This window comes from Apteryx mantelli, chromosome 3, assembly GCF_036417845.1.
Source record: "Apteryx mantelli isolate bAptMan1 chromosome 3, bAptMan1.hap1, whole genome shotgun sequence".
Taxonomy (NCBI): domain Eukaryota; kingdom Metazoa; phylum Chordata; class Aves; order Apterygiformes; family Apterygidae; genus Apteryx; species Apteryx mantelli.
Genome location: NC_089980.1, coordinates 101,928,190 through 102,181,888, shown reverse-complemented (window position 1 = coordinate 102,181,888; position 253,699 = coordinate 101,928,190). Strand labels below are relative to the sequence as shown.

At 38.7% G+C, this 253,699-nt stretch overlaps 2 protein-coding genes across 4 annotated transcripts; both read left to right on the top strand.

Annotated features, from left to right (window-relative positions):
- Positions 1-30,862: 30,862 nt before the first annotated feature.
- Positions 30,863-36,740, top strand: LOC106489581 (nuclear receptor subfamily 0 group B member 2-like). Its single transcript, XM_013948771.1, has 2 exons — positions 30,863-31,433; positions 36,487-36,740. The coding sequence occupies exons 1-2, from the start codon at positions 30,863-30,865 to the stop codon at positions 36,738-36,740; spliced, it is 825 nt and encodes a 274-aa protein (XP_013804225.1).
- A 20,514-nt stretch (positions 36,741-57,254) lies between these two features.
- BCKDHB (branched chain keto acid dehydrogenase E1 subunit beta) lies at positions 57,255-211,633 on the top strand. Of its 3 annotated transcripts, none has more exons than XM_067294065.1 (11): positions 57,255-57,332; positions 59,610-59,687; positions 62,327-62,395; positions 82,943-83,076; positions 83,720-83,875; positions 88,639-88,747; positions 97,107-97,204; positions 103,226-103,336; positions 152,761-152,847; positions 206,223-206,375; positions 211,295-211,633. In XM_067294065.1, exons 2-10 carry the CDS (start codon positions 59,624-59,626, stop codon positions 206,361-206,363), a joined length of 969 nt encoding a protein of 322 aa, XP_067150166.1. In that variant the 5' UTR covers positions 57,255-57,332; positions 59,610-59,623; the 3' UTR covers positions 206,364-206,375; positions 211,295-211,633. The 3 variants fall into 3 exon arrangements, with proteins under 3 accessions (XP_067150166.1, XP_067150167.1, XP_067150168.1); XM_067294066.1 differs by lacking the exon at positions 211,295-211,633 and adding an exon at positions 208,515-209,018; XM_067294067.1 differs by lacking the exon at positions 211,295-211,633 and adding an exon at positions 206,713-207,678.
- The last annotated feature ends 42,066 nt before the right edge of the window (positions 211,634-253,699 follow it).

Here is a 253,699-nt window from a genome sequence, read left to right as displayed (position 1 = left end):
GCTACTGCTTTGTAAATTCAATATGCTTTTTAAATTTTTAAATAATAGAATGAGATTCATGGTGGTCAGAAATCACTAATTAGGATTTTTAAAAGCTTTATAATAAGCACTATTTAAATAAAATGCATCGAACCTAGCAGGACAGACTTTATGCATGATTCTGTTAGTGGTTTAAACAGGTTTTGTTGTCCCTGTGAGCTACGTTTCTGATGCAAGTGTGTGAATTTTAAATTTACTGAAACCATTGAGAGAAGTTAAAATATGTATCGTTCTTCTTGCTGGAGGCTTACTTAAGCCAACATCTCATCTTGCTGCCTTGGGAAGGTGTAGCTTCAATGCAGAGAATTATTGCAAATGATTCAGAGTGTTTTTGTGCATTATTCTAAGGATGCGGACATCGTTCCTGAAAATTTTGTTCAGTTTGACCCTATCAAAGGGCAATTTGCATTGCGTTTGTCACATGTATTAGCAGCATCGAGATATGTTTGTCGTCTTTGGTACCATCTGTTTGTCTAGGTAAATGTATACCTACATGAATAGGCATGTTCTACTATATATTCTACTTTCCTTTAGTGTTTATGGGGGATCACTCTTTACTGACATCCTTGGTTGAAGAAAATATATTACCTCTTATCCCTGGAAGATGCAACTGCTTCTGCAGTGTTCCAATGCAGCTTTATATGCCATCAGCTCAGTATACTTTTTTCAGAACTTTTTTCCATATGTGCATACTCTGCAGATTAGCTTTATCGGTATTGCTCATTAACACTATCATAATGTCTTGATCTGAAATTTGTAGCAGGCAAAAGAGCTAAAGATGCCTGTCCCTCAGCAGCATTATTGGAGGGGAGACCTTATTTCAACATGTGTTCCTGTTATCTTCACTGGATAAGTTTACCATGGTTCATCATAGTTTTTTGGTGACTTCATAGCACTACAAGACTGAAGAATGAGAGAAGAATCATACACTTTATTCTTGCATTGAAACTCAAGTATTGCATTTTTTTTCCAAATTTTAATGACCATGATTTTAAGCAAAGTGTTTTCAGAGCTTGCTAATACACTAAAATAGTGCTTCTCCATGGGTAGAATATTCTGTTCTAAATTCTCTCATATTCACTTAATCCTCTAATTCAAAGCAGCAAAAACAATTCTTTAAATAATTCAACAAAAACTCTGTTCTTTAATGAAGGATTTTTATAATTTTAGCAGGCCTCTGCTTAATGTCTGTATTTCAAAACTCTAAACCCTCATCAGCTTCAGATGCCAGTTAGGACCATCTCCCTGTGACAGAGCAACTGCTTGTAAAAGAGTGTTAATTATTGTTCTGGGGTGTGGTGTTCCTGTGTGTGTTCATCACCTGCCCTCCTCCTGTATTTCAGGTTACTTGATCTCTGTAGTCCATAGATTCATAGGGATACATAGGGAGAGTGATGTGTAGTAGTAGCAACTACTCCTGATATTGGCTCTTCTCACCTCAGCCTGGTCTGGGAAGAGAGCTGAAGCAGGGGGCAGGGAATGTGAGCTCACCCCAGCAGTGGAACGCTGTAGGAACAGCACATCTAGGAGGACCCCTCCTTTTTTATAAGGCCAATCTTGGAATGATAAACTTAAGTTTGTTGTCATTATATGAAACAGATTATGGAGTCTCAATTATAATTGTTGTTTGAAGGAAAAAGGGCTATTCCATATTTCTAGAAAAAAATCAGTTTGTTCTCAATGGTCCTGTTTGGGTGTTTTTTTAATTCCAGAAGTTAGTACTCCTTTGAAGAAGCTCAGTGGTATTTTGAGCATGATGAACACATATGCTAATTGCATCCTGCTTGTCTCTTATACATTAAAATTTTAGAGTTGTGAAGCTTAAGTTACTGAAGACAAAATGTTAGTATTCTGCACCTTTCCCATTCTAGACAGCTGGGAAACTATGGCATAAGAACTGAGACACTATCTCCGGTTTTCTCTGGAGAGGTAAAAAAAATATATCAACTTCATCAGAGAAAGTTTGTGAAGAAAATTTTTTTTTCCTCTGCAGAAACATCTTTTTGCTGGGATCAAAATGTCTTCCACCTACTTCTCTAGACTAAACTTTGAAATATTTCTGCGTAATTATTCTACCATTATAACCACTATTTGCTGTTTTGCTTTTCTGCTGCTTAGTGTTGAATGAGGAAAAACTGCTGCATGACTTTTTTTTGTGTGAGCTTTTTCAACCCTTCCTTTCATTCCAAGGACTGCTGAAGAACTTGCAGGAAATCGAGCTGGCATGAACAGGAGCTTATGAAAGGAGGGCTGGGACTGATAAGCAGTGGGTTGTCATCAGTCATCCCTCTTGTTTGCAATTTTCCATTGCAAATGAGGGATTAATTTATACTCCCCACACCTCAGTCACATGATACAAGATGTCTACCTTGTTTGTCAGCTGCTCTTTACTGTCTCTTAACTCATTCCTATTTGTTTCTGCTTTACAAAAACAACCTCCCTCTTGACATTCTGTTGGGATCTTAAAAATGTGTGTGAAGTACATAGATACCTAGTATCTTTAAAGGACAGAATCTTAATCTTGAAAATGTTGGGTAACACAGGTTGCTGCCCGAAGCTTTCTCATCATTACAAAATAGCCATCATGCATTACTATCATCTGTCCTCAAGCCACAGTTCAGGACAATGTGCGTGTATAAAATGGGGAGAGAAGGCAGCCAACTAATCCAGATCAGAGCCTGTCTGTTCGTAATCTCTGTTGTTGGAGGGTGTAGTGCCATGTCAGATAATATTGAGATATTGCAACTACATGAAGAGTAGGAAGGTAAATGTGAACATTTTGGTAAGTTCCCATCAGTAGCTCTTGTTCAAAAAATGAATTTGGATACTTGCATCCCGTGTTAAACCTAATACTGTGATGAAAGAACCTTTACTCAGCAACTAATACTAACAAATACCTAATCACAGAATGATGCCTGCCTTTAATATTTACAGATGGGTATAGCATTGCTCAGCCTGAGCAACTGTTAGCTTCTATTTAAATACAGTTGAAATTCAAAGACTAAAGGGAATAATGTTTAAAGTTCAAAGGCTCTGATCTGATTGTCTTGTGCTAACACACAGAATTGAGCCCTTGACAAATGTGTGAAGAAAAGGGGGTCCGTTTTTCTTGCTTAATTCTTTCTCAGAACACTTGCCAAAGGAATGAGAGCTGAGTCCTATCCCTGTGGCCCTGGAGGGCTCAAACTCCTGTTTCTCACTAGGCCTTGGTGAAGGCAGTTTCCTCTCCTGCTGCTGAACATGCAGCTGGGCAGGAAGGGAATGGTAAAACCACTAACACAAGAGAGAACATAGAGGGATATGATTTGGTCTGAAGTAAGTCAAATAGTCGTTAGGTTGTGGTTCCCCCTGTGGGCTTCTGTTCTTTCCTAAAGTACTGGATAGTAATTTCATGCTAAATAAATAACCAATCCTGGGAAACAGTGCTCGGTATCCAAATGAAAATTAAACAACTGAAACTTGAATTGTAGTCCACCTCTGCTTACTCATAGGCACCTCAGCAAGGACTATAGGCTAATTGTTACAGGTGCCAGTTATGTGACCAGAGATACGGTAAGAGCTGAAAATTAACTAGTACTTCCTTCCCATTGTCTAGGCCCTCATATTGTCTTGCTGTGCTGTTCCATCTGTTGGCTTGAATTCTCAACAGCAAAGAAGAAAACACATACTATTATATTCATGTTTGTATCTTGGACACGTTTTCATGCCTAAGAGATAATTTATCCTGTTTCAACAAACAATGGTTGGCTAATAAAAGAGTATTCCTTCCTGCTTAATACATATATCCCTTCCAAACTCGAAGTTATCTGTGACCACTTGGCAAGATCACAAAGCCTGTCTGCTTGTCAGTAAGCTTGCAGAGATGCTCTTGCTTGCTCACTTGTTCCACATAAAGTAATTGAGATGAATCTTATTGCAAGATAAAGGCTATGTAGAATAGAGCAAGCAATGTAGTGTGATTACCTGTAGGAAATAGAACTGTACACCTGTACTGAGACAGAAGGAATCATTTTTCTGCCTGCGCCTTAAACTTTCATGGGAGTTGTTGATATGAAACCTGAGATAAAAATCTGACTCCTTACCTCAATTCCTCACCTTGACGGGTGGAATAGGCACAGCTAAAGAGTGATGCAATTCTAAGACGCCAGCTCTAATGAGATGAATTGCTAAAATCTAGGCAGCTTTTGCAATGAAAGAGATGACTAATTTCAGGGAGAATATTGATGCCAATGTTCTGAAACCTTAAACACAAGGAAAAGGTCAATGTTTAAACATGATCAGCCCATTGGTTTTTGTCTTACTGTGTTAAAAAGATCTCTGGCTTGTCTCTGTACCCACTTAGAGATGGGCGTGTTATGTGGTAAGTGCAAGTAAACTTTGAATACCTGCTTGTTACATGCTTTGTCTATTTATCTCAAATTTTCTTCACCGTTTTACATAGTTGTTGAAAACCAATTAAAAATACAATTAAATAAGTGATGGGTATGTTCAAGGAAATAAGAATTATAATCTTGGCATTGATACTTGCTTGTTGTGTGGTCTTGAATAAATTTTCTATGAGTTCTTGTTCCCCACATTCTTTGTTTTGCCTACTTAGTTTGGCAGAAGGTTGTTTCTTACCATGAATTTGTACAATGCCTATTGCATTTGGCTTATTGTGTGGGAAGGATAGAGCTCTCGATACTACCACTGCAAAGTGGCATCATGCTTTGAAACTTCATTCTGTTAAGAATATTTCAGTTATTCACATGTCTTTTGAATGTTCGTGTAATGGATCTCTGAACTATGGATGTGCAGTTTCATGCAGCAGAAGGCAGTGATGTCCCCTCTACTGTGGATAGATCAAGCTGGGTACTGCAGTCATGTTGGCGCTGTGGAAGGACTCTTGAGCCAGCCAACAGGAAGCACTGACCAAAATCCACCCCTTAGGCAGAGGAAGGCCTGCAACCTACGTGTTTCACTTTGCTGATGAATGTGCTAACTATTATGCTATAAGGTAGAACAAAACTTCCGTGGCTGCCTCTGCTATGTGTGATTTGGACATATCTAGTAGCCCTTCAAGGAACTCAGCTGCTGAGGCAGCATTTCCAAATTCCCGGTGATTTTGAGTAAAAGTCAGCTGCTCCTTTCTGTCAAGACAGTGATGCCTGCAGGCATGTACAGTGGTGCTACTGTAGTGCTTTAGTGTGTAGCACTCTTACAAATGAAAGTACCTACAATGCTAAAATACCTGAGTAATGAGATGAGCTGGAGTTTGGGACTTGAGCAGAACTTTGGTACCTAACTCAAAGGTGAATTTCTGTCTAAATCTTTTAGTCCAACCCTGGAAGTCTTAGCAGAGGTCTAGCACTGCAAAGGTAAGACACTTCAGAACTGCAGGGGTACATGCAAATACTAACTAAGATTTGATTTTTAGGGAGAGCAGAAGAAGACTTAGAGATCCTGGCTTTCATCACGTTTTACTGAGTTTGAGAATGCTTCTGTTGCTCCTATGCCTCTTATCTTTTCCAGGAAGAGAAGACTGACAGAAAAGCTAAGTTAGTTATCTGCATCAGTATTCAGTGCAGAAGAAGTTTAAGAAACTTTCATGTAAGGGCCTTTCTTTGCAGGAGTTTTGTCCAAGAAGCTATTTAAAGTTGATGTACTAGTAGCAGCTTTTTAAGAGAACTGATAAAAATGAATACTAACAGATCTCCAGGCCCAGGAGGTCTATTTTCAGGACCAAGTGATCTATTTACTAGAGAGTTCTAAAGTTAGGAGTTTGAGTTTGCAACTGGTGTACTAGATTTTAAATTAGCCTTCGGACCACAGAAATGGAAGGCTGTAAGTGTGATACAAGTCTTTAAAAAGGTAGAGTTTGTTAAATACAGGCTACTAAGTATGATTTCCATAATAAATCAATTGGGGGGGATTACGTTAAAGAGTGGAATGAGGGGATTCATGGATGAACAGGAATTATTGGGAAAGAATCTTTGGTAGAGAAGTAAGGTTTACAAGGCTTAGATCTGTTTAGTTCGTTTCAGAGAGTCAGCAAGTATGTGATTCTACATAGCATATCTGGATTTTCTAAAAGCCGCTACTGCAAGGCTCTTCAGTGTTTCTAAGAGAAGCTAATCTGCCAAGACAAAGGAGAAAATTCTGCTCAAGGATCAACAGATGAAATTAAGTAGTCTTCCTCACTGAATGAGGATTACCAGTAAGGCAGGTAAGGGATCTGTAGTACTCAGCATTCCTAAATGATCTTAGAAAAGGGTTAAATAGCAGACTGATGGCAGAATTATTCAGGAAAATATATGTAAAGCTTCTGGGGAGGTGGGTTAGGGAGGACATATAGAAGAATCTTATGTTACTGATGAAATAGCAGATGAAAGTCTACATTGATAAAAAGCAAAGGAATTCACATGAGGGCAAAATACACATACAACACTAAGGGGCTTTAAAATAATGTTTGAGAAAGATCTTCCACGTTATGCCTAATTCTCTGAAAACGTCTGCTCAACACTTGTGCTCTAGGAGCCAGCTAGAATGTTAAGAATTATTGGGAAAGGAAGAGAACAAAACAAAATACTGATATGCTGCTCTATGAATGTATAGTGTGTCTATGTTTTGAATACAGTCCAGAGTTCTTGAAAAGGATCTTCTAAAACTAGAGAGTAGGCAGAAAAACAGTGACAGTGTTCAAAGAGATGAAACAACTTCCATATACTACTCATTTAAATGACTCCTCATTTAAAAAACATCATGACTTTGGGGGAGGGAGAAGTCAGAGTTGCACAGAGTTAGGATCTACTGGGAGATGCTTAATAAAATGATCAGTCAGAATTTTTAAGCAATGAATGGATGATATTTGGGTTTTGTGTGTAAAATATAATTACGTTTGAGATGAGGCTAGTGTGGGATATTGTGGAAGCCAAAAATATGTGTGCGTTCAAAAAGAGATTAGATGCATTCAAGGAGGTTAGGAAGATCCTTGGCATTGAATATAAGTGGTATGGATGTAATCTCTGGCTTGGGAATTCCCTTTTAAACCTCTGATCCAAGAGTCTGTGATGTTTTGCCAAAGACAGAATCACTCACCCTGAGCTCACCTTGCTCATACACTCTCTGTTAGGGTTCAGTGTTGGAAAGAAGATATTGGACCACATGGACTCTTGCTCTCACCCACTCTGGCAAAGCTTAGGTTCCTTAATGGATCCCGATGGTTGGTATTTTTTGGGCACTAGATATTTGATTTCAATCTCCATGCCTGTCAACATGACAATTTTTGCAAGCAACATTTAAATGTGATTAGATACATTAGTATCATCTGAAAAGCAGTCATGTTTTAGCAGGTATTTTGTATACCAGCAATGGCTTAACCATATCTGTACAATGTTATCTTGCATCCCACCTTCATCTTATATCTGAGCCAGCACCTCAAGCAGTCATGCAAGTTGTGTAACTTCATTGCAATTTCCCTGCTGAGATCATGTACCATACCTTTAGAATGGCACTGTAAGTTGGATCACAACAAGGTTTTTGTCTTGATGTAAGATGGGAGAAAGCCTCCAAGAAATGAAGTGGCAGAGTAATCAACCACAACACTTTGTGGTAGGAGCAGAGTTCTGGTTTTCTTTTTACAGGCTTGCTCTGGTGGACAAAAGTTCACTTTAGGTCTTGTAGATATACTGTAACTTTCTCAGTTTGGCTGGTAACCACTTACTGACATAACTGGCATAACATTTGGCACATATTCTGTTAATAATGCTGACAGCTACCACAGCAATTTCTGCCAGCAGCTCAGGTCGGTACAAGTGGCTGTGTTCCAAAAACCAGTCTGGCACAGGTAGGTTTTTCTGAACTTTTGTTTTTTCTCCTCTGCATGGGCAGGTCTACTAACCAGTCCTGCAAAACTTGTTTAACTAGGCCTTACTTTGCACAGTTCCTTGTGTGCTCAGCCTTCCCACAGCACATTGCCTCACATTTTGCTATATGCATGTATTGATTTCCATTTTAAAGTTATAACTGGAAGCTTTTCAATGATGGTTTCACTGGAAAATGCCAGTTCAATGAGTTCAGGGTGTTCCTTTCAAGTTCTCTTGAGTTTCACTTTTGACAAATGCTTGCTAGGATTCAGGTAGACTCATGCCTTAATTCCTAGCATATGGCCTCCATATCCTGGAGCTAAGTCCTTTCAGGATCTGAGGTAACCCCACTGGGAATTATGGAGCCCTACAGTGTTTGCCATCTCCTTTGTGGGTCTCTTGTTATGCTGGGGTGTTACATATTCCCTTCTCCCTTCAATCACTCTGGTATCTGGTACACATCAAGGGTATTTTTGAGTTCAGGGAGGTTCTGGTTCATGGAAAGCTAATGAAAAATAAACTTTGCTGCAAACTGGACATCCTGCTTTTGACTCTGTCCAGAAACCTTTATTTTCCTCAGAAAGGTTGTACATAAAAACTGGTTGTGTAATGTGTTAAACGTTGCTAATGCATGGGTGAGTTGTGGAGAAAAGCTAGTGCATCCAAGCACACTTTCCATAACAGCTTACTCACCTGCTTACAGTAAACAGGAGTCGTTACAAGTGGAATCTTGTTCATTCCGCTTAACCAAAACATCATATCTTTCTCTCTTAATTTTGCAATTATAATAATAGCTTAAGTTTGTATTGACATAAGGTGCAACACATGTAAATTGATTTTCATCGTGCCCATGCCTTAGAACATCATAGTTTAATAACGAAGAATTTCCTTCCACTATGACAGACTGATCGTAAAAGGCAGCTGAAGACATTAACACAAGACTTGAAGGGTCTCCCAGATCCATCTGCTTTTATAGCAAAACCATGCTGCAGTCAGCGGTATAAACAGATCAAATTAAAGAGGGAAAAAAAAAATCCAGGAAAGTGCTGTATGCCAACTGTTCTGCTTTGTAAGTCGGCCAGAGCCTCACTATACAGGTGAGAAACTTTCTGATACCGCCCCCCCCCCCCAATTTTTTTTTTCCTGCCTTTTTTGGATCATAATTCCTTCTTTTGCCAGCACTGGCTTCTAGCTTAAATAGCACTATTCTCCTGGAGCACCTCCCCTCCAATGCCATCACAGAATGCAAGTGTATGCTCCCTGCCTTCTTTCTGCTTGGCCGAATGAGTCAAGCTCTTTTGTAGAGCATTTTCCTGACCTGCTTGGTAACCTGTATCTGCTCTTTCATATGTTCTGGTTAGCCACACTCAGAAAAGACAAACTGAGGATGGAACTATATTTCAGAGGACTCACTAGGTGCTTTTTAGGTGGAGATAATGCTATTCTGTCTTTCCTGCAAATATATTTCTGCACAATCTGTAGAATGCTTTCTTTGGGGGGTGGGAGGGCTTTAGCACAGTGGTGATTGACAATCAAAAAGTGACTAATAGAGTCACTTCCAACTGCTAAGCTCGCAGCAGGCAGGAGAAGTTCTTGGTTTTGGTGCTAGATGCTTGACCTACCCTTTGCACTACTGAGTTTACTCCAACTTGTTTCACTCCTATCCATGATGATATCCACCTAGTCCTGAATTATTGCTGTAGAACCAAGGATGATGCAAAACAGGTAGCAGTAAATTTCACAGAATGCTATTTCTGTATTGAAAATATTAACTATGACAATCATCTTGGGAGGACGTCCAGTAAGAGCATCTTTTCAGCCTGCCACTTGTTTTAGTACTGTGCATTGTCGTCTGTCTCAGTGGTTCATGTAGCTGCCCTAACTTTTTCCACTTCAACCAGTAATATGTTATTGTGTCAAAAGCTATATGTTCAAGAAGCATGCAATCCAGACCATCAGGAGAAAATAAATTGTTTAGTATGGTCTGATTTAAAGTTAGTAAACTCAAGCTGTATTTTATATCACTTTCTACATACTTTATCATTAAGTACTTTTTTCTTCTAAATCTAGACATACTTTTGAGATTAGGCTAATCAATCCCACACAGATCATCACCTTTTTGCCCCCTCCCCCACCTTTTTTTTTTTTTAAACTTAGGATCTCCATGTGTGTTACCATCACTTTAAAATGAGTCTGTCTGACCTATGATTTCACTTGCCTGTCCTTTCAGAATTACAGAAGAATAGCTTGTCAAGTCAGAATTAAGGTCCTTGTAGCCTGATATCTTGTTTCTGACAAGTGCTGCATGATAAGGAAAGAATGGCCTGGGCAAGAGTGTAGTGATGTTTCTGGGGTGAGGATCAGTGCCTTCCCTTGAACATATGAAGTTGCCCTTCCAATTCCAAAATGATGGAATTGTGCTCATTTCCAATACCATACTCAGTTTCAGTGGTGATCCTGTCTTTGCTTCATGAAGACGTTCTTGTCCTCGCTAAAAACTGTGGCAGAAAATCAACTTCTTTTAGGGTGATATGTAAATTTACAGTAATCTGTATATTGTCCTCATTTTTTCCTGTTCTCTTTTATGTATGTATGACAGAGCATCCTTCTTGTTTTAAGATCCTTTACAAGGTCAGTCTTAGCTTAACTTTTAGAAATTCCTACTTTATCTGCACATTTCTTAAACTCTAGGAAATAATTTTTTGAGCAGTCCTCCCATTCTTAGAAGGTTCTCTTCAAATTTTTCTTATTCCTGGAATAACAGTTCAAACTCTTTTGGCTTTTAGAAATTGAGAGCCTTAGTTTTAGAACTACTTTTGTTTGTTCTGCTATTTTATTTAAATCTTTGGTCACTTGTACTGAGAGTCATCTTTTAGAAATAATGTTTCTGGCATACCCTTGTTACTTACCAAAACTGAGCCCAAATTGGTGTCTGCTCTTGAGAGGTTCAGGGACTATATGGTAAAAAGAAAGGTCACTCTTAAGATGTCACTAAACAATTTTTCTATTTTTATCTAGGAAGCTAGTCTCCCATAATGATACAACACCTCGTAATATTTGGGGTCTCTAGTAGTGTTTTACAAAGCTGTGTTCAGATCTGCCCTGATGGTGGATAGCGAGCTCCCAGAACAAGCTTACTAAGACTGCTCTTGCCATCTTTTTCTAAAATGATTTTGGAACAAACATTCTGATTTATTTGCTGTTCCATGTTAGCACCACTCAGATAATTACCAGCTGTTCATCCCCTTATTTCATTTTGTTTTCTGTATCTAGAGCAATATATGTTCTTCAGCACCTGTGCGGGGAGCCTGTTCTTACACATAGCACTGCTGCCCAGCGTCATCCTGCTGGTCAGAGAGGAACTAGGAGCCTGAGGAGTGTGGTCTGAGGCAAGACCATAAATCAGCCCTCTCCTCAGGCTGCCAGTATAGCACGGCAACAGATCTATCTCCCAGAAAGACCATCTTAGCTGGGGTCAGGACTCGTGCTTGGTGAGTCCTGAAGGCCCTGCACTCCAGACTCAACTACTTGCTTTGATTTTTAATGTGTTTTTTTTGTTTCGTGTGGGGGTGTGTGTGTGTGTGTGGGGGGGGGATTTCTTTGGTGTTTTGTTTTGTTTTTTAACTTCATGTTGCTTTTCAACTGTACTTGTTGCTTCGTGGGTGTCCTTGCATTAAAGACTTCTAACTTTTAATCTGAGTTGTGACTATGTCGAAATCACATCTGTATCGCAGAGGCTGGGCTTCAGATTAACCACCTGCATCCAAAATACGTTTCCTACATCTGTGGTTATTAATGTCGCAAAGTGTCACAGTTAGAACAAAGTAGTTCAGTGTGTGGGCTGCTTTTCTCTTAATACAGTTGTCAGATACTGTCTCAGGATATGTTATCACTGATGATGTTCTAGAGCAATACATTATTGTCCAGTCAACATCAAATTGATACTGGCTTTGGTGTAGGGGTTAGTATAAACTGAGTCATTAGTCCATTCTCTTCTTTGGATTGGCCTGCATTTTTGTCATATAATTGGCAAGTCTTGACAACTTATTCAGTCCACTTACTCATTTCGAGCCTATAGAAAATGTCTTCCAACCTTCTCTTAGATATCAGTCTCTTTTTTTAATCCTTAAATGACTTTGTGTAGAATGAGTATAAATACACATGTGTATATACATATGCATACACATATACATACTTGCATACACACTTTTTCATGTATACTAAATTTACTTATATGTGTATATATACATATAGTCAGAATCCAGGTGCCCTTAAACAGCTCTACCTGTACTGACAGCTCCCCCATGTACTGATAACAGGTTGTTCTTGACCCTTGCTACTGATAGCTTTAATTTTTTTTCTGTATGGTCTTGTTTTGAGTTACAGCTATTACAATTGTTGTCTGAGCTGTATGATACCTTACCTACACAACAACTGGTTCTGGACTATATTTTTAGCTCACTTCTGATTAATGCTCTGGGAAGAACTTCTGCATCCACCAAATATCTCCCAGGTTGTCATTGGATTTGCAAATTACATGCTCTGACTTCAAGCAGAGCCTCTCAGCAGTATCTCAGAGGCACATTTCTTGAGACCATTGATAATAAATGGATTTTTGACTAGTCAGACAACAATGGTCTTCCATGAAAAGGTCTAACACTTGTTATGGCTATACACTGAGACCAGACTTCCTATTTCTGTTCACACAGTGATTCCTGGTGCTTGGTGCCTGGTCCACGTACTATGAGGCTCTGGGCTGAACCATGTGCTGGTATTTTAAAAGTACAGTTCCCATGCAGTCCTTCAAGGCTTTGCATTTATTGGAATCAAGGTTTCTCTTTAACTCCTTCAGTTCCCCCAAATCTTCAAGATACGTACCAAAATGTGTTGAATGCTTTTGCATAGGAATGCTCTAAAGTAGCTAATTTGAAGAGCTAAACTTGGTACCAAGTTTTGTAGTTTTAGTTTACCATTTTTAAGGAGTCATTGTATTCCTTCCTTGTCTGCTAAAACAGACGTGTCTTTGACTCAGATTTACCATAATTTCCCTATATACCTAGGTATGCTGTTACTAATAAATATAATTTACAGCTTTGTCTGCAATAGCTCTGGTCTTATATTGCTAATATTTTCCAAAGCTCTTCAGAAGATAAATCATGCCTGACCGACCTGATTGTCTGCTATGATGAAACGACTGGATTTGCAGATGAGGGGAGAGCAATGGGTACCACTTATCTCAGTGTTAGCAAGGCTTTTGACAGTCTCCCACAATGCTCTTGTACCCAAGTTAGAATATTATGGACTGGATGGATGGACAGCAAGATGGGCAAAATGCTGTTTGGATGATCAGGCTCAGAGGGTAGTTGCTAAATGGTTATACTTTACCCAGAGGCCAGTGACAGGTGGAGTACCAAGAGATCTGTACTGCGAGCTGTCCTATTTAATACCTGGAAGTGGCAATGGCGTGTATCATCAGGTTGCAGTTCCCCATCTCTTCTGGTCTGGAAGAATGGGATGGGAGCTTGTCATCAATCCTGGCACCTCTGTGACTTTGGGTGGTGACTCTGTCTAAGCAGCTACCTGGTAATTTCTGAAGTTTAGTGAGCAAGAGAGGACTGACTCCTGCAGGGCATCAGGGAGGGTGGAGGAGCATTTGCTAGCCCTGGCTGCTGGGGTGATGACTGAGAGGTCTTTTGGGGGCAGACCAAATAGAGTATTTCACAACTGGTGCAATGAGGTGACTGGACAGCACCTCATTAAGGGCAGATGTCAGGCAATTCGACATCAACTGGTAACTTTCAGAGGAAAGAAAACGATACTGCATCCGGAGAGGGAATCAAGTTTGGCATTTGCTCTGTACGTGGGCCCAAAAGCTCCTTGATTTTCCTGCTGCTCCTTGGAACAATCAGAAAGGTAATGCTGTAACCAAGCAGCTTTTTTTGCTAAATCAGTTTCTTGAAAAATCTTTAATACCACAGCAAATTCTAACACTTGAATGCAGGCAGGTGGAGGGGAAGGAGAATCCAAGCAGCAAAAAAAGAAATGTTGTTGAAATAAATGTTATTTTCTGTACTGTTTCCAAACATGGCTCCACTACTCCTATATGTAATTTAGAGACTTTTGTTGTGGCACTCTTGCACTGAATTGCATTTATTCCTCTGGTATTGTAAAGGGCTCTTAGGGCAGGCATCACGAACTGCATTTTCAATCTCGGGTTGTAAACCATGTATTATAGTAACAAGAAAGACAAGGATTGTAGCAAATTTTTGACTATTTTAAATCCACTTGAGGGCACCATAGTATTATTGATAGTGGAGATTTTCCTAACAACGTGGATTACTCACTATATTTAAAAGGAATCTTTTAGAAATAGCAACTATTTTATTTTAAAAAATCCACTATCTGGGGAGAACACCTATTTCTGACCTGCTGTACCTTCCCCTAGATTACGTGCAGTCTGCCCTAAGACACAAGACCCTCTCCTACAATATGTATACTATACCCTTTCAGTAACTTGATAGGATGATAAGCCTTGGGGATGAACAGACCCAAATGGAGAGAAAATAGAGACTATTTTGGCTCTGAGCTCCTGTGAGATGTAAACTTTGCTCTGAGATCTCTGAAAACCATGGGAGATATTTATCTGAGAATGGAGTAGCTGCTAGTTACTGGGCCTGAAGGCCCAACCTAACTGCTGTGTCCCAGCACTGGAGGTGAGCAGGTCTTGTGGCCCCCCCCACATCATAATTTCAGAAGGCCAAGCCTTGTCCATTGAGGCACTGGAACATTTTCTTTCTTCTTTTCTCCCTCATGTGCTTGCTTCCCATCCTTTCTTCTCCCTTTCTGCATTCCTCTAAACCTAGTCTCTGACATTTTCAGCCATAATCTGGCTAATACAGTCACATTTTGTTTGACGGCTGGTTTGTATCCAAAGTGATCTTTTTTTTTCCTCCATAGCTTCGCCTGAAGCTGGCAGGAAGTCCAGATTTGAGAGCAACTGCATTAGCTGAGGCAAAGAGAGTCTCTTAAAAGAGAAGGTCGCCTTGCTGCAGTTGTTTGATTTGCAAATTACACATGCTGACTTCAAGCAGAACCTCTCAGCAATATCTCAAAGGCACATTTCTTGAGGCCATTGATATTGCATAGTTAATGAAATTGTATGGTTAATGAAAACAGCTGAGGTTCAACAAGTCCCTTGAGTTTACCCAGCTTTATCCAAAGATGGTGGTACTTAACTTTGTCACTCGAAGGAGGTAGGGCTGGGGAATGTTGATGGTTACTGATGGTTATCTCCCGGCTTTAGGGGAGTTCTAAGTTTTGACAGTGAGGCTTGACCGATGGTCTGACTAAACTAGAAAGGAGAATAGAATGGTTGGCCACAGGTAGGAAGGGTTGTTAACCAAATAGGAGTGTTTTAAAGCACTATAAGACAGCTGCCTAGGGAAATTTTCTGAGGGGGACTTTAAATTTAAGCCTATTACCTTGGAGAAATAAAGAGGAGGTGCCTACTTCTCTGGCCAGTGCTGCAGGTGTGGGGTTTGCTGCGGTGAAATAAGTGACCTGTTGATGAATTATGTTATGAGATAGTAACTGTGATAAATGACGAAAAGTCCAGAAGGACTTGAAAGACGTAGTAAATTTTAACCTGAACCTTGAAGGAAGAACGCCAAGGACGGATGGTAAAGGAAGAACGCCAAGGACGACTGGATTGTTTATCCAGGATGTAGAGCATCGCCAAAAGATAAATGGACTGAGAGTTTGGGATGTAAATAGCATTAAAGACCAGCTGGATTATATTAAATGTCATATTGATAAGCAAGTAGCGAACTAGGTAATTAGTAAACAATGAATCAGCATATGGAGTCAGAATATAAAAGTGTGATCCTGCTTACAATAAAGTGGACATGCGTAGCATTCATATTGAGTGTATTGCCGTGTCTCGTCTTCACTGCAACATGCAGGCATTGGAGTTGTGCCCCAGAAGTATTTCTATTTGCATTTCAGAGGCTGGGCTGCTTCAGGCTTGTCAGCACAGGAATAGATTATCAAATACAAAAAGCTTCAGTAAAAGAGATCTGTCCTATAAAGTGAAAAAAGAAGAATGTGGACAGACTCCAAGCTCATCCTGGGACTCCAAAGGCCCCTGGCTGGCAGGGCATGAGGTGAGGAATCAGGAAAAGGGGCTTTGAATCCCAAATCTACTGCTGGGTTGTGTGAAAAATTGTGTGGCCTGTCTGAGCCTCCGTTTCACTTTCTACATGTTATGTTTAACTTTACTCAAATTTAATGGTCTAAAATGTAAGGATGGCATTGCTGTCTAGATATGGTTTTATTATTCATAGCCTCACTGAAGACCTTATCTTTCTCAATGACTCATCTGCTCCAGAACTCTGCAGCATATGAAATTTCACACTGATAAAAGGCTGTAGCCAGCTGGGCAGAGTGATATCTGTCTAAAGGGATGGGAAAGATTAATGCCTGTTGTCATCGGATCAGTTGCTTGCTGACTAAATTTTTTCTGTTGTGGTTAGATCCTCTGAGGTTTTAGCTTTATTGAATGAGATTGATAATCACACTGTGAAACTGTCAGTCATTCTGAAAAACACAGAAGCAGCAGCTTGAAACAATCTTCCTTATATGAGTCTAGGGTAAGGTACAGCTCACTGTCTCCATAATATACTTATGGTCCATCTACAGCAGGTAGAAACAGAGGATATGCAAATCAGATGACAGCTGATTTTCATTAACTGTTTGGAGAAGGAATATTGAAGGAAATAATTCCTTATCTGTTCACAGAGAGAGCAAAGATGTCTCACTCTCAAAGTTCCCACGTCTGGTCTCAATGGGAAAACTACACAAGGGTCTCCAGCCAACCTGTTCAATCTGTAGTACCTAGATTAGATCTTGCTCATATATTCTGAATCTACATGTAGTTTGAAAGCTCAGGTATCAGCTCTGCAAGTTGTTGTGTTCATCTTCATCCCATTCCTCTGTCAGGCCAGCTAATCAACTGATTTTCTCTAAAGAAGTCATGATTATGAACTGTGAACATAACCCTCAGGAACAGTTCTGAATCATCCTTTTAATACAGTTTGGTTTATGTGTCAGAAGAAAATGATTCCTGTTCATCAGCATCTAAGAGATGAGCATTTAACAGCTAGCACCTGCACAGTTCACAAAATCATTGAGAAATAGGCTCTACTGTATATTTTCACGGGGTGTTTCAAACACCTTCAGAGTTCTGCGGGCTTTCCTCCACTTGTACATGATCTCTAGACTCTCCCTCAATCTGCTTCAGCCTCAGTCTCATCAGCTCTGCTTCTCAGTCGTGCACTCATTTCCCTTCCTGCCCAATTGCTCCATCCATGCCACAAGGACTGCTCACCTGCAAATCCCTCCTGCTTTCTCTTCTAGTTTTCTTTCACACAGATGCATTAGCTTGGCACCCTATAAAGGCTAATGCCTTTATGCCTCATCTGCTCCACTGCACATCTTCCAAGAAGAGTCCAGCGTTTACTCTGTATTTTTGATAAGCCCTGCCTTGCCGTATGTGGTCCTCTTGGCCACCTGCTGCAGCTACCATCTCTGATGTTGTGAGGTACAGATGCTGTTTCTGTTGCTGCAGAGCAGTCATTTAAATCCTAATTTGTAATTCTAACTCTACCTTATAGGACAGCACTGGCCAAAATACCCTTTAGCCCCTGTTTTCATTTTCATGTGAAAATCCTGTTCATTCAGACTGACAGAATTAGCTATAGTAAATGGAAGATAGGGATGAAGGTGTGAAGAACTTTGTCAATGAATTTAGGCAGAAATACATGGCCTTTTTTTCTTTCTGCCCTATGCCTGTTGTGTATGTTAATTAGGAAAATTCAAATTACATCACTAGTGAGAGGTGTACCAAAAAGGGGATCAGTCACAGGTGATGCTACCTAGGCAAAGCTGCTCTGTGCTTTCTCTCAGACTGTTCTAAAACACAGCAAAGCATATGCTACAATACAATTCAAGAAGACTGCTTGTGCTTAAATTCAATTCAAAAAATTTTTTTTTAACTTCAGTATCTCTGGTTTCATTGCAAAGTTGACTTTAAACCACTGGTTTCATAGAGGCAGAAGTAAAGAGAAAATCAAAGCAATCCTACTTGAGGCTTGGTGTCAAATGCTACTGACTGCATGCTGGCTTCTGATGTGAACATGGTCATGTTAACCTAGAGATTAGCATTTTACATTAATTTTACTTGTTGCATAAACAAGATGAGATTATGTGAGTTTTTGCTTTTGAGACAGTGTATTTAGTGTGCATATGCTGCTGCTGGATCCCAATTAAATGTTAACTACAGTCAGCTGCCATATTATTGGCTCTCTTATCAGTTGTTTTCCATCTGTGAGGTCAACCTGGATATAATTCTCTGTCCTTGAATTTTGCAATTACATCTGGGTAGTTTGGTTTACCTTTAAGTTGGTTGAAGTAAAATAATGAACTTATGGAGATCATTGCTAGATCAGTCAGTCACTGGGTTCGCCTATACAAGTACTAGGTGTGTGGTCAACATCCTGTTCAGAATTAATCCATGCGAACATTGGATTTGTCAAATTATATATAGAGAAAAAGTAGTAGTCTTGAAATTTGAACATAGCTTTATAATACTCTATTGACAGGGAAGCATTTCTCCACCACTGCTGCCCTTGCTATTTTATTTGTATTACTGTAAGTAGCAAGGAGTGAGTGTGACATGATACATGTACATACAGGGATATCCCAGGAATTATCTTTAAAATAATGATGCATAATAGGGTAATCAGAATTAATCTGCCCTTTATTTGTGCTTTCACATCTAGAAGTATTCTGAGTGGGGGGAGTTAACTAAAATGTATCCTTAAATTTATAGACTGGGTTTCTTTCTTGTGCTCATTTGTTTTGTGATGACTTCAGAGAGGCTCACGGTCCTACTGCTTTACTTGTTCTACAAACACCCCTCAACAAACAAGCATATACAATAAAGAGCAGAAAAAATAGGACAAGCAGAGAACATTTGATTGTGTAGGAAGTTAATGTGCATTTTGATGCATCTTCATATGCCATTGTTTCTTTTAGCATTTTGAATCATAATATCAGCTATCCTCAGCTAAGAAATCACTTGTAGCCTGGTTTCTTATAGCCATCAGTACTAGGGGATAGTAGAAATGCTTTATTTGCAGGGAAGGTTTACTTCGGTGTTAGAAACAAAAAGTAAAAATAAAACCCAAGAATCCTCCCATTTTTTTTTTCCTTTCTTCAAGTTAAAACTTTTTTAATAAGGTCTTAGCTCAGACAGTGAGGTGTTAATTTCCTAATAAACAGTAATAATGAGCTACAATAAACAGTAATAATAAATGTTTCCAAGAAGTTTTTTTATTTGCTTGCTTCTTTTGCTTCCTCAGTTCTTCTCTTCTAAACTTCTCCATCTGTTTAGATTTCAGTGTCAGGATTTAATGTGTAACAGAATGCACAACGACCTCACACTTAATCTCACCCTTATCCTTTTCAGCACCAAAGCAGTTGCTTGACCATGTGGCACTTGAATCATTTTCATGTGTTTGCTATAAATGGCAGAGGTGTAATAAAATGGGAACTCTAAGTCACACTTTAGTGCTACTACACTGGGAAGTCATTTACTTTGATCACATCAATACTTGTGCGCATACTGTTTTGTCAAAATGTTCTTAATATTTCTCAGAACTGAGTCTGATCTTCCAAAGACCATTTCCTCACTTGTTAGGATGATTAGTGTTGTGGTATTTTCTACTTTATTTTTCTAATCTTTTGCTGTCTAAAATGACATTTTTGGTCTAGGCATATATTTCTTGATGCTGTATTAACAATTTCTAATCCTCAATGCACATTGAAACACAAAATTCAAACAGAAGGTAAAAAAGGCTAGCGAATGAAACAGCAGAGCCTTTACTTGGGTCTTTTTTTCAAACCATACGGTTTTCTGTGAATGCATGAATTTAGAAAAAGAAAAGGGTTTTCCAAAAAACATACTTTTAGCTAATCCTTAGGGCACATTTTACATATTCTAAATTATTTGCTGTAACTTCAGAAGTGTTTAAAATGAAAATACCTTATTTTGACATTTTAAATAAAATGCTTTTTTCACACTTGTTTTGATTTCAGTTTTGCTCCAGATTTGGGGGTTTTAAAGATGACATTTAAAGTCATAATAAACTGGACATTTCATGTTGATGATTCCTGAAAGGCAAATCTGCGTGAAATTAAAATTTTCACATTTGTTTTCTACTGGGTGTTTTATTGTTACACAGATATTTGATCTGACAACCAAATTAGTTCTTTGCCATATCTCCTAGCTTATCAGCAAAGTAACATTAGCATACATGGTGATAGCATGCCGTGTAGCCTGCAAGAGAGAGCAAACAGGAAAGCTGTCCTTCTGGATGCTGCTTTTGTTACTGAAGGAGTGGCAGATCCCAACTTCCTTGCTCAGTGTAACTTCATGGCAAATGATACCACTGGCAGATGCACCCGGTGCGGAAACACGGCTGCCACCTGTGCGTGAGGTGGAGCAAATGGGGAAATCTCTGCAGCAGGATCTTCCCTCTGAGACTTTTGTAGGTTCTGACCTGTGAAAAGGTATGGTAGGATGTTGTTAGTCAAGTTAACATGTAATAAAAAACAGTAGCACTACTATGATTGTAATTCTGCTGTGGTCACAATTTCTTGAGTTTGGAAAAATGCAGTGAGATAAGTTAGCTGTCTGTGCTGGGCCAGACTTAGTCATCATTTACACACCCTGTACAACCTGCCTTAAAGGTCCTGGTAGGATTCTTACTTGAGCTGCTCAGACCTGCTTCCTCTGCATGCAGTGACAAGGTTTTTGCCCTTCATGCAGACCAGCTCTGCTGTCATTTGATCCACCAGTTCAAGGACATTTTCTTTCCTCTCTAGATGATTTTCCTCCTGGTTTACCAATCTGAATAGAATCTCTGAGCAATCTGGTGGGTGCAAAAGTCAGTGCCTAGGAGTCAGCAGGAGCACAGAGCTCTAAGGTGGAGGACACTTACCATAGGGTTGTGGGTTGTCAGGTCAGTTCAGCGCATCTTGTCCTGGCAGCCTTTCCAAAGATAGAGCCGGGAACAGAGTTGAGATGCCCCCATGTAATTTTTCACTTCTGATTGGTTGGTTGCTATCAGCTCCAATCTCAAATGAGAACAAGTAATGAGCTATGTCATTTATTCACAATTGTGAGATTGCATAAAACATGTTTAGCGATTTATGTGTGTATACAGAATATGAGGTTTAATATGAAACATTCATATCCTGGGATTTGAGCATTTCCTAGCTTTGCTCCACTACACATTAAAGCCAAAAGCTTGTTAAGGGTTTTGGCCAGTCATAGCAATAGTCCTGACCTCTTTGGGCCAGGATGACTCCTCCAGCCCTGTCCAAAGGAGATTCACATTTCCAGCATGGATGGTGCCAAGTATTGGCTTCATGGAAGGAAGTCCTATAGCCTTTGCTGCTTGTCTTGATAAATAATAAGTATGTGGGGCAAGAGGAAGGAGAAAAAGGGGGAGAGGTTTGGATCAAATGACCCTCACTACTGGGTCTGAGCTATGGAGTGATGCAAGTCCTGAAGGCCTAGATGCTTCAGTCCGTGCAAGCTTGGGTGTATTCTCACACAGGACTGTTGTGAAACATCCACTACATTGTCAGAAGAATCAGAGAGGGTGAAAGGATCCTTTAGTGCTACTCTAAACACTCTGCAAGCATGTTTTTTTCTTCTATTTCTGTTTGTGCATTCATGCAAACTTTGCAGCTGTGCTGGCTGATTTGGACTTTGTAACACCTTTAGTTGCTTTTAGATGAATCTTGCCTTACTGAACACGATTTCGAGTAAATGGCTGAACTCCAAGGTGTCTATTCCTTTCAGAATGGTAATTCTGGGTATCAGACACACTCTCGATGACCATTCTCCTGATACATATGTTTTGCAGTGTATCTAAAGGAGAAAAGGTATGTCTCCACTTAGTTACAAAGGCCAGCTTGAAAGCTGATACTTTCAGCAGGCATCTGTGAAGGAGAAATACCTTTTGGTAACCACTGTAAATTAGGAGCACTCATTGGTATACGGCAAGATAAAATCAAGCATTCCTGAACTGTGTGTGTCCCTATGGAGAATGTTACGCTAAGACTGAAGGACATATTTAATTTCTTGTCCACTGTGTTTTATAATGTGTTTGACATTAGTACATTGCATACATTTTGATTTCCATTGCTCTAATGATCTTAAGATTTCCTGAAACACTCTAGTGGAGTTTCCACTGACCTTAAAAAATTTGTATTTTTAAAAAATTGATTAAGTGCAGATTTTCCTGAGACAAACTGAGCCAGAATTCTCTCTCAAGATTATGATTTCTGCAGATGTACTTGCTTTTAAACAACTTAGGGCTGTTTTTCAGAGTGACAGGAATACCATAAATGCTAGAACGAGCAGCACTTGAACTCATAATGCTAAAATCTCAATACTGAATGAGCACAGCACTCATTTACTGCATACATAGTCCAGAAGAAGGTCTAAATGTCTTTCAAACTATCAGTCAGTGGCATGGAAGTGCTTGTGTCTTGTGGCTACCTTTGACTTTGCATGTAACTCAGATCTCTATATGAATATTTGCAAATAATGTTTATCCTCTCATAATCTGTTTTTATTAAATATGCTCAGGTTTATCTTTTCCTTCTTTCCCTCCCTTCCATTTTCAACCTTGTATTATTTAAAGGTTTTGGAATCATCTGCTCTCTGAGCATCCTGGTTCTTTCCAGCCAGGGACACTGTGACAATCTCACTCTGCTTTTCAGCACCCGAAGCCAGTTTTCCTAGTTTAATCTGTTTGCTCAAAACCATACTGCACTGTGGCAAAGTTTTCACAGCCTTTCTTCTTGACTCCTGCCTGGACTCCATGGTTATCAGAAAGCTGGTTCTTCCCTGGAAATATCTTGACAGTAAAGCCTCATGCTCAGAGACAAAAGGATTTCCTTCACAATTTCCAACAGGTACATGACTCAACACCTTTTTTGCTTTCCCAGCTTCATCAGACCAACCTATTCCTAATGGGCTTGAAACAGGGGTGTCAGACACTTGTACTTATTGGTCTTAGGTGGTGCTAGTTAGATACAGGTTTACTGTACTGTATGACAGTTGTATGTAATACTAGAGAATGTCTAAAATCTGAAAAAATTCAGGGTCATATGGTGCTTGGATTTGGACGTACAGCTTTTGTAAAGATGTTGATGCTCCCAACAGCAGACCAGTTTTTATTGCTCGTCTCACTTCCATCGTCCCCAGATGGTTTAGTCCTAGTATGCAAAGGATTTGTGAACTTCTCTGTCTCTGTCCCTTCTGGAAATGGCAGGGAGAGATGCAATCAGCCCCTTCCACTGCTCTGTCAGGACTGTTCCCAACCTTCTTCAAATTAGATGGGAAACCATCTAGGTGAGAAAGGACAGAGTATCTCCTTGGCAGGGGTGTGGTAGAATAAAGTCATAGCAATTAAGAGGGAGATGGTCAAAGACAGATAAAAGAAATAAGGGTCTTCTGGGTAAACTGGAATGGGGAAACACCTGATGAAGAATATGTCTGGGGCTGGATGAACGCTTGGAGATTTGTACATACAAGTTCCATCAGTCATAATCAGTAACTGATTGTGAAGAATCAAAATCAAACAATGTAGATTTTTCTACCAGTTTCTAGGTAGTCTGAGCTCTAAGAAAATCCCAGTTTTGAGACAGAGGTGCCTTTTTTTTTTTTTTTTTCAATCTTAATAGATAGATATTTAATGTAAGAATGATTAATACTTAAGTTATCCTATAGCAAACAGCTAGGCAAGTTTGGGCATGGTTGATTTTACCACAGGGAAAACTCAATGAGATTAGTCCTACACCCCAGCAAAAATTAGTCTCACCTCATTTATCTCAAAACAAAATGGGGGTGCTTGGGCTTTATTTTGTCAGACCTCAGATTACTTGTAAAACCTTGCTCATATTAGCATGAGGTATGTAAAATAAGCAAAGACCAGCTCAAAGATTTACCCCACATATCTAACTTGCCATCTAACCTTCACTAGCTAATCTGTGGTATTTATAGAGTGTTAATCACTAGATTAGGCATTTATCTTCAATGATATAAGAGAGACTTAAGTTTAATGAGAGTGGGCTCCATATTTGCTAAGTTAAAAAGTTTATCACAACCCTTTCTTTCTCTTTTCAGTTTGCTGGGGAGAGAGCTCCTGGGAAGGGCCACCTTTTCAGGACTGTGCTACAGATGGCAGTGTGAGGCAGGAACATTTTCTAACTTTGCTTTTTCAAAATTGTGCCCATTCTCTACTTTGTTTTCCAGCATTTTTGCATTCGCTGAGCAATACTGAGTGGTATATCTATCTACATTTAAAATGACAGATGGTGCCTGTCCCAGTGCTGATAAGGGCAGCTATACAAACACTGTCTCCTTGGAGGGGGAGCTATAGTAGAATGGCTGGCACCATCTTGTATGAAGTCATTTATCCTGAATTATATAATCCTCCCCCCACGACCACACGCCCACCCACACACATAGACACAGGCGTACCCTTATAAAAGGTCACCAATTTTTCTAGTATGAAAAAACCAAAAGATTTGTGTTGGGCAGCTTGAAATCTACTCATGTCTCCAAGCTCATGCTCCTTTCTATAAACTGCTTAAAACAAAACCTTACCTTTAAACAAGGGAGAAGTAGCCAAGCAGCAGCAAGTCCCCTATGGCATGTGCAGCTCTGCTGTGAGTGCAAAGTGCCAAAACCATGACGATTGCTAGGGTTTTTACATGAAGAAGATTCAGACACTATGTTGGTGAGAGGCAAGATAAAACTGTTCAACATCTCACTAGGCAGCTCCCCACAGAAAAAATATCAATGGCATTTATCTAACCAGCTGATCTTTTCTACCCAGCTAGGGGGTTTTGTTTGTTTTAAACAACCAAGAAAGCCCTTTTGGGTTTATTTATGTATCTGCCCACATAGAAATCCATTGTTACTTTAGATTTGTAAGAGGCTGAAAAGTTAAGAAAAATGTTTCTGTGGCCCTCAGTGTTCTGTAAGAGGAGCATCACTGAGCTGATGCTTTACCTCCTGCACTAATATTCTAGTCTTGGATTTGGATACAGCTCCAAATGGTACATGTTTGTGCTCACATTTAAAACAGCTGAAGTACAGTCAGGCAGCATAAAGTTTATAACAAAATGTCTCCATTCTAAAAATGATGATGAACACTCTCCTTTCTTCAGCCAGTGATCAGCACCTGCCAAAAAGACACGTTACTCCAGTGTGTTTGGAAATCAAGGACAGCAGAATATGAGTAAAATGCAAATGCCTGGGGCAGGCTTTTGGGAAGGGGGACTCTCAGAGCTCCTATTTCACTGCAAGGTTTTGGTCAGAAGTTCAGATGCATTTGCATTTTCTCTAATTCAGGCATCAGAGGCAAAAATAAAACAGGCCTGGTGTCATTGATACCTTGTGTTTCAATACAGGGCCTCTTGCAGCAGCCACCTCTCTATTAATTTAACACTTGTACTCTATTGGCTACATTCAGGAAGACGCTGATTATTCCAGACCTAATCTAGCAAAGTATTTTAAGTGTGTGCTTAACTTGAATTACTTGAGAAGATCCACTGACTTTCAAGATAAGCTAAACATATGCTTAAGTTAACTGGGTTTATAATTTATATATCCCTGTTTCAGATGTAAGGGACAGATATTGGCTTGCTATGTTTACCTGTCTGAATATAAGTTAAAGACATTGTTTCAGAGCTTGTCTCAGTTTAATCAGTGCCTCAGTTTTGGGCCTGGAAGCTGAGCAGGTTTTAACTCGTGGATGATGTTTCCGTCTATGTGCCTAGCCAAAGTAGGCGGTCTGAAATGGAGCTCTTGGTCCTTCTAGCTGAGAAATGAATACTTAGTCACCTTTACTGCTCATGAAAGATGGTATGTGCCATGAGACAAGCAGCAGATGGAAACCTTCAAACAAATTATTGTTTTTACTGCTGTCTCTTTACGTCATCATTAAGGCTAATAGTGAAGTCAGGTTTCCTGGAAAGTACCAGTGACCTGGCTCCTCCCAGGAAACAAAATGTATAAGCCTTCTATAGAAAATCCTGTTCTAAAGTCAGATACATGTTTATAGGACAATTAAATGTCTGTATGAGAGATAAGAGATCACTGAATCAAGGAACATTTGCATATATCAGAGTGGTGTGACAGGGTGACCTTAAAAGACTGCTCTCAGCTACTTAGAAGGGTGTTTCCTTCTTATAGCCTATATAAAATAATTGTGGAAGATTTTGTCTTCCAGAAATGTATCTGTCTCCAGCCTCACCTTTTAGGAAAGTAGGCTAGCTTACATCACTACTTAGTAGTAACCCAGTTCCTGTATGCATTGTGCACCTATGTATAATCCAGCACTATTTGTGTACATCTGCTTGTGTATATATACACTCTGCTGCAAGGACAATGTCAGATTTTCTGCTCTATAGTTAAATTACATCATTCTTTTTTTAAAAAAATCACAACATTCACTATTCTGAAGAGTATTTTTTTATGAAATGTAAATGATTCAGCAGTGCCTTTTAGTTTCAGAATATGAATGTTTGCAGATGATACTAAGTTATTCAGAGTAAGACTAGGGTTGTCAGAAGAAATGCAGAAAGGCATTGTAAAAATCACTGACTAGATATCAAATAACAGATGAATTTCAGTGTATGTAAATGTCAAGAGATGCACACAGGATAAAACTGTCCTGACTCCACATACAAAATGAAAGCCTCTGAACTGACGACTATCATCAGGAGTAAAATTTTGGGGCTGTGATATACAGATCCATGGAAACAACAGCTCAGTGTTCAGGAGTGATGTTTGGGAAAGACAAAACAGAGAATTTTGTTCTGACACTGTATAAATCCATGTTCCCCTAAGTCCTAGATACTGTGTATTGTTCTGATGCCTCCCCCACCTCCTCCTTAGAGAATATTTTAGAAAGGATATAGTAGATCTAGGAAAGGTTCAAAGAAGGGTAACAAGATGATCAAAGGCATAGTACCGCTCTGAAGAAAGTAATTTTGTAAGCTAGGTCTCTTTATTTTGGAAAAGGGATCACTAAGGGAGACTTACAGAGATTTGTAAAATAAAGGGAGCTACAGAGAGAATGAATAGGGATTGACTGTTTGTTTGTTTGTTTTTTCAGTACCAGAGCAAGGAGGCACCAAATCCACTGAATGCCATGTCTGGTCACAGTTGTGTCTCACATACAGCATCCATGGAGCTCTTTGCACAGGTTGTTGTGGATGCTAAAAGTTCACCTGGCTTCACGGGCAGACTGCATGAGATCATACAGTAGAAATGAATTGAGAGCTAGTAAATAAAACCACTGTGGTTCAGGAATTTCCTAAGCTGCAAATGATTGAAGGCAAGGAAAGTACTCATGAGAAAAACTGTATGTATCTTACAGTCTTCCTGAAGCACTCACATATGGCTGTTACCAAGTAAGAATACTGGATAAGATGTCCACTTATGCTCCTATATTGTCATTTGACAAGTCTCTTCAGTCTTCCAAATACTCTATTAGGAAAGTTAAGGCTCTTGGCCAAGGGATAAAAATACTACATGCCCTTATACTTTGGATCCAACAGCACATTTAAGAATCTGAATAAGGCAGTGGATATTTAATGGTACTGAATATCCCTCAGCTCCTGCTGACTCCACCGTGCTGACACTTCTGTTCTACACTGGTCAGAGAGGGTAGGAGCCTACTCACCATGGGAAATGTAACAGCTCTGGCACCATTTACATCTATCAGGCAGTTTTTGCAAACCTGGGAAATCCAGGGATTTCAGCAGAAAGTTTGCATCATGCGTGAAGCGCCTAAACTGCAACTCTATTAAACTTAACCCTGGAATATACAGAAGTACAAAACAGTATTACTCCTGGGAAAGGTGGAAATGGCAGCCTTGCTTGGAGCATGACATCCCAACAATGGCATGAATATCTGCAACCTGTCTGTAGCAATTTTGTGTGTGGATTTAGAATACCTTTTTAATGGTATAAGTGGCATACTCATGGCTGCGTAGCAATTCTGACGATTGCAGAGAAAATGTGATGGAAGTGAGTATTTGTGAGTATTTTGTTGGTTGATAAAGTATATAAATGAAAAACAGAAAAAATAACAGTGATGTGACCATGCCTTACCATGCCCAATCTATCATGCTAGAAATAGTTACAATGGGAAACAGTCCATCAGGATTTCAGATATTACAAAACTATTTTTTGTCTTGTACACTTTTGTTAAGCTACAATAACAAGAAGACTGTAGGTTTTTAATAACTACTCGCAGATGTTGTCCAGACTAATCTACAGGTAAGATTTGGAAAGAGAAAATAAATACTGCCTAATTTGCAAGCAATAAGCTGCTGAGTCCTCCACATTTGAGGAAATCAGATCACATAGAGGCCTTATTTTAGACAATTTTGAAAACCAGGACTAGACCCAGTTTCAACTACAATTTAATACTGATTTAAAATTTTAAGTAATCCTTTTCATAGAAAAAGCTGATGATGCGTCTTTACCAATTCTACTGAGGCAGTAACCTTTACTCTGTATTTTTGGCAAACAATCACAAAGCAATTAAAATTTACTGAGAATTCCTGTTATAAAAATATCATTTGCCTCTGCATGTCAGCATTATATACTATGAAAGGAAATAAATTCTGATGAATAAGAATGGTATTCAATACTGCATATTACTGCCCTGAGGGCTCTCTTCTTATGACTAATGCAGATATAAAAAAAAAGTAGGAAAGGATTTAATTTAATCTGGGTAGAACTTTAACAAACAGAACTAGTACAAACTGTGAAATGATATGCTGCTGATGAAATGATGGTGAACTGTGAAGTGATGCTGATTGCAGATGAAGTCAAAGCAAACTTTCCTTTGGAGTTAGAGAAGGAGTTGGGTGTAAGTTACAAGAGCTCACTCTCCTTCCTAAACTACTAACATAATGCTATGTTCACTGGCAATCAGGAGACAGAACTTCCCTTCACAAACAAACTCCATGTAAGAAAGAATTTAGCAAGCTCAGTCTCTTTCTAGTACTGCCATTAGCCAATCTACTTAATTCATGCACAGCCTCAGATCACATTAGCCCTGCAACTAAAATTCACTCAGCTGAACTTCAGCCCAGCCAAAATTTTATAGGGAGAATAAGAAGAATGGGACATTCTGGGGACTTCTCTGTTGCTGTGCCATTTAATCTAAAAAGCTCTTGGATACCACAGCAATAAGCAACAGTAGAGAGCTATCAAACAGGTGGAGAGATGGACAAGCAAATCCTGTCAGGTGTCCAGTGCCCTCTGCCCCCTCGGATCTCCACTGAAGATAGAGATAGCTGCACCTAGCAGCTTCTAGATCTCTCAACTTTGGAGCAGTCTTCTCTCCCTTCACTTCTTTTTTTTCTTCTCAGAAGGGGAAATTCACAGCACAAATATCCTAGGGATGTAAATAAACAGGAAATTTTAAACTGACCAGCATGGAAAAAATAAACAGTTCTAACAAATGCCAAATTTGCCACTAAGGTATATGATGGGATGGCCTTTACAGACCTAAGGACTGGAGATCAAACAGATGCAGCTCCTAGAGCTGTTGTTTTTAATGTTTGTTTTCCTTTAAGATACACTAAGAACCCAGATGGTAGGAAACTGTAAACTTAATGCTTGGTGAAAAACCTGAGTACCTCTTATCTTATATAAGACCAGGCAAGAGAGACCCATGTAACAAAACCCCAAAATGTCAATTTCTTACTAAAGCTGAGTTTATTGCATTCCTGATACTTAATGCTCCATAATGAAGACTGAGTAGTCCTGACAAGCATTCAGCTCTTGCTCTGTTACAATATTCATACATGCAATAGTAGCCCTTTTCCTAGCAAGAAACAAAATCTCTTCTTTGACAGTTTTATTTTCACAGCTTGTATGAAGAATACTTAATTACACAGCAAGTGTGGGAGAAGTCTACATGTTCTGTGTTTGAAATTATTATATCTGAAATATAGGAGACAACACTGCCATGAATCATAGCATCCAACTTTCTCTGAAGTTTCTTTAAAATCTACCAGGAATATGAAATCATTCATATACCTGTGATTTACATACCTGGGGCTTTCATTTATGAGCTCCTTGACATAAGTACCATATCCTATTAGCTGTGGTGTGAAGTGTGAACACTGTTGACTGCTCTGTGAAAAGTAATTGTACATATCCACAGTGTCTTCAGGTGGCTCCTTTTAACAAAAATAAAAGTATCTCCCTTGAGAATACTCAAAAGACTGCTACCACAGCAATTTTCCTAAGTATAAATGTATTTCTGAATGCTCTGGAACATTAGCTAGTGGACAAGGTCAGTGCATCAGTAAAATATACATAGCTTGTTGCTTCTTCACTTATTACATCCTAATTTTCACTTGGCTTCCCCTCAAGGACAGGCTGTATGTGTTATATAGCTGGCCATTGCAAAAATAGCACTGCTATGGGCAGCACGGTAGAGTCCCTGGCATTGTGGCATGAGGCTAGCCACAGTTAATTTGCACTAGGGCAGGGCAGGGAGCAACGCCTGCGCTGTGGGCAGGCGGGAGCCTTGCATTCTCCCTGAGGACGCGGCAGGCCTGCAAGATGCCGGCAACAGCACAGCCCCGCCTCGTTTGGCCACGGGTGGAAACAGACTGGAGCAAATAAAGTTCAAGGTAACTTTACAGATCAGGGTCACATTACTGTTCAACTGACGGTGTATATAAAAAGCGCACAATGCCTAGCTGTTTGACAGAAGCGCTCTCCTCTGCTAGTGGAGCACAGTTCTGTGTACGCTGTTTCCTGCCACAGTAGAGGCATCCTACAGGAAATATTTGGCTCTATGGCTAGTAAGGTAGCTGAAAAATCTGAGAAATGTCAGTGTGACACACACCATGCTAAGAACATCCTGTATGAGATCCTTAACAAAGAGCATCGAAATGAGACCAAGTGGCACCAGCAGTATTACCAACCACACTGCTCCATAGGAAACAGCAGCTGCTCTTGTGTGGATAGCAGAAGAGTTGTCCTGAAAACGCCAGAAGTCACATGCAGAAGAGCTTCTGAAGTGCTCTTGAAGACTTCAACTTTTATCAGAAACTTGCCTTCTTTTTATCACGTACCTTGGGAGGATCAGGTTGCCCTCATACAGCAGAACTGGGCCCCCCTTTTTGTCCTGGGCCTGGCACAAGAAGGGGTGGATTTTGGGCTGAGAGAGATTTCAGTCCCTAGTTTGTTGAAAAAAATTCTCCTCAATCAATCTTCCACAGCTAGTGATGAACTAGGCAGCTCCTCACTTGGAGCATCTTTAGCAGAAGTCCAGAAGATGAAGAATTTATTGTGGGAATTATGGGAGCTGGACCTAAGTGCAAAAGAATATGCTTACCTTAAAGGAAATATTCTTTTTAATTCTGGTAAGTTTTCCTGGAAAGATCACAGCTGAATATGTGTCTAAAAGGACATTTGGCATTTTGCATATAGGCAAATGTTCATTTTTATTCATTTCTATGAATGTTGCTAAATATTTTCAAAATTTATATTCCACAATTTAATCACTGTCTTCCTGAAGTAGTTTACTTAGGTTGCTTAAATGTGTGTAGTAGGTTACTCACTGTAAGCCAAAACAGACTCTGGTAGACAGATTTTTAAGTCATAAGGAATTAACTGTGTCACTTCAAACTGATTTTCAGTTAAAAGGTAATACAGCTGCTTCATCTGTAATATAGTGAAGGCAAGATGGTGTATGGATATGTGATGTGAATATTAGAACTATTTTAACAAGACATCCTCTACAGAGAGAACACTGGAGAAGGTAACATAATCTGTATCATCTGACTGTCATTAATGATGCAAAAGTATACTGCGTTGAGGTTACAATGCTTTTATTTTCTTTTCCTGCTCCTTTGATGTATCTTTTTAGTATCTTTACATTCAAAGCCTGGAGCAGCAGTCATGAAACAGACTCAGACAAGTGATTACATCCTTTCACTTCTGATGCCAAGCTTAGCATTTCAGGAAGGAATGTCGCCTAGGTCAGCACCACAGAGTGAATAAGTCATTAAAAGCCAAGCTCTAAGTCCACTAAAGTAAATGGAAAGACTTATTGACTCCAGTCCTCTTTGACTCAGATCCCTGACTCCTTCCACAGCAATCATTGCAGTTGGCTGCACTGTCAGCAGCGTGCTACACTTGGGACTACACCAAAAGGATATTTGAATGCTTCAGTTATTCCATGGTATTTCTTGTGGTGAATGATTTAAAAGCTTCTCAAAGGCTGTAGTGGCTTTATATTTGTTTCCAATAGAATTCAGATTCTGATTCTTAATATGCAATGTCATCCAGACATTTTGTATCGTCTTGTGTGTCTATGCTATAGCATCAAACCAGTGGAATTTGTTTCAGTGCAATTATTTTTTTCAGTTTTTCACAATAAAATCAGGCTGAAAGAAATCACCAGTTTTATCCAGTGCAATGAGAAGATAAATCCCTCATTTGCAGTGGCTTATACAGTTTAACTAGCAAGCATTTTTCTTATCTCTGCAGATAAACTGTGATTTTCACTTTATGAAGGAGAAAGTGGCAGCAGGAGCAGTGTTATGTTCTAGATTCATGACTCTTAACTACTGCTGCTGCCCTGGGCTACTGCATGAGAGGTCAAGCAGTCCTTCATGCCGCCTACGGAATAGCCAAAAGCTTCAAGAAGACTCCCTACCTCTTAGGTATCTCTCCAAATGTCTCTCTCCACTGTTTCCAAAAGGAGGCTGGGAGGATTTCAGTTAAGCCTGGCTTGATTCCGCATGAAACAAAAAGTCACAGTCTAAACTCTGGACTGAAACAGATACTGAGGGCTTATACAAAGATCAAACCTCCCTTTCTGTACCAATTTTGCTGCAAAATAATTTGTACAACTGTCATTTCAGAGATTATTTTTAATGGTTTTTAAACACTTTCCACCAAACTCAGAAAATGTTTTCTACATATATGCAGACACATTTTTCAGCTGGCCTCTTAATTCTGTCTTGATGTTTGGCCAAATCTTAATATTTTGCAGGCCTTGGTCTAAGCAGATTTCAGGCAATCTTTGGCAGCGACAATGCTTAATCTTTCTCTAGATCATGCAATAACTTGTATGAGCTCATATCTGAATGTTTTAAATTCTATCAGGACCACCAAAACTGGGTAAGGCAAAGGGAAAGGAGAAGGTACAGAGCAGTCCAGACCTAGGTTATGAGTGAGAGGTCAACAAGGCATCCAGAAATGCAGCTGCAGAAGCACAGCTAGGCAAGTGATTGGGCACAAAGCATGATAAACAAGCATAGCAGGGCTTTGTTCGTGCCCTAAGCAAACACTTAAGAAATCCCTCTGGAGACAACGTGGTAGGTAGACAGGCAGGCAGCATGAGGTATAGGTCCTCATGCTACAGCACAATTTTCTCAGAGGATTAGAGAGCAGAAACACTATGTTTTAAAGATAATCCCGTCCTACCTTCTTTTTTTAGAAGAATGGTAACTATGATTCAGAGCCTTGGAAGAGAGTAGCGAGGAATCAAAATCCAGGAAACACCTGTCTTTGTGACTGCAATAAAACTAGCACAGTACTTGTAGGCAGGAGACTGGCAGGGGTACTGACTGATCACAGTTTGTCTGGGTCAGTAAGGATCTGTGAATGAGAAAGTGTGCCCAGTCCTTCAGAGAAAATAGGCAGCCTTGCACTGAATCCAAAATCTCCAATAAATTCCAGGACACAGAAACATGGCTGCTTTTCCCAGGGATGCCTTAGCTAGGATCGCCTTTGAAAGGTTAAAGTGTGCGTGGGTGAGGGAGCCCAATTGCAAGGCTTTCTCTAGGATTCAGGTAACAAGTAAAAGGAAGGAGTAGGTAAGGCTATCCCACCATGCATGAACAGTGCAAAGAATGAGGTGAAACAGCTCCTGTTGCTTTTAACAGGTGTCTGAAAAACTACTGTAATTACACAGTGAAGAGACAGGAATAGTGAAAATAGTGGTTGTTTACAGCTCAGCTGGAAACATTTATATTTGACTGAATATTAGTGCAACAGATCGCAGCACAAGAGCTCTCCTATTACTTATAAATTAAAAGCATGTTTGATTACATATAAAAGGGGAACAAATGGGAAATTTAAGCAAATTTGAAGGGATATAAGCAATTGCAATTTCATCTTGAGCATACAAAATCTTGACAGCTTCCTTTCCATGATAAATCTAACACTTGGAATCATTGTCACAGCTTGCAGCTAGTGGTAATCCTCGGGGAGAAGATGACTTTTCCAGATCTTCTTTTCTGGCTAGCCTGGTTGCAGGCTTTGCTGAGGCTTCTTTTCCTCTGGCAGTGCTGTCTAGAAAGAATAGAGCTGCTGAAAACTGATGAAGTGCAGCCAGCTACAGATTGAGAAAAAAAACAACGAGGCTGGTTTTTCCCTAGTGCAGGGCACTAGGCAACAAGGAAGAAACTCCCATACTTAGATGAATGATCCTATGCGAAACACTCCTCAGTCCATTGAGACCCCATCCCAGGGAGGTGTGAAGCCAGTGTCTATAAAAATGCTAAATGGGCCTGCAGTATGTGCCTGGAAAAGGAGGTGGAGACAGGTTAAAATAGGAGGTGGGAGGCAGGAGAGGCAGAAGCCAAAATTGGGGGATTCATGCTACAACATTACAGGCTGCAGCAACTGTAGGAAAGAAAAGATGACGTGGCTCAGCAGTTCCCTCACTCAGGCAGACATGCACAGGAGGCAACAGGCTGCAAACAGCTACGTGACTGGGGAATCCCACCAGAAGCAAAGGATAAACACGGGGTGTCCTTTGAACTCAGTCAGTCCTGGAATCCACCAAAATAGCCTTGATGGCCCAGCAGGTTTGGAGTCATGTGCCATGTGAAGTATATGACTGGGGCTCAAGACCGTGCCTCTATAAGCAATAAGCACTCTGATTCAGTGAATCCTCACTCACTGAATGTTTAAAGTTAAGCCCATGCATCAGTACAATGCATAGATTGGGCTAAGGGGCGGAGGGTGGGTCTTGATTCTGTCAGAACAAACACCAATATCCTATGCAAGGTACACTAATTTAATTTGTTAAACATATAATAATCTATACAAATAGTTAAAACAATTGTTTTGCATTTTGTTTTATAACATAACAATTTTCTCATAACTTTTTTCCTTGTCAAAGGTAGATGGACTTGTATGTATAACTGCCTAAATAGTTTCAGCATAGGCCAAATGTCAGCCTCTTATTTAAATGAGTTAATTTTAATTAGTACTTTAAATTACTAAATTTAGTGATAGCACCAAATGTTATGTCCCTGTACTCAAAGACAGTTTCTCTTCTCACTTACTGTGTTTTTACACTGGAGTTGCTTTTGATGTAATTAGCAAAACAACTGGGTGTGGTTGAATGAAACATTCCTGAAAAGAAAACATGTTTAAGACTTTGCTCAGTCAGGAACCAATGGAATAATTACAGACAGACTTAGGGGCAAATATACACTATATAAGCAGAAGCATAGCTCAGATATTTTCTCTTTTTCTGGTCCCTTCAGAGCATATACAGATGGAGAACAGAATAAAAAGGTACTAAAAAACCTGTATATCTGGCTGTGTGTGTATTCCTCTAATTCCAGCAATACGAAACAGAGCTATGATGCTGCCTTCCAGCAACTTCCTCATAAGCACAGGGACATGGATGGTCAGGGTTTGGAGGTGGGCTAGAAGTACGCTGAGGGCTGCTGCAGAAAATCCCACAGGGACTGCAGGGATCTCTGAGCAATGCAACAGTCTTCGCCCTCTTCACAAATGGCTGAGGAAAGAGAGGACAAAAACTGAGAGTATAATTACCTTTCTTACCTTTGTGAAGCCACCATACACCTCAGAGCATCTTTATGCTTTGTTCAGACTGCAGCTGAAGGCATCCAGGTAGCATGGGTAGTCAGTCAATTATAATGCCTCAGCTTAGTCTAGGAAGTGCAGACAATAGAAGGGAATTGGTGATGGTTAGACCAGAAACCTACGTCTTTGGGTTGCCAACCTGCACTACAGTCCAAACCACCACCTCCATCTTGCTAATGACATATACCTATGCTATTTAGATCAAAGTTAGAATGTTTCCATCTACCCACACTACTGTCTCAGCATCATTTGGTGGATAGACATCCCTTTAAAGCTTCTTCTCCATCTGTACTGTGTCAAAGTTACCTCCTGAAACAACTTCAAAACTCCATATTTAATGTAAGGGGCTAGATTCCAATGTGCTTACAGTGTTGCTCAAAGTTTATTCTAATTATTGAACTAAGCATATCTTCTTTTTCCAAAAAGTACATTTAGTAAGCTTTTGTTGTTTTCTAGAGAAAAGAAGTACCGTAAGTTGGAGAACCAGACATCCATCATTATGAAGGGAACAGAACAAACATGTTTACTCAAGATTCCTTATTCTACTTTTTGTTTTGACAGAATGGCATGCCCTAAAATGTCTTCCCTATGTACAAACACTGCAGCAGGAAGCTCAGCAAGCTTTGAAGGAGTTTGTCTCAATGATGTTCAACAGACACGTAGGCAGGTTTGCTTGGATTCTTCAGCTACCCACCTCTCTCCGAGACATTGATGCAGATGTTATTGAAGAACTCTTCTTCAGGTCCATCTTAGGAGAGGTCATCCTAAATGAATTACTTTTAGAAATCCTATATATTAAGCCAGACTGGCATTGAAAACAGATGACCTCTGCACTCAAATACCTAATTCTGAAGAGATGAGAGACTTTTATGGCCATTAAAGTTAAACATATTTCAAAGAAATCATTGATGTACCTTTGTAAGCCATATTTTATTTTTTTTATAAATACATAATCTTGTAACATTTAGAATTAAATGCAGTAAAATCTAAACATTTCATGAATCTGTGTGTTTTCAGAAAGCTTCAGTCTACCATATCCAAAGACTGCCTGAGAGGCCCAGCATCACCTCTAGTTGTGCGAAGTTCAACCATATTATTTCTAGTGAGCATTTTTATTACTGCTTAAAACTATCCTATGTGTTTTGGGCTTGCTGGAAGTTTTTGCTTTCAGGAAAAGGAGCAGTGGTAAATTTTATTCAGTCTACTATCAATTGAAGATGAACAGCTATATAAAAGGTTTATCAGTGGTAAAATAAGGATAAATTCTTCCTTTTCTTGGGATGTCATTCCCTAATCCTCCCCCCCTTTTCGTTTCACTGAGAACTCCAGTCATTGGCTGTGAATGTTTGCTGGAGTTCTCCCTTCCTACCTTCTCTCCTGTAGGGTTCCCTTTCTGAATCTTGCACTAAACTGTGGGCATTACATCCCTCTCCCTCTATTCACAAAGTCCTTCCTTGACTAAGAACCAAACAACACAATTTAAAAATTTGTTGAATAGACAAAAGCCATTGTTCATGACTGTTTCCAGGATGGGACTAATGAAGACTGAAAGCTACTGTGTTATGCCATGAGCAGCAGAACTAATGTAGAACAGTTTCCTACAGATTTAAGACCTTTGCCCTTTAGTTCTCCCTGTACCCTTCTATAATTACCCTAGCTTCCCTCCAAACAGATGGTAGATGTTGTTCCTTGGACAGCAGAAATGATGAAACACGGTTTCCTACAGATGCGTGCAATCTGTTCCTACTTCTCTCACTGCAACAGTTCCATGTCTCCACCCCCAAGGCTGCTAGGGCATGCCCCACAACATCTCACTGTCTCCTATCTGGCTGGAGAAGAGGCAGCATGTGTTGGGGTTGGCTCCACACTAAGTGTGTGCTGACTGGTCATCCATCAGAATAAAAACAACTGTTGAGTTTATACTTCAGCTGCAGTAAGGGCAGAAATTTGTATCTCTTTCCTCTCCCATTCAATGGTTTTTATGAAACTTGTAGAAATGTAATTATCTCTGAGTTTTCCAGCAGAGGGTCAAACCTAATTTTGTTTGGCAAGGGCCAACAGTTTGGCTCAAATTCACCAAATGGGGACTGACAAAAAGGTAGACAGACAGGAAGACAGAGATTATGGTAATTTAATCACTGGTTCCTTAGAAAGCCTGGCTAAAATCATAATAAAAACTCATATATATTTATATACACATATCAACACATATATACATACAGAGATGGGTGTTCAAAGGATTTGCAAAGAAGGCCAATCAAAAAGAGAAAAAGGTAATATTAAAAAAAAAAAAGAGTTCTCTACCTACCAGTTTTGACTAAAATACCACACATTTTTCCCCACTTTAGTTACTGAGGAATAAATTGTAAAATAAGGGAAAAAAAGCAAAACCCAGACAAGATGAACCAACTAAACCCCCTGGGTACTAGTGACCATGGAAGTGGCAACCTCTATAGTAAATACAGCTCATCTTTCTATGTTACAAGCTAACCAAAACATGCAGAAATTAGGCTCTTTGGATTGATATTTTCCATGTGAAACCTTCAGCCTTCAGTAGGTTTTTGTTAAAATGTTTCAGCAGTGCTTGCCATGGATCAAGTGGTACGTGGTAACTGGATATTCCATGGTAACTTGTTTGTGTTAGTGAATGGAAACATTAGTGTCAGAGATGTGCTTTTTGTCTATTCTTGTTAAAATTCACCCAAGCTATATACCTTCAAAAACTGTATTTGTACATTTGCTATCTACAATATCATTTGTTATGATATCTGAAATGAAATATCAAATGCAATTAAATATCAAAAGAGTTCCTCCCCTTGAGCACCCTATAAATCCTAAAAGCTTCTACCTCTGGCTATGACAAATGCCCCATCTGTACATGCGACAGTGCAGCTCAGGCCAGGGCTGCAAGCATGGGACCCGGCTGTCCTTGCTAGCAGCACATGCAGCAGCCTCTGGAAGGAGAATGGGAAAAAGATCCCCACTCTGGTCTTGATTCTCCTACTGCTGCTGCTGTGAAGAGGGCAGAGAGGGTGAGGCATGGCCTCAGCTGAACCCAGTAAGAACAGTGAGGCCCTCTCCCTTTTTGCTCCTGTCTCTAACCACCCATGGCTATTTCTCTTTTTACATGGTCAACAACTCTGGTTTTCAAGATGGTGTTGTTTTCAACCACAAAGGCAAATACTAGGCTGCAAAGGGGACTCCCATGGGATCTGATACCTGACAGACCTCACTTCATTGTGCTCTGAATACAAGATGCAGTTCTTCAGTAAGTCTTCAACATGAAACATATCTTCTTTAACACCTGTGCAATTAAAAAACCTCAACAACCTTGAACCAAAGCTCAGTATAACCAAGCATTCTCCTGCACACAGACCTGTCCCCAGAGAGAGCATGAATGTTAATACAAGCCTCTTGCAATGAAAACTCATTATGTTTGCTTGATACTCTTGTCTCACTGAGGACAGAGTAAGAACCCATATATAATTTAATTAAGCTGCCTATAAAGGTGAAGACTGTGAAGGTACAGGAGGTAGTCAGGGGCAGGAGAGTGAGGGATCACGAGCAGAGGTTAGGAGCAAAAGCAGGAGCTCTCTCCGGGGGGGAGGAAAAGCACAGGAGAAGACAGGCTTCAGAAGTCAAGGTAAATAACAGACTGGGCTGGAGGAGCAGAGACAGAAATGGACAGAAGGCAAGAGGAAGATAAAGGACAAAAATAAAAATAAAAATAAAAATAAACAAAGGAGAGGAAGATTTGTCACCACTTCCTCAAGCATCTGGAATTGAAACCAGAGGCAGAAGCATGGGTTCACTGGCTCTGAAATCCACCCGCAAAGTGAGTGTATCCATCTCCATTTAGTGCCTGGCAGATGACAGTATTGCTACTGATTAGTGTGGGAGCTAGGCTGGTGGAGACTTGCCAAAAAAAGTTTAGCCTTGCTGATGACATAGGTAGAGCTCTCACTCAGAGACAGCTCTCCTTTTCCAGTTGTTGACTTTTCCAAAACACTATATAGCAATATTTTTAGAGTGTTAGAAGAAACCTACATTTGCAAAATCAAGAGTGAAAAAGTAAATTAAATTTGCTTGTGAAACCTTACTCCAGTCTTCTTCTGAATAATACCATAAGCTCTTTTAATGACATGATTATAAATTCCTATTTTTTCCCCTCAGGACTCCCTGCCTTATTTAGGGCAAAGAATGGCCTGTGCTGTGAGAATTTGTTATGACTGCAAGGGAGGAGACGTTGTCTGCTAAGTGTCAGTTGCTTTAGTTGCAGAACCAACATTGCAGAACCCGGATTATTATGGGTCTGCAATGACAGAAACAATGTTCTTACAGTTAAATCAGATAAATGACACCTTAGAGTATAAACTCTGAGTGGTATTATTCCAGTCACTTCAAAATGATATGTGTCCCAGCATAGGGCTGCTACTGATAGTGTTATGTGGCAAAAAAGTTTTTCATTTTTCATAATGGCAAACCCAGGGCCTGTGGGTCTGATTTGCAGAAGTCAGTAGACTCTCACAGCTGCGACTGAGGTCACTACAAACTGTGGCTGAGGCTCCATCACGCTGTATAATGCCGTATGTTAGAGAAAATTGGACTGAAGCTGTCTAGAATTAATTGCTTAGCATAACTTGCTTAGCATTAGTAGCTAAATTTGCTGAAGCCTTAGGCCTCAGGCTGTGAACTTTTACTTAGATAAGTAAAAGGGGGCCCCAGAGCTGGGTCAAGCTGGAGAGATAAAGAAGTTGCACGGACAGCAGGAGTAGCCAACCTTGAAGATAAGAAGCAGCCTGCCTAGAGACAATGAAGGGGACCAGTGAAGAAGGGGAAGACCCCAGACCTAACTATTACTGTTGGTCCAAACTATCGCTTAAGGGGTGGGGAAGTTAGATTGTAAGGGTGTAATTGCCCAGGGATTTCTTTGTTCAGGGTCCCTCTTTGGAAGCACCCAGCTCGAGCTGTAATTACCACACGTGTATCATTAAATTTTATTTCTCCCCAATCTGACTTCGAACTTCTGCCTCAGCAGGAACCTAGGGTCGGACCCTGTTATGGAGGCCGGCGAGCCTAATTTTCTATAACACCGTAAGCACTGAAAAATCAGTCTACACATACCCAGAGTACAGGGAAACTTTTTACAGCTCTTATCTCTCCCCTTCCATTCCTCCTTTGCAAAATGGTCATAATGATATTGCTTCTTTTCATGACAGATTTTTAAAGGTAAATTGATCAGTGTATATAAAGAGCTAACGAATGCTATATCAGAGCACCTTAAAAAGTCCCTCCGAAAATGAGTAATTTTGTGTTCTGTGCCATATTCAATAGCATGCAGTAAAATAAAGTAGAGGTCTACACATTACAGGGAAAGGATAAAAGGAGAAGATATTAAAGAGAGAATGATTTAGTAAGGCAGTGATCCTGTGGCAAAAATAACATGCCATCTCTTATGGTGGGGTTCATCTTTCAAGTGAGGCACTTGAACTCTCTAGTGCAGAGATGAGCATGTTCAGAGGGTGGTATGCCTTGCTTATTTTAGATACCTATCTTAGGTTCAGATGAATCACACTTTGAAGTGCTTTATCTCTGTGTATTGATACAGATATGGTGCCTATCTATCAGACTCAATGTCTAACTTTAGATGGCAAAAGTAAGTGAGATTAATCCCACCTCTACCATATATACAGAAGTGGTCTGAATCCAGTTTGCACACGCAGTATTAACTCTGACATTTCCTAATATTAGCATGGTTTACTTTGCAGTCCTAATCTTCTTTTAACAGTAGTTTTTAGACTTGACTTCTTGCACTTCCAGCTAAAGGTGTATTTGTACTAAACAACAGATAATCTAATACAGGCTTGTCAATGATTTTTATTCATCTCTCCAGGAAGGACTAAGAAGGCACACTGTTCTCAGAGAAAACTTTTCTCGTTGAAGTAAAACCAGTTTCAAAGTCATATAAGACATCTTATTCATATATGTATCCTTATGTATATTAATATTTCTACGTTTTTTTTTCCCCTGAGGAATGCTTGTAGTACCTCTTTTGTAGAAATTAAGGTATTCCATTGAAAAATGAAAATTTCACTTTTGCTAGAAAGGCTGCAAGGGAAGTACCTGGGACAACACACCCTGTGCCTTGCCGGAACACCTGGAAGAAGCGGTGGGTGATTGTTGTGGGGGACTCCCTGCTGCAGCGGACGGAGGCACCTATCTGCCGACTTGACCTCATGTCTAGAGAGGTTTGTGGCCTGCCAGGGGCTCGTGTGAGAGATGTCATGGAAAGACTGCCAAGGCTTGTCCACGCTTCAGAATATTACCCACTGCTGCTTTTCCATGTGGGCACCAATGACACCAAGGGCAAACTGGAGACCATCAAGCAGGATTTCAGAGCTCTGGGGATGGTAGTCAAGGGTCTGGGAGCCCAGGTCATCTTCTCCTCAATCCTGCCAGTGAGGGGGATGGATGAGATGAGGAGGAGACGGACTTTCCAAGTTAATGACTGGCTGCGCTGCTGGTGTTGGCAACAGGGTTTTGGTTTCTACGACCATGGGACCCTGTCTGAAGATCGACAACTGATGGCGAGAGATGGGATCCACCTCACGAGGCGGGGCACGCGGGTCTTTGCCAACAGGTTGGCCAACCTGGTAAGGAGGGCTTTAAACTAGGAAAGATGGGGGAAGGGGAGAGTTATAGTGCCAGGGTAGCTGGCAAAAGACAGCTCAAGTCGGGATGCCTCCAGCAGGTGAATGCAGCCAGGGAAGTGCGCATGGGATGTGGCTATGGAGGATCCTCTTTTACCCCTCCTGGGAAACCTGCATGCTCAATCACCTCTCTGAAATGCCTGTACACCAATGCACGCAGCATGGGGAATAAACAGGAAGAACTAGAGATCTGTGTGCGGTCGCAGGGCCATGATCTCATTGCCATTACAGAGACATGGTGGGATAGCTCGCATGACTGGAGTGCTGTCATGGATGGCTATGTGCTTTTTAGGAAAGACAGGCCAGGAAAGCGAGGTGGTGGAGTTGCTCTTTATGTGAGAGAGCAACTGGAATGTATTGAGCTGTGCCTAGGGGTGGATGAAGAGCGAGTCGAGAGCTTACAGGTAAGGATTAAAGGGCAGGCTAGCATGGGTGACACTGTTGTGGGCCATCTGATCAGGAAGAGGAAGTCAATGAGGCCTTCTACAGACAGCTGGAAGTAGCCTCATGATCCCAGGCCCTGGTTCTCATGGGGGACTTCAACCATCCCGATATCTGCTGGAAAGACAACACAGCTAGGCACAAACAGTCCTGGAGGTTCCTGCAGAGCATTGGTGACAACTTCTTGACACAGGTGGTGGAGGAGCCAACAAGGAGAGGTGTGCTGCTGCACCTCGTACTAACAAACAAAGAAGGACTGGTGGAAGATGTGAAGGTTGGGGGCAGCCTTGGCTGCAGTGACCATGAGATGGTGGAGTTCAGGATCCTGCGAGGAGGCAGCAGGGCACTAAGTAGGATCGCAACCCTGGACTTCAGGAGAGCAAACTTTGGCCTCTTCAGGGACCTACTTGGAGGAATCCCATGGGTTAGGGCCCTAGAAGGAAGGGGTGTTCAAGAGAGCTGGTTAATATTCAAACATCACTTCCTCCAGGCTCAAGAGCGGTGCATCCCTATGAGTAGGAAGTCAAGCAAAGGAGGCAGGAGACCTGCATGGATGAGCAAGGAGCTCCTGGCAAAACTCAACCAGAAGAAGGAAGTCTACAGAAAGTGGAAAGGGGGACAGGCCACTTGGGAGGAATATAGGAATGTTGTCAGAGTATGCAGGGATGAGACGAGGAAGGCTAAGGGCCGTTTGGAATTAAATCTGGCAAGAGATGTCAAGGACAGCAAGAAGGGCTTCTTCAAATACATCAGTAGCAAGAGGAAGACTAGGGAAAATGTGGGCCCTTTGCTGAATGGGGTGGGTGCCCTGGTGATGAAGGATGCAGAGAAGGCAGAGTTACTGAATGCCTTCTTTGCTTCAGTCTTTACTGCTCAGGCCAGCCCTCAGGAGCCCCAGACCCTGGAGGCAAGAGAGAAAGTCTGGAGGAAGGAAGACTTTCCCTTGGTGGAGGAGGATTGGGTTAGAGATCATTTAAGCAAAACTGACACCCACAAATCCATGGGCCCTGATGGGATGCACCCACGAGAGCTGAGGGAACTGGCGGATGTCATTGCTAAGCCACTCTCCATCATCTTTGAAAGGTCATGGAGGACAGGAGAGGTGCCTGAAGACTGGAAGAAAGCCAGTGTCACCCCAGTCTTCAAAAAGGGCAAGAAGGAGGACCCGGGGAACTACAGGCCAGTCAGCCTCACCTCCATCCCTGGAAAGGTGATGGAGCAGCTCATCCTGGAGGCCATCTCCAAGCATGTGGAGGACAAGAAGGTGATCAGGAGTAGTCAGCATGGCTTCACCAAGGGGGAGTCATGCTTAACCAATCTGATAGCCTTCTATGACGGAATGACTGGCTGGGTAGATGAGGGGAGAGCAGTGGATGTAGTCTACCTTGACTTCAGCAAGGCTTTTGACACTGTCTCCCATAGCATCCTCATAGACAAGCTCAGGAAGTGTGGGCTAGATGAGTGGACAGTGAGGTGGATTGAGAATTGGCTGAATGGCAGAGCTCAGAGAGTTGTGATCAGCGGCACAGAGTCTAGTTGGAGGCCTGTAGCTAGCGGTGTCCCCCAGGGGTCAGTACTGGGTCCAGTCTTGTTCAACTTCTTCATTAATGACCTGGATGAAGGGACAGAGTGCACCCTCAGCAAGTTTGCTGATGATACCAAACTGGGAGGAGTGGCCGATACACCAGAGGGCTGTGCTGCCATTCAGAGAGACCTGGACAGGCTGGAGAGGTGGGTGGAGAGGAACCTCATGAAGTTCAACAAAGGCAAGTGCAGGGTCCTGCACCTAGGGAGGAATAACCCCAGTCACCAGTACAGGCTGGGGGTTGACCTGCTGGAAAGCAGCTCTGCGGAGAAGGACCTGGGAGTGCTGGTGGACACCAAGTTAAGCATGAGGCAGCAATGTGCCCTTGTGGCCAAGAAGGCCAATGGTCTCCTGGGGTGCATCAGGAAGAGTGTTGCCAGCAGGTTGAGGGACTCCCCCTCTACTCAGCCCTGGTGAGGCCACATCTGGAGTACTGCGTCCAGTTCTGGGCTCCCCAGTACAAGAGGGATGTGGCACTACTGGAGCAAGTCCAGCGAAGGGCCACAAAGATGATTAGGGGACTGGAGCATCTCTCTTATGAGGAAAGGCTGAGAGAGCTGGGCCTGTTTAGCTTGGAGAAGAGAAGACCGAGAGGAGATCTTATCAATGTGTACAAGTATCTGAAGGGAGGGTGTCAAGAGGATGGGGTCAGACTCTTTTCAGTGGTGCCCAGCAACAGGACGCGAGGCAATGGGCACAAACTGAAACACAGGCAGTTCCATCTGAACATGAGGAAAAACTTCTTCACTGTGAGGGTGACAGAGCACTGGACCAGGTTGCCCAGAGAGGTTGTGGAGTCTCCTTCTCTGGAGATATTCAGAGCCCACCTGGATGCAATCCTGTGCAATGATGTGCTCTAGGTGACCCTGCTTGAGCAGGGGGCTTGGACTAGATGATCTCCAGAGGTCCCTTCCAACCTCAGCGATTCTGTGATTCTGTGAAAGCACTTACAACCCATACGCATAATCTCATTCTCAAATGTCATTTTATTTGCAGCTGAACAAAATAATGTAGGATACAGATATGAGGAAAATCTGGTGCTCTACTTTATATTAAAAAGTCATCTGAGGAAACACATGCAACTTATTTCCATCACAGGTCCATAAAACAGTTTAGCTCAGGGAAAAAAGCTGAAGATAAGCTTCTACAATAAAGGTATAGACAAAAAAGGCTCCATTCTTTAAATGACATAAGGGATCTCACTCAAGAAATTGTTACTAATTGTACACAAACCCGCAATCTTTTCCATGGGGCCAGGACAAGTGAGCATGACGCAGTAGTTCAGTTTTGCTTGGACTTGTTATCAACTGTTGTCAGGCAAGGTTGTGGTTATGAAAGTACAAGTTGTCATTCTCTCTGCTGACCCTCCCTTCTGCACATGCGTGCGTGTGCACACACACACACACACACACACACGCACACTGCTGGAAGAGGGGGTAGCAGAAATGTTGCAAGATGAAGCACTCCACATCTCACACAGAAGATAGCAACTTCTTCACCAAAGGAAGGCATGGCTACAGCTATTTGCTAGAAGGTAATCTCAGGGAGCCAAGAACTCAAGGCTTCAGGTAGTGTGGGAATGCTCCCATTTCATTCACAGTGGAAACAGTGCAAGCCATTCACACTCACATAAAGATAGATGTTTGCCAGGAAGGCAAACTGGTAAAATCAGTATTCAGTGTGGCTGACACAGCACACAGGAGATGAATTTGCAAAAGGAAGGACTTGCTTATGCAGATGACCAAAGTGAGAGTGCTAAGAAACCTTTCCCACCAGGAACTTACCAGCAATTAGAAATAATCTGTCATAGGCTAACAATACACAAATATGAGTCAGTGCACTGGAACAGAACTTGATGCAGCAGATGGCTCTGGTCACTGCAGCATGAACAGGGGTGGCACATTCATTGCAAAGAGATGCAATTTCTGGGAGCATGACACCAAGTATGATGACAGACACAGCAGGGATGCCCTACTTAGAAGGAACAGTGGCATTTTCTCCACTGCACACTGTTGTCTAGGAATTCAAACAGTACAATTGAGAGAGCTCTCAAGGATGTGAGAATAAGTTGTTGTTACTGGTGACATACATAACGTTGGTGACATATATGTGTCATACATAATGTTGATGAAACAGACTGATAGTCAGAATAAGCTGCTGAACTTCAAACCTGCATTCAGAAGGGATCAGGGAGATGCTAGACTTAGCTCCTGAGCATGCTGCTATGGAAATGCAGTAAATGCTGCCACTGCTTTTCTTCTGGGATCTTGAGTCCCTTCAGCCCTGCTATGCCCAGCTTGTACAGTCCCTGCATCACCAATCTAAGTAGTTTGCACTCTTCTCTGAGGCACCAAACATATGAGCCCTGCACAGTCCTCTGAGAGCACCTCAGTATAGATAGGTGTGGATTCGCTCACCCACAATCCCAGTTAGGCAAAAGTAAGCCAGTTCAGATCTGAAAGCCATGTATTTGCACAGATTTAACAGCTTCGGCACAGCCCTGGGCTACTGCAGCTACACAGATTCCAGAGGTGGGTGGCACCCAGTTGGCTTGGAAAGCAAGTGAAGCAAATATGTGTCTGTCTTCACCTGTCCTGGTCAATAAATGAGTCAACAGCATCATAATTAGGAACATAAGATTAGGACAGGGACTAGAAAGGTCCTCCTACAACATCCAGTCTGGTCTCTCTTACTGTGTATATCAATCTTGTATATGACTACATCCACAAACTTACCAAGCTCCACCTGAAATTATCCAGGATGTATTTGCATATACAATTCCTAATGGCCTAGCACCCAGAAACTTCTGACTTGATGATTAGGAACTTCTAATTCCAACCGTAAATTCTTAATGGCTAATTTATACACATTGTTTCTTGTGCCAATATTGTCACTCAATTCAAATAGCTTTTCTCACTCCAAGGTGTTTATCTGGGGCATTTATAGACAGTGGTTGTGTCCCCTATCCACCTGCCTCTTTCAACCCTTTCAAACCAGTTCAAGTCAGGGGTCACAACATGCTTCAAACTCAAGGGGCAAATTATAACATCCACACAGTCTGCACTGTATGTTGCATTGCATTATGCCTACAGTTCTCCAACAGTCTTCAGAGAGCCCTGACAACTGCACTGACAACTGGTCTGCTTACTGACAGCTTTGCCAGGCAACTCAAGGGCTGAACTGTGTTGAAGAAAGAACTCCTTCCTTCCAGTTGTGATTGCCTGGGACAGAAGAAACACTCTATAGGAGTTCTGTGCATTTCCACTACATGTTTTTCTGTCAATAATGGATTTCAGTCTCTATACTGTCAGTCCTTCACTATTGTTAAAACTACATTGAGCTGAATTTCTTCTGGCGTTCCAACAAGTCAACAACATGTCAATAAAATGTCTTTCCTGTGCTTTTTGTTTTTCAAGTTTTAGCTTAACAAAACTGGTATGGCAAACTGCAGCTGTATTATATTATATGAAAATGTTACTTTTTTTTTTGGCAATGTGTTTATAACATAAATATATGGAAAAATCTGCAGTGGGACTTTCCAGGCAAAGACATGTGACAATCATCTGTGGCACAATTCCCACCAAAAGCACTAGAAGAGAGTTCTAGGGAATAAGGAAAAATCTCTTAGGGCTGACTCCCACTAGGACTGAATTCTACATCTCTGAGAAATGCTGAGCATGAGCATCCTTAATTCCTACAGAGTCACTAGTAGTGGAATCGATCTCCCATACATCAATCATCCTGTGAGGTATCAAGCAGCTAAGTCTTGCTCTGTAATTCCTGTTACCTACCCTCACACCCTTGGACATCCACTGCACATCTAAAATCAACGGTCATTCAGATTTAGAGATACAAAAGCTGCTGGCTGTGTAAATTCCCTATCTTTTCACATGTACCCACCTGTCTGTCAGCTTGGATACCTAAACCCCACCACCCCAACCTTGTTGTATTTCTGCTATGTAAAAATCCCTTATTTCTAGCTGGACTTAGACAAAAAAAAACCTAGCCCTTCCAAACAGTTTAGAATCAAAGCCCCCAAAAGAATAATGAAGTTTCTTGTCCCTTGCTAATGCCCACCAGAAGTATCCTGGCCTAGGGGCTACCTCCAGCAGTCAGATTTAGTCCATCTAAATGCCCATAGCCCATTACTATGATCAGTAACTAAAACTGGTAGGACAAAGTGTCTTTTCAGGGTGCCTGTCTCCCTACAGGGAGTTAGGGGATCCGGACAGCCACCTCAGACTACATCCATATTAGACTAGATGCCTAGCTTTTAGATGACTAAAGCTGGGGGAGATGAATCCCACACTATGTAACCAACCTCTGAATCTCAGCAAAACAGACAATTAATAGCAGTGGTACTGGCCATGGACCAACTACATTGATGCAGTTTTGTTCAGTTAATATAAATATAGGGTAAGTAATCAAACTGAGTGTAGGTCATTTGTTCCTCAGAAATAATGTATCATCTGGCTTCCATACTCTGAAATGACCAGAGAGTGCTTGCAAGAAAGGAAAGATCAATTTCAGAGGTAATCAGAAAGATTATACTCTGATTTTCTGGATTTAGAAATAGAGATACACTGATGGTGAGATTTCAGTTTTAGAAAAGAACTCCCAGTAGGATGAATATGCCTTTTTTTTCTTATTTGGCAGAAGAGTTGCACAGAAATGAAATCTAAAACAGTCTTGATGAAAGCAGTGAACTCTGTTGGTAAGTCATTTAATAATTAACTAGACAAAGCTCTTGACAGTTCACAGCGGGAAACAAATCTGTTTCACAAAGGGTGGAGAGAACAATCTGACAGATCTGCATTTCAACATATTGTATGTATTAATTTCCATCAAGTAAATCTTTATTGTTCTCTGCCACCTAATGGTGTAGCTGGAAAATTACAAATCAGTAAGACGATTCTCAAGTTATGCTACTTCTAATAGACTTTAATTAATATATTTATTTGAATACAAAGAAAAAGCTAAGTCATGGATGAAAATATGAATAACTATAGGCTGTGAGATCCAGTCTGCCTAATTTAATCTAAATTTTGGGTATGATTGAGGCTGTCCTCCTGAATTAAATGCTTGTGTTGCCTACAGGTTCACAAAGAGAGGCATGGTGCCTCTGAAAACTCGGCGAGAGAGATTCTGTTAATCTAATTTAAATTTAGGCAGAACTTTGTCATATGCCTACTCATGAAGCAATTCCTTACACAAAAATTAGAAAGAATCAACATACAGCATTTCTGCAATCAAGCTGTTTTTTAGAATGAGGCACAAAAGATGAATCAACTTAGATGTCTTCACAGCCATATGAATAGCACCAAGTGTTAAGCATTCCTGCTTTGAGTGATAACCAATAGAATTTGCAGGTACTCAGCACTCATGAAAATCTTTAGTCAAAGGAGCATATAGAAAGATGTACTCTTAGTATATTAAAAATAAAAATGTGTCTACATTGTTTTTCCTGGGCTGAAAAATGGATTGAGTGCAGGGAGAAAGAAAGAATAAATACCACAGCTTACCACCTTATTTAAAGGTGGCTGCAGGTGGGTGACTGCATCTTTGCAGACATCAGTGCAACATTGACTGCAGTATGAGAATGTGAATAGGATCAATACCCCAAGCCTTTGTAAATTAACCTAGGAAAATAGCTAGAATGCCACCTAACTGCAAAGGTGATCAAACTAGAGGGGACAGGAATGTGGAAAGGAAAGAAAATCACGCCATTTGGACTAAGTTTAGGAGAAATGACAGCTGAGTAAGGGATTTTGCTTTTACACAATTAATATCACAGGGGTTGCTAGAATACAATCTGGTTTTGGATAGCTTTGATTATTTACACTCTGAAAGTATGGAATACAGTTATTTTCAAACTTATCATGTTTGAGAGCAATGAAATGTGGGTCTGGACAACTGACTTGTGCAATATTGCCTATCTGGCTATCAATACTGGTCCAAGAAACAGACAATTGATGCATACAAATCGATGTCTCCATACTTAGAAGTCCAAATTTTGTAATTTTAGAGCAGGATTATGACTTTTACACATTCAGTTGCTGGGAGAGTACAAATTCTGTATGTTCAATTTACAGTAATTATTATTAATATTATGGGGCTAGATTTACTATTTTTATAATTGATCACAGTTCCCACTCTAATCAGTAGCACAAGGTCAGTCTATGGCAAGGTGAACTGAAACCTCAAACAATTAGTTAAACCTGTGGAACATGTTGCTTTGTACACAGTTATGTCTAGAGCAGTACCTGCCAGTGCTAGACAGCAACATTGCAGAAAGCTGTAAGAAACTCATACGATCAGAAGGTGATTTCTTTAGATCACATGTCCGTTATTTAAAGCCAACTAACTGAATAATGCCGTATCTTCTGAAAGAAAGATAATTCAGAAGCAGTGGATTTTCCTTTCTATTCCCTTTGTGACATGCTTTGACCTGTACACATGGTAAAATAGGCTTTACTGTTAATTATTATTTTAATTGGAGGTAATGCTATCAGTCTGAATGAAATAAGCAGATAGTCCTCCAATGATTATAGCAACAATGATATAGAATTACATGTAATACCTATATATGGAGGACAAAGTGCTTCATGAAGGTAGCTCATTCAAACAGACATGAAAACTGCACTGTGCTCTAGGGAGACAACTGATTATGCAGAACAAATGAGGCTTTGGGTCAACAGGTTCCAGGCTCAAGTTGAGCCGTTGCACCTTGTTATTTCCCCTTTTTCACTTTCCCTGCATATGATCATACTATTAGAATCGGGGTCAAAACTGACCAATACACAGTAGTGTACTATCAGAATATCGAAGAGGCATTTCAGTACATTTTATATGCTGCAGGATGGATATTTTTTATCAAGAATCCTGAATTTTAATCCCAGGACTCCTGTATATTTGCTTTTTGAACATCGCTTATAACATTAGTTAAATGGTTTCAAGAATCCAGCTCTCAGCTCTTTCTGCATCTGATTGAGATTTCTGGCATTCCTTCTTCTGTTAAATAGCAATATTCTCTTGTTAGTGATCAACAACAAATATTTTAAAACTGGAACACAGTAATATGATTATTTCAGTATGACCATACCCACTAATTTCAATATCCAGATCACAACTTCTGTTTGAGCTACAGTATATGTTCTAGAAATAAATCTATTTTTTATTTGAAGAACAGAAGCAATGAGAATCCAGTGTGTTCTCAGGTAAATTGTTTCAACATTTAATTATCCTCAAGATAAAAATGTGCTCCTTTTTTCTCATATAAATTGGATTTCTCTATGCCTTTTCTGTATTACAATTATAAGCTGTCAACTATCAGAAATCACTTCCCTATACAGGTACTTCTAGATTAAGCTGAAATCACAGTAGCAAATAAAAGTTAAAAACGCACTGTGGTTTCAGAGCAATTAAAGCTGATCAAATTAAACAAAAGAGAGTGGGATTCTCTTCCAGTAATTATGAAACACCAAGATCTCTTATAAAAGAAGTTGAGTAGTGTCTCTGCAGACAGCTCCTACTGTTTCTAACATTGCTTCACTTAATGTTAGGAATTACTCATGTCATTTTAAAATAGGATTGTCTTTAATTTGGGGGTGATCATTCTGGCAAAATGTTTAAAAATCTAAAAAACAATTGGGGAAGAAAGCCATAGTTACTTTTCTAGTCTGAGTGGGAAGGACTGTCTTAACACAGAGGTTGGTGATGCAGCAGAAGTAACTGGATGATTTCTGACTCTCCTGCAAGCGGGTACAAAACTCCTCCAAATGCGAGCAAACAGACAGCTGCTTGAAAGCTACTTTTCCTTTTTTTCCCTGACATCTGGCAGATCCCAGCTTGACGGGCTGCAGATACAGTGCCCACTGTCTGCTCTTGATCAAAATCTAAACGAATCACTTCTATGCTAAACTGCAAAATGGGTCCCAGTGTTTGTGCTACCTAAAATGAAACCATTCACTTCTAAGTCCCTTCACCCATAACCGTTGCTGCTCTGCTGCAACCAATAATACTTATGATTCATGTTTTAAACCACACTGTTCTTTCTCTATTTTGCTCTCTTCTCTTTCAGTTTGTCTTCCCTTAGTATTTGTTCCTAGGAGTAAGACTGCCCCTTCTGTTCACATTTCTAACCTGTACAGGACTGACAGCAAAACAGTCAGGCCAAAAGCTACTTTTGCTCCTTTCCACAGTGCACGTTAGAAGACAGTTACTCAGTTGTATGTACCCCAAAAGGGACAACTGTCCTTAACCAGCAAAATACCATATTCCTGCGAGTGAAGGAGTGAGAGAGAGGGGAGAAAACAGCTCCAAAGCACCAACAAATTAGAGAAAAAAAAAAAAAAAGGATGAAGCTGACCATGTTTATAATAGCAGTAAGAGAGAAGACAGCAAAGGAAGAAAGAAAACAGCAGTAGAGCCAAGACATAGCATTAGAGTGAGAAGGGTGCTCATTAGCAAGCCTATTAGGTGGGTCAGCTAATTGAATTTTGGGGTGGGGAACATGCTACAATGAACCATTAAGCAGTGAGGAGAACATAGAGCAACAATATAGCATAACAGTCAGAATTTATAAGGTAACAGCAGTAAAACTACACTCAAAGCAATGCAACAGAAATCACCTGGAAGCCTCACCAGCTGGAGAGATGTAGTTTAAATAAAACAACACATGCTGGGAAACGTGACAAGCTCAGAAGGAGTCTAAGATTCAGCCACAAGCTACGTCCAAATTTTGAGAGATATTGGAATAGAATAATAGACATGGGGCCATATGCTCACAATTAGGTCCATGTCAATCAGAAGTAGCTCCATGGACTTCAAAGGAGTTACATCTGATTAATGCTGGCACAAAGAAGCGCATAATCTAGTCCCTATCAGTAGGGTCTGCAGTCATTATCAGTCTTTCAGATACTCATTAATTGCTCTCCGTGATTATTCAGAAATAATAGTAATGACTCCCAGAGTTTTTAAATGGTTGTCAACAACACTAAGGATGCACACAATGACTAATACACACAGATGGGGAATGTAGCTGATTTCAGCTCTTAAAATCTAGTGTGTAAATTTAACAGAAGTGTCCCTAAGTGAGTGAATGACTTCCAAATGAGAAAGCTGTCTTCAAAATGTAATTGAAGTTGCTGGAATATCATAACATATCAGGATGTGGGTATAATTATTACCCTATCACAGCTGGAAAGACATGAATGTTTGGACTCCTCTCCTTGAAAACATTGGTCAATCAAAGTACATTTGGACAAACCTCTTTGATTACCCATTTCCATTTTTAGTCCCAATGCAACTTCCTAAGGCCAGGTGGACAAAATATCTTTTGTACTCAAAAGGTATTAATAATTTAGGTGGCAAACCTCACCTCTAGACACTTTTTTCTCTTTCATCTAGCTCTGAACGGCACAGCAGGTCTCACTGCAGGCGAGTATTTCTTTTTTCCCTCCTTTCACCAAAAATGTCATAATTCCCACTGTAAGATGCTGGGCTGCATAACCATTCTTTTCCCCTTCAATACCATATACCACCAGATGTAGGAAGCAATAGTTACTGACCAAAAATAGTAAGGAGTATTCCTTATCTGCCTGTGTTGAAAACTGAAGCATCTCCTGGAATATCTGACCAAGATTATTGCTACATTTATAAATTATACATCATGTGAAACATTAATTGTACATAAACCTTGAAGATTTCATAGTTTAGAATTTGAGTTTAACTACTCACAGGTCCAACAATTAATGTGTTAATGATAGTCAACAGATTTACAGGTAGAGAGTTTATCTATACTGTCTGTTCTCTATTTGTCAGTCTTGCAGATCTGGCCACAATGGTGTGTAAATATAGTTAAATTCCTTCTACTAGAATACCCTGCTCACTGAAAGAAATACAGGCAATTATTTGTAAAAATAAACAAGGATATTTGTTATCTGTTGTCCTTTCTTTTGTTATTAGCCATACAAATAAATGGTTATTTATCATTTGGTGGTTATAATATTTGGAATGTACTAAGCTTTTCAAATATTTAAGTAGATGATTAGTGAGAGTTTTGCCTCCCAATACAGTGGCGAGTAGGCCCCAAATCTGACATTTATTCCTCTTTTATTGGAGAGATATTTTCTATTGTTTATTAAAATGCTCATCAAGATTTCTTAGATCTTCATCAGTATTATCCCTCCATGGGATATACTGGGATATCGTGTAAGAACTTATTTGACCCCCTGAACTTCAGCACTTTGTCAGTGGTCTCCAAGGATAAAGGGCATGTTAAAGAGCTGATCTCCTCAGTTAGGAATAAGATTAACCTATTACCTGTTATAAATCCCAACAATTAAGAAATTCAAAATAAAGAAATATTTTTTTTACACAATGCATAATGAAACAATAGTCTGCAATAGCATAGTCCTGAAACCATTAACAGCAATATTCAGTAAGAGGTTGTAACTTAGAAAAAAAGAATATCTAAACATAATAGTGACATATATTTTAGATCAGATATTAAATCTCATACTTTAGTGTTTAAAATTAAGCCCTATTCAGGAGGAGTTACACAAAACCCCCTCTCACTGGAAAGAGATTATGCCACATTTACATCATTCTAGTTTCTACTCTTTTTCTCTGATGCAAAGTTTTGGAGTTGGAGCAAACTAAAAATGCAACCCATCATGATAATTCCTATGTTATGGAAACTATTAGGCTCGTCGGTCTCCATAACAGGGTCCGACCCTAGGTTCCTGCTGAGGCAGAAGTTCGAAGTCGGATTGGAGAGAAATAAAATTTAATGATACACGTGTGGTAATTACAGCTCGAGCTGGGTGCCTCCAAAGAGGGACCCTGAACAAAGAAATCCCTGGGCAATTACACCCTTACAATCTAACTTCCCCACCCCTTAAGCGATAGTTTGGACCAACAGTAATAGTTAGGTCTGGGGTCTTCCCCTTCTTCACTGGTCCCCTTCATTGTCTCTAGGCAGGCTGCTTCTTATCTTCAAGGTTGGCTACTCCTGCTGTCCGTGCAACTTCTTTATCTCTCCAGCTTGACCCAGCTCTGGGGCCCCCTTTTACTTATCTAAGTAAAAGTTCACAGCCTGAGGCCTAAGGCTTCAGCAAATTTAGCTACTAATGCTAAGCAAGTTATGCTAAGCAATTAATTCTAGACAGCTTCAGTCCAATATTCTCTAACATCCTATTTCCCTGCTTTAAAGAGCTGAGAGCCTAAGGGCAGGCAAAGTACATCCCTACAGGCAAATAGAGACATTTGGTAATGGGAAAATAACAACAGGCAATTTGTACCCAGGACAACTTGGGTAGAGAAAAGTAAATCTTAAAGATAATACTAATACAGACAAAGAAGGACAGCTCAAAGAGGCTTGTAGCATGTGTTGAAGGTTGCATGAAAGGGGTTGAGGGAGAAGCACATAAGTGGGCAAGATGTGAAGCATTGGTAGAAGGGAAACAATGGACATGGACATAACTGAAACATGGCAAGGCTGAATGTAGAAGAACAGAGCTGCAAAGACCTGTGAAACTGGTGTGAGAAGCCTAACCTGGCTGATGGAAACATTGGAGAGTGAACATAAAACCATCACTTTGGCAAGCAGAGAACATTAGTAAGATTAATTTATAATACTTGGCAAGGAAAATATGTGGCTATGAAAAACCATAAATACACTAATTTCAATTGTTAAAAACAGAATTTAATGAAAGTAAGACAAAGAGGCTTTGGAAAAAGAGGCAGACCTTGGAGAAGACAATGAATTAAAAATGAGCTAGATTCAGAGAGGCTGGAGACATGGCAGAGACGGGGGTGAAAGAGAGACATGATGAACAGATAATATTTGCAGGTGTCTCCATTCGTTCTTTTCCTCCTGCCTGGAAATCTTATGTGGTAAAATTTGTGGAGTTCAGATATTCATTCAGTGGTTTCTTGATGTCGGGATGGCAACATGAAAGTCCCAAGTAAAGAAAAGAAAAATGTTTAGGAGAGGTGAAGACTTTTGTTTCAGCCACGGCTGTGAGACAGCCAGGCAGCGAGGCGAGGCTCACTTTGGGGTTCCCTGAAGTGCCCAGGGGCCGGTAAACCGTTATTAGCTGTGCCAGCGGGGAGGGGGCCCCGTCTCGACCCAGCCACAGCGCCGCTCCGAGTGATGCTGCTGGACGCCCAGCGCCCTCACGTCCCGCTTCGCAGACCCCAACGGTCGCAGTGCCGGCCCTTACAACGTGCGCGCACCACACCCACCCCCAAGACCCCGGCCCCACCTCCCACCTCTCCCCGCCCCCGGCCACGCCCCCTCGCCGGGCACGGCCCCCCGCCCCTCGTCCCATCGCCGCACCGGGTCTGTTCCCCAACGGCTCCATTTTCGGCGCACGCGCAATAAACGCTTCATCCCCTCCCATCCCCACCCACAACAGCAGGGCTTCTGATTGGCCCGTCCTCCTCCCGCTGCTGGCCAATAAGAGGCCCGGGCTGGGTCCCCGCCTCTTTAGAACGCGCGGCGGCGCTGACAGCGGCGGCGATGGCGGCCGGGCTGGCGCTGCGCGGGGCGGTGGCGGCGCGCCGCCGGGGCGGGCTCTGGGGGCGGCTGCCCCCGCTGCCGGCCGCGCCCCGCCGGCCCGCGGCCCATTTCGCTTTCCAGCCGGACCCGGCGCCCAGCGCGTACGGTGAGAGCCGGGCCGGGGTCCACCCCGCGGGGGCCGGGCTCCCCCTCGCTCCGCTGCCGGCTCCGCGCCGCCTCCCCTGGGGTGGGCGTTTCCCGCCTCCGCGCCGGCGCCGTCCGGTGCCTGCGCCCGTTGAGCACGTTCTCCCCGGCCCGGGGCCCGAGGCCGCGGGGGCGGCAGGAACTTCCCGGGCGCGCGGTCACGTTCCCCGCCGCCTGGCTGGGCGCCTCCCTGCGCCTGGAGCAGCTCGGCGGCGAGTTTTCGGGCAGTCAGTGCGGTAGCGGCGGGCCTGCGCGGGCCCCTTTCTCTCCCTGCCCTAGCGGGGCCTGTCCCGGTGGCCCTTCGAAATCCTGCAGTGGCGCAGGGTTTGGCAGTAACTTACTCAGCGCCTTGCACTTGCCTCTCCTTATCACACCCTTAAACCACGAGCCTGGTAGTAGGCCTATGATTAATAAAAGCTGCTGTCTTGTAAAGGTCTGAGATATCTGTGTTCAGTCTGAATCTGGTTGAGTTGGAAATGAGTGAGGATGAAATTTAGTATTTTGACTTTATTTCTAAGACATCTTGGTGAAAGTGACTAGTGATGAGTGCTTCTGGAAGAAGCTGCCTTTCTACAGAATAGCTCTTTCTCTCATGTGAACCTCTGTCTTCTGGAAGAAAATTATTTAGTTCGATACCTTGGTGCTCTGACTTGGCAATGAAGTCAAAGATGGCTCTGAGCAATTTCCATTAGTCATTAAAATATAGGTTGATGGAAGTATAGGCATTCAGGATGTTGCAGAGTAAAGCCTGTGTGCTGCAGATCTCTGCTTGAGATTATAATGAAGAAGCCCTTGTGGGACAGGCCTGATTTTGTTGCTATTTATTAATAGAAAGTTAGTTCCCTTTGTTTTAAAATATGCTTTGAAATTTTGTGAAAAATAGTGAAAGTAAAATACAGTAAAGCCCGTATTGATCTTGATACTGTTAAGACATTGCACCTCCAACTCCACATTTCAAATCCAAAGGGTGCAATTAGTTTCTCTTTTCCTGCAGGGACTGATACAGGAGCCTCTCTGTTATAAGTGAGGGCAGCAGGTCAGAACAGTCAGTATTAAGAGTTTCTGGCAGTTGCTGGAGTGACAGGTGTTTATGCATATCAAATATTGGAAGGATTGTATCTTGTTAAAAGGATAACCTAAATACTTATGTGGATGGTTGGGGAAAGAGAGCCAATGGCTGTTCTGCTTCCCCTCCATTGAATTCGTAAATATTGATTTTTTTGTAGCTTTCATATAATTTAAACAGTTCATATAACAGTTCCATTTGTAGCATCCTCATCTTAAAAGGTCATGAAAAGTTTAACAAGTGAAGCTTCTGAGCGCTGGAATTCAGCTACCCAGCTCTGGCATGGCATGACACAGGTCTTTAACAAAACATGCTAACGTTAATTAACTGTTTAAGAGAGAGGGAAGCTGAATGTTTGTTGAGAGATGCTCTAGCTACTGGAAAGAGAATGTTGTTCTTCTGTCAGGTTTCCAAATCCTGCTCTCACATTTGTCTAGGATTTTCACCTGAATAAATACTTTTTTTGATAAGCTATGTAGGCTAGTAGGTAATATTCTCTTAGGCTGTGCTCTCAGTCATGATCTGAACACAGTTTTTGTCAGTTAAATAATTGCTACCAAATTTCAGCCAGGTAATTTCTATTTGATCAGGTTCTTATAAAGCATTATTTTATTTGCTTGCAGAATCAGAGTTGGTCACAGCAGCGGTGACAGAGCTATTGCTTTCTCCAGTCTTTGATTTTTAGGCCCATTTTTTTGTCCTTGCAGCATTGGAAGTGAAGAAGGGGACATAGGTAGTCTTTTTTGTTTTTGAAGGTTTTCTTTCGATCCTTACTGCAGCAGACTTTAATATAGCAGTCTAGTGCATTTACTTTACCCTTTGTAAGTATAGCTGTTCAGCATTCACGGTGTTTGCTTGTTATTTGGAATGTGGGTTTGATACTTCTGCCACATTCAAACTGCAGTTCAGAGAGCAGGCTACATTTGCTGTAGCCATGAGCATAGTTTTTGAAAAAAGTCTGAATGTTGTACAGCACAATTGTAGTCCTTGAAATTGCAAAATATATTGTGCTCCATCCCATAACTTAAAGTTACCAAGCAAATGAGTTGTTGAGTTACTCTTAACAGTGGGCTAGCTGCTAGCTAAGTTTTTAGTAATGTTTTGCTCCAGTGTTTTCTGATATATTTTGAGTTTTGAAATGAATTGAAAAGCTAAATAATCCCTTTCATGCAGGGCAAACTCAGAAGATGAATCTCTTCCAGTCAATAACAAGTGCCTTGGATAACGCTTTAGCCAAAGATCCAACTGCAGGTATACTACAATTGTTATGCATCTTGCTGTGGATAAATGGTGTTCTATTTTGCCTATTTGTGTACAATATTACAAGCATTTGCTGTAGCCATTTAAACTTTTCAGTATTATTTCTATACTTTTATTGAGTTTCAAAGAAAAAATGTTTTATTAGGATTAAAAATGTATAGATTAAGTATTAACAAATTATTAATGGATTATGTGATCTAAGCTGTAATTACCTCCTATGGCAACGGAGTGTATTTCACTTGTAAGTTGGGACAGAAACATAGGTTTCTTAACATACTTCTGGGTATTGTTGATGTGAACTGTACTTACGGGCAGCCTGGATCCGGACAGGTAATTTTTTTACCTTTTGTTTTGTAAATCCTCATTTTGAGTCCTTCAAATCTTCATGCTTAAAGAAGTTTTTTTTAGAGACTCCCTCTACCCATTCTCCCTCCCCTTCCTTCCCTGCCCTCCAAAATTCCTTTCTAGCTTTCCTGATTTCTGTTCATCGCTGCACATATGCAATGTAAAATGTTCTGGTCTCTTGCAGTCTGGATAATGTATAACTCTGAAGTAGCTAGTCAAAAATGAAATGTAGCATTGTAGTTTGATTACACAGACTTATTCTAACCTCTTTCTTTTTCACAAAACTGTTTTATTTTACTCTTTATTCTTATGCATAACAAGAGGTCTGTTGCTTCTGCTGTAGTAAGAAAAGGTGTGATGATGCTAAATACCCGAAAGATATATTTAATGCCATGAACACAGCTGCAAATGCTGTATGATCTTGTTGTGTAATTCTGTTTTTTTTTTCTTTTTAGCACAACTCTTTTGGTACTGCTTAAATGACTGCTAAATTTGATGTCTCACTAATTGTCTAATCTGTTAGGACAAATTTGATGTTGTGTATCCAGTTCTATGCCTGTATGTATTCCATCTCAAGCTATAGAGCTGCGCTATAATCGACTTTACTAAAATAGACTTAAGCAACTAAAGGTGAAGTGGAGCCAAGAAGAGATTCTAGTACCGTTTCTGTAAAATCAGCTATATGAAAGTAAGCAGAATATTAGTCCAGTGGGAACCTAAAGTCATGTCATCTTCAGCATTTTAGGTGATTTAGGTTCCAGTCTTGGTCCTTAGCTTTGCAGGGCTGGATCTGTGCAAAGTACTTTGCAAGATGGTGTTAAGAGTTCTGAAGTCTAGATTTGTGAATATGAGCCTACCTACTGAATTCATTAGTACTTTTTGTAACAGAAAGCATGTCCTTCATATGTTTTTAGTCATATGGGAATTGAGCAACTCTTGTTTAAATAATGGAAAACCTCATACTTGTGTTGATGAGGATTTTAGAATCAGTCCAGGAAAATATATTCAGTGGCCGAAAAGAATGAGTAAGTCCATGGAAGTTTGCTGATGGCAGCATGAAAGGGGGTGTTTTTTTATGCCAGCTGGCTCAGAAGTAACTAGCCATATGGTAATGGAAAGGCCTTACAAAGATTTTAAGTATCAAAAAATGCAAACAAATTAATGATGAAAATGAATTAGTAGGGCAGTGATCTGGAAAGGTACTCCAATCATAAACGTCATGACAGTATTGGCTTTACATCATTATATAAGTTATTTTTGTTTAAGCAGTATCATAAATCTTATTATCAGAAGTGAGTTAACCCCTTTTAGTGCTTCCTATTAGAGATGTATTTTTCTTTAAAAAAAAAAAAAAGTTTGTATGCAAGGGAAATAACTCGATTTCATGTCCTTTGCACTATGAAGAGTATTGAGGAATTTGAGAATTATCAGAACTGACCCAGTTCATGAGAGTTGTTATTGGTGATACTGCTAACATTTATATGCTTCAAAATATTGAAATGGGCAATATTTATATAATTAAATAATAAAACTTTTTAAAAAGTTAAACATCGACATTCCATATATTCAGAGAAAAAAGAGAACAGATTAGTTGATATGAAGCTAAATTTTAAGAACAATTACTTTAAGTGATAAGACTTTAATTGGTAGATGATCTATATTATAAAGATGATAGTGTTGTTGTCCAGTTGTCCTGGTTATTAGGTTGCCGTCTTTTCTGTAGAGGAAGTCACTCAGAGTTTCTTTGAGGTCGCTCTTGGGGAATTTGGCAGGTAAATTTAGAGAAAGTTTGAAATTTTCAGGCTGGATTAATATTTTTGAAGAATATTTCAATGTTATATTTTTTCAAAGGACTAGATTCACTGAAATTTGGGGATGAAGAGTGCAAATGCTTACCAGAGTAGAACATATAGATAGCATCAATGACTCTTCAGTAACTGAATATAATTGTTTCTTAAATTGCTTTTAGTAGAAGTTGTGGTGATACAGAGTATTTCAGAAAAATAAATAGGTGGTTTAATGAAGCCATGGCTAAATTAATTTTGTTTTGAGACATGGTTGTGTTGCTGTATTGATTCCTTATTAAGTTTGGTTCTCCTTTTGTTATAGTTAGGTTGTGCACTGGAAGCACTCAGAGATCTAGATAAACCTAGAAGTCAAATGAATAATGTAGGTGCTACTTGCGTTTACTGTGTCTAGTATGTATAAAAACCTTTGAAACATCTTGATTAAAAGTAAGTTGCATTGGGGTTACCTTAGCCCTCTCTACTCTTCTTGTTTTTCAGTAATATTTGGTGAAGATGTAGCCTTTGGAGGAGTCTTCAGGTGTACAGTTGGTTTGCGAGACAAATATGGTAAGTTAGCTTTTTAATTGAACATTATTTTCCTATAAGAATCTTTCCTCTTTTTTTTGCCCCATATGGTTTGTGGGAGAAGAATCTGTGGAAGAGAAATCTTGTAAATGGGCTTTTGTTTTCCTTTCTGTCCTTGAAAATGGAAAATGTTTTGATTATCTGTTATTGTTTATGTAAGTTTTCAAAGTTATTGAATTTGCTGACATCATTACTTAAGTCTTTTCTATTTCTTCAACTATCAGTATAACTTCAGTTTTTCACGTGTAATTGGACCAGATGCTTATCAGTGTGTGCCTATTTAATTATTCTCATCAAATTTAAGCCTCTTAACAACAATACAAGGAGATGCTTTTTGGTTCTGTCTGTCAAGGGCTAGGAAAAATTACATTAAAATGAATTTTAATCTTTTAAGTATACCATTTTCTAACATGCCCTAGAAAAGCCAATGTGCTTCATCTAGAATGTTTACTTGTTTGAGGGACTTATGTAAAGGGATCCAGAAAAATGTTACGACCTTTGCCTCAAAGTAATCTTAATAATAGAAGTAGTGTTTTTTTTATCTCTCCATTAGATTAAAAAAAAAGATTTGCAAAAGTACATGAAAAATGGGATAGTACTTAATCATCTCAGATAGTTGAGGTGAGCTCAGTGGAAGAGAAAAAGTAAAAACTTGCTGGTGCGTTTGATAGTTTCTTGCATGGTCCATGATTTCAATTCATCCTTATATTGTGTCTGATTTAGAAGAAGTTTGGTTTCATTGGTTTTGGTGGACAGCCTCCTGTAGCTGAGAATCAAGGTTTTTAAGAAAGGTGGTGGGAAGGAGAAGCTCTGTTGATGCAACAACATGCAATCTGAAAGAAAATGGAAGTGTATTCATGGTTTTTGATGGATAGAGTCTAACCACCTAGTCAATGATGTCTGACAAATCTGGAAGATTTTTTGAGTTTTTTGAGATCACTGTTCTTACAATTAACGTTTCTCCTTTGGCTATCCCCTTGTGGCTTCTTGAACTACTGATTTTGTTGCAGGAAATACTGTTATTGGAATATTAAAAAAAAAAAAAGTTTCATGTATTACATGCTTGCTAATACATAGCAGTTGGCAAGGTCTTGGAAACTGGTGGTGGATACACTAACCTGGTGGTTTTTAGTCTGGTATTTGCTATCTCTCCCCCTAGAAGAAAAAGAAGAAAAAGTATGGAAGAAAAAGGTTATGAAATGTTAGGTGACAGCAGCTTGGTTTCTTCAGGGCATGAAAGGGACTGGGAGCACTTGCAGCTGCTAATTAGATGTATTTCAGTACTTTCATCTGGAGGAGGTGAATTACTGCCACCTGAGAGGTCACAAGGAAACAGGGGACCAAAAAATAGAAGGAAGATGACTATGCTTTTAAGAAGTTTTAGAAACATAACCTTATTTTATGTTCTTGTTTCTCTGGCTCAATTGTTATGAGGATGTTTTCTCCCTCTGTGGCTTACACATTAATATTAAAATAGTTTGGATAAGCTACAGGACTTTTACTAGTAGTGATCTTGTTAGTTTTGCGTGTTAGAGTTGAGTTAGGCTTCTTGACTTTGGAGTAGTATATTAACTCTGTTTATTAGACTTTGTCAAAATGAGGTCTCTGAGACAGCAGTTGGTTGCTTTGAAAACGAGCAACAGAAGACTTCATTTGGGAAATAAGCAAAAGGAGCATCATAAGCAACTTTTCTGCATCTTAGTGAACATTTCCAGTTTAAAAGAAAAAAAGAACAAACTTTATGTGTATTTTTTCTTTGAGCATATTTTGTTGTGTTTTTTTTTGATGCAAGAAAGTCTTATACTATTGGAACGAAGGAAATACATTATTTCGTTCTTGTAATAGCATTTTGTTGCAGTTGTATTCAAAAGTGCCAGTACTGTTCAAAGATTTGATGGCTGCTGCCCCAGAGAGCTTTAAGACAGGTACTGTTGCGGGAGCACAAAGAAATATTTAAACTGTATTTGTCAATATGATAAGCAACAGTCATAGCACATCAGCAGCATAGCTAGAATCAGATTTTGTGGTAAACAGCAAAGATTTTTAGTTAGGGTTTTTTAAGGATAATAAGATGTGACTTTGAGAATATTTGAAAAGAACTCCTTTAAAGCATGAGAGAGAACAGGAGAAATGGTCAAAGTACTTATGTGAAAACTCAACAAGGGCCAATGAAAGGTAGTATTGCAGTTTGATCGGAAATGCTGCTGACCTCTTGGTAGTGAATGAGATGATAGATTTGATGAGGAAAAAATAAGGAGGGCTTATGTTTCATGTTACTGAAAAACAAAATAGATGTATACATAAACTTCTGGTGGGATCAAACTGACAGGGTATGAAAACTATCTCTTCACATTCATTTAGAGCATTGCAAAGATTGTATTTGCCAGAGAAAGTGTTGTGTTGGCTGGAAGAGAAAAAGAAATTTGAAAATTGTTTGCTGTGTTCCTACTTAAAACAAAGTTTGTCCTACAGATCTGTTATAGAAAGGCTTTCCCAAGATTTGTGTTTGTCTTGCAAATTCTAAGGTTTAGGTCTAGGTGAGAATTGAAATGGTGTCGATAGTGATTGAGAGAGAAGGCATGACAGGCAGAGTAATTAAGAGAAGAGTTCTTTTATAATTATGCTGCTGGTGAGGTGCCCATAAGGAAATGGTGGCAATATCTGAAATACAAGTTGGGAAGAGAAGTCTAAATTTAAAAGGTGGATCTAGGATTCATCCACATAATGATAGTTAAATTTTTTTTTAGACAGCTGAGGTGACAAGGTGATTTTTGGCTTCTTTCTTCTCTAACAATGAAATCAGTCCCAAATTTCAAGAGGAGCATGGCTGGTTGTCAAAGGTGGCTTAGAGATAAAGTAAGTTGAGAATGCAGTGCTTGTTTTATGCAAAGAATAGAGTCTGTACAAGAAGGAAGGAATTCCAGACAGAATTGATGAACGAGGAGCCCCATGGATCTTACAGAATCACAGAATGGTTGAGGTTGGAAGGGACCTCCGGAGATCATCTAGTCCAACCCCCCTGCTCAAGCAGGGTCACCTAGAGCACGTTGCACAGGATCACGTCCAGGCGGGTTTTGAATATCTCCAGAGAAGGAGACTCCACAATCTCTCTGGGCAACCTGGTCCAGTGCTCTGTCACCCTCACAGTGAAGAAGTTTTTCCTCATGTTCAGATGGAAGTGTCTGTGTTGCAGTTTGTGCCTGTTGCCTCGCATCCTGTCGCTGGGCACCACTGAAAAGAGTCTGGTCCCATCCTCTCGACACCCTCCCTTCAGATACTTGTACACATTGATAAGATCTCCTCTCGGTCTTCTCTTCTCCAAGCTAAACAGGCCCAGCTCTCTCAGTCTTTCCTCATAAGAGAGATGTTCCACTCCCCAAATAATCTTTGTGGCCCTTCGCTGGACTTGCTCCAGTAGTGTCACATCCCTCTTGTACTGGGGAGCCCAGAACTGGACGCAGTACTGCAGATGTGGCCTCACCAGGGCTGAGTAGTAGGGCTTACCTCTATAACGAAGATTATGTACTGACTCTTTTTTTCTCCATCCCCCATCTCCATTTACCATCAGCATAGTAATAAGAGATACAAGTGGTATAATATGAGGTCGCTGCTGTGTGTTGATGAAAACGTGAAGGAATCGATGTTTTTCTCTGCTGGAAGAGGTTATTTTCAGTTTTGTAGGTAATCAAAATCACTAGGTGGCAGTCTATGCCTATCAAATACTTATTCAGAGGCAAATTGATGCTTCCTTTGTAAGCACTTACAGAGGTTAAGGTCTAAACATCAGCTAATATTATATTATGAAGAATTTAGTATATTAATACTCAATAGTAGTACAACACAGATGGTAGTTGCTATCCAGATTGTTACTGAAGATTTTCCAGAGAGGTAGGGAAGAGAAAAATTTTGCTTTTAGAATAAATCTATCATTAAAACTTAATCATTTTGCCAGAAAAGCTGTTTAAACTCTGAGGTAGCCAATCCTTAAGAAGAATATAGGATGTAGAGTAATGCTATAATAAAAACACAGCTGAAGGCCTAAAAAGTAAAATTCCAGCAGATTTATAAAGAAATAAATTCTAATTTTTGATCAGATGAACTTTTGACATGGTAGGAGGAATTTTATCTGAAGTAGTTTAATTGAGGAATCTTATGTAATCAAATCAGTATTTTGAAGCTTCTTTTCCACAGTAGCTGTAACTTTGGATTCTATATTTGGTCCTGTAGATGGTCTCTCAATATCTGAAATAGGCTGATTCTGGCTTTCCAGCATCCCTTTGCAACTGATCATTCTTCTATTAGTGTATTTTGCCTGAACTGAATGCTTAGAAAGGTGTTGCTGTATAATCCTCCTTTCTGAAAATGTGTGAACTCCTGAAATTTTTGTGTGGAGAGTTAGTTTTGGGTAAGGGAAGAGAAGTAATACTCTTGAACAGTTCCCTCCCTCCCCTCCCTCAGGTCTTGCACACTGGATGGCGTATTCTTGCTTTATTTCTTGTCCCTTCCCCAAATGCGTATCCATCCCCCTGTCCCCAATTTTTAATTGTCAGTATTTTGCAGGGCTTGTGTACTCTAACCTGTGGAATTTTGTTACTGAAAAGGTAGGGAATGTTTGCTGTTCCATATTTCCGCTGTCTGGAGATGTTTCTTCTCTAGAGCAAAGATACAAAACACATGATTCCTAGTCTATTTGCTTGCCTGCTCTGTGTTTGTAGTCTAGGTAATGTGCACAAATACATTTTTTTTAAAAAGGAAAGTACATAATTTTGGTCTTTTGAAGAAAATACTATCAGAATAAAATAGCCATACATTTGTCTTTAAGTCTGCAGGTGAATTTGAAACAATGATCCTGAAGTGCCTTGTTGCTCTGTCTGGAGTGTGAAATAAAATGGCAGCATGTAAAGATCAGTATCTCTTGTATTTTTGGCATGTGGAATGGATAAAGAAAAAACAGATCAGAGTTAGGGATAAGGTGACAGCAGGTAAAGAAATGGGAGGAAAAAACAGAATAAGGTAACAAGGAAGAAAGAAGTGGGCAGAAGACTGGGAAATGAGAATAGCAGAAATAGTGGTTGACAAGGAAGGCTACTCATAAGAAGGTAAGAGCAGTCTTTTGGGGCAACTCCAAAGATCTTTCTAGCCTACTGTGGCCAAAAATGGAGACTTTGGGAAGAATATAAAACAAGGCAAGCATATTTCTCTTGAGTATTCTCTCTGCTTTCCTCCCAACGTTTATAGCTTGAGGTCTTCCTGATCCAGAATTGCCTTCTGTTTAGTAATCCACCTCACTAGAGATTTGTCTTTAATACTTGTTTGGTCTCTGCTGGAAGGGAGAGTCTGATGTGTACTTACTGCCCCTCCAAAAGTCTAGCTAGGTTGAGACTGTCAGGAGCCTTCTGACTCTCTGAAATCATCAAAGACTGCTATCCTGAGAACTCAATAGAACATCAGTCCTTGCTCGGAACTCTAAGAATCTGACAGAAATGAGATTGGCTTGTCAGATCTTTCTGCATAACAATGTTTTGGGGAGACTGAACATTTTTGGTCCAGGTCTAGACACTTTTACAGATTTTGGGCTGAGATTTGCATAGATAATAGAAACCAAACCCAAATTCAAATTAAAATCTATTTATCATCTAATAAGGGAAGCTTTAGTCTAAATATCATAAAAAATGGTCTGGTATAAACGAGTAGTTCAGGCTTCCTCTAGGGTCCATACCAACTGATAGCAGGAAATTCGTGCTAACTGTAGCGCGACTGGCTGAGTTGCTCTTTCATAGCATCTCTTCCTACTTGCTAGCAAAGGAGTCTAGGTGACCACTTATATTAGATACCTATTTTTTGGATGGTTGATTAGAGTACCATCTAAGTTTTCAACCAATGGCAAGCTACTATAAATCATCTTTAATGTGAAAGTGTAGTGTAGATGACTTTATTCAAGAATTTCCTAATGAAAAGTAAAATGTGGTTTTAGTTCACTTGAAACTATTTGGAAATATGGGTTGAATGTGAGTACTCTGAATGGGAATTTTTATTTGAAGGATCTTCTCCGTTTCTGGAGGATGTCATTGTAGTGTCCCCCATCAGAAATGAGTGCTTTCTCAGGGCAGAGGAGGCTTGGACTTGGTTCTATCCCTTTCTGAAGGAATTCTGAACTACCTTCCAGAAGAGTTGCCTGGGCTATCAAAACCAGTCTCTCCAGAGAAGCAGCAGAAGTGGTTTTGTCAGCAATTGTTTTTCTGAAATGTTTTGGAATGAGTTTCATTTTTGCTCTTGTGATTCATTTGTCACAGTTTGGGATCCTTTGTGCTAAAACAGGGCAAACAGGAGGAACACGGATTTTCTCCCTTCTGGATAAATATCCTATCACCCAGTGGAGAGGTTGGAGGGGCTTTCACTCATGGATTTTTTTTCTTCTTTTTTTCTTTTGGCTGTTCTGGTTAATAAACCTTTGTTCTCACTGTCCTTCTCTTTTTGTTTGTCCATGTTTACAGAGGTGTAACACCCAAAACTTAACATGGTGCTCCATGTGAGGCCGATCAGAACAAAATAGTTTTCATAAGGTTTCTATGCATCTTTCCTATATGTTCTGGAGTGATGTTTTCTGCCTTTGTCAGCAGTGTGTTGTTAACTGTCACTTAGTCTGTGGCATGCTTTAGTCCCTAAGTCTTTTCTACTTTACTGCTGTGTAGGCAGTAATTACCTCTTTTCCAGATGGGCATTTGATAAAATGAAGCTCAGTAAGAACAACTGCGTGTCTCTCGTATATGTATGATAGAACAAAATCAATTTCAGATCATTTCCTTTAAGATAGTTCTGAATTATGTACGTGGCTAGAGACATACTCTTGCATGCAGTCAGTAGTAGATGAGAAATAAGCAGCTTCAATATTTTTCATCTTCACTCTTTTTCCATAGCTAAAATGAAACTTCCTCCTTGGAGTAGAAAGGGTGCAATAAGTACACACATGTAAGTTCAAGTTTAATTCTTTACTTACCCTACTGTATTCAAGTATATGGGCTTGTTTTTATAAATAATCCTCTTTTTATTCTGATGCAGCCATGAGCACAGATAAAGTTGGTAGGATTTTTTTCTTCCAAAACAGTTTAAAAAAAAGTGTGAATTGGATGGGAAAAAGATCATAAAAGGTAATTAGCATCTGTTCAATCTATCCAGAATATTTTCTTGCAAATTGGAAAATGACAGAAGAAAAAGAATCAAGAGAAATAACATTTGTATTGAATCCCATCGATGCAGGGGGAGTTGCATCAAATATTTTCCCTCTGGAAAATTTCAAACACATCAAAGCAAGTGACTTAAGTGCATATGAAACCACAGTTATAGCAGGAAAATAACATCCTTATGTCAGGACAACTTAGCCACATCACTTGCAATCAGCTGGATACTTGAAAAATGATTTTATTTATCACTTCCATATTTGTTTTCCTCTATTTTTTGGTCTGCCTTACAAAATTAGATCTCTGTGAAGCGCAGGAGTACATTTTGGGACAAATAACTGGCATAGGCTATTCTTACCCTTCAGTGGTGGAGATTCCATAACCTCCTTACACACACTGTCCCTGTACTGGATTATTCTTATGGTTTGAAGCTTTTTCTGAGTGATTGGCCTTCTCTGAACTCTAACTGGTTGCTGTAATTCAGGAATGTTGACAATCTAAAACTGGATGCTGTGCTCTAGCTGGGTCTTACTGACTAAAATGTGATTGCTTACAGGCTTGCTGTCGATATATCTCATGATAATGCTAGCTTGTCTTGCAGCGGTAATGCTTATTTCCAATGTTTGACCCGCTATAATCCATACATGTTATTCTGCAGAGCTTGTGTCTGTGGTGTGTGTTTCAGGGGACACTTCATTCTCAGTAAATGAATCTTTTTTTTTTGTAGTCAAGTAAAAGAATTTATTTATCTGGCTAGGAGATGGCTGTACCTAGTGATGCCCAAGAGACATCAGGATTTCTTTTGTGGTAGTCATTCCTTGAGAAGAAAATTGTTTACTTAAGCAAAATGTTTGTAATGAGATTATGAGCTGCAGAAAACTGCTGGAGACAAGTTTTGTATTCAGGTGAAATGCCTAGCGGGGAAAATGTGGATGAGAAGACAGGGTTGGCCCCAGGTTGTTATGGTATTTGGTGAAGTCAACATCCAAAACAAGTTTCTTGGTGAGGGATTGGCTATGCTTATAAAAGTTGCTTAATGTCTTGACAGCTTTTGGTAGGATGAAATAGTGGGAACCTTTTGAAGCTAATCTAATAGAGGAAGATATAACATGGCTTTTTCAAAATTTCTAAATGTTACCTCCAAAAATCCATAAAATACTTCAAGTGTTTATATTGTAAAAATCTTGTTGTTTGTGAGTTCAGGCAACTGGTGATTGTAGAGACTCATAGCATGCTACTGCCAAGGGAGTAGAGATATGTTAATGGAGGTTCTGGGTCTATTATTATAGTGCCAAGCATTCCAGTTTAAGGTCAAGAAAAAGTTGAATGTGATTTGAATAGGCTGGTTGGGGTTTTGTAATACAGTGTGTTAACATGGGAAATATGCCTCCATGTTGTTCTATTGGCTGGATACTGCTTCAGCAGGTGGGAAGACACCCTGCGGGTTTCCTATGAGCTTTTTTTTATCAATAAACATGGAGTCTTTTGGATACTTTAAGAACACAGCAATAAGCTGTTATAATGATAAGAAAAGGGTCAACCTAAAGCAACACTAGAAATAAGTGATTAGAGGTTTATTCTGTAAACAGATGGATAGGTAGCAAATGCTGTCTCTTCTGGCTACAGTTCATTGCTTCAGAACCAGTTTGCAAGCTTATTGGAGAAGTACCTTACTACTTCTTGTATGTTGGTATTTGTCCTTATTAACCTATTCCATATGGTAGAACAAAATAGTGCACAATTTTAGGCTTGTTGGATTTAAGCTGAGGGTGGAAGATCTTATTCAGCATTAAAAATGACTAGTTGGTGTACATATATTCAGTAAAATGTAAGAATTCTGGAGTTTTGTTACCCTTGTCTGTGTGTAGATAGATTTAAGCAGAATAATGTTGCAGCTTTCTTGCCTGGTTCTTCCAGAGCCGTTTGGCAAGATCTGGATTTTGTTCTGATTTATATAAATGTCTTTTTTGAACTGTAACATCTGGAGAACGTGTTCCAGACTCATTACACAATAGTACATTTTGTTCATTTTCATGTTAAATCTTAAGAAAAGAATTGGCTATTCATGGCTAGAAAAAAATGTTATTTGAGAACTTAATAAAATGTAGTATGTCCTTTTACATTGTATGTATGGGGTATTGAAATAGATGTCTGATGTGTTAGAGCTATATGATTTATTTTTAACTTTGCTTTTGACTTTTTAGTAGTTCTGATGTTGTGCCTGATGTGAAAATAGATGCTTTATTTTTTGGGAGTTAGTAATTTTTATTATGTTTCTAATTGTATGTTGTATATTTTAACCTGTTTGAGGGAAAGATGAAGGATGTACTTGTTAATACAGAACCTGATTAGAAACATGTAGGTCGATGTTTTAGTACAGAGCCTAAGAAAGCTATTGTAACACATTTTTAAGATGTTTCAAGACACATCACTGGGCAAAAAAACATGCATTTCTGAGCTTCTTCAAAATGGAATTTTCTGTTTCAGAAAATAATTTCATTTAAAAATTAAAAATGATATTTTAGTAATATAATTTCAAGGAGGATAGAACTTAATATATTAAGGAAACAAGATGGAAGCTGTGAACATAACTAGTGCTTGCAATCCGTAGTAATACCGCATCCGCCAGCATAATTCATATGCCTTATTTTAGATGTCAGTCTGCCTTTACTATTCCTTAGGTGGAATGAATTGATTCTCACTTCCCCTGATTAGTCTTGCGATCGGTACACCCTGTTTCGTTTGTACTCATCAAGTAGGACTAAATTGGTTTGTCACTCTTTTTCCTGCATCTGAGAGAGGCTGGTGGTAAGAGTGTGGTAATTATCACCGCTTCAGTTTAAGAATGCACTGAGTTTGGAAGTAATTTCTTAGAAGCCTAGAAGGGACAGACTGTGTAAGGCCATCTCTAGAGTTCAGTCAGCAACAGCTATGCAACAGAAACACTTTGAGGAGCAAAAAAGTTTGGACCTTACTAACGATTTTAATTTAACTTGATTCAGTGCATGTTCCAGTAACCAGGCTAACATAACAAGTTGGTAATTTATTATAGAGAATCTTGTTTCTGCTGAATATGCAGAAATATATTAAATCCTCTTAATCTGACAAGGAATTTTCGCACTGGTATAGAAGTGCCAGGTATAGATCCATTTATAGATTTTTCCCCTTCCCCAGGCATGTACTCTGCATTATCGAGAGAGACAGGCATGATTACATGCGAGATGCTTAAGATTTTTCCCATCACTGCAAATTGTTAATGGGCAGTCAGCGCCTTGTTTCTGAGTATTTTTATAGCAGCCTTAGATCCTTGCTGCTGTCTTGCTGTGTTGAAAGTAGTTGCTTCACAATTTACAATTGATTCACCATGCTTTCAAATTTTTGGAAAGTATTTCTATACGACTGGTACTGACCAGTGTGGAAGAGGGTGCCTTGCATTTTTCATGGTTTTGAGTATTACTTGGTTTGTCATACAGGTGGTATACCCAGGCTATTATAGCAGAATTTTTATGAGCATGATTTAATAGTGAACGTTGGTAACTAATGCATTTTCTTGCTGGATATCTTGTTGTGCAGTGCAATGCAATGTTGCAGGTAGTCTGAAAATGCATGGAACTGACTCATCAAAGCCTCTTAAATAAAGTTGATATATTATTATCCCTGGGTTACACATATACAGATGTTTGGTAGATGTTAGTTTTAAAGCTTATTTTTAGAAGTGAGCACTTTGTAGTCTGGGATAGCTTGCAAGTCTGTAGTCCATTATGCTCTTCTGCAAGTGTGCTTCTTGTAGCAAAATTTTTTGGTGGGTGAGCAAGGAATGTTGTTAGTACTCTCTGGATGAACTTGCATGCCTCAGTGCAGTTTGGCATAGTGCTTGTTTTCTTTAGGCTGATAAAACTGGTTATATGAGCTAGATCTGAATGAATTCAATATGGAGTAGGTTACCTGCACAGTCAACAGTAAAAAGAAACTCTGGATAAGCAAATCTGCCACTTTGAGGTGAGTGGCTAGTCGAATATCTTTCGAAGAGTGTGGAGCCAGATTGGTACTATTCTATCAATGTCATAAAATGCTTCCGTCAGCAGGTACAGACAGAAAAAGTTTGAGCAGTCAGGATGTAATCCTGCTTGAGCTATTCATGAATCATTGAATAACGGGTTGGAAGAGACCTGTGAAGGTCATCTGATCTGAGTGTAGAGCCAGTTTAGGTTGCTTGTGGTCTTGTCCAGGTGAGTTTTGAATATGTCCAAGGATGGACCTTCTACAGCCTCTCTGGGCAGCCTGCTCCAGTGTTTGACTACTGTTCTGGTGAATTTTTTTTTAAACATATCTAATCAGAGTTTCCCTTTTTGCAGCTTTGTTTCATCCTTTCATGTGTACCTGAAAAGAACCTGATCTTGCCCATTTTTAAACTACTTTCTGCCTTTCCATTATGGAGGAATTAAATGACAGACATGCAAATCTACAGGCCATTCAAAGTTGTATAAAACCCAAGCCCTCCCCTTTCCCCTCACCCCCTAATAAGGGAGAAAATTACACAATATATTTTATCGTTACTGCTTAAGTCTTTACCTTTTGTTTGGATACTACTTTGTCACAAATGACAGGAAATCTGAACTGGGAGAGAGTGCTAGGAAAGTCTTCCCCATTTGCTTTAGGAAGGTAGATCTGCTAGTAAATAAATTTTCCTGTGTCCTGCCCTATCCAAGGGCCATGAGCCTGAAAATTAAGTAAATGCTTAATGTTATGTTCATGTTATGAACAACTTAAGAATTTATTAAGTTTTACAATTAACATCTAGCAAAGAATAAATACTGTGTTGCATTATAACTTATAAGCTTTTTCTAAAAGGTAAGAACGAGAGAGTCGGTTCATGCAAAATCTAGCTTGAATTGATCTGAGGGTAAAATGGAAAGACAGTATTTCCATGTGTACAGTCTGTCAGCAATCCTTTAGAAAGTAACTTTTCCTTCCTTCCAAACTTGCCATTCAGTACCTGCAAATCATAGGCATAATTGAGGTGTCTGGTCCCAATCCCAGTCCCATTTGCTTAGTACTCCAGCACTTCTCCTGACTCTGATACTAAAATAAACTGCATAAAAATGCAGTAAACATCCTCTTTTCCTAAGGGAATCTTGGAGGGGAGGAACTGAAAGTACAGTCTGGATGTATTGAAAGAAAAATGTACCATCTTGAGTAGGAGAATGGCATGTTGAGAACACTTGGAAATAGAACTGCTAGTTCAAATATTCAGGTCTGTTCAAACCTATGAATGCCTTGAAAATAGTAATCAGGGAAGACTTAGAAGTAAAACTGACCTTTCAGCAGTTGATAATTTCATATTTGTTTGAATTAGACTCTTCAAAAGTGTTGCTTCTGTTACTGGAACAAATGAAGTCTGGATAAACCTGTGAGGAGTTCCTGTTTTTAACAGGTAATTGCCAGAACACGTCCTTTTCTTTGGGCAGTACTGTGGTAATTAGTGCTTCATAAGTATACATTTTTTGTGCTAAGTGATTTTTTTTTCCGAAGGAAAATTAAGACTGCTATAAACAAGTGAAACTGAATAAGATGCCTTGTGTCGTTTGACTTTTGTAAAGGTTTTTATGGATTAAGAAGTCTGTATCCTTTGTTGAAGAATAGGTCATGTTAACACGGGTTTTGCAACAGCAAAAGTGGGTGCAGCTAATTTAGTGCACATGCATCTCTGTTCTGACCCTGTTTTCTGTCATTCACAGCTTTCTGAAATACCTTCTTTTGACTCAGCCATGTATCTGATTGTCAGAACATGACTTTTGGAAAAGTTTAAGGGTAAAGTGATGGAAGTCTGCCATGGAATTAGCTGCTAATTAATCAAAGTTTATATAAATTTTTGGTTCAAAGTAAGTAAATTTTGAGCTTTTTTGGAAAGCATAGGCTGTGTATACATAGTGATTTTTGTGTGGGGGATATGTATGCCTATCCTGTAACAGACCCAACTCATTGCACTTGACTTGAGTCTTTCTATTGACTTAAATAATGGCTAAAGCTTGGCTGAAGGAGTGTAGGGGACTGAGCTAGGTAAGAGGTATAGCTGAGTCCTTGAAGTCCGCTGGGGATGTGTGGGCAGATGAAGGGTTCTGGGCTCAATCTGTGCACATTTTCATTATGAGAAGTTGCAATGTACTAATGAAATCCTTGTCATTTCATTAGGTTGCTTTTCACCTACTAGGTAGATGAAATAGTCTATTTTAGCATGGGCAGGTCTGGAAAAAGCAGCTTTTCAAATGGCACAGTGCTATAGTGTGCATAGATTCAAGGCAGAGAGGTAAACCGTCTTTGCCTATGTGAAACTTAAGCTCTGCTTTGGACAAGTAGATTTTAAATTTGCACTTTTGGCTGGAAAGCTAATATGTTTTTCCTGGTGTTTACTACAGGGGAATAGTGTCCATTGCACAGTCATTTTGAAGCTGAAGATCTCAGTGGGATTTCAATAGAAGAAGTGTTAGCACAGATTGGTAAAATTAATAACAATTTACTAGAACTGTTTCATGTTAGGAGTTCTAAAAGAACGGACTTTGAATTTACTAAACTACTTGCTGTGGTATCTGCCCTATCACTTGCTAGCTTCCATTCCTCTGATACTAAGTGACACCAATCGTAACCCCTACTGCCCCCTTAAAAGGGATTGTGGGATCTGAAAAGTCTGATTTTTGCATAGATTGTTATAAATTTTATTAAAATAGAATTAGTAGGGGCACATCTGTGAAGAATCCTAGATATTCTAGCAGTAGAACAGTTCTTTAAAAGCAGAACTCAATCATTTCTATTTGAATTTTCTACACAAAGTCCTCCTCCAGTGAATAGCAGAGAAACTAACCTGCTAGGACTTCCTTTTCTTTTTGGACCTTTGTTTTTGCAAGCGCATCCATGACTGGTGCTGTCAAAGACAGAATATTGAGCTTGTTGGACTCCTCCTCTTGACTTCTCATGTATTTTTTTAATGAAAATTAATGAGATTACTGGGCAAATAGAATGCTGCTTGGATATATTAAGAATTTAATTATTAGCAAAAGTCAATACTGCCATTCTTTCTTTAAGACTCCTTTTTGACAAAAGTGATGTAAAAGTGTCTTAGAAGAAAAAAAAAACTTGACTAAATCAACAGTGCTCCCCCTTAGTCCACTCAAATCTTTCAAGGTAGGCTCTTAGGGAGCAATGTGAGATTGATTGGAAGTGGAGCCCTGGATGATGTGCTAGTATATAGAAGGTTTTATATCTTTTGAATATCACATTTTTGAAATTAAATTAAGACAGGAACATGTTTTACTGAAGATACTGAAAGCTGAAATACTTTTTTCCTGACTTCTTGGAACAAATAAAGATGAAGCAGGCCAAAGCATTAATGCACAATAATCATCTGCATATGTCTATAAACATGTGTTCTGTTAGGTTGCTATGAAACTTCTCATTCTTGGAGGACAAGAACGTGACAGTAAGACTGTCTTAAAGTTGTTGCCCCTTAGGCAGAGGGTCAGTGGTAATTTGACCATTTGTGGGGTTCTGTGTGTATTATTTAACTTGATGTTTTGAAAAATCACAAAGATCAATCCTGTTTTATACAAATGTAAGCATTCAGGGGAAGATGCAAGAATGGGTTAAAAATTGCTTTTAACCAGCTACTGTTTCTTTCCTCAAAGTTTTTAATCTTGTCAGATTTACTTTTTTAGCTGATCCTTCCAGTCTATTTATTCCCTTGCTTAACATGCACCTAATCCTCCTAGTTCCTGGGATGGAGAGATGAGAAGAATCATCCATTTTTCACATAGCCCTGTTTGTCATGCTTTTTCCCTCACTGATGGGGAAAAGGGCACCAACCTGTTGAGATGGCTGAAGCGAGAGATGTTTATTAAGCTCGGCAGATTAATTGAAACGGGTAACAGTGTAATGTCTTTCTTCAGAGGCTGACGTACATGGTTTCAGATAATGTAGAGATACTGCTTTCACCTGTAGCAAAAAGTGTGTGAAATTTGTGTCCATTTGCTTTGAGCTGCTTGGTTGACGCAAGGGTACATTTTAGGAAATGTTTCTTCATTGATATGGAAATGAAATATGAGGAGACAAAGTATCTCTGGTTATTAGTCTGCTTGAGTTAGATTTCAGTTGAGTGAACGGCTTGCAAAGGAAGATCTTAATGACTTGCTGTTTATCAACATTGGCTTCCTTTTCACAGTTTGAAAACACATGAAAATCCATGGGCTTAATAGCTTTAAATTTTCAGTGTTAATTTAAATAGTTGGTATTAGTTTTGTTAACAATTTCCATATTGTATAAATAAAAATGGGTGGTTAAAGCCATACTGTACAATTTTCAGTGTTCAGGGAAATTAATAAATTTGTTTTATTCTAATCATATTTATAACTTCTTGTCTTAAAAGGTCACATTTTATTAACAACAACAAAAAACACTTCTTGAAATTCTATCCAAGGCTATAGTTTTTCCCTGCTGTTCAATAAATAGTTGTGCTTTAAGTTAGGCTTGTAAGAAAGGATCAGTATCATTGTTCTGCATGTGAATTCAGAAGTCTCCCTGAATAATAGGAGTCTTGTTCAGTGAGTATTAGCTGGATCTTTCTTTCTTTGTCTCAGGGTAATTGTCTTTACAATTTCAAGCTATAGCACTTCAAGCTTATGCGTTTAGTTCTGAAAGTTTAAATTAGGTCCATCAAGTTGTTCGTGTTATAACTGTCACGTATTTCATGTTTGCTTTTACTGATTTTCACTTCATTTATTTTATCATACTCTTTTGATAGCACCATGCTGTCTCTAATTTAATATCTCAATAGTATTTTGGATGTTTTATTAGGGTGTCTTTTATATTTCAAATCATACAGAGCAATATTTGTGTGATGGATCCAAAATGCTTTTAAGTTCATGCACCTACCCCAAATTGATATTAAACAATTAAAAAGTTTTTCATAGATTATTAGTTGAAACTCATTTTACAGAGTAGTTCAAATACATTTCAGTATGAGGGTGAAATAAACTTATTTATCGAACCAGTATATAATGCTATTTCAGCTTACTCTGAAAAAAATCTGTTAACAAAGAATAAGATTAGGTGAGCCTAGTATGATCTGACTTTTTCCTTCTGAGTCCTTCTCAACAGTCTTTGTTTTGTTTTTATTCTGTTCAGACATTATTCTGTTTTTTATATAGTTTATGTGGTAGAGTTTTAAACCAGACTTACATTTGCATTTCAGTGTTAGTGTGTGTTAAAATGTAATAGAAGTTTATGTGGAGGAAGAGAGAATGATGATTGACTATTTTGGTTTCAATATATATTTTTAGATTTTTTTCTGAATTTAACTGATGTTTTTGTTTCAGTCTCTTCTATAACTTATTTTTTGCAGTGTTTTCTTTTCTGATTATGTCTATAATCTGCATTCTGATTACCAGTTGTTTGCTACAAAATATCCTGTTCCTATTATCTGTTTTTGTATTTTCTGGTTTTGTTTTTCATGTTTGCAGATCATGGTTCTTTTGAAGCATCTACCTGGCATCCTTTTTATTCTGTATAACAAGTTATGCCTTTCTATACTGACACTTCACTTGTGTTATCCCACTACACACTATTGCTTTGTTATCACAGTCAAATAACTGTTTTGTTCATACATTGAGGGTAACTCTTCCTGCTTATTATTGTTCTACTTTTTTTAGCTGATACGGGAACATCTTAGATCCTTTCCATATGTGATTGTGATCTTTGCCGGCCTGTTTTATTCTTATGATATCTGTACTGCATTCATGACTTGGCTTCATAAATTCAATTTTGGCAATCTAAGCAATGTCTGAGAGGGAGGAACCTTAACCAAGTAGAATAGCGCACTCCAGGCAAACCGTAAGAAGTTAAAATCCAATGTCCTTCCCACCCCTCAACTACTTACTAAACTGTGCTTCCTAACATACTTGACTTTCAGGCACCTCTGAAAATTATTAAGAAAGTATTTTGGAGATTTACGATTACCTGTATATGATCAAAAGTTCAAGTAAGCAAATGAGGTGAAATAGACTGATCTGCCAGTAGACTTCTAAGAAGTAAGAAAGCATAATATGTCTTGGGAACATTAATATATTTTCAGTCTATTAAAATATGAGTTGTTTTTAATTAAAAATTTAGTGAAATTTCAGTGAAAGAGAATGGAAATAAGATGCCTGTTTCAAGGCAGTCTAGATTAAAACAAGAGGGGGAGATGTTTGTCAGTTGTTTACAGTGCTGCAGATGGATATGGTATAGCCAGCTTTTCGGTTGTGTCTGAAACAGGGCTTCCCCAGACTCCCAGAGGGTGGTGAGACGTGGGACTGATACACGTGGGCCTAGGCTGGGTATGTTCCTTTCTCCAGAAATGCCTTGATAAAAAGTATTTTGGTTAAAGGAAGCTGCCTAGTCGTTGGATTATACTGGGTGCTGAGGAGCAGGAGCACAGATGCTCAATCCGTGTTTGTCTGGTTAAGGCAGCTAGAGTTGGCGCTGGTGTCTGCAGCCAAGGCCTGTTCAACTTGGAGACCTGCATGGTTAGTGAAGCAGAGGCTGGCATGCCTCTGAGTAGGCCCTCAGGCAACCAAGGTTACGCCATCTTCGAGGAATGAGAACAGTTTACGTAAATAATGTACAGTCTCTAGTTTCAAAAATAATCTTGTGTTCTCCTCAGTTCTTTTCTTCATATTTCTCTGGTGTTGTTTTCCTTCTCCATCCTATGGACTTATTTATTGATCTAGAGTTCTGCAGAAATGGGATGAAATAGTCCAGAAAGCCAATGTGCTGCTTTCTCTGTGGAACAGGAATAGTCCTCATGTGATTGAAATCCTCTCCCTTTTGTCAGCTCTTATGGGAAGAAGTAATTGCTTTTTGATGCATTTTTGAAACACTTTTTATTAGAATTCTCAGCAGTAAAGCTGAGGAATGATTGATGTCTGTCAGAAGTGAGTGTAATTTATGGAGAAAATAAAAAACAAATTAGGTCTTCTAATGAAGATCTTGCCTAATTCCAGATTTCTCACAGCATTCTGTTGTCTTTTTCCGTTATTTAGAAAGTAAGGCTTTCAGGGCTGGGTCTGTGTATACACAGATACAGTGCCAGGCAAATTGGTAGTACTAACACAGGAGGAATAGAAATATACCAGCTAGTAGCATTGCCTAGGCGCTCTAGTAAAAACAAAACGAAACAAAAAAACCTAGCAACACTAAATGGTAGTATTACTAACTTACTGTCATTCTGACTTCAGGTGTCATTTTAAGTCTGTTGAATTATAGGCTGCTTTCAACCACAGTACCTACAGAAATTATTAGTGTTTATTTTTTATTTTTTTTTCTCCCTCCTCCCAGGAGATGTGAAGCAAAGTACAGATGACCCACACCTAGAAATCACTTTGATCAACCTGCTCATGTATTATCTTGGGAACAAGAGCTAGTTGCTTTTTCTACTTGTAAAATGTTCTCTGACCTGCAAGATACTCTGTGATTCAGAGTTGATCAGAGTCATACCGCACGTCTGCTGGACATCTGAATGACAAAATAACTTCTTTCAAGAGCTAGGCAATAATTTTGTTAATCTGGAATTCAGTTTTACTTATTGAGCTACCTATGGTAACGCTCTTATCTCCAATGGCAATGGCAGAAGAAAGGAAAGCTAAAATTTCCTTGAAAATTAATTTCTAAACAAGAAGCAGCCAAGTGTACATGTGTCTTAAAAGTACTCAAGGTTGCTATGATTTATGTTTGAAACAGTGATTTATGAGAAATGAGTAGAAGATGTGGAAGTTCAGAATGACGAAGTTGAGAAAATGGTGCCTTCCTCCACCCCAAATCTTTAAGCTGTTTGAAAACATTTCCTCTATGTTGTGTGCGAAATTGTGGCGTATGCTGCGGTTGTGATAACCCTTCAGAGTTGTGATGGCTTGGGTAGCCTCACTGACAATACCAAAACTTTAATATCATTGAATGGATTATATTTATTTAACCCTGCATTGAATGTGTAGTGTCTTAGTCACATTCCTGCTGGGAGGAAAAGGGAGGAAGTAGAGGGAGAGCCAAAAACTAATTCCTGATTTGTCCAAAAAAAGCCCCCAAACAAAGTAACCCTTGAAGTTTGAAAATCAGAAGACCAAGTAAAGCACATGCACACTGTCCAAGCAGTGACATAAATACAGCTGTGGATAACAGTTCAGTTCTGACCATCCCTTTCTAAAATCTTTTGCTATCTTTCCTTTCTTCACTTTATCAACTTTCAACTATTGAAATTAGGAGTTTTTGTTGTAATGATTTTCCTTATTATTAATTTGTTTGTTATTTATTTGGTTATTGCTTAGTTATTAGCTTGTTGCATAGCCACTGTGTGCAGCATGCTCACTTTTTTCCATCCAGTTTGAAGTCTTGGCATATTCCTACATAATAGTAATAAATGCCTATGGAAACCTACTATCTTTTTTCTCGGTGCTGAAAAAGGAAAATTTAGTAGCATTGCTAAGTCTCATGTTGATCTGCTGAGGCAGTAGGGTACTGCTGGCAAATAATGTAACTATATCTTATAGAATAAATTGTAGTAGTGTTTAAACACCTTCTTTTTTTGTTTTTAATTGCGTGCATTGAAGAATTCTGTCTTCAGTCATCTTTTAGACTGATGCATATTTAGAACATGAAAATGGCACAGAAATATGTCAGGGTTAAAATGACTTCTTTGCACTCTCATGGTGAAAGTTAGATGTAGAAAACAGAATATTTGATTTCCAGTCTTGTGCCTCCAACAGCAGGAACAGCTTCCTTCTCTTGCTTTGGAGACAAACCAAATGCTTTGGTAAGTGCAGTCTCAAGCATGTTGCACTGGGCACTGCTTATGTTGAGTGACAGTATGCTTTCATCCAGAGGCCTTGGTCAATCAACCTGCATTTATTGTGGACAGTTCATTTTGACTGTCTGAAGAAAGAAAAAAAAAAATTAACAATACTTCTCTATTGTAAGCTTTTTTTTTAAAGCATGTAGGTATTCCATACTCCTCCCATATAAGCATGGGTTTGCATGCTTATCTATATGCATATCAGAACAAATTGTTTTCTCTGAAGTGTTAATAAGAACGTTGTAAGTTACATAAACTCTTCTTGCATTTGTTTGTCCTTGTCTTCCTCTGAGCTGTTACAAATTAGAGTGAAAGAATCATTACCTGTGATACTTATGGTTGCTAGACATAAAAAGCCCATCTAAAGGGCCATATGCTTTACTGCAGATGACTCGTTTGTAACTTGAATATATCTGTGCCTAAAGGTAGTGTTTTCCACTTATTGCTGGTATGTTAAAGAATTTTTTTCTTCTTTTGTAGGTAAAGACAGAGTTTTCAACACTCCCTTGTGTGAGCAAGGAATTGTTGGTTTTGGGATTGGAGTTGCTGTTGCAGGTGCTACTGCCATTGCAGAAATTCAGTTTGCAGATTACATTTTTCCAGCATTTGATCAGGTTAGTACTAGTAAATAAAGTAAAAAGGAATCTTATGACAGTTTCAGTGACTCTTCTGATAGTATTAATACTTGTTTTTTATCTGCTATTTTAGCAAATATATCCACAGCCATATTACTAATATTTATGCATACTTTAAGTAAACAGGAAGGTACAGGGGCCAGGTTAAGGGATGAATAATTAATGCAAATTAAAGGTGGGTTTGAAGCACATGTTTGTTTTTATTTTTGGTTTTGTGGCCATATTGACTTAAGCAGCCTTAAATTCTGCAGCTGTGCCTTTCCAACACCGTGTCTCACTTCTTTATGCTGTTGCAGCCTGTTGTGTGGCCATTTGATAAAATTAATCTTTGAACTGGGTTAGTGGACAGTATGGTGACTTTTATGGGAAAACTACTGGGCTGTATGGCCACTCTTGAGGCATCTAACTTGAGTACTCTGAATTGGTGCCTCATTTCTCTTAGAAAATGCTTGCTCCTCCACTGACTTCACAGGCTTCTTTTGCTTCTAATTTGGTCCTCTGACTGACATGCATGAAGTAGATGGTGTAAATATATCTCATGCATTATAGAGGTTGATACATAGTTAAAGTTAATGGACTGAATGTTACTATAGTATATGAAAGGCTTAATCTTTTTTTCCAGATTGTTAACGAAGCAGCAAAATATCGTTACCGCTCTGGAGATTTGTTCAACTGTGGCAATCTTACCATCAGAGCCCCCTGGGGTTGTGTGGGCCATGGTGCACTGTATCACTCTCAAAGTCCGGAAGCTTTTTTTGCTCACTGTCCAGGAATAAAGGTAAAGTGACTCTTACTTTATTTTGCTAAGGTTCATTTTGATTGTACCTGACTAATGATGAATCTGGGTGCAGGCAGAGAAAGGAGGCTTAGAAGTGAAGGAGAGGAGACTTAAGTTTCAAATCATAAGCTGTATTAAGACTAATATAGTAGTGAAGTACACAACAAAAGATTTGCATCAAACGTGTTAATTGAAAACCGTTTAGCTTTCAATATATAAAACTTAAACTGTGTCAAGAGTTTAAGAATTTATAGTCATCATTGAAGTAATCTGAACCTGTCTAGTTAGCACATTTCATATTTGTGTGCTTTATGCTTGAAAAAGCATACATTTTACTTTTGTTCTGTGTCCAGTATAGTATATAGTATAGTATATAGTATATATAATAATTGATACTTTTTTTTTTGCTTCTGTCTTCCTAAGAACATTGTCAAATTAATTTATGTGAATGGTAACTTGAGACAAGCTTTCTGCAGGATAAAGTGGTATCCCTTGAAAGTTGGATCCTAGCTTTTACACTGACTTCTTGGTGGAGGGGTGGGGGAGGGACCTGGTCATCTCAGATCAATACATCTGTTCTAAGAGCGTCCTCTTTGCCAGCTCTCCATTTTTCCTGAGTAAATTTTTGTCTATGGACTTCTACTTTTGGATTAACTGGCATCCAGTCCACTGAGGAAATGACTCATAGGTTGATTAATCTGAATGACTTTGAAGCAAAAATGGTATTTGTGTGCTGGAGACAGGTGTTCATTGTTTATCTAGTGTTAAAATACTGTCTATATGTGATTTTGGTGTTTTCAAAACTTTGGATGTTACTCTTTTACAGGGAGTCTGTAGTCCTTTCTCCTGCTTGTTTCTCTTTACTTAAAAAAATGAGCAAACAAAAGACATCCAGAAACATACACAAACCAGAAGTACCAGATCAAAATCTTACTATTAACATTTTATTGCATGTTATTCACATTTTATTCCATGGTATTTGAGAAACAGAATGCATTTTTTATCTTTGGGTGTTGTTTCATTGCACAGTATTTCTTGAATATCTGATAATATCCAATCAACTTTTGACATGAAAGTAATTCAGAACTGAAACATATACAGTTTCTCTGAAGGCACTTTCAGTAGAAATTCTTAAGGGGATTTGGGTACTTTAGAGTCTTATTTTGTAACTGCAACAAAGATTTGATTCTGACTTTAGTTGCTGCTGCTAGGAAAAAGCAACAGCTGTATGTGTTGCGAGGAAAATTTGTCAGTGCAGAACTGGAAAACTTAAAAACAGGTTTTAAATCAAGTGAACCATTACAAAGAAAGCTTTGTTCAGAAAATGACTACTAAATTGACCATCTACTAATTGTAGACAGGGAAGTGGGGAAAGAAAATTGTTTAAAAAGCACAATGCAGAGCACTCGAAATAATGTTAGTTCACTCAAGAATATCGTCTTTGAAGTGTTTTTATACTGAACTTGAAAAATATTTCCCTATATAGGCAAATGTAAACTACAAAGTCTTCTACAATGTAGTTGAATCAGATGGTTTCTTGAGCTTGTTTAAAAACTGTGATATAGAAGAACAACTTAACTTCTAGTGTTCAGTGAGATACTGATGACAGAGCTAATATAAGTTGATTTTGTGGGTCTCTTAAATCTTTTTACTGAACAAAATGCTGAGATTTTTGTGGTCCACTCTGGTGAATAAAATTTCCTTTCTAATCTAGTGCAATCCAGTATTACTGTACTTAGTCCCCTGAATAAGTTAGGAAGTCAGAATTTTATTTTATCAAATAATTTCATTTCTTTTTCTCTCATTGTTTGCTTTTTTTCTCTTTTTGATATTTGTTTCTTCTTTCAGTATAGATGTATGGATTGAAAATACCCTTCCAGGTCGGCATCATATACTGTAAATCAGAGCTCTCTCAAGGATGAGATGAGATGAGGGGTGCATGAACAGGAGACAAACATGCTGGTGTGTGGCTTGCTGGTGCTACTCTGGAAATCCTGTCTGCAGTGGGGTGTAAAAGGAGCCATAGGGAAGGAGGGGAAGAGTGAGTTGCTGAGGGCTTGAAGGAACCCAGAGAACAAGTTTCTTGGCTAAAGTGCTAAAACATCTTGCTACCACTAATAGCTGTGTCTCAAAGTGGATGTTGAATTCTGTTGAACTGATGGATCAATGCACTAATATTCTTGAAGTACAGAGAAATATTTTAGACTCCATATCTTTTGAATATTGCATCTTTAAAAGCAACATACTCCTTTAATTTTTGCAAGGATCTTCATTAATGCAGTTAAATACTGTTTAAAACAGTTACTGCTTCTTTACCAAAGTTGAAACCTATCTCTTTCATAGATATGTGCTAGTGGTGTGATATGTTAATGTTAATTCAGCGAAGGCTTTATCTTCAAATTTGCAGGCCGTTTTTCATATGTACCCAATCTTTGATGTATATGTATCCAGGTATCCAAATGAAGCTGTGATTCAGATGCCTGTGCTGAAGTCCCATATCTGTGCATATTGTGCTCAAATTATGGGGGGAAAAAAGGCCATGTGTTTCAAACTGGGGAGGGTAGGATGTATCTTTGGGGAGGACAGTTTTCAAAACTGCTTTCTTATGAACCTATGCAGTTGATTCCTGACTTCAGGTTGTTATACTGTTTTTCCGTAGGTGAAAGATGAGGTTTAAATTTTCCAGGCAACACAGCATTTGCACAACACCAGCTATTCAGAGGAGGAACTGTATTAGTGCTTAAGACAAAACTTGCTGGAATGGCAAGGACATTGGATCACTGTATCTTTTGTTTGCTCTTATAAGCATTTTAATGGATCAAACTCTCTCCTAAAATTATCTTGTTGACTCCCTGTATTCCATTGAGAGATTGCTCCAGAATTTTTGCCATAGCAACTAGAAACTTTCTTTTTATTGCCGGCTTAAATTTGTTCATGACTAACTTGTATCTTTAACTTATCTGTCCTTTATCTTCTTATCTTTCATGTACTAGGAGAACTACTGTTTTCCCTTTGGTCTTTGCTTTGTTAGACTAAACAAACTAAACTACTGAAGATAGGTTAAATACTTTTTGAAGCTCTTTTGGTACCTGTTTCCCTTCATTTTCTTTGAAAACAAATGATATAGTCATGAAGTATTCCAGCTGAGTTTCTAGCAGTAATTTTTGCAATAGCATTAATACTTCCTTGTCTCTATTATGCTTTTTTATGGTTGTACTACATAGGGTCCTAGCCATCCTTTGAGCAGATACTAGATTCCGATCTTTGTCTGAATTTCTACTGCTGAGCTCTGAATTTATAGGAAAAAAATAGTCCCTATATGTGTGACTTTTCACTATGTATTGTTCAGTTTCCTTTTGCTTTTGTCAAATCATGTGATTTAGGTCTTTCTCCTTGGTATCAACCTCTGTATTGGTGGTGACTCTCTTGTACATTACATGCTATACACTCCACATTCTGACTTAAATATCATAAATGACTAAAGTAAATAGTCTGTCCTAAAAACAGTGCTAAGGAGCTACACAAGCAACATCATTCAGTCTGATGATTTCCTATGTCAGTTATTAAATGCTTTGTTAAAGTTTAAATAGATTAGATCTCCCTTGTTTAGAAAAATCAGTTATCAAATTAATTTGGCATTATAGATAGCTGATTAAGTCAGGTTGTGTTCTGGCACTTTCCTTTTACTTTTATATCGATAAATATTACTCTCAAAAAGTATTTTAAAGCCTTGCAAACTACTGGAGGTAGTTAATGGGCCTGTAGTTGGACCCATCCAAACCTGGATTTTTTTTAACAGACCTGGATTTTTTTTAATAGGCACTACAACTAATGGCTTTGGTCGGATGGTACCACGTCTAATTTGATAGCTATTAAGTAGACTTTTGACATTGCATGTGGTAGCTCTTTGTGATCTCTGGGGTGCAAATTAACTGGCTCCTCTGATCTGAAGGAACTGAGCTCTTTAGGGTTTTGTTTTCATTTAGGCTGTGAGAATTTGGTAACTTTCTGTTCATTATCGTAATCAACACTCTTTGCTGAAAACTTAGGTAAGTTTGGTTTGGGACTACATCTAGATCATCCATAATTACCTATTCTGTTGGCAAAGCAATCCTATTTTTTTCCTTGGGCTTGTTCCAAGTATCTAAATGACATCTGGAGCCCTTGCCGACCGTTTTCCCTGTTTGATAATAATTTCAAGTAGTTTTGGACCTCCAAAACCAAGAAATTCCAGGCTTCTGCCGTAAGTAAAGGAAGTCAACTCTAAATAACTATTTCCTTTTTCAGTTTTCACTTTCCTGCACTAACTTTGAAGACCTTCCAGGCCGCACTTTGAATCTTTACCCAAACAACTCAGGATTGCTCAGCTGAAAATTTTATCTGTCATCCATCTGTTTTACTGAAGTAATGCTTTAATAGTTTTTGAAGTTGATAGGCTTTCTTATCTTCAGTCTACCTCAAAATGTTATGGAAACCTGTGAATTCTACCTGACCTGAGGGGAATCCATTAAATATTTAAATCATGGTACAGAGGGGAACTATTCAAGCTTCATTAATGAACAAAATAAACATTCAAAACTTGGAGTGCATCTTAGTAATGTAACATTGATGTTAATGCACTTTGTATCTAATGACTGCTCAATCTCTACATAATTTTATTGAAGGCAAAGAATTACTCATATTTTATGTTCACTGCAATGCTAATTAATAAAGCTTGTAGCAGAACTACATTTTAACTAAACTGTTTAAAAATATTTTTACAGATTGTTATTCCAAGAAGTCCTGTTCAGGCCAAAGGATTGCTGCTATCGTGCATAGAGGACAAGAATCCATGCATATTCTTTGAACCTAAAATACTTTACCGAGCTGCAGGTAAAAAGATTTATGTGCTGTATTTTCCAATAAAACACTGTTTATTTTATGCACATGTATTTATGTAGTCATAGCTAAATTGATAGTGTAGCAGAAGTCTTGAGATGTACTTTTTTGTCTCTATTTTAATTGTTTGGTGGCTGTGTTCTTAGAGGAATTGTGAAAACTGGGTAAGATTTATAAATTTGGATGCAAAGATAGGTGAACATTTACAGCCTGACTGATGCCTAGTTAACTCTGGAACTGGAGTGTTTTGTACAGTTATGGGTTAAAAAAACAGGAGGAATAGAGCTAAAAGACATTACCCCATATCCAACAGTGCTGTGGCAATGTGTACAAATGACAGGTCATGACTATTTAAGTTTGAGAAATACTTAGACTGTACAGAAAAGTGGGCATTTAATGGCTTGAAGGATTAAACCTTGAATCATCCAAGGATAAACTTGCTTTTGTTAGGATGCTGAAGTTACGGAGTTGTTTGGAGACTTTTTTTACTTGGGACAAGACAATTTAAATTTGACACAAGTTAAACCGTTTTCGTGTTGATAATTCTAGGTATTAGAATAAGTTGCCACTTTTGTTTCTGTTTTTCCAGAAGAGCTAAACATCATTGTTACCACAAAGTTAAAATGTCTTTGAACTGTTTCATTTCTAAAATTCTGAAAATCTGCCCCTTAAATTATAATCTTATCTGGGAGAACGTGTGATTGACATTACTTGCTAACATTAGTTTTAGTCATTGTGAACTTTTTGATTCAAAGTAGTTTTAGCAGCCATCATTATGTATAACACTTAACAGAGTAATCTGTTGTCACTTGTCTTCATTGTAACAGTTAACTTGTCTTCTCTGGGCTATTGACACTGGACTGAGAACAGACAGTGAATAAAAAATTTCACATGTGGAGATATGCAAGGTGATTAGATGAGCAACTGACAAAATAGAATTCAGGCCTTTGCATCCCTTCAGTATTTCTGTGTAACATAGCTTTATATATCAACTGTGCTTAAATTTGTCAGTCGCATTTGTAAGTTGGCTCTCTGTGTGTGGACTGAAGTTAAGCTAAGGACAAAATGTTGTTCATGTTTTATTTTGGAGTTTTACCAGCACATTTTCATGAGTGCACTCATTTTGTTAGCAAATTTATCCTCTTCCCAGAGAAGAGATCCAAAGAACAACATGGCAAAGATTTTTAAAAAGTAGACTTTAAAGCTACCAAAAATTATCAGAACAACTCAGGAACAAATAGAATGCTTACCAGGAAAAGTGCTTATTTCTTATGTTTTCAAAAAGACCCAGAATTCCAGATAGCAATACATTTCTAAAAGTGAGACTATTTTTAGTGTGATTTGATCTTTTTGCCTAAGGAGTCTCACATTCTCTAAGATCATGGTGTTTAGAGAACTAATATTGTTATTGAAATTTAGTGATAAAGGCCTTTGAGACTTCATTTAGATGAAATGACTTAGAAAATGAAGTTGAATCTTATAAAAGAATCCTGTTAAACAAAAATGAGAAAAGTTAAATTCCTGTGTTGTCTTTAAAACAACCCTTTCCTTCATCTTTTTCAGTATTTACAAGTCACAAAAACTGTAAAGTTAATAGCATGTTTGCTTTCATAACAGAATGAATGACTGCACATCAAAAACATTCCAGAGCTAATGAGAATATAGTGAGGTTTTTGTGTATGGAGGAATGACCAATAAAACAATTAACTAGATCTTCTAGTGAACAAATTTCAACCCTGTAATTGAAAAACTGAGTGAAGACATGCTGAAATAGTGGTTACTGTGGTTTTATATTTTAGTCAATAACCAACCATGGTGTTGCTGCAAGATAATCTTAGTAGCTTCTGAAAGATAGTGATTTTCCCACATATTCTGTTGGCCTTCTTTTCACAGGCATTATATTTTTGTCTGAAAATTTCTAAGAACATCAGTTTAGTGATTTAGGCTGAAATTTAGTACATTTGTGCCAACATTTGGCAGGGACAATTGTGACAGTAATTTCTTCTATTCTTTCCATTTTGAGACAATTTGCATTGGACTTCCTTATTTGTAAAATACAAAGTGGGATTATTTTATTGTGGGCAATGGTTTTTGACGTTCCTTTCATTTCCTTTGAAAACCTCTCCCTCTGGTACTATTAGTCCATCTTCCTAGCCGTTTAATTGTGCCTTGGGGGCTGGGTCAACATGAACCAGAGGAAAATGGTGGTTGTTCTTGTGCAGTTCATAGAAAATTAACCTCTCAGTGTTCCTTGCTTTGCTGCTGGCCCTGGTCAGGATTTCTTGTAAAACCATCATTAATATTATATATATTGGTATATATCCAGAGGCAGCAGTAAGACACAACTTTTTTTTTAAAAAAAAAACATTATTTACTTCTACAGGAAATTTCCAGTTTGATACTGGTGCCTTTTTTTAAGAGAAAGAAAGGTGTAGATATAGTATAGTATGGTATAAACACCAACCAGGATTGGGACTTCATTGTTCTGGTGACTAGAAGCTATCAAATCCAGACAAAAATTCATTTTCTTCATTTTCATTGAATAATGAAATTATGTTGGCACCAAACATAAAATTCTTAATTCAAATTTCCTGTGAACAGACATCCTTTTTGCAGAGAACTTCATGCTTGATGTTACAGTGGGTGCCTAGAGATGGCATTAGAAAAATCAAAGCCTGAATGAGAGTAACGGAAGGTAGTTTTTCTACTTGTAAAATGAATATAGGTATTTGAGCTCCATCATTCTACTTTAATGGAATTTTCTGTCTCCCTATGGGACCTGTAAACAGTTATCCATGATATTTTGTTCAGAGATGTTAATATCTTTGAAAGTTCAGCTGAAAATAAGCAGTAAATGGGCTAGTCTTTAAAACACAAGATCATCTCATTTTTCATGTGGGTAGTAGCTACTAATGGTTTGTAAAATCTTTTCTGCCCCTTTGCTTCTGCCCCCAAGTGTTGCCAATTTCATTAAAATTCACTGTTGCATGCAAGTGATGGAAGATAAGAATATATATTTAGCTTAGGTAGGACGTAAAACTTGAAGTTGCTTTTTGGGAATGCTAAGCAGCATGCCAGGTCAGTGTTGTCTTGTAGAAGCTCTTGTGTGGACCAGAACTTGTGATTCTGCGTCTGCTGCATACTTTATCTAAGGAGCTGAAAAGGCCTACCAGTCGCGCTCAAATGTTATTTCCAATGCCAGTTGTAACATGCAGTTGCAGATTTGTTGATTACAGGGCAGGCTTTTTCAAGATTCAAGGGTAGCTTTTCATAATAGTACATACTGTTTAAAAAATTAATACTCAAGTTTTTTGAGACATAAGGCTAGTCTCTAAGGTGAAATAGAGTTGTAATGCAGAATATTTCAGTGTGACTATCCACATGGATATTGCGATTGCTTAACTTCAAAGATGCTTTAAAATATTTTTTTGGAATAATGAAATAAGGTGGATGTCTTCCCAAATGAATATGGGTTTGTTCAAAAATGTTGTGTGTTTGTTCAGACATGAGGTAAAACTAAATATGTTTATTAAATGAACATTCATTTCTGTGTCAATATTTGCTATCCAAACAAGCCTTTGCCCACAGAGAATACAAGAGTAAAATCAGGCCTTGAGTCTTCACCATACTTAGTCATTCCCAGGAGAGGGCTGGATGTCACGGCAGCATTGCCTGAAGGTCACCGCATCCATGTTGTGATGACCTGAGGAGAAACGGCAACATCCAAAGTGAAGCACAGCTTGCCGGGGTGTCTTGAAAACATTTTCCAGTTTTTCCAGCTTCCACCATAGCCATTCGAGAGCCCTAGTAACACAAAATAGAAGGAGTGAACTTGAGAAGGGAATTAAAGCTAAGATCTTAAATTTCACCTGAGTTTCTATTAATAGTAAGTTTAAAAAACTGCAGAACACAAACTGAGTGTTTTGTGTGAATGAAATACAGTTGGTAATGTAGTCAGCATTAGCTCTGATGTGCAACTAATCTGAAAAATGCCTATATATACATGTGTATATGTATATAAATAAAAATATAAGTAAATTATATCTGAATTATTTATATATATAATAAATATAATCTTTAATAGTATTTTAATAACTTAATAACCATTACTTATTCATTACACACATATATTAATATATTTATATTTAAATGTATTAAAAATCCGTAAAGCAGAAGCTAGATCTGAAGGCTATAAACATGGCTAGTTCAAGAAAAGTGTGCGCTTTTATGGCCAAATGCAGACACTTCATCTTGATGTTTCCCGCATCTGAGAAGCGGCAGTACCAGCAGCTGAGTGTGGAACGTGGTCCTAAGGTTTAAGTAAGTTTTGGTCTGAAATTGTAAATCACTTGGAGAAAGTTTCAGAACCCATTTTGTAAAATGGCTGTTGTAGGAATTTCTGTATCCTTCCATTTCTTTTTTCTTCAGTCTGGGTGACTGGAAGGAACTGGAGGAACTGGAAGGAAAAAGAAATATACTTCTCAATATGAATATTTCTTGCTATTAATTACTTATTTCTTCTTCCCCTACTCTGAAGTAGTTACAGTGCTGCCTCTGTGGCCAAGGCACCAGGGAAGGCTTCTGGCTTTTCTTGCCCAATCTGCCCCTTATTGCCAATTTGTCTAGCTGAGGACCTGCTGTTCTTTAATGGGCCTGGGCTCTCTGGAGGGCTCACTCTTGCTCTCTGGTTACTTGCTTGAACAGTTACAGCAGTGCCATGAGCATCTTGGTTGTACGTGTAGGGAGAAGGAAATAGTTTTTCTCCTCTGGGGTAGCTCTTTTCCTTTCAAAACTGGATCTTTGCCAATCGAGCAATGCTGCATGGTTCCCGAGACAGATAAAAGCAATTGGCTTTTCTCTTGAGTGCTTTCAGGAAGATTTCTGGGTTACTTGCCTTATATATGTGCCTCAACCTTTTTGTGTAAAGACACATACAAAATCTAGAATATATTATCATCTCTTCAGAAGTGTATCTAGTGTACTTGAATTGATTTATTTCAGACTTATAGGTAAAGAATTTCATAAAGGATTCAGAATTTAAAAAAGCATTTACTTCAAATCTTTTTGTAGATTGTGTTCTACTTAGGTGTGATTACTTTTAGAGGTCACTACTGTTCTGTCGCAGTGTTTTGAGCATGTGCAGTGGTGGTCATTGGAAACTTTTGTATACCCATTTACTCTCCAAGGAAATATTATCTTGCCTTATAAAACTGGAAAGCAGCAAAGAGATGCAAGCCTTTCTGAGGAAAAGTCTAGTGTTTCTATTTATATAGTTTTACATATATACACACACTCTCTCTCTCTCTCTCTCTCTCTCTATATATATATATATATATATATATATATAATTTTTATATTCTGTATAAAAAGATAAAATGGTCTCTGGTAAACTTCTGAGATTATTGTTATTGAAAGTGCCATGGTGACATCCCCCTAAATGTCAGAGATGTTTAGAAAATATCCGTATGAAAAAAATGACAAGGCTTTGGTTTTTAAAAAGTAGTTAACAGCCTGTGCAGTGTCAAGAGTACATAATGATTATGAATCAAAGGAGAAGATGAGTCACCTTGACATTATCAGGTTTAGACATCTTGTGGAGAACCTAGTCTGGTGTTTTTTGACCTTTTCAGTTTCATTTAATTGTACTATATATGACATCGTTGGGGTAGAAATAAATGCAACTTGCATCAGTGGTTGTTATAGAGACAAGACAGGTAAGATGAAAAAACATATGTTTTCTTCTGAGTGTTCAGACTGCTCTTTCAGAAAAAGCAACAGATGGTGCAGCCTCTTTTAAGTTTAATTTGTGATGCCTTTTTTCTTTGATAATTACAACTTTTTATTAATTGCTTTATTTGAAATCTGTGTTTGAAATGTTTGTTTTACAATGTTTTGTTGATACATTCATTAGTAGATGAAAGGCTGCTTTGTATATAAACATCTTTGTCCTGGTTTGGTTAATTATTATGGAAGAGAATGCACAGAATAATTTCAAATGCTGTTTTTCATCATTGCTAGTGGAAGGGGGGAATTTATTTAAATGCCTTTGCAAAAATCCTGTCAAATCTGGACTTCCCTTAAAGTTTTCTGGTAAGCTGAACCATGCATTTAAAAGTGTCGGGAATTCTAGATGAGCTCATCCAACAGATGTTTTGTTGCAGAATGGTTTAGCTGTAAAAAGAAATCAACTAATTTGTGTAATTGTATCTTATATTTAATGTCTGTAAATGTATAAAACCACTATGTGGAGAAAGAGCTCATTTCACATGCACTTTCCAGTTCTTCCACTGGTGGCATCTGACTGTCACTTCTAAATCTTCTTATAAGCTGCCTAGGTTTTCACTTGAAGAGCCTGTTGTATCTTTATAAGGTCCTTGTTCTCCAGGCTTCATGTGGATGGCGATCCCATGAAAAAAACAGTTATGCCATGCAAATACTATAGTTGTTGGCTTCATTATCTTTCAATATCTTGCCTGTCTTCTCCCTGAGGGTTTTATTATGTGCAAAATCTAGACAAGCCTGGTCTGCTTTACTGTCAGCCAGTAACGTGCAGTGTGCTAATGATGATGTGAACAAATGCTGGTTGTGCCTTTCCTTCTTTTTTTCCTCACCCCATTTTTCCTTTAGCCGTTTGTCATTCAAAGAAATTGTTACAGAAAGGTACTGAAAACAATACATTAAAAAAAAAAATCTTGGTTAAGATATCTGATTTTGTACTGTGTTTAAAAAACACCTTGTTTTTAAAACTGAATTTTTTTTTTCCTTGACTGGATGGGCATGTGTTCTTGAATTATGAATCACACTGAAGAAAAGTTTCTGTTCTGTCTTGAGTAAGAATGATTTAATTTCTGTTTCTTCTCTGTGCTCCTTAGGTAAAATGAGGTGTCTCCGACATAAACATAAGAAAAAACTGATTTACTGTGAGGGTTGTCAAACACTGGAGCAGGTTGCCCAGAGAGCTTGTGAAGTCTCCATCCTTGGAGATATTCAAAACCAGTGTGGAGAGAGTCCTGGGCAACCTACTCTAGGTGACCCTGCTTAAGCAGTGGGATTGGACTAGCTGACCTCCAGAGGTCCCTTCCACCCTCAACCATTCTGTGATTCTGTGAAATGTGCAGTATTTGTATATTATGACTAGCAATAAAATTTGTCTGCTGTAATTTAGAAAATCATTCACCATTTGATTTATGAAAATTTAGAATTATGTTCATAATATGTAAGCCAAGAAAAAAAACAACAGATCTTTCTATCTGTATTGGATCTGCTGTATTAAAAAAGGTAAAATACTAAAAGCTTGACTTGTCCCACAGGTATCACTCAGTAGTGTTCTTAATCATTCCTTCAAGAAGCAATTTGGTTCCGCAGGAACTGAATAATTATTTTTGGAACTATGAAATATGTTAACAAAAAATTAGAGTATCTGTTCTATAAATCAATATTGTGTATTTAGAAAATGCTATGGAAGTTGTTTTTTTTTCCTTACTATTGGAATTTTTTATTTTAGTAAAAATATTATTTGATCTGCTGGTTCATAAATAAGTTTACCTTTAAGTCCAAATAAAATATTTCTTTTAAAATATGATATATGGATGTCTTTTGTCAGTGCTTTAGTCATTAAAACAGTCAATGTATAGTGTTTCAGCTTTGGAGCATGGGTTCAAAACTAGCCCAAATGACCTAAGATGTTTCCACCTGAAAACTATTAAATGGATCCTAAATTGACTGGAACTACCCTAAACATTTTAGAGAAGACAAGATGCTTAATTTTTGTCTACTTTCTCTAATGGTAATATATTTTTGGTGAATAAAAAATGTTTTTTCAAAGCAAAATGTTTTGATTCACTTGACGTTGTTACAATCAGAGGTTCCTGAAGGTAGTTTCTATGTAGGTTCTGAAAACTGTTTTTCCTATCATTTTGACATATAAATGTGGAGCACCATTCTGGGCAGATATCAGGTGAGTGATAAGTTTGTTTTTCCTTTTCCTATAAGTATGAAGGGGTCTGATACATATTAGAATTAGATGCAGTATTGATTTTTATCAGGTGTAGCAGAGACTATCTCCAGATCTGATGCTGATATTTTTGACTTGGGGGAACAGTGAGTCTTATTACTGTACTAGTTGTACATATACATATTTTTACTGTACTAGATACAATAAATGGCATTGAATGGATTCTATACAGTATAATAAAAATATTTTTAATTACAGCTAAATCTTTAGAAAAAAGGATAATATTTGACTGTGGTCTATTGTTTTAAATGGTATTAATTTTTTTTTAGGTATATATTTCTCTGGGATATTACTGAACAGTAAAGGAATCTAATGTTTATTTTTCTCTTTTTTATTCAGTGGAACAAGTCCCTGTGGAGCCCTACAACATTCCACTGTCTCAAGCTGAGGTGCTGCAGACAGGCAGTGATGTGACACTGGTTGCTTGGGGGACTCAGGTCAGTAAGGCTTTTATAAACTATTTGTCATCCATCAAAGCGTAGGTGTCCTGGGCATGTACTTTAAAGATGTTCGAATAGTGTTGCATTTAGTGTCAAATTCCACATAATGAACCCCATGCCCCTTCAATCACTATACTCTTGAATAAATGATTGTCAGTGTTATTTATATGAAGCATGCTTTTTAGTGTGCAAGTTATTAGCATTTTTGGTTGAAGCTGTGAAAATGTGAAAGAGGTACCTCTGCAGGAAGTTAATGATTTATCCATAATTATAAAGGTTACATATTTAAGAATGTAGTAGTGAGATGTGACTGTGAGGAAGGCAATGGGAAAAGGCAGTTCAAAATAGTATACTGAAAGAAAAGTACAAATTTTTTTTTACTGCATGATTTAGAAAAAGATACAATAGGTCTAGGATTGTATTTTTTTTTCCCCACTGGAGAGTTAAAATACACAGGAAAATTTAGACAGATAGTTTCAAACTCTTAATACAAATACTGATCAATGCAGTTTTTATTCTGATAATTAATTTACAAAGCTGTTCAAGAATATGATTGAATGCCCCCAAATTAAGATGTGTAAATATTGAAGAACTTGATAGAAATATGTGTTTGTGTTCAAGAGTTACCGAGAACAAGTTTGACTCTATTTTGGAATTACCAGAAAAATATTTGTATTGCCTTTAACCTACAATTAGGAAAACTGCTGTTTTCTTGGCATAATTATAGCTGAAAAGCTTTTAGTGGAGGAAGTGGTGTAAGTTCCATCAGTAAAGTATTGAATTGGTTTGTGGATTTTTTTTTTTTTAATTTTAATCTCTAATCTTCATTGGTTTTCTGTGATGGTTTTCTTGTCCTCAGATTGCTTGATCTCCTTTGTATCTGTGGTTATTCCTACTTGTCTTTGGTATTTTGCAGTAGAATTAAATTATGGACTCCTTAATCTCTTGTACTCCTTTTTCCAGCAGAAAACAGTTACTACATTTCTCCATGCTCCCTTTTGAGAATTAAGTGCAAATTTGTCCTGGATAATTCCTGCTTTATTTGGATAAAATCTTAGTGCTCATGATATTCCCCAAAACTGAAATGAGAAATAAACCCTAAAGGTATTATACTTCAAGGTCAGTTACAGCAATAGTTTGGAAGCTGGCTGTGGAGATTAGAGTACTGTCACATTTACCCAGTATATAATAGCATTGAGAGGTCTTGGAATGACATCCTTCAGAAAAAAACATCCGTTTTGGAACTTGCAAAATGTAGGCCAAGTGTTAAGACAGTTCTTTTGATGTAAAATGTAAGGGGGCAGATGCAGCCCTAATCTGAATTTGGGGATGACCAAACCCATGGTGTGGCTGCGTTGTGCAGCATGGGAGAATGTGATTAGTGCTTCTGTCTCTGAGAGTCATGAATTCTTGGACTGAAGCATGAACATAGTAGCCATTCACCATGTGATATATGAGATGGTTTACACCAGAGCTGTTGAACATATCTCTGTGCAGATGCTTAGCACGAACACAGTAAATCCACTGTGTTGTGAATATTGTCAGACTTGCTTAGCATTTGCAGATCAAATATGTTCAGTGACTTTGTGCTGAGGGTGTTTGCAGCCTCTGTGCATTTGATATGTGCATATGCAGTAGGTCCTACAAATCCTGAAATTATTGCCGGTAGACAGTGATTGCATACACTCAGTGGCTGCTTCTCATGTGATTTTTGGGTACTAGGTAGTTGCTTGGCAGCTGCTGTTCCAGTGAGGTTGCCTGACTCTTGCTTCCCTGAGTGGTACTAAAGAGGGGTGGTAAAGGCTTTTAGCTCCTCTCCAGTAATGCATTCTTCTTGTGCTCAGTGTTTTACAAACATTAACTAATCCTTACACTTTGTGTAGTAGGTAAACATCCTCACTTACGCATCAGAGAAACTGCAAAAACATCCTTCCCAGGTGTCTTGTTGAAGACTCCTAAGCCTTATCTCTTATTACAGCCACTCTTTTTTTAGAAGTTTAAAGAAAAACACTACTAGATTTATATTTTCATTGTTACAATACTTGTATTGATTTATCTTTTAAAATAGTACTTTGGTGTTTAGTTCTTAATTGAGTTATATAGATTCATTTTTAAATCCTTACTCATTTTTAGATGAGTGGACAGTGAGGTGGATTGAGAACTGGCTGGATGGCAGAGCTCAGAGAGTTGTGATCAGTGGCACAGAGTCTAGTTGGAGGCCTGTAGCTAGCGGTATCCCCCAGGGGTCAGTGCTGGGTCCAGCTCTGTTCAACTTCTTCATCAGTGACCTGGATGAAGGGACAGAGTGCACCCTCAGCGAGTTTGCCAATGATACAAAACTGGGAGGAGTGGCTGATACCCCAGAGGGCTGTGCTGCCATTCAGAGAGACCTGGACAGGCTGGAGAGGTGGGCGGAGAGGAACCTCATGAAGTTCAACAAAGGCAAGTGCAGGGTCCTGCACCTAGGGAGGAATAACCCCATGCGCCAGTACAGGTTGGGGGCTGAACTGCTGGAAAGCAGCTCTGCGGAGAAGGACCTGGGAGTGCTGGTGGACACCAAGTTAAGCATGAGGCAGCAATGTGCCCTTGTGGCCAAGAAGGCCAATGGTGTCCTGGGGTGCATCAGGAAGAGTGTTGCCAGCAGGTCGAGGGAGGTGATCCTCCCCCTCTACTCAGCCCTGCTGAGGCCACATCTGGAGTACTGCATCCAGTTCTGGGCTGCCCAGTACAAGAGGGATGTGGCACTACTGGAGCAAGTCCAGCGAAGGGCTACAAAGATGATGAGGGGACTGGAGCATCTCTCTTATGAGGAAAGACTGAGAGAGCTGGGCCTGTTTAGCCTAGAGAAGAGAAGACTGAGAGGAGATCTTATCAACGTGTACAAGTATCTGAAGGGAGGGTGTCAAGAGGATGGGACCAGACTCTTTTCAGTGGTGCCGAGCGACAGGACGCGAGGCAACGGGCACAAACTGAAACACAGACGCTTCCATCTGAACATGAGGAAAACTTCTTCACTGTGAGGGTGCCAGAGCACTGGACCAGGTTGCCCCGAGAGGTTGTGGAGTCTCCTTCTCTGGAGATATTCAGAGCCCACCTGGATGCAATCCTGTGCAATGTGCTCTAGGTGACCCTGCTTGAGCAGGGGGGTTGGACTAGATGATCTCCGGAGGTCCCTTCCAACCTCAACGATTCTGTGATTTTGTTTCAGCATAAGTTTTTGTTCTGTGTGGAATTTAATACGTTCCTTACATTTTCTGTTAATCTTTTACAGGCTTCCCCTAATACTGAGATCGTGTTGGCATTAAAATTGTTAAAAACAAGTTTACCTCTTTAATAAACAGGAGGCAGAAGCGTTAAAGTATTAAATATGTCACTTAATCTATATAAGCAGTAGAGATGATAATGTTTTAAGAAATAAGTAGTATGGAGAAAGTGAGGAATAGACTAGGTGAGGCTCATTTCTGGCCAACAGAATACACTGCTTCTTCATGGTTTCCCTTCCAAATAGAGAATACTGGTATGGTGCTGCTCTTGCTATAGCTGTCTGCTCATGTCTGTTGCTGGTGTTGGTCTTCATGGACTTGAATGTTTCTTGGTCAGCAGCCTCTAATAGGAGTAACACACATGCTCTGAATGTGTTTGGGCTTCCTATGTTTGGCATAAAAGGCCATTTCTACCACAGCTCTGCTTCCTCTTATTGACTGAGATTTCAAGTCAAAATTAATTTATATGGGTCTGCCTCATAGTTTGGATAGTTATAGATAGCATTCAGCTATTGTTTTTTAAGAAAAAAAAAAGACCCCCCCCAAAAGTAAACAAGCATGTTTTTCTGTGTCTTTCCCTGAAAAATAATTTATCCCCAGGACCTGCCTCCTGTGGTAGTAATCCTCATTGCTTAAACATTCTTCATGAGAGCAGTAAAACATTTCGGTGATGGCCTGTATGTTCTTATCATGTTTGAAGTAATGATACAGTGCATGGGTATGCTGGTTATAAGGCAATCTTGGGGTGCAAAAAGCAGGTATGCAAAACTAGAAATGTTTTTAGTCTGAGAAGAATCTACTAATCTTTCCTAGAACAATGGGGATTAAGAGCTTTGAACACCTATCTAAAAGTTCTTCTGTCACTGCAACAGCTTGCTCCTCTGATGTGGATATAATTCGTAGGGAGACAAAGCCATACTGACTATAGGATAAAACAGAATTTATGGGACCCTAAGCTAATGATTTTAATCTTCATTGAGCTTTGGAGGAAAGGTAGTGTTAGGCCTGAAAAGGGTCCTCTGCAATTTCTTCAGGGTTCTCCTGAGATCAGCACAAGTCTCACCAAGACCTAAGCCCCTTTCCCTGTTAAACTCCAATTGATACTAGCTGGATGGCACTTGGGCTTTCAGAAATATGCACAGAGATTACTATCATCAATACAATCAAAATCTAAATAGCCATTTAGTTTTGTAGAGAATGGTATTCTAAATGACCGTGAAGGGACACTGTATTCTGAGTATATATATATTTTTAAGATTCTAGAGAAAAATAAGCTGAAAATTTCATTGCATGTGACATAAACTTCTCCACAATTGGACTTAACTTTTCAGTAATTGCTTAGGAAGTGGGAAATGCCCTAGTGATATTAGAAATTGTCCAAAGAAGTGCAAGTTTGATGATTTCCATGCTGTTTTTGTCAGCTGGCAATTCCTGTTGTTGAAGACTTTCTATTAACTGAATTTACAGTGAACTTGATAGAAATAGAGCTCCTTGGACTCAGCAGATGAGAATTGTACTGACTTTATTTGTAACATCCAGCTACATTCGAGAAGTGGCAAATTGCCTTTTGATTTGCGACTACTGTGTCTACATCTGTAGTAAACTAAACAGTGCCAAGACCTGCTCTTTGACCCTCAGGCAATTGCTACAGTCTGACCACATTCATGCTATTAACTTCTGTTGTCAACCAGATGATATTTATGGAGGGTAATCTGAGTTTTTGTCATAACAGCAGTTATTTTCAGTGTTGGAGCATGTGTGCACTAATATGTAGGTGTGTATGTTTATATTTTGAAAAAGTATGCTTACAATAAACAGTTTTGCTTAAAAAAATCTGTATAACGTAGTGTCAAGATGCAGTTTTGAGTGCATATAGTACTGCTTTCTTTTCTGATCATACCCAAATGTGCCTTGTGAAAAGGGTGCTAATAGAAGTAGATTGTTCTGTCAACTATGTTAAGAAGCACTTAGGTATTCTGCTAAATAGATTGCTTGACTGAATAATGTATATTCTAAATCAGTGCAAGCCTCTGGCCAGAGGGGAATGTTTTTTTGTTTTACTAAATGTTAATTGTAGTAATCACATAACGTGGTATTTGTAATGTTTGTATTAAATTGTGTTGGAAGACCAGTAAATGGACATATTGTCATGTTAGTGCCAATATGCTTTGATTGTAGGGGTCAGGACTGGAAGTAGTTTACATAGTACTTTCTATCTTTACTAATCTGTTAATAAGATAATGCTTTAGAAAGATGATCATGTGGTAGTCTATTGCATTTTCCGTAATGTGTAGTAAATGCACTTACTAGGACTATTTTTGATTGTATGAAATGCTTTTTGCATGATTTCCTATGACTGCTCTGTCAAAATACCTTAGTCTGATTTTTTGGGTCTTCGTTTAGTTATAGTCCTGAAAAAACGCTATCCTTGAACCCAAACTGGCTGCATGTATTAAAATAGTGAGGCCTGATACTGTTCACTGAAAGATTCTTTTCTGGAAAGTAACAGTTTTTTTTCAGTTGATCCTTAATTGCAGCTTATTGTTTTTGAACACTGTGCTACACTACTAAAAATAATTTAAGTAGTAGATAAGAAGAATGAACTGAGTAATAAATATTTACTAGAGTAATGAATAACAAGCTTTCTGCAAATGATTCAGATATGTTAAATCACTGCTTGTCTTGAGTATGCATAATTTAGAACCTCTTAAGCAGAAATTAGTGTTTACTTGGTGATAATACATTCCCTTTTCAGGTACATGTGATCAAAGAGGTAGCAACAATGGCTCAAGAAAAACTTGGTGTATCCTGTGAAGTTATTGATCTGAGGACCATTTTACCCTGGGATACAGAGACTGTTTGCAAGGTAGGAAAATGGTGCTTTTTAAAATAAAATGTATAGAGAGAGAGAAAGAAAAGGGGTGGGCATACCTATGAATACCAATAGTTTAAATGTAAAAAATGAGACTATGTTCTTTTGTAAGTATTTGAGGGCTTAAATTTTTATTCTGTGTTGCATAAGAAGAGTAAATATGTGTTATATGGACCAAACGTTTGCTTTAGAATTAAGACAGTTATGTTTCAGAGTTCAAAATAGTAGTGGAATATGTATGTTCTTTGCATTGAAGCAGACAGCAGGATTTAATCTGACTTGTGCTTCAACTGCTTTTTTGTGATATCTGGCTCTTCCTATCATCTTTGTCATCTCTGTGTCTGAAAAGATCAGATTTAAATATTTATCTTTTTTTTTTCTTGCTCTTTTACACCAAAAGTTCTGTCTGGTTTTAGGTATGCAATAATGCACCCTGGTTTTGTTTATCGATATTTCTGGAAGTAGGTGTTTTGATCTAAGGTGTATGAATTCTGGGGCTGGGGAAGAAAGGCAGCATTTACTGTTCTGAAACTATCCAGTCTGAAATTCATGGGTACTGTGAATAGTCTTGTCTGCTATGTGGGAGTCTTTGAACAAAATTCTTTGCAAAATCAAAGCACTAGGAGGTGAACTGGAATTAGAATCATCATGTATTGAGAAACCAAGGGAAGCTGTTGTTGTAGTTAAGGATACCTTGATCCACTGGCTTTTTTTGCTTGTGCTGCTTTATTTTCAGCTAGCTAAGAGCTGTTGCGCTTACAGAGAAACTGGAAACTAAAAGATAGATTGCAATTTTCCTTGTTTTTTAATGGTAGAAATAAATACTGAAAAGCTAGATGATAAAATTAAACTTTCTGTCAAAAGCACTCAAGTATTACAGAGCTGACAAAAATTTTCAAATGGGCTTTTGGGTATCTAAAAGAGAACAAAACTTTAATATTGCTAGAAGTTGAAAACCCTGACATTTAAATAGTAAGAATTTGGGGAGTATGGAGAACAATTTCCAGAGCTTTGAAAGTAATTTTTACATTAAAGTCTTCAGGCTTTTGTATTTCCTCATTTGTCCTAGGCAATATAGACTTCTCAAAGCTGATTGTTTGTCTAAAAACAGAGTTTGTGAATTGAGGATGAGACTTTACTGATTCCAATAAGACCATTTTCTTTTTGACAGTGTTTGGCAATTTTTGATAGCCTGAGCTAAGAAAGCACAATTTTATATTCATATTGGAGGGGAAAGCTATGTCATTTGAAAACTTCATTATTCTGGGCTTCTAATCTAAGAGTTGAAGATCTTATTTCTCCTTTCCTCCCCACCTTATTTCTACTTCTCCCCTTCCTCCCCACCATCTTACTAACTTAGCGGAAGTCTTCAGCCTGATTAAAACTTTATCTGACATTTTAAGAGAGGTTCACTCTTGGCTTTAGTGTGTGTATATATGTGTCTATATACACATACACGTATATATTTCTTTCATTTAAAGATATGAAAAGAATTAGCTAATCCAGTGGATGAGGGACCATCAGAATGCATGATTTGAAAATACTACAGCTGAGATTATAGTAAGTGAGAAATTAATAACTTTGTTCAAATATCAGTTACTAAGATCAAAGTCCATTCTAGACATTTATTTTCACATTCATGATGTTCTTCAAATCCAAAGCGTTGGATGTCAGCTCAAAAGTGAAATTACTTGATTACTGAACAGACCTGGTTAGGTTTTTTGTCTTTGCCGCCCCCCCCCCCCCAAAAAAAAAAAGTATTACTTTGTTAAAATATTATAGTACTCATGGATAAAAATGGGAATCTCAAAAGAGTAGTTGCTACCATTATAGTTGAAGCCCTTTGAGCAAGTTGCTGAGTGCTTTCAGAATATGCTGAACGACTCAGTCGCTGCACTTCGGAGGACAGAATAACACACAACTCTGTAGTCACACAGATAATTCGTTATCAATCACAGAACTGGTTAGAAGTGGATAACAAATGTTAAATTTGTCTTACTTTTCCACTAACAAGCATGTATCAAAACTATAAAGAGAGAATCCCAAGGTAAAATTTGTAAAAGTGCCATTTGGGAAATAAAAAAATTAAAAAAACCCAGAGCTCATTAAAAGGAAACACTTTATTTGGAAATTTTGATTTTTTTCTTAAATTATCTGTTTTTTTTAAAATTGTTTCTGAATTAGCAATTAGTTTCTTTGTGTATTATTTATAGTACTGGTGTTCATTTTTGATTTTATGGAGTACCTTACATTATAAAAACATGAATAAACTTAGATTCTGCAAAATAAATGCTAGTGTCACTACTTTGGGTACACTTTCATAGATGAACCTTTATTATAGCTACCCCATGACAATTATTCTGAAGTCTCTTACATGAAACCCTTTTTTGTCAAGCTACTGTAGAATTGTGAAGGCATAGCTGCTAACTGGTGTCTATCAGTATAAATGCTGCTAAACATACTTTGGTATGGTAAACATGGTCAACACACTCTGGGACTGTGAGAGCCTTTCTGACTGCATTGGGTGCTTTTGTCTTTGCATTGTTTATTGTATTAACAATTAGAGCATAGCCAAAGGTTTGCCCCTAATGTTACATTAACAGCTCCCTTGTTTTAAGCTCGGTCTAGTTGTGGACAGGTGAGCAGAAGGCTTGTTGTTCCCACCAGCACGGCTAGTGTGCTTAAGCTAGCAGTTCCACAGTGCTGCAGAAGCTTGGCTAACATCTCCTTGAGTCCTAATTCAGTCACGCTGTACGTTAGCTCATGTCGTGCTGCTAACCAAATCCCTCTCTGGACCTCGAGGGATGTCTGCAGCTGAGATGACTCCTGCCTGGTGACTGTAACATACTGAGTTAACACGACTGTAGGGATGAGAATAGCCTTGGGTTTGAGGAAGATGTGTGAATCAAGCAAGTACCTTCCCTGCCTGCAGTTCCTAATGTAAAGCGATACTGTATCATATTTACAGCTAAGGCAGATTGTATGAATGTGTAAGTAGAGCAGATCAGCCACACCTCTATCTGATGGTACTTTTTTTTAAAGTAACTTATTCTGTATCTGTGTCTTTTGTCATTCTGTAGTTGCTCAGTATGCGATTTGCTCTTGGTCAGGTAATGCATAAATAGATTAAACTTGCTCAAGAGCAGGATGAGCTGTTGGGCTGCTACTTTATGGTAAAGCCTGTATTTCTCTGCACTGTGAATTTTACCATTTTGATTTTTCAAGAGTTTGTAAGCGGGACTGGATGGAGCAGATTATGGAAGGAAACAAGCATATTGGGAGTCCACTATTGGCAGTGCTTTGTCCAGTTGTGCATGTGTTACTAGTTGTGTATTTATATGCATAGCTATGTGTTGCTTAATATAAATTTGATTTTCTCGGTTGAAGTGATTTCAGTGTTTGTTTTCAGTATATTTCATGTTACTTGGATGTACTTTCTAAAAAATGAAATGTGTTAAATTGTAGTCATCAATAGAGAGAAACTTTGGCAGTAGCTGGTACTTTTGTGCACTATTTAAATTTATTTCTAATAAACCCTTTACAATCCCTTCTAGAAAATTATATTAATCATTTTTTAGCTTTTTTTTTCCTTTTTTCCAAAGCATCTCACTGAAAGAGCAGTTAAGACTATCTTGTTGGATTGGACCTGCATTGAAGCACAACCAGGATAAAAATGCAGCCATACATATGAAATGTTAGGCATTCTGCAGAGCTTTATTTGTACAATTTCTTGCAAATCTGCTTTAAAAATAAATATTCTGTGAAGATTTTGATCATACCTTCCATCCTGAAAAACCTTTAAGGTAACTCTGGCATAAATAAAAGAATGGAACAGGTAGTCCTGTTGCTGCTAAATCTGTTAGTGGGCTTACTATTAAGAATTAAGTGAGCTATTTCAAGAGAAATACAGTGCATGTTGGCTAGGCAGTGCATCTGATTATTATAAATGCCAAATAATAAATGTTTAGCATTGTTCCTATATTAGTGTGGATGCAGGCTGGCCGGTAATGTATGAGAAATGTTAATTTATCTTCCTCTAAAGACCCTGTATGTTTTGCTCAACTGAAAATAATTAGTGGTTTGCATTTGGTACTTTAACACTGAAACATTTTAACTTAATATATGCCCCAAATGGCTTTTAAGGCAACTGCTGACATTAATAGAAGGATGGAAATATAGTTCTAGCTGCTTGCTAGAACTAGTCTGTAGACGAACTACTTGGTGCAATTGTTGCAAATGGCAGTGGCCTTTCAGAATCAATTCCAGTGGCAGGAGTTGCTGTACTTTAGTTATTCCCTTTCTGTGATGCCGATGTCAAGAACCAAAAGAGATATTGGCTGTGTCAGAGAAAGTCTTCAGCTGTCCATTGAGCTGCAGAAGTCTTTGTGAGGACTTGGTAGGCAATGGGACAGGTCTCACTCCAGTCATCTTGCTTATGTCAGCCTCCATAAATCTTAGACCAGGTTGCTGCCTTTTTTCTGGTTTTCCTCATTTTAAATATATCTTTGAAAAATATGTCTATTTGCTACTTTCCTGTTGGGCTAACAGGGAAAGGAATGGTACATGTGATGTGCTGCAACCTTATTGCCACCCTCTTGGAGTTGGGATGCAGGGTCTTCTGCTGATGAGTAGCCTGTGCTGTGGTCTTCTCAGAGAGCAGGACTTTTGGTTTTGTCATTAAAAAAAGGAAGGAAGCCTTATATCTATCTATCTTGTAAGGTATGTTATTGTTCCTAATCATGTACCTAAAATTTGTCCTAGACTTGTAAAAGACCGGTATTCTCTGTGGTCCAGCATCATTCAGGTAAAGGAACTGTTATTTTACAGAAGTCATATGCATTTACCAGTCTCATATTTTATTCTGCAACAGTGGAAAATCATAAGCTTATCCTAGAAACAGTCATATAAAAATGTAATTGTAAGTTTTACTTGTCAGTCTACATATTTTTTAAACAAAGTCAGGCAGCCTTCATAGCTGGTCTCAGGGAGTAAGCAGGCTTCTAACCTTAACTTAACTGTTACTATCTTTAATGGTGAAATCACCTTAAGTTTTCAATGTAACTATTTAAAAATGAGATGTTTAAAAGTGGTTTTGCTTAATTGGAAACGTATACAACTTTAAGACTTATCTGACAAACTGTGGCATAGGAATGAAAAAGGATGCTCTGAAATGGTTAGTGCTTTGGGCAAGAGCAGTAGTATATCAAGATTTTCAATGCAAATATTTGACTGCTTAGTCTATTTCTGTGGATATGTTTCTATGTAGAAAGTTGTCATCAAAATACATATTTCATAAAACTTGGAGAAATTGTACTTCACATCTACCACCAGAGGCCTCTTTTTAGCCAAGTTAAGCAGCTGCTTTGACTTTGCATTGCTGCTACGGTTTTATGAATATATGGTCTTGACTGTAATAAAGTAATTCAAATAAGAATTGCTGCCTCATTTTACCAGTATTTTCTTTTTGTTTTTAAGATTTTGAGCACAGTTTTAAAATAAGTTAGTACTTCTCATCTTCATGAGAAGGAGACGAGAGCGTACTAATGTGGAACAGACTGCTAGGGCTTTTTTTGGATCCCAGCAGGAGCTGAAGGCTTCTCTTGGGTACAATTCCCAGGGATGGTAAAAGTGAAAAATGGGGTTAGACTTTTCTTTTGTCAAACTTCAGATGTCTAAAAATGAGTATTCAAGTTTGAGCTGGTTACACTAGGTCATGGAGCTACTCTGGAGAAAAGGATATCTCCTGAGGGTGATTCATCCCAGCTGTTTCAGCAGCCTATTTTGTGATGAGATACATTGGCCTCTGGAAGTTTTTTTTTTTAATCAAAACAAGAGCCCTGATTGACAAGTTTAGTGTAAAGCTGAGTGAGATTATTCCCACCCTCATTCTTTAGTTGGGAGGTGAAACCTTCTGCTGACAGAACAGAATCAGTAGTTGGCCTGTTTAAAAAATATCTGACATTTCTTTGCTAGAATAAAAGTAAAGAATCTGATATGTATAAGGCTTCATTGATATTTAACTTAGGGAAACTTCTCATGAAAGAAAGATTCTCCCTTTCTTAAAGGCAGTAGATATAAACAGTCTCTTGCCCCAGAAAATTGATATAGCCTCTTCCAAGCTTCTCTAGTAATACAAAAAATCAGCATTCTATTTCTGGATCAAGAGAGGTAATTAATTTTACAGGCTGACAGCTTACAAAAATCTTGTAGGAAATATTTTAAAACACCCAAGTTAGTTTTGCCCTGTATTTTATCCTCTATGTTGCTTTTCATGGAAATGCTGACAAGTTTAAAAAAAACAAAACAAAAGAAACTTGTATAAAATATGATATATTCCTTAGTTGTCTATGTATTTAAGGAGATTTTGTCATTTGGAGCAAAATTCAAATAGCTAAAACTATAACTTCTGCGCATGTGTTTAATATGCTCAATCCTATGAAAGCTCGATGTGATGTCTCTTCTAAACCTTGTATCCAAGTTTTCATATGCTTAGAAAACTAACTTCAGAAGTATTTTTTCTGAGTTTTATAAAGTATTTGTAGCAGAGAAACTTTTTTCAAAATCTTAACTTTTTTTTCTTTTGACAATGACAAAGAAGGTTTTTAATATATCACTTTGATTTTATTTTCTGGTTTTATGCTTAGGTTTGAGCTAGGGTATTTGTATGTCACATTAATATGGTCTTAGCTTCTCAAAAGAACTCCACGGACCACATTAAGAGTGTTGTTAGTTGAATCTGCCAGATTTTGATGCCTTTGCTTTGTAGAGCCTTTTAATAAAATCCGTCGTTGTGGGGGAGGAGACTAGAACCCAGGGCCTTTTCTTTTTCAGAGAAGTACCTTTGTTATGGTGGTGGTCTCATTCCCTCTTCTTTTCTCTCTTACTGTGTGGGTCTGATTCCTGGCTGTTCAGGGGAGTAACTTCAACAGAATATGTGCAGGCTATGCTCCCGATTTGTCCTATGGTTTGACAAAGGCACATTTCAGGAAGACAGAAGATGTAGATTTGACACCTTGTGGACTGCCAGGGCTTTGAATGAAGGTCTTGCTCCTTTTGAACATGCCTTTATCACCATCTCTAAAGGAAAAGCTGAGTAGCTCATAAGCTTCTGCCCCCAGGGCCGTGATGCTTTGCTGTGAATTCGATGTTAGCAGGTTTTAAGTGTGCTCAAAGCATACTTAAACTCAGTCTCTGAAGGGTATAATTTGTTGGGGATGCTTAGGCAGTGAATCCTAAAATGACTATATTTATCAACTGTGCATTAAGGTTCTCAGTAAGGCTTTAGTGTCACTTTAGTTGAGAAGCTAATTAGCCTAGCCCGCTGGTCCTAGCCTGCTGTCTCTGTGATGCACTTCTGTGCTGTACCACCAGGCCAGCTTGCTTGTTGCTATCTCTGCATGACATTGCAGTGTGGTATGACATACTGTGGGATACCCACACGATTATGTGCAATTAGCAAAGGCTGTTGACTTGAACAGGGTTCTTAAAAGCTTTTTTGAGGCATTTTTTTCCCCAGGCTTCATTGCCCTCACTTTGACCATCCTAAAGAAATGGAAGACCTCAGTAATGTCCTGCAGCTGTCCCTGTTTGTAGATCTGTTCCTAAAAGGAGACACAGTACATTTTATTTTTAATTCCACTTTGATAATAGAAGTTGAAGGTTTCATTTATTGAGGTAGAATCAAGCCTTTTGCAAGGCAAATACCCCAGAAATTTACTTCTATTAACTGCAGAAAAAATCTCTCTCCCTCTCTATATATATGTATGTGTACACGCACACACGTGCACACACACAGAGGTTTTATAAGATTGTATGCTTTTGTCATCTGTTATGAAATGTATTTTTTTTCCAAGGTTGAAAGGCTTCAGGTTATTGCAGGCAGCTTGTAAATATACTCATGTGCAGTCCCTAAAAGTTTCAGTTGTTTAATGTTAGACTAATTTGTAGTTAGTCAGCTCTGGAGCATTTGTAAGGGCAGGTGTCATAAATATCATCTGTCATTCCTCTCAGACAGACTAATTTATTTGCTGGTTTACATACAGCAGGCAGTAATTTAGCAATCTCATACTTGTATTTCTTTTGGATTCTCAGATGAAAACCACCTGGTTCTGATGTTTCAGTACTACGTTATGTTGCAGATTTGTGAGTTTTTGACAGGGCTTTTTGGACTTTGCTTTTTGTTAAAGACGGCATCTGCATATGAGAGAGTTGTTCACAAAAAGCAGAAGAGAAAATGCTAATAAGCAATGAAAAAGATTCTGTATGTAGTGCTGGCAATATTTCTTCTTTACCTTTTTAAATGCAGAGTAACATAGCCTACGTTTTTCAGTGGATTGACTTTAAAGGTTCTCTTAGAGTACATTTAACTGTTCTTTGCCAGATGACCTTCATTTCAGGCTTTTACAAATAGTGTTACAAATAAGGAAAAGCTTGTTTCAGAAATCATTTTTTTTATTAAGTTTTATTGATGTCCCATAGGAACCAACAACTATGTTTCTATGTCTTTTGAAAATATCTTTTGTAGTAAAATCAGTGAAAGCTGGTAATATCTCTATATTGCTGGGAGAGTCTCCTGAGAAACCCACTGAAGATGTCTTCCTAAATATTACTTAAGTTTTCTTTCAGTCAACCTATTACTTATCTGTAATCTTTCTAAAGCCTTTCACAGGAAAATTGGAATTGATTATACAGCTTGTACATGCATGGAGATCAGGTACTGTACTTTTGCATGAGACATAGTGGAATGCTTTATACTTTATTGTCAGAGGATTGAAAGTGGATCCTTATCAAGTCACACTAGGTAGCTGAATGGAACAGCATAAATAGTGTATTGTCACCTGTGAGGAACTTGACACAAGCTTATTTAAAGAGTACATGCTGCCTTTGGGGCTTAAGAAATGTAACAATGAAGGTGGTGTATAAATCAGACCCTGATGTCTTTATATACATTCTCAAAGAATTGTCTAATTACATGGGCTAGTGAAAAATTTGGTAAGCTGCTTGTTCACTTTGACAATCTTCACCCATTTCTGACTAAAGCTCTTGCTTTTATTCATCAAGACTGGAGTATGAGTGATATAAAGGTTATGATTCAAAGGGAAAGGAATTAGTTGTCCATAGAGTGATGACTTCTTTTTGAGAAGGAGCTGAATGTATTCCCAGTACTTATTCTACCATCAGCATCCCATTTCTGTGTCTTTAATTCATGGATGAAGGAGCTGGGATCAGGAGTGATCTCTCCCTTTTATACCTTCAGCTGTAAACTTGAACGCATGAAATTCATGTGCTTCTCAACATATACTGCTACCGACAAAACCTCTGCCTCTTGACCATACTCTGCTTACTCCCCAACTGTGGCATGTGCGGACAGATTTCCATCATTAATGTAGTGATAGCAAACAGTGTCAGTTACTGTACAGGTTAGTAATACTTTCCTACTACTTGATTTATCAGCTGTGTTATTAATGGAAAGCTAAGCTGTAGTAAAAGGTGCTCTTCAATAAACTGAAACATAAGATGTATATGAAATACATATACAAAAATCTGGTGTTTCTTTATAAACGACAAAATTGTTTAAAGATACTTTTTTCCCCTCCAGAAATTATGATTTCATACAAAACTTTTCCCTCCCCTCTTCATTATACTTAACAGAGATTTGCTTTGAAGCTTCGGAAAGGTGTGGATTTTTCTATTTGCGAACTGTTGGATGCTATGGTATTGATTAAAAAGCCAATGAAACACCTCCCAGGGACTTCATTGGTCTCACTCTGTGTAAAATTCTGTGGTTGTAGTGTTTTTTTATATTGAAATGCATGTGTTACTGGAAGTGTTAAATATAGGTCAGTATTAAGTACTCTTAAGGGATTGTGTAAGTTACTGTATTTTATTCATCCTGCATCAAGTCAAACACACTATTTAAGCTTACAGACTTTAGGTGTGAAGTAAAACTAAGAAACTCTGATTAATATCTATCTACTGTTTTCACTTTTGCAAGTATGTTTGTTAGAAGGCAAGTTTGTGCCATGCACTACAACGAAGACTTGCATTATTACCTAACTTTTCTTTGAGCTGTTGCTACTGTAATGCAAATAAATGCTGAGAATTTTTTCTTTGACTTGACAGTAATAAAAGCACTATAAACTGAACTGCAGTTTTATAAATCTATGGGTTAATATGAGCCTGGATAACTGTGATATGATTTTATAAATCTTGCAGAAAAATAGTTTGTGGATTGACTTTATTGATAGTAATTCTGAATTTGATTCTTTAAAGCAGTTTGCTGCAGAAGAGTGAAGGGGCGTATGTTCCGTGGGTGCTTGGAGGTGCTTTGCTCCTCTGTAGAGAAAGGTCTGCAGCCCTCCTCACTGAGGTCGGCAGAAATGCTCGGCAGTCTAACGAAACCTCTGTGCACTCGCTGAGGAGAGCAAGTCTGAGCAAAAGAGAAGGCAGGAGCAATGGGAGCTAGTGGGTAATACAGCACTGGAGCACAGATTAGGGCAAGCTGTGTGCATATTTTTTGTCATAGTGTTTTTTGTTTTTTTTTCCTAGGCCATTTGGGAGTGGTTTTCTGCAGTGTTTTAGAGCTTTCTCTTCAAAACACAGATGGCATTTTTGTGAGCCATTGTCACCAAAGTATTTGACTATCTATCAGTGGTAGATACTTGGTGTTACATATTTAATAGGCAGTATGTCCTAGCAGACCTATTTGTCTATGCTAAATTGTGGTTCACATTCCCCTAAGTTTACTTCATCTAATTGGACTGTGAATAAAAGAAAATCAAGATCAGCACGTGTAATGTGCTTTTTTATTCTTTAACTGCACTCTCCAATTTTATAATGGCGATGCAGGTATCTTGGGATCAGATTTGTTTCTTGGCTATTTGCTCTTGATCCTGTGCCATTTTACACATTGTTTCTAGGATTTCTTACTAGGATTTCTTACTAAACTGATACATATAAAATGTGATTAAAGTTGTATTGCTTGCACTACAGCAATTAAATTTGTCATGTTTCCATAATAAATTTGTCTCTTTGGTTTTGTAGTTTTGGATTCTTAGAGCATGCCATGGGCTGTTGCTTGACCTACAGAAGCAAAACTTCAGAACTATAGTTGGAAGTAGTCACTTTTAAATTTTTAGAATATAGGTAATTGTTTAAAAAACTAGTTCTTCACATCTCTTGGCAATTCTATATTTCAAGAAAGTTTTGAGGGAAAATCTTGTAGTCTGTTAATATGCTACTGACTGTTTCAGAAGTACCTCAAAGCTGAAGCATTTGTATACATAGTTCTGTTTTCTTCTCCTCTCTCCCTCCCGATATAAAAACAACTCTCAGTCTTTAAATTCATGTGTCTGATTTTTCACATGTGTATTGATGAGTGGTACTTGAGAAAGAATCCAATTAATAAAAACCTTGATTAAAGAGGAAAGAGGCATTTGCATATAGTTTCTATTAATGTTGATGAACATTGTGCTGATAATATGATCCATAAATTCCTCATAAAAGTCTTTTCCCTTTTGCCCATGTTCCATATTACAGAGTTCAAATTCAGAAGCATTTATACAAGTAAATGGGTAGTGGTGCTTAGTCTATAGTTAGAAAGTACTTTATAGCTTCAATGTGTTTTTTATTTTTTTCCTCTCCATTGCAACTGGTGCTGATTGAATTTTAATGGAAGATGAGATGAAGTTCCAAGATGGTAATCATATATGAATCGCATTCTTCCATAGAGATAATTATTACTTCTGTGCAGTATCTCTTTCCTATAAAAGACTGTAGCTATTTATCCTGTCATTATCACTCAGTTGAGCCAACTATTTTTTAACTACTCTTTTGGGATTTAGATTTTACAGATCCCTATTATATGAGCATTATTATCCTTTACTTCAGAGAATGTAGTTTTAAATATTTCTGTAATACTTGTTGTAGTTTTTAAGATAGTTTTGAAACTTGTGTTATTAAGATTTAATCTGTTTTTGCTGAATTATTGCATAATAGTATATACATCTATTAGTAGCATAATGCATTGTGTTTGATTTTCTGTAAATTTCTTTGACAGTATTGATAAGCTTTCTATGAAGGCAATCTGAACAGTTTGTTACTGTACTACATAGACTATGAGGCTTTCCAAATGGAAATATTCTTTGATTTGATAATAAGATCTCTGTTTTTCATTAATATATTTAACCATTATGGTATCTACCAAAACTCTTGGGGACATGAGTTCAAATGCCTCCTTCTATCAAGCAGAATAGGACCTGAACTTGGATCTCCCATGTTGCAGATGAATGCTAGAGCTGGGCTTTTTCCTTCTCATGTCTAAGCCTATATTTATCTATGCAAAGGCTGACTTGCCAAATGTTTGCCAGAACCTGGGACTCCTGCCCTGAAGGAATGTGATCTTTCTGCAGCACCTTGATATTTTTGATCTTAACCAGAAATTGTCAAGGATGTGATAGTATTTCATAAGTTTCTGTCTGTAAAAAAAAGTTTAAGTTATCTGAGCTGTTTTAAATTCAAAGAAAAGTTAACATGTCGGTGAGCTATATACGGCAAAAATAAAATGAGGAAGACCTCCCTCCACAAATGCTTAGCTGCAATTAATAAAACAATGTAAAGATTAAAATTTTTTGTCAAAAATTTTCCCTCAAACCACAGCAATGTGGTGGAATAATTCAGTAGGCATTGTTTTTATCTAGCACGTGTTAATACAGTATATAATTTCTTTGGAACAGTATGATCTGCTTGTATAAATCCAGGTGATGTCCATCTGTTAGGCATATTTGTTCAGCATATATTATATGAATATATAATATTCATATTCAGGTAGCATTTTTAAGAAACTGTCTTTTACGTTTTTCATTCCAAATGCTTCTTTATGTCAAGCACGTCTGCTTTGTCAGACTGTTCTCAACAAAAGAGTAAAGTCTGTATGATACAGCAGTACATACAGGACAAGGATTTTGAAAAGCTTTTAGCTGACTGAAATGTAGAGATGGGTCAGATTACATAAGATACTGTGTCCTAGGGAAAGCTAGGATTGTCAGTAAAACTACAGTATGCTTATGGTTGTACTTTATAAATATATGCATCAAAATCTACTAGAGCAGGGGAAAGGAGGGAGAGGGAGGTGGCTAATGAAGTCAACTGATGGGAAGTTGTGACAATAACCTGAAGAATCTGATGTTCTGTTAAGGTAGTAGTAGCTAAGATTTGTGGCTTAAAGAGTCTTTTGGAGGATTTCCAAGGCTGTTATGTTACTTTCACAGCCACAGGTAGATAATAGCTTTATATCTCTCTGCAAGTTACCTTACAGGCTTTGGTGAGCTGATATCTTCAAATGTCATTCTGGAGTGCACAGCTGCTCTGAACTTCTGCCTGCCTAAAAAGTGTCTAGCCCTGACTGTGATGGATGTCAAAACTCAGCCTTGATTCTTGTTTGTTTTTTAAATGAAAATGAGGGCATGATCCTTTAAGAATGGGCTTGATTTGTAAGCTACAATTTGAGTTTCACAAACCTCTATTCTGTTTAGAGAAAATTATTCTTGCTGTACTGATCTATCTTGATCCTCTGTCTTCCTGAATTTAGCTAATACAGTGGCAACCAGAAATTTTGAATACATTTCTCCTTTTGCTGTTTTGCACTGTTCAACTTAGGAATTTCAGGTGTTCTGTTTTCAGCTTATTTGACTATTTTCCCTGCAAATCTGGTGATCTGAATTAATACATCAAATCTTGAACGTGTTTGAATACCTAACTGGCTCATCATGACAGAAGACGGTTATTTTCTTGTGTTATCTTTCTGTGGGTCTTTTTTTGTTGTTGTTGTTTTGCACCTTTTGGAAGCTCTGACAGACCTTAGGACCTTAACCATGTCAAAATGTGTGATTTCCTAGATATACCTTACTTCTGTACAAAACAGCAATAGAGTACTTATGAGGATTGAACTAATCAGAAAACCTTGCAATTTGCTTGTTTGTGCTCTGTATGTAATTTGCACTATCCTGAAATTGATAATGTTAAATATTTTATTTAATAATATGATGGAATAGAGCAGAATTTACATGGGTTTTGGTGAGCTCTTTACCATTTTCTATACATAAATGAAAATGAAAAAAATAATGTCCCAGGTCATGAAAAATCTCCTAGAATGAGTTTTATTATTGCATGACTCTATAGTGAGCTAACGCACAGAAAAATGGGATTGGAAATTTTTTTTCCATAAACACATGAAACTAATTTCTTTTGGCTCTTCATGTTTGAAAAAATTTCTTTTGATTTTTGTAATCTTTACTACTGGCATTCTGAAATTGTTTCATTTGATATGTTTTTTTGAGTTTTTTTAAATTAACTTCAACATATTTGTATCTTTCAGAATTTCTTAAATACTTCATTTGCAATGTAAAAACAAATAATAAAAATCAGACAAATGAATTAGACTTTTTATTATGTTCATAGTGCTACATTTTAGCAGAGTATTTTTAATAATTTATTTTTACATTGTAGCTGATTTTAATTCAATAGTTATATGAACTAACCCCACAGAGCCAAGAAGCTACCTACTGTGCAGAATATCCTATGGAGGATAACATAGGATTGAATTTCAAGGGGCAGATCTTACCTTATGGTCTTAATCTGTTCTTCTTGAAATTTTGCCCCAGCTCAATTGAATATATGTTATTAAATGTGAATGTAATAGCACTGTCTATACTTAAAGGTGTCTAGTAGTCTATTAAAACTTAGTTTCACATAAATTTGCCAAACTTTAATTATTCAGGATAATATTTTCTCCAATGCTGGGTGTCAACCTAAAGTGTGTATGTTTTCTTTTTTTTCCATTTGCTCTTTGTGGGGCGATAGTGATAGTGAGATATGAGGCGATAATGAGTCTCACTGCATGGCAAACAGTGTAGGGAAAATAGGTGCTCTTTGATTTTGGTAAAGATTAATACAAAAATCATGTTTGCTGTATTGTCTCATTGACACCATTCTTCCTCCCTCAGTTCTCTACCAATGAGATTACCCTGCTATTCTTAAACACATTTGCCATCAATCAGGATTGTAGCTTGTGAGCTAAGTGAACACATTTCTAATGTTATGTGGTTGTTCTGCAAGTTTATTTTTAAAAAGTTGATAAGACTTGTATTTATGAAATTTAATTACAGTAAAAGTGTCTTTAGGGAGTTAGCTTTGACCACTTTCTCTTGAATACGATAGAATATGAAAGATAACTTATGAGCAAAAACACTCAGAGTTTGAATCGGTAAAGTACTGAAATGTCTTAATCACTGAAGCAATCTAAAATAATGTTAAGTGTTAGAATAATCTTTATCTCTTTTTTTTAAATCAGGTGATATGAAGGGAGTTGTTTGTGTTTGACCTAAGCTTCATGGAGAGTGGAGTTTGCCAGTAGTGAAAAATAATATTTTCTTGGAGGTCAGTTTAAGACCAACACGTGGCTTGTTCTCTAATTGAACCATACATGTGCTACTTGCCTAAAAATATACTACTTAACCAGTTGTCAGTTTATTTATGGCACACTGCACTGTTGGTCTAAGTTGGAACAGTACTTTGGTTAATGTCTTGTAGCTTAAGAGTTGTTGTTTAGAGAACACTGGCCCGACTTTCCAAATGACCAAAACAGTAGGTGGTACTTTATAACTACTAGGTTACAGTACAGTGCTCTTGCTGTAAGTGCGCATTATGATTTCTCTATCCAGCTAAAAAAAATACTGCCAGTTTTATTAAGTTGCTTGATTGGTAAATGACAAAACTGTAAACCCACTCTTTTGGCATGTGGTCAAATGTTACCGCTAATCTATACTATATTATCATCTCTGGCATTTGTGGTGCACTTAGTGACATGTTATCAAGACACTAAAATTCACAATAGTACTGTGCTTGGAAGATTCCAACTTTCTTAAGGAAAAAGGACTTAAATGGCCCTATCAAAAATGGGAGTCTGTTTTGAATTTAAAGAGAGTTTCTTCCATTTACCAATTGCCAGTAAACTGGTTCATTATTTTAGCACTAAAAGCAAAAGTTGAGATGTTTCAATATCTTTTGGGTAAGATTTCTCTTAGAAGGTTCAATTTCTTTAATAAATTCAGAAGGTGTGATTCTTTCCGGTCTGCTTCTCCCTACAAGGAAAATGGAGTTACAGTTGAGTAGAGAAAAAAAAAGAAACTCAGATAATTAAACACAGCAATGTTGATTTTTAGTTTTCCATTTGTTAGTGTTAAAATATTCACAGTATGATGGCAACAAATGCTGCTCTTTAGAGAGTCTGTGGAAACAATTAATTGCTAATTACCCGGATACAACGTTCTGTTGACATTAGAGAAATTTCCTTATGCTATCATTTTTTGGCTTAGAGCTTAATGATGTTTTAAATAATGGATTAACTAGAGGAAAATGTGATTTTAAATCTTAACACAAACTGACAAAAGTGTTTTTAATATAGTCTTATTTTATTTTCCTATAAAAGAAAATCTATAGAAAATCTATCTAGTCATTTGTAAATTGTCCTTTCTACTGGACAATCAGAATGTATATGGAGTAGTTAATGTATATGTTAAAGGATATGCAGGGGGCTGGGTTTAAAATTTATCATTATGATTGTAGCTTTTTTGAAGTTAAACTTTAAAAATCTTAATTGTATTGCCTAATTACATTTGTTTGCACTAGTGAAATGTTGCAAAATGTAAAGATTTTGAGGGAGGACAATTACTTGAAATAAATGGAAAACAAACTACACGAAACCTGTTTCCTTTTAGACATTGACAGAATCACAGAATCACAGAATCACTGAGGTTGGAAGGGACCTCTGGAGATCATCTAGTCCAACCCCCCTGCTCCACCAGGGTCACCTAGAGCACATTGCACAGGATTGCATCCAGGCGCATTTTGAATATCTCCAGAGAAGGAGACTCCACCACCTCTCGGGGCAACCTGTTCCAGTGCTCTGTCACCCTCACAGTGAAGAAGTTTTTCCTCATGTTCAGATGGAACTGCCTGTGTTTCAGTTTGTGCCCATTGCCTCGCGTCCTGTCGCTCGGCACCACTGAAAAGAGTCTGGCCCCATCCTCTCGACACCCTCCCTTCAGATACTTATACACATTGATAAGATCTCCTCTCAGCCTTCTCTTCTCCAAGCTAAACAGGCCCAGCTCTCTCAGCCTTTCCTCATAAGAGAGATGCTCCAGTCCCCTAATCATCTTTGTGGCCCTTCGCTGCACTTGCTCCAGTAGTGCCACATCCCTCTTGTACTGGGGAGCCCAGAACTGGACGCAGTACTCCAGATGTGGCCTCAGCAGGGCTGAGTAGAGGGGGAGAATCACTTCCCTCGACCTGCTGGCAACACTCTTTCTGATGCAGCCCAGGATACCATTGGCCTTCTTGGCCACAAGGGCACATTGCTGCCTCATACTTAACTTGGTGTCCACCAGCACTCCCAGGTCCTTCTCAGCAGAGCTGCTTTCCAGCAGGTCAACCCCCAACCTGTACTGCTGCATGGGGTTATTCCTCCCCAGGTGCAGGACCCTGCACTTCCCTTTGTTGAACTTCATGAGGTTCCTCTCTGCCCACCTCTCCAGCCTGTCCAAGTCTCTCTGAATGGCAGCACAGCCCTCTGGCGTATCGGCCACTCCTCCCAGTTTTGTATCATCAGCAAACTTGCTGAGTGTGCACTCTGTGCCTTCATCCAGGTCATTGATGAAGAAGTTGAACAAGACTGGACCCAGTACTGACCCCTGGGGGACACCGCTAGCTACAGGCCTCCAACTAGACTCTGTACCACTGATCACAACTCTCTGAGCTCTGCCATTCAGCCAGTTCTCAATCCACCTCACTGTCCACTCATCTAACCCACACTTCCTGAGCTTGTCTATGAGGATGCTATGGGAGACAGTGTCAAAAGCCTTGCTGAAGTCTAGGTAGACAACATCCACTGCTCTCCCCTCATCTACCCAGCCAGTCATCCCATCATAGAAGGCTATCAGATTGGTTAAGCATGATTTCCCCTTGGTGAAGCCATGCTGACTATTCCTGATCACCTTCTTTTCCTCCACATGCGTGGAGATGGCTTCCAGGATGAGCTGCTCCATCACCTTTCCAGGGATGGAGGTGAGGCTGACTGGCCTGTAGTTCCCTGGGTCCTCCTTCTTGCCCTTTTTGAAGACTGGGGTGACATTGGCTTTCTTCCAGTCCTCGGGCACCTCTCCTGTTCTCCATGACCTTTCAAAGATGATGGAGAGTGGCTTAGCAATAACATCCGCCAGCTCCCTCAGCACTCGTGGGTGCATCCCATCAGGGCCCATGGATTTGTGGGTGTCAAGTTTGCTTAAATGATCTCTAACCCACTCCTCCTCCACCAAGGGAAAGTCTTCCTCTCTCCAGACTTTCTCTCTTGCCTCCAGGGTCTGGGGCTCCTGAGGGCTGGCCTGAGCAGTAAAGACTGAAGCAAAGAAGGCATTCAGTAACTCTGCCTTCTCTGCATCCTTCGTCACCAGGGCACCCACCCCATTCAGCAAAGGGCCCACGTTTTCCCTAGTCTTCCTCTTGCTGCTGATGTATTTGAAGAAGCCCTTCTTGTTGTCCTTGACATCTCTAGCCAGATTTAATTCCAAACGGGCCTTAGCCTTCCTCGTCGCATCCCTGCATACTCTGACAACATTCCTGTATTCATCCCAAGTGGCCTGTCCCCCTTTCCACTTTCTGTAGACTTCCTTCTTCTGGTTGAGTTTTGCCAGGAGCTCCTTGCTCATCCATGCAGGTCTCCTGCCTCCTTTGCTTGACTTCTTACTCACAGGGATGCACCGCTCTTGAGCCTGGAGGAAGTGATGTTTGAATATTAACCAACTCTCCTGAACACTCCTTCCTTCCAGGGCCCTCACCCATGGGATTCCTCCAAGTAGGTCCCTGAAGAGGACAAAGTTTGCTCTCCTGAAGTCCAGGGTTGCGATCCTACTTGGTGCCCTGCTGCCTCCTCGCAGGATCCTGAACTCCACCATCTCATGGTCACTGCAGCCAAGGCAGCCCCCAACCTTCACATCTTCCACCAGTCCTTCTTTGTTTGTTAGTACGAGGTCCAGCAGCACACCTCTCCTTGTTGGCTCCTCCACCACCTGGGTCAAGAAGTTGTCACCAATGCTCTGCAGGAATCTCCAGGACTGTTTGTGCCTAGCTGTGTTGTCTTTCCAGCAGATATCGGGGTGGTTGAAGTCCCCCATGAGAACCAGGGCCTGGGATTGTGAGGCTACTTCCAGCTGTCTGTAGAAGGCCTCATCCACTTCCTCATCCTGATCAGGTGGCCTGTAGTAAACACCCACAACAGTGTCACCTCTATTAGCCTGCCCTTTGATCCTTACCCATAAGCTCTCGACTCGCTCTTCATCCACCCCTAGGCACAGCTCAATACATTCCAGTTGCTCTCTCACATAAAGAGCAACTCCACCACCTCGCTTTCCTGGCCTGTCTTTCCTAAAAAGTACGTAGCCATCCATGACAGCACTCCAGTCATGCGAGCTATCCCACCATGTCTCTGTAATGGCAATGAGATCATGGCCCTGCGACCGCACACACATCTCTAGTTCTTCCTGTTTGTTCCCCAAGCTGCGTGCATTGGTGTACAGGCATTTCAGAGAGGTGATCGAGCATGCAGGTTTCCCAGGAGGGATACAAGAGGGTCCTCCATAGCCACATCCCATGCGCACTTCCCTGGCTGCATTCACCTGCTGGAGGCATCCTGACTTGAGCAGTCTTTTGCCAACTACCCTGGCACTATAACTCTCCCCTTCCTCCATCTTTCCTAGTTTAAAGCCCTCCTTACCAGGTTGGCCAACCTGTTGGCAAAGACCCGCATGCCCCACCTCGTGAGGTGGATCCCATCTCTTGCCATCAGATGTCGATCTTCAAACAGGGTCCCATGGTCGTAGAAACCAAAACCCTGTTGCCAACACCAGCGGCGCAGCCAGTCGTTAACCTGGAAAGTCCGTCTCCTCCTCCTCTCATCCATCCCCCTCACTGGCAGGATTGAGGAGAAGATGACCTGGGCTCCCAGACCCTTGACCACCATCCCCAGAGCTCTGAAATCCTGCTTGATGGTCTGCAGTTTGCCCTTGGTGTCATTGGCACCCACATGGAAGAGCAGCAGTGGGTAATAGTCCGAAGAATGGACGAGCCTTGGCAGTCTTTGCATGACATCTCTCACACGAGCCCCCGGCAGGCCACAAACCTCTCTAGACAAGAGGTCAGGTCGGCAGATAGATGCCTCCGTCCCCTGTAGCAGGGAGTCCCCCACAACAATCACCCGCCGCTTTTTCCGGGTGTTCCGGCAGGGCACAGGGTCTGTTGTCCCGGTTACTTCCCTGGCAGCCATGCCCATCTCCTCCTCATCCTGGAGGGCACTAAACCTGTTCTTCAGCTTCAGGTCTTCAGGAGGAGTAGGAGCCTTTCTCCTCCCACGAGCAGTGACCAGTTTCCAGCCTTCTTCTATGATGTTATGATGTACCATTTCACACGGCACAGAGCCCTCTGGCAACTCCACTGCTGCAGGGGGTTGGGACTCCCGAAGCTGCACAGTCTCCGAGAATACCCTGTCTATCTCTTGCTCTGCTTCTCGGATGCTGCGCAGCCTACTGACCTCCTCCCGTAACTCCCTTACCTGACGACACAGCTCGTCAACAGCAGCACACCTCCTGCAGGAGAGCTGGCTGCCAGCCCAGGCCTCCCGGAGAGGCCCCAAGCACTCCCTGCAGCCTGAGACCTGTAGAGCTGCATCTACTGTCAGAGGGCCAGTCTGGGTCCAAGCCTCTGACACAGCAACTCCAGCAGCCGCTGGGGAACGTGCTGTGCGGCGTGTCACGACCATATTGGGGAAGTGTACACCGCAGGGAACAGAAATGAAGGTCCCTTCGCACGCCCTTCTGCGCGAACTGCTGCGCAAACTGCTGCGTCTGTTCGCTGCCTTGACTTTGCAATGTGATGGAATTTGCTTATTACAAAATATAAATTTAGCTAAATTTTTTTCTGACTTCCATCATTGCCAAGTATTTAATAAGCTGGTAACTTGCTTTTCTTAAAGCATCATGTGTTAAGTAGGTTTTTGACCTGTATTTGTAGTAAGTTGTAATAAAATATCAAGTTTTTTTTCACTATTGGGAAAAGATCAAAATAAAGGTCACGGGGGGGGGGAAATCAATATGCATAATCCTCCCTCCCTCCTGTGTTCTTTATTATTTTCATCTTTATTTCATTATCACCTATATTAATTTTAGAACCAGCATAACCATTGAGCAACTTGATGATTTAACAAAGTACTGGCTGTGGAAACTGTTGTTGTGATGAAATGTTTAAGCTTTCACCATATGTTTTCTTTAAAATATTGAGTCTTGTGTACATCTGCAAACTTCTGAAGAAATAAAAGATTTCGTGGTAATACAGAAATGCTGACTTTTAGGTAAAGAAAACACTTTGAACAATCTAAAATTAGACTACTGAGAGGCTCAATGTTTTTGCAACTAAGCACCATTCAAAATGCAGGAGTATAGAAGAGGGGATTGTGATGTGCTGTAGTCAAGTTCCTTAATCACAAGTCCTGAGAAATTTCTGCCACAGACATTTTAGGATATTTAGGAAGTTAATTTCTTTGTGCCTTGACCTTTCAATTTGTAACGTATGTATTAGTCCATTCTTTTTCCTGTGTTGTCTAATTTAAATGCAAGTTCTTGAGCACTGATCATAGCTGTGGGCTTCTAGTAGCTTTGAAAGATTTAGATCTTCTGTCTAATTTTCTTCAAGGCACCACAGTACAACTACTTATTCCATCAAGCTAGCATTAGTTTTCTGAATTCTACATGCTGGCTGTTTAATATCTGCTTTGCCAATTTATCTTTGAGGAAAATAGGTGACAATGAAGACTAAGGAAGATGGTTTTGCAACAGTGTTGCTCTAAACTGGTTACACTTTACTCATAGGCCATACCTGAGAGATCTAGAAAGCCTGATAAATTTGTATGTGAAAACCTTTCTGCAAAAAGAGAGCTCCAAAGAATATCAGAATACTGTTGTTGAACAGTAGCTTGATGGGCTTCTCTGAAAGGGATTTTTGAAGGCTTGTGCCATTTTTAAGAGAGCTTGTGCTACAATGGTTTTTTATTACTTTGTAAGAGAATGCAGAGACTGCTAGGAGTAGGAAAAAGGAGAGAGCATCTAGAGCTCTGCTAACTATTGGTCTCAAAGAATGAGTCCTGTTTCCCTGGTGCCATTTGGCTAAAAAGGTCTCAGTGGAATTCAGTGAGAGAGTGACAGCTCTCCACTATTTATAGGAAAGACAAAGGTCAATATACTGATAGATTTGGCAGGTATGCTTCTTTCATTGATGAGCTCTGCAATCTACAAAATGCCCTGGTATTTGGAGGGATCCCATCTTTAGTCTTTTCTCTCTGGTCCTTGTGTGTTCAGAGGAAGTACACCAGTTCTTCTCTGCAGGCATCTCAATGTGAGAGCAGAATTAATTTCTGATTTGGAATGAATGTTGTTTGATAGCATTATGCTACAAAATCGTAGCTTCAGACAAGAAGGGCTCATTTGTAACTTGTGTGGTTTTTAAGCCAGCTTCCTCTGTTTCTGTCTGCCTCGTATTTATCAATGAAAGTAAGAACAGTCTTAGCAATCAGGAAGAAAAAACTTGGTATGGCAATTGCTCTGAGAGCATCACACTTCAAAGTGTTTACAGTAAACACTGTCTCAGATATGTTACTAATACATAATATGCAGAAAGGAGGGAGCAAAGACATTATCCTTATTCAGCAATATTTAGAACTCTGAGGTTAATGATTTACAGGCTTTGATTATTTATTCTGTCATTTACCAAGATGACTGCTGTCTTCTAGTTGATAAGCACATAAAGGGTTCAACAAATCTTTTAAGCTGTTGATCTAAGTGAAAAATGCTAATGTTTGTGTATCATGTTGAATTTAGATATGAGAAACCAAAGAGTGAGTTCTTGAGGAGTATGCACTCGATAGATATAGGATATAAAGTCTTAATGCTCCTCTGAATTCGAATCATGTGCAATGACCCTGATAAATAGCAGACTGTAATCAGGCAGAACAAATGTTGAGAAACTGATGTTTTTATACTCGAATTCTGATTTGCATTGCTGGAAAATATGAAACTGCAGGAATAGCAATGAATATTAGATTCTTCCACAGACCAATATGGGAGATATTGAGGAGCATGAAGCAGAGAGCATGAAGTTAGGAACCAGTTCATTTTAACCCTTGTCTGCAATTCTAATCGGAACTTAACGTGGAACCTCGAGGATTACTCAGTATCAGTCTGGACTGAGTCAGTGGCAAAGCTGAATTCAACCCATCCTTGCTCCAAACTCTCTGTTACATACACCCTCTTTACTAAAATAGGGATTAAATGCGTGTCAGCTAAACACACAGCATATTCATTCATGCTCCTGACTCATTTTGAAGCTACGGTGATGAGTGCGATTAAAAAACTTATAAATATCTCCATTAATGGAAGCAGGCTGTTATTTTCAGGTTAGCTTCATGATTTTTAGGCTTATCAGGAGAGGCTATTAAAAAATATGTACATTTTCAAATCAGTATGGATATTGTAGGCTTATAAATTCAACATTCTTCACCTTAATTCTTTCTTGTGCTAGCACTTCTGCTAAGAGAGATTGAATGTAGCAATTAGATATAGTTCCATTATGTGTCAAGAAGTATTCGTCTTAAGACAGACAAATGTGAGGCTTGATTTGGTGTTTGCTGATGTTTTTGAAGAGATTTCCATTGACGTCAATGAAAAATGAATATATTTCATGATTGGTTTTAGGTCATTTCTTGTATGCTACTGCTTTATTGTCTTGTGCTAACCCATCAAATTTCTTTGGTTTAATGTAGTTCTAGCTAGCCTGTCACTTGTGCACAAAGCCCATTAAACTTAATGGAAAAGGAGAATGAATGTGGTTGGGTACAACCAACCAAAAGGCATATTATTAACCTTTGTTAATGTCTGTCTGCATTGAGAGAAGTTCTTTTGTTAGTGTAATCTAATTTTTTGATTAGTTTTAGGTTGGATATGTGAGACTGATATTGATGGAATGTGCATCAAAATATAATAATAGCATTTGCCAGAAGATAGAGCAATAGATAATAAAAGTCAAGTTTGTGTATAAAAGAAAAATTGCAGAATCACAACTGTTATTTACATCATAACTCAGTCGATGTAAATTTTAAGCACAGAATGTGAGAACAGAGTTATTTACCGATTATACCTCTTTAGTGCATGGCTTCATTTCATGGCCTTTCTGAGCATTTTATTAAGCTTTGTCATGGATTTGGCAGGCAAGAAGTAGTTAACAAATGAGGTATACTGAAATTCAGCATTGAACATTTCATTAACTCTATTTAAATAGGTATGACAGGAGACTTAGTTGTTATTGGCCTCATAAAGAAGTAGTGTCCCTTTCTCTTGCTCCAGTTACTACTTTTGGAACTTTCAGATGTGAGGTCAGAAGAGGATTTGCAGTTCATTGTAACAACTTATTTTTAAATGAAAGATGATGAATTATAATGTGTGTGTTCACTAAAATTGTCGCTACAAAGTTAAGGTTGCAGTTTCATGAGACAAGATGAGCCAGTCTAAGAGCTGATTGTTGCAGAAAGGGGAGGGTTATGCTCTTCTCTGTGTGCTCCCACAACTTTCTTTTTGTTAGGTCTGGCACTTGTTGGAACCCTCTGTGAGCTGATTCAACTCAATAGCTTGGTTGTAAAACAAATCCAGAAAAAAATGGTGTGAGGAGAAGGGACATGATCAACTCGGATGAAAAGCTGGAGTCAGATATCTGACAATCACCCTAATGGGTGGAAGGGAATAAGATTGTGCAGCTGAGGAGTGAGATCTCTCTTCCGGCAGTCATGAGCCATTATGTCAGGTTAGCCATTCATGGAACCACAGCCAGACTTAATAATATTTAAAGGATATAAATAAGCCAGTATCAAGATATTATTGTATATCTGTATTTTATCTAGTCAGCATGTTTCCATGCCATTGTCTGCTGTGACGTCAGCTTTCACCATGCTTGTAAGCTGGTTTATCTGAAGCAGTGGAAATGTAACCATATTTAATGTTTGCCTTATGTAATGATGGTCTAAAAAACAAAAAGCATTGGATTTTCAGAGATTTAAGAGGAAGGCACTCTTTAAGTATTTACAGTGTGCTTTGAAAAATGAAGCTGCTTTTTTTTCCCCTCCTTTTTTTTTAACACCAAAGTTCTCACAGGAGTCAAGAAGTGATTACTCTGGATATCTTTGTTTTCAGAAGGTCTGCCTCGGAATGTGTGTTGGTAACTGGCTGCATGAAGAGTGGGATTCAGTTGCTTAAACATAAGTTGTTAATGCCACTTTGGCACCCTTGGATGTCTCTTCAGGCTTCCAGCTGATGCTTCAGGGAGGCACAGATTTCTTTCCAATTCCAGTGCTGTTTTTTTGTGAGTTCTGTGTGAATGTTTCAACTACTGTAAAGGATCTAAAAAAAAAAATGGATGACATCCCTGTGTTTAGGCAGCTGAATTGCAACTGAGCTGCTAGTGTAATTCAGGAGGAGAGCAAATGTATTTCTTGCGTATACAAACAGGAAGTCATCAAGCACTATGATGTTGATACTGTGGTGTATAACATCACAAACATCTTGAGAAAAGAACAACAGGAATGATTCAGGTCATAAAAAACATGTTATGCTGTCGGAAACTGAAGAAACAATTTAATTTTGTAAAAATAGTAATTTAAAGAGGAGATTTGATATTTATAGAATTCTAGAGGGAGGATTTCTGATACTAGAAGTATCTTAAATTTAACTTAAAGTATAGCAATATCTAGTATGTGGGAACGAAAAATAGACAGTATCCCCTTACTACTTAAAACAGTTACTTCTCTTTAAAGAAAAATCCATGAGACTGAAATATTCCTATTTTGGGCCTTGAAAAAGTAAGTAATTTGCATAATTAAATAGAAAAATTTCTATTACATTTGGACACCAGCCACAGACTGGCATTCATGCTCTTCAAAGATCATTATTTCTGTCATGATGACCAATGCTATCTTACTGCGTAAACTCTGTTTTCTGTATTCATCTGTTCCTTGGCTTTAAAACTGTAAGCAGTTTGAGATGGGGAGGGTGGTGTGGTTGTATAAGTACCTACTTAACCCCCCCCCCCAAGTCAATGACTAAGACTCCTTGTTGTTGTGATATTACAATTAATAAGTATACAGAAAATGTTAGACTAATGTGACTCAGTAATTATGTTTATATGCTAGTCAGTTGCTCAGCTACTGACAATAAGCAGCCTACGAGTGTCTTTCTAGATTAACAATATATTTCCCCACTCAGGAAGTTGTGTTGGCTCAGTTTGGTACACAACATGCTGAATGGGTGATAAGGAACACCTTAAATACAGTTGTCTAGAATAAATTATTGAGAGACAAATTATTGTAAGACAGTGTTTTTATGCTCAGTGAATGTGAAAGGACTTTTCAGAAGCATGAACTCAGGCTGGAACATTGTTTTTGCTATAAATTTACATCATTTGTTTTGGTATGGGTTCAGGGTTGTGTTGTACTTTTTCAAAGTACAACCACCTGGGGTAAGTACATATATGTATATATCTTTGTATGTGTCTCAGATACCTTCTTTTTTTCAATTTTCCATTCCAGTTGGAGAAAATTCAGTGCATCCCTTTAAAGCAATTAACCAGACTGAAAACCTTGCCTCTCAAATACGGTGTTTCAGTTGTGTCTTAAATACATAACCATTATTTGTCAAATCTTGGGGGATAGGTAGTAATGTTTCAAAGACTTTTTCAAAATCAAGAAAAAAAGAGGCATTCTAATACTTTCCTCCTTACCCTCCAGTGTATGTTCCTTTTGTTTCCCTAGACAAGTTTTATAGGATTTCTGTCTGTCTCTAATAACTGTAAAGACAACTCCTTAAAGAACAGTAACAGTGGCTTGTAATTTGTCTTTTTTTCCCTTTTTAGTTGTGCATCTTTGAGACTCCAGGCTGTGTTAGCTAATGCCATGTTAATTTTTTCAAATAAAGAAGAACAAATTTATCATAGTATTTTTTTCTCTGTTCATAATGACATTTTTATTTGCCAATCTAATTATGATAAACATTTTTCACCAGAAGTTGACTGAATGACAGTTTTTAGTTTTTCTGATTTCTAGACCAATTGTGTGTGACAAACTCTAAAGCTGTATGATGTAAGCTTAATTGGTTGGTATTGAGAGGTAATGTTTTGCCTTTATCTATAATATTGCGACTGTAATCACTTTTCTGGGAAAAAGAAGTTAAATCCAAATTACTAGATTAAGTGAGATACAACAGAGATCAAAATAAAACTACTGTTTTAGAAGTAACAGAATTGTTACTTCTAAATAGAAAATAATCCTGTTTATTTTCCATTTTACTTTAGAGAATAACATGATGACTGAATGAAAAATAAATGTTGCATGAATAAGGAACCTGGTTTCCTATGGAGTTATGTTCTATGTTTCCAATCTTCCATCCTTCCATATTCCCCATTTACCTACTTGAGGACTCTCAGCTACTTTCTGGGCAAAAAGTAATAACTTTTGTGACACTTTGGTGTTTTTAGCCATTGCTGAAAGAGCCGTGGGAAAGATGGTATTAAGTGCAGCCTGTCCCTTATTGTGAGACAAATTTAGTAGGGGTATTAATCTTTCTTACCCAGAGAGAATGATTTTCACCAGACTTGCAGGAACTCCAGTATCTTTCCAGACTTGCATTTGGCTGTGAAGTTGCTAGCAGAAAACTGACAAATGGGCAGCAAGATAAGACCATGTGACAGAACCTCATTTCCTTAGCTAACAGGCTGAAAATGAGTATAGCTGGACCTTGGTAGTGTCTATTCATTGCTCCATTGTTGAAATAGGTCAGATAGGAAGAGTGTGTAATTGATAGAAAAGAATGGAGGTTGAAGAAGAAATGAGGTAAGGATTGGTTAGATGATTTTTATGAAGAGGACCCAAAGAATAGAAAAGAGAATAGGAGAAAATGTATCACTGCAAGAATGAAAAGAGAAGAGGAATGGGTTGTTACTTTAGAAAAATAAATTTAGAGGGGAAGTAAATACAGAAAACAAAAGGAAAAAAGTATTCAGGATATAAGAAAGGGATACAGCATTTTCCAAAACAGTTTTGCAAGACATTTGGCACAAAATATGGTAAACATTCTGTATCATTTACAAGTGTTATCTTATTGCACCCATTAGACACCTGTTAATGCTTCTTTTTGAAAGAGTTTCATAGAAGATGATCCAGGTGGCATTCTCAGATATGTACTTGACTATCTTGGTCTACTTCATATTTTTTTCATATTATTTAGTAGTGTGTTACTCTGAGCTCTTTCCATAATACTACCTCATACTTTTCCATATAATCCATGTTAGTGGTTCTGATGTTACATCCAATGAATCCTAGGCATAAGTGAGTTCAACAGCTGCAATGGAAATGATTAATCTGTTTTATAATGAACTGTATGAATTTGTGCTATCAGAATTGGGATTGAGCTCAGGAATTGGATGCAGATGACGCAGCTGCTGGATCCCTAGATGTTGAATCACCACTGGTCCTTATTGAGTTTTAACAAAAAACTTTAGAAGTGTGTTGTAGCTTTCCAGAATGGTCCTGAGTTATTCAGATTAGAGAATACATTAGCTCTCAGATTTAACATACATATTCTGGTCTTCCTTGATGTAATTCTTTCACAGAATCAAAAAATGATTGAGATAGGAAGGGACCTCTGGACATCATCTGGTTGAACCCCCATGCTCAAAACAGGGTCAGCTACAGTAGGTTGCTCAGGGCTGTGTCCAGTTGGGTTTTGAATACCTCCAAGGATGGAGACTCTACAACCTCTCTGGGCAACCTGTTCCGGTGTCCAGATGGAATTTCCTGCATTTTAATTTGTGCCCGTTGCCTCTCTTCCTGTCACTGGGCACCACTGAGAAGAGTCTGGTCCCATGCTCTTTACACCCTCCCTACAGATATTTATAAACATGGATAAGATGAGCCTTCTCTTCTCCAGGCTAAACATTCTCAGCTCTTTCAGCCTCTTCTCATATGAGAGATATGTCCCTCCCTTAATCATCTTTGTGGCCCTTTGCTGGACTCTCTCCAGTAGGTTCATGTCTCTCCTGTCCTGGGGAACCCAGGACTGGACACAGATACAGCATCACTAGTGCTGAGTAGACGGGAAGGATTGTCTCCCTCAGCTTGCTGGTGAGGCTCTTTCTGATGCAGTCCAGAATACAATAAGCCTTTTTTGCCATGAGGATGCACTGCTGGCTAATGTCCAAGTTGTCCACCAGGACCCCCAGGGCCTTTTTGCAAAGCTGCTCTCCAGCTGGTTGGTCCCCATCATGTATGGTGCCTGGGGTTATTCCTCCCCAGGGGGAGGCCTTTGTCCTTCCCTTTGTTGAACTTCAGGAGGTTCCTCTCTGCCCATTTCTCCAGCCTGTCAAAGTCCAAACAAAAAACTCAACAACCCCCTTTGCCCAAATCTGAAACTTTACACTTGATTGGTTGTTACTCATTGTTTTGACTGGTGTGATTAGCTTACAGATACATGATGCTTTGTTAGGTTTGAATCTTACAAATTGGCTTTCAATCTGCTTTTTCTATTGAAAAGTTTGAGAGGTGTTTGGTCAGATGAATTCAGCATACTAGCCAGTGGGTGCCTGGAGTTATGGAAGGAATTGTTTGAGCATTGTGGGTGTTTTTGTTTGTTTGTTTTTAAGGAAAAAGGTATATTTACACAATTGTATTTGTGGTTTGGAAGATTTTGCAGGAGGATTAAGCCTTAGAATGGAGTAGAAGTAGATGGAAAGGATAGAGTGACTTGTGTAGATCAGCCAAAATTCTAGATCATTTTGTGGTAAAAATGTCTCTGCAAATATAACCAGGTACTAGTATTTGGAAACTTCTAATAACTGCTTTCCCAAAAGACCATGGATTTTGTTTGCATAAGCTTTCTTTTCTTGCTGAAGACTAATCTTGGAGTTCCATGAAACTCATTGACACAAAATTTATGGGAGGTTTTCAAAACAATTAGCAGTGGGAAGAGTGATGCAACCACTATTACTATTGACTGCTCTAGAATAAAAGTAGGTAAATTACCATGTATTTTCACCCTCATTCTCACTATTGACTTGAGCCTATTTAAATAGTGTCTGTGATTAGACCTCAGAGGCAACATCAGTTTTGAAGAATGGGTCTCAGCAAATACTATTAATGAAAGAATTGCTAAGATTTTTGCCAGCCAATACACAGTACCGTTTAGTTTTCTTGCCATATTCATAACTTTGAAAGCTGTTTTGAAGGGTTGTGCTGGAAGAAGGTAATGCTAGAAGAAACAGCAGGTGACTTTTGAAGAAGAAAAGATGAAGCGCCTCTGGGATTCTGAATGGTGACTGCATCATCATAAATACGTAGGACTTTTGCATTCAATCTGCATCTCTGCTATTTGAGCTTTCATCATTCATTTTACCTTTGTTTTCATTAGTCTACATCCCTCCTTCCCTTTTATGACAATATGGCTGAGTTCCATAAGGTGATACTGCTGCAGTCTTTTCTCACCCTGTAGTTTCACTGCCTCCCTTTCCTTGACACTTGTCTGATCCTGTGGTTAGTTACTTCAAGGAAGTAGATCAGCAGAAAACGTACCTTATTCCTTTCCCCTTTTCCCTGAAATCTCCAAGGAAAATGAATAGTTTTTGGTACTTCAGCTTCTCAAAATGGTTGACCACTGAGTCAGACAAGTACCAATGTCAGTAGTAAAGGAGGGGAAAGGACTACAGAAAAACTGACTTACGAGCATTAGAGGTCTGTACTCAGGCATTTGCAAAACTTTATCATTATAACCAGAGAGTGCCAGCAGAGCTTTAGAGCCCTCAGGACCTATAATCTTCAAACTGTTTGAGCGCTTATCCTTTGCAAAACTTTCCCATTCCCTAGAGTGTTCTATATTTCCTCATATAACCGCATGCTGATTTTGCCTTGTTTTGCAACAAAACTCTAATGGTGTCCTTAATATTCCTTTGCCATCTTTAATTATAAAAAGAGTTTCAGGGTACCCCAAGGTATTACTGCTGATCCTTTCCCTGCATCCTCTGTGGCCATTTGCATGACAGTGGTAGCTGGAAAATTTTTTTGTTAGAGGGTGATGTTTCAGTAGACTTTTTTATCCTCACTGTATCGTGGTTTCCTGAGGGAACCTTCAAGGCTGTTTAATTACACTCTGTATAACAGAGAAGTAATAAATCTAGTTTATTGTAATGGTTCCCAGAACTCAGAGGGGTATGCCTGTACTCGGGAAAGATGTATCCCTTAATGTTGATAGTAGGAGTTAATTACAGCAGGGTTTTTTTTTGTTGTTTTGTTTGTTTGGAACACTGTAGGCTTGTTTCAAACTTTCATGTATGGTTTTCAGAGCACCCTATATATCTATTGGGTAAAGTAATGGTGTAATTTTCCTTCACTTGTAGATCTTCTGTTAAGTAAATAAATGCATCACTAGTCCAGTGGCATTTGCTATGACAAAAAGTTACCATCTTTTACCAGTAAAGAACAGCTTTTATTTTTTTGTGCAAACATGCAGGTATTATCATAATACTTCTTGGAGATGAAAGAAGCCTTCTATAGTCCTTATGCAATCTTTAGAGCAGACCTTTGGCATGTGCTTCTGTGGTTACTGTGCCATCAACAAAACAGCCTACAAACTGATCATTGATTTTAAGGAGAATTAAAAAAAAAAAAATACATTGAGCATGTTTGACAGTACTTTCTGAAGCTAAATATTATATACCTCTAGTAACATCTCTTAGTATAAACTGATACATTTGAACAAACAGCCACTGGAAGAACAAAATTAAAATTCAGTAATGTTGTTTTAAGAAAACATTTCCAATGATCTGTGACTTTCTGGACTGGAGTACCTTCTCCCTACCTTTCAGCCTTTTCCCTATGCACCTTAAGACCTTTCTTGCCTTGATTTTTCTCTTTTCTTGTTTGTTTGTTCATCTACATTTATGCAAGTCTTATTTTCCAGGTTTCTTTTTTTCTTCTATTTTGCCTTCAAGTTCTTATATTATTCTGTCACTCTTACATGGAATCACGGAGGATTTGGGGTTGGAAGCGACTTCTGAAGATAATCAGGTTCAACCCCTTGGCTCAAGCAGGGTCAGCTAGAGCAGTTTGCCCAAGATCGTGTCCCATCAGATTTTGAATATCTGCAAGGATGGAGACTTCACAGCCTCCCTGGGCAAACCTGTTCCAGAGTTCAACCACCCTCAGAGTAAAACAGTGTTTTCTTGTGTTCAAGTGGAATTTTCTGTGTTTCAGTTTGTGCCCATTGTCTGTCTTCCTGTCACTGGGCATCACTGAGAAGAGTCTGGCCCCATGCTCTTTACACCCTCCCTGCAGATATTTAAAAACATGGATAAGATTCCCCCTGGGCCTTCTTTTCCCCAGGCTAAATGGTCTCAGCTCTCTCAGCCTCTTCTCATATGAGAGATATGTCCCTCCCTTAATCATCTTTGTGGCCCTTTCCTGGACTTGCTCCAGTAAAGCCATGTCTGTCTTGTCCTGGGGAGCCCACAACTAGGCATAGTACTCCAGGTGTGGCCTCACCAGTGCTGAGTAAAGGGAAAGGATCCACCTTCCACCTGCTGGCAATGCTTCCTGATGCAGCCTGGTATGCTGTTGGCCTTTTTTGTCCTGAGGGTGCACTGCTGGCTCATGTTCATCTTGTTGTCCACCAGGACCCCCAAGGCCTTTTTTGCAAAGCCTCTCTCCAGCTGATTGGACCCCAATATGTACTGGTGCCTGGGGTTGTTTCTCCCCAGGGACAGGTCTTTGCCCTTCCCCTTTTTGAACTTCGTGAGGTTCCTCTCTATCCATTTCTCCAGCCTGTCCAGGTCCCTCTGAATGGCAGCACAACCATGTGGTGAATCACACCTCTGTTTTGTATCATCTGCAACCTTGCTGAGGGTGCATTTGGTCCCATCATCCATGTCATCAATGAAGATGTGGAATAGTGTTGGCCCCAGTAGTGACCACTGGGGGATTTCACTAGTGACCAGTCTCCAGCTGAACTTTGTGCTGCTGATCACAATCCTCTGAGCCCAGCAGTCCAGCCAGTTCTCAGTCCACCTCACCATCCACTTGTCTGTCCCATACTTCATCAGCTTGTCTTTGAGGATGTTATGGGAGATGGTGTCAAAAGTCTTACTAAAGTTGAAATAATAATTAACATCCACTGCCCTCCCCTCAGCCCCCAAGTCAGTCATCTCATCCTAGAAGGCTATCCAGTTGCTTAAGCATGATTTCCCCTCTATAATTTCGTGCTGACCATCTGCAATGCATCCATCTTCATCTACAGATTTAAGAAATGTCTGTTCCATTTTAATCTTTCTATTTGAAAAATAGAAACAGTGCCCAAGTAGTAAATGAAAATTGCAGGATATCTTGTATCGGTCTGTATAGGTCTACCTATTGGCTTTCATCTGAATGCTCTGTACCTTATTACTGACTGATAGATTGTCTTTGTTCTGTAAGCTGTGTGTAACTTGCCTATATCTTCTATTGTTAGAAATTTTATTACATTTTTAATGTAAGTGCAAGGATGAAAAAGGGGGTTCAGAGTGTTTCTGAACATTTTTTTTATTGCTTTGTCATGGGCTCCCCTGGGACACTAACTTTTGTCTGTCCTACATGTTTTTTTCACTGAGGTTAGAAGCTACTGAGTAATTTTAAACTGTTATGATGGATTCAAACAGAAAAAAAAAAAAACAACCCCCCAAACTGTAACTTATTATGTAACTGTAAACTTATTTTCTTGGTGACCAGATGCCCTTTTTCTTTGAGGAATAATTGTCTGTCTGTCTGTCTCTCTCTCTTTTTTTAATAAGATCTCCAAGCCTATAGTTAGTTTTGACAAGATTATTCTCAGGAGGCATGTTATGTGGGTCATATCTAGCAACAGAATATGTGAATTCAGTATGTAGTACTTCTGGATGAATATCTACTAAGATTTACTCCAGAGCAAAAGTGAGAGAGTGTGTGTGTGATGGGGGGTGAGGAGGACAGTAAATTAGATTGTTCATACCTGAAGAGGTGTTTTATCTGGTGTCCTTCACAGAAATTGTAGTACAAGATTTGGACTTTGCTCTTTAATGTTCTTTGGGCTAACAGGAGATTTGTGAATCCTTACAAATAACTGGAACCTCCATGGGAGCTCTTTCAGAATTGGCCAAGATCCCATCTGTTTTTCAAAAGTAAAAGAATAAAATTCTGTGCAGGAATCTAGCTGTGTCAGTGTTCATCCTCTTAATGTTTTATGACATCCCAGTGGAATTAACAGCTTAGCTGGTTCAGTTTTCTGTATGATTCAAAACGAAAGTTAAAGCACCTGGAAGAGCTAGGATGCTGAAAAGGAAAAGGTGATGGTGGTTGTGAGGAGGGGGACAAATGAAGCTAGCTAGCTCCTCTTTGTGTCCCAGGAATTCAGGTACCTCCATAGTCCTGAGGTAGGTGCCTTTATAAGTTTGGGATTTGCAACCTGAAGTCTCCTGTTGTGAAGGTGTTTTCTCTGTCCTTTTTGGGTGTAGAAGACTGGTTCAGTCTTTCCTTAAAAATTGGGTTGGGCAGCACCTCAAAAAATCCCTCAAACAGTGTGTTTTTTTTTTAATTATGTTATAATGAAACAGTTATGTGCTAGTACAGCATGATTATTCCAGAAGTTTGTGGGACAGCAGAAGTTTTTGAAACCTGAAACTGCTAATAAGCAAAATGCATATCATTTCTAAAAGAAAAAGGGAGGGCTAACTGTTAATTCATTAATAGCTGTGTTACTTTTGAGAACTGAAGTAAATTTTAGTTTTGAGCATGAGTATAGAAAAACTGAAGAAGCCAGTTAAGTTATGAAGGCTTTATTTTCTATGTTTAATAGCGTCATTAAAAAGCTAATGAAAAAAAGCCACAGCCAAACATTTTTCTCCCTGGAACCTCAACAGAATGTGTTGATGCCACAGAAGCTTGAGGGAGTCGTATAATGTGTCCACGAAGATTTCTTGGATGAAAAGGATCTAATACAATTTCTTTAGCACAGCATTCTCTGTATTTGTTTCTGAGACTTTCTAATTTTGCTTTCTCAAACAGGGATGTAAAAAGTAGGCTAACGGGGAAAGGAGAAATTTGTCTGCAGTGCATTGTTAACTGTTGCTCAAAGACTTGTTTGGGGGCTGCAGCTGAAGTTCTTATTTTCTGAAAACATTGCTATTAAGATTGTTTTAGGTTACATAGTCAGAAAAGTTGTTTGAATAGACACATTTAACTGTGGTTAAGTAGGCAAATATAGTTCAAAGCATAGAGGAATCATGAATCACCAGTCTGCTGGAATCATGAATGTTTTCCATCAGTTCAGTATAGTTTATACTCAAAAAAGATTATTTAAGGGTTCCGATAGTAGTTACTACTAGAAGACAATGACCGGGAGATTTAGAGACGTTTTATCAAGGGAAGCTTTTTCCATTCATGTGATTTTTTTATTTTTATTTTTTTATGTTCTATTATTTTTATAGTTGTATCCAGGTAGCATGTGGGGTTCCCAAAATTAAATAGGAAGTCTTTATGCTAAATGTATATAAAAGTTATTAATCATCACTGTTGTGAACAGCTTCCAGTATAAGGGGGGGGGGGGGAGTAAAGAATAGGAGGACATGAATGCGGTTAAATCAAGACTGTGTTTATGAAGTGATAGGGATGAGCCTGTCAGATATTTTGAAATTTGCTTTTGACTTCTGAATCAGCTTTTTTTGCTAAATAATTGATTCCATTGTGTTGCTAGCTTTTTACCTGAAGAATATCAAGAGGTCATGCGGTAGACTTCTAGATGTAGTATTTCTTTGCCTACCTCTACTGCGGCTGGTTAATATATTTCTAAAGCTTTTCAGATTGAGCAGAAGTATCCTTCTGCACAAACTGTAACTTTTTTCCATTGTCTCCACATCCCAAGACCATTAGTAATAGTTACTATTTTCTTCGCCGTTAACTACACTGCTTGAGATCTAGGAGTATATAGAATGGTGTTATAAAAGTATTATGAGAGCATTTGTATCAGGGTGTTTTACAAGAGTCTAAACTTACTAAAAGGCATTAGAAAGTTAGTCACCAGCTGATAGAATATCAGTCCTTTTAATTTAGTTTAGCACTATTCTAGTGTAAAACAAACAAACAACCCCCCCCCCCCCAAAAAAAACCCCAACAACTATTGAACCTATTGATATGCACCCCATTGTGTTGTATCTCTTTTCCCTTTCCCTTGTCAATTCTATTTAGACTAAAAGTTGTTTTGGATAGGAATCCTCTGCCACTCTGTATTTTTATGGTGCCTAGCACATTGTGACTGTTCTTGGTTGTTGCCTTTGAAGGGAGTTTATAAATATTTCTGTTCAGTGTATCAGCCACACTCTGACAATGTTCTGTATGATGGAAAGGCTAAAAACTAATCTTAGCTACTTTTTTATCCATCATCTTCATTGCTGCTTAGGTTGTTCAGCCTAGCCCTGTAGCCTGCTCTTTTGTTTTTGTTGATTGGTGTCATTTTTTTTTGAGTTTTTCAGGCTCCATCACATTACTGCTTTGCCTGTTTTCATTCCTCATTGTCACTGGACCGCTATGTTCACAGCATTCGGTTTTCAGTGCTATGCAGGAAAAAGCCACGTTAGTCTTTCAGAATTATTTTTGGCGTTTGCAGTGTAAAATGATACATATTGGAATAATGAAGTTCTGGTGTGTTGAAGCAGTAAGTTTTATGGTTGCAGTAATATTTCTCTCCAAGATGTTTCCTATGTGCATCCCATCTGTGGTCACATTAATTCTTAATGAACTGTTCCGCCTTGCATACATTTTAAAGTGGCGAAAAGATCCACCCTGATGTGGATTTCAAATTGGTGAGGCTTAATCGGTGTATTATGCAACATCAGCATAAACTATGTAATTGGCTACTGCAGAGAGCTGCCTGAAAAGAAAAGCTACAATAATATTTTCTAAATAGTGATTTAGTAAGAATCATGTGTAGAGCACAGTTCTGCAAACATGTACTAAGGTTACCAGAGTGCTTACTACTGTGGGTAGTCTCACTGACAGCAGTTAGACTGCGTATAGGTTTATATGTCATATGTATTAGTGAGCAGTGGTTGCCTTTTTGTGATCAAATTTAGTAAATTGTTTTATGTTTCTTAAAGTATCAGTAAATGATTCGATGCTATTTTAATCATTAAAGCTAGAATGGTCTTCACCCCAACTGAAAGTTTGCCATAATTTCTCGGTACATGAAGGGGAACGTGGTTAGGAACAGTAAGCATGGTCTTACCAAGGCTAAATCACGCTTGACCAACCTGATTGCCTTCCTTGATAAAACAACTGGATTTGTGGATGAGGGGAGAACAATGGATGACATTTACCTTGGCTTTAGCAAGGCTTTCAACACACATCTAACACATTCCCCGAATACTCTTTTATCCAAGTTAGGATATTGTGGTCTGGGTGGTGGACATATAGTCTGGTGAACAGCTGGGCAGGTAAAGCACTGGTTGGGTGACTGGGCTCAAAGGGTAGTGGAGCAAGTTGCCCAGAAAGGGTGTGAAGGTTCCATCCTTTGGTCTTTTCAAGGCCTGACTGGGTAAAGACCCAAGTACCCTGGTCTGATCTCATACCTGACCCTGCTTTGAGCCAGAGGTTGGACTAGAGACCTCCTGAGATCCCTGAATTTTTCTGTGAGTTCTTGCAAATAAGCTGCTTGGTCTAGCTAGAAAGGAGCTATTTATATTGTGTACAGCTACAAAAGCTAGGTATTTATAGACTTGCTAAATTTTGCCAGTATCCTAAACTTATTATTAAATGAAAGGAAGCTGTAAGGGTTCAAGTCCTAAAAGAGGTTTAGTTTTCCATATTGCAGAAGTAGAATAATTTTTTTAAGGTTTAAAAGGTTTTTGAGGCTTCAACAGGTTTTAAATGTTTTCAAGGTTGTTTCTGTGATGATTAAAAGGAAAGAAAACAATAAGAAAGCAAATTAGTGAGCCGAAATCAGAACAGGCCAAGCCAAGATATCAGAAAGCTGTTTATAACACAATTTGTAAGGAACAAAAGTGATATCTCTGTTACAGGTACAACAACAAAAATGAGAAAGAACAGGAGTAAGTCATACTAGTTTTATTTTTCTTTATTTCCCATTCTTTCTGCTATGCAAAATTTTAGTCAATTTACTGAACTAGGCAAAATGAGTTTCTGTACACATTTGACTCACTAAAAATGTTCCACATAGCACAGTTTATCTTTAACCTCTGTGTTAGCTATGAATTCAGGACAATTTTGAATAAATTTAGTGTTAGTATCCACTTTGGCTTTCATATTTATTACTCATGTGTATGGTTTGCCAGAAGAAACAAAATCATTTCATTTTCTGTGTAAGTGGTTGGACTCATTATAAAGGATATAAATTGTTATGTAAATAAATGGGGGAGGCAAACTGTTATACCAGTACTGATGGTTTTATTTACAATCCTTCTTATTAATATGAGATGCTTAGTCAGATCCACTGCTTAGAAAATGTACTTCCATACAGGAGGAATGGGATGAAAACCGAACTCATTGCAGGCGCTTGAGTTTAGAGACAGTAAAGCCACAATCATTTAATACAGTGCTATTTGAGGTGTAAGGGCATTTTGGGGGTCTCAGCATCATGCTTTTTCCTGGGAACTGTTTTCATCCTACCATGAGAGGCTATGAAGATTTAAACAGGAGCACAACAGTAAATTGTTCAGGTAAAGCTCATAAGAGAATTGGGATTTAGTTGGTGGATAGCTCTTATTTTTAGACAAGAGTTTATACTGAATGTCAGAACAACTTGAGTGATGACTCCTGAGCAAAACATTGTTGTTGCTTTGACACACTTAGTTTGAGCTATTCATGTCAGTCTTCAGAAAGACTTTTATTAGTTTTGGTCTTTATCTTTGAAAGATCAATGTAATATTTGCATTTCACTTGGGAACAAAGAAAATAAGACTTATGTATCTGCATGCAGATAGCTAGATATACATATAGAAACTGACAGTGTACGGAGAAGTCTATGAGAAACACTTTTCGGAAAACTTGGTTGGCTCAGTAGCAGTATTCTTATCAACAGGAAAAATTTGAATTCACTTCCCATTCATTGTTCACTAAGAATTGTATTAAAAGACAACATCAGAATTCTACGTATTATGGTAATTTTATCCCTTTGCTGCAGGGTCAGAGCCCTCAGAGAATTGTCTGGAAATAGACTTCAAGGATTGTTGTAAGCCTATTAACTTATTTCCTCAGCCCAACTCATCTAGTAGAAATACAGAGTTTCTATACAGAATGTACAGCTAGGCTTCTTGACCACCAGGTCAGATGGAGCAGGAAGTCCTGGAAGTGATTGTATTCATATGGAGCCAGAACAACTTTTCTGACAGTATGGTGTGATGGAGAATAGGGCTCAACAGCTCAAGCAACAGATAACACATGTATGGGCTCCAGAATGCTTAAAGGGAGCAAATTGTTTACTTTCTTCGGGCCAGTTAAGTTATGGATAGGGGTGTGTGTGTGTATAAATATATATATGTATATATATGTGTGTGTGTGTATGCATACGCATATATATAAGCACTGTGTATATCTATCTGTATATATAGTTATATCAAAAGATAAGCCTTACAGATTTGTATTATGAATCTATTTTGTTTAGAGTGTCAGTATGATTACACTTTAAGTCTTTTAAAATCCCAAATCTTTGGGCTGTAGAACCATAATAATAATGCTTCCTTTACAGTGTCATCTAGGTTTTATGTCCAAACTCTCCAGACAAAAGTATTTATAATATAAAATCTTTCTTGATACTTAAGCTTATTCTTAAAAGTGATGTTGAAGCAAGGCCAAAGGTCAGAGTTATGATGGACAGCTGGCTATAAATGAAAGTATGTTTAATTTTCTTTCTCTCCCCATCTCCTGCTGTTTCTGCCTTTTCTGCTGTCAAAAGGCAGTCAAACCTTCTTCCTCAGCTGTCTGTTCCTTCCCCTTCCTTTGATCTGTCATTAGAGTTTTAATCTGAGTATCCTGAGGTGGTGGAAGGAGTAGCCAGGAAGAAGTACAGCAAGACTGACCTTTTTGGGAGAACAGATTTATGCCGGATTAAAGTGGTCATGCAAGAAGAAATTAAGTTCTCTTCCAGGAGCTTTACTCCTTATTATAAATTAATATGTGAATGCACAGTAATAGCTTTCAAAGATCTCAATAGACAGTGTATGACAATGGCACTACCTCTTAATGCACGTTTTGATAATTTCTTTCATGTAGAGTGTTAGTTATTTGGTTTTAGTTAAACAGCTCATTGGACAGTAAATACATTTTTCACCTTTTTTCTTCATTATTAAGATACTTTGAGTTGTAATGTGTTATGCTCTTAGGTCTTTCTTTTTTTCCATAAAAGTTGGTCTTCAAGTCTGATTTGGAATCATTTGGAAAAGAGGTTAGACTACAAACTTTTGGATATTAGGATTTCTTGTTGTTTTGTTTTTGTTTTTTCTTTCATTCCACATAAGGCAGGTTCGGATATAATCATAATGTTAAAGGATGGTTGTGTAGCAGGGCAGCCTCTTTGCCCTAATGTGACAAGGTTGCATGCTGGACTGGACAGTAAACAAGGACTGTTCTCCATTCATTCCTTTTTCCTTATTCCCTGTTAATATTTTCTATTTTTAAGGACCCTGTTTTGGTTGTCTTTGTTAGAAATCAGAATTAATGTATGCTCATCTTTATCCTCTTTGCAGTCAGGGAGCCCTAAAGGTTCTGCTTGTCCTCTCCACATAAATTAAGTACTTAATGCAGTTGCCTTTATTTTGAGGAAACGCGTTCTGAGCTTCAGAAGTTGACAGCAGCTCTGAGCTCTGTCCAGGCCACAGCATGTAGCAACAGTCTTTGCTGTGCCATCTGCAGGGAATGAATGGCAGACTTGCAGGTCAGAAAGCACAAACCCCTATTGCCTGGGCTGAGCAAGCAGGCAGTAATGGATTAAAAGCCTCTGTTTTGTTTAACCTCTAGCAGGGAGACAAGGATTTATGCTCTGCTAATGTGGATCACTTAAATAGCTAAAATGTTGCCAATCCTTTTATGTGAAGTTAAAAGGAATTGGGTTTTATTTTTTCATTCCCTGCTGTTAATCAGCATATTCGCCTGTTACAGAACTTCATATGGTTTTTTGTTCTATTGTTTGGGGAAATTTTTGTGAAGGGTTTCTCTTAAATGGCCTTCTTAAGTGATGGGATTAGACTGACTGTTTTCCTTTCCAAGTGGTTTTATTTGACTAACGTACCCTGTTGTCAGTGTTCCAGCTAGGATTCTCTGCAATTTTATTGCAATGCTGTGACATGTATGTTTATTATATTTACAGTATCTTTATGGATCTTAACAAAATGAATGTAAGCCTGATTGTCTCATTATGAGTAGTTGAGAAATCTTTTTCATGCTTTGGGCCTGTTGAGCTGTGTGTGATGAAATAATTTTTTTCTTGTCACTTGTTTGTCTTTGCAGCTTGATCTTACTGATTAAAGGGTTTCAGTTAACTTGGGAGTGTAGTGTAGATATAATGATATAGTAGACTTGAAGGTTCCCTCTCTTTTCCCTTCTCTGGAAATTTAATACTGTTGAAAATCGAATACCAAATGACTTTTTTTATAAAAATGGATTAATTATTTAATGTTTTTTCTTTAATGTATAAGAATGATCTTTTCTGCTGTTTTAAAGAGCTTTAAAGAATGCATTTCTACCTTTTAATACTTGTATTCCTAACTTCTGCCACTTTTACTTCTAACAGAAGTAGGTATTTCTTATGTACAAGTGATAGTTGAATTATAATTTGCAAATTAGATCATGATCATTTGTAAGTTACAGGGCTAGTAAATGCTCAGTTGTCTTAGGACATGTCCTGTCCCTCTTCCCTTCTATTCCTTCTCTTTGCAGCTGGGAAAAGAATTGGTGCTTGGGGACCTGTTTATCTGGTTTTCCAGAGATCCCACAACTCCAGCAAGGCTGTGGGGTATCTGGAAATTGGGGACTCATTTACTGCACATGTGAAGGTTGTCGATATATCATGTGCACAGTGTCCAATATATCTGGGATGCATTGGACCTAATGTGTTGTGATATTTATTGAACTGCACATGCTCAGTAAATGTAATCCTCAGTGATTCATCTGACACTGTTATACCTTTCTTTCCAGGAAATGCTGAATAGAAATATGGGATCTTATTTCTACCCCTATGTTTATGATATTGAGCACCAAAAATACTTCTATGCAACTTCATTTGTTATTGAAACATCGGGGAAACTGTAACTAATGGCATTCAGAAAAGTTGCCTCCTGCAGGTTTTATAATTTCCGAGCACATGTTCATTAGAGCTGAACTAAACATGAAAAAGTTTTTTGTGGGGGGAAAAGGGGGAGAGGTGAAGAGTTTTCAAGGCATTTATTGAAACTTTACCGAGCTCTTTTTTAAGCTACGATATTCTGATCTGTTTTCAGTAAGTGCACATTTCTATTGATGTTAATATTTATATAATTTTATAATTGTTTGCATACATGTTTAGTGAAAATCAGATGTAACACAAATGCAGTTTCAATACTTTTGCCAGCTTCTTTAAAATGATTTGAGAGCTAGTTTTTAAAAAACAGAAAACTTTTGCAGTCTGTAAAGAACAAGATCAAAAATATGCAAAACTTGAAATTTGAAAGCAAACATCTAAATTTCTTTTCTGTAAGAGATGGAAACATCTTTTTATTCTGAGAACAAGGTTTTCTTTTTAAAGAAAATAGACAGCTTGCCACTGTGACACAATAACAGACATACTTAGAATCTAATCTTGGCTGTGATCATTTCTTTAAAGGCAATTACTGTGTTAGTGAAGCAGCTGGGTACAGTCAAAATAGTGCTGTTGCTATGTGGATAGAGTAATAGTGTAAAACACAGCTGACCATCAAATTCATTTTGATTTTAAGTCTGCTTTCTCGCAAGGGAGGGCACAGCATGTTATTGGTGATGTCAGCCTGTAGATTTCAAGCACTTGGAACTGCCAGACTTGTATTATTTTCTTCTGTCATCAGTGCTTGTAGGAGGAGAAAAAGCTGCCAAAATGATGAATTGAGAATTGAACAGGAAAATGATTATAGAGCTCTTGGATGGGAGTTTGGTAGGGGAGGTTGAAACTAATTTGCTAATCCGCTCCATTGCAAAACCATTGGGCTGCAGTTCAGAAAGCCTTCAGAGCGCAGTTTGAAAATACTAGTTTTGCAAAGGCATTAGAGTATTTTTACAGAATTTCATTATCAGGGTGATCATGCTGCTCTGACAAAACATAAATTGTAGCTGTGCCTTACACCAATGTAAACCAGCTCTGATGAGAAAACTGAGGCGAAAAAATATATTTGATATTTGCTTTTGGCTTTGCTTTAGGATTATTTTAGTTGAAAGCCCTAAAGTCTTTGCTCTAATAACTAGATATAGCGGTGGTGATAGTGATGCGGCAGCTTGTACGTGGTGCCTCATTACTTGGGCTTGGTCGTCCTCTGAAAGGGCACTTCTCAAGCTTTCACTATCGCTTCAGAGAGGTGATCCACATCTGCCCCATCTCTGTGGTGGTGCTTGCTGCTTTATGTTAACCATACACAGCTGCAACATAAATCAGATTATCTCCTTGGACTGGCTTGCTCCATGGCCCCTGAAGTGATCGAAGAGATCCCAGGGACAGACGGGAACAGGAGGCAGGATAGGATCGGTGCCTTTCAGAAGCAGCCAAAGTTGCATTGGCTGGACCCAGCTGTGAGCTGCAGAATGACGGCAATGTAGGGTGAACCCGTGGGCTTCAAAGCGCCTGGGGCTGCTTCTGCCTTTCCTCTCTGGACTGTTCCTAATGATGGCAAACAGAATCACAATCACAGAATGGTTGAGGTTGGAAGGGACCTCCGGAGATCATCTAGTCCAACCCCCCTGCTCAAGCAGGGTCACCTAGAGCACATCATTGCACAGGATTGCATCCAGGTGGGCTCTGAATATCTCCAGAGAAGGAGACTCCACAATCTCTCTGGGCAACCTGGTCCAGTGCTCTGTCACCCTCACAGTGAAGAAGTTTTTCCTCATGTTCAGATGGAATTTCCTGTGTTTCGGTTTGTGCCCGTTGCCTCGCGTCCTGTCGCTGGGCACCACTGAAAAGAGTCTGGCCCCATCCTCTTGACACCCTCCCTTAAGATACTTGTACACATTGATAAGATCTCCTCTCAGCCTTCTCTTCTCTAGGCTAAACAGGCCCAGCTCTCTCAGTCTTTCCTCATAAGAGAGATGCTCCAGTCCCCTAATCATCTTTGTAGCCCTTTGCTGGACTTGCTCCAGTAGAGCACTTTTCATTTGCATTTAATCTGAGAGAGGAGATATCTTCAGATACTGGATTAGCACCCACAGAAGTCTCTCTGGACTCTGATTAACTATCAGCAAGCAACAGCTAATGATTATATATTTAAAGGAGGAATGTGTATATCGGTTCCAATCTCCTGAGCCACACTAATCTTTCCAGATGCATTTTTTAAAGTACTGCAAAGTGTATGTGTTTCTAAGCATTTGAATCTGAGTAGGACTAAGTGGGAAGACTGAGGTTTGAAAAATAGACAGGGAATGCTTTGGAGGCAGAGGAGACTCAAACCCTTATACAAATGCAGCAAGTGTTTGGTTGTGAGGGAACAAAATATTGAAAGATCATTCTTTTCTCTAGCCAAAACAAATGAAAAAAAAGCAAACAAAACACTCCAATTTATCCACCTTTTCAAAATATGATAAAATAGTAGTGTTCTGTACTGGAAAATTTGTTACACTGTGCTGATTTAACTACTATGTTTTCTCCAGTTTTGTAGCAGTGCTATTTCCCATTAACTTCTTAAGGTCAGCTCCCTGTTACCTGATGTCTACCATGCTGTAGAGAAAGCTGCCAGCAGCAGTTTGATAAGATATTTGGACTGTAATGATCTTCTGTATGTTGGGGTTTGGTTATCCTAGAGATTGAATGCTTGATGCATTTGATTTGACAGGGAGTAATGTTTCATGGTTTATTTTAAGCATGAAATTAATGTTTTATAGAAGAGAATTGATATCTGCAAGTAATCATTAACAATGTTTATTTTTCCCTGTAGACCGTAGAACAGTTACTTTTGAAACTTTCCCTTCCTTTTAACCAATTATTTTATTTCCAAGGAATAAGAGTAAATTTCCATATATAGATGAAGAAATTAAATGTTTTAGCCATTCTAGGACACGACCTCTGATGAAAATGCATTTTCATCAATCATGGATTACAGCTTTCTTATAAGCTATATAGCCTGAAATATTTTTACATGGAAATATATATTTAAAATCTTGGTATTTAAAAAAAAAATCACATCCATTACTATTGGCTACTGTCATATTACTATGTAGTACCATCATCTGTAAGACAGAAAACAATGTCATAATTAAAATGAGGGCATAGAGAGATCCAGTATGTTTCCTGAACCAGACTAGTAATTTATTAACCTGATGTTTTATGGAGGTAGTTTTCCACAGAAAAAAACTGTGTACCAAATCAACTAGCAAGAGGAATCTACAAAACTATGAACAAATTTGCTAGAAGAAGCAAGTAGGGAGAAAAAGTAGAGAAACATGATCAACAAATGAAAGTTGTTTGAGAACATTTTACTAGGTGCTCGCAGAACAAATTAGCATAGTTGAGAAGGAAGGCATTAGGGCTGCTGTCCCTTAAACTGTAGGGCTTGTAAGGGTGGTGGAATAACCTATAAACTAAAAATCCTGTGTGTCTAGTTGGCAAAAAAAGCAAGTTCATAGCAGTTAGTATGAATTAGAATTTAGGGAGAATTAACAGAGGAAGCAAAAGAAGGAGACATAGTCTGTTGCCGTGTAAAGCTTAGAAGAACAAAAATAAAGGTAATAATAGTGTTACTAAATGCAAATAGTAAGGTCCCTGAGGTCCTGCAGCATCTGATTTTTAACCTTTTGTTGTTTAATATTTTTATCAAAGTTATATAAAAACAGGTAGAAGGTAGGTTCATTTACTGAGCTGGATTCAGGCAAGCAATATATTTTTCAGCATGCCCAAATGTAATTTTGTGTCTTGAAATAATGAATGTGGGCTATATTTCCATTCTTATTCCAGGAAGAAATTATTCTTTAAAAACAAAAAACCCTCTCTCTTTCCCCAAAACTGGGAATCATAATCATTGTTTGAAACTGAACTCATGTTGTTATGCTTTGGCCAAATGGCCTGATACATCCCAGAACTGCATCAACACAGAAGAACTGAATAGAAGTGCAGAGGTTATATTATCTCTGTGTTTGGCATTGTTCTGAAAATGACTGCAATGCTGTTCTTTTAGATGGACATACTTCAAAAAGGACATTGAAAATTGGAGATGTTTCAGAAAAGGGTTGTAAGAATGATTAAGGGATTGGAAGTGTGCTATGTGATGAAAGACTTAGAGCTCAGTCTGCTTAGTTAGCAAAAGCATGGCTGAGGGATCATTCCATCGCAAACTTAACATATTCATGCAGGTAGCAGAAATATGATGATAGCTTCTCCACCTAGCAAACAAGTAAAATAACCAACAGCTTAAGGCTGAAGTCAGACAAATTCAGGTGCAAAATTTTAACAGGGAAGGTAATTAAACATTGGAACAACTTACCAATAGCTGTGGTGCATCCAGGAACACTGCAAATGCAGTATTAGTTAAGACTGCATGTCTTTCTAAAAAAATATACTGTAGTTCAAGAACAAGCGTTGAACAGAAAGGAGTAGATATGAAGCAGAAATTAATGCAGGGGAACCTGTAATACACAAGAATCACAATACTCACATCTGTCCTTAAAATCCAGGACTCATCTGTGATGCAGTATGGTGGTAACATGCTCATTTTAATTCTGGTTTAATGATTAGAAGAATATTTAAGGTATTTCTACATGACAGTGTGATGCCATGCAGTGCTATCCAAACTGGGTCTGAACAAGCTGGGTTGGATACCAAAAGCACCCAAGCTGTGCTAGCATGGTTGCCCAGGGGTAATACATAGTGGTATTACCAGGGGTAATATATAGTGTTTTTTAGCAGGACTGAGTGGCTCGTATGCAAAGCTGTGTTGATCAGAGCTGCTAACACACTTCTAACATCATATAGACAACGAATCTTTGAAGTCCTTGGGGATCAGATATAAAAATAAGGACTGCTCATAGGAGTAGGGGTTTTCCAAAATGAGATTTGTCTTTATTGTTTGCATGAATTTAAGTGGAAGAACAGACAAATTTATGAAAGAAAAGTTATTACTGAGAAAGCAAGAAACCATATTGGGCTCAGGAAGTCTGTGATGTGAAACAGTCGGAGGCTGCAAAGTAGTCTAGGAACATACCAAAAGACCTATTCTTGCCCTTTCCTGAACATCCATTTATCTCCCTTTTGGAGACAGGATACTGGACTGCTGGATTTTTGGTCTGACCTTTTGTAGCTTTTATTACATATGTTCCAACTATGTCTATATTTTCTACTACTAAACTCTCAAAAATCAAACTTGTAATTTTAAAGATAGCTTGTAATGTCTCAAAGTGAGACATATAAACCTTTCAGAACAAATATATATGTGAAAGAAGAAATATCTTTGTGTAAAATAGAATGTGAGGATAAAAAAAATCGTTTTAATTGACTAAGCATATCATTTTTATCATATCAGTTTAAAATTGGAATGTACTTGTTCTTCATGAGCTGTCTTTTGGTGTATTTGACAGATTTATAGTGCAGTTAATGTCTTTGCTCTTTTAATGAGTTTCAAGTGCAGGCAAGAGAAATTCAAGAAATGAGTCTGTAAAACTACATATTACTTTCTAGCTGTTGAAATGACTTTTCCTGTCTTATTTCTCTGAATATTGTGAAGCTACTTCATGGTACAATATATAGTTCATACTGTTTATAGACCTGTTGACAGTAGTACATCTGTGGCCCAGCTATTGAAAGCTATTAAAGCATTGCTGGAGAAGCTAAAGAGTTTGAAAAGTATTTGAATCAGAATGAAAACTGTATAGTTAATAGGTAATTTTTTATGTATTCTATTTTGTGAATAACATGGAGCTGCCTTACTGGAGAATGGTTTGGTGTAGATAAATAGAAGAGCAGAGCATTAGGAAAGGTTGACCTGATAGCTAGCACTGTCTTGGGCTTTTCCACTTGATGAGTAATGGTACACTAACAGTACACTGTATACTTTAAAAATCTAACTATAGCAGGCCTGAAAAGATTAATGGACAAATTCTTTTGATGGCTTTTTCTTGTTATGCATCTCTAGAAGTTCATGGAACTTTTATATGCACTTTCCGAAAAGATGAAATGTGTGTTAAAAGTGAGACTTGACTGTCGTATTTCTGACCTAAGGTATCTGATATAGCTCAATTCTACGTAATCTAGCAAATAATTGTAATAAACCTCAAGATAATCAGATGTATTGAAGCTTTACACTCTCAGGTTAAAAATATTTTTCTTTCATCATTATGTTTCACAGTAAACCCAGTTTGCTTTTATTAAAGTACCTTACAGCTCATATTCTGTAAATATTGTACTATGTTATTATTTATAAAGTGGGTCACATTAAATCTCCTGTTTTTCTTTTTGTGCAGATTTAAATTTAAAAATGTTGCTTGTAACAGCCATGTAAAACTTAAGTGATAAGCATTAATCCATATTATTTGTTTTCTTGCTAAAATTTTATTTACTATGCATACTTTTGAACAGCTATGGGTTGTGAGCTTTATCTAGGATCTGGTCATGCAAATGTGTATTTCAGTGAAGGATTTCTTTACATGTGTGCTATTACTATCTGCCGGATCAAATTCTTAATGGCTTATTTTTAAAATCCTTATTATCCTTTAGAAATCTTGCATTGGTAGGGTAAATTGAAATATAATGGAATGTGATATTTTATTCTTGATATTTGCTTAAAACTGAAAGGTAGATGTGAATTTTTTAGTAAATACAGAAAAGATTCAATTAACTTCTCAATTTAGATTCTTAGGTCCATTCATCATTGCAATGAAAATGTAAAAGGGGGAAAAGTAGCTACATTTTAACACTGCTAACAATATTATGTAATTCACATATTCTATTAGTAATGCAAGTAAGAAATCACAAGAGCTGTAATTTGATTACATTTTGGGGGTTTGTTTTCTGTTTCAGTCAGTGGTGAAGACTGGGCGATTGCTGATTAGCCATGAGGCGCCTTTGACAGGAGGATTTGCGTCTGAAATCAGTTCCACAGTTCAGGTAACAGTTTACTAGTATTTTAATGTTCTGCATACTTGAGCATGTTTATCTGTAGAAAAATATTTATCACTATGTTAAAAGCTGAAGTTCTCATATTTTTTAAAGTTAGTTTCTTTTAAATTTTATTAAATTACAGTTTTGTGTATGTTTGCATTACTTTATCTAAAAAGCTGAGAAACCGTCTACCTACCATGCACTGTGTTAAGCATCTACTAAGCGAGAAAATTTAACTTTCACTGAAAAACAGGTAGGATTTGCTGTCAGATGCAGTAGAAATAGCTTTTTGTGTAGTCTGCTCTTGATGCTTTTTTTTAACCTTTATCATATTTTATCCAAAACTTAAAAAAAAAAGGAGAAAAAAAAAAAGTGTTCTGGGAATGCTGAAGTTAGAAATAGGAGGGGAAAAAAACCCAAAACCAATTCCCATGGAGTATAGTATGGTGTTAAATTTAGTGTTGAGAGACCTTAGGAAAGCAAGCTGGGAAAGTTGCTCATGTGGGCTTTTGGTAATATTCACAGATGTGTAGAGCTTGTGTGCACAGAAGAGCTTTGAAGGGTTGTGATGTACATCACTATCAACTGTCTGTAGAACTAGGCTTCAACAGAAGCCCTTTTGTGCTTTCTGCTATGTTTTGTATCTGTACTTGCATAGATTCTACCCATTAACTTGACTTCTTTTCTGTGCACATGAACAATGCTGGTTTATAGAAGATTTCAAAGTTAATTTTATCCATCAGTGCCTGATTACTATTTTCTGATTATTCTTAGAGTAGTCCCATTTTAAATTATAGGGCTAAAGAGAAAGGTGGTTCTAAAATTTACAAAAAATAAACCATACAAGCAGTAGTTAAAGCTTGGGAATTCTTTTTTTCTTTTTTTTTTTTTTTGTGTAGAAAAGAGGAGAGTTAATTGTTCTGGGAATGTAATTTTGAATTAAATATGCGGAAGGAATAAGAAAGAAAAAGAGTCAGTGGATACTATTAGAAGATTCATTGCATGCATGGGATCAATATATTGCTGAGACTACAAAATGAGTTTTTAGTCTTTTCAGATTTGTGTCTTAGCATCTGATACATCCATGCTGGGATTATTATTCATATGTATCTTGACAAATATCATTTATTTAGACAACAAAATTTAAAGGGACTTGAAAGGAGCTATTTCTTTTTGTGTATATTGAAAGCATCTATTTGTTTTGTGATAATAGCTCATAATTTTATATTCATATTTTAAGAAAACTAGGATTTGTATCTTGAAAAATGTTAGTTAATTTGTCATACAGGTTACTTCAGAATAAATCTAAATATAGATCTTTAGCATTGAATTTATCCACATTGAATTTCTTTTATATAAATTGGCTCTCTTGAATCCATGTTATAACTATATTGCCATTACTGTTTATATCTGTTCTTCAAGATTTTATCATCCTTAACTTTATTCAGCTTTTAATACCAGTTATTTTTAAGAATATCCATACTGTAAAAGAGATTGGAATATAATTTATAAGGCATAAAAAGGTTTTAAAGAAGAATATGGCTTTAGGCTTAGTAAAGACTTTGCTTTTTTAGTCAGTTACAACACGTATTTCCTTAGCGATCAAGTAAAGTCTGTCTGATATCACTGTGTAGTAAAAGTAGAAAGGAAAAGTGAAATTCGTTTTTGATGGATGCAATATATGCTAAGAATGCCAAAAACTTGGGGATTGCAGTTGACTTTAGTTTCTTCTTGCACATGGAAGTAATAAGACTTCAATAAAGTATCCAGTTGGATTAGATGGTTACTTTCTATATTGTTGTTCTGTCCTTGTTGCGAGGTTTCTCATCACAGAAATAAGGTATAAAAGTATATAAGTTAAAACTGTCAGAAACATTTCATGGTGATGTACACTTTAATGAAATGAGTATATATGGAAGCAGTGGCTTTCAGTCATGAACTATATAGGGGAAAACTTCATTGAACAGGGTTTTTTTTTTTGCTACATGAGAAATTAAAAGTAGCAGTTGGAGACTATATTAAATAAGAATTCCTCTCCGTCCAGTACAGAATATTTAGAAGAGGCACATTATTCCATTAAGCAATATTTCACTGTGATTTCTCAAAACACTTAAAACTAAGAAAGGGGATAGAGTGGTGTAGTGATACGACTTTGTTCTCCTTATTGCCAAGGTTTTGTTTGTGATCTTTGTGGGTATTTTGATGTGAACAACAGATGACAGGATAAATATAGGTACAGTAAATACTTCTTGTTGATTATATAATCTATATAAAAGCTTGCAAAAGTGTTATTTTCAGCAGAGAGGGTACTAAACCTGTTTTAATTAGGAATACCATAGGAGAATAGTTGGAGAAGCCTCGAAAAAGGGCCTACTGAGATGCCAATTCCAAAATAACGAAGCATTGGGGTGAGGAACTCATCAGTATATTACTTATCTTTAGCACAAAAGAATGTAAATCTAGCATCTGCATCCCTGTTGAAGAGAAATAGAAAGGATATTTTCAGAGAGAGTTGAGAGAAAAGTTTCCAGTGGAGACAGAAGTAATTATGTTGGGGTATGTGATAAGAGGCTCGTCTCCACACACACAGAGAAGCACAGAGGCGCACTGTTGGGGGGCAACCCCAATAACCCGGTCAGGGATGCCCCAACCCGGTTCTCCCCCAAGGCTGTCCCAGGGGAGCTGTCAGCCTCATGGTGAAACCCATTGCCAGGAGTTGACAGAAGAGGCTTACGGACTGAGCGGGTTACTGCCTAGGGGGTGCGGGACTTACTTATTATGGGATGCCAGGGAAAAGCATTTTGGGAATGTACAAGACTTACTATGGGATGTTTAGGGGAGACACCAAAGGTGGGAAAAGGGAGGGATCAAGGTGGTTTGGGGAAGAACAAGTGTGGGAAAGCAGAGGGATGAGGGGATAAAAGGGACTGGCAGCATATAGAGAGGGGAGCAGGTGTGTGCGTGCATCTCTAGGGGTTAGAAAACTGGAGGAGTTCGCTACTGGAGGGACCAGGGGGTTCTGGCCAACTGCTGGTGAGACCGTCGGATCTGGGGTCGACTGAGACATGCTTGAGCGTGTGTGTCTCTGCGTGAGGCAGCTATGGGGAATAAGGATCCAGGGCCAGCTATGGGATGGACTGCAATGGCTAAGCCCAGTTACTGCAGCGATCCCTGGTGTGTGTGTCTGTGTGAGTGCTGGTGTGTGTAAGGGGGTCTGTACCAGCAGCTGGAGTGGGGCTGTGGCCTCAGGGGCTTGTATGTGCAGGTGTCAGCAACTGGGGAGATGGGGATCCCCGGGCCAGTTCCTGGGTGGACTGAGTGTCTAAGCCTGGCTTTGGGAGGGCTTCATATTTTGTGTGCATGTATGGATTTCCCACTAATTCACCTTAATCCTGATCAGCCAGAGAGAGGAACAGGATGAGGCCATTGGTGCTGTTTGTGTTGGGTGAGTGCTGAATGTTTGTGTTGATCTGTTTGGCCAGCTGGGCATATATGGTGTATGTGTTGTATACTTGTGTTTTTCATGTGCCCCTATTGGGGATACACACTCAGCCTCACTACTGGTTGGACCTGAAAATACAGAGCTGCAGCAGCCTCACCTCCACTGGGCTACCGAATTTGGCAACCCTGAACAGGTTAGGTGATTTCCTTTCTGGGAGGGAATGCTCATCTCTAGCCTTCAAATCTAACTATGGAGGTCAATGCTGAGAAATAGCAGTCAGGTTTGAAGTGATAGTCACTGGTGCAACTCCTGTGGCTTCACAACCTTAAAGCATGCTAAACTGACAGGAAGAGGAATTGATAGCAGGTAGAATGCAAGCACGTGCTGTGGTATTTTACTTCTTCAGTTTTGTTAATTTTGTTTCCACCTCTGTAATCAAAAGTAAAGATTTCACTTTATTTTAATAAACTAGTAATCTTTCACCTTTTAAGAGTCTACAGTTCAGAGTTCCTTATAGGTGAAGATGACCAACCTAAATGCTTGTTGTTTCTCTAGAGGTGTGCATTAGCAATCAGGGAGGATTTTGAATGTTTCTGAAATCTGGTTAAACTGTAATCCATGGCTGTCTTTTAGTAGTGGTAAAAAGCTACCTTACAGAGAAGTTTGAAATCCAACTTCCTCCTTATTGTTGTCATTGACAAAATAAAGATGACACTGTGAAATAATATCACAAAGAAGTGAGAGACTTAGCAGAGGACTATGAAACTCTAATAAATTCTACAAGTTGGGTAGATGAGGGGAGAGCAGGGGATGTTGTCTACCTTGACTTCAGCAGGGCTTTTGACACTGTCTCCCATAACGTCCTCATAGATAAGCTCAGCAAGTGCAGGCTAGATGAGTGGACAGTGAGGTGGATTGAGAACTGGCTGAAAGGCAGAGCTCAGAGAGTTGTGATCAGCGGCGCAGAGTCTAGTTGGAGGCCTGTAGCTAGCGGTGTCCCACAGGGGTCAGTACTGGGTCCAGCCCTGTTCAACTTCTTCATCAATGACCTGGATGAAGGGACAGAGTGCACTCTCAGCAAGTTTGTTGATGATGCAAAACTGGGAGGAGTGGCCGATACACCAGAGGGCTGTGCTGCCATTCAGAGAGACCTGGACAGGCTGGAGAGGTGGGCGGAGAGGAACCTCCTGAAGTTCAACAAAGGGAAGTGCAGGGTCCTGCACCTGGGGAGGAATAACCCCAGGCACCAGTACAGGTTGGGGGTTGACCTGCTGGAAAGCAGCTCTGCGGAGAAGGACCTGGGAGTGTTGTTGGATACCAAGTTAAGCATGAGGCAGCAATGTGCCCTTGTGGCCAAGAAGGCCAATGGTGTCCTGGGGTGCATCAGGAAGAGTGTTGCCAGCAGGTCGAGGGAGGTGATCCTCCCCCTCTACTCAGCCCTGCTGAGGCCCCATCTGGAGTACTGCGTCCAGTTCTGGGCTCCCCAGTACAAGAGGGATGTGGCACTACTGGAGCAAGTCCAGCGAAGGGCTACGAAGATGATGAGGGGACTGGAGCATCTCTCTTATGAGGAAAGGCTGAGAGAGCTGGGCCTGTTTAGCCTGGAGAAGGCTGAGAGGAGATCTTATCAATGTGTACAAGTATCTGAAGGGAGGGTGTCAAGAGGATGGGACCAGACTCTTTTCAGTGGTGCCCAGCGACAGGACGCGAGGCAACGGGCACAAACTGAAACACAGACACTTCCATCTGAACATGAGGAAAAGCTTTTTCACGGTGGGGGTGCCAGAGCACTGGACCAGGTTGCCCAGAGAGGTTGTGGAGTCTCCTTCTCTGGAGATATTCAAAACGCGCCTGGACACAATCCTGTGCAATGTGCTCTAGGTGACCCTGCTTGAGCAGGGGGTTGGACTAGATGATCTCCAGAGGTCCCTTCCAACCTCAACGATTCTGTGAAGTGAAAATTAACTCAGTTGCATGAAGAACTAATCCTTGATTTTAGAAGTCTTTCATGCTTACAAGCATTGATAACCCTTTTATCAGATCTCTTTATTTTTCACTGCTGCTGCGCCATCGGTGTTCCAATTTGTCGTGCTTTTTTTTCTGGCTAATGAAGGGATTATTATCCAGGCTTGCTCTCACTGTGATGAGCCTTTGAGTGTAGCAGTTTTGATCTCTTTCTAGAAAGAGGAGTTCCTTACAAATGAAGCAGTTCCATTGATCAGGCAGTGTAATGGGGATAAGGAAGCTAAGCCTAAAGCAGTAATCCTACAGTAATCAGTAACAGTCAGTGGAAAGAGTGCTGTAGATAGATAATAGTCATTGTTGAAACAAAAACATTTATCTATTGAAATGCTCATCTAGGAACTAACTCATAGGTGATCTTTTTTCTTTAAGATGTCATCTCTTATAATTATTTCAAAATTATTTATTATTCCCTCTGACATGTAATATATTAGAAAGTTAAACCTAAACTGAAGGTCTTCCAAATCTTACTGTAGTCTATTCAGCATATCAGATTTGAAGATAATTCTAGGATTCTGTTTTAGGAAGGAATTAAATGAGCCATGAAACTTTTTTTTCCTTCCTCTAAAAAGTAGGCAGCCATTCAGTATGAAATATCAAACAATTATATTTTTCTGTTTGTTCGTAATGTGTTAGAAGACAACATTTGAAATCTGGGCATGGCTGAAAATTTCATGGCATTCTGAAGAATACTGTTTGTTATTTTTTTAAAAACGTTCTGAATTATACAACTTTGAAAGGAATGTCATGTAGATCTGAAACAAATAGCTTTTGTTTTTGAAAGTGGATTTCGAACAGTCACTAACATAATGTGTAGTTCTTGTAATTTGCTATTTTTATGTAGCTTCTGTGTATGACAATGTACACACTATTTTGTGCATTAGAGGCTATTCCACTTAATTCCTGGCACGTGTGGGGCCAATAAATAGCAACTGCTTGAGCACAGGATTTTGTCAGGGATGAGGTGACGTAATACAGTATATGATGGTTTTTTTTAGTTATTCAAGTCACCTTTCTTGTCTTCCTTTATCCAAACTCCTTTCAGAAAAATATGCTACTGTTCTCAGAAGTGAAGGTAATTTGGCAGAAAATGTATTCAGAAATCAGAAAGTTGTGGGGAGCAGAGCTGAGAATTGCTAAGGTAACTTATAGTTAGAGTAGTTTAAGATATGTGCATGCTGGGAAAAGATTAGGATTTGTGTACTGACTAGTGGCTTGATTTTTCATTTCCTAGTTTTTATGGCTTGTATATTAAACATATCATTCCTGCTTTCCATGGGACTACATCCAGGAAGTTTGTATTATGATTACAATAGTATGGTGCTTATTTTTTGTTAGGACTAAAAATAAATATAGGGAATATAGAAGATACCATTTGGAATTGATCTTGTAAATACAAAAAATTTATATCACAGGAAAGTCTTGGTTGTTTCTACCTGTTCTCTACAAATAATCTGACAACAAATATTTAAAATGTACTGGAAAATAGAAAATGCTTGACTGATTTTGAATACATTTTCTTTTAAGAATTTTGAAATTTGTGATTTGTGTACATCAGTAATATTACAGCAGAACACACCATCAAGCTGTACATTGTTATTAAAATAAAAGAATGCAAATGACTCAAGAAAGGTGATACCTGGTCTGGGAAAGAATGTTGCTGTCTATAAAATAACAAGATGACACACTGCTTTTTGTAGTAGGTTTGCACAGATGTAAAAAGGTACATATTGTCGTCATTCTGTCTGCAAAAGACCAGTTCTGTTTTAATTGTGTTTTTTCTTCGTAGTAGTGCAGTTTCTTTTCTTACTACCTGGTAACTACTTTGTCCTTGGCCATCTGATATGCCTTGGGGGGATCTGGAGGGGTAGGCGATGTTGGGTCGGCTTTTGAAGCCATGGAAAGGAGAACTGAGTTCTGGTCTCAGGCTTCCTGCAGAAGACTTGTTTCTCATCAAGTTACATAAGTTTCAGGCTTAAAGTTTAAAAGTAGCCATGGGATAATTCCCAGTAAACTCAATGAAATAACCTGTATCTCAGGATTGAGTTATGCCATCTTATTTTTTCAGCTCTTCAGTTCGTATGTATAATTTGGATATAATCATCTTTGTCTATTTAGACTGGAGATGCTTTAGACTTGCTGCCTCTACTACAAAATAAGGCCTAATCTCCAGTAAGTGGAGTAATTTTCTGCTACTCTGGAACATTAGGGGAAGCTATTAGACAAGCTATTTTTATGGGAAGCATTTCAGGAAAAAGAAAAGTTGATGCGTCTAGGAAGGTCTTTCAATTATGTACCAGTTTCAAAGCAATTTTATTCTAAAGCAAGTTGCCTTAGAAAGAACTTTACAAAATGAAAAGCTTGAACAAAAAAAAATCTTTAATTTCAGCAGTATGAATATTTAAAGTAAAATAGGCCTGTCTGATATTGGATAGAAAATGTCTCAGATCACACTTCGTTATTTCACAGAATCATAAAGAAAAGATTTCACCTTTCCAACACTACACTTTCATAATCTTTGAGCTGAATCAATTTTCATACCCTCATATTATATGTCTTTAGAATTTGGGGGGTTTAGATATTCCAAACAATTCCATTATTTCAATTTTCTCATAAACTGAAGTTAAGCTGGCTTTTCCCAAAGAAATTGTGACAGTTTTACATGGTTCTTTGTGATTTTTTGGGCAAAGGATTACAGTGCAGTACTTCAGAAGATTCAAGAGACCAGCTTTGAGTTTCAAATTATGTTGCTGTGTCTTCATTAGTGATTCACTTGGTACAGTAGGAGTGAATTAACTTGAAGTGGCTTGTGTTTCTTTGTTTAATTAATTTTAATAAACTTTTGAAATTGTCAATGCCATTAAAAATTGTGGTGGTTGCCACTTAAATCTAATTTTAATGAACAGGCTGTATACATTTATTAAAATCTATCGCTATTGAAAGCAACACTTCCAGCATAATTGTTCTTAATTTATACTTAAAAGATTCCATTGTCGTAATGGGTAGAAGCAAATTGCCTTTTGAGCTCATTAATTGCCTTTTGAGCTCATTATGGAGCGTAAAAGTCTTAAGAATTTGGAGAAGTTTTTGGTACAAAGTATTAGAACTACTTAGTTATAGAGATGAAGGATTTGAAAGAATTCTCTGTTCAGTTTGAGAAATAATAATAAGAGGACTCAGACATATTTTTGCGAGTTGATTAGACAGGTGGACAGGACAGCCTTGAGAGCTTTTTGTGTGACACAGACTTTTTCTGCTGTTGAGTACCATTTCACGGATTGGCTAAACAAAGTGGTTCAGGACTCTCAATATAACATGGAAACACATGGAAATATGCAGGTACAGGAGTATGGTCTTCCAGCTGACAAAAGAAGATTATTAACTCTGAATCAGTGATTTTTTTTAACTTTGCTTTGACACAGTCACAGTAGGCAGTAAAATTAAATGAACTGAAGCCCCAGTTACTGAGGTCTTGACACAATTTGGTGCTTCATAGTTTACTATCCTATTCAATTTTATGTGACGCTTTCACTGTTTTAGCCCATCCAGCAGGAATCACAAGTTATAAAACCATGTTTTTGTAGATCACAATGTTAGTTTATATCACTAATAGGATGACTTAGGAAATGTTGGTAGAGAACAGACAAAAGCTGGAATAAGCACAAGGGAAGTAAATACAAGACAGGCAGAAAATATATAATACAATGGAAAAAATTAAGAATGACTTGAAGAAAAAAAACATAAAAAAATTACCCAGAATAATAGAAGAATAATAATGTTATTTTCTAAGTAAGGAGTTGAGAATAATAAGGGATACATTATTGAAATAAAGTTTTCATTAAGTGACTTGAGTCAGAGCAGTATGTGGAAGTCAGGTGCATGAAGAGGTTTGTCATATTTGTAAAATATGAATATAGACAATTTAGTAAACTTCCAATGTCTGATGCTGCATGAACTAGAAGCAATTTTTGCTCTGCAAGTCTAATATCCTGGGTAGTATTGAATGTCTTCAGCTTATTTTGATAAGCAATGTATAAAATTAAAAAAAAAAAAGTGAAGGGCAAAATATTCCAAAAACAACTTTAACTAAAGAAAATGAAGCCACACTATTCATCAAAAAAAAAAAATCAAAGTTTAAATACTACAAAGAATATTTTAAAAATTACAGATTCACCACAGAAACTGAAAAGCTCAGTAAAATGAATACGAAAAAATTGGCCTTTCATATCATTAATCTGAATTATGAATTTAATATGGATCTTTCATATTAATTGTGAAGCTATTCGGTATTTTAAAGAAAGTGGATGCTGCAATAAAAATTTTAGATTTTCTGTTTTCATTTTTAAATGGAAGAGCAAGTTGTGTGCATTATATTTCACTGCATGCCCCATTCCAGATGTTTGCCTCTCCTTGCTTGTGACGTTCCCTGCCAAAGTGCCTCTGCAGTAACTGTGGCTTGCAAGCCCAGCTGTCTGGATTTGGCTGTTGTGCTTATCTGGCAGAGATGACTTTTTCCTGAACCTGTATCACTTTCAAATGGGAGCTGTAAACCAACAAGGCATGCACCTTCACAGGGTAGTGACTGTACTTCTCCGCACACTAACGTTTTGAGATCATAATTGTTCTTGGTGTTTTTACAAAGACTTTTTATACAGCATAACTCACTGTGCAGAAATATCCCAATTTTCATCGTTTCATACTCTGATACCTAGGACCAATAAGAAAGTCTTGTTTTATATCTGTAACAAATGCAACACAAGATGATTGGATTTCTAAGAAGTTTTGTTTGATGTTACCATGTCTTAATGTCCAATTTACTTACGAGGCTTAGGTATACATGTTTGTTTTATCTTTGGTAGACATGGGAAGGGGACAAATTTCTCTAAAATAGAAACAAAAATCAGAAAAACTTCATTTTAATAACTGGTATCTGTTATCTGCTCAAGCTGAGATGGAGTGTTCTGTCTCTCTATGCTGAAATAAATTCAGTACTAGGGAGAGAAAAGTGGTCCAATGAATTAAGTATAACCAAATATTAAATTGCATACACAGTAATCTGATTTCCTGTTTCAAACTCCCAAATATATTTCTTAAAAGAAGCAAGCAAACCCCAAATCCTAAAATAACATTCAAGTTGCAAAATGAAGTATTCAAATACTATGGTGGGCTTCTGTAAAATATGCACATGAGCACACTTTTTAAAGACATAAATGCAGAGTGCATATCTCCAAATGGAATTAGTCTGCTCTCTAGCCAAAAATCATTTAACTCCTTATTTATCTGCAGCTCAGTCAAGGTTTCTTAAACTTCTGAAAAGTTTCATGAACACAGCCAGTCAAGAACAGGCACGCGTGCCAAATGATTTCTCAACAGCAGGATTTCTTATGCATGTACACTCATCTTGTTTTCAGTGAAGCTCACATAAAACACGTACCCACCCACCCAGTGAAGGGAATATGTTTCCACCTGCCATTTGTGACAGTGCCATTCTGCTGGAATATGAGAAACCCAAGTTTGAATCCCACTTGTGCTGATTTGGAGAAAGGTTTCTACATGGTGAAAGCGTGCCCTACCTGCCTGGCTTTTGGGTCCATTCTATCTAAAAATAATGACTCGGTGTAAACTTTTCCCATGTACCATGTGAGTGTCCTGACTGCTGACATTAGTAAATCCTTTTCTTTTTCTTCCTAGAAACATGGAGGCAAGAATGAAACAGTAGCTTGGGAGTTTGCATAGGTATTGAAAGAACAGAGGCTGTATCAAATAATAAGCTCATTGTTATGAATATTTAATGAGTGAGAGAACAAAGCCATCAGTAAGGTTTTGTGTGCTCCTTTCCAGTGTATGGGAATAAATGCGTTATGCCTTCTTGTAATGTATTGCACGCACCAGCTTTCCATCTCTTACAACAAGTGTTTTGCTCTAATAGCAGTGTTATTTCAACTCCAAAAATAAAAGAATGCTGACATTAATGTATAAGCGTAAACAGTTGCTATGAAATAATCAAATATTTTAATGTGGACACTGTATTTTACAGATTAAACTAATTTTATGTTAGTATTGGTCTGATTAGTGAAGGTCACCAATCTTCAAGTTTCCCCAACTTCCACTTGAAGTACAGATTTGGAAGTAAAGGTAGATTGTCATGTACTTTTCTCTAATTAAACACGATGTACCATATGCATTTTGTATTCTGGCCATTTTGTATTCTGGCCATTTTGTATTCTGGCCATTTTGTATTCTGTATAGTCACTGTGTAGTAAAGTGTACGGCAGTATGGGATTCAGTGTTAAATATCAGTAGAGTTGTGCAGTTAGCAGCTTTTAATTCTGGAAATGAGAGGAAATGACTAAACTTTGGAGTTAGCATTTGTGTTTGGCTTGTAGAGTGGATAATGGCACAATCTTGTTAAATCAGTTCTTAAGAAAACATTACAATATCTGAAAATATTGCAACTATTTTAATAGCTATACAAATCTTTTTCCATTGACATTTTTACTTAAACATAAATAAAATTAACAGCATCCTTTTCTAAGCTTTCAAGATGTGTTGTCTGAGCTTTATAGTGTTTTGTGGGAAATCCACAGGGCAAACATTATCATACCGGTATTTTTAAATGAAGTATTCTGCCAGTGAGAAAATGGCTTTGTTGGTATGTGATCGAAGCTCACAAACTGAAAAGGGTGGCTAGGGATGACAGGCATATGCCAATAAACTATTAGTGGAAGGAGCAGGGAGAACTAAGCAGGCAAATTTAGACCACCTGTCTTTCTAGACAAACACTTGTGGTGTGCAGTACCCAGCAAGATCGCTTTTTTAGGAAAGCATTAAACTGAGAAAAGATTTTTTTTTTTAATTGGTATTAAGTTGTATGCTTTCTGTAGAGTTATTTATTTTTGATTAATATATTGGATGGATATGGTTTTGTCACTGATTCAAACTAGATCTCTATTCTGTCACTTTATTGTTGCTGCCCCATTTTCTACTCTGCTGTTTGTAAGGCAGAGGGCAGCATTTCTTTCAGATGCATCAAAAACCCATTTGTCTTCTCCTGTCTGAACTGGATTTCCTGCATTTGCTGTGCAAGTGTGCAGCTGAGTACTTTTTCATTTGTTATGCAAATTCTTGAAAAGGCGCAAGAAGTTTATCCCAGAACAATACAAAGTGGTACAGTGGCAGAATATATCGAGAGTCATTGTGGTTCAGTGAAATCGAAAGTTTTGGCTACCGAACAAGTTCGTTGTTGGAGTCATCTTAATCACTAGAGTGTATAGTGTTAAGTACATTCTTAGTGTATTTACTGAGGATGTTTTTCCTTGTTCTGGTATTTAATTTGGCATGAAAATGTTCATATGCCTGAGGCATCATTGTCTTGCTGATGCATCTGTGTTCATTTGTAGTGATTTATAACTTCAGACAATGTGTTTGGCCTTCTGTACACTGATTCTGGAAAGGACCAAAAATATGGCAACCGAGGCAGAATTGAAATGAATGTGAGCTTTCCTCTTTGCTGCGCTCTCCCCCTTCTCTGCATTTTCATCTCTCTAGCCCTTAGAAATTTTCTTCTAGGGAAAAGAAATGTGTTTTGTGTTTATACTTATTCTGAGGTACAGTTTACATCTGCAGAAGTATAATTTTAATTCAAACTCATTTGATTAGAACCATGTTGTGATGTTAACCATACATTTAAGATAACCCACAGACCTGATAGAAATGAGAAGGTTTCTATCCAAACAGTGAGGAGGGCAAAAAACCTTCCATGACTGCATATCTTGTGTTTCTGGTCTGTGATGTGATATTTTTCCATTTTCTCTCTAATAGCATATTAGAGTTCAGTAACCATCAGCATTTTAACTGGTATGTAAACACAACTAATGATGTTTTAGAAGGCCATCCAGAACTATGAACTCTCCTATAGTAATTTTAGGTAATTGTTAAAGCTGCTACTGAGCAGGCCTTTATATTATTCCATGACAAATCACTAGCTTGTTGCTTAATTCAAATTAATATAAAAATATCCCTTCCATTTTGTTGGTCTTTGAAACCGACTTTTGTCTGGTAAGCGATCTGTGACAGGACTCTAGCATAACGCAGATCTGTAAAGTAGTTAATGACTCAGGATATTTAACTTTCTTTCTGCTTCAAAAACCTAACAATAGTATGTTTAACTTGCTTTATTTTGTTTGTCATTATCTCTTATTCAGAATGAGTTATGAGTTGTTTCTGAACTCTAAATAGAAGTAGAGGTTTGAATAGCAATTTATGATGTCATGCCCAGAAGTACCCAGTTAAAAGTATGGTAATGGTCTTTCTGCTCTAATTTCCAATGCAATATAGCAATAAAAACACTTCCTGGGTGGTTGAAATTGCTTGGCCTTTGGCATAATTTCTCAAAACACTTCAATGGGATGCTATAATTCTTTGTTCTTTACCCTGGGTTATCAGAGTGCCTTAGTACCTAATAATTTGCTATACCTGTAGATAACTGTGGGTATTTTCATTGGCATTGTGTGTCAGAGTTACAGCTGTGGAGAAAACACTGAGAAGCTTGTCTCATTTACTCAAAAATTACTTTAGTGGGTTGGTTTGAGGTTTGTAAGGTGTTGATTCATGGAAGCCTATTGCCTTTGTTTTTTTCCTGGCTTTTCATATTTTGATATGGTCATTAGAAGTGACCTGGCTAGACCATCAGCATATAGGAATAGACATAGTTCAGAGTACCACAACCACTGTAGTGATCTGTGGCACATAAGGACATATGCAGAATAGAGGAGAAATATGGTACAAAATAGAGAATGTCTCTGCTTTCTTGTTAATGACTCAGTGACATTTTTTTAACACTGTATGTTAGGAACACTTTTTTTTCCCTTAAGAGTTTTTTTAATTAATACATAAATTATTGATGTTTCATGTACACACACAAAATCAAATTATTAGTTCTGTACTGAAAATATTCATAGCTCAAAGGAGAGGATGTAAAAGGAGCCTCTTGAGCTCTTCTGTGCCCTTCCAGAGTGCTGTGAATTTTATACTGTTGCTGTTGGCTATGTTAAGATCTTTAATATGGGGAAGAAAACGGAGGCTGCAATTTTACTACCTAAAAAAAGTAGGGTAGCTGCTTCTGCTGCGCTCTTGAGAAAGTAACTGCCTGCTGTCCCTAAGGACTGACACAGCTTGAGTTAGTGCCCAAGTGTCACCCTGGTTTAAAGCCTCAAATCTGGATTATGATTGTAGGATAAGTTATGACAGTGCTGCGTCTTCATGTGATTAGGCACAGAGGAAGAAATTTTGGAATTGTGTCCTAGTGCAGCAGGCATTTTGAATGTAAGTGGGCACTTGCTCATCACTATCATGTGAGAATGTGGCAATCGAAAGCTGTCCTGTAAACTGATTATAGTAGAGAAGCACTCTAGAAGGCCAGGTAGCATCACATCAGCATGCTTTGGGTTATGAATGACTTACAGGCTTTTTGATAGAAAAAGCATTGTCTCATCTTTCATCTTGCTTTTAAGAAAGCCTCCATGGTTCCTAGATCCTTGCTATTTAAGATGGACAAACCATGTCAGGTAATACTGAGTTCCTGACTAGCAGATGTAGACCCAGAATTCCTGAGAAAAATGAATTTGGCAATTTCAGTCAGTGACTGTTGCATGAAAAGAATAATAACGCAGCCCTGCATGTATGTCTGTTCCTATGACCTTATCTGGCATGATGCTTTAGATTAGATTGCTAGTCATGGGCCCATTAGATACTGTAACAGCAGCATAAGAGATATGGGCATGACTTATTGTCCTGGTTGTAAGCATATTAGGGATTCATATGCTATATATAGATTGTGCCCGTGATGCTTTATGTAGTTGTGCTGTGTTCGCTATAAAAGCGGGACATCGAAAGGCAGTTTGTTGAAAGAGCAATAGCAGTACAGGCATCTGTCTATAACCCTCTGGAAATTTTTGTTAATGTTAGCATGTTTCAGTAGTGAACATCTAAGAGGGAAATGATACACGGCAGAAGATTATACTATCTACAGTTATCTCACAAGGAGCAAAAATTGATGGAGATTTAATTAACATTAAATGAGTCAGAAAGCAAAGTCTGCTTTCAGACTACCAAACACTGAAATGCTCATTTTAGAAAAAACACACAGCCTAAAACACCCTTCAAAACTGAACGAGTTTCTCTAGAGGCAGCCAAAACCACCTTTCCTTAATTTCTATATGGAAGTTTCTGACTGGAAAAGTTGACCTACGTAGCTGGAATTGTTCCTAAGATACATTGGCTTGAAAATAGTTTCACTCACTGTCATCACTGAATAAGTGCCTTTTGTCCTTTATGGCAAGTGGAATTCTGATCACCAAACTGCTTTTTGATGAAGCACTGACCATGAACGAATGAGTAGCAGTGCAGCAGCTTTGACATCCAAGGAATATAAGTATCTTGGATAGGAGTCAGAAGGAGGGGGCAGCAACATCTGTTTCTCTCTCCCATCATTTGGTGGAAAAAAGTACCATTTCTCCTGAATGTTTTAAAGAAGCTGCTATCCTAGGTTTGGGGGATTACAGATTAGGAATGAATATAGACAAAATGTGGCACTCTGCTGGAAGTAACCTGCCTTTTAGATAGGGAAGTGGTAAACTGCTGATACTTGAGAGCTATTGTCCGGATATTGTATTATCCGTCTCCCCAGTGTCTCTGATACTACGGACTTATCTTGGCCCTAATTAAGAGGTGAAAACCTAGGCCTGTCAATGAAGTCAGGGCAACTAAGATTAGAAGTGCCTCTGCTGTTTAGTATCTCATTTCCTTTACAATTCAGTGCATGGAGATGATGGCTGGCCCTAACAGTGCCACCTGTTCTTTTTTCTTCTTTAATCAATTACACATCAGTAGAATTGGAAAGCTAGAGTTCCTTACAGCAAAAACTAGTGGTTTGCTTTTTCACACTTTCTTTTGTTTAAGCAGTAACATCAGAGATACTGCACACTGATGAATAACCTTACAATAAATAAATCCCTAAAAAGTACGGTGGCTTTGGGCAAAAAAATTGCCAAGAATGTACTTTAATATCACAGTGTATTGATAATATTATTCATAATATTATCAACATATTATAAAAAACGAATGCTTTGGGGCCTTCTAGAAAGGAAATTTCTTACTATATTATCTCTAGTTTTGTGGATTTCAGCAATGTTGCATCAGAATCTTATATGGCTTTGTACTTTTGGTAATGAATACACATCACATGAATAACAACTCATTATATGTTAGGAGGAATAAATGCAGCTATTTAGCAGCCAGCTGTTAGAATAAACTTGTAATTTCGACTAACGCAGCTTAAGACAAGTGTGTCCATATGTTGTGCATTTTTCTGAGACTTTGAGTTAACACACTAATTCATTTCCAAATTGCACCTATGCCACATCTGAAGGCGAAAACAGCAGTAAAGAAGGAATCCGGGTTTTGAAGTACATGCAGAAAGTAGGGTAGTCACTGTCCATTACTACTTCAAAAATGTAAGTTAAGTATTAGCAGTGTGTCTTGCCTTTCTAGGAGTTATATAAGGTGTGTAACGAGGTAACACATTTACATTTACTGACATTACACAACCCTCTGAAAAACAGGCCATGGTTGTGGTGGGTCTGTGGTAGAGAATCAGAAATGGTCACTTTATTTTTTTTAATCCGTGATCTTAGATGTCATTTGTAACACTGTGCAGTTTTCCTTTTTGCAATCCTTCTCCTTTGGAACTATTTAGTGTATAGCTGTCTTTTTAAAGGTATTTTATATATATATAAGTGTGTGTGTGTGTATTATATATGATACATGTATGTGATGTAACTTTAGACTGCTTTAGAAATAAGAAATCAAATGTTTTAAAGGTTCTCTTTATATGGATTGTAGTTTTGGGAGTATCTTATTTCTTCTGAGATAGCAGAACTTTCATAGTTAACGGTGTTGTGTTTTATGGCTTCGCAGTTAAATGATTAAGTTAGACTTCCCAGGGATAGAGGCTGATACTTGGCTTGCACATGTATTATTTCAGTATGTACAGAAATGTATTGGGAATTTCTCTTGAAATAAGAATAAAATTAACGTTTGGAAAGAAAACTTCATTTCCTTTCCCTCTGATTTCCAGACTCCTTCCCCATGGGCTGAATTTTCCTCCAAATAAGCTTTACTAATAGATGGGATTTGCATGATGGCTTGGTAAGAAGGATAGCCCAGAGTTGTTGTAAATTGTGCTTCAGGCATCTTTCTCTATTAAATTCAGTGTTATGTCAGGGATGTGCACCTTTTAATGGTCTGATTAGTAGAAAGTAGTCTGTTTTACCAAGTTTGACTTTTTGATTATGCAAATATCTAATTTAGGACCCCTATGATTAAAAGGACTGCTTTTTAAGCAATTAAAAGATGCAGATGTAGTAATCTCTACCATGCATGTATCTTTTCTAGGACAAGGGAATGTCCACCATGTTGGCAACTCTATTAGTCATGCTTTTGAATAGTACAATAATGCTGCTTCTGTTAAGCTGTATCCTATATTTTGTAGTTTGTGTGTGCAAACAGTCTGACTTGTGGTACTACTCACTAGTATTTGAATTAAAAAAAAAGCCACTATTGAAACTTACAGTATATAGTGTTAGTAGCTGGTAGCACAGTCAGAACAGGATATATTTCTAGGTGTACAAACACTGTAAAAGAATGTGTTCACTAACCTGTTTGCAGCAAGTATTTAAATATAATTGTAGAATATCTTACATAGAACACTTTTTACAATGTTGAACAAAATAGAGTTCTGGTTCATTATTGTAGTTTATAGGCTCTACAGTATTATAAATACTTGGGTAGTTTTCCTTTCATTAGCCCTTGAATATATTAAATAATCATGATGTCTGTCTTATACTATTAAAAATAAATCCTCGCTATCATTTTAAAATGTTTTCTGAAAAAAAGCTGTTTGGTTACATATGTTCCAGTGTTTTACTGTTGAATTTGTTTCTGCATACTGTTGGGCCTACTCTGAATCACAAGCCTAGAATTCTGCTAAGAATATGACAAAGATCATTTACATTTGTGGAAATAATTCCGTGTTTATCTGGAGACAATATCTTTTTTTTTCCCACTCTGATATCAGTCAAGAGGGCTAGAAGGACCCCCCTCCCTTTTTTTTTTTTATCATGTGAACCCTGTCATTTACATCATCAAGTGCTGGAGCCTTAAGAATTTGCTTGCAAATAGCTGCATTGTGCAATGGCTTCACTCCTTGCAGCTCTGACAGTTTATGCAAAGGCATAAATGCCAAATCCTTGTAGTAAGGGGACAGGCTGTACACCAAACAGTTCCACCAATTAGGAGATTATACATTGATCTCCTTTTCTCCCAGTCAGTTGCAAAATTTTCTAATCCGTGTTCACTTTTTATTTTGCTGTAAATTTTTAGCAGTAAACATACTGAAAAGACAAAGCAGTTGATGAAGGTAGCTAATATGAAGAGTTTTCAAAAGTTGCATTAATTTTGGCCTTGCAACTGAAGCAATTAAAAGCAACTTGCCTTTTTTCCTCTGACTGAAGCTGCTAAGTTTCTGCTTTCTGGAACCTTAGGATGCTCAAATCGGTAGGTAAAACAATGGAGGAGGCTGCAGAGGTTACTGTCAATTTTCAGGTTTGAAAATAATCATCAAAAGAGCGTTTGTTTCCCTGTGCTTTCAAAATGGAAAGAAAAATTTTTTTTTTTTTAACTGTAAAATAATTCCTCTTTCTTTAGGAAATATTTTGTTGTTCCCAAGATTTCAAGTTGGGCTGAGTTATGTAAATGCTACTGAACTACTAAGTTCTATCAATCATGGAAAATCATGGCAGTTATTGCATTAAGCTTCTTGTATACGTGATTTTTTTTCTATGCATTTCAACTGAAAGCTTTTTTTATGTTATGTGCTAAAGATAATATTGACTTATTCCTGTACGGTTTCTTTGGGGCCAAAAAGGAGGTGTTCCTGCTACTATTCCTTCCTGACCCATTAAATGATTTCCCCCACTTTCTCACCCCCAGCTTGCTACATGAGCTGCAGCCCTATAGAAGATTTAGGGAGTATTTTCACAGCCATGTCCACTTACTCCTTACATTTTCTGCAGGCCTTGGGGAGGGATATGGAAGGCAAATAATTCCTCTTTTTCAGTAGAGAAATACATCATCTTATGCTCTGTGTTCAAGAGTTTTAAATTATCATACACTGAAATTCAAGAATGTGTTAACAGCAAGCATGAACGCTGTGACCTCTCTCATGTCACATGTCTGGGATTGCGCCCACCATACCAAACAGTGTTAATTAGGGAAAGCAGGACATCAAGGGCTAGAACTGTCTCAGTCCTCACAGTAAATACATGTCTATTATTTTAGAAAGATTTCAGATCATAAAAGCTTTTTGCAAAAGGCTGTCCAGTGTCTAATAACCCTGCAATACTGATGTAAGTGACTACGCAAGCAAGCTTTCTAGTTTACTTTGCACTTGCCCATGTACAATGCAAACAGATAGCTAATGACTGGATAAATACAGTGGGAATGTACTTTGCACACTGTTTTCTGAGCTTGAGTGTTTTGGTCTTTATTTTATTTGTCTATTTTTATATTCTTTCACAAGCACATTTTGTAATGATGGAATATTACTGAGTTCCTAGTACAGTACAGAGGAATAACACAAGGAATGTATTATGCTTACTTTTCCTAAACCTGAAATCCTTGCTGATGCCAATTATTTTTGGCTTTTATTCTTTTGAACTAGTATTGTATGAACAGGGGGTTGTGTGTTCTGATTCTTTAACACAAGAGTGTTCGTTCAAAGCAAAAAAAAAAAAAAAAAATCAGACAAAAATGTATCTGTCAGATTTTGGCATATTCATTTTCTTTTCCTACCATTTTTCCTTACTTTTAAATGGAAATCCATGAAAAGTTTATATGCATAAAAGAAATGACAGTGAGAGCTGAGAAAAAGTCATTAGCCAAAAACTACTACCAGTTGTACTATTAACCCACAAGGATTAAATTCAAGTTTTATGAGAAATATGACTTACAAAACCACTAAAGAAAGAAACTCAAAGTGAAGTCTTTAAAACCAGACTGATCTTGGATCATGCTGAATGCACACAGCAGTGGCAGCTAAAAGGGATCCCTTTTTTACTTTGTGTACTAAAGAACTGATCTGCAAGCTGCGTTGACAGAGGGAATGCATATGATAGATTTTTGTCAGGAAGTTGTTGCTTTTTAGTCAACGTGATTTTTATAGAGTAAGCAGTCATTACTTAGTCATTGAAATTGTAAAAGGAAACAAACTTTGCCTGTTAAAATAGAACTGTTGAAGGAAAATATATTAAAATATGTATTTGTAGCCAAATATATGGCTGGTATAAAGTGAAGAGAAAACTGTACAGTCTTGTGTAAAAGGAGCTAAATTTAAGCTGATGAGTTACAATTATGTCTTCATAGTTTTATTACAGAAAAACGGCATTTATGCTCGCTAATGTTTTGTGTGGTCAAAAAATCAGACGATGGGTAATAGGTTAGATGGAATAAATATAGAGATTGAGCAATCTTGCTAAAAATTACTCCATTTTTCGAAGAATAATAAATTGTGTAAGAAAAGGTCTGCTTGTTGAAGCTTAATTTTACAGTATCTCTCGTGATGAATAAAAAGAAAAGTAGTGATTTTTATAGATGATACTTTAAATGACCTTCATTTTTTCCTGTGCATTGTTGTTTGGCTTTCCAGGTAAATTTCAGTTAAATCCAGCTGTGCAACTTAAGGTAGGAAGGAGAATCTGCTGTCTAGGATGTGCACTCGTACTCAAAAGGAGAGTTTTAAATCCAGGTTTAATTAAAGATTTCTGTTTGATTTCAGGAAGGTCATTCAAAAAATACAGCAAGTCTACCCTGAACATCAACTCGCTGTGCAAAAAATGAGATTAACTCCTTTGAGGGCATTATAACAAAAAAAAATGATTTTAAATTGGTGAAGTCCTCAAAAATTGATGAGGAGACTCAGACAGAGCATGTCTGTACCATTTAATGGAACACAAATACATCTGAAATGCCTGAACTGATAAATCTGCATTTCTTGGTACAATGCTTGTGGAACTCCATATGGGGCTTTGCAGCTGCCCAGAAGCAGCTGGACTGCTCAAAAGTACCCTAGTTTAATACAGCCCTATTGAGATAGACTCAGTTCTGATGCAGTATCATCATAGTGTAGTTGTATGGCTCCATGCTTCATTGTGCTATATAGTTACACTTCTATCTAGAGAGTGGCATACCCACATTTATGATTAGACATGTACTTTATTTATATTAAAAAAGCAGTTTTGTATAATGCAGTTAAAGTAAACTCTTCCAGAAAAGATGAAGTGATTTGTTGAGCAAGTTGAACAAAATACAGCCTCCTCACAACATTTGTCTCATCTTAGTGAAATTCTATCATGTCTTATTTTGCTCTTTGGAGAGGTAAATTCTCAGATCTCTTTCAGAAGGGGAATAACTTCTGTCATCAAAGTTTCTTTGGCTTCTGTTTCTTTTTTATTATTTTTACTGATACTTAGAACTGTCTTGTTTGTTTTTTTTAGAAAGGCACTTGCTTATGTATCCTGTGCTGATCATAAAATGGTACAGGTTTTAACATATGGTCAATCTGATGGTTGCTAGGAGCTATTCTCTCAGTCATGTTCACCCAGTTTTTGCAAGAGTTAAAACAGCATTGACAGTACAGTAGTCTGTCACTCGTAGATGATTTGCACTGGATTTAGCCATGGAGAGTTAGAATCATGAAATAGCTGAGGTTGGAGAAATGGGCTGACAATCTCTGGAGACTGTCTAATCCAAACTTCTGCTCAAAGCATGGCCAACAAGGGCAAGTTGCCCAGGGTCTTTTCTGGTCAGGCTTTGAGTATCTCCAACTATGTTTGAGATACCACACCCTTCTGGGCACCCTGTTCCAGTTTTTAACTACCCCCATGGTGAAAAACTAATTTCTTATGTCTAATAAAAATTTCCCATTGTTGCCACCTGTGTCTATTGTCCCTTGTCCTTTTGCTGCACACCTCTGAGAAGTCTGGCTCTATCTTCTCTATGCCCCTGATTAGGTAGTGGAAACTGGCAAAACAAATTCTCCCTCCCCATCCCCAGAGTCATCTTTTTTTCAGGCCAAATAAACTCAGCTCTCTTCTCGAATGTGTTGTGCTCCAGTTTTCTAATCATCTTGGTGGTCCTCCACCTGACTTGCTTCAGTGCATCAAAGCCTTGTGCTGGGGAGCTCCCCACTGGACAGAGTACTCCAGGTGGTGTCTCACAAGTGCTGAATAAAGGGGACCCATCACTTCCTTCAGCTTGCTTGCTATGCTCTTGCTAATACAGCCCAGTATGCCGTTAGCCACCTTTGCTGTCTTGTCTCATGTGCAACTTGTTGTCCAGTGGGATTCTCAGGTCCTTTTCTGCAAAGCTGCTTTTCAGCCAGTCAAATCCAACCTGTACTGTAGCACAGGGTAGTTGTGTCCAAGGTGCAGGATTTGTATTTCGTGAGGTTCTTGTTAGCCCATTTCTTCAGCTGTTGAGGTACCACTGAATAACAGCTCTACCTTCTGGCATATCAGCCCTTTCCGCTCAGTTTGGTATCCTCTGTGAACTTGCTGACGGTGCACTCTGTTTCTTCATCGAGGTTGTTAATAAAGATGTTGAACAGTATTAGCCCTGGTGTTGATCCCTGGGGGACACTTCTACTAACCAGCTGCCAGTAGGCTTTTGTAGTGCTGATCACCACCCTTTGAGCCTGGTGATCCAGTCAATTTTCTATCTTAACATCCACTTTTTCAATCTGTATATCACCAACGTGGCTATAGGGAGAGTGTGGGAGACTGTTGATAGCCTTGCTAAAGTCCAGGTAAAACAACATCCAGTGCTCTCTCCCTGTCTACTAGGCCTGTCATAGAAGGCATAGCTTCTAGGTCAGTTTACTCCATTATCTTTTTAAGGACTCAAGATTAGGCTGACTGAATTTCAGTTCCCAAGGTCCTACTTCTTACCCTTCTTAAAAATTGAAGTTAAATAACTTGCTGTGCAGGTCATGTCCCTACTGTGTCTTGTTCCTGCAATCATGCTAGATTTGAGGAACAAGTCAACTATTAGAAATCTGTTCCCCCCCCCCCCCCCAAGGAAAAAAAACCCAAAAGACTGTCAGCCACCTGATTTACTTTTAAGGTCATGTATTTTTGAATCTGAATAGAATGAATTCGCAGAAGCTCATTGGCTTATGTCTGTTCTTACATAACTAATTTTGCTAATGAATTTAGAATATTATAGTGGAAAGAAAGGAAAACTAATGATAGCATTTTTGTGAAAAACTAATACTTAGCTGTTGTTTTGTAAATTATGAAAAGCTGCAGTGACTGTGTTGGACTTTAATGCTTTTGGTACATATTGTGGTAACATTCCTCACTGCCTAAATTACCTCTCCTCTGGTCTTTCAAGACCAGTCATGATCAAAAAAGTCAGTTTGTTTTTTATTTAAAAGTTCCCCTGGTGTACATATCTTTAAGGTTCAAGCAGTGACAATTTGAGATTTGGAAAAGATAAGCTAAATGAATGCTATTGTTCTTGAGAGATCAGTGGGCTTGGTATCCTGAAAGAAAGCATGGCCTTCAGTATCAGATTTCTCTGAAGGTTTTTTGTGTTGCATTCCTTTGCAGCATCTGGAGTTGGCCTCAGATAATGGACAAATGGAGCAGTAATCTGAGGAGTCTTGGAAAAAATTTTCTCCTAGATTCCTGTTTTATATTTCATTGGCTGACTTGGATAAAACTGAACTTTAGTTTGGAAAGGAGTTTTTCCTCTGAAGCCCATGATGAGTTTTTTTGTGGCAATAATTAGCATTAAAAGTGCAGTGATGCAGCTGGGATGTTCATTTGTTATCTGGGATTACTTGACCATATCTCTCGTGATCAGTTCCCCGATGCTGGATGAACCTTGGCTGCTGTGGACAGATAGTTCTAACCTTGTCTCTTGCTTTCCTGTGCTGAATCATTTCTCCATGTTTTTAGTGTTTCATTTTATCTTATATTTAGGATTAGTGGAAGACACCCAGGTAAAACTTAATTACTTGATCTTTATGGTACAATGGACTAGATGTTCTGAAGATCAGATTTCCAAATTATCAAGTTATATGGCCACATTACATAATTAAAAATTTGCTTGATCTTTTTTTCACCCTTGGTTTTTAATGTACCATTCTTATTTTCAATTTTGCCTTTTCTCAAATTCAAAACTGTTCACTTGTTTTAGCAACTTTTTCAATGTCCCTGGAAGGAAAGCAATCATATGGTGTTATTTAAAAGAAAACATTAAAAGATGTTTGAAGAAAAATTTGTAATGGTAAACTGAGTTGTTTTTAATTTGGATCATAATAAATAGTGAAGAGTTATGAACTTACAAGAAAGTCTGCTATTAAGATGAATTGCAAAGCAAGTGAGTGCGCTACACGAATGATTTTGCAGAAAGCAGCAAACTCTATTTCTTGAAGTCACAGAGGTGTTGTGCTTTAGAATGCAGAATAGGTTCCGTAAACCTTGGCAGCATTGGTGAGTGGTTAATTGATCTTGCTGAGACTGCTGCTTTAAGTGGGTGCTCATCAGCAATTATTGTCTAGTTGTGTTGAATTATTGTATAACCAACCTTCACTGCTACTGATGCTGCAGCAGTGTAATCAGTTCAATAAAAATGTTGACTCACAATTGAAAATAGATTATTTAAACTTTCAAAGTTGTACAGAGCTTGCTAACTTCACCTACAAATTATAGCAGCATGTGACCTTTATAGTTCAGCTCAGAGAAGATTCGTTGATTTGATTGGTTTATTTTGTCATTTTGCATTACTTCATAAGTAGAAATGAAATTATTTGATTTTTTTAAAGAATATTCAAAGCAAATGTTGAATTGATTACATTTGTGAATATTTACATTCATAGCCTACGTATATCTATACTTGAATGTGGATATTCTACAAGGGAAAATGTGGCTTCTTTAATTGAATATTAGCTGATTGTCTTAAATTTTATTGTTGAGAGTCAGTTTCGGAATGCAGACTTTTGTCAGAGACTTAATTAAGATAAGATTTATCTCAGCTATTTTTTTTTTTTATAATAGGGGAAACAGATGCCTAGAGAGGAGAATAATTCACCTTTTTAAAAAAATAAGTAGAAAGGAATGTCCAGGGTAAATAATCCAGTAAATAATCTCAGCTGTGTCTAGTATTTCCTATTTAAGGAACTTTGCTAGCTAAGCTAAGATACCCGACTTAGGCTAAAGCTAAGAAAGTCCACCCTCAGAAACCAGAAATAATTATGTGCAGCTAAAGTAAATGAACAGCACAGAACAACTCACAATATTGATTAAAAAAAGACTTAGCAATTCTGTGCCTCGTAAGAATTATATACTAAAAATCTCTAATTTTGAGTAAGACATGATAATGTCATCTGCTCAGCTAATAAACGTTTGAAAGACAATGCGTTGTTTTCAGAAGGGTTTTGCTCAGATTTCTGGTGAAAGGAGACAAATGACAATAGTAAATTTTTTGTAATTAGCACTTGTTCTGGAAACACTCAAATATGTGGATTTAGAGTGAAACACATTATTTTCAGAGTAGGTGTTAGTTGCCAGTTAAAGATAGTCTGGGCTATTTTAAAGGACCGATCTGTATTTAGAATACTTTCAATCTTTTGAATAAAGTAAGGAAAACATTTAGAATCAAGGTTACCATGCTTATGTCTAAAGGCCAAAAATGGATGAGATGTGTTTTAAAATGTAGGGGTGATTTAAGAATTTTGTACTGAGGGCAGTATGTAACGGCAGTATGATATGTACTGGGATATCAGAAACCTATTAATAAAATGAGAGAGAAAATGAAACAGAAGCAGCAACTGCTCTTTGTATATGTATATACTTTTGAGTATCTATACCTATGTACCTGTAGATTGGTATAAAATAAAGATTTACAGCTGTAAATCTCAGTGGGAGAAAATTGCTCTCACATACAAATAGTCTTGTGAATAGATACTTATAGGACCAAAACCCAGTCTAAGTTACTGTTCTACCACAGCATCTTCAGCAAAGTTGCATCTTGCATGAACTAGCAATACATACTTTCCTAGGTATGTAGTAGCCGTGGTTCTGTACTCCTGCAGCTCGCTGGCTTGTAGGAGCACCTTGCAAAGGTGTCAGTGGAAAGAGCAGAGCCATAATTTCATAATTGCTGGGGATCAGAAATTAAAGGCTAATGTTAAACTACTTTTCTGTAGATAACTGCAAAAACAACCCCCTACCCTATAATAGCAAATGCTGAGTAGGAAGTCTGTAAGCTAAATCAAACTAAATTTCAAAATCCCGTGCTTAAATTGTTCTCACAAGGGATAACTCATCCTTCTAAAAATTACTCCCTTGATGATGACAGGCCTTGAAACTATTCAGGAAGAATAAGTGGGAAAGTTTTGCACAATGCGCCTGAAAACTGTGAGAATTAAAAGTTTTTGAAAATTAATTAAATGATGACTCCTTGAATCTTAATTTCTGAGAGACTGAAATAGGTCTGTCAAAAATCTGTCTGGGTTACTGTAATGGTTTAGCCCCAATTACACATTACCAAATGGAATTAAGTTGCTACTGCTTGGATTCTTTAAATGTTATTTAGGAATATGTTAAAAAACATGAGTTGGGTCAGTCTGGTGCATTTACCAGATGCTTGAGTTTTTAAATGTCCTGAAACAGTGACTCAGAAATCTGAATTTCTTTGCAATGCAATTACTTCTAAGTACAGTGTCAGCTTCACAAAAAAATGATATTAATTCAAGTAAATATTATTCTGTCGCTAATATTACTGAATAAATTGAGTATAGGAATTGAGAATGGAATCCAAAAGGAGAATTGAGTTTAGAGGAACTCAGGAATACTTTGAAAGTTCAGAATTTGTAAGGAGAAAAGGAGGAGACACAAAATGAAGATGATCTTGAAAGGACACACAGCATTAATTCTGGGAGGAAAAGCATATGAAAAACAACAAAATAAGATGCTGAACAAATAAGTACAATTGAAGTTATGATATAAAATTGGCTCTTTCACAACTTGTTAGCTTTAGTAATTGTGTAGATTCAAAGCATTACGTACAGATAAATATTTACAGATTATAATTAAAAAGGGGAACTTGACTATATTAGACAGATATATTCTGTTTTTAAGAGATATTCTTTTATGTCAGGCTTTCTCAGAAATATTTTGTTGTGGAGAGTTGCTTAATATGCTTATAATTGTTTAATTATGTGGACACTTTTCTGAACTTTCAAAAAATTACTTTCTCTTCACCAAGAGTCTGAATTGTCCAAATATTTTTATGTTCAGGAAAAAATATATACTGAAACACAATTTCTGGAAAATAAAATTAAGAATGAAATGTAATTGACAGACTAGAATCTGAGAAAGAACTCTTGAAACTGTAAAGGCTGTTTCAGTCTTTTGCCCAGGAGTTAATCATTGTTCATAAGATCCCAAATATTAAGTGTGTGTCTGATTTTACAAGTGAGCAGTATTTAGCAAACTCAAGAACAGTCTTTTGTGTTTGAATTTGTGAAAATCAAGATATGTGCAATAATTTGTTCTGCAAGTGCTACTGGTGCTTTGATTTGTTAATATAGTGTAGCTTCTGAATACTCAGTTCTTTGGAAAAGCTGATGCAAGCTTCACTTTGCGGAGCGAGGATCAGGCTTCTTTTAAGGGAGGGGGGAATGGGGGGCAGCTCTTGAAGATGTTTGGAGCCACTGAAAATTAAGATCCCATAGCTGGGAAATGGTAAACTACCATCTAGTCATGTTTCTCATGTGTGCGTCTTCACAACTGAATATTGAGGAGATTAAATTTCTTCTAAGCTCAAAATTGCTGAATATTTACAGCAAGCGAGTTGAAAAACTAGGTTTTTCATTTGTGAAATTTATGCTTTAAACTGAGTGAGGCCAGAGCAGAATAATCCAAAATAGACTCCCTTATTTTATCTAGGTACGAAGAAATGTTGTAAAATGGTAAAGTACTGGAACCAGTTTCTAACACTGAAGAAGTGGGAAAATATTTGATTATCAATATGAATCAAATTACTTAAATACATTGGCATGCAAATAAGCATGCTAATATTGAAGTATGTTACATAGGTGTAAACTGCTGAAATTTCAATACCACCTGAGTATTTTTATACTTTTATGCTAGAGAGCTTTTTGGTAGATAGAAGTTTTCAGTACTGGTGCTTTGCAGTTCTTTGGCTTGATAGTTTTTACCTATTCCTAAGGGGATCTTTTTATTTAAGACACTAGTGACATCTACCAGCATGTATTGATTTATTGCACTATATGAAAAATAAAGGTATCACTGGATTATATAAGCAGCTGTGGGAATGATTAGAACTCATGATAGTTCTGTAAACAGGAAAAAAATAAAACCTTAATATTCCAGTTTACTTTATGGCTTAAATAATTTTAATTTGGTGTTGATCGTTTTTCTAATTAGGACCTGATTCTTGATTTAATTTTATTGTAACTTGACAATTGCCTAGACTAGATTAACTGAAAGGATTGAGGAGTTTTGCTGCCTTAAGCTCTTTCTGCAGTCGAAAAACAGAGAAATCTCCATCAAGCAGATTTCCCAGTGAACTCAATTGCCCTTTGTAGGTGCCTGTCTTTTCCCACAAACTGTGGGGAGATTTTAGACACCTAGTTTAAACCAGATGCCGCTTCTAAAATAGCCAACTGAAAGAAGCTGCCCACCCTAATGGACTGATTTAGACATCTTGTTGACAAAACAGTTTTAAATGAAATATTTTGCTGTCCAAAGTGCATTTTGAAATTCTTTCAGGTAATATTCAGCTGCGGTTGTTGACACTTGTTTCTGGGTAATATTCACAATAGTGAAAATTTATACAGTGGCTTCTGAGTAAGTAATAGAGGTGGCTTTTAGGTTTGCAAAAACTGCCAAGTTGGGGGTGCAGATCTTGTTTCCTGACTTTATGGTCCTACTGTGCTACCTCAGATGGGTGTGTGATCACCGTAGGCTCCCTGACTGCTCGCTGGGGAGGAAGGGTTTATCCTTTTGGGAGAAGAGAAGTAGAAGGACGCCATCTCGGCAAGGTGAACGGGAGGGCTTCCCACCAGCCCTTCCTCTGCCTTGATGTCAATGCCTCATTGAAACCTAGAGTTAAACTGGATCAGTCTGGGCCTACTGCTTACTTTGAGTTATCATCAAAGTGTAGATAAGGTTTTTATAATTCTGATGCACTAAGCCTCTTAAAAAGAGGGAGGGTGATATGTTACTTTAGATTTTCAGGAAGCTGCCCGTCAAATATTTATATTTCTTTGCATCTTAGACATTTGTCTCCTTCGTTTGTGCAGAAGTGTGTGTGCAGGTACTAGCATAAATAAAACTAAAGGCCAAACTAAGACCTCAGGAACTGTGCCAGCAACAGAGGTCCACTTTGTTCATGAAATGTATTCTGAAGAAGACAGAAGTTTTGAGTGTAAAACTTGCTTAACCCTAGAATCCATAGACACATTTGCTACTCAAATTCAAAAACAGAAGTGGAACAGGATGTGCCAAATTGATTTTTTTGAAGAAAACGTGCAATGATTAGAACCAGTTATTGTCACTTTGGCAGGTGATTGCTTCCAGACCAGCACTCAAAGCAGACTAGTTGCTATATAGAATCATTTGAGTTACATTAAGTATAAAGCAGAATCGGTTGTTAGCTAAGGTAATTAGCTTTTACAGTTTTTTGACCTGATAGCATGTAAATACTAATATTTGTTAATGTGGATGCCCATCTTTTTGTTTGGCCAAATACCTGTTTAATTGGAGTCCTGCCTGAGTGCTGCAGGACTCAGTCCACAAAAAACAGACCAGAGGGTTGATTTACAAAAGAAATGTTTGTTGTAAATTTACAGCTTAGAGGGCTGTGACATGTTTGATCAGTAAAAATAAGAATGTTTACTGCATTGTTCTGCTAACTTGTTCTGTACTGTTTTTTTAATCACCATGTAACATTATAAAATTAAATGTTTATGATTCGAGACTGCAACAAAAGTTGTATCCAATATCATCAATGATTTTCTCCAAAGCTGGATAATTTCCTTATGAAATTTTAAGTGCCAGCCTCCGATAGACTTTTTCCTGTTTCCAGATACTCTGACTTCTGAGAACTTAATTCTTTGTGTTGCTTATTACTGTCATCTGAGGTGTGAGAGTTTTAAGTAAAAACTGAAAGTGCTTCACAACTCACAGTACTGGAAGTTTTAATCTTCATGCAGCATTGACCTTTTCTGATTTTTAGGGCAAGCCCTTTTGTTTTCATAGGAGAAAATTCAGAATGGTGATTTGTAAATATTAGAATAAACTAATTTAAGGTTTCTTTCTATATAAATATTAGTAACAGTAATTACAAAATATATGCAACAGAAAATGTATGCTTTTATTATTACTTCTGATGGTATATTTCTTTTTCTTGCCTAGCTTGGTATTTAAAAGTCATAAGTTACCTCTAATTTTCTTTAAGTATACAATAAGCATCTTTGAAAAGTATTACGATTTCAAATAAGTACTATTTTTAAGCTTTGTTTTCTATAAACATAGCAGAAGGTGACTGCAGTTTGAGTTGATTGCTTTCATGTGCTCAAGTTTGTAGTAACATTACAGCTTTAAAATTTGAAAGGCATTTATATGCCTGTTTCATAGTATGAGATTTCCTTTTCATGGTAGATTACAAAAACTCTTAAATAAAGAACAGTAATTTTAAATATACTTTTTCTTTGCTAAATAGACCTGTTTATCATTTATTATTTTCTACAGACTATTAAAATTAATTTTAAAGATTAGAAAAAAATACCAAACAACATTATTAGAAACAGTGTTAGCTATTTAGAAAAAAATAGTTTGGGATTTAAAAAAAAAATACTGATCGGTACATTGATGCCTGAAACCTAAGTTTCCATTACTTAAAAATGATTTTATTGTATAAAAATCGTTGAGCATGGTATCTGAAATTTTTATTTTATTTTATGTTTTTACAATTAAAGTAAAAATTTCCTATTAACAGCTGCTCATAGCATAAAGGTTTTATAGTCAGGAACAGTTTTGAATAATACAGTGGAAACTTCATGGGTTACATTTGTGTTTTTGCCAAATAATGTAATTAATTCAGTGTAGAAAATAGATTAGGAAATAATATTATAATTATAAAAATACACAAACTAAATGAATTGCAGTCATCTTGTTTCAAAGCAATTTACTAAATGTGAATTGTCTGTCAGCTGAAGCTGAAACACAAGGCTAGTTCAGTGTGCTGTACAATCTGATCTCAGTGTATAAAATCTTTGGAGCAATATAAATATATGTGTAAATGAATTATTTTAACTTTCAATTTTTATGATACAATTGCCTTCAATCATGAAACCTCAGACCTAAGATATCCCAGCAGGAAAGCAGAAATGCTAGTAACAGTGAAATCCAGAAAGCATACAAGAAACAGCTTCTGGGTTTATGAGTCCAAGGACAACTCAGATGGTGTTCCTGCAAAAGCTCAAAAAAAAAAAAAAATCCCGCATTATAATGTAAAAGCTCCATGCTTTTGTTGGACGGCTGAAATGAATGAATCCTAAATACTTTAAGATTAGCTGCTGCTCTGAATGCAGCCAAACTTATACTGTTCAGCATTGTTGCAGAAAAGAAGTTATCTGCAAGCCCAAGTTTCTGTAATTAAATCCTGGAAGGCCCCTTGGGTGGCTAGCATTGACTGGTGTTATTCAAGAGAAACAAACATCACTTTTCGTCTATGAATTACTCAAGTAGAAATATAATGTATCTGTTTCTTTGCCTAACATAGTTTCAATATTTTATTTAAGATAAACTATGAAAGATGGACAAACTCTTATTTTTGAATGTGTCATGACTAGATTCAAGGAAATAATGGTGGGGAAAGAAGCAGAGAGATTGACAAAAATTGCAGAGGACCTGGAGGATGAACAACTATCCAGTTCCAGAATTCTGGAGCTGCTAGTATGTAGTCCCTTCAAGCCTACCTTTTTAGTCAAGCAGGAAGCTAATTACATGCAACCCTTTGATCCATTAGGAAGAAAGATAATGTGACTCTGTATTAGGACTGGCTGTGGATTTTTTGTCAAAATGTCAGAACATGCTGGTGTCAAATCTTTTTTTCTGTTTTAACAGGCAGTTTATCAGGAGGGAGTAATCTCTTTCCAGATGGAATTTCTAACAAAAACATGACATTATTGATTTAGTATTTGAATCTCTTCCTTGGTCTATTTCCCTATTTTACTTTCACAGCCATTGGGCAAAATGTGCATACGAGGAGGAACTGCAGTTTGGGAGCCCCATCTCCTGGGTGAGCCCCCAGCCTTTAGGCAGCAGGGTCATACTTGTGCTCTCTGGCCTGGCGAGCCTGGTGTTCTCTGCTTCTTGGGGTGACACTGCTTCTTGGGGTGACACTGCTTCTTGGGGTGTCATGGGGAGAATGCTCCTCACTCTGGTTTTATCCTATTTTTTAGCATCCAAATAAGAGGTGGATATGAAACTCCGCTATCTGAGGAGTCAGTTGGCTGTGTGCCCTTATTTGTATTCATGCGAGTACTTCAAAAATTAGTCTTTCTGTATGTAGGAACCTTGAATGAAAGTGTGTGTAAGCTACTGTCTGATGACAATTCAGTGCTTTACTTGGAGTGCAGCTACTTTATTGGATTTCTCCAGGGATTTGGGCTGCAGAACATGTACATTGTGGGGTCTGAACAGAATCACCTGCGGGAGCAGGAGAGCACTGCTAAAATGGAAGCAGTTCTTAGAGTGCGCAGAAGCAGAGCTTTAGGTGTCTGCACAATTTTACCAGCAAAATGTAGGCACCTAAGATATGCCATGCACTCTGCAATTGGGGAGTCTGTGTAATATTTCCCTAAGGTCTCTGAGACCTTTTGTGAATTGGGATTTCCAGAATTCAAGATCTCTTTGGTTTTCTTTTCTCTTGATCTGATTTTTCTTCCATTTGTACCTGAAACTTGTGTTTCTAGACCAGAAATTAATATTTCTGCCACATATTGAAGAAAGCTTTTGAACTCTCTGGTAGTAAAACCTGGGTATAGCTTAAATGTGTTTAATTTACATTATCTACCAATAAAATACTAGTTTTGAACTCACTGTGAAAGTATGAAGATGAGGTCAACTTTCCAGAGGTTTCTCACATTGTATCTATGACTCATTGTGCTTCCAGCGAAGACAGAAAAGGTAAACTCAGTAAGGGGGTGTCACAAGTGAGAAAGAGTAAATGAAAAACAATACTGGATCTGGATAGTGGGGGTTGTATAAGAACCAATCACAGAATCACAGAATCGCTGAGGTTGGAAGGGACCTCTGGAGATCATCTAGTACAACCCCCCTGCTCAAGCAGGGTCACCTAGAGCACGTTGCACAGGATCACATCCAGGCGGGTTTTGAATATCTCCAGAGAAGGAGACTCCACCACCTCTCGGGGCAACCTGTTCCAGTGCTCTGTCACCCTCACAGTGAAGAAGTTTTTCCTCATGTTCAGATGGAACTGTCTGTGTTTCAGTTTGTGCCCGTTGCCTCGCGTCCTGTCGCTGGGCACCACTGAAAAGAGTCTGGTCCCATCCTCTTGACACCCTCCCTTCAGATACTTGCACACGTTGATAAGATCTCCTCTCAGCCTTCTCTTCTCCAGGCTAAACAGGCCCAGCTCTCTGTCTTTCCTCATAAGAGAGATGCTCCAGTCCCCTCATCATCTTTGTAGCCCTTCGCTGGACTTGCTCCAGTAGTGATCTAAATCTCATCTCCAGTGAGATTTGAGCTTTTATCTTGCTTGCTTATTTCACTCACTCACTTGCTCCCCCCACAGCACTACCTTCACTAAGTCTCGACTCCCCTTCCCAGCAGGGAGGTCACTGCTGGCCAGGGACAGTTGGGCAGAAATTTGTGTTGGTCTGTGCTGTGTCGCTGCTCACAGTTACCAGTCTCATTTGCTAGCGGCCATGGTCTCTGGACATCCCCCGGGGTTCATCTCCATGCAGCTCTCAGATCTCCAGGTTTTTTTTCTCCAGCCAAGATCTTCACCTTCTTTTGACACCAGCTCTTCTGGCTGGAACCCCAAGCCCCGTTTTTCCCAATCTATATAGTCTATGTGCAGAAGCACAACATGTCTTCAGCCTCCTAATTGATGGTTCTGTCTCCTCTCTTTTTAGTAATTGGAAGATTTAGGACATGCCACTTTGGTTTAGTCCAGGTGTTAGCAAGATTTACAACCATCCTCTACCACATGCAGCTGGCAAGTAGTGGGCTTCTGCTTGAAAGTTCAAAAGTTCAATTTCGGATTTCCCCTGGCTTCCCCTTTCCACACACATACATACCTAATTATCTGCTGTAAGTTAGCATTAGCAATATAATCTATATTTTTGCTTATGGCATGGGGCCTGGTCCAAAACATGTTAGTGTCTGGGAAAGTAGCAGTGAGTATGTGCCTTCATATATTGTCAAGTGCACTCAAAATTCTTTGGCAATTATAATTCTTGCTGAAATATCAGATCTCCTGCAAATGTTTGGAAACCAGTAGCTTAGGTGTAGCTTCATGTGTTTAAGGCAGTGTTATTCAATGTGCTGACCTAGACCAAGAGTGACCATCTGAAAGACAGAGTCAGATCCATCCCAGGAACCGATTTTAACCAATAGTGATATCGGACAGTTCTTAAGTCAGTCAAACCAGGGATATTTCTTGGGGTGTCAGGGCTTGCAAGTGCCACTAGTTCATGTACAATGCTTCTAAAACTTGGCTGTTTTTGTCTTGCCCTAAGCTGATAATAGAAATGGTCCTCAAGAATATGGAGGCTGCTTTACCCAAGACAAATAGTTTAGTGTGCCAGTGGCCTATGACCTTTATATACTTTATGTTGAATAATAATAATTAGGCACAGAGAGAGAGAAGTGAATTCATTGTTTATGGGGAAAAATGAAAAAGCTTTGAGTTTTTAGAGTGGGTATTAGGAGGATGAAAAGATTATAAAATAGACACTGACTTTAGGATGTTTTCCCTCATTGCCTACCAGGCAAAGTAGAGGGACATGTGGTATATCTAAGATTTTTTATTATTATTTTGTTTCTCTTTTAAAATAATGGTGACTTGCCATTTCAGTAAAATGTCATTTTACAGCGACATTTGGTCTGTTCTTAGAGAGTTTTGCTGGTTTTCAGTAGGGCATTTAAGATCCCTTCTCAGACTTGAAAAATTATTATTTCTAATTAATATTAAATTAAATTAATTAAATATTAAAATTAATATTTTGAAAAATTTTAGAAATTCATTGAAATGAAAACTGAATAAGTTTGGGTTTAAAAAAATCCTTCAAACATATCTTAAACGTAGCTTTTGGAGTACTAAATAGTTATCATATCTGTCAGACCTTAGAGATAAGAACATTTCTAACTTTATGTATAAAACTTTAGGATACTGTATTTAATTCTTTACGTATGTTGAGAAAACCATGAATTTTGTGTTTTCTTTTTTGTAATGAGAAAAGTATCCCTTACACAGCAAAATATAATCATTTAATCTAGAAAATTATTTTGATTTTAGATTTTTTTCCCTGCAAGAGATTGACAAATAAAGCATTCAGTATTATAAGTCACCAAGTTATATGCTGAGGTACTACCAATGTGAAATTAAAAGTAAATAAAAATCCTTACAAAGGTTATGTTGCAGAAGGATACTCATTCCACTGGGACGGTGACACAAGATTTCAGTGTAGTCATATCAAGAAACCTGGAAAATGCGCCTAGGTATGTCCTGTGCAGCTGCTATATCTTGCTATCACCTAATTTCTTTCTCTATTCTGCTGTGATCACTTGAATGAACCTTACACTTATGAATGCTCTTTGGCCAAGAATATGAAATTTCAAACATGAAAGATTAACACAGAATATTCCTGTGTATATTGTAGGTGTCAAGATCAAGCTCACAGTATACACATATATGCCTGAGTCAATATCGATATATGTTGGTGTCAAGGGAATTAATGCAATTATAGGCTAGTAAGTATGCTGATGGAGTTATGATATATTAGATCCCAAATGGCAGAAGTGAGAATGTCCCTGAAAATATCATTTGTAACAACATATATTGCTTTATATTGAGTCAGCAAATTGTCCCCATTTATTCAAAATGCTTCAGATAAGCAATTTATCTTCCAAATGTATTCAGAATGCTTCAGATGAGCAAGAAACCTAATAAGTAATAGAGAGTAAGCAATTCAGGGTTATTCAAAACTAAAATCACATCATCAATGTTGCATTTCAAAGACCATTTTAACAACTTCTCTTTAGCGAGATGTACTGCTCAGTTAAACTAAAATTGAGAAATCTAATTTCCTTTCAATCCTCTAATCTTTAGGTATTTAATCACTGTCTATATACAGGATATTAATAAAAGGATTTCTCATATATATAAGCATCATAGGATTAAGTAACTAAATGTGCATGTTACCATCCTTCCAAAGGTTATTAAGAATCTCCAACTATTCTTTATATGAAAATAGTAGAAGTTCTGATTTAGCTTTGAGTAGGAAGGTCTGAACTTCTCAGATGTTCATACGGGGTTTTGAGCTTCTAAAAGGAAATATGTGTTTCTGTATACTGCATAAAAAATTGCTTACAGGTTTAGAAGTGCACAGGGTTACGAGTGTGGAACAGTGTCTTCTGTTAGACATCATTCCTTATCAGCTTATGTATGTGTACACATTCATTATTCATATAAGGCTAAGACATTTTGTCTAACTGGAAGGTTCTTAGGAAATGGTAATTTCCATTAGAAGCCTCATTTGAGAAGCAAATGGATTAACCTGATGTCATGCTGGCATGATTTTCTAGGAACTGCTCCAGAAATTATTAGGACACCTAATGAATGGCGCTTTATTTTCTTCTATAATGCTTTTGATTGCCTACAATCTTCATTCACCTTTAAAGGTGATATGAATATGGCAACTCTGTGAATTCCAGCAGGCCTTCAAGAAGCCTGAAAGATCTGAAGACCTTTCACCATCTATGTACTGAAAACACACAAAAACCTTGTCCTTGTTGTATTTTATTATTTTATGTCCATGAAGATTTGTATTTCCTTTGGCAGTTGATAAGGACAGAAAAGAGAATGAAACGTAGATGGTTTTAAAAATGAAATTGTCCCTTTTACCATAGTCAATGGACACTCCCACTAGATACTGGTCCAGTTTGGTACTAAATGGCTTTCAGATTAATTCAGTTTTGCTGTGAGCATTCGTCCCATCTCTACAACTACTTGACACCCTCGTGTGCAAAAAATAAGGCTGTTGTGTGAATGGTGTCTCCTTTTCTTATATTTAATAGAGATTCGTTTCTAGAGCTGTTGGGTTACACTGGATACCAGCTGCAAGTTTTGCATAAAATCGGACTCACTCACACTTGCTCTTTTGTCTGAAAGAGTGTCAGCTGAAGCGGTCTCTGGCTGGGGCGTTCCTAGTTCCTTACCACTGCCCTCCTTGCACATTGAAAGCTAACATGTCTCTAAATCTATCCCTTCAGTTGCCTTTGTGAGCCTTCCCTGTCTCTGTCTTCACTTTTAAGGGCTTAAATGGCTTGGCATGTCCAGTCTGTCAATGCCCACATTACTACCCGGATAAGCAGATATACGGCAATTGAGAATAACCACCTTAAAGATGTTCAGATGCTTTGTAGTGTTAGCAGTCATTGTTATTTCAGATTTATTAGCTGTACATTGCCACAGTAATATTCTGCAATTTACTTAATTAAAACCACTCACTGACACTATCTGAAGTGACCCACCCAAAAGGAAAAATCACATAGTAAAGGAAAAAAGCCTGTCTTAATAGTTTTATTTTTGTTTTTAGAGAAGCTGACAAACTTAACATGAGATGTCACAGTACAGAGTGAGAAGAGTAGTTAAACATTGGTTGAGAGGGCTGAGAAATTCAGATACATATTTCATATTCCCATTTTGGGGGGGAAATAAAGCAGAAAGAAGGAAGCCTTGAAAACATCTGTTTCAAGACAGCAAGCGGTCATTTAGGAAAGTTGTATCAAATAAGGAAGAAATCCTTCAAAAGATGATTGGTTATTGGAAACCATTTTATGTACTAAGAAAACTGCAAAGCAGCAACTAAGTTTCAGCATGCTGTGTTCACCACACCATGGTAAACCTCAGCCATTGCTTTGTTTGGTCAGAGGGTCTTCTAGACTATAGTTGTTTAGTAACCACTAAATGTTAAGCTTTTCTTTCTCCATATACTTTGTGGTGACGACTAAAATAAGTACAAGTATCTTGAAGAGTTGTATACTGTTCAGAGAAAGCTGCTTAAACCTCTATTTCTGTAGAGTATTCAGAATAATATTGATTTTACCATGGATAGGAAACTATGCAGCCGACAAAACCTGTAATTTTTGGAACATCCCTGAATTCATAGGGGATACAAAGCCATGAACATAATGTGTTACATGTGAGCTTTTTTTCCTGTGTGTTTTTTTTTTTTTACTAACCACAAAAAAGACATTTGAGAGCATGTTTCTTGTCTTGAGCAAGACAAAGTACAATGTCAAATGCTAAAAACTGTATCTTCAATGGTATAAACTCATCACTGCAATGTCTGAAGGATTCTTATAATCATTAGCAAAATTGGTTGACTGTATTTCTACTAACTGGCATGCAAAATCTAGAATTAATGTAGTCATCAAATACAATGAGAAAAAAAAATAACTTTTGTACCTGCTGCTGCTGCTGCTTTTTTTTTTTTTAAACACTGCTTTTCCATCTTCATGGCTCTGAATTCCCTCCTAAAAGCATAAAATACTTGTTTTCTTCAGTTGTTGTAAGCTGGTATAAATTTTTGTCAAGCTGACATTTTTTTAAACTTCATATGTTGCATGAATATGCCAGGATTTGTACAGCACAGGTATGTTGTGCCAGACTAACCAGATAGATTAGATCTTGCTATTACAAAATCTTGAAAGTAGAACAACTGCAAGGTATATAATGAACTGCTCTTTTATGAGGAGGTTGCAGTAGACTGGGCTCTCAAACAAAGTCACCAAGTTGCAAGAGGGTATTAGCAGAGTTCCCTATGACTTGGTTTAGGTCTTAACACTTCCTTTAGTTTCATAGTTACAAAAAATAGAAATTAACAGAATTTGTCAATCTTAAAGTTGGCCTGTTGTTAATAGACTAGAAATTAGAATGTCATAATGAAGCTGGATGATGTTGAGGATTCAAGAGCAGAAATAGAATACAGTCTAAATGTATAAAGTACAAGGTCATATAGTGGTGGACTAATAACTTCTTTTATTTTTATTTTTTTGCATATAGCTATAGCTGGGCAAAAATGGAAGAGCTAGTGTATCAGTTGTCTTCTGCTCACTTATGTACCACCAACAAATGTAGCTGGAATAAAAAGGCAAGTGCAGTTCCAGCATACAACTGTAGGGAGCCGTACAGTAGAAATAGGGAAGTATTCATTTTGTTTTAGAAGGTATGGGTAGGATGTTATGTGCAATGTTGTGTATAAGTCTGGTCAACTAGTTTTAAGAAACAAGAATTGAAACCAGAATATGTCTGAGAGGAGCTGCTAGGGTAATCAAGGGATGCAGAGAGCCTATTTTATGATGATAGCTTAACAGTGCTTGCCTTGTTTCCCCTACCAAAAAGAAGACTAGAGAATGTAAGTCCTATTTATAAGTCTACTGGGGAAATGAGCAAAGGTAAGCACCAGAGAAGAAGCTGTTTTTAATTAAAGTAATACTGGGAACAAATGTATGAATGAATTTAGGCTTGAAATTAGAAAAAGGGTTTTAATTACAGGAAAAGTTCTAGATCACCTGTAAAGCAGAGGGACTGGGGATTAAAAAAAAAAGAGTAAGAAAAGAAAAAGAGTAACTACCTTTACTGTCAAACATGATTGATATATACTAGGAACTGGCTTTCTGTGATAGCAGAGACTGGACCTGAGATCTGAGATCGCCTCCAGTCCTGTGCTCCTGCACTTTCTCAGAAGTTCTGGAAAGAAAAACTGTTCAGCTGGACATAGCCTGGTGGTCTGATTTATTGAGAGGAGTTCGGACACATGGGCTGGTGGAAGCAGGAATTTCCCAGAATGGATAACCATTGTTTAAAAATGTGTTTTTGTTTTGTGGTTGCACAGCTGGAAGAGTACATCAATATCAATGTACCTAATCCCTGACTTCTGCCATTGGTAGTGACTTTATATGACAGGAATTCTGATCATAACAACAGTGGTTTTGGCCACTAGTGGAGGAAATGAACCTAAATAAAAGCTGAGACTTCCACAGAATTCTACTTTTTGGTTTCTCTCTTTATGCTTCCTATTATATATCATATATCACAATTTCTGTGATTATAAATGGTTAGAGTTTATGCTACTGTATAATTATACTACTTGGAGATTAGGTGAAACAAGAAGCCAATGAGTTTCTAAAAGTATTTTAAATATTGAAAAAAGGAATTAATAGAGATTTTCTTTAGTCTTAAAGAATCCTGCTTTAATGCAACCCATGGAATTTTTTTTTTCAAGGGAGGCAGATTATCATTGTTTATTGGCTAGCTACACAGGATCAGACCTTTTAAATAGTAAAATAATCCTCATTTGTACTGTACTTCTGTTTGATATTTGTGATATTAAAAATCATTAGCTGGTGATATCCACTCCTGTAGAATGCAGCATGTGTTGAAAGATTAATCTCAGCAAGAATGTTATTTACTGAATACATTGAGAAAGAACCTCCTGATTTACTTAAATGAGGGAAACATTTAACAGTGATATAGGGAAAAAAATAACAGCTTGCAGTCAATTGCAATTTCTTTTTCCAATATTACCATTAGCTTATTTTTACATTTCATTCCTTTAAATATATGGCAACTGTAGTTTAAATGACACTTTATATAACTGAGAGGAAAAAAAATGATGCCAGCTGCTTCATGTTAATTGAGGTAGCTGTGCAGATATTTCAGTTCTTCATCAGTTTCTTCATTAAAAAATTCTTTATGCAGTTGCAAGTGTTGTTGGTGGAAGAGGTAGATTAAGCTACATAAAAGATTTATGGTTTTGGCTGTAAAGTAGAAAGTTTTATTAGTGGAGTGAAAAATAGAATTCCATAATTGATTTAATGTAAAAATAAAGTTCAGGTCATTGTTTCATGTATGAAATTTAAACAGCCAGTTCCAAAACATGGACCAAGTTAAATACTTGGGCTAAATCCAATGAAAACTTCAGCGAGACTCTTAGAATATAAAGTTAACGTTTGCTAATATATGTCTCTATTGTTTAAACATAATTAATACTGTTGTATATGTTTTTGTTTTTAAGTGATGGTGCCGGATACCTCACAGTTCCCACACACTTGTTTTTATACATGTAGCTCATTAATGCTTCAAAATCAGGTTGGAAATTTTGAATTGTTAATTTGGGGATAAAATTAAACTAAAATATCGTAGTCTTTGAAATATGTTATTCATGATCTTCAATTTTAGAGCAGTTTGTAAGATAAGAGATATAATGATAACTTTTTTGATAGCTTTATTTAAACATTTTAAACTGAAAATATTTCATTTATAGTTCATTTCTTCTAAATATAACAGAGCTATATTAATTTTTTATGAGAGAAAAAATTAATAATGTATTTCTTTTTATCTTAGAGGTTTTCTTAATATAAATGGTAAATGGAACAAGGAGAGTAATACTAGTTTTTTGTGTTTTTTGTGTTTTTTGTGTTTTTTTTTTTACAGTGGAATTGTTATATAACCAGTTTGTGTAAGGAATAATTTAGGAATTGTAGTGAAAAGAGATTAAAACTATCAAGAATGTACCTCTCTTCAGGAAGGAAGAAAGGCTACTTGTAAGAAAGCTGTGCCTAATTTGATATAAAATTTTGAAGGTAGTCTGTACCCAGAATCTAAGTCTTTGGTACAGTTCATTCAGTGGCTCTGAGTATTTTTCTAGAGAATATTCTTTCCATAAAACCTCCTCGCATTTCTCTTTGTTCAGCTTAAGTTTGTTTCCATAGGAAAGTTGACTAGAAAGTATAAAGAGGTAATTTTTATTCTAACAGTTACTTTAGCCATTATGTAAGAGGATATTTAACATAAGCTCAGGCTTTGCACTACAATACTTCTACCTGAAGGTCTGAATCATCAAGCAGGTTCCTATAAATTTAGTATGTAAGAAAAGCAGCAGTTTGATTTAAGGAATATACTGTAAAATTACTTATACATCTGCTTGAAGTAACCTAATATTTTCTCCCTGCTGAGGATTCATTTTGCAAAGATTATATATTAAAAAATTATGTGGAAAAATTCTAGATAAGTTCTCACCTTTTTATAGGTGAAATGGATCATTTCCTTTGTACTTGGATCTCCCTGACTGATTGGCCAAACTCCAGTTTTGCAATAGTGGTACGTTCAACGACAGTCAGTGGGAATGACAGCAAGTTTTTCATTACTCTGTCACAAAAATGCAAACGCTTCGGTAAAAAATGGGAAATATGTTGTCTTAAATTTTTTAATAGCAGCAGTTGAAATTACATTTCCTTAGAATTTCATTAGTATGTGCTGAATGAAGTACTCTTATGAGGGTTTTACTGTGCAAGATATGTAGATTGACATGGCTGTCTTTGCAAGAATATCTGAAGTACCTAAACAGCTGTAAAAATAAAAATATCACTTACTGGCTATTAAAGCTCTTAAAAGAAAATCTTTCCAGTTATTCCTGGCATATTGAGCCTTAACAAGGAGATGTTTTTGCAAAACATTTAAATAAATGATGATAATGTATAAAATCTGATGATATTAATATTCCTAGTTTTGCGATTAAAAGGTGAAGGATGTAATTAAAAGGAGGATAATGCTCACTAAAAAGCTTAACAAATGCTTACTATATTGTTCATTCGTGAAGAAAAAAGACTTCTAATCTGCAAACCTTTTCACATATAAATAATTTTATGCAGGCATGTTAGTTCCAGTGATTTCACTTGGGTGGTTCATCTACGTTAATGCGTGTGTAACAATTAGTAGGATCACTAACTAAACAGATGAGTTAGTAATGCCAGATAACTAAATAAAGCAAGTATCTTCAGATACTCTTGGACCTTGGAAGTCATTATAGATATCTGTGGGGTTTAGGGCAAGCTTTCAGAAAACATGAGGATCCCTGTGCTGGTTATAAGAACGTGCACAGGAAGCTTGGAATTTACTATAGAACAGACATTTTGCAGTGAGCACACTATAAGGTTGTTTACTAATCTACAGAGTAAATAGTTTCTATTTGAAGAATTTTGTGGTATTTTGGATATAAAATGTATAGAATATGTAATTTGTAGGAATGACTTTAGATTGCTTCCATATTTCAAAATGGCACAGCAATACATGTCTAGAAAAAATAGTATTTCTAGCATTTGTAAAGAAAAAATGGGAAGTGGTCCTCAAGTGGATTACAATTAAGTGTCAAAAGACTCCCCTTACCAAAAAGCACTGTTTTGGTTCGTTTAAAACAATAGCATATTCTCTCAAACTGGAGGTCTTACTACATCCTCTTGAGTTTTTCTGTCTTGCTGCATCGATTTTGTGGAGAAGAATAGTGCCTGCTGCTGCATCTCATGCAACACAACGCAAATGATAAATTTACTGGAAGGAACTTAATTTCTGTCAGTGAGTCGTTTTGAATTGAATATAATTCAATTCTAGTCCTAGGCTCCCCCAAATTGGATTTAAATTGTGTAACGTTTTAATGGAAAGGCTCAGCCTTTTAACATAAAACCCACAGTAGGATGGGAGGGAATGAAAATTACTTTGTATTTGTTTGTGTCCTCGTGTGGGAAGGATAAGTTGTTTAACAAAAACAGAAGTTTGTTTTTTCTCTTTCTGTAAACGCTTTGGGAATGTGATGTGGCCTCTTTTTGTAGGGCTCTACTACCAAACAACTAAATTTCTGTGGTCATCAACCAAGGCTTTAATCCCAACAGCTTCAACTTAATGCTGTTGCCATGAACATTTGTTTGAGTGATTCTGTTCTAAATTTAACAAATAGATTTTTACAAATGGTATCTGTCTTGCATTGGGTTGTTAAAGACTGGTCACTTGTGAAGCTAGCCAAAATTTGACTGCAGTCTTCAAACCAGTGTATGAATGAGAACTTAGCTGCATCAGACAGTCTTTCTCGAAGACAACTTGTGTTGTCTCAAGTGATGCAACAAATGAAGCTCAAAAGAGGTATAAAATAAACAATAAAATATTTTTGAGTCCATATAGAAGTGTTCTGTGCAAAACAGGGTTGTGTTATGAAACTGAATAGTGATGAGACCCTGTATAAAATCTAAGGTAGATGAACCCTTGATGTCTCCTGTCATCCACAAAATACTGAGGTTAGAGAAGTTGGTTTGTTCTCCTTTTAGAAATTGCACAACCTTTTAATTCCTGGTGAATATTTCATAAGTAGTAATGTTATTTTGCTTGTAAGCAATTCATTTCAGTGCAAGTGGGATACAAAAGGTATGACTCCACCAAAATAATACATGTAGATTTTTAAAATTAAGTAAGTCCATCTCAGAGGGAGAAATCTATCCTGAATATCTGGTCAGATCCTCTTTCAGGATGTTTATAACTCCCAGAGGTGCAAGTGATGATGAAGACAACAGAAAGAACACAAAGAAATATGTATTACTTCATTTGATATACTTGTGTAATTATGCACATTCTTTTCTGTGAAATGGAAGTAATGAGCTTGACAGAGCAAATTGGTTATTTTGTAGTATAAAGAAATTGCAAGTGGTCTGGAAAAATGTGCAACATACACATTTTTCAGTGACATAAAGAAATTAAAACAGCCTTTTGATGTCATTAGCTAGTGATATGCCAGGAGCAAAACATGGACTTGCATATATGCAACAAAAATTAACCAAGTATCAAGAATTATAGAAAATAAACATATTGGATGCTCTAGATACTAATTTTCAGGAAAAGTTCATTTAATCTTTCAAACAAATTGTGGATTTTTACTTCCACATAACAGAAAAGAGCTTTTATTAAGAGTATTAGCTTGCAAGACCACTGCTGATGTGTAGCCACCCAAAGTTGCTATAGTGACCTAACATCATCTTATGGGAATGCAATTATGGCTATACCATCAAAAATTCTGTCCTGCCTGAAAAGAGCAATTTTGAAAAGATGGTACATTATTTATGACACAGGAATATTTGTATTCTTATGTTTTATATTGTCTGGGTTACCTCAACTTTTACTATTTTCAGTTTATGTTGCTCGCAATTGTAATGTTTCTTCATTCAAATTCCTTTGGCATTTTATTGGGAAAACTTTTAAACATATGGTATACATAGAAATATGTTTTCTAAAAATGCATGTGTGTCAGATATAAAAGAAATATGTATTATTTAGTAACGCCATAAATCCTTTGTATTTCTCTTTGAATGAAAACAGCAGTTAAAAAGCACATACAGTTTCATTTCTGGGAAAGATCTTTTTACAGGGAATTCATATATGAAGCTTTGCTTTTTTTTTTTTTTTTTCCTTTGAGGTGGGTGTGACAATGTAATGTTTCATAGAATGTTTTAAAACAAGTTGGATTAATCATTACAGAAAATATCTTTATAAGGAGTATCACTTTTAAAAAGGAATGTTGCATTATGTTGTGTATGTCTGGATTCTATAAGCGCTGTGGTCAGAAAATATATTCACTGCAAACAAATTCAATGCTTATGATTAAAAATAGCTGAACTAAATGCTTGTTTTAGCGTGATGGATGTAAGAGGGATGTGAATTGTTATGAAATAAGCTTGTTCATTTTATGGTATAATACTTTATCTTTTATACTGGACTTTGTGTTTAAATATTGTTTTATGTGAATCAGTTCTATAAAGATAATATTTTCAATGAAACCATTAATTGCTTTTTTTTGTGGTAACAAGCCAACAAATTATACAGAATAGATTCCCCTCTCAGACTGCTTCTTTATTTTTAATTGCTGATGTATTTCATAAATAAAAATATTATCAATTTTGCAATCATAAAATACATAATTTTAGCAGTGAACTATTAATACATATTTGACAAGATATTAATTATGTGAATTTTAAGAGCTGGTAACAAATAAAATGAAATGTTCAGGTTGTGCTAAGTTATAAAAGGGTTGTTTTAAGTGATCTCAAAAAGCAGGAAGCTTTTTGATAGTATTTAAACATTTTTTTAAAATATCACGTTAGATTCACTTTGAGGAAAAATCATATTGCCATTACAACATTCAGGAACAGATTTATACAAGTATTTTAAGTTGGCTATTGCTGAGCAGTTAAAAAAGAGCCCCCCTCTTAAAAAACAAAACAAGACAAAAAAACCTTGAAAATGTCTTATAAATGTATAGTACTTATGCAGCTCATAGAAGTGACCATTTATAAGTATGTAAGATATATATGCAAATCAAAGCAAATTTTGTTCTTGCAGCTATCAGAGAAAGTATTGTGCTACAACTGTGAGACCTGAAAACTGGAGATGCTTGGATTTTTTTCTTATTGAAAGGAAACTGTTCAAATTAGAGAATTTTTATAAACAGAAACCAGAGGGGAAAAATCCTGTAATCTCTATTTACTATCTGCTGACTCTTATTACATGAAATCCACCTTTTAAAAAATGGGGTTTTATCAACTAACCTATTTTGAAAGCTTCTTTTGAAAAATCTTTCTTCATCTAATTTCTTTACTATAGAAGAAGCTTTGACATGGGGGGAGGAGGGGGAAAGCTTTATTGAAAAAGTTTTAAATGAGCTCACCATGCTCACTATTAATCTACTTATTCTTGCATCAGTAATTCACCTTATTCTTGCATCAGTAGAAATTTTACACTTGAAAATTCATTTGGGGAAGTAATAGGTAAAATAAATGTAAAATTCATCTAAAAGTGATATGGGATAGTTTTTCTTAACTATTTGAAACCACATGGTAATTTATGACAGGAACATATATAGAATAAAAATATTAGAACACAAAGTGAATCTCTAATTCTGTTATGAGTTTCTCTCTGAAAAATTCTTTGGGGAAAAAAAAAGATGTATGTATCTTTTATTATTATTATATTATAGCCTAGAGATGAGATAGCAAAATTCAGAGTTCTAATTGTCAGAAACTTCGCAATTGAAGTAAACCTTTGCAGCTAGTCTCTCTGTTCCTGGGTGTGAACAGACCATCCAATTACTGCATCCAGATTTTGCAGTTGGACTCTGTAGAAAAATAAGTAGTCTTGCATGAAAAATGTTCCCACGGTTTGTCTTATGTAATGGACCTTAACCTTGTGTTTAGTCTCACTTTTATTATAATAATACCAGAAGAAATACTAAAACCTCCATCAAACTCTGCCTGTTCATACTGCTCTTCACAATTGACTTTTGTTTATCCTGCAGAAAGTAAATTCCTGTACTGAAAAAATAATTATATAATCCGTGTTCTCATACAGTAACTCTGTAGTCATGTGATATGCTTATAGCTCTTCATCTCGTTTTAATATCTGTAGTGTTACAAAATAAGAATAGTGTTGGAGAGACCACCAGTTCCTGAAATGCTGCAGAAATAACAGAGTTTTAAGGGAAAGTTTAATCAGCTTAGGGGGTATTCTACAGAGTAGGAGAATTTTAAAATAAAAAACAATTCCTTTTTTGCTAATTCTAATCATATCAGTAAGAGGAGAAGTGAAATAGATCCAAAACATAAGGAAGTAAAGAGAGAAAGACCTAAGTAGGATAGTTAAGGAGACCACTATCAGTTCAGAGTTGTCTGTCTTGCTTTTTTTTTTTACTGCAGCAACACATTAAATAGTGGTTCACTGTTACCTATTGAGTTGTTTGCATATGGAGGGTTTTTTTGCTCTAAACACAGAATGATATAGATTCCCTTCAGAGGAAGGAAGCTCTGGAGCAATAAACTCTTAACTATTTGCTTATTGGCCAGATGCCTGAAATCACTTTCCCTAAACTGTGTATCAGATCGCTTTAATTTTCTATAAGTTGCAGAAGGATGGGCAATATTTTCTTTCAATAATGTCCAATAATGTGTTATTTGTTTTGTTATTTTATCTTTTGTTGTACCATTGCATATCCTTATAAATACCTGTAATTCTCATTGTTTCATGTATTTTAATGTTTTTAGTCAGACCATGATTTAGCAATGCACTGAAAGTCAGTACTGAGTACCTGAATCTCATTATTTGATTGCTTGTGTGGTAAGAGTAAAGTATACACATAAGTACCTTATTGAAAGATAATTTAAAGGTAAAAAAAACTTGGATAAAATTTTCCACATCAGCATACTAGAATAGTGTCATTTATGGAAATATTGGGAGTCTATGCAACACCAGAGGACGTATTTGAAATATGATCATGCAACATGTAGCAAGTCCTTGTTTTTCACATCCCTTCTAAAAATGAAGGCACGAGATTGTTTTGAAGTGTTGTGTGTGTGACGGACACATTCGACTGATTGCTGTGAGTTTCAAGAATATATTTTAAGTGGAATCTATGCTTCTAAGTTGTTTTGAAAATTCTTCCTAAATGGGTATTAAGCAACACATGTAGAATGTGACCAATTAAAATGCCTTTATAGTATATAAGGATGTATTTCCTAGGAGTCTTTGAATGAAATTCAGGCAAGCGAGGGTAATTGGCAAGGTTCATATTGAGTTAACTGGGGCCAGAATTTGACCCTTGCAGTTAGGAAGTGGGAAGAAGAATGCTTTTGTTTTGTGTGGATTTTTTTTTTAATTAAAGCAATTTTCATATATTACATTCTTAAATATACATATTCCTTTCTGAGCATTTTTCCCTAACAAAAAATATTTTTTGACTCCAGTTAAATTTTGAAAGTTAGTAGCTATTCTGCTAAATAAGTATGACATAAATATTTCATACAAATTTTCAGAAATGATTTTAAAATGTTTTATCTTGAATGAGAAACCCAATACCTACTTTACTTCCAAAAGTATAAAAATTTTACTTTTTTTTTTACTTTTTTTTTTTTTACTTTTTTCTAAGTTTTTCCCTTGAAAGATGTCAGTTTTTTAAAATAAGTTCCCTGAAATACGCAGGGACTTACTGAAGGCTTTAGTATGGCTTTGGGCCAAAATCAGCTGTTGTATACCCAGGTAGTATGGAGTAAATGCACATAATTTTAAATGTTTATCTTCTACTACCCCTTTAATACTGCAGTAGACTTGCTCTGGTAAGCCTGTACAATGGATGGCTGTTATTAGTCTTTAAAAAGTTAGACATTGGTTATTTATTGCTTTCAGTCCTGTTTCTCTATAATGTGCCTGTGCAAGTGCAAAAAATCTGGCACAACAATATGTACAGCAGATGCAGCAGTATCATATTCATCATTAGGTGAACTGTTGTTTCTCATACAATCTTTCTTTTATAGCATATAGCAGCTGTGAACAAGAATCTGTGTAAGATAGGCTAATTTGGTGGGTAGGTCACTTGAGCTAGGTGCCCTTCAAGCTCAAGAGGGGAGATGAGTTTGAAATATGGCCACAGACTATATAAAAAATGTTTATATTGGCTTATAATGCTTGCTAACACTATGATTTTTCTGAGCTGTAATTTCATGTAATTAAGAATATCATCTCATTTGCTCAGACTACAGTTGTTAAGTTAATGCCATCAGGCAATCAGTTTCATATGCTGCATCTCTGTGAAAAAGTTTGTTTTGATTTGGATTTAAAGCATACAACTGAATATATTCTTCCAGAAACTTCAGAGATGAAATCAAAAACTCTTGAATTGATAAGCCTTATTAGTTTTATTTTAAACAGAACTGGCTCCAAACCTAATTATACATAAAACTAAACAAAGGCCTCAATCCTACAAAAGACTTGTATGCATGCCTGAATTTATCCAAAGCACAGCTGGTAACAAAGTAATATCTTTTTCCAAATATATCAGCTGGTTTGATTTAAAAAAAAAAAAAAAAAAAAAAAAAAAAGGCACTGGTCTCTCCCTAAGTTATCTTAGGACAATTCCTTAAGTTTGTTCTCATGCACAAAATGTGTGGACTTGTGTGTGTGGAGGGTTTGGTTTTTTTTTGTTTGTTTTGGGACTTTTTTGAATACTAAATGTTTAGCATGTGGCAGGAGTAAACCCAGCTACCCTACTGTGAAGTCATAAGAATATTGATGAAAAAAATAAACTAATACAAAGTGAAATCCCATTTGTGACACAATATTACAGTCAGAGCCACTTGGGTATGAAGCTGTGTTGACTTCAGTCAGATAATGTGTAAGTAGAGAGTTTCCCTCATGGATTTCACTGGGGTTTGGGTCTTTTTTCTTTCTCTGGAAGAAACTCATACAGTGAAATTATTTAGTTAAAAATGTGGATGCACACACACACACACTTACCTCCAGAAAAAAGTAATAAAAGAATCGTGCATATACACATACACACAGATAGTAGTTCAGAGATAGGCAATAATTCCTCTTCCTTTCTTGGTTTTTCATTTTTGGTTGGTATGTGACAATACAGTACTCCCTGCTCATCTCAGCTTTCTGACTTCCTTACTGAGGTAAGGAAATCCACATAACTCTTGAAGCTGTAAATGTTGCTAAGCGTTAGGTATGTGCTCAAATTGAAAGGTTTGAAAATGCAGTTTGGAAATTGCTGAGTTTTAAAACCACAGAAGGGGTGCTTGTAACAGCTGTTTGGGATTCTCTATGAGAAAATGTATTAACAGAATACACGCTTCCAACTATTTTGTGTGACTTGGCTTTACCATCTGAAATTTATACTTACAGCCCAGCAAAAATTACCTGCAGACCCATTCAGTGGAGCATAGTAGTCCATCTGCCAGTAGTGGCTAACTTTTTTTGGACTATCTGCTGGTTAGCCTACTGAAGGGGCAGTGCTACTTTCTGCACAGATGCCCAGCATATGGGGAACATTGCAGTGAATATTTTCAGTGGAACTGTAATGAGTGTCCTTGACAGACTTCATTTGGGATGGGCTGTCCTCTTAGAGCCTGTTATGACTCGAAATAAAGGTGTCTCCTCGTTGATGATCCTATGACAGTTACTCCAAAAGAGCAGTGTAGAATTGGAGCAGTGTAGAATTGGTTTAGACAGGCCAAAATTGGATGGTCCCAAAGCAATAGTCTTATTTGGCAGGCACAACATGGGAAGCGAGGACGGATTAGAAACAAAAATATCCTCCTTGCCAGCAGATTGGGATTGGACACCACAACCTTGCTGAATGGAAAACATGTATATCTCATGGACAGGTAAAGGATTTAATACACTATTTCCCAGCATTTTGTAGTAATGTGAATCTTTCACTTTACAAGAAAAAGCAATAGTGTGCTGGAAAATGGATCTCAAAAGTACCTTTACACTGTTTGCATTTATGTTTACTTCAGAGCTGTTCAGACTCTGAAGTTTCTAGGTGGATTATTTTACTATTAAATGTAACAACACTGTATGCAACCAGAAAACTTCCTGAATTTTTTACTTTCATTTACCTTGAAGGAGAATGTCACTTAACACTGTACAGAAGAGGTAGCTGGAGAAAAAGCTTATAGTCACGGTGTGTTATGAGTACCTTCTATGCTGCCATATATCATGATGTATAGATAGCATAGAAAATTAGAGCTAGGCTGCCATGGATTGCAAGGCAGCTTGCATTCAAACGAGTTCATCAGTCTGAGAAAATACTTAGCGCTTTGCTGCAGAAAAACACAGCTGTCTGACTGTTTTCTTTATGGGCCTGGTGGAAAAGGACTGTGGCCAATAATACTTCACCTTTGATTTTTCTGAGCCAGGGAGAGGGGAAGTTGGCCAGGATGTCTTAGTTGTTGCAGTCCATGAAAGACAGGCCAGGAGGAGAGGCATATTTTGTCCCTTCATTTGTCTGGTCTGGAAAGCGAATATATATGCCAAAGATACGGGGAAAAAATAAGATGATAATTAGCATTGACATCAGTTTGATCTGGCAAAGTTATTACTGTGTCCATTTGTTGCTGGCTGTCAAGGTCTCTGCTCTCACTCTGCTGCTGGGGAGAGTAAGAAGATTCAAACCCCGTTACTTGTTTGGTTATTAAAGCTGATAACACTTGATGCATGTTCCCACGGGTCACTCTCAGGTTAGTGTGGTGTGTTTGTAATGTTTTGTGCCCTACTAGGTTGAGTAATGCAGCTCTCGCGGTTGTTGCCGAATCTGAGCTCTCAACAGAACAAAGATTGTGTTTATATTTGTAGAACATGGATTTGACTCAAAAGTGTTGAAGGTATGCAAATCCATATAAGTTCAAGTTCATAGCTTTCCACTCTAAAGATTGAAATACATTTGAATGTGATGTTCATATATGCAACAAATAATATACACTTTTAAATTATGTAATTTTCCTATTTGTTTAAAGGTGGCACAGGAAAGAAACTCTTACCCCTTTGTTCCTAAAATATTTGTTTCTTGGCAGCACTTGTTTGGATGTATAGCGGATGTACTAAAAATAACCTGCATACAACCGAATGCAGCACATATGTCGAGAATCAAAATAACATTAATACAAGTTGTTCTTTTAATATGTACCTTTGAGCAAAAGGAAGCACTATTCTGGTCTGGACTACTTATGCTGTTATATAAATAGAAGGTTTCAGTTGCCAGGACCTTCAGTCTGGCAAAGTTCATTAGAACTCAATTCGTGATGCAAGACTTCTGAAAATAATGGCCTCACTAACATTTATCCTATATTTCTTTTAATAGGAGGAGTGCTTTTTGAATTTAGAGGCTCCTATTTCAAGAGTATGTGGCTATGACACTCCTTTCCCTCACATCTTTGAGCCTTTCTACATCCCAGACAAATGGAAATGCTATGATGCGCTTCGAAAAATGATTAATTACTGAGAAGTAATACAGGTGAGAAATAATGTCTTATACTGAGAGTTTGCCTGTGAGCTTTCTGACAGAGTGATTGGAAGGTTTGGGGGTAAAGTACTATTTCTCTCTCTCTCTCTCTCTCTTTTTTTTTTAATATATCAGAAATTGACCCTTACGGCTTCAGGCCTTCAGTCTTAAAGCTGTTGGACTGTTTTTAAACAGTGCTGTTGAAATCAATGTTTAAAGCAAATTACCTTGCTTAATCAATCAGAAAATTGAACATCTTGTATCCTGAGAAATAAGATCAGGTGAAACTAATAGTTAATTGACAGGATGTATTTTCACTTATATTAAAAGACTTACAATTATTTCACAGGTAAAGCATGTTGTTAAATTTTGGAATTTCTTACTCTTCATGGTGGCCTGTAATCATGTGAGGTACCAGTAAGTCCCAGCTTGTACTGAATTACACTGCATTACAGACATATGTAGTACATTGAAAATGTGTGAACTGTCTGTAGTGTCTTACAGTTCTGTTCAAATACAGATTTAAGACTTGTATTTAACACTCTAAAAAGATGTTTCTGTATATTTTTCACATAATTTGGACACACTTGAAGATTTCTGTTTGCAGAACCCTTCAAGCACCTAGACTGTGAAGTAATATATATTTCTTCGCAGAGTCTGAAACACATTTTGTCTTTGATTTTGTTGTAATATAATACTAAGTGTCTTCCTGCACACACACAAGTACCATTAGACTCTGTGTTGGCCAACCAGGACTTAAGAAAGATTGTGCATTATTATTATAGAACTTTTTGTGTTTGCTGACCAAAGTTTAATAGTTAGGAAAAGTATGAACACACTGTATGCTGTAGTTCCTTTAATTAGGTGAATTAGGTAGTATAGTTTTTGAGATCGGCTCTTGATGGGTCCTGTGCTTCTAAGCTAAAAAGAAAACTGGCCCGTTTCCCTTTGGAATGGGGGGATCCTGTAACATGTAACTAGGCAGATCTTTGCTGTTGACACTGACCATAGGACTGTGCCCTATATTAGGGGCGCCCTCTTGTGTCCGTTTTACCTGTGTGTTAAGCTATAAATTACATTTTTGGCAAGGGATAGGAGGTGGTGAATACCTCAAAGTTAGTCCTATTTATATACATATTTACTTTCAGGACCACCTTTTGCATTTCCCTAACTTAATTTCCCCTGGTACCATAAGGCTGAGTTACCATATGTGAAGTGGGGCCAATGAAGCAGTGTCTCCAGAAAGTAAATTGCCCATTATTGACATACCACAGCTGAAGAATGTTGTAGCCTGTTTTATAGAATATGTGGTAAATGCTGTCTTTTTCAGTCCTTGCCTTTTATCTGAATTGTACTAAACTTATTAAAGACTTATTTTCTTTTGAATCTGGTACCTCTGTCAGTGCAGCTGTCCTTAAGAGAACTGGATGTTATTGGCCTATTGGGATAGGTATCCTATCCCTATAATCTGTTCCTTTCTTGGAGATTAAACATTCTTACCTGTATACAAATAGAGGGAGAAAAACTGAGGAGATCTGGTGGTTCAGAGACTTAGTTTAACCCCCATTCCTGCATACAATGGTAAAGTGAGGGAGGTATGAGGAGAAAGAAATGGATTCTAGGATTGCAGTGAACTTGTATACAACCCAGTTTCTAAACTGGAAACCTGCACTAAACCTTTCTGTGAAGGTAATATGGACTGAGTCATATGGAGAAGTCATCTTCATTCATATTTAAATTTCTCCTGTGGGCTGCATCATGCACAAATATCACAGGAGGTTATGAACAACTAATAAAATCCATTTAGCATACCTAGGGGCTAGCTTATTGACTGTTTTTTTTTGTATTCATCATAACATTAATCGATGAGGTTATTTGTTAGTCCAGAACGCTAAGGTTAATGTATTCCAAACTGCCTCATGTATAGGGAGACCCAAGGATATATTTTCTCAGAAATAGTGTTACAGTTTATGTGGAATTGAGCAGAACCATAGTCTTGTGGATGTTAGGAAAGTGGGGCTTCTTCTTGTCCTACTGCTGGAGAGAAGAAGAGGAGCTAGCCGGTCCCAGTGATGGAGAGGCATGTAGAGTTCGCTTTCAAGCTACAGAAATGGCCAAGTTGGCTAAGTCATTGCTTTGCTTATGTTTCAGGTCATTTCTGTTAGACTACACCCTGGTGGTGTGCCTGGCTGTTTTCTTCTTTTCCCCTCATAACCAGAATTTGTTACTAGAATTTGTTTCATCCATTACTTTCAAGCAGTTTGTTAAAAATATAATAATAAAATTGTCAAACCTATCTACTCTATATATCAGAATATCCTTTCTAACATGACTTGAGATCTCTTTGAGTCAGAAGCTATCTGCAACTTCATTTCAGGAAGTCTGCAGTGATACGATTCCCTTCACTCATTACCAAATAACACCAAATTGTATATTTCATGGTCTACGACTGTGTTTGAAAGTCATCTTCAGACTTGCTATTATTCAGACCTGGAAACAGGTTCTGAATAACAGCATGGAGATGTTAACTCCAAAGTTATTTTTACTGATAACATTATGCTTTTAAGTTACTAGTATGTCTAGAAAATCATTTCTTAATTAACAAAGATTAATTCTGTATCTTCTTCATAAAGAAATAAAAAAGACCAACCATATCTGAAATCTGCTTGCTTTGTGTACAAATGTGCCTCCTATCCAAAAAGGTTCCTCTCATGCACTTGAAATCACTTACTGCACTATGTCTGAGGCTAATGCAGAGCCTCAAGCTGGATGCTACAGTCAGTCATTTTTATTGTCTTACTGTGTATTTGGGTTTATTCAAACCTGTGTTGAAAGTGTCTCACGCATACATAGTTGCTTATCTGGAGATTGACAGTACAGATGATAGTTTTCCTGCTCAAAGATCAAGTTCAATAATGCATGCTGTATACCTCATCAGTTAGAGAGACAAGAGCAAAATCTGTATCTTTTAGTGGCTTCTTAGTGATTAACATTTGTAGCTATATTAGCTATAAGGAAAATAGCTTCCAGGTAGGCAGCTGTATTCCAGATAACTCTTTGTAGTAGGAAAAAAGATAAAGAAAAAAGAAGCAATGAGATTAAGATGGTTACACAGTTCCTGGATAGCTGGTATGGTGTCTGGCTGTTCATTAAAGAAAAGAAAAAAGATAAAAGAGAAGAAAAAAGCCAATGCATTTTATAAAATATACTCTAGTGATACACAGATATATTTATGAGTGGCTGTAGTATAGAACTGACAAATAGCCAGGTGGTTTCCTGTTACCTTTTGCAGCCTTTTCTACCATGTTTTATATCCTGATTTCTTGTCAAATTCTGAATTTTAAAGCTGTCCTTACCAGATGACAGTTAACCTGTGTGAGAGAGTATATGTGTGTATGTGTATATACAGAGACCATTACTATTACAAATTTAGTCTGTAAAAATACTGAGTTATCACACTGAGTAACTTCATTAGGGAACACTTTCCACTTACAATTATAACTATCAAAATTGAAATCATTTAGTCTCAAATTTCCTTTCTTCTTCTTGCATTAATTTTATTTATTTATTTATTAGAAAGTTTAAGCATACTACAAGGTTAGGAAGAGCTGGCATTTTAATTAATACTATGGGATGAGGGGGGGTGATTTTTTTTTTTTTCCTTTCCAAGCCTGTATTTGAAGCATTTTTAACATCCAGTATAGTTTGCACAGAACCAGTGCTCCAGTTCAGAGACACTTGCAAATAACAGGAATGCCTTCCCTTCTCAAGCAATATGTTGTGCTGGGAAACAGGAAGGGAGCCATTAGATACTTAGGTTAGTAACTGTCTGTTCTCTTTAGTCCTTGTTAGACAGAGCCTCATAAATTTTAATTGAGAAAGAGGAAAAATATAATTCCTCTCCCAATTTAATAAGTAAAATATGAGAGAGACTATGCAATATCATTTCTTGTTAACCTGACACTAACAACTAGTTTTTTCAACTTAGGATCACAAATGTCTCAGGCTAGGATGACTTGCTGTTCATAATGGGTTGTCTGTAACCCACTAGAATAAACAACTTCCAGAGGCCTGAATCGAATGCAAGATTCCTGGTTCTTGACTCTTTTTTTCCTGCTGAATAGCAAAAAAATTAGGAAAATGACCAGTGAATTATGTCTCATTCACAGCCAGTGGGTAGTCCAAATATAAGATAACAGTCTGCTAATGCTATGAGTTAGTCTGTTAGGATAATTGTTGCAAATCTCTGTTGATCTCGGTCTTGCATTCAAAGCTTGCTGAGAGTCAATGCAAGATCATTAATAATGAAATTGTCTTTAAAAACAGAAAAACATTTGGGAAAAGTCTTGATTGCAGTTGCTTGTTTTACAAGGCGCCTCTTCTCTGAAGTGGTAGATTGATAGTATATCTAGTAAAGTTTTGAAGAAAAAAAAAGACACTCTTTTCTTAAGATACCAGATACCAGAGTGGGATGGAAGACACTTCATTGTAAAGTTTATGTGTAAATGGCCATAATTAGTGTTGTCCAGACACTAGACATCAGTTACAGCATTTCTAATTTCTAAGCGTCTGCCTTGGCAGCTTTAGCATTTTAATATAGTTTTTTGTACATAAGTAAGTACATTGTTAAATTACAGTTTAGACATCCTCGAAGGTAAATGGGCAAGGGTAGTATTTATATCAAATCTGCATAAGTAGCCAAACTGGAAGAAAACGTCAAGTCAATTATGCTTAAGAACTTAACTTTCACCACTGGTTAGAAATGGGTTTAATCCAAATTTATACCTGAAAAAGGAAAATTATCTTTTGTATATTACAGATTACATTATAAATTAAAAAAATGAGATTGCCCATGCTGAGCGGTATGTGTTTAAATTGTGGATATTACTTTCAGCCTTAAAATCTGTAATTTATTTTGTCATCTTCTGCAGAGATGAGAAGAACAACAGGGAAATACAGAAGCCGCCTTCCAAATTCTTGACTTTTACTCAGAATTTTTGGTTTTGGAATTCGTATAGCACAGACTGTTTTCTCTGAAGTCAACTATTCTTAATATTCATCTTAGCTATTCTTCAAAAAGTTCAAATCCCTGCTAATTATGAAATCAGTGAAGGACAGGTGATTCCTATAATAGTTTCAGATGTATTTAAAGATATTCCAGGTGCAGTATGAGCATTACACATTTTGCAGTGCTTCACTAGGTACACCTGTAAATTTAACTGTGTAAATATTAGAAACAGGATTTTATTCAATAAAACAAATTATGCGCATGTTGTCTCTTGTTTTTGTTGTTGCTTCAGGAAAACCCAAAGAAGTCCTTTGAATGTGACTATATTTTCAACAAAATAAAGCAAGGCCAACTCGCGTGTCTGGCCAAATTTAGTTTCTGACTGAGATCTTTAACCAGTGTCATTAATTGTCTGTCTTTATCAGTTGAGTGGCTTCATGTGAAATAGACTCAAAATATTGATTTCACCCTCTGCAAGGAAAATGAGAACTCCATGTTTCTTGAAGAGATGACTGCATTAAAAGATGCTACAGATGATAGGCTCCATTGCTATGTTTACTGCAATATTTTAGTTTCACAGGATCACAGAATTGCTGAGGTTGGAAGGGACCTCTGGAGATCATCTAGTACAACCCCCCCGCTCAAGCAGGATCACCTAGAGCACATTGCACAGGATCACGTCCAGGCAGGTTTTGAATATCTCCAGAGAAGGAGACTCCACAACCTCTCTGGGCAACCTGTTCCAGTGCTCTGTCACCCTCACAGTGAAAAAGTTTTTCCTCATGTTCAGATGGAACTGTCTGTGTTTCAGTTTGTGCCCGTTGCCTCGCTTCCTGTTGCTGGGCACCACTGAAAAGAGTCTGGTCCCATCCTCTTGACACCCTCCCTTCAGATACTTGTACACGTTAATGAGATCTCCTCTCAGCCTTCTCTTCTCCAGGCTAAACAGGCCCAGCTCTCTCAGCCTTTCCTCATAAGAGAGATGCTCCAGTCCCCTCATCATCTTCGTAGCCCTTCACTGGACTTGCTCCAGTAGTGCCACATCCCTCTTGTACTGGGCAGCCCAGAACTGGATGCAGTACTCCAGATGTGGCCTCAGCAGGGCTGAGTAGAGGGGGAGGATCACCTCCCTCGACCTGCTGGCAACACTCTTCCTGATGCACCCCAGGAGACCATTGGCCTTCTTGGCCACAAGGGCACATTGCTGCCTCATGCTTAACTTGGTGTCCACCAGCACTCCCAGGTCCTTCTCCGCAGAGCTGCTTTTCAGCAGGTCAACCCCCAACCTGTACTGGTGCCTGGGGTTATTCCTCCCCAGGTGCAGGACCCTGCACTTCCCTTTGTTGAACTTCATGAGGTTCCTCTCTGCCCACCTCTCGAGCCTGTCCAAGTCTCTTTGAATGGCAGCACAGCCCTCTGGTGTATCGGCCACTCCTCCCAGTTTTGTATCGTCAGCAAACTTGCTGAGGGTGCACTCTGTCCCTTCATCCAGGTCATTGATGAAGAAGTTGAACAAGACTGGACCCAGCACTGACCCCTGGGGGACACCGCTAGCTACAGGCCTCCAACTAGACTCTGTGCCGCTGATCACAACCCTCTGAGCTCTGCCATTCAGCCAGTTCTCAATCCACCTCACTGTCCACTCATCTAACCCACACTTCCTGAGCTTACCTGTGAGGATGTTTAATTATTTTTCCTTTAGATGTGAGATGTGTCTGCTGCTGAATAGTTAAATAAAATGTGCTAACTTGTCAAAAAAAAAAAAAAAAAGTAACAGTACTCTGCCATATTCATGCCAGTGGTGGAAAAAGAGACAGTGCACATGCCATTTTCTGTTGATGAGGACATAGAAATACAAAATTACCAAAAAGACTATAATAAAGTTAAATCTGAGTATGTATTTTTCCTGTGCTAGTAGAAAGTACACTGAACATCCCTAAGTGCCGAAAGGATTCTAGTCTTTCAGATGGAGAGTGTTAGAGAATATTGAACTGAAGCTGTCTAGAATTAATTGCTTAGCATAACTTGCTTAGCATTAGTAGCTAAATTTGCTGAAGCCTTAGGCCTCAGGCTGTGAACTTTTACTTAGATAAGGGGGCCCCAGAGCCGGGTCAAGCTGGAGAGATAAAGAAGTTACACGGACGGCAGGAGTAGCCAACCTTGAAGATAAGAAAAGCAGCAGCCTGCCTAGAGACAATGAAGGGGCCCAAGGAAGAAGGGGAAGACCCCAGACCTAACTATTACTGTTGGTCCAAACTATCGCTTAAGGGGTGGGGAAGTTAGATTGTAAGGGTGTAATTGCCCAGGGATTTCTTTGTTTGGGGTCCCTCTTTGGAGGCACCCAGCTCGAGCTGTAATTACCACACGTGTATCATTAAATTTTATTTCTCTCCAATCTGACTTCGAACTTCTGCCTCAGCAGGAACCTAGGGTCGGACCCTGTTATGGAGGCCGGCAAGCCTGATTTTCCATAACAGAGAGCTTGTGAACTGAGTAGAAATGTTTACTTAATTTTTAATAATGTCCTTCTTTTCCATATGACAAGCCAAGGACAGAGCAAAGATACTTGCTGTGAAAATTGTCCTACCTTGTCCTACATTCCATTGCTCAAAGGGCAGTGGATCTTCTTCCAGCACAGTAGTTTCAAAGCCTGTTACTGAATATCTTTGGTACCAACTCTGCTCATTTTTACAAAACCTAAATGAAGTGTGAATTCAGCAGTTTCTAGTCTCTCTGCTTGCTTTTCTCTCTGTACAGATGAATCTCATGCTAAAAATCTGTGTTACTTCTTATTATATGCAGGAAAAAAATGCCAGTAGCCAAATAACCACATTTCCACTCTTATTCAGGGGGAACTGCTTTCAGGGAGAAAGAATATCTTTCTAAACAGACCTATTCAGGGCAATCCCTGAGATGTGGCTGAGGCACCCAGGGAGAAGCTCGGGAGGATAACTTCCCTCTGAATGTCAGTGGATATTCCCCTCTGTGCTCCTCCATCATCCATCCTGATGATTCAGGGAGCCATTATCGGGCACTTCCACTGAAATCGAAAAGAATCTTGGCCTTTGGGACAACGTTTCTGATTTTGGGTGCTGATGCACACACACCCACATCTCACTGCGGTGTGCTTCTCAGGGCTACTAAGCAGCTCTCATCTTGCTCTCCCAGCTCAGGAGCAATCCTGGTAGTCTGGTTTGTTGTTTGTAAGATGGGATGATGCTTGTCCTCCAGCAGAACTGAATTTAAAAAAGCCATGTTCAAGGGACATGGACAAATGGAAGGTGCTAAATTATAATCTTTTCAGGTTCTATTACCATTTTGTGTAACTTTCTGCATTCATATCTCATACCTTCCCTGCAGAATCCCACATCCTGCTGGAATGAAAGGAGGTGGAAGAAATTTTATGATAATACAACTGAAAATGAAACTGATTGTGTTTCTAATCAAAATGACATTGTCAAATCTTCTGTAAATCTCCTGTCTGTAAGTCTTCTGTAAATGCTGTTTATAGAATTTATTGCTTTAAATAAGCTATATGCATTATATATTTTATATTTTTTTCTGAATGATGGAAGCTATATTTTCTATGAAGAAAATATTTTTTAAAATATTTCTCTCTTTGTAGAAAATCAATAGATATTTTATTAATTTTCTTGTAAAATGCACTGGCATTATATTTCAAAGCATATGAAGTAGACACAATTACAGTAGTGCCAAAGTAAAATTTGCTTTGTTAATTAATAGCCTCAGCACTGTATATCTTGTATTTGTGGTTTTCATAGATGCAAGAATTTTCTAATTTATTGTGGAGGTTAAATTCAAGTTGCATATATGGAAATACTGAAATAACATATGTTTCAGTAAACATATTCAGAAAATATTTGCTCTTAATGATGACTACTACAATCTGGTTGGGAAGTAGGTTTTATATTTGCAGTGAGTGGGAATGTGTAATTTTTTAATAGTGTAGAAATTACTCCTCTTTCCTCCGTTTTGGATACCAGAAGTATTTCTCCCTGGCAAAGATGGTTCATTTTAAAATATGTGCTGCTCCCCAAAACCTGCCTAGATGGCAGTGTGCATTCATGTAACCTGTGCTCAAGGATGGTGGCTGTTAAAAGTATGTGTTGTGGAAAAATGATATATAGTTCTAAATTGAAAAGGAAGGTGTACATACAAATAAGTGTGTCTCATTAAGTTTGTCAATAATAAAATCCAAAGACAAGTCATATTTTCTGTTATTAACCACTTAGGTTTCTTAATTAGATCAATTAGATTATGCAAAAAGTGTGAAGACAAATAAGCAGTGATCCTTTTACTGTAAGTAATGGTTTCTAAAGAAAACTTATGTCACTATTTCTTGCTGTTAGTTCAGAAAATTAGTAACTTATCTGGTCATGCTCATTTAATACTAATCGCTGGAAACAATTATTGTACATAGTTTAATGGTAGATTTTGCAAATATTGCTCTGAGATTGTTAGTATTAAGTTAGATTTTTATTTTTAAATTATCCACATGTCTGTGTTACCTAAAATGCAGCTAGATTATACACTAACAACTTTTTGTGTAAACTACATCCTGCTGAATCCTGAGACAGGAGACTAGAATTCAAGAAAGACCCACAGAGCCTTCATAGGTTCACGGATTTATTAACTGCAGATGAAAGACTCGTATGCTTGTCTCTTGTCATCTAACTCAGTTAAGGCTGTGGTGCCATAACTTCATAGTCATAAACAGTGTACCAATTAATAATAAACTAATTTAAACCAATTGAGATGTTTTCCCTTGTGCAATGGCAAATGTTTATAAGAGGATTATACAGTAGTATACGCTTAGTGTAGTGCAGTAGCCAGGAGTCTTGACACAATGACCTTCCTCTCCTATGGTCTGATAATCAGTTCTGAGCTCATGACTCTTTTCAGACAGCTATCTGGCTTCTGTAGCTAAAAAATGGCATTCACAGTGTACTGGTATATTGTGGAAGCTCCATTTTAGCCACATAACTTCAGAGGCAGGAGCTGAAAGGAATCCATTCAGCGAGTTGGCACAGATTATTATCACAGCAACTCATGCGGTTCAGTGAGCATTATATGTTCATAACAAAATAAGCTGACACAGTCTGTAAGCTCTGCCAGTTTTCAGTAGACCTGAAATAAGGATGCAATTTTTTTGTAGCTGTTTTGCTGCTTAGCAGCTCTGCAGGATATGTGTTTGTTAGATACAGGAGACGTACATCTGACTTAAGTATAAACAAGATTTTTAGAACTTAATTCAGTTGTTTATGCTTTGGCGTCAAGTACCATTTGAGACACCTTAGGGTATCCTGCGTGGTCTCCAGTCTCTAGCTGCTGCTTCCATAGGTCCTATGTGATACCTGCCAGCCCCATGTGTATCTTGGGTGCCTTAGGGCATCTCAAATGGCACTAGATGTCTATGTTTATGCATCTAAATGGAGCCCTTTGTTTTCTGGGGCTCAGATGGCTGATGTCTGACTATTTTTCTGTTAGCTTGTATAAAATGCAAGCACTGAGGTTGGTGCATGCCTCAGTTTTCAAAATAAATTGCTCAAATCCCCACCAAGTATGTAAGGTGGGACACATGACATGTTGTGCATGTGAAAGAAAGGATTGTCTTCTGGGTGATGGGCTGATGCTGGACTGGGCAGTTAGTTCCTATAGGAGAATCATTTAGAGAAAAAAATCTAGCCTTATAAACATCCTCTGGCTGGAGTCAGTTGCTGCAGCTCTTTAGGTTTCTGCTGAATATCTGAAAATAGCATGTGGGCAGGACGTGATTCAAGTCCAGCAAAAGGCATGAGCAACAGTGGTGAGTTAATGGGAGACAAGGGACTGCAGTCCCATTGCTTCCTGCAGAAGCTGTGTGTGGGATTCAGCTCAAGATTGAACTGCCTAAATTTAGATGTCAAGCTATAGGTGTGTATGGCTCAGCAGAGCTGTTCAGCTCACCAGTATATATTTTTAGAGTAATCTGATTCATTCTGGAGGCTCAACCAACTGTATTGACTGCCTTAGTTAAGTTGCCGTGCATTGTTATTTAAGACTGCTATGTGCAAAATGAGATGCCGTAAGGTATCCTGCCTGACCTTAAGCTGCTAGTCTAGAAGGGTTCAGATCTCCCTTAGGTTCTCAGTCATAACTGCTAGCCCAGAGGAATCTTGCATGCCCCAAGTCATCTCAGGCATTGTTGCTAGATGCTTTTGTGGGCAACAGGATCTAATTCTCCACTGACTGTAATGGGATTGCAGACAGCTCCTATGGGACACTGAGATTTAGGTACTTAACCTCAGATGAAAGAGACAGAGAAGCAACATATGAAGTGTGTTAGGTGGATGCTAGGGCCACACAGTAACTGGAGCAAAAAGCTGGGAGAAGATGGTCTGTCTCTGGGTCTATTGCTACTAGCAGTGATGGCCTAGTCCATACGCAACATTGCCTAATTGTCCCTGGTCTTCTAACAAAAGGATTGAAAATTTTGATTTGCAATATTGATGAATTTGATCATTAGTCTGTTTTCATGTTACAAATGCAACACTGAATCAGCCCAAGCATTGGGTTTGTTATTTGCTTTGAAATGGTTTTATAATGGTTTTATGTTCTTTGGTTGCCTTTCTTAGCCGTACTTTTGTCTGTCTTGTAGGGGGGAGAAGGTAACCCAAAACAATTGCACTAAATTATAGGTAAAAACCACCCCAAGCACTGTTTTTGCTCATGTAGGTCAGTGGATAAATATTCTAAAACTTAGTCATGTGCCACCAGTGTTTGAGGAGAACTCCCTGTTGATTTCTGCGTCTAATTAATTACTTTTATATGGTAATTAAATCATTTCTGTTTACTTGCACGGTGTATGACACTATTTACTTGCAGCTGAGTACTTGCTGAAAACGTAATTTGTCTAAGTTTATTATGCCAGTTTTTGCACTGTTCTTATAGTGTTTGAGAGCTTTGTAGTTTTCAAGCTACCTAATTCTCATTTTCTGTAGTCTGGAGGAAGTGGTGAAAGAGGATGGAGATGGATACGAGAGCCTGGAAGGTTTTGCACCTCTGAAGTTTTCCTTAGAGTAGCTGAAATCAAGGACAGTGCACTGTTCTGCCATCCTGCCATGCTGCTGTGTGCAGTATTATGACAAAAGTAAGAATACAAGAGGAAGGTGATTTTTTTCAGTTAGATTCTTCCTGACCCTTGCTTTAATCAGTTGCTACATTAGGGTTACTTTCCATCTGTCATCACCAGAACAGTAAGCCATATGAGCCTACAGACAGAACATAAAATAAAATTTAAGAAGTGAGAAAAAGAGGCACTAAGCAGGGAACTGTTTTTTCATGACCTGATCTTCCTGAGCTGGCTGAAGATGGTGACAACAGCTAATTGTCACAGCCCTTACCAGCACCCCTGTTGGCTTGGGCAATGAAGCAGTGCAGATGAGCACAGTTGTTCCCTCTCTAGGCAAAACCTCTTTGGTTAACTAGCACAAATTCAGACAGTTCGAGTTTGGATTGCCTGGGGCCTGGCCTGACCTGGACTTTGCCTGCTAGGGAAGGGAGAGACTGTGGAGGAACAGAGTGGTGGTTGGAGAGCATGGCCTTCGTTGCTGCCCTTGGAGGAGTGGGGAGGGTGAGCAATCATGACTGCTATGTCTACCTGCACGCCTGACTGTCAGCAAGAGCTGCAAACATCAGTGTTCAGCGCTCTGTCCCCACTTTGCACAAAAGCAGTTTGTTTGACTTTCCGGGGCTCTGCCATAAGCCAAATAGATAGGAAAGCCACAGCACTGTTACACCCTTCCCCTGTGCTGCCCTGCCAATGTTGCCTGTGGGACCTCAGTGGCTGGAGGCAGCTCTTCCTGAGGGGCTGACCGAGGAGGGACAATGTCAGTGTGCGGGGAAATGCCAGAGTCTCAGGTGACTTTAATTTTGCCTGAGTTCAGTTAAGGAGCACTCGCACAAACTGTTCCTCCACTTGAGCTGCGTCAGCAATACAGCACGGGCGACATGAGGGCTGTGACCTTCAAAGGGTTACAAAGCAGTCTGTGCAAGGGCAAGCTATGGCAACATAGACTGGTGCTGCCCTCCTCCAGGAGCTGAGTCGGAGCACTATGGCACTGGGCAGGCAGGAAATAAGCCATGACAAATCAGGGAGCCAGGACCAGCTCATCTCTGTGAACTAGGAGACGTACTTTGGCTGGCCTTGAGCAGCATGTCCTGTTGGTAGGTCTCCATGGCGGGTGGGATACAATTGCACAGAGGAGGTGTTAGAGAAAGATGGTTGTTTAGTGCAGACCTGGGACTTGACAGGCACTGAATGACTCACCACCTGCAGGCATTTGTAGTGCAGCACCACAGCTTTGCATGTGCTTGGACAGCTCAGCTAACTCAGCTAGTCGCTTTATTTGCTAACCCAGTGTTTTGCAGAAAAGGTCCAGCCCAGATTTGTTTGAACTTTTTGGCTCTTTCGTGCAGGAGGCTTGGGGAGGGTGCCTCCAACAGGACCTACAGCTTCAGCCCGGCCCTGCAGGCTCTCCTCTCCTGCTTAGACTGATGCAGGGCAGTGCTTTGAGTCGAAGCAGAAAACACTTGAGAGATATGTGTCACGTATGTCTTTGGCTCATATATTCAAACACCATAAAAAGCAGGAAGATTGTGTGACGATAACGCTCTAATGCCTGCTGGCTTGACTTCAGTGGTTGTCAAAGAAGCCTCTACAGAGAGCAGTGAGGCAGGGAGGGGGGAAGCAAAGCACAGCCTTGTTTAAGTGCACCATGAATAGCTTCATGGCTTCTCACATTGTAACCCACTGGTCCTACATTTTATTCACAAAACACATTTTAACTTGGGAAAGAGAGTGTGGGCAGGTTGCCATTCAAACGTTAATACATGGATAAGGAAAAGGATTAAGGACAAGGACAGAATAAGCAACCTCCTTAATCATTATTCCTTTCCAGTGGAAACACCCCCCACCCCATCTTTTCCTAACAACTTAGTTACTTTTTTTACTACAACAGCTGACGTTTATCTCACTTCTGGTAATAAAACCTAACTAGACTGTTGAACTGTTCCTCATTTAGCATTTGTTACACTTGAGTTAGAAGTGGCTGAAGACCACAGGACTGCATGTGTTTTGCCATGGGCGCACACTCACCCACCCTCCTACCCAACTGCTTTGCCCTGCCTGTAGCCACCTCGTCTTATACCTCATCATTCTTTCTTGTTTCTTCTTCCATTGCTTGCTCCCTCAGATGGAGGCATTTCTAGTGAGTTATAGCTATTCACTGTTTGGGTTGCCATTAAGAGGTTGAGACATCCACTTAGGCTGTAATACAGGTATATACAGAAGGTGAGCCTTTGGGAAATTGTCCTTTACCTAATTAGCTTTCAGTGGAGAACTTGTGATTCATCTCATGTTACTAGCAGTGAAATCACTGAGAGTTTTACCATAGGCTTCAAAGGAAGCAGAATCGAGCCCTTAGCTGTTATAGTGCTGTGGGTTAAGTCAAACCCAATATAAATTTGACTATGTTGCTGCTGTTACTGCACCATCTCACTCTGTTTAGGTTGATGTTGGTTGTGCTCCTGCAAAGCTTTATTGTGACAGTGTAGGAATCATATACATTCAGCCTGCTGGTTTGGGGAGGAGGGTGGTCAAGTTTTTGATATGGTTAAAATGTTCTCAGTGGAGCACAGCTACAAAACCGAATTGATATTTGTGTGTGTGTGTATATCTATATCTATACACACTTACTGAAATCAGTGTGGCTGCTCTTGAATGCATCTGGCTTCTTGAGACTGAAGTTCAAAGTATTATTCCAAGTGAGTTTGATGATTATTGTTATTTTTAAGGACAGACTGTCACTGGGTTTTAGTCATTTCCTTCCACTATTTGTAATATCTGTCCAGATGAAACATAGATGAAACCTTATGATCATTTACCTAGATATGAAAAATGGGTCCATTTTTCTAAATGGGTCCTTTGGATTTATTTGCTTATTTTTCAACCAGTGGGAATAGTTAAATTAAAGGGGCTTTTGTTCTCATATTACTTATTAATGAAGCTCTTTAATCTTTTCATTAATTCTGATACTATCATGAGAAAATTGCTAGACATGCCTCCTGAAAATCCTTTGCAATGTCAAGGGTCATGAGTGCTAACTGTTCCAGTTAGTTGCCAGGAAATTTAGAAACCTTGTGCTGTATCTGAGTATTCAAGTGACAGCTTTGACAGCTGGCTTGTTCTGTGTACAGCACAGCTGGAAAACATCAGCGCGCCCAGGTTTATCACCTTGCTGGTAGCTCAGCCAACGCAGGCCCTGGCATCTGTGTTGAGGAAGACATGACTTGTTCATGTTGTGGCACCCCAGTTCCTCCAGGCCAGGGGAAGTCTGCTGAGGGCTGCATGTGAGGGGGGAAAACCGTGGAGCCCTAGCAGGAGCGACTGACTCCAAAATGTCTCCATGCAGGTAGTTTTTTCCAGAAAAGGTCTGAGCCACCACCATGAACTAAATGTGTTTTTTGAGGCTCAGCAAGATTTCAGCTGCCATTCCTGCATATTATGCATCCTTATTGGCGTGCTGCTGTAGGTTCACTATCTAAGCGACCCTGCGTGCTGAGCAGGTCGGACCAGGAAGGTTTTAGGCTCTCATTTGCACAGAAGGCAACTTTTTAGTCCCGTGCAGTTGGACTGTGTGGGTGGCAACCATTTCGAATTCACCAGCCTGCCATTTCCTCTGCCCCCGGTGGAAATGATTAGGTGTTCTTCTCTTCTGAAACACAGATCTCTTGCTTTGTAATTTGACAGTGCTACCACTAACAGAGCAGGCAGAGCCTGGTTACACAGCACGTGTTTCTTGAGGCAGTATCCCAAATTGGTACTTGGCCAAGGGCACCATTAATGACACAGACTTGAATGGTGAGCTAAGCTGGTTCTGGTTCAATCTCTGGTTAGTTTTGTACTCCTGGTTGGTTTGATCAAACATTATCACAAACATAGATTTGTTATATTGGCCCCACCCAGCTGATGTAGAAGTGCACAAATTTTACTCTGATCGTGCACTGGCCACTGACTGTGTGTGTGTTACATACATACCTCAGCATACTGTATGTCCAATTAGTTGAGTATCCTGGAGGAAAAAGAAAACACATTGCTCATGCATGATGTGGGAACAAGAGAGAATTCAGGGAGAAAGATAAGGGGGCACACGGGAAAAACAGTACGTGGCAGCCAAAGCACACCACCCTTTTGCAACGTGAGTAACGAACTAGCTGGTGAAGGCCAGACAGTTTGTTCCAGCTGCACGGTGGAGGAGGGAGCGATATGGAGGTGTCACGGTCCGCCCCTGACCGCAAAGGGTTGCATCCCAAAAAATAATTGCTGCTCACAGACTAACTGTTGACCTGTAGCACCCCTAGCCTCATTATCCCTGCTTACCATATTAAAAATCACGCCCTTTGCTGCATAACGATACGTAAATAAGGGGGGCATACCCCCAACAACCGCGCAAATGGCAATCTGGCCAATGAAGTATGTCTGCCGCGCTTCCACATCCCACCTTCAGCAACTATAAAACAGAGGATAGCTCACTAAGGTTTTTGGAAGGGAAGAAAATTGAACCGCCGACCTGTTCACCGGAGATGGCTGACGAGCGAGCCTCCTTCTCCCTCCCCCAAACAGGGACGCCTCTTTGGTAAGACTTGCGCCTCCGACAAACGTCGGACGTTACCCGGGAAAATATATTATTATTGAAAGCGCTTAATTGGTAGTTTGAGCTCATAGAAAGAAAATTTGTAGCAGCAAGTGCATTTATCAACGGCAATTCCGACCCTGTTGTATCTGTCGCTTTAATAAAATCTTATTCTTTTTACTTTGCGAAACTGTCTCAGGGAAAGTCCTCAAACAGGGGGGCTCTGGCAGGCAAAGGTAAATTACAAAGATTCTTTTTACTTTGCGAAACTGATCCAGGGAAAGTCCTCAAACAGGGGGGCTCTGGCAGGCAAACATAAATTATAAAGATAAGGAAGGGCCTTCCGTCGCTCCCTTTCACGCGACACATGCTTAAGACACTGTATATAGTAAGTCATCCTAGCTGTGTCCCATTATATGAAATGAGATGTTCAGAAGCATCTCATTCAAGAAACAAGAAAGTGACAAAATGTGGTGAAACTGTAAATCATAAACTACAAAGCAAGCCCACAGCTTGCAACAAAAGCTGCTTTATTCAGGCAAGGAAGTGCAGTTAGGCGTAACTTTAAATAGCATGCATCAGAAAAACTCTCTCAAATTCTATATAATTTGACATAATTAAATGTAGGTATTTCATCCTACTACAATTTACTGCCTTGCCCCTTGTGCCTACAATGTTGATATTCATCATAGATTTGAACAGTTTATTTCAGTGAAAGCTAACCCACACTTGCTGAGCACAGATTATAATTATCTTATTCCAAAATGCCAGTCACAATTCCCGTAGTTGCCCATTTGATTGCAGTCAGAACAAATCTTAGGCAGAGAAGCATTCACAGTAAGTCGGAGGCAAACACATGCAGGTAGATCCCTAAGCATGTTTAAACCAGTTCAGTGCCCTTGTCTTTCTTCCAGACTTGTATTTTTAAGATTGTTGTTTACTTTTCCTGCTTGTTGTGCCGTCCGTGTCGCCTGCATAGCTGCAGCTCTGTCTTTTGACTATCAAGTTCTGGGGATGTCATATTTCTATGAGAAAAAATTGTCTTAGTATAAATGGAAGCAGAAAGTCCTGGAAAACCCATTTTGTCCTTGCTGTTTTGTTCAGACCGAGGAGTATGTAAGAGTCCAGTTATGGCAGATCTGAGATGGACAAATTGATCCAGGCAGGCACTGACAACCGGCGTTGTTCATCATATTTCTCCAGATGCACATGTGTGCACACACACACACGCACGCTCACTCGCTCGCTCACTCTCCCCAATGCTTATTTCTAGATATATCTCCTACTTCCCTCCTCACCAAAGGGGGTGCTGCTTTGACTTCTGTATTTGGGACAAACTGACCCTGCCTTGGGCCTCCTGGTGCAGACAGTGGTTAGCTCTTACAGCTGCCCCTGAGGGAAGCTTGGTGCAGGAGCCCAGGGGACCCTGGGAAAAAGAAAAGGACAGGTGGGTGAAATGGGTAAGGTCAGACCTTGCTCAGAGAGATGCTCCTTAACTAGCAGCTCGAATGATCATCATCAGTGGATGACAAAGCTGGTGCAGCAGGATGCAGAACTTAAGAAAAAGCATAAGAACTAAAAAGATTTAGTGTGCGAGATTCCCAGGGACTGTGACATTAAACATAAAAATGAATCAGCCATGGGCTCTCCAAGAGAGCGCAAGGTCCCACGGGTTCTATGCAGGCTGACCCCAGCTCTGGTGCTGTCCTGGGAATAGAAACAATGCAAATTGCCTCAAAGGCAAGAGGAGCTCTGCTGGTTATTGGAGATCATAGGCTACTTAGGGGTATTTATGGTTTGTAGCTAAGCTAGGATCAGCTATTACTATCCAGAGCATTGTGTAGGTACAACATGGGGAGCATGTTTCTGAAGGGGCTGATGGGAGCCTGCTGGTACCTGCAGAAGCTCTTGCTGAGGTCACTGGTGGGTTATTGCCCCTGCTGAGTGCAGCCATCAATGTGCTGGGCCCCAAGGGCTCATGGGAACAAAACGGCATCATTATGCAGAAGTGCCAAGAGCAACTAGCAGTTCTACTCAGTCAAAGATTTGGAAACAAAAGGCCATTATCTAGTTGAAACTGTGGTCTGACCAAGATTTCCCCTTAGCAGCTGCATGCACCCACCTAGCAACGTGTGGTGTGTTTGGTCAGGCTTTGCACGTGCTTGGTGGGGAGAATTCAGGCACCTTCTGCAAAGAAAAATACCTGTGCTTGGTGGGGAAGAGTGCCACTACAATATTGAGCAGCAGAGGGGATGTGCAGCGTGCCAGGTGCATCCTGGCCCTGCTGGTCTTGTGCCCCAGCCCTGCACAGACTCTTCGGTGCATGTCTGCCACCACACAGCGATGCCTGCCATGCCATGTCCAAGTGAGCTTTGCACTCGCTGCAGCAGGAGGGGGCTTGGTGCACCCTGATCTGGGGATTGCAAATGGAGCGGGCCCTAAATTCAACTTTTCTGTGGCATGGAGCTGTGCTACTTGAGCTGCATCAAGGAAGCTTTCCAATAGCAGCGGCTGAGGTCCCTTGCAAGCAAACGTCATGATCTCCCTCAGTTGTCTCCAAGTTATTTGCTGTTGCTTGTGCAATGGCACTGATGTGCTGGAAATGTTATAGGTCATGCAATAAGCTGGGATGGGATCCTTGCCTCAGTCAGAAGCTACTGGTCCATCCTAGGGAAAGACACAGTTGCATCTGGGAACAGCTGAGGAGCTTTGTCTACCTCAAGGGGACTTTTACTTCTCCCCGAACACTGTCAGCTCAATCACCTAAAAAACAGTTTAATCACTCACACTTCTAGTTCAAGCTTGCTATGGTGTTATATTATCAGTATATGTTATATACTGATACATGTCTGTATTATATTTACTCAGTCTGATATATATTATACAGTCTGAGTGTATTTTTTTGCTGGGATGAAGTCTGTATGTTTTACCAAGGTTCAGCTTAATTCATTTGCCTCCCCTTCCCTTCCTTGTTGCTTCATTGTTGGAAGGGAAAAAATGAACAGGAAGCTTCTCTGGTAATTCAGAGCCATGGGATGATCACGTAGAGGTCTTTCAGAGCCACCTGCTGAAACGTGGCCCGCGTGTGTCGCTAGGCAGAGATAAGGCTGGCGCAGCAGAGAGAGCACGCAGGAGCATGGCCAGACTCCCAAACGCGTCTGCCCCGTGGCTCCCCAGGAGGCACTTTGTGTGGGAATGTCCAAAACTCTGTCTAGCAAATTACGTAATTAATTCTTTGATGTTGACTTGACACCCAGATCTCTTTTTCAAAAAATGAAGTTGTTTTAAGTTCTGCTGTATGAGCTTGAAGCCCCACCAACCACTTTGGTAGTTTCACCATTGTGGTTTTTTGCTTTTGTAATGTTTTTTTGCCTTCTCTTTTTTTGCTTGTGTGAACAAATCCTCACACACAAGAGAAAAGTACCAAGTTTCTGCCAATGTACTAAATGCTGGAAATTCTACCAGGTAAATGTTTTGGAAAAGAGGGATTATGTTTTGGGTTGTTTGCTGGGATCTACAGCTACAGAGACTTGTAGTAATGGTAGCTAAAAATATTTTCATGCAGATGTATGATTTCCAAATTGACATGGTTTCTTTAAAAGAAAAATCTGTTTAAACAAAGCCCTTGATTTATTTTTTTCATCACTGCCTTTCAGACTTGGCTGCCATCAGCTTGCAGCATAGGTACAGCTAAAAATGAAAAATGTGCAAGAGAATATGATGGGAGTTAGTCTTTCTGATTAGTCATTCCCTAAGCAACAATGTCTGGGCTTGCAGGGAGGGATTATCATCTCCATGTATTTCTATTTTTACATGCTGCAGCAAACATGTAATTACTGCTGAATTGAATGGGGCCTTCTGAGAAGAGGAAGCTTCAGGCATTGCCTCTCACATACCAGAGGAAACCAGTGCTACGAGCCCAGCCAAGGGTATTTGCAACTTGTCGGCTCTGAAAGCGAAGGTGGCGATCGGCTGGGATCTGGCCGGGATGTTTAACACGGCAGAGCTTTTTCCTTGCTTTCCTGCCTGGCTCCTGTGGAAATCTCATCCTGCAATGCCCGGCAGCGGTGCTGGTGCTTGTCACATGCCGGGACGGTGGTGGCAGGGTGGGCGCCCCAGATCCGGGATGGGACAAACGCCTGGGAGCAGATAGAGAAACACTACCCTGACAGCCCCACTCCCTCTTCTTGGTTCAACATGCTGCGCTGCCTGCAGTGTTGAGAGGTGCCATGGTGGCAAAACAGTTACTTCCTCCCAGATGCTGTGTCACCCTGTGTCCCACAGCTGTCAGATTTCTTCTGATTTTTCTGCAATAATATTGCTGTGTATCAAAATTGTGAGGCAGTGTGCAGTCCCTGTGCACGTGGCTGGGCACACTTAATGGTAGGCACCATGGTCGGTTCATTGTATCCCCTGTCCTGAAGGGGAAGCCTGTGGGCCAGCACCAGGACCCAAACATGTTTGCATCTTCAGTGCTTTGCAGAGAGAAATGAGTTTTTATCTAGTCTTTTATAGGGCTTCTAGTCTGCAACTTTTTACATGGGTCCGTGGCTTCACTGCAGTAAGTGAATTGAGTTACCAGGATTAAAGTCTTGAGAGCTCTACCCAGGTTACAAAATAATAATAAAAATAATAGCATAAAGTGTTCATATTGCATGAACATGCCAAAAGATACAGGAAAATCGTATGAAATTCATGGAAAGATAGATGAATTTTTCACTTTGGCAGATCACGTAAGATTAATATATTTCTTGAAAAGCCCTGTTGCAAGCAGTATTTATGCAAGCACTTCATTCCGGAGCTTGCAAAATATCTGAAAGTATTAAAAAAAAATCCAAGGTCTGGACCTACATAGCTTCCAATTATAATAAAAGAGTTGGTTGTGTGGTAGATATGATTGGACTGATCTTTTATAGCATTTGGGGGATGTATGCATACTTGAAGTTTTCTAATTCAGATCCCTGTGCTAGAAACCAGTAGCAACCTTTTCACACTGCATTTTTTTGAAGTATTATTTTATGGTATTCCCCCCCCCCCCCCCAATTCCACTTTAAGTTTTGATACAAACAGGGAAAGGCAATAAGATGAAAGGTAAAACTGATGCTCACCATGCATGTTTGCTGAGGCAAGCTGTCCTGTACAAAATGCACCAGCTTTGTTCTTGAGACCTCCTCTGGGCAAAATTACAGTAAAAACATGGCACAAATTAACAAGAAAACAACAGTCAGTCCCGGAGGGGCATCTTCTGCAGAGGACACTGTGGCTTGGTGAAGCCAGAGATACATGTGTTGCTGGTAGTAATAATAATAATAACTGGGAATGTCCTGGTTACACATTTAATTCCACTGAGATCTCCAGTCAGCAAGAGAAGTTCACTCAGGAGAAAGAAGATATGCCATGGATCTAGAAAGAGGAACTCCCTCCCCCCCCCCAAAAAAAAAAAAAGTTAGCGGTGCAAAATGCTTAAAAAGTGATTAATAAAAGGAGATAAGTTAAAGGAGTTCCTGTAGGCAACATAGTACTGAGCCTCATATACACAGCCCTGAATATGCCCAGGGTAGATACCTGGCTCCTGGGTTGCTCTGCCTCCCCTGTGTCACCCTTTGTAGATCCTTGCTACACAGGCAAGTTTTAGTGGGACAACCCAAGCCTGTCCCAAAGCTGCACCTGCACCTCTGCAGACTGTGGAACCCATGCATGTACCGGATTGAGAAGCAGCAGTGATTTCTTCTCCTTATTCTTTCTCCATCAACCCTTGTGTTCAGCCACCTCCCTGCCCCAGCAGTTCCTGCTGTGGTCAGCTGACGTCCTGGCAGCGACGAGCAGTGCAAGGGTTGCTTTTGGTGCTGCAGGAAGCTGGTAGCTCTAGGGAACAGTAGCAGCTACTGTCAGGGGCAGATGGGCAGGCATCCGTGCTGGGAGGTCGTGTATGGAGCCCACATGCATGTTGGGAAGGATTCCCAAAAACGCACTGGGGCGCCCAGGGCCAACCATGAGCCCTACTGCCTTGAAAACAGTCTTTCAATACCTACGCCTGGCACGCAGGCAAACACGCCGAGCAACATCTGACCTGGGAGCAAGGCTGGAATAAGTCTTGTTTGTTTTTGCTGAAGGAGAATAGCAGATCCGGCTTAACAAGTGGTAGTAAAGATTAGTAGCGCTAAGGAATTTTGTTTCCTTGGTGATCTTGCACCAGTATGGCAACAGTGGAAAGGCCAGAGGAAAAGTCTAGGACAGAAGGTAATAAAACCCCCTCAATAGGTAAAAAGTTGAAGCAATGCAAACACTGCTTTATTCTGGAGCTAAAGCTCACTTTTGATAGAGGATAAGAGCAGAGAAAACATGCTAGATTATGGGTCTGGAAAAGTATGAGGGAACTGGACAAGACCCAGTGAACTGTGAAAGAAAAGATTGTTAGCTCAGGCACGTAACGAGGAGGAGGAGGGCAGGCAGGATCCTAAGGCCAGAATTAGTGTGGAAAATGTTTGGGAACAGAGGCCATGGATGACCAACAACATTGTGTCAACAAAACAAAAATAAAGTTATAAATGAACCCAAGAACAGCTAGGAAAAAGTAGATGAATAGGCCAGAGACTGAGGTTTTGGAGAAATCATCAGTTCGGTTTATGGGTCACAGAGCTCAAGCACAGACAGGAACAAGAATGGGGCTGTCACAGCCTGCTGGATCTGGGAGTGAACTACTAACTTATTTTGCATGTTCTGTATTGCTGATTCTCTCTATTTTTGAATTAAGGAAGGTTTGGTTTTTTTTACACCCAGAAAAATGTGTAACTCATGGAAGCTTAATTCATACTACTTGTATTGCTTCTTCTGTGGATCTGCTTGCCAGCAATTTTAAACATACATGGGAACCTCAGGCTGTTTCTTTGCCTTCGTTTCATCTCTTTACTACACATCTGGTGAGACACTGGACATGCTGATGAGCATTGCATAACCAAGTTGCTTTTGCTGGATCACACTGTGCTGCCTCCTTTCCTTTCCCATGAAACCACTGCAGATCTTGACTCCTGCCCGCTGCTGCACAGAACTGTCTGTCCCACAGCACTAACCCAAGCGGTAACAGCTGCCACACATTTGTGGCCAGATGTGTGCACATGTGAGTATGTGAGTATGTGATGAAATGGGAAGCAGCAAGTTATGAACTGTGTTTTTTATGATGTGCTGGGCTTACTTGCAGCCTGGCTGAGGACACGCCTGTTACGTTACACTCCTGAGAGATGCATTGTGTTTGGAGAAAGATTTCTGGGGGTCTTTTATGGGGTGTTACTGAAGGCCATCAAGACACAGTAATTTAAGGCTGTGACATCGACTGTTTCTCAGTCACTAATAGTCTTCTTGGGCCCGGTGGCTGGGGACACCAGCATGACTGGTGGATCTGGTGTTTTCTCCCACTTAAACTGCTGCTCAATGACTTAAAAGGGGAGGTGTCTGACGTACTAGCGCTGTCCTCCAGTTTGTCTAGATAGTGGTGAGTAGTATTTCTACTGACAACAATAACAGCAATAAAAATATGGTATGCATAGGAAGGCCACTGGGAGAAGAAACAGTAGCCATGATCCACCTAGGTTTAGTGTCTGCTGCTCCAATTAACAAAAGTCAGGATTCCACCTTGCATACAGAGTGGAAAGTCTTGTTGTCAAAACATTCTTTTAGCTATAGAAAGAGGTCAGATCTCAGTGCACTGGATGTTTTAATCCTAAAGGAAACTTTGATGTGATCAGTTATGGGATGTGCCTAGTTACTGCCGTCCCAGAGATATAATACACATTGTTCTTTCCCAGGTCATTTCAAATAGTTCAGCTGAAAAGTTTGGATTTTCACTGATAAAGGTATTTTCCTTTTCAATTAACATGCCAAAGCAATTCCAGGAACGTTGTCAAGAAACTCTGTGAAATAAAACTTTGATTGACTTACAAGTAAGTTCTAAATATATTTTATGCATAATCATCTCTGCTCACACCTAAACCTCTTTTTCCAAAACAATGATGGCAATAAATATCTTAACAAATGCAAGAGAGTCCTACCAGACGGTGTCTAGTCAATTCCTTGTGCAACCTCCATCAAAGGTGTCTAGAGCCCACCAAAGAACTCCATTCTGATTACTTTTCTGTAATTATGCAAGAGGCACAGGATGTGTCTCTCTTCAAACACACTTAGTCATCTCCATGCCAAAGACCTTTGTTCCCTTGTTGAGATCAAAGACACTTTTCACTGTCAGAAGTTTGTTAAATTAAGAGCTAAGCCAAACAATTTACAGCTCACTTGTCTGATACCTGTATCAAACCATATCTCAGTACGCTCATTACTTTTTACTTTTTACTTTTTACTTTCTCTGCTATGTTTGCTTTTTGTTTGTTTTCTTTTAACATCAGAAGCATAGGAAGGCTGGCACCAGACACCACAGCAGCTTTGGTATTCCTGTTATATCCAGTCCTTTTCTTAGATTTTTAAGTTTTATAAAGTGCCTGGGTATATATTCCACAAGGTTACGTATAGCTATTTAAAACTGGATTGTGGACTCCCACAGAAAATTGTAGTAAAAAAATATGAAAAAATAGAGTAACTGTCCAGCCTGCTGACGTGGCAGAAGATGAGGAGTTCCAAGGAGCTGTTTCTTATCACACTTGGGCATATCCCTTAGAGAAATTTTGAGCAGCCTTTGGGTCACTGTACTATCAAGAGCTGCCTGTACCCCTTAGGAATTGCTCTGAACGCTAGACCAAATGCACTTCAAAAGCATATAACTCTCCTTTGCTATATGCTGTCGTTTAGTCAGAAGGCTCTGATTAAACTGGTAAAAAAGTAAATGGGGCTGACTCAGTCTTTTTCCCTCGGTGGAACCTGCCCAAAATACAGAGAGACATAAAACTTCTCTTGGTTTTAGCAATATGATCCTGTAAATCAGCAGGGTTAACCAAGTATTCCCTTCCAGCATTTTCCTTCCTAAGTGAGGACAGGGGAGAGGAGAGGGATTTTGCTCTTCCCACCGAGTAAAAAAGTAGCCATGGTACCTCCGAGCTTGCAGAAAATCTTCTGTGCTTTCAAAAAGGAAGGACATCTGCGAGCCTAAGACTTGGGGGAACCAGTTTTGAGCTGCTTCGCTATGTTGGGCTCCCTGTGATACTCAAGATAGGCCTGAATTCATCACAGCTAAAATGAGACAGATGCCCTGCTGTGGTCATTGCAACTTGTCTCTTACACTTTGAGCTCCAGCAGTCTCTGAAGATGTAAGTTTTTAGTGGTAGGGATCCCTGTTCCTCCACAAGCCCAGAATCAAGCTCAGCATTGAGTGTAAGCCCTGTTGACCTACAAACCAGGGCTTCCCGAGTCCCAGCTCGAGAACAAGGGGGAGAGTTTTCCACAAAACAGTCACTTTGTTCAGAAGCAGAGTCAGAGGGGATGGAAGGTTTTTCTCTTCCTCCTGCCCTTGCTTTCTCATGGTGCCCACAGGCGTCTTTTGAAAAAGATGCTAGTGGGTAAAGCCTGAAAAAGAGAAGAATAAACTAGGTATTGATTGCAAGGCTGCTAAACATAAAATAAGAAGCCAGAGGCAAAGCAGCCCTGTCTTTTGACTCTCAGAGCAATTGAACCTAACTGTAGGAGAGCTATGAACCACAGACAAAATGTGCACTAAAAAAGGTCTAGTCAGGTTTTAGGATGAGACAGACAACATCTTTCCAGTAGAGATGAGAAACATTAGCACCACTGTGCTAAGGCTTCATGTATGATTTTGTTTAGAGAATTGCTTCCAGCTCTGATCAGCTGTGTTTAAAAAAAAAGATAAACTGGAACAGATGTGAGGAAGGACGCTAAGGGTGATCAAGGCAATGGAGACTCCATCTTTCACACGGAGATTGGAAGAGAGTGGCTTATTTAGCTTAGTGAAATGAAGAAAGCAGAACCTTAATGGAAAAAAATGGTGTGAAATAATAGGGAAATAAAAGAGTTATTTAAGTTAAATTATAATACTGGCAGGAGAGGAAAAGAGATGAATAAATTTGGCTTGGAAATGAGAAAAGGCTCCAAAGGAATTCAGCCAGTGGCCCAAGGAACGGTGCCTGAAACAAGCTTCCCAACAAAATGTGGGGACTAGGAGCTGACATGGCTTCAGAAGGCCCTCACTAGATACACAGAGAGGTTTGTGTGCAGCGAGGGTGAGCCTTCAGATTCATCAGAAGTCCTCGAACCCTTCAGGTGTGGTGAGGTGTCCCCTCAGCACCCAGTGTGTTGCGATCGCTGGGGGAGAGCTGGCAGGACAGTTGCTTGCTGTTTGCTGGTACTACTTTATATACCTTGTGCAGGGAGTGTTGGTGCAGCTGAAGTGCTAGTTTGGGTATCTGTGAGAGATGCTGCTGTTGCTCAACCTCAGTATGCCCCTGAGCCTCCCCCTACACTGTTAAAAGAGAGGATGAGCATCTAACCTCGGGTTGTGGATGCTGCCAGGTTCATGTTACATTTCATAGCACTGGGTGACATAGTGCCTAAGTTCTAGCCTTTAGACTCTGTGCTGCCATTCACCACTTGCTATGAAACAGCTACTATAGCTCTTATGTCTGCTTACCAGAGGTGCTGGGAAGATTAATACAATAAAGACAGTGAGGTGCTCAGATGCTGTAGTCACGAAGATCGTGTGGGTACCTAGGACAAGTAGGCTGGGATTTCTAAAGCCCCTAAGTAACTTTGAGTAAACACTATTGAAACAAACACTATTGTGAACAAATGCTACTGAGAGCCAATGACACTTTTATTCCTGTAGCATTTAGGCACTTTTGAAAATCCTGACTAGACTTCACTCTGATGTCAAAGTCCATTTCCTTAGCAACTGTTCCTCTGAAAGTTTACAGGGGGGAAGAGAGTATGGGCTATGCTACTTGCCCTATGGTTAGCATGCCCTGAATGGTTCTCCCATGTTTCTGCATTCCCTTGCTGTGTACTCTAGCCCTTCATCCTGCCCTTTAGTGTTCAATTAGTTCTGCTCAATTTTTCATTTGTCTGTGATCTTGGAGTGCTGCTTGCCATGCATGCTGCTGAGAAAGCTGATGCCTGCAAAACAACGTTGGTTTCTATCCTCTGCCTCTCCACATTCACAGCTAAGGCAGGAACCTAAAATTATTATTCTCCAGATGTTCTCTCCCTCTCTCTAAAGGCCAGTTGCACAATAATCAACAGCACTAAGTTTATCTGTGCATATGTATGCTTTTTTGTAAACAGGAAGGAAAAGTGACACAGCATTTGTGTAGTTTGGATATTGTTGTCTGCAGGACTCCTGAGGACTAACAAAGAGCGGCCAAGAGACAGTAGGACGATGATTATAGTCTTTAGGATGTCACCTGAATGTTACAGTCAAACATCTGTTTGGAGATTACACTGATCATAACTTTTCTTCAGTGGTTGTTAAGGAAATAATAGCAAAAGATCAAAATGAAATCATTCCTAAATAAGAAATGGAACAAACTAGCTGTGACTGGTCTTCAGCCAGCTGTAACATGCACAGCTACAGCTGTGGCTCGGCTACCAAGGGTGTCTCAGATGTGAGATGAAAGACCTTACAAAAGAACACCTCTTCCCCCGCCTGTGTTCCTGGGCTTTCGTTTCATCTGACAACTCATTAATGACTTTCACCTCACTTTTGATAGAAGAAACATACCCTATTTGTGAGACTCCAGTTTCTGTTTCATTAATCTCTGTGTATTGCATCTGTGTCTTTACTTAGGTTATTTTACAAAGAATAGGTCCTGAAGTGCTCCAGGTGTTACCCAAACACAGCTTTAAAGAATTAATAGACTTAAAGGATCTGATCAATGTAACAGCAAAAGAGGACCAATTTTCTCCCAGTCAACAGCCTAATCAGTTTTATCACAGCTGATGCATTATCAGCACTTGCTCTTTGAGCAAGTCCCATTTGGGCTTAGGGGGATATAGCTGCTGTTTGTCTGCTTAATTCAATTACTTCTTTGATCACTTCTAACTGAGAGAAGTACCTGTAGATTAAGTTCCTACTTGCTTTGTCTTGGACTTGAGCAAAGAATGCATTAGCAACAGAGCTCAGCTTTCCCATATTTCCTGGGATCACAACAACAACATGAACTGTGTATTTCTTCAAAAATATCAATTATAAGGAGCTGCTCTCTGCTGAGGGCTTTCAAATGCAAGAACAAGTTGCCGCACTGCATTGCTGAATCCCAGTCACCTGCTGGGAATTGCTGGAAGTCCTTGCTCTCCCCCTGCAGTAACATGCACCTCTCCTCAACTCTGGCCCCGCAACGTTGCCCAGCTGCTGCATTGCACCTGCATCAGCTGTAACATGGGCACGCGATCTGGAAGAGTGGAGACCTGTGGTCGGGTTTTACTCCCGACAGAGCTTCAGAAGATTCAAAATAATTGGTTCCCTGAAAGAGTTATAGCCTTGTATTTCAAGCTGTAGCAAAAACTCCCTAAAAATGAGCAGCTTATGAATACCCGCAAAGCAGGTTGCCTGGGGCCACAACAGATTTTCTGTGGAAGATAAAAACAATTCTCAGGGAGCTCCAGCTTTTTTCCCTTGCAATGTGTTTGAGAGTGCAAGTATTTTTGGTTTCTTTTTGGGGACACTGTGGTCTAATATTTAGAGCAGACAGTAGAAGGCTGTATTTCATTCTCTTCTCAAGCTTTCTGGGACTCCAATAAACTGCTTATTGGCTAGCAAGAATAACGAAGATTTTTTTTTAAGTTAAACTGTCTGTTGTGCCTGATTGATTGCTTTTAGTTAGTAATGAAATCCAAGGTTAAACTGTGACCATACCATATTGTCATGGTTATGTTATTATGGCATTGTAATTTTGGTGGATATGATTTTTGTAATCAGTAAAGACAGTATTTCAACATACTGATCAGTGGTGTGAAGAAAAGTTTAAAGAATATGTAAAAATAGAATAAGATGTTTAAGCATGTTTAAGGAGCTTGTTCTTCAGAGATTTTCCCCAATCACATTTCTGGACACCTTGCCATCTTGCTTTTTCCTAAGTTGTGTAAAAATAAGCAAGGTAAACAACTGCATTGATTTTATTTCCTTTGAAAGTATGAAAGAAAGTTTGAATTGAAACAGGAAAGTTCATGAGTCCCAAAATTTTTAAATGACCATATAGGAGTGTCTAGTAGGGGTACTTACACTATACAAGAGAGTGTGTGTGTGTGTGTGTGTGTATGCATGTATGCATGCAGGTAAACACTTCTGAAGCAGTAGTCTAAACTTGGGTTATAGCAAATCTGGACTCGATTTTCATTTATAGTTACTTTCGTTGCACAAACAGTTTGGCAACAGAATTCCATTTCCTCTCCTTTTGAATTTTAGCTATAAGAAATTTTAATTTCACCTCTTGGCTTATGTGTAAATAAAATGATGGCTTTCCAGGATAACTGTACTTTGGTCAGAAGCAAAGGGAACAACTGTTAATTGTCTCACTTGATTTCAGTCTGATACAACAGTCCCATCACTCACAAAGCCAGCCCAGCCTGAGTTTTCTAAATATATTCCCAACCTCCCCAGCTCCTCCTGGGGCCAACTGTCCCTTGACTCCCTAATAGCTTCCTGTTCTCACTGACACCTCCTTTTCACCAGAGGTTCTTTCCTCTTCCTCGGTTCACGCTGAATCTGTCCCTGCTTTCTAATCTCTTTCCCCCAAATTTCTGTTCCATACCTAAAGCTTTCCCACAGTTTCATTAGTAGCAGCCATTGCTCTAGCCCCTTCCCGGGCCCTGAATTAACGCTCAAGAAGCTGGTCTCTGTGGAAATGTGGAAGGCTTTTTTTCCTAGTGTTTTTTTAATTCCTCAGCAGAGGTTTGCGAATCTCATTTTAACTTGAACTCAGATAAGCTCCCGAGTTGTAGGCAGGATTTGGCGTGGTTAAAAGTAATGCTTTTCTTCTACTCTCAGCTTGCAGTACTCACTATTTCTATGGTAAGCTGCTCATGTATCTATTTTAGTTCATGTTTAATGTAGAATATACTTAAGAAAGTGTGGAAGAACACCAAGCCTTAAAATAGTCCTTAAGTGAGTCACAAAGCCCAAAAAGCTTTGCTGAAAACAAAACAAATCTGTTCCCAGGACCGAACCTCTCCGTAGCCACCCACATTTCTTACATCCCGACACTACCTACCTATACACTGCAGGAAATAAGGCTGTTCATAAGTCCTATTCAGTGAAACATGCCTTAGGTCTTATTTACTAGAAGATTTAAGGGATTTTACACATATAGATAAATTCTACTGTATGGGGAAGAATCTAACCATCTACCTATGTTTGCCAATGAACTGGGGTCACAGTGTATTGCACTGGGTGTAGCCACAAGTCTCAAGCAATTTAGCCTGCATGTCTGACTTAGTTTGTCTTTTGAAGAATAATTTGTGAAAATAACGTTAAGTTTGCTCTAGTAAATTTTAATGATTACTAATTGGCTTTTTCCTAATTGGTTTCCCAATAGAAAAATCACTAAATCATTTCATTCATAATATAAGGACAGTTTCATCTGCCAAATCCACTCCCTCAAAAACACTATAGAAACATATAAGGGCCAAAATCAATAAATCTGGTATTTTTTAATTTTTCTCACAGATTTAAGTAAAAGAAGGCCTTTTTATCATGAAAGTCTACATTTTAGAATGAACTCTGGAGGGACATCAGCGTGCAGTTGGTATTGTCTAAAAATTTAATTTAGACATGCATTTCATTTAAAAAAATTGGAAAACATTATACAGATAATAAAGAGTTACAAAACATTATTTATTCTGGAAACATTTTTTCCTGAGTTTTCTACATGTCAATGCAATTCTTTACCTGCAAAAATATTTCCTAACTTATTACTGAGCTGGGGCATTTTAGAAGATTGCACTCAGTAGTAAAACATGTTTTATCTTTCATTTACAGATTTCATCATAAAATATTACTGAGCTGAGGACACATTTATGATTTTCAGTCCCAGGTTTGTGTTCTTGAAGAAATATCAAGTATATATGTTAAACATGTCCTGATCAGTATCCTGATTACCTTTCCTTTTTTCAAAGTCATCTACTATCTAGCCAACCTTATCAGAAGTGTGGTAATGTTACATAAATTATGCTAAAGGTTGTAGTGGCAGTGTAAGTGTTGTAAAATAGATGATTTTTTTGAAAGAATTATGACTGTCTTTTGCATGGTTAAAAGAGAAAGTTACAACAACTGCAGACAGCAAGGGAGATCTATAGCTTTTGCACAAACAGTAAACTCAGTAGTACCAGAGATTTGATGCTTGACAGTTTAATGAAGTTTGCTATGGTTTCAATATATGCCGAGCAGTCACAAGCTTTCAGTCATGCTCCAATGAGTGTCTTAGTGCTGTCATTGCCATCAAAGAAAACTGTAATCTTATTAACATACTCAACTGATTTTTCTAATCCTATCTAGAGTGCATTGCCATAATCTTCCCTTTGCATTTCAGGCTGAATATAATGTTATTTCAAACATGTCAGGTTTAGGATGGGAGACTTTGCTGCACAGCTGTTGTTTGCAGTGACCAGCCAGCTCGGAGACATCGCCTGGCTCCTATTACTACACCAACTGGTGTGCTACACCGACTGAGAGAAAGGGACTCAGTGGCCATGCTCAGTGTTAGGAAAGTCTGCTAGTCATGTCTACTCATAAAGCTTACCATATAGAAATCAAACTTAAAGTCATGATAAAAGCAGTTGTGAGAATTTGCTCAAAAAAATTCCTCCTCGCTGGTGGCCTTATAGAGGCTGGCTGTGAGCAACTGGAAGATGACACTAAAAAGAGCAAAACCAAAAGCTACTTTATGTAGCAATAGAGATATTGCCTGATAACTGCCTGATAAACTTTAGTGTCAATAAAAGGTAGTTCTGCTTCTCGTTGACGTCCCCATGGGTTTAAATGCAGATGCTATTACTGAAGTGGAGCACATTTCCTTCTCTGTCCCCCGTCCCAAAGGAGGTGTCAGGATTTGGAGCCTGTCTGTCAGCAGGACAGGTCCTGCAAGCATCACCCTTCAGAGCTGCCTTTTTGGGACTTATGCACAGAGCAAGGCAGTAGTCAGCGTTAGCCTGGCAGAATCAAACCCCAGGGGGAGAATTTGTTATAGTCAGATTTGCTGCACATTTAAACTGCAGTCTTCATGAATTAGTGCATAGATTCACTATCTTGAATGGGCTTTCAGAAATCGAGGAATTATTTATTGTATTTAATTTTGTTAAGGAATTTTTTAGGCAGTTGAGACCTGGACACTTGTTTCATTTCACCTTTTAAGTGAAAGGAGCTTGTCAGTGTCAACAGATTTTTTTGTGAAGTTAGCATTCTTTTAGGCACCAAGGGTTAAATCAAAATGTCTGACTGAGCTGGTATTCTGTGGATCTGCTGATAATAGAATATTTTTCAGGATAGAAAGGATCGATAGAGGACATGACAAAGAGTATTGTAGAGCCATGCATCATGGTGATGACTGTAGTAGCATTATCAGCTTGGGCTGAAAGCCTGGTTCCAGTGGAGACAGGCAGGACTTTGTTGATAACTGTGAAGATTTCAGTCCTGGTTTGAGATCCATGTTTGTATAATGTCACAAATGGAAATGGACTGATAATCTCAGCTGAGTCTCTGTTAGGCATTTTTCCAAATCAAGGAGCCAATGAAGATTGCAAGCCAAATTCAATCCATTTTTTTCCCTGTCTAAATAAGAAAAGAATACCTGAAGTATGTGTGTTATAAAACCAGTGCTGGCACATAGTGTCCTGAGAGTTGCAAATGGAAGTAAGATATCCCATTACTTCCTTTAAACAATCACTTTTGTGGTGTTACAAAATGGAAATGTCATAACCACGCTAGATTATATACTACAATACAGTGAGGGATGTTGTGCAATTTACTTGAGGCATGAACTAAATAAATATCCTTTATAAAAGGCAGAAATCATCAGCATGCAGACTCTTGTGCTGTTAATATTTAAAATGGAGTTATTAGTTATTTATGAAGGTCTTTACGGAGCCAAATGTCAAAGGTAATGGCTATTTACCTGCTTGTCACTGTTTTATATACACACACTCAGCTGCTGTATCACATTTATATGGGCCCTTTGCTCGTAAATACATTCCACCGCCTATCGTTTATGAGGTTGGTTGAAAGTAGGCCCCAGTGTGCAGCGCCTGTGAAGTTACTTTATGGGAACCAAGTTCCTGGGACTCTGTCTTGCCACATCTTTGAGGAATGTGTATAAAGCTTAACTGCATCCTGCAAGCTTTGGTGACATTCACATGTGTGATCTTGGAAACAGCAGGCTATTAAACTTGGATTACATTTATGGGCATTTTACTGCTGTCGGAGCAATATTCTAGAAATGTCCTTTCTTTCCCTTGATGATTTCATTGTGCTTACACTTCTTGCCCAGCACCTTTGATTTAATTAACTGTCTTTAACTAGACAAGTGCTTTATGTGTTTACTTGTACCGCTTCCCAAAGATACCATTGCCACTTAGTCAACCAAAAAAAAAAAAATCTTACGAAGCTAAGCTTTAATTGTGGTTATGATAAGCATGAAATTGAATGCAATGGTTTTGGGCATATGAACGTACATTGTTGAACATAGTCCAGAAGGTCACATCATATTAAAATCTCCATCAGAAGAAATGCTTGTTGCATCCCTGTCCTCTCAGCCTGCTGTGGGATGCAAACTGGGGAACGTGTGGGACATGTGCTTCTGAGCAGGCGCTGCCCAGCGGTGTGACAGGAAATGGGGAGTTCAGCAAAATAAGGAGGTGAGTAGAAGGCAGCTCTCAGAATCTCTCCATCTAAAAGTGTTTATTTTTGAAGTGTCTCCTTATTCCCCTTGTCTCTCTTATTTTAATCCTTGCTGTATTTTCAACAGCACTTTGGAGCATTTTGAGCATGTAATTGGGAAAAAAAGTGTTTTAATCAGGAAAATTCTGTGAACATGCTCATTAGTGTAAATGTTTGGATGTGGGTAGCTGTTTAATCCTTCATGGGATAATTAGACATTCTCCTTCGACAGCTTCCAGAGTTTTGTTGAAAGAGGAACACTAATTGTAGAACCAGGAGACCTATCAGCAACGTCTCATTAGGATGTCTTTGTCCGGAAGCAATTTGCATTACCCAGTGAAATCTTCATGCCTTCAGCGAAAACCATCTTTCCTAAAAACGTGTGTGGATTGCAGCACTGTTCCTGTGTGTATATTGTGTTATTGTGACCAAGGGGCAGTGGTTGTCAGCACAGACTGAAGCAGGAAAGAACAGAAAAGGCATTCAGATATCTGTGAAATATGTGCAGAAAGCTATAGCTCTCTGATTAAATTTAACTTCACAGTTGCACTGCAATCAACAACTGCACTCTGTACAGTATCAACTAAGATAAGAAATTACCTCCCCGTTGGTAGTGGCAAGTAATTCAAACAAGTATTATCCCTCATACACAGTCCTATCAAAACTCTGGAAAAATACTATGGATCGCAGAGCAAAGAGATGGCTGTGTTACAGCACAAAAGGAAAAGAAACAGAAACAAAAAGGGTCAGAGAGCAAATTTTCTTGTCAAAATGGTAAAGACCTTTTTGTATCTGAAAAATAATAAACCACGGCTATCTGTGCTTGAATAATAAAAATAACAAATCAGCACTATTTGTAAAGTGGCAGATGTTTATACAAGAGTCAGAGGGTAAACTCTGAGCTTTCCAAACACTGGTACCAAATGTGCTGCTATTGAATGTCAAAGGCCATTTCATGGCAGCAGTGCCTGGGAGCCAGGGGACATAGACTTGGGCATAGGGACGCCAGTGCCTGGGAGCAGGTGCCTGTTCCTTGCCCCATGCAATCCCACAAGCTGGGCTCAGTATTAAGGGTAGGGAATCAGCTCCAGATTCAGCAGCAGCAAGGGGCCACATGGGATACCCCAAAGCCCCCAAATGCCTGCTCTGGATCCTACCCCTACACAGTAATTCAGCTGCCAGCCACGGGTAAGGTAAATCACTCTCCAAGCTCTGTCTCTTAGGGGAATTTAGGCACCTACTTCACATATAGGCACTTAAATTTAGGTGTCTTAACCTTGAACTACATCCCAGCCTAAATTTTCCCAGTAGGAGAAACAATGGCTTCTTGCAAATAAGACTTGTTTTCCCACTCTCTTTGAAATGCATCTGAGCAAACCCAGGGTGAAACCAAACAATAATTACAAAAATCCTAACAGGAAGAAGTAATTGTGATGAACAATGAGTACTAATGAATGCCTATAAAAAAAAATAATTTAGGCTCTCTGAGAGGACCTGTTCCTTTCAAAGTCTCCAGTGGAGAGGTCCAAGGCTCCCTTTGCAGGAAATGAGAACAAAAATAAAGGAACATCTAAATGTTTTGAAAAATGCCAGTAAGGGTTTCTAAGATGCTGTGTCATGTGAGGTTAAAAGAAGGGAACTGTGGTATTCGGGGTGCAAGGAGAAAGCAACATACCTGATTTTCAGAGATACTGAGAATCAGCACTAATTTTGGCTGGAGCCACACAGAGAGTTTGAATCTCTCCAGGACTGCTATTTTGATGCTATGTGAAGTCCAGCAACTAGTGGGCAACAGTCTTGTTTTTGTGTAGCTGGATAGCAGATTACTAGAAATTAGTATAATCAACACTTTGGTGCAGAGTGACTTGTTGCAGTAACTCTGAGTAATGCCATAGTGTCCAGTCTGTCAGAGCACCATGTCCTATACCTGTCATATATGATTAGGATAAGTTCTGTTTTATGAATGCATACAGAAGATGCAGTAGCTGACCATTTTCTTAATCTACAGGTTTACAGATCCTTATACATGCAGTAATAAGTATGGCCACATGTCACAATAAAAATGAAAAGATGGGCTGTGCTTCTGAAAAGCTTATAGTGAAATTATGCATGGAACATGGCAAGAAAAGAGAAACAAGAGGAGAGGTTGAGAAGAGTCAGGGATCCAAAGAAAAGTTTCTATAGTTATTTGGTTTGGGTAGGTGTGTGAACTGGAGTTTCCTTGCTCCTCCCCACATAACAGCAGCAACCACTGCTCTGATTAATCACTGACTGATCAACCACTTGATTGATCAAATTAATCTGATGGATCAACCACTGGTTAATTCCCTTCCTGTGGACACTGGAATGAGCAATGCAAGTCTTTGAGACATTTAAAGTGACAGAGTGTAGTGGATGGGCAGTCCAAAAATAGGGAGTCATGGATGATGAGGAGAGTGCATAGAGAAAACTAAAAGAATACAGGTTGAACAAAAACCTGCGGAGGGTTGGACAGGGGAAGGAAAAAGAGAAGATTTGGCCAAGCAGGGTAAGAGGTAAGCATGGCCTTGAAGAAAGGAAAACACATTTCCGACTGGGAGGGCAAGAAAGGGAGCTACCAGGGGTTCTGGGAGGAAACGTGAGCACGGTCAATGGGCTGCTCAGATTAATTACGCTTCCCACACTTTTGTGACTCAACACCTAGGAACTCAGTAATTCCAGAGGAGATATTAGCTCTCATCAGCATTAGGGCTTTATTTTTAAAACCTTGTGCTGAATCATAAATGCAAACACATGTTTGTGGTGTGGATACTGTGCCATCCAGATGTGGTTATTCCCCTTCACCCACCAGTAAAAGACCAGCCTGGAGAGAGATGCAGGCTCCCTCCCCCAAGAAACGGCACCACATTCCCATTTATCCCCATTCTGACTTGATGTCTCCTAACACTCAAAGAGGCTTTCACTGTGTTTTGTCTTCCACAGGTCACCCACCTTGAAATAATGATGTCTGGAAGCAAGTATGTGGGTGCAGTATCAACAGCACTCCTCAAGTCACATCTGTGTGTGCTCTTGTGGGAGCGAGGATCTGGTATACAGGCAAATTCCTCAGAAAGAGAATGAGTCAAAGGATGGCTTTGTCCGGGATGACAGAGCAGCCCGGACAGACCATCAGTAATGCAACCACATCAGAGACCCTGTGGCCACTCCACAGCCACTTGGGTAACTGGCCAAGGAGCCAGATATTCCCCAGTCTGGCACCTGTGCCTAGTCTGATGTGGCAGGGTAAATGGTGTGTCCCACATGGCTCTACCATTTCCCTTCTTGAATATTTACACATATGCACACACAAAGGCAACCTCTCTCATCTCAGGAAAGAAGTACAGGCCTGCTCTGGCCTTGGAAAAGGTTTGTGCAAATGCTGCGTAGCCCCATGCATGAGGTGGAAGGATGGTCTCACGCTGTTTGCTGATAACTGGAGGACAGGATTCACAGGCCAGTTCTGCCATACCAAGGCTGCATGCAACACTGGACAAGTCTCTTGATCTTGGTCTGTGATATGAGGCTGGCAGCAGAGGTTCCTTCCCTTTCTGCCAGTCATCAACCCAACTCAAAGTACTGCAGCACTCTGGATCCTACAGCAGACCTGGAATCCAGTGCTAGAAACTGCTTAGACTATTTTAAGCTAACTGAACAAAGTTCAGGAAGATTGCACTGTATAAACAGCCTACTGTTCCTAAGTGTGATGGGAGATATTCTTTGGCTTGCTTTTCAAATGCCACAAATCACAAATGGTTCAAAACTTTAAAGTGGCTTAGCCCAGTCTTATTTGTAACACAAACTCATTGCTCACAGTTGATAGCTCTTCTTCCCTACTGGCACTGGGGAGATAAAAGCAGTCTATGAATTATTAGCTAAGCTGGAACACGTGTTCCTGTGACTTGGCAGCTGACATCTTGTTCCACCTTTAGAAACTCCCATAAACCTCTCTGTTGTTATTTTGCACCATGTGAGATATCTGTTTCACCCAGACGGTCTGAGAATTGATGTAAATGAATGTTCCCTACTTGTGTGACATGGTGAGTAGGTACAAGAGTCTGAGCCAATATTGTGCAGAATGGTTTATAGCTGCCTTTAACTTTGTTTGTATAAGATGTCTTCACAATAACTTTCCAATTTAGATTCACTCTGAATTTTTTTTTATTCGCTGAGCCCTGCCATAAAAGAATTTTCTGCCAGCAGAAAGAATTGCTGTCCTTAAGAACAGCTTAAAACCTAACAACAACCGCATTTCAGCTCTGTTTATTGCTGGCTCCACAGCATCTCCCTTTGGGCTATCTGGTCCCCGCTGGAGAGACCATGAGGCAGGTGAGAGCAGGAGGCTCCCATGGCCCTGACCAAAGCAGGGTCTAGGCAATGTCAGGCTGGCAGCCAACATGGGCGAGGGGCCGCCGCAGCCCTGGGGCAGCCAGTGGGGCGAAACGCTACTCTCTTGGAGGAGCACAGGGTGACTGCACACATCCCAGGGCACCGGGCGCCTTCCTGGGGCTGTGGTGGAGCTGGGCACCTCAGCACGCTGGCTCAGCGCCACTATTTAGCTCAGTGGTGGCTGGAGGCACTGGTGACATTTACTTGGGCATCATTTCAAATATTTGCCCAGTAAATTCAAGGTTAATGCAGCCCATTGACAATGATCCGTTAAGCAGATGAGTGTAAACAATGGCCATTAGAGAACAGAGGCCGTATTCACCGCGTCCGGGAATATGACATGGGACCTATAATTCTCACTGCATTACTTCTCCATAACTGTTGCTTTCTTCTTCCTTTTAGTGGAATGGCTCTTCTTCACTGTCTGACCTCACATCACTCAAGGCAGGACAAAACCCAGACGAAAATATCGTCTTGTTCGTACATAATAAAAAAGTCATTTTCACCCTAAACCAGGACTAGTTTTGCTCTAAAACTGGCATGATCTCAATGGAAAGTGGGCCTGATATTGCTTTAACAAAATGTGCAGAAGTGAACCCATTTGTTTATACTGAACTAGGAAAATCCCTTCACTTTGCTGTAGCTACAAATGTTTTTCACACTACTGTTCAGGACTTCTGTTTTTTATGTCTGGCCTAAAAGACAGCTTTCTCCAGCCGTTGAGTACTTGTTAACCCTATTTATGGGAAATGGTTATTCACTGAGTCAGAGGGAAGAATGACACTTATTGAATCACCAGCACTGGTCCCGTGGGTTTCTCAACTAAATATTAGCTAGGAAAACACAGGGACACAGGGATTGCCACACTGACTGAAACCACTGGTTCACCTATCATGGCCCTGTCCACACAGGCATGCCTATAACCAACTGAGCCCAAGCTCTGTCTTGGCGTGAGACCAGGCACCGCAGCTTTGCATCCAAATCTGACATCTCACTGCGTACTAAGTCTTTCCAAGTGGCAGAGGATGTTCCCATGTTAGCAGCAGCAACTTGCATACTAGCTTGATGCTCTCAGACAGCAAATTAAAGTGCTTCCAGGTAGCATTCACTGCGTCTCCCTCCTTGCTTCAGCTCTGGAACTAGTTGAGGCAATGGGTGATGGCACCAGCAGATAGTGCTTCCCTACCTCTCTCTGCCTAGGCTTTTTCCTTTGGGTGACGAGCTCACCAAAGCTGCCTTCCCAGCCTTGACTTTGACTGTGGGGTCCCACCACATCTCTCCCCTCCATTCCTGCTCCCCTGGAAACAAACCATTTTTATTGTGCAAAGCTGTCTGAATAAATTGGGTAGTGGCAGAAGTGGGTGCCAAAATGGGTATTTATCAGTAATTGCCCAGAAGAGAAGGTATTTCTTAATCTGGGATTACAAAGCAGTTGTAATCCCTGAAGAGTTATTCTACCCTGAATTTTTAAATGTTTTAAACATTTTAAAATGTTCTTTAAAAAAATCCTCCTTGCTACTGACTTAAGTGTGTCTAAAAATTAAAAGTTATTGCCTCTGTGTAATAAAATAGGTTATATTTATTATCCTTCTGTGGCACAGAGGCCTTTATTAAATTTTGAAGAATTTTGAAAAGACTTGATGGCAGTAGACATTTTATGTAGGCTGGATACATCTATTACACAGGAGATGTTTACCATGATGTCTTACAAAGGCTTTGCATTTTTTGTTTTACCTAAATGTATTTTATACTGCAAATAAGAGGAAAACACTACTGTGTGTGTGTGTGAAGCGAAAAGAGAAATGGAGCAAAGCCATCATTCATCACACTTAGCAGGTGTGAAAAGCGTCTCAGTCTCTGCACAGATCCCAGCTGCTTCCCAAATTATGCCAAAGTAGCACCAGGCACACAAGCCAGGAGTGCTGGAAGAGGATGTGGGACTGAAGGGTGTCATACTCCTATCAGGCAGCAATGAATCAGTTCAGCAACCTCTTTAAATCTCAGCAGGAGATTTCAAAGTGTGGTCAATAAAAGCTTGATCCAAGCCATGATCCCTGTGGAGGCTGATATTCCTGTTGTCTCCTGGAAGAGTCTTTGGATCAGGCTCCAGTTGTGTTGCCAAACTCCTGGCAAGATCAGGTATTTCATGGCTTTCCTCTTCTCCCCCTGTCCAGGGTAATTGCACCCTGACAAATGAAGGTCCTGATAGAGCAGTTTCAAATGCAGAAATTTCTTTCTTCCTTCCTTTGCCTTAAAAGCCATTGCATAGTACTGGCAACGATGAATGACTTTTCCAGTCCAGCTCAAAGCTGGACACACTTCAGTGGTGTGTGAGGCTCCTTAGTACTTTCTAATACGAGGTCTTGTTCTTAGGCACCAATAATTTTGTTAAATTTTAACCATTTGGGCTGAATTTTTCCATCCTAGGAATCTGCCTCAAGCTTTTTGGCTTGTCTTTTAGTCTGTTTTTACAAGAAGATGGAAGGAGAGCTAGAAATATCAGTTAAAAGGTGCAAACATTTCCAGGAAGGAGGCTAGGGGAAAAAAAATACTGATTTAGCAAAAGGGTTGGGATGGGGGCAAAATCTTGTGCCCTTTCCCCTGAACGAGACCAATACCTTTTGGATGGTGGAAGTGGTACAGGTTGGATGAGAGGGGGTATGGGAGAGGCAAGCAGGAGCCTGTGTCTGGGCGGAAGAGGGCCGAGATCAACCGAGGACCAACTCCCATCGACATCAACTGCTCCTGCAGGGTTGCCGCTCTTCTGAAAATCCACACCAATTTGTAGGCTGTCAGAACAAGTCATATGCAGTGAACAGCTTTGTGTGAAAGCCTTGGCTGGAGTGACTGGCCTGGCACGACACTAGGTCTGTGCCAGAGGCAGAGATGAAATGCAGCTCCTCAAAGCAGCCTTGCTTTGAGTCACCCCTACATTAACGGTAATCCCTGTTGCCTTGGCTGCACACGTCCTGGTGCCGGCAACAAGTGAGGTTCTGCAGAGAGTAGCCACCCTCCTTGCACAACCCTGTCCATGTGTGCAAACAGGTAACCAAAGGCTGGATTGTGCTGCATAGAAGTCACTGTGCTGAAGCAAGGCTGAGCTTATAACTCTGCATGGTGCTAAGATGTTCAGGATTTGGGCTGCAGTTTGAAGCAAGGTCTAAGCATCGTTACAAACTTGGGCCTCATGGACCCTGTGAGGCCGGGGAACTCGCACTTGTTTTCTCTAGGAGGATCAGGTCTAGTTATATTGCCAAGCTGCTATGCTGCCTGTATTTTACAGCCTTTTTTCCTAACCCCAGTTTTGAATAGTTTATTCATAGACTCTAACCTCTTTCAAGCCAAGGGCAGTGTTTTCATTGATTTAACATAGCCAAGGTTTCAAGCCAGGTCCCAAAAAATAAATAAGAGATGAGCTTCTCACAGTTCAGTGGGGGCTAAACCATAGCATCTGGAATATTCCTCTCCTGCCCTCTCTCAGGACTGAAGGATTGAACATATGTTGCTTAAAGCTTATATTAGACAAGTACTAGTAAAAAAAAAAAAAAAAAAAAAAAAAACCTGTTGTGTTGGCTGCCGCTGGAGAATGATAACAATTCTTGTGTACGTAATCCAGAGTGAGAGGTGGTTTGTCTGTGGTTTCAAAAATCTGAAATGCTTGTGGTCATAATGTTTGCAGCCATTTATCTGTGGTGGGCGAGCAATAACTATTTTACACTGGGTATACAGGGCAAACTTTAATAATGCTGAAGAGCAAAACAGCACTTTCAGGTCTTCTTAAACAGGCTAAGGAAGAGCAGTTTTCCCAGAAGCCCTAGCTGTGTTGATATGTTCTCTTTGTCTTTTTTTTTTTTTTTAATTATTATTTATTTTTTATTTCTCCAGAGCACCAAGGACTGGGCGCCAGCCAAGATGCAGAAACCCTCTGAGATGTGTGGCCAGTTCTGTTTGCTTTGTTGCCTGTCTGATGCACCTTCATCTCCCCTACCACCTGAAGTCAAGAGGCCATCTTCCCTCCTGGCCTTCTCTTCAGCAGATTGGCAGGGATCTTCCCCATTTTTCGTCTTCTTTGGTAGTTAAGAGATATAATTTTACTTGTGGGATGATTTGAGCTATTCTGTGTTCAGTTCTCTGCCATTGCAGAGACCTTGTGTATCAGTGGCTCTAAGCCACTAAGCCCTTTTTCTGCAGGCATCATACTTTTCATCTCTCGAAGACTAAAACGATTTAGTTGAAGTTTCTGGATTTACTAAAGGTATTTGGGTGAACAGTGATGGCCTGTGTATACAGGAGGTCCAGCTAAGGTCTCCTTTTTGAGTAATTTTCAATGAATATGTATAAATACAAGGACTCAAGCTGTGCATAGATCTTTTTTGCCAGCAGGAAAGGGTTGCATGAGAGTATAAGAATAACCATATTGGGTCTGACTCATTTTTTAGGTTGGAGACTCTGTTGGAGACAGGCTACTGCGCTATACAGACCCTTTGTCTGGCCCAGGATGGCTGAGCTCATGTATGCTTTAGCATGGTCAGCATATTGTGCAGCCTAATGGCCTGTCGTGCAAGGAACCCTTTTTTTGTTTAGTTTCAACCTGTCACTTTCTCATCTCAGATGATGTCCCTTAGTTCTTGTGTTGGAAGAGATAGTGAAAAATTTATCAGATGCGTAAAAATTAATCAGCAGCTATTCAGGAGGTTTAAACATAAAGGTGTCTTTAATGCTCTGCTCTGCTAAATTGTTCAGAACAATATCCCATAATAACATTCACAGTGGCAAGAATGCATCTTAAAAATGTATTTTGGATGTTCAGATTTCAAAATGTCATTGGGATGACTTCCACCAGATGATACACACATCTTGGCTATCTGACTTAAAGTCGGTGTCTGTTGAACCTTAATGTGTCTGTGGGCTGGGGGTCTGCTGGCAGGAAACTGTTGTTTGGTTCTTTCCCCATATTTCATCACTTCTCCTGCTGAAACACACTGTTTGCAAAGGGGATATGAGATACAACAAATCAGATGATTGTATTTTGGACTGAAATTAATTTATGATGTGAAACGATCATGAGCTCATATGGACTAGGGGATTTTGGTCAGTTTTAACTAGGCAGTATTTTATAATAAATTATTTATATGTAATGGAAAAGCACATTCTATATTTTCTAGCATAATCTATTTTTCTTTCTCTACACAGACTGCTCATTCTAAACAAGTGGTTTGGGAAAGGTAAGTAAAGGATAAGCAGTTAATTTTTATGTTATGTAACTATTCTAGACTAGTGCTTCTCTAATTTACTTAAAAGTAAGTCTGCACTACTTTCCTGTCACTCATAAATATTGATAGGTACTATTTTGTTAAATAAATAATTAGGACCATCAATTTCACTTTGCAAACTATCTAAAGCGGCACTCTAATCTCTCATCAGCTAATAAATACTGGCCAGCTGTGTTTGGCAGTGTCTTAAGAAATTCAAGGATGGAAGTGCTTCAGATTTAATACAGTGCTCTTCTATTTTTCAGGTTTAATTATTAACTTCCTACACAGATGTTTTCATCAGCCAGTAGGGGGAATGCTTATTCTTTAGTGTTGCTAGTTGGAGGAGCGTCTGTCATCAAGGAAATGTAATGCCTGGGGCAAGGAAAGCTAACTGGTTCCTAAGTACTGTAACAGTGCGTAGAGGAAGAGAGGGAAATTTGTCTCAGGTCAGTTATTGCTGTTCCAGGGGCTTTCCCTGAACTGCAGCAATGCGCATTGCTCAGGATGTGGCACATGTGCTGGAGGTTTGGGAACACAGATGCATTACTGTGGGATGTGACAGTGTGGGATTTCAGTGCATGTCATCTGCCCGGTAGCACCTGTCTGTGCATACTTTTGCTCTGCCATAAATACAAAACAACTGACTCTTCTTTACAGGGGCAAATTACTAAAGACCAGCTGATGCACAGTATCTTGTTCCCCATGGTAATTTGACTATGTATTCATAACCTCAGTTGTCTGTCAGAAAATGAGCTTATATTTGTGACTTTCAATTTCATATATAAAACTAGAAAGGCCTAGTGTATTATACTGGGCATAAAGTTTCATTGAAGGAACCCAGTATTGAGCACAGTAACTTTTAATCAACTGAAGTGCACCTTCCAGAAAGACTGTAGAATGTTCTTAGATCTCTAGAGATGGAGAATCTCCCACTCCCTTGCAAATGTGGTTTCATTGCCAGAATATGGATTTTAATTTGAGTTTGTCTGTTTTTAACTTCTAGCCCTTGACCATGGCATTTTGTTTTGAAATACTGAAATGCACTTGTTTCTTCTGGGCATTTTTCTGACCAAAGCACTGATGAATCCTTCAGTGGTGGATTTCAGTTGCAGCAGCAGATCTGGAAGCGTGAATTTCTGCCTGCACGTAGCATTTAGCAATGTATCCACAAGGATGTGCAGAAACTCATCCAGCATTTCCATACTTCAAACTCTGGCTGATTTTTGTTAACACGGAACTTTCAAAACATTGAAAAAGGACTGCAGACTTTGCTTCTGTTGACTGAAACATCCTGGTGAGAATTTAGTTCCAAGAAGCTTGGTTTTATTAATTGCTGAGGTTATTTTTTTGCAGAAAACAAGTTTTCCTTTGGGGTGTCTCTGGCTATGCCCCTCAGGGAAGCCATTTATAAGTAGCTTATTTGTAAAGCCAGGAAAATTTCAAGAAGACGTGCAATTTTACTCATCTAGTTGTTGAAAAGAAGAGCAGCACAGCGCTACCCAAGTGAGTTTCTGCTGTTTACCTTGGTATACATTCTTCTTCATCACCATATCAATAATATTTAGTTTTTCATGGATGAATTGACATTGCTATAGAATTTTGAAAAATTAAAGAGCTTTTTAAATAATAACATGAAATAAAAGGAATAATCTTGCCATGTATTTATTCTCACTAAGAATGTCTGAAGAAACTCTTTCTGACACATTAGCCCTCATTCCAATTGCACCCCTCCTTGATTCAGCACAGAACAGAGTGCTGAATGTTCAAGTTCAAGTCAACCCTTAGGAAACATGACTTCTCATCTGGGCTGCTGCGTTCAAGAAATAAAAATCCGCTAATTCTAGAAGTAAAGCAAATATATACCTTTATTGTTTGCACAGTGCAAGCTTCCATTTAGTTAAGATCAGATGGCTCTTAAAAAAAACCCCCAAACCCAGTCAGAAATACCAGAACAGGCAGAGGTGGGTATCAAATACCCCGGCTACGTAGCAGTCACCATGCCAGCAGCTCGTAGCCCTTCCAGCAGACCAGCATGCTGATGCGCCTCCCTTCAGCTGTGTGGCATGACTTCCACCATGCCAGAACTGTGGAGGAGGCTGTGCCTGCTTGCTGCCCTTAGTGCAGCCAGGGAGAAAAAAAGAGGAGGGTTTGCTGGAAATCCTCTCTTTCCCTCACAGATAGGTGAGGTCTAGCAGGTGAGGACCTGTGCACTGGTCACATTCTTCTGAAACTGGGATTCGGAGCATATAACTACTTCTGTTTAAATACCACAGCTGTGACTTTGGATGAAAGACCTGATTACTCTTTCTTTTTAGAAAAGACAAGGTGGCACCCACCATTTGTACGATGTTCTAGGACTAGAATGTGTTTAAGTTTTGAAATAATTGTGATGTTCTTCTCTGCCTCATGGCTCCTCCTCTGTCTTCTTTCTTCACAGCCCCTTGTGCCCATGCCCTGTCCATTCCCCAGAGCTGCTGTGCCAGTCTCACCAGCTGCTTCATCATCCTCTGTCTTTGAAACAACTTTGAAACAACTATTTCTATGTTTTTTCTGCCAAGCATGTTGCAAACTCAAGAGAGAGACCAGGAGAGAGGACCTACCTCTGGTCATTTCACAGAGATCTCCGGCAAGACATAAGAACAACTGCATTCAAAGTCCTGACAAGCCTGGTCAATCCAAGATGGAGCATGCTCAGTGAAACACATTTTGGGACAGGTTTGCTGCCAAATTTTAACAACTATTTGCATTTGTATTTTTGTTTTTCAGAACTGTAGCCAGATTTGGGCAGATTTTCTTGGGCATATCGTTGCTGCCTGATGTTAGTGCAGCCTTCCTGCCAAATTTCAAGCCTTTGATACAAAGATTGGAGGCAAGGTTAGATCTTTTCAGTGAAGGAGTACATTTTCACAGAGTAATCCAAGTTTATATATAATTCCTGACACATCTATTGTGAGTGACCGCTGATGTTTTCTAAATCTTTGTTGTTGGATTCAAACACCATTTTTTCATTAAAATTTTTTTTGATATTAAATTGTGTACGTCTGCATCTGAAAACATGTATTTATCTCTGTTCGAATGCTGTTTTTCAGTTCTAAAGGAAACTAAACTTGGTTACAAGTGTTTTATTCCCTTCCCTGTACATTTTAAAAGGAAGTACACTC

Bases quoted from the DNA above. Each gene is read 5' to 3' on its own strand.
- LOC106489581 (XM_013948771.1), top strand. From the start codon at position 30,863: ATGGCTAGTAAGGTAGCTGAAAAATCTGAGAAATGTCAGTGTGACACA. The intron at 31,434-36,486 runs GTAAGTTTTCCT...TTGTTTTGACAG, and splicing joins AAATATTCTTTTTAATTCTG to AATGGCATGCCCTAAAATGT.
- BCKDHB (XM_067294065.1), top strand. From the start codon at position 59,624: ATGAATCTCTTCCAGTCAATAACAAGTGCCTTGGATAACGCTTTAGCC. The intron at 83,077-83,719 runs GTTAGTACTAGT...CTTTTTTTCCAG, and splicing joins TTTTTCCAGCATTTGATCAG to ATTGTTAACGAAGCAGCAAA. The intron at 152,848-206,222 runs GTAACAGTTTAC...TTCTTTTAATAG, and splicing joins AAATCAGTTCCACAGTTCAG to GAGGAGTGCTTTTTGAATTT.